We start from the raw sequence: 242,648 nt of genomic DNA, 5'->3' as shown, positions 1-242,648 counted from the left end.
AATTAGTGTACTGAGGAAGACCTACCCTCAATGTGGGTGGTCACCAACCAATCAGCTGCCAGCATGGCTAGAACAAAGCAGGTGAAAGGGGAATGGGCAGCTTGCTGAGTCTCTTCCTATGCCAGATGCTTGCTTCCTCTTCCCCGCTGTTGGACATCAGACTCCAGGTTCTTCAGCCTTTGGACCCGAGGACTTGCACCAGCAGCTTCCTGGAGCCTTCAGCCACAGACTGAAGGCTGCACTGTGGGCTTTCCAGGTTTTGAGGCTTTTGGACCTAGACTGAGCCATGCTACTGGCTTCTCTCTGCAGCTTTCAGACAGCCTATTCTGGACTTCACCTTGTAATCCTATAAACCAGTTCTCCCCAGTTAACTTCCTTTCTACGTATCCATACAGCCTATTGTTATGTCCCTCTGGAGAACGTGAATATAGTCAGAGTCTGGCCTGCAGTCTGAACATGGAAGGTTGCTTCTGAAACCCATGCAAGCAAGTGAGCCCAGTGGCCTCCCTACCTGCCAGAGGCCCCAGCCTGCTGAACTAACTGGTCTCATTGTCTCAGGAATTCGGCAAGCAGTGCGGAGATGACCCAGTGCAGGTCACCAGAGTCACTGGTGTTTGTCTTTGGAACATACGTGGGTTTTGTCCACTACAGCCTTAGCTTTCTCAAGGAATTAAGATTTAAATACATATGTTGACCAGGCAGTGGCTCACACCTATAATCCCAACACTTCCAAGGGCTGAGGTGGGCAGATCATTTGAGGTCAAGAGTTCGAGACCAGCCCAGGCAACATAGGTCAAACTGTCTCTAGTAAAAATACAAAAATTAGCCAAGCATGGTGGTGCACACCTGCAATCCCAGCTACTCAGGAGGCTGAGACAGGAGAATTGCTTGAAGCAGGGAGGTGGAGGTTGTAGTGAACAGAGATTGGGCCACTGTACTCCAGCCTGAGTAACAGCAAGACTCCATTTCAAAAAAAAAAAAAAAAAAAAAGCATATGTTGGCTAGGTACAGTGGCTCACACCTGTAATCCCAGTACTTAGGGAGGCTGAGCTGGGAGGATTGCTTGAAGCCAGGAGTCTGAGACCACCCTGTAATCCCAGGCTTAATCATGGCTCACTGCAGCCTCGTCCTCCTGGACTCAAGCCATCCTCCCACCTCAGCCTCCTGAGTAGCTGGGCCCCTAAGTGTACACCACACCTGGCTAATTAGTTTTTGTAGAGAGGAGGTCTGGCCATGTTGCCCAGGCTGGTCTCGAACCCATGGCCTCAAGCAGTCCTCCCGCTTCAACCTCCAAAATGCTGGGATTACAAGCATGAGCCACCATACCCAGCCTATTTTTTTGTTTGCTTTTTTAAATTTAGCAGCAGAGATGGAAATGAGCTGAATAGGTCAGCTCTACAGGAATAAATGGTCCCCCTTTGAGGACAATCCCACAGCTAAGTATTACTGAAAAGAAGTGGGTATGAGTGGATTTACACAAAGGAAATGCTATTTGGTGAAATTTATTGTTGAGTTAGAGGTAGAGGATCTATGGGTGACATTTTCAAAGAACGTTTAGATTCTCCATTTTTGGAGTCTTTTTTCTAAAATCTTCCCTAGCAATCCTTGCATTCTAAGCAGGGGTAGTCACTGCCTTACTGCAGTCAATAAGGCTCCTGGCTCTGGGTCACTTGGTGAAGGTAAAACAAGGAATTTGAGTCACCACAGCCAAAGGTTCTGAGTGTTAAGACACCAAAGCCTGTGCAAGCCCACACCTCACTCCCAGGCCGGCAGGCCTGGGGCTGTCCCTGCATTGCAGGGAGGGGAGTGGGTGGGATTCCACAGCCCATCAGCTGGGACAGCCCAGGGCATGAGGTCATGCAAAGTTCCTAGCAAGACAGTGACTTGTTTCCAGTTCTCTGGCTAGAAACAGACGACCCAGACATTCACCCTAGCTAGGTGATGAAACCATGAACATTTCTCTCCCTCTTAACTCATCCTGGACATTTAAAAAAGAAAAAAAAAACAAAGCTATGGTATGGAAAGGGAAATTTAGAGCTACCTGAAGCAAGTGGCCTCTACAGATCAGCCCACATCTGGCTTGTGTTGGGGTCTGGTGGTCTAAGGAGAGTGACTCGAGACAGCTTGCTTCCCGGACAGCTGCACTCCGACCACGAACTGGCCTGGCAGCTGGGAGCGCCTTGCCCTGCTGGGGCTTGGAATGTAGCTGGAGGGTGGGGTGCAGCTAGGCCCACCAGTCCTTGTTCCTAGGCACTGTTAGCACTGCCCACCCGTTAATCCTCACAAGCACCTGGGAGTAGGTATTGCATGATCCCCACCCAGTTAAGAGATGTAAGAGATGAGAGGACTGAGGCACAAGTTCTGCCCCAGGCTTGTCCTGTGCTCTCCCTCCACCACCAGGGAAACTGCTTCAAGCTCTCCAGCATCAAGTGATTGGAATGGACCTCAGCCATGTGTCTCCCACCTTGGACCCTTATAATATCCTCTGCAAGGAGCCCTCATGCCGGCCCCTTGCCCTGCACCCAGCATCCAGAGGCCTACACCACCATCCCATTTGCTCTGCACACTCCTGCTTCCCTTGGGTCCTGCAGTCACAGCCAGAAGGCGTAGGAGAGTCCCCTCAGGACATAAGTGGGGGAAGGACCAGCAGGATGCAAGTGGCACAGCTTGGCTGGAAGCAGCCCTGCACCGTGGCCCAGAGCACTTCCTGGGCCACATCTGTCATCTGGTAATAGGAAGTGAGCCTTGGCTTTGGTTCTTGAGGGTTGTGAGGGTTAAGATGCCCTGGTCTCTCACCTGCACAAGGCGGGACAAGTTTCCTCCCCACTTGTGGAGCCACAGAGAGGAGCAAGGGAGGTAGGGAACACAGGTTTCTAAAAACATGGGCATGGCTGAAGGGCCGTGAACAGCCCACCAATACCAGAAAATAGGGTGCAGGCCTTGGCAGTTTAGCTTTTTGGGAAGAAAAACTGGCTGGTTCCCATTACTAAAGCAACACCAAGCTTTTCAAATTTTCCTTCCACGTACCCTACTTCTCATGGACAGAAAGTTTGTGTCCCCCAGCTGGGCGCGATGGCTCACACCTGTAATCCCAGCACTTTGGGAGGCTGAGGCGGGTAGATCACATCAGGAGTTTGAGAACAGCCTGGCCAACATGGTGAAACCATGTCTCTACTGAAAATATAAAAATTAGCCAGTCGTGGTGGCAGACACCTGTAATCCCAGCTTCTTGGAAGCTGAAACGGGAATCGCTTGAATCTGGGAGGCGGAGGTTGCAGTGAGCCGAGACCAAACCATTGTACTCCAGCCTGGGCAACAGAGCGAAACTCCATCTCAAAAAAAAAAAAAGTTTGTGTCCCCCTAAAATTTGTATGCTGAAATCCTAACCCTCAAGGCACTGCTAACAGGAGATGGGGCCTCTGGGAAGTGACTGGATCATGAATGTGGACCCCCACCATGGGTAGGCTCAGTGCCCTTACAAGAGACCCTAGGAGAGGATGTCCCTGCTTCCTCCACATGAGGACAGCTAGATGGGGACACCTATGAACCAGGATGTGGGCCCTCACCAGACACGGGATCTGTGTCTCACTCCTGGATTTCCAGCCTCCAAAATAGTCAGACCTAAATTTCTGATGTTTATGGTGCCATCCTGTCTATGACATTTTGTTATCACAGCCCAGACTAAGATGCTACTTTTTTTTTTTTTTTTTGAGACAGAGTCTCTATCTGTCACCCAGGCTGGAGTGCAGTGGCATGATCTCAGCTCACTGCAACCTCCACCTCCCGGGTTCAAGCAATTCTCCTGCCTCGGCCTCCTAAGTAGCTGGGACTACAGGTGCACACCACCACGCCCAGCTAATTTTTGTATTTTTAGTAGTGACGGGGTTTCACCATGTTGGTCAGGCTGGTCTCAAACTCCTGACCTCAGGTGATCCACCCGCCTTGGCCTCTCAAAGTGCTGGGATTACAGGCGTGAGCCACCATGCCTGGCCTAAGACGCTACTTTTTAAAGTAAACTCTACCACCACCAATTGACCTCAAGTGCTCTTGCCAAGGTGCCAGGACAAGCCACAGGACTTACATAAAACCCCAAACAGCTGTATATGAAAATGCCAAGACCCCCTTATCTAGCCTGAGTTACACATACATTAGAATGTTTTCCTTTTATTCTTGTTCACATCTTCAAAGCAGAGCTTCGTTTCAGCAGGAAGGATACCAGAGGCAGGAGGGTCACTTGGGAGGGGAGGTGGAATCTCCCTCCTCTAGCATCCCCTGCTACCTCTAACAGGCTTCAAAGTCAGAATACAGACATCAGCTGAGAGCAGTTCATTTTGGCACACTGGGGGGCCAGCTCTGTGGGCCGGACCTCTCTGGTGGGAAGGCAGGTCCCCTGCTCTCCAGTGGGGCCTGGAACAGTTCCAGTGGGATGCCCCAGCTGTGGGGTAGGGAGTGCAGCTCAGAGCCTCAGCTCCCCCAGGAAGGAGGGGGCTCCCCCAGGGCCCTCGGCTGCCTGAAGAAAACACTCACCTGGTCGGAGGGAAAAGGGCCCTTCCCCTGAGTTATCAGGTGGGTGGCAAGTGACACTGAGCTCCTGCTCCAGGGCTCGAGAACACAGCAAGAAAACTAAGAACACAGAAGAGAGCAGGAAAACGCTATCCTCTAACAGCCAAAAAATCGTCCTTTAGGGGCACCAGGTGACTCCAGCCCCTGGGGGACAGAACACATCATACCTACCACCAGGCACTGGACGCCTCAAAACACCTGGAGCTGGGGCCAGAGAAGGCGTGAAGTCACCTTCTCACAGCAGAAATGGGAAGCTGGCCTTCATCCCTGCCCAGGATGGCAGAAACCACATTTTATCAGTGGATTCGTTGCTGGTGATGGATAGAGCCAAGGTCCTGTGGTTGGCCCTCAGGGCTGAAAGGTGCTTGCGTGAACGGCTGGCACTCCAAGCTGCCTGAGGCAGCCCAGCCACACTCAGGTGACAGTGACCCAAGCTCTCTGGGCTCAGGGTTTACAGTCACCATAGCCCAAGCACATACCAGTGCCCTGGGTTTAAGTAAGTTACCCTCTTTTGTTCTGGTTGAAAGCTAGGGAAAAAAACTCTTCAAATCCCTGCAAGGGAGGTGGGCGCAGCTCCCCAGCATCAGAAAACATGCCAGTCACCTGTTCCCACCCACCTAGAGCAGCCCCTCGGGCTCCTGTAGGCCACTGTACAGCGCATAGCCAAGGTCATCAATCTCTTCCTCCCGCAAGCTGCTCAAGAGGTTCACGCTGGGGTTGAAGTGGCAAGGCAGGCTGGCCTGCTCCAGGCTGCTGATGAGCAGCTCCAGGGCCTGCAGGAAGCGCTCGCCCAAGGCCTCCTCCGTCCAGTCCACGTTGTCCTCCCCCAGATGCAGGACCACCTGGGTCAGGTGGCCCCGGCCTAGCCGCCCCAGGGCCGGGCAGCCACGGCAGACAGCACACAGAAGCAGCAGCAGCCGCCGGCGGGTCCCAGCATCACGGTCATCCAGGGCTTGCAGCCTGGCAGCCTCCACTGGATACAGGTCCTGGAGCCAGAGGTTCCCCGCCAGCCCCTCCAGGGGCCAGGCCAGGAGGAGGTGGTCATCAGCCTCGGCCCCAGGGACTGCCACAAGCACGGCCACAGTGAGCTCCAGGCGCTCGTGCTGCACCTCCAGCAGCAGCTCCTCCGAGGCCACGTTGGGCAGGATCAGGCACCCAAGCAGGCTGCCAATGGCTGGCCAGTTGACAGAGGCAGCCAGCGCCTTGTGCAGCAGCTCCAGCAGGACGCGGGAGGAGAGGTAGCCCCCCACCAGGAAGCGGTCCCAGGGGCTGCTCCCTCTGGGGCAGAACTCCAGCTGAGTCCTGCGCACGGCCCAGCAGCGAGGGTCCCTCGCCACAGTGTCCACGCCTGGCACCAGGCTCCACAGGCCTGGCTCCAGCACCAGTGGCACCAGGAGACGCACATGGTCAGCGGCCCCCGCCTGCAGCCCATCATAGAGTGGCCCCCCAGGCACGAGCGCCCCAAAGGGCAGTTCTGGAAACTTGCTCCGAAAGTAGGCCTGCAGTTCCAGGGCAATGTCGCCAGCCAGCTGTTTGGCCAAAGCCACCTGGGCTGCTGGGATGGTCACACGGTCCCGCTCGAAAGCCAGAAGCCTCTCCTGCAGCGTCAGACACAGCGGTGCTGGGGAGCTGAGCTGTGGTGTTACCTGAAGATCAGTTTCTGCAGGCTCCTCTGCAGAGTGAAGGGGCGGGGAACATGCTGGCACAGCCTGTGATTAGTTATGAAAATGCTACCCAACGACTAGCTGTGTGATGTCCCGGGGCCTCACTGTCCTCACCTGAGAAGACACTCAGTCCAGGTCCTCACATATAGTGAGAGCTTGGTGACGAGTTCTCATTGCCCCAGAGTCCAACACCCTGGCCCTATGGCTAAAACAGCTTTATGGAGAGGAGGTAGGCAGGTCATGCCCCTCTGGGCCTCAGTTTCCCCATCTAAAGCTCACCACCATCACAACGCTGCCACCTTGCTGCAGGAGCAGGGCAAAGAAACACCGCCCCCATTAAATGTCTGAGGAGCCCGCAACCCAGAGAGAAGCAGGGACTTGCGCAGGGCCATACAGTCAGGGCAGAGCCTGGGCTTCGTCTCTCAAATGTGACAACAAAAGGGTACCCACCAACGTGAGAGGGAAAGGAGTGCCACTTACCTGGGGCAGAAGGCGAGGGGATCAAGGGCAACACAGGCTGGCTGAGGGCAGCCGGTGGAGGCCGGGGTTGCAGGTGTGGCGTTGCCTTAAGCAGGCTCAGTTCCTTCCAGCTGTCTCCCTTGGTGTCATCCTCATCCCGCGGGCTAGTGGCCCTGTCAATGAACTGCAGGCAGAGTCATACAGAGTAGGTGAAATCTGGGCAGCCACAGCACAGCCCAGGGGCAAAGCAGACCAGGGTGCTGGGGTGGAGAAGCAGGTGCCCTGGGCTCCCATGAAGGCCTTGGGCAGTCCCCACCCCTCCCCAGGGCCCCTGTGCAAGGCCCAACCCTGTCCTCCTCTAGGAGCTTCAGGCATGACTGGACCAGCCTGGCCTTACCCGCTTCACGGCCAGGGTGGCAATGCCCAGCACAGCAGCCCCGCCCACGCCCAGCACCAGACGGGCATTGGCCAGGAGGAAGTCCACCACGCTGCCCAGCCCCTCATCGCCACGCCGCTTCCCCCGTTTCTGGGAGAACTCTGCCATGGTCTGCCTGTAAGAGAGCCAGGGGTGAAGGGACAGCTCAGGGTGCAGGTGGCCAGGCTGGGAGAGGGGATGCTGTGGACAGGTGCTCTGGCTGTCCTTATACTGGGTAACAGAGCTGAGCCCATAAGGGGGGCTTTCTGAGAATTTCTCATGAGAAAGGGACCCATCCACAGGGGAGGACACCAAGGTCCTGGAAACCATGTAAATTACCTGAGAAAGGGCGGGGCTGGGATATGAACATGGGTTTTGTGGCCCCAAGTCCCCACCTCTCACGAGATGAGGGAGCTGCCAAGCCCTTTCTCTCAAAGCTGCAAACAACCCACCCCCTGGAAAGCAGCTCACAAAGGCCCTGAGGCTTGTGCAGAAGAAGGGGCCTATCCTCCAGGACCTCTGACATCACCAGAGACCCGCAAGTGGGTCTTATCATCACCACTCGTATTTTACAGAGCTCCAGGCTGCCAGATTGCACAGTGAGCGGTAAGGTCTCCAACTCACAACTACAAGGCCTCCAGAAATTCATCCGCCCCCAGAGTCTGACGGATCCTCCCTGGGCCAGGTGGCCAGGTTCTCAGCAGCAGCCTCATCTGAAGGTTCCTAACCAGAGGACACAGCAGCCCTCTATGATACCTCCTGAGAAGACCCCAAAGTCCAGAGAAGACCAACAATTTGGGGGCTCCCACCAGTCTGGGGGACCTCTGGGACCAGTTACCCTCCAAATCTTGACGGGGTAGCCCCAAGAGGCAGAGCTACCAAGTCAGAGCACAGGCAGAGTAAGACAGCCCAAGCTGCCCAGGCAGGCCAATGAAGACGTGCAAGTCAGGGCTGAGGCCCCTCTGGCAGGGCAGCAAGCAAGGTGACCTAAAAGATCAAGACCCAGAAAAAGGGCTGCCCAGGACCTCTGTACAGTGGGCTCTTTGGGCCTCTCAGTCTTGGTGGTGGTGGGTGATGCTTCTCAGCTGCTAGGAGGCCAAGCAACAGAGAAGGTAAGGTGAGGGCCTGGGTCCCAGCCTGTTTGCTCACCTGTAAGATGGCAAAGGCAGCAGTGTGTGGCTGGGTGGGACCCTGCACTTGGGAGGTGGAGGCAAAGATCTCCTACGGCCCAGTCCACCAACCCCCAGCCTCACGTTCTGCGAGCGGGACACTGCCCTCAGGTCCTGGGAGCTGAGCGGGGCTGTGACCTTAGGACATCAGTTAGACTCCAGGCAGAACTCTCCCAGAGAGGCCTGAGCAGATGACCATGAGGTCACAGCCTGCCCGGGCACCAAGGACTTCTACCTGCCCTGCCAGAGTGTGGGTGCCAGGGACTCAGTTGCCAGGTGACCAGATGCCTGCAGTAGCTGAAGCCTGAAGGGCTGTGTGACTCAGCCCCGGACACCCGCCCATTCGCCCCAGACTAAAAATAAGACGGTGTCTGGGGCGATCCCAGGCCAACCGGGTGACCCGCTACGGCCCCAGGGCCGGTTTCTGCCTCCTCATCAGTGACACGGGGATCAATACTGCTACCCGACCCCAGAGAGACCAGGAATCTACTTTGCAAACTGTAAAGCGCTTTAAATATTCCCAACCTGTTTAAATTGGGACTCAGACCCACCACTGGCGGGGTCGCGCAGGCCTCAGCCCACAGCCTTCCAGCTCCTAGAAGCGGGAGAGGGCACTGGTGACTGAAAATAACCCGAGTCTGCGCACCGGGGCCCTGGAGGTCCTCTGGTCTTCCTCCTCCTCCGCCAAACCCGCCTGCCCCGGGCCTGGGCTGAGCAGGCCGCGCAGCAGCCCTAGGTGAGCGGGTGACGCCCTGTTCGCAGGGAAACCGAGAGACCGAGAGGGGAAGGGGACCGGACTGGGATTCGAACGTGGGCCTTGGTCCCCAAACCCTCCCCGCCTTCCCCAGCCGCGACCGCGGGCCACGCCCCCGACTTGCGTTCCGTAGCGCACCAAGCCCCGGGCCCGTTGACTCTAGGGGCCGCCCCGCCGCCCTCCAGCCGTACCTGCGTTGCAGCGTCCGCACAACGACCGGAGGAGGCAGCGGGACCACGGCCCCTGAGCTCGGACCCTCCTGGGAATGGAACGAGAAGGACCCTGGAACCCAACGTCAAGGGCCCCGGGGGCGACCGCGAAAGCCCCAGGACGCAGACAAGCAGACCCTGTCTCCAATCGGAGCGCTGGAATCCGGCACACTGGTTCCAAAATACTGTGCGGCTCAGCCAATGAAGGGTAGGCCCCGCCCTCCAGCCGACTGACGTGCTCCCTCGGGGCGGGACTCCTTGATGCAGTCTGGATTTAAAGGTGCAGGGCTGCATTCCGAGCCCGCGACCGGATGCTGTGACAGGCGGCCTTCTCGGACGCCTGTGCGTTGTAATGTGAGCGTCAGGTGTGGAGGAAGCTGTCTGGGCCCCCGTTACTTCCGGGGGCCGAATAGAGAGGCTGCACATGGCTAGAGACCCGGCATATCCAACCTCTTAGGTCACCTCTGCGAGAGTGTCTTGGTGGCTTCGTTCTTAATCTGTGGGCCTGCGGGGCACACAGTGTGGCGAAAGCGCCTACCCCTGCCACCTGCTCCGTGCGACCTTGTGTGGGCCATTCTCCATATGGGCCTCAGTTTTTCTCCTGTAAAATGGGGACACCAGACCCCCTCCTCCCTTGCGAAGGGTGGCTAGTCATATAACAGCTGTGGCTCATGTTTTGGGGGCCTGCTATGTGTCAGCCAGGGCGAGCCCCTGCGAACATCAGGGACCAAGATGGATGCTTCTCTTCTAGAGCCTCCCTTTGGGGGACACGAGCGTAGGGGTGCTGACACTAAGTGGGAATAATAACCTGGCACACAGAATAAAACAAAACAAAACGGAGTAATAACCTGTCACTCACTGAGCGCCTACTGTATGCTGCGAGCTACACTTGCATTCTTTGTTAATTTGCTTATGGCGACAAACTTAGGAAGCATTTTACAAATGAGGAAACTGGGCCGGGCACAGTGGCTCACGGCTGTCATCCCAGCAGTCTGAGAGGCTGAGACCGGAGGATCACTTGAGGCCAGGCGTTCAAGACCAGCCTGGGCAACATAGTGAGACCTCCATGTCTACCAAAAACAAAAATAAATTTAGCCAGGTGTGGTGGTGTTCTCCCAGCTAGTCAAGAGGCTGAGCCCAGGAGTTCCAGGCTGTAGTGAGCTATGATCACGCCACTGCACTCCAGCCCGGGCGGCAGGGCAAGACCTTGTGTCAACAAAATAAAAACAACACATGAGGAAACTACGTCCAGAGCAGGAGAGCTAGGACCCGAGGACCCAGGTGTCTCACTACCACTGGTCAGCCAAGTGCAGGCACTTCCTGGGCCCCTGCGCCCCGGGCCGGGGTTTAGAATCTCTCCGAGATCAGGGCCAGCTTCGTCTGCTACAGCAGCGCAGGAGACCATGCGTGGACCAGCGGCCGTGAAGGCCCCTGCCCTGGGACTCTGGGAATTTAAGCCTGGAGATTGCGGAAGCCTCCAGCTCCAGCACAGGGGGCGCCAGGACTCCTTCATGGCTCTGCAGTCCCCGAAAAGACGGAGAAACTGAGGCCCTAAGAGGCCTAAGCCTACACTTCGCGGCGGAATGCGGCGGGCGCGGGCGGGTTAAAGGGGCGGGGCCGGCGCTGGCCCAGCCCGCGGCTCCCCTCACCAGTCTCCCGGGCGTCCCTCTAGCCCAGCCCGGCCAGGCAGCGAGAGCGGCGCCATGGAGGCCACCGGGGTGCTGCCATTTGTGCGCGGTGTGGACCTCAGCGGCAACGACTTCAAGGTAAGCCGGGCCGGGCGCGGGTCGGGCCTCCCTGCAGGCCTTCTCTTCCGCCCGGCCAGCCTGGCCCTCGCTTCCTGTCCCGCCCGGCTCTGGGCCCTGCGCGTCCTCGGGACTGCGGCCGGGGCGGGGTGGGTCTCTCCCTTGGTCACGAATGGACCTCCGAGGACTCTTCCCGGTGCCTGTACCGGGAGACCAAGGCCCGGCAGGCCCAGGACGGACGCTTGGGCTCAGAGTCTCGCCGGGACCTGGCCGGGAGCCCCAACCCCGCGTCCGTGTTCTCCGCCTGGGCTGGACGGTGGCCTAGGGGTCTGCGAGGCTCCCCCCCCCCCCCGTTCTGAGGTCACACGCCCAAGCCAGGCCCTGACTCAGAGATGGCGGCCCGGCTGCCCAGGGGCGGGTGTGGAACCGACTCATCGCTGCCCTCACCCTGCCACCGCCACCGCCACCGCCACCCACCATCCTGTGTGATCCTGAGCCTCTCAGATCACTTCCCCTCTCAGAGCCCGGGTTTTCTCAGCCGGTGAAAGGGCTTCAGAGTCGCCTTCTTGGACGCAAGGGGTGTAATGAGATTTGTTGGTGTGGAGTGTCAGGCCGGCGTGCCAGGTGCTGGGTGGCAGTTGTCTGAGCAGCTGCTGGACTGAGAGAGACAAGGGACGGCAGCTCAGCCCTCCGCAGCCAGTGGGTGGGGAGGGAGGTGGTTTCAGGACTCCGAATGAAGCGGGCATTGCCCAACCGAAGGGGAAGCAGAGAAAGAGGGGAGGAGAGAGCTGGCTGGAGGGTCAGCCTCACCTTCAGGGTAGGTGACCGGCAGGGTCTGGCTGGGCTGTCGGTCTGGGACTGGGGCCAAGGAGGCAGGTTTTTTCTGAGTTTACCTGCTTGTGTATACACCTTTGACCCCAAGTACAGGTGGCCACACCACTTTTCCCTGTCCCCATCCCCACCACCCTTACCTGGGGTCCCTGTTCCTCTTCACTGAGCTGGGAGAGTCTGAGTCACCAGCTGGGAATGTGGCCCTGGGGGGAAAGGAACACCAGCCGCAGGAACGGAAGGCACGTGCTGCCCCAGACTTGGTGCCACAGGGCTGGAGATGCCAAAGTGGGCATTCACAAGGGTGGGGGGAGTGCAGTGATGTGGGGTGGGGAGCCATGGTCTCCCCAAGCAAGGGTTTCGCCCTGACCATGAATTGCCTGTGTGCTGATGGCAGGGTGAGGGCACAGGTGGGGCCTTCACAAAGGCTTGAAGCGGGGAGCATCCACCCCAGGCAGCCAGTCAGAGCATGGAATGCTGGGTGGAGGAATTTGAGCCAAGCTGCCCACAAAGCCAGGTGCTGGGCTCTTACCTGAAACAAGCCAGTTTTGTCCTGGTCCTCCCGGGGCCCAGAGTCCAGTAGCAGAGACAGATCTTAGGCCAACACTTTTGTCACGGTGAAAGGGAGGCTTTTATTAGTCCCATTCTATGGGTGAAGAAATTGAGGAGAGATCCAAGATGGCTGATCACTAGCAGCTCGGGATTGTAGCTCTCAGTGAAAGTGCAGAGAACAAGAGGACGCCACACTTTCAGACGAATTTTTGTTGCTCATGGACCAGGAGATTCCCAGCAGAGGAGCCCCATGGGTCGCCAGTGCGACTCTTGTGGCCAGCGCGGCGGTTTTGCCGGCTCCTCGGCGTGGCAGTTCTTGGTGCAGAGTGAGCGGGACTGGGTCCCCTTTTGGCCAATGTTGTTTGGAGCTCCGGGAAGACAGAGTCACCTATTCAGCTGATTGAAGGACGGACTCAAGAAGGGAGCTAGACTGGAGATTCCTGGGCAGAAAAGCACCATCAGTCTTAACACGGCTGTTTTGGCCAGCGCAGTGGATTGCTCAGATTTCAGCGCAGGCAATCAACAAGTTGGACGTCCACTCAGAGACCTAATTTGAAAGTCGATAATCACAAAAACGACAGGTGGATAAATTTACAATGATGGGAAGAAACCAGCGTAAAAAGGCTGAGAATACCCAAAATCAGAATGCCTCTCCCTCTACAGGGGATCACAGTTCCTCATCAGCAACAGAACAAGGCCTGATGGAGAACGAGTGTGTTCCATTAACAGAAGTAGGCTTCAGAAGGTGGATGATAAGAAACTTCTGTGAATTAAAAGAACTTGTTCTAACCCAATGCAAAGAAACTAAGAACTTTGAAAAAAGGTTTGACGAAATCCTAATGAGAATAGACAATTTAGAGAGGAATATAAGTGAATTAATGGAGCTGAAAAACACAACAAGAGAACTTTGCGAAGTATCCACAAGTTTTAACAGTAGAATTGATCAAGCAGAAGAAAGGATATCAGAGGTTGAAGACCAACTTAATGAAATAAAACGAGAAGTCAAGATTAGAGAAAAAAGGATAAAAAGGAATGAGCAAAGTCTCCAAGAAATATGGGACTATGTGAAAAGACCTAATCTACGTTTGATAGGTGTACCTGAATGTGATGGAGAGAATGAATCCAAGTTGGAAAATACTCTTCAGGATATTATTCAGGAAAACTTTCCCAACCTAGTAAGGCAGGACAATATTCAACTCCAGGTAATACAGAGAACACCACAGAGATATTCCTCAAGAAGACCAACCCCAAGGCACATAATCGTTAGATTCACCAGGGTTGAAATAAAGGAGAAAATTCTAAGAGCAGCCAGAGAGAAAGGTCAGGTTACCCACAAAGGGAAGCCTATCAGACTTACAGCAGATCTCTCAGCAGAAACCCTACAAGCCAGAAAAGAGCGGGGGCCAATATTCAACATCCTTAAAGAAAAGAACTTTCAACCCAGAATTTCATATCCACCCAAACTAAGCTTCACAAGTGAAGGAAAAATAAAATATTTTGCGAACAAGCAAGTACTTAGAGATTTCACCATCACCAGGCCTGCTTTACAAGAGCTTCTGAAAGAAGCACTACACATATAAAGGAACAACTAGTATCAGCCTTTCCAAAAATATAGCAAAAAGTAAATAGCATTAACATAATGAAGAACTTACATCAACTAATGGGCAAAACAGCCAGCTAGCATCAAATGGCAGTATTAAACTCATATATATTATTAACTGGATAAAAAGCCAAAACCCATCAGTAATGCCGTATCCAGACCCATCTCACATGCAACGATACACAAAGACTCAAAACAAAGGGATGGAGGAAGATTTACCAACCAAACGGAGAGCAAAAATAAATAAATAAATAAATAAATAAAAAGCAGGAGTTGCAATCCTCACCTCTGATAAAATAGACTTTAAAGCAACAAAGATCAAAAGAGGCAAAGAAGGATATTACATAATGGTAAAAGGATCAATGCAACAAGAAGAGCTAACGATCCTAAATATGCACGCACCCAATACAGGAGCACCCAGATACATAAGACAAGTTCTTAATGACTTATAAAGAGACTTAGCCTCCCACACAATAATAGTGGGAGACTGTAACATCACATTGTCAATATTGGATGGATCAATGAGATAGAAAATTAATAAGGACATCCAGGACTTGAACTCAGACCCAGAACAAGTAAACTTAATAAATATTTATAGAACTCTCCACTTCAAATTCACAAAACACACATTCTTATCAGTACCATATCACACCTATTCCAAAAGTGACTACGTAATTAGAAGTAAATCACTCCTCAGTAATTGCATAGCATTTCATAGGTTTAAATGAAATACTGGTTGGCTGCTTGTTGGTTATTTTCTTCCCTTATTCCTTCCTGTCTCCATTGTTAAGCACAATTATTGGCATAAAAGAGGTTTTCAATTCCCATTTTTAGACTTCTAAAAAAAAAAAAAAAAATTGAGGCACAGTGATGAAATGAACTGTCTGTGTTCTCTCAGCTGGTGGGAGTTGGTTCTGTTACTCCCCAGAGGCTCATGTGGGCAGTGGGAGCCATGGAAGGTGGTGAGCAGGGGCTCCGTAGCCCAGGCCAGCTTCACCATCACATCCTTCCCCCAGGGCGGCTACTTCCCTGAGAATGTCAAGGCCATGACCAGCCTGCGATGGCTGAAGCTGAACCGCACTGGCCTCTGCTACCTGCCCGAGGAGCTGGCCGCCCTGCAGAAGCTGGTAAGGGGCTTTGGGCAGGCAGGGAGGGTCCCTATGGATGAGCCAGATGGGCAGAGCTTGTGGAGAAGGCAGACAAATTCTCCAGAGAGAGGAAGAACACTGACAGCTATGAGCAAAGCCAGCAGAAAGGGAGTGGGCACCCTGTCCAGGGAGGTATGCAAAAAGAGGCCAGGTCTGTGAGGAAGGGAGGCTGCAGGGGGAATTGGGCCTGTGTGGCTGAGGCCTTCCTGGATGGTGCAGAGTTGTGGAGGTAGGCGGGGACTCTGGACACCCCACGTACCCTGCTGAGCCTGTGCTTCCCATCCCGGCCCAGGAACACTTGTCTGTGAGCCACAACAACCTGACTACGCTTCATGGGGAGCTGTCCAGCCTGCCGTCACTGCGCGTGAGTGCTTGCCAGGAGGCCACTGGGCTTGGGGTGGGGGCAAGTGTCCGGCCAGGAATGTGAAGCCTGGGCCAGACACCAGGCTGGGCCAGCATCTCTGCCCACTTCCATGTCAGGCTTAGAGGCTCAGGTGTTACAAGAGGTGTCACTTGTTAGAGGTTACAGCAGTGCCCTGTGTAAAGTAACCCATGTGGATCAGAGAATTCCACTGGGAATAAGGTAAAGAAATCCAAAATCTCGATGGCTGGGCTCGGTGGCTCATGCCTGTAATTCCAGCACTTTGGGAGACTGAGGCAGGCGGATCACTTGAGGCCAGGAGTTTGAGACCAGCCTGGCCAACATAGTAAAACCCCGTCTCTACTAAAAATACAAAAATTAGCCTGGCGTGGTGGTACGCACCTGTAATCCCAGCTACTCAGGAGGCTGAGGCAGAAGGATCGCTTGAACCTGGGAGGCAGAGGTAGCAGTGAGCCAAGATTGTGCCACTGCACTCCAGCCTGGGCAACAGAGCGAGACTCCATTTCAAAAAAAAAATAGAAATCCAAAATCTTACCACCCGTTATGAACAGTAACTACAATAATAATAACCAATACAGGCTGAGCCATGTTCCTACTATTCTGTTAGGAGTTTTTCATGTACTCTGGCCCTCCAGTAATGTTGCAGAAGAGAAACTTGCCCACCAAGGCAGATTACTTGCCCCAGGTCAGAGCTAGGCAGTGGTAGAGCTGTGGTTGAGTGGGGTTTGGCCGGGAGCACTGTGTACCTTCTACCCAGAACAGCCCGGAACATCAGGCCCTTGGCCAAATCCTGCAGGCCTCCACGAGGGCCATGCCGTCTGAAGTCAGAGCGCTGGAGATGTTTAGGGAACAGCCTCTGACTCGGACTCTGAGTTCAAAGCTGGGCTTTACCACTTCTTGGCGATGTGACCTTGGACAAGTCTCTTCTACTTTCTGGGCCTCATCTGCAAGTGCAGTGGTTGGGAGGGGCAGTAGTGGCCCTGTGAAGCAGCAAGAGGGCCCCACGCAGGCATTCAAGCAGTCACAGCACCGTTCTGTGGCCCTGTGATGGGCCCTGGGGCACAGTTGAGCTGAGTTTTGGGATGTGAATAGGAGCTAACTGGGAGGATAGGAAGAGCCCTCCAGGAGAGGGGGCTATTTGATCAAAGACCAGAGGTGAGAGAGTAAGAGGCCTGGCCTCTGGTGAGCTTCCTAAGGAGGTGTCCCTCTGTGGACTCTCTGTTCCTTGCTGGGAGTGGAAGCCAGGAATCATAGACTGTTATGATTTATTCCCAGGCCATCGTGGCCCGAGCCAACAGTCTGAAGAATTCTGGAGTCCCCGATGACATCTTCAAGCTGGATGATCTCTCAGTCCTGGTCAGTGGCTACCCACTCACCTAGCCCCTATGCTAACTGGACCATTCATTCCCCACTCACTGTAAAACTCCCTGGGGCCATTGTTATCCCATTTTGCAGATGGGGAAACTGAGTCTTGGAGTGGATAGTACCTTGTCTGAGGTCACTTGTGGAGTCAGATCCCTAACCCAGGCACTCTTCCTCCCAAGTTCTTGGCTGTTTCCCTTTGGCCTTGGAACCCCCTCATCTACCCCCACACCCAACTCAGTGCCCTGCCGGATCCCCAAATGTGGCAGAGACCTGACAGGGTGGAGACTTCTCTGACCTGGGCCTTGCCCCTTCTACCCAGGACTTGAGCTACAACCAGCTGACAGAGTGCCCGCGGGAGCTGGAGAACGCCAAGAACATGCTGGTGCTGAACCTTAGTCACAACAGGTGCCAGGCCAGCCAAGGGCAGGGGGCGGCTGGGCCCTGGAGGGTGTCTGGTTCTGACTCAGGTGGCTCCTGCTCCCCACCCATAGCATCGACACCATCCCAAACCAGCTCTTCATCAACCTCACCGACCTGCTGTACCTGGACCTCAGCGAGAACCGCCTGGAGAGCCTGCCCCCACAGATGCGCCGCCTGGTGCACCTACAGACGCTCGTGCTCAATGGAAACCCCCTGCTGCATGCACAGCTCCGGTGGGCACCCCCTCGGGCCACACTCCTGCAGAAGCCACCCTGAGGAGTCTGGCCTGGCCCCTTAACTTCCCAGGGTCCCAGCCCTTCTCCCTTAGGCCCAGCCATCCCTCCATGCAGGCTGCGCCCCTCAGTGTCCAACCCCCTAAGTATCACGTTCACCTCTCAGTCCTGTCTTCCCGCTGACATGCCCTGCAGCCACACTTGGGTTTGTCCCTTCAGGCAAACGTGACCGCACACCTACCCTCTGGGCCCTGTGTTCTTGGTCCTGCCCCGCCAAGCCCCACCCTTGACACCCCCTGGGTGGGCCGTGGCCCTGACCACTCACGTCACCCTGGCAGGCAGCTCCCAGCAATGACAGCCCTGCAGACCCTGCACCTGCGGAACACCCAGCGCACCCAAAGCAACCTCCCCACCAGCCTGGAGGGCCTGAGCAACCTCGCAGGTCAGGCAGCCCTGCGAGCCCCCCTGAGCTCTGGCCCCCTCTGGGCCCTCTTGCTTCCTTATGGATAAAGGGATTTGAACCCTGGTCCTTGGACCACTGCCCAGAGGTAAAAGGCTGCCATTATGTTACAGTGACTTCTGCCATTATGATAACGCCTTAACACTGACTTTATGCCTCAATACCCCACAATCCCCATGTGAGGGAGTTTGTCCAAATGGAGAAAGTTTGGCTCACAGAGGTCGTCACTTGCCTAAGGCCCATGCAGCTCAGGGGTAGCAGAGCTGGGGTTCACACTAGGGCTGGCTGCCCTGGCACCTGCTGTATGGGCCCCGGCTGATGCACCCCATTCTGCACCCCAGACGTGGACCTGTCCTGCAACGACCTGACGCGGGTGCCCGAGTGCCTGTACACCCTCCCCAGCCTGTGCCGCCTCAACCTCAGCAGCAACCAGATCACAGAGCTGTCCCTGTGCATAGACCAGTGGGTGCATGTGGAGACTCTGAACCTGTCCCGAAATCAGCTCACCTCACTGCCCGTGCGTCTGAGGCCATCGGTGGGGGGACGGGAGGGAGGCCGTGAGCCTGGCCCTGACCGCCCACTCCTGCCCGTTCGCCCTCCAGTCAGCCATTTGCAAGTTGAGCAAGCTGAAGAAGCTGTACCTGAACTCCAACAAGCTGGACTTTGACGGGCTGCCCTCAGGCATTGGCAAGCTCACCAACCTGGAGGAGTTCATGGCCGCCAACAACAACTTGGAACTGATCCCCGAAAGTCTCTGCAGGTGCCGGGCAGGGCTGGGGCTAGCAGGGCCACTCCCAGCACAGAGAACCCCAGGATCACAGCCACAGCCCACCCTGTGGTCTTTGTGCATCACACAAAATGGAGATGGGTTCATTCACCATTTTTTTTTTTTGAGACAGAGTCTCTCACTCAATTGCCCAGCCTCCGTCTCCCAGTTCAAGTGATTCTCCTGCCTGAGCCTCCTGAGTAGCTGGGATTACAGGTGCATGCCAACACACCTGGCTAATTTTTGTATTTTTAGTAGAGATAGGGTCTCACCATGTTGGCCAGGCTGGTCTTGAATTCCTTTCCCCAAATGATCTGCCTGCCTCGGCCTCCCAAAGTCCTGGGATTACAGACGTGAGCCACCGTGCCTGGCCCAGTTAATTTGCCTTTGTGGATGAGGCCCACAGTCCCATGCCAGCCATTCCCAAGTTGAGTTCCTCAGAGCACCCTTGGGAGGGCACTGTCAGGGACAAGGCCACACAACGGTTAGAAGGCAGTGTTGCTTCCCTCTTCTGGGGGTCACAGGGTTCATAACATGGTCTCTTGGCTCTGAGAAGTCCTTCAGGTGGAGGATAGAGACCCCTACCAGTTCCTCTGACCCTGCCTGCCTCCCTCCCCTGGGACTTGGGGTTTTCCTTATCCCTTCCCCTTGTCTGTCACCTCCCTGAGGCCCTGGCTGGCCCTGTCTTCCAGGTGCCCAAAGCTGAAGAAACTCGTCCTGAACAAGAACCGCCTGGTGACCCTCCCAGAAGCCATCCATTTCCTGACAGAGATCGAGGTCAGGCATGCTGGGCCGGCGCAGAGGGTTTGGGAGGGCTCAGCAGAGACAAGGAAGGGGTGTGCCCTAGAGCAAGGGGGACCCAGCAGAGGCCTCCTAGGGGGGCGGCCAGTGCCAGGCCACCCATGGGGAGAAGGTGGGCTGCCTCCCTGTATCCAGAGCACACTCCACAGTCTCATTGAAACCCCCAACCAGCCCCAGAGGTGGGTGGGACAAGAACCCGGTCCCTGGCCTCTCAGCCCTGTCACTGCAGACAAGAATAAGAAACTGGATTGGTGTGTCTGGGAGGCGGGCGCAGGCTCAGTGCCGGCTCTGTTTATCCTACGGGGCAGGTCCTGGATGTGCGGGAGAACCCCAACCTGGTCATGCCGCCCAAGCCCGTGGACCGTGCCACAGAGTGGTACAACATCGACTTCTCACTGCAGAACCAGCTGCGGCTGGCAGGTGCCTCTCCTGCTACAGTGGCTGCGGCTGCAGCTGGTGAGTGAGGAAAGCTCTCGCCTGGGAGCAGGGGTTCCTCTCAGACCTCAAATTATGTATCTGTAAATTGGGTGGGATACAGCTTTCTGGACCCTGGGGTATGGAGTTGGCCCCTGGTTGGTTGCAGGCGAAGGGGGCGGCAGGCCCAGTGAGGGCTCAGCTGTTTGCCCCTCCCCTAAGCAGGGAGTGGGCCCAAGGACCCTCTGGCTCGCAAGATGCGGCTGCGGAGGCGCAAGGACTCGGCCCAGGATGACCAGGCCAAGCAGGTGCTGAAGGGCATGTCAGATGTTGCCCAGGAGAAGAACAAAAAGCAGGAGGTGAGCCAGGTCAGGGCTGGACAAGGCAGGGAGCCTTGGCTTCTACTTAAGGCTGACCCTGGCCTTGATCCTGGCCGAGAGGGACGGGAGGCGCTGGCAGCGAGATTAGCTGTGCAAAGGCCCTGTGGGCAGCAAGTAAAGACCGACCTGAGTGGCTTCACAGCATCAAGCCATGCTCTGTGACTCTGCCCCCAGGAGAGCACAGATGCTCAGGCCCCCGGTGGGAAGGTGCGGCGCTGGGACCAGGGCCTGGAGAAGCCGCGCCTTGACTACTCCGAGTTCTTCACGGAGGACGTGGGCCAACTGCCCGGCTTGACCATCTGGCAGATCGAGAATTTCGTGCCTGTGCTGGTGGAGGAAGCCTTACACGGCAAGTTCTACGAGGCCGACTGCTACATCGTGCTCAAGGTGAGGGCTGGCCGTGTTGTTAGGGGCCTCCTCTAAGATGGCTGAGTCCCCATCTCCAGAGTTTTGTTCAGGGAGGCCAGATGGGAGGTGGGCAGGCCGGTGGAGGTGGTCCAGGCACGGGGTAATACAACACCTCTGGGGCTGGGAAGCCCGTGTGTTCAGAGTGGCCTCTCTGGGGTGGCCAGAAAGCCAGGGTGAAGGCTGACGTGTCCGATGCGTTGGCTCCCAGACCTTTCTGGATGACAGCGGCTCCCTCAACTGGGAGATCTACTACTGGATTGGTGGGGAGGCCACACTCGACAAGAAAGCTTGCTCTGCCATCCACGCCGTCAACTTGCGCAACTACCTGGGTGCCGAGTGCCGCACTGTCCGGGAGGAGATGGGCGACGAGAGCGAGGAGTTCCTGCAGGTGCCAGCCCCTTTTAGAATTGGGGGTGGGCAGAGTGGGGGACCCAGGGAACTCTGGTGCAGGGCAGTGGGCCCAAGGCAGGTAGGAGGAACAGGTAGGCAGGCAGGCGGCTGGGGTTAAAGGGGGCTGGATCAGCGATACTGTGATGCAGATCCTGATCTGTGTTACAGACCTAAGGCAGACGGCAGGGTAAGGTCTAGGGGTGGCCAAAGCCTGGGTCAGTGGAGAATAATTCAGGAACACAGGGCAGAATTCAGCCGGGCAAGGATGAGGGTGCAGGCTGGGCTTGGGAGCTAGACCAAATGACAAGGGAGCTAAGAGCAGAGGGAGCTGAAAGCAGGGTGGAAGGGGTGTTGCCAAGAGCAGTGAGGAGGCGGGGCCAAAACCTGTTACTAGGGGGTGGGAACACACCTGGGTAACAAGAAGGCAGGGTCAAGGGCAGGACTAGAGTACAGTCTTGAATAAATTATTGAGCCCTGTTAGCTGCCAGCTGGTTACACCTAGACATATGTTTGCAGGTACACACACATGGAGTTCATGTGCACACACACCCCCACCCTGAGTTTTTACCCATATTCACCCAGATTTCCACTCTTCCACGAATCCACTTGCTTGTGTACCCTGATATGCGTGTATCTAAACATGCTGCAGGCATCTTTACACGCGTGGGTGAACACATCCATATTTTCATACATCCCAACACCCCAATGTGTGTATGTTTATAGGCACAGATCTGTTTTTTTGTTTTGTTTTGTTAGATGGATTCTCACTCTGTCGCCCAGGCTGGAGTGCAGTGACAATCTTGGCTCACTGCAACCTCTGCCTCCAGGGTTCAAGCGATTCTCCTGCCTCAGCCTCCTGAGTAGCTGGGATTACAGGCATGTGCCACCACGCCTAGCTAATTTTTGTATTTTTTTTTAGTAGAGATGGGCTTTTGCCATGTTGGCCAGGCTGGTCTCGAACTCCTGACCTTAGGTGATCTGCTCACCTTGGCCTCACAAAGTGCTGGGATTACAGGCGTGAGCCACTGCGCCCAGTGCCCAGCCAGATCTGTTTTTTGTTTTTGTGTTTTTTAATGGAGTTTTGCTCTTGCTGCCCAGGCTAGAATGCAATGGCACAATCTCGACTCACCACAACCTCCGCCTCTCGGGTTGAAGAGATTCTCCTGCCTCAGACTCCCAAGTAGCTGGTATTACAGGCATGTGCCACCATGCCTGGCTAATTTTATATTTTTAGTAGAGACAGGGTTTCTCCATGTTGGTCAGGCTGGTCTCAAACTCCTGACGTCAGGTGATCTGAGCAGCACCACCAAGGCCAGGTACAAGGACACTGTAGGGTCTTTTGTGTGAAGGAAAGGGGTATGAGCCTCGCTGATGACTCTGCATCCTGCTCTCAGGCTCTTTGCAGAGAAAATTAACAAGAATGAGCAGAAAGGGAAGGCCAAGATCACCCTGCTGGTGCAGGGCCAGGAGCTCCTGGACTTCTGGGAGGCACTGGGTAGGGAGCCCTCTGAGCTCCGCCTTGGCCTCCCAGAGTGCTGAGATTACAGGTGTAAGCCACGGCGCCTGGCCAGATCTGCTTTTTTAAAACATCATAGATTTGCAGCACTCAATTCACCTGTACGCAACTCTGTACCACACCTGACGGGCAGTGGTTGGTGGGGGAGGGACAGCTCAGTGATGAAGAACCACACCCTCACACACAGGTGTTTGACAATGACATCTCCTACATTGAGGGTGGAACAGCCAGTGGCTTCTACACTGTGGAAGACACACACTACATCACCAGGTGAGACATGTAGGCAGTGTGGGGCATGGAGCTGGAGTTGTCTGGAAAGGGGTGGAGGGGAGGGTATTGGGGCTAAGTTGGGCCATTGGTGCCCACACTGAGCCACTCTTGCCCTGCATCCAGGATGTATCGTGTGTATGGGAAAAAGAACATCAAGTTGGAGCCTGTGCCCCTCAAGGGGGCCTCTCTGGACCCAAGGTGAGCCCCAACGATGTGAGGTGGGGGTGCTTCACCCTCAGCCTCCTCCCCACCAGTGGGGGCAGGTGTGGGCCTGTTAGAAGAGGAGGCCCTCTAACAGCCCCTTTAACTCCTGCCCATGACCTTGGTGGGAGGTCCCTGAGACTCACTCAGAAACCCCATAATGGGGGATTTGTTTGGTGGGGTCAGGAGTGTGGGGCGATCATTGCCCCATGCCCCATCACAGCTCCTTCTTGCCCCTTCCTATCCAGGTTTGTTTTCCTGCTGGACCGAGGGCTGGACATCTACGTGTGGCGGGGGGCCCAGGCCACGCTGAGCAGCACCACCAAGGCCAGGTACAAGGACACCGTGGGGTCTTTTGTGTGAAGGAAAGGGGTGTGAGCCTCACTGATGACTCTGCGTCCTGCTCTCAGGCTCTTTGCAGAGAAAATTAACAAGAATGAGCGGAAAGGGAAGGCCGAGATCACACTGCTGGTGCAGGGCCAGGAGCTCCCGGAGTTCTGGGAGGCACTGGGTGGGGAGCCCTCTGAGATCAAGAAGCACGTGCCTGATGACTTCTGGCCGCCCCAGCCCAAGCTGTACAAGGTGAGCCCTGCTGCTGGGGTGCAGGACTGGCCTGACCCACAGCCACCTGCAGCGGTGTGTAGCCCATTCCTCTAATCAGGGCTACTGACTGGGGCTACTGACTGGAGGAATGAGCTACACACCGCTGCAGGTGGCTGTCGGTTCCATCTCGACCTTGGTGGGGAGAGGGTGCCACCTTCTGGATGGGGAACCGTCTGAGCAAAGGTCCAGAGGCTGGTTTTGAGAAGTGCATGAGGGAGTGTTTCCAGGATGGTGGGGCTGTAAGGGAGACAGAAGCGCCCAGTGCCAGGTCTGGAACCTTGGCTCAATTATCCAGGTGCCAGGAAGCCACCAGATTCTTGTGAACAGGAATGGGACAAGTTAGAGAATTAGAAATGGCATGAAGGCCGGGCGCAGTGGCTCACACCTGTAATCCCACCACTTTGGGAGGCCAGGGCAGGCAGATCATGAGGTCAAGAGATCAAGACCATCTTGGCCAACATGGTGAAACCCTATCTCTACTAAAAATATATTTTTTTAAAAAATTAGCTGGGCATGGTGGCATGTACCTGTAGTTCCAGCTACTCAGGAGGCTGAGGTAGGGGAATCGCTTGAACCCAGGAGGTGGAGGTTGCAGTGAGCCAAGATCACGCCACTGCACTCCAGCCTGGCGACAGAGCAAAACTCTGTCTCAAAAGAAAAAAAAAAAAAAAGGGAATGGCATGAAGGACCTGGAGAGGGCAGGCAGGGAAAGTATTTAAAAGCCCTTCTGAAAGAATATCCCTAAAAAGACCTTGATTGATGGGGAGAGGGAAACAGGAGCAGGCAGTGAGCCATGCTGCAGGGCAGGGCTGGTTCCAGAGCAGGGGGCTGTGGGTGAGATTCCTGTCTCCAGAACCCCTCCCTGCCATGCCCATCCTTCGTGCCAGGTGGGCCTGGGCTTGGGCTACCTGGAGCTGCCACAGATCAACTATAAGCTCTCCGTGGAACATAAGCAGCGTCCCAAGGTGGAGCTGATGCCAAGAATGCGGCTGGTAAGAGACACAGGAGGAGGGCGTGGGCCTGGATCGCTCCCCATTGGCCGGGCTTTGACCTCCAGGCTCCTGGTCTGCAGCTGCAGAGTCTGCTGGACACACGTTGCGTGTACATCCTGGACTGTTGGTCCGACGTGTTCATCTGGCTCGGCCGTAAGTCCCCGCGCCTGGTGCGCGCTGCCGCCCTCAAGCTGGGTCAGGAGCTGTGCGGGATGCTGCACCGGCCACGCCATGCCACAGTCAGCCGCAGCCTCGAGGGCACCGAGGCGCAGGTGCGCTTGCCGCTCCGGAGGCCCCTCCCCAGGATACTTCCGCACCCTGACGTGCTCTGATCTCTGTGGTTCCACTACCTCCCTACAGAGCTGGGCCCAAACCCACCTCCTCTTTGCTGACCCTGCCCAGGCCCCGCCCCCTCTGCAAGCTGCCCCTCCTACTACCTCTGTGTCCGAGGCCCCACCTCCCAAGCCCCGCCCTAGATCTCCCTTGGGTCCCGCCTCTCAAGCCTCGGACTACTTCCTCCAACCCCAACCTTGATCAATCCGCACCCCTCATAGTAAGTTGATGACCTCCCTGTCAGGTGTTCAAGGCCAAGTTCAAGAATTGGGACGACGTGTTGATGGTGGACTACACGCGCAACGCAGAGGCTGTGCTGCAGAGCCCGGGTCTCTCCGGGAAGGTGAAACGCGACGCCGAGAAGAAAGACCAGATGAAGGCTGACCTCACTGCGCTCTTCTTGCCGCGGCAGCCGCCCATGTCACTGGCGGAGGTGGGGCGGGCCCGGGGGCAGGTGGGGGCGGGTCCAATGCACAGAGCTTGCTCAGACCTGCCGCGGGCGGGGCTCTGCTACCCGCAGGCAGAGCAGCTGATGGAGGAGTGGAATGAAGACCTAGACGGCATGGAGGGTTTCGTGCTGGAGGGCAAGAAGTTCGCGCGGCTGCCGGAGGAGGAGTTCGGCCACTTTTACACACAGGACTGCTACGTCTTCCTCTGCAGGTGCCACCTCAGCACTCTTCCCCGAATTCCTCCCCTGGTGCTGGGGACTCGAACCCTTGCTCACAACCCTCCAATCCGGCAGGTACTGGGTACCCGTGGAGTACGAGGAGGAGGAAAAGAAGGAAGGCAAGGGGGAGGAGAAGGCCGAGGGCAAAGAAGGCGAGGAGGCAACAGGCGAGGCAGAGGAGAAGCAGCCAGAGGAGGACTTCCAGTGCATCGTGTACTTCTGGCAGGGCCGCGAAGCCTCCAACATGGGTTGGCTCACCTTTACCTTCAGCCTGCAGAAGAAGTTCGAGAGCCTCTTCCCTGGCAAGCTGGAGGTGCGCCCGGCAGCTCGAGGCCAAGCAGAGGGGTGTGGTGGGGCCCAGACCCAGTGGAGGTTTGGGTACCGAGGGGCAGGTGAGGGTCCAGGGAGCTACCCGTAACACTTCCGTATCCCCAGGTGGTACGCATGACGCAGCAGCAGGAGAACCCCAAGTTCCTGTCCCATTTCAAGAGGAAGTTCATTATCCACCGGGGCAAGAGGAAGGCAGCTCAGGGTGCCCTACAGCCCAGCCTCTACCAGATCCGCACCAATGGCAGCGCCCTCTGCACCCGGTGCCTGGCTTGGGGAGGACACAGTGGTGAACAGGGGTCAGGGAGCAAGGCCTGACTCCTTGCTGACACCCCATCCCTTCCACAGGTGCATCCAGATCAACACTGATTCCAGCCTCCTCAACTCCGAGTTCTGCTTCATCCTCAAGGTGGGGTTGTGGGTCTGAGGCAGGACACCATGGACCAAGGGGTGGGGCGTTTGGTGGCTGAGCCAGCCTGGAACACCCCCCCACTCCCACCCCTGCACACTCCCTAGGTTCCCTTTGAGAGTGAGGACAACCAGGGCATCGTGTATGCCTGGGTGGGCCGGGCATCAGACCCTGACGAAGCCAAGTTGGCAGAAGACATCCTGAACACTATGTTTGATGCCTCCTACAGCAAGCAGGTCAGGAGGTGGGCAGGCAGGCGGGCACACACGGTGGGGGGTGCGGGTAGGGCAGGCAGGGGCCCTGGGTTGGACCGGCCTTTCCCACAGGTGATCAATGAAGGCGAGGAGCCTGAGAACTTCTTCTGGGTGGGCATTGGGGCCCAAAAGCCCTATGACGATGACGCCGAGTACATGAAGCACACGCGGCTCTTCCGGTGAGGCCAGGGCCCTGACCCCTCCCCTGTCTTGCCACTGCTGCTTATGACCTCTGGCCTCACCTTGACCTTTGACTCCCAGGTGCTCCAACGAGAAGGGTTACTTCGCAGTGACTGAGAAATGTTCTGACTTTTGCCAAGATGACCTGGCAGATGACGACATCATGTTACTAGACAATGGCCAAGAGGTGAGGTGCTGCCACCGGCCCTGCCCATCCAAGGAGATGCCTATAGGCTTGTAAATGGGAATTCTCGGGCCAGGAGCGGGGGGGTGTTCCCAGGCACCCATGCGACCATCTCTTTTGCTGCCCCCACAGGTCTACATGTGGGTGGGGACCCAGACTAGCCAGGTGGAGATCAAGCTGAGCCTGAAGGCCTGCCAGGTGAGCTGGGTGGAGGGAGGGCTAAGGTGGGGCCTGTGGGCAGGGCAGGGTCATCACTCAAGGCTGACTCTCCTTTGCCAGGTGTATATACAGCACATGCGGTCCAAGGAACATGAGCGGCCTCGCCGCCTGCGCCTGGTCCGCAAGGGCAACGAGCAGCACGCCTTCACCCGGTGCTTCCATGCCTGGAGCACCTTCCGCAAGGCCCTGGCCTAGGACAGACTGGCACAGCCCCAGGCTTGGTGAGGAAGAGGAAGGGGCCTTGTCCACTTTCTGCTAGCAGAGAATGTACTCAGGTGACAACGCCTGCCCCAGCCACACCCAGTACCACAGTCCCCAGCAGCCACAAGCAGCACCAATGGGGGTGTGCCCTCAGGGGTCTGGGAAATCCGACTCCCTCCACAGTGTGAGCACACATGTGAAGCCCCCTCACTCCCCTGCCAGGGATAAAGCAGATGTGGCTGCCCTTTAAGAGATATTAAATGCTTTTATTTTCAATATTAAAAATCAGTATTTTTAATATTAAAATGGCACTAATTTTAACAAAATGACAGAAAAAAACCCCAAGGTATAATCTACAGGGAAACTCATCTTGGCCCCCCACCCCACTACACGCACATCTGACTGGGGTGCCCAGCAGAGCTCACAGTCACATCCATGCCCACACACACATACACACTCATGACAGGCTGGGGACTGGCCCAGGAGCAAGTACCAAAATAGTTTTAGAAACAACTGTCCAGCCCAGGTGCTAGAAAAATACTCTTTGCAAAGTGAGGGGGAAGGACGGTGTGTGGAGTGGGAGGTGGGATGAGGTGCTAGGCCCCACCCATCCTCTTCCCTAGGCAGCAGACCCCCCAGGGCAGCCAGATGCCTGTAGGAGGACTCAGTTCTGGCCCCAGAGGCTCTGGGCCAAGTCCCAGGCCCACACCCTGGGGCTGGTGCTGCTCCAGGGCCCCGGGTCACGAGGGACAGGACAGCAGTCCAGTGGAGCCTACAGGTTAGCAGGTGTGGGTCTATGTTAAGGGGCCAGGAAGGTGCCAGGGATCCAGCACTCCAACTCCAAGCAGGGCAGGTGGAGGTCGGGATAGTTCTGGCCTTCCTGGGAGAGGGAGAGAAGAGGTATCAGCAGAAGGTGAGGGAGGGCCAAAGAGGACAGGTGGACTGCCACAGCACCCGGGCCACACAGGTGCCACCACTCAAGTCTCCTCTGCAGGACAGGCATGGCTCTTCAGTGACTGCCTGAGACGGGCTTGCTGAGTCTCTAGGTGGGTATCCAAGTGCCAGGCCACATATGCCCCATTGAGGCCAGGGAGGGGTACCAAAGAGCTGGAAGGTGTCCATGTGCTGTACAAGGTGGGGCCATGGCATACAGTCAGGTGGCTGGGAGCATGAGGCAGCAAGTATGTTAAGATTCCCAGATCCAGGTGAGGATCCACACTGAGACTCAGGTGGGGCATCAGCCACTTGCTGGGCCCAACCGGCAGGACCTGACCTTGTGCACCTCAGTGATCTCATCTATGAAATGGGCTGGCCAAACCAGCTCCCAGGCCCCAAACTGCTGCCACCTCTTAAGTGGTTTAATCTGGTCTTGTCCTAGCCACCACCTGTCACATGCAAGGGCTGAGGGGCTGGCCTTGCTTTTCTAATACACAACCATGACATTTGTGTCTATGTGAGCCCCAAAAGTCCCCAATTGAGACCACACTTTCGAAGGGAGCCAGGCTTCAGAGAGTGCCACCATCACAGGGGTCTGCCAGGGTCCCAGGTGGGAGACCAGGGCCAAGTGGGGCTCAGACAGGGGCTGGAGGGGTGGGTGCTGCCAATGGTGAGGACCAGGGCCCCACCCCTGCAGCACCTCATTTGATCAGGATGGCACAGGCACGGGCCTCATCTTCTGCCAGGTTCCTCAGGTTCTTCTCAGACTCCTCGGAGGAGCTGCGAGATGGGGGTTGTATTCAGGGGTGGAGGCGGGGGAGCCCCTGGCAGCCCTGGAGAAGGAGGCCGAGGGGACAGGGTAACCCTTCCTGTGGACCTGCCCACCAGCCTCACCCCAGGAAATCCTTCACATCTTCCACTGTGACGTCCCCCGTCATATCCAGCGTGGTGTCAGCACTGGTGGCTGAGTCGATGGACATGGGCGAGAGTGTGGCCTCAGGTGGCTCTGGGGTGTCTGCAGAGAGCAAGTGATCAGCCCCTACCAGGACCCTTAGCACCCTCTGCACCTAGGGGCCAGGGGACACAGGCCCAAAGGCAGCCAATAGTGAGAGGTGACACCCATGGGCACACAACTACCCCTCTTCTACAGATCCTGCCTGATCCCTGAGCTATGTGAGTCCTGACTCCCTCCCTCAGGGCACCCTAGGGCCAGGGCCTGGACCCATTTCATGCCCCTCCTCACCATATCCCTTGCTGTGGGCTAGATCAGGGCTTCCATCAAGGCTCTGTGGGGCCAGCAGGATGCTTGGGGTCCCATTAGCCTGGCTCAGCTTGGGTGACTCTCGGAGTCTGTAAGTGCAGAGACAGGCATGTGGGGACCATAGGTGGGTGCCTTGAGGCTGGCACATTAGATCTCTGCCCTCCCACTCCCAAGCCCAGGGAAGGCAGATCTTGGGGGTGGGATGAGACCTGGCCCTGGTCATAGGTCCCCCAGACTAGGGGCTGCCTCCATCCACACACCTGGCCTGGGTGGCATCATGGGGCCAGTTAATGTCCAGAGAGCAGAGCGGTTCTGTGATGTTCCGGGCACTTAGGGAGAAGCGTTCAAATTCTGATGGGGATATCAGGTAAAAGCCTGGGTGGACAGAAGAATGAGGACTGCAGTTAGGAGATGCTACCAACCACAGCTCCTCCGTGGGCGGGGCCTGTGCCCACCCGGAGTGCCCTTCCCAAGCAGCACTGGCCCTGCTCAGCTTGCTTGCCTAAGGAAGGCCTCCTTGGCCTCAGCCCCACCTCACCCTGGCCATGGCGCGTGAAGATGCACGAGGCGATGCCGCTGATGTCCTCCTTCCGGATGCAGGAGTAGTGCACCTGGGGCCGCAGGCCAGGCACCGAGAAGACGTGGACATCGCCCAGGTTGGTGAGGCAGGCCAGGCAGGTTTCAGCATAGTCCTCGCAGGCCACACTGGCAAACGTGGCCAATGCCACCTTGCGCACACGACAGCCCTCATGGGCCGTCAGCTTGAACTTGGTCTTTGCGCTCACCTTGGGCAGTGTGAAGACCTGACAGCAGGTGGCCGGTAAGCACAGAGCCTGGCCCTGTCCTCATCCCCAGGGCCCCTCACCCTCATGGCTGCTGACCCACCAGCACCCACCACAAAGCCCAGCCTCATTGCCACGTGGCCTCCCCTGCCTGTACACCTGGCTGGCCCTGCTGGCACTGCCCCACTAAATTCCAGACTTCACGCTGTACTCCAGAAACCTCCCAGGCCCTCTCTCGATCTGTGACAAAATCAATCACAGAGTGCCTAGAGTTCTTTCAAGGCAGCGCCCCTGGGGACTGGGCTCAGGCGTCTTGGCAGAGTACAGGAGCCTTGCAGGGGACAGTGAGATAGGACAGTCTTAGGGGAACTCAGCAGGCTGAGGGGGCATCAGGGTTCTTGGGGAGAAGTTTTCTGCTGGCTAGGGGTGTTTTGCTGGGGTGCAAGGGTCTTAGGGTCCCAACAGTGGGGGATACAGGCAGGCAGGGGCTCCAGAGGATCCAATGGTGGGGGCCTGGAGGGGAGTCCCCCACAGCCCACAGTGGCTCACCTTGAACTGCTCCTCAGACGCGATGAGCACAGCATGACCACCCTGCATGTCAGGTGCCTGCGCCAGGTCCCGTGAGGCCTCGTAGGGCTCGGGCAGCGGGCGGCCACGCCCGTCCAACACGGCAATGGCCACCACAGGCGCCCGGTGCATCAGCTGCACTTCCTTGCCCAGCACGGCCTCCACTGCTTGCTCAGGCCGCTTCTCACCACCCACCACTGCTGCCGGCACCTCTAGCGCATAGGCGAACACAGAGCCCGAGTTGGTGCCAGCCCACATGGTAGGCCCATGGTGGGCCCCTGCAGAAAACGAGCTTGTGAGGAGGGCGCTCCCTGCAGGCCAGGCATCTCCCCTGCAGTCTCCCCACAGACTGCAGGCACTTCCCGGCCTCTCTTGTACCCCTCCTTCCTAACTGTGACACCCTGGGACTCAGGGCTGGTTCCCTCCTGTCCCATGCCTCCCTGGTGACCTCCAGCCTTGAGGCCTGAGACTCCAACTTTATGCTGCTGACTGCAGTCAGAGCCCAGGATGCAGCCCTCCTGCAGAGGCCCCAACAGCTGGAGCGCATCTGCACAGGATGCCAATGGGCACCCAAACCAGACCCTGAGCCCTCCAGCTCCATCCCACTGCACCTTCAACCCCCATATCAGTAAATGCAGCTCCATCCTAGCATCACTCACCCCCAAGCCCTACAAGCCCGACTCCTCTCTCCAGCCCCGCATCCCCTTGCTAGTCCTGTCAAGAGACTGGAACCAGGCCCTCATGCACCCCACACGTGCATCTTGTCTCAGCCCCTGCTTCACCCCACCTTCAGTGTGTTCCCCACGTGGCAGCCAGAGAAAGCCACCGAGCCTGGGGACACCTAGGATGCCCATCCACCGACCCTGCTCTGCCTGTGTGAACCGAACCTCTTGGGGATGAGCTTTAGTGGAGAATCAGAGCCAAGCCCCGCAGAAGCCAGGGCAGACTCAGAAGCTCACCCACCTGCACCCTGATGACCTGATGGATCCTGGGGCAGTAAGTATCTGCACAACTCAAAACATGCGCAACAGGAGCCCCAGGCGGCCACGAACATGACCCTCCTTGGGATGGTGGAACAAGTTAAAAACCCCAGGCTGTCCTCTTCTGGGTCTTTGTGGTCAGAAAAAAACCAAAAAGCCAAAGAATCCCCCACCTCCAGCTCCATCCGCCACATCCAGACAGTGGGAAAATTCACTGCACTCCCCTGGGGGAGCTGGATGGTAAGGGTTTTTTTTCTGAGATGGTCTCGCTCTGTCATCCAGGTTGGACTGCAGTGGAGTGATCTCGGCTCACTGCAACCTCCTCCTCCCAGTTCAAGTGATTCTCCTGCCTCAACCTTCCAAGTAGCTGGGATTACAGGCGCCCACCACCACACCTGGCTAATTTTTGTATTTTTAGTAGAGACAGGGTTTCAACATGTTTGCCTGGTGGGTCTCAAACTCCTGACATCAGGTGATCCAGCCACCTCGACCTCCCAAAGTGCTGGGATTACAGGTGTGAGCCACCGCGCCTGGCCACATTCAGTAAAACTTTCAAACCTCTTGCAAGGTGCAGTCCCACCACCTCCCCTGCCACCACCTATCTCCCAGGTGGCCAACTGAGGCCAACCTCCCCAACCCTTGCCCTGTCCCTGCCCCTGCCTTACCATCTCGAAGGAATGTGTCGGCAAAGTATAGGCAACGCACGACACCTGACAGGGAGTCATCGGCAGAGCGGGGCTCAATGCGGCGCTGCACAGGCGTCATCTCCACGTCGTGGGGGCAGGCCTGCTCGGCCAGCTGTGCGTTGGCCTCCTGCAACTGCAGGGCGGGTGCTCCTGAACACCCATCTCCCTAGCACTCCAGCGGCCTTGCAGCCTGGCTTGTGCCCTACATTCTGTTACCATTCCCCCACCACCCTGCCCAGCTCATCCATCCCTCTGGAGGGCCCAGGGACTGCAGAGGGAAGAGCACTGTGCGATATGGAGGCCCCAGGGGTTCCAGGCCAGGGCCAGGGCCAAGGCACAAGACACAGGCACAGCTCCCATGCAGCCTACCCCAGCTCACCTTGCTGCTGGCATTAGCAGCCCGCTTCTTGCCCGAGACACGGCTCTTACGAATGCGACGGAAAGACTGGCGCAGTGACTTCTTCAGAGACTTCACCCGGGAGAGTGGCCCCTCCATGGCCAGGGAGTCGTTGGGGTGAAGAGTGCACCTGGGGGCAGACAGGGTCCAGTCGTGCTACACAGCAGTCTCCTGGAGTGGCCACCACACTCCTGCTGGCCTGATGAGGCACCTAGGTCAGGGAGTCACAGCCCCTCTGGCACGGTCCTGTGGACCCAGCTGCTGGTGGCACTGAGAACGTCCTTCTTGGAGCTGCCAGGTTATTTATTTATTTATTTTAATTTTTTTTTTAATTTTTTTCTTTTTTTTTTTTTTTTAAGACGGGGTTTCACCATGTTGGTCAGGCTGGTCTTAAACTCCCGACCTCAGGTGATTCGCCCGTCTTGGCCTCCAAAGTGCTTGGATTACAGGAGTGAGCAACCACGCCCAGCCGCTGCCAGGTTATTTCTTACAGGGCAATGGAGATTAGTGGGACCTTTGCCACACCAAACACTAGAGGCGGAAACAGAAGCCCAGACCCCATCTTGCTGGGGGCTCCAGCTGCCTAGCCGCCCCCACCCCACACACCTGGCCAGCACAGGGCTCTTGCGCTGGTAATCAAAGAGGCCAAAGCCATGACTGGTGCCAAAGGCCACGAGGCTCCACTCGGTGTGGAGTGTGACAGCGGTGACAGCAGCTGGCGGCAGGCACTGCACCAGGACACGGGGCTGGAAGCCAGCAGGCCAGGGCAGCAGCCCCGTTCGTGGGCTCAGCCGCTCATGGCCCTTCCACGTGAAGCCCTCACGGTCCTGGAGGAGGTCCACGATGGCCACGCTGACCGCCTGCTCCGCCGGCACATCACTGAGCTCCAGTACCAGCACCTGGTACAGCCAGGCAGGGGGAATGTCAGCACAGGGGAGGGGCTACCCTGGGCCCCACTCGGCCTGTAGCCTCTGAAGCAGCCCCAGGTACCACCAAGGTGGTTCTAGGACTGTCTTCAGTTCATCAGCCAAATATGCACTCACTGAATGCCTACTGTATACCAAGGCCCTCGCTGAGCACCAAGGAACACAGTGGTGACCAAGATACACTAGTCCCTGCCCTCCGAGGGCAAAGTGCCCATCCTTACCCTGAGCCTCTGTCTCCCAGTTAGCAATAAGAACACAGTGAGCACCCCCTGTATGCCATGAGAACACCTGAGCACAGAACGGGCACAAGTTCCCGCCCTCTCCTCAACACTCTGTGTTTCCCGACCCCCTGCCAGAACCTGATTCAAGGCCCCCAGCAACAGGCCACTTCCCATCTGTCCTCACCCCAGCCAGCCCCACCAGCCCCACCAGGAGCCCTATTCCCACCTTGGCTTTTCCCTGTGCCAGTCCATCTCCCCCTCCACCAGACCCTCCAGTTAAGACCCAACTCCTCCAGAAAGCCTTCCCTGACATCTCCAACCCAAGGCACACCCAGCCCTACCTGGCCTGCAGTGCCAGCCACCACCATCTGGGCTGTGTACTTGCAGAGAGAAACCTTCTGCACACCAAGCCGGGGATCATCACTGTAGGGATCGAAGCAGCCCACCTGGAGGGAGGGGAAGGAATGATGAGTCCAGGCAGAGTAGGGACCAGCTCCTCAGGGCCAGGGGAGGGGCCCACCTTGCGGAAGGGTGGCCAGTCGTCCTCGGCAGCCTGGGCCAGGCTGTCAGCGTGCTCACAGTCTGTCTGGAAGAGGCCGGCTGTGCTCAGCTTATAGAGTGGCCGCAGCGCCACACCCGAGGCATCCCAGAACCTCACAGTGCCGTCCTCATGGCTGCAGGGAGGGCAGATGTCAGGGCCACCCCTGGGTTCCTGGGAGGCCTGTACAACCCCTCCATTCACTTATCCGATGACCACTCACTAAGCACCTACCGCACGTGCCAAACACTGACTGGAATCCTATTGTTATGACAAACAATAGGCACCTACTGTATACAGCACAGGCGCACTGTGCACCTGCTATATGCCAGGCCACATGAAACACACACACCTGGGCCCTTTAAACCAAACAGGGTGGAAATGATCACCCTGATTAAAAGGAAGTGGCAGAGGGGGACATGTAGAGAGCAGAGGACTACAGGGGTTCTGTCCGCACTGGAGCACATATCGAAGGTGATCAAGAGCAAGGCAGTCACAGAACAGAGTGTGGGGCATCCCAGGGGGAGGAGCTGCCTGGGGCCCAAGACAGCCACGTAGGCGGAGGAGCAGGAAGACTGCAGAGGCCAGGAGGAAGCAGGGAGGGGCAGAGGAAGGAGTAGACAAATCTAGGGCACAGCCTTAGGACACAGCTGCAGAGCCCAAGCAGGGCCCCAGGCAGTGGTGAGAGCCCAGAGCCAGGGCATGAAAGGTGTGTGACTGGCTGAGACTCACTCCAGCAACCCTGAAAGCCACAGCAAGCTCTTCAGCAGGGAAGGGCACACCAGAGCCAGAGGCCTGAGGGTCCCAGCATAGGTGGGAGTTGGGGCAGGGCAGGAAGTTGGGGCCTGAGTCACCGGGCACGTCAGTGCCCGCCAGGCCCAGGTTGGGCTCTCTGGCACCTTCCTTGGGCACCTCAGCGTGGGCCAGCCCAGATTTTCCAGTCCCAGGGCAGGCAGGCTGGGTGGGTGGAGCCCTCGGGTTTGGTAGAGCTTAGTTCCAGGCCAAAAGGCAGAGCAAGGCAGCCAGCACCTTGAACCAAGGTCCAGGGAGGTTTCACCCCAATCCACCCTAGGCAATGAGGAACTACCTGGTCCCACCAGGGGCCAGGCCTGAGTCTCCTGGCACCTCTGCACCCACCAGGCCCAGGATGGGCTCTCCCTCAACAGCAAGGGGCCCCTCACCCACATAAGCACGCACACCTACCCAGTCAGCAGCAGCCCTCGCTGCAACGGCTCCTGGGCCAGGTTCCGGCCCCCAGTGATGGGCCAGCTCTGGGAGGGGGTGGCAGAGATGTGCACACAAGGTTAGGACAAACATCTTCTCCCTCTCATCCCAAGCATGGCACATTCTGACCTCCAGGCCTAGAACTGGAACACTTCCCCCTCCTCAAGACTCCACCCTGCAAGACTCCCTGACCCCCGAACATACCAAGGCACTGGAGACAGGCTGGGGGCTCTGCTGCTCGCCAGCGCTCACTATGCGGGCCCACAGCTTGGCGGGGACATTGGCCACATGGGCTGAGCAGGTGATTGCAGATGAGTGCAGTGGGGCCAGGTATGGGGCAGGCACGGCTGGCCAGCCAGGAGTCTGCAGGTCCAACACCACCAGCTCCTCTTCTAGCAGCACAGCCAGGGCCTGGGGGTCATCAAATTCTGTGGGATGGAGGGGCCATGGGGTGAGTACAGCCACAGGTGGCAAGGGTGCCAGGTGGGGCTGGGAAAGGGTAGAGTAGGGCAGGGCAGGGGACCCACCATCCTCGGGCCGCATGCTATGCACAGTGAAGAAATCGATGATGCGGGAGGTGAAGTCCAGCGTCACCAATGTCTCAGCTCGAAGCACACTCACACAGTGGCGGTCACCATAGCTGGCACGGGGCATGCCACCACTGAAGATGATAAAGTGGCCCCTGTGTGTGGAGGGAGGTGTGAGAGCCATGAGCCACCTGGGTCTAGAGCACATACTGCATGTCCCAGGCAGAGCCCACCCTTCCAGCCAGACCCAACTCACATCGGACACCCACTCCCTTGACCTACCCAGATTCACAGTTCCGCCACAGAATCTTGTTGATGGCCTTGCAGGGAAAGGGGCCTGGGGGGTGGGACAGCATCAGACCAGACTCGCTGGTGGTTCTTAGCACTTCTGCCATTCCTGCCCTGCCCTCCGCTGCTCTCTACCTTGCAGCTGCCTCCTGCCTCCCTGGAAAGTCGTCGGGGGAGGGGAAGGCACACTGCCCCCAGACCAGGCCCTCGGGGGAGTCACTCCTCAGCCAGTTTGGCTTGGCTCAGTGGTGCCGCCTCCTGCCACCACCCTCTGGCTGAGGCCTCCCCAGCACTCACCGTAAGGTGTGGTGGCCACTGTGGGCTGCAGCGTTGGGGAGCTGCCGGTATCCACAGACCAGACAGCGTAGCTGCCATCGCTGTGCGAGCTGACGACAGTGCTGCTGTCACGCCCCCAGCACAGGCTCTCCAGCTGCTGTGGGCAGGCGGGGGCAAACAGGTAGGCATGAGCCATGGTGGGCATGCACAAAGGTCCCAGGCTGAGGGGACATGGGCCTCACCCACATACCTGGTTCCCCAGGAAGACGTGGTCTGCACACTGTGAGGCCTGGTTCCAGATGACCAGCAGGCCCCGGCTGTAGCCAATGAGAATCTTTGTGGGGTCCCGCAGGTGTCCCTGGAGAGACTCCACAGGGCCCAGCGCCTTTCCGCAGCGGTAGTCATCTGGCACGCTGTGAAGAAAGGCTGGTGAGCCAGCAGAGCCTCCCGGGCACAGAGTGTGTGCTAGGAAGCCCACCAGCCTCTTACCTGCGCAGAACCTCGCCTGGGGCGAGTGTCTGCCCATCAAGCAGGGTCAGGGTGGTAACATCCAGGAAGAAGACACTGCTGCCCTCAGTGCCCAGGGCTGCTATGTTGCCGGCAGCCACCAGCAGGACCACTGTGACTCGGGTAAGGCTGGGCAGTGCACTGCAGGGAACAAGGGGAAGGGAGTGAGGGTGCGAGCCCATCCACCTGCTGAGGTGGGGTGTGATGGGCTGGGCCACTGCTGATAACTCATCGCTGGCTCCACAGCACACACTAGGGCCTAATTACAGAGCCACCCCAGGAAGACATGCGTCATAATCAGCCCGCTCAATTATTCATCAGGATGTCAGCAGGGAGACAGATAAAAATAGGCTCCCCAGGTCTTGCAGACTGAGCTCCCAGCTCCTTCCACTCACTAGGAGAGGACAGCAGGAACCAGGGCATTGCCCAAGCCAGGACCAGGAGCTCCTCCCCGAGCCCCACCTAGGAAACCCGCTGCTAACTCTCAGATATCTCCTCACTTCACAGGAGGGCCCCAGATACCCCCATCTGCAGAAGCTGGGAGGCACCAGGAACCCATCCCTGGGTTAGGACTCCCTTGTTCCAGCTATTACAGGCAGGGCTGGGGAGAGAGATGCCCCCTACTCTCACTCAGCTGGGGCATGCTGCCAGCACCTCACCAAACAGCCCATGGGACCCTCCTTGCCCTCAAGCCTGTCCTCTCACCTATGCACAGAAAGGCCTGTCTCCCACCCACAAGTGAGGGGCCAGGGGACCCTTGCTATTACTAACTGGCTTAGGCCCTGCCCCAAACCCCTAGACGCCCCCATCAATGTAGTAAGTGTAGTGCCAGGCCTCAGGTCCTAGGAGTTTGGCATATAATGCATGTACCTCCTGCTGTTCACAACATTAATTACCTGCTCACCTCGACTCAGCCCAAACTTCCCATTTAACCTGAAAAGTTTGCAGAGTATACCTCAGTAAAGCAGGGTCCAACAGCTGCAGCCTAGGACCCAGGCCCGGCCCAAGGCACCGCTCCCTGAACCCAGCCCCCGCTAGCAGCTGCCCGTCCCCATGCTGCCTTTACACAGCAGGCTCTCAGAGCCTCCCCTGGATCCTCCCCGTCTGGCGGCTGGCCCCAGCCAAGTTCTCCAGTACCTGGCACCATCAAAGCCGGGCCGGCTGGGCAGCTGGAAGCTCAGTGCCTCTTCCAGGTGGGCACAGCCATTATGGTGGATAATCTCCCACAGATGCAGGCTGCTATCATCAAGCACGGTCAGGAGGCGGCCCTGGTATATGAGCAGAAATGAAAACTGGGCTGGCCTAGGGGGGTGAGTGGATATGGGGGCCACAGGGAGCTGGCCAGTGGGATGCAGAGGCTCACCTGGCCAGGCAAGAAGTGCATCTGTGTGATGGTGGCTGCGTCCCGGTGCAGGCCTGTGAACTCCACACCAGGTGCACCATAGCTGAGGGTGGCAGGTCAAGGTGGAAACAGGAGTGGACCAGGAAATCACAGCAAGAGATACCCAAGGCTCCTCTTTCACCCAGACTATTCCAGTGGGCCCCACCATGGGCTGACCATCCAGGAGTCATCCCTGAAGAACAGAGGCCCCCTCCCTAAAGCTCCCACCCTGCACCTCCACAGTATCCCCAAGCTCAGTGTGCAGGCTCCACTCACTCCTGCAAGTTGGGTGCTGCTATGGGATCTTCACTTCCTGTAAACTGAGTCAGTGACTCCCACCTTGGAGGGCTGTTGCAGATCAAGTGAGAATAAACACACCCAGCAGGCTTGGCCTCAGCCTGGTGAGAGGCTGGGGCTCCGCTTCACTTTAGCCCCGGGTGTGTCTATGGGCTCTGGGAGCTGTGCCTCGCCAGATGGGACCAGGTAGGCCAAAGACGCAAGGCCAGGCCTGGACAAGAAAGCCAGAGGGGAGGAGAGTTCAGTCTGCCTTTTCCCACAGCTTCAGGCCAAACTTCAGCCATGGGTAAGAAAACCCACCTCCTCCGAGGCAGGCAGCCAACAACCGCCACCATGAGGGAGGAGAGACCCCAGCCTGCCCATTCAACAGATGAGCACAGAGACTTGGAGGGGTTGGGTGACCTGCTTGAAGTGCTCAGTGTCAGTGCCTGAGTCCCAGCAACTCCAGGGTTGATGGTGGACTGCAGGGCGGGCCTGAGGGTCCCCAGGACAGAGGATGCAGGGGAGTCAGCAACGTTGCCCCAGTGACAACACAGGAGCCGTTGCCTAGAGCTTGAGCTGGGATTCCCTACAGGAGCCTGGCAAGGAACTCTGAAGAAGGGACAAAAGAGGGGACAGGAGCAGCTGGGTGGGAACCAGGGTTGTCAAGGAGATGGGGCCGGCCTGGTAGGGGGAGGGACAGCTTCTAGTGACCAGGGCTGGCCCTCTCCAGCCTCAGTTTCCCAACCCGAGGGGCTCCAGGCAGTGGTGGTCAGGGGAAACAAGGAAGGGAAGGCGACCCCGGGCTCCGGCTTCTTTCTGAGGCTCAGTCTCCTCATCTTTGTGAGCCTGAGGAACAAGCAAGTGCACAGGAGACCCCAACCCAGGAGGAACATCTGAAGGCTGCAGGGACACGTGTGGATGCAGCGCAGCACCCACAGGGGTGGGAGCAGCAGGCAGGCAGCAGGGCATGTGGGCCCAGAGCACTGCCCCACTCACCCTACAGGTGCTGCTGGGGCCATGGGAGAGGAGAGGACATCTCAGCCCATCTGCACTCCCCAGAGTAGGCAAGGAGTCCCGCCCCTTCCTGGCCAGTGCCCCAGCTCTGGGGTGAGAAGACCCCCTTCCCACACCCTCCCCTTTCCCAGCACTGACACATTTTCTGGGAAGTGATGTCCGAAACCAGGGTACTGAAGCCCAGAGGGCCACACAGGAGGGGTGGGGGTCGGCACCCCTAGCCAAGTCGCCATCAGCCAGACTCTGCACCTTGGCTTCCCCAAGAGCAGTTGGGGTGGGATTCTCCAGGGCTGGCAAGGAGGCACTGAGCTGCCGGTCTGCCCCTCACCCCCACCCGGCGCCTGCAGGGAAAATGCCCGCTTTGTGCAGCTCACACAGCCCATTGTGCAGCAGCCAGGATCCAGGTGGGGGCCGTACTGCGCTCACCATGCCGAGCCTGGCACTGCCCCCAGCCCCCTTGGCTGCACACATGTGTCTTCACATTCATACATGTGTGTGCACCAGCTCACCAGGGCCCCCAGCCCACCTGCCACCCTCCATGGGTATCACAGCCCAGCCCCCCGGCCTGGCCTCCCCAGTCACAGTTGCTGGGATGATGGCAGGGTCGCCTAGGTAACTGGCTGGCTGACATGTAGCAAGGCACAGCTGTGGCTACTGAAAACTAAGCCCCCATCACCCAGCTCTCAGCAAAAGGACCCCTGAGATGACTCATCTCTGCACAGTCGTCCCAGGTACAGAAGCCATGCCAGCCTCCACCAAGATCCCAGCACTTACAGTAGTGTCCACAGAAGCCCCCACTACTGCCCATCAGAGCACCTCTGTCCTCCTCTTGAGCTGGACACTGCCAAGACTGGGACCCCAGAACACAGGGAACTACAGGCAGGTGGTCCTGAACAGATCATGAACACCTATTCTGCAAAGGATACATCTTGACAGCCCCAGACCTGGTGCCAATGGCCATGATGCGAAGTTCGGGGTCGAAGGCCAGGGCGCTGGGCTGGTTGGGGAAGCCATGCTCCACAGTCTGTGAGGAGGGGAGGGCTGCTGGGGGTAAGCACTCCCAGGTACCTGTGCTTTGGCCCACCCCAAGGCAGACTCCAGGGTCTGCAGCTGACACACTGGGGATAAAAGCCAGGTCTACTAAGTCTGTGCCTCAGCATCCTCAACTGTGAAATGGGTTATCATGCCTCCAGTTGGTGGGGAGGTGGCTAAGCCCCTGGATTCCACCATGACTCTACCGTGTGAATGGCCTGCAGAGGCCCTCCCCTTGCCAAGCCCCTGTGTCCCTCAATGCACACGGGCTCATGTGGACCCTACTGCACGTAGGCTCTAGCAACCAACAGGTGAAGCAAGGCTCACAGAGGTGCAGGCACCGACGAGGCCCCACCTGCCCCGTGAAGGGCTCCACACCCCACTCTTCAAGGCACAGACTAAAGATTGGGGAGGAGTCCCACATGACATCCATGACGAGCCCCAAACACAGGCCTGAGTGGAGGTCACAGGTCAAGGGAGAACACCGCCAGGCAGAGACTTTTGACTCCTCCCAGACACAGGGAGACAGAGGCCCAGAAAGAGGTAGCTTTCTGCCTGGACCCTGAAGGCATCATCCCACCTCCCCACCTGCCAACAGCTGGGCAACATGATTCCCATGCCCATCAGCGGCGGAGACGCTATTAAGGGGGTTTGTGTACCTAGAGTGTCCATGGACAGGTCCCCACCCACTCCCCTGCCCCTTTCACAGTGCAGCCCTTCTCCATCAGTCTCCTGTCTTTAGCCGGCTGTGCCCTCCCTGGGAAGCCTGCACAGCTGAGCTCCAGCGCCATCCTGAACATCAGTGCAGGACACCTCACATTGGCCACTGGTAACTCCTTTTTCATTTCTTTTCTTTCTTTCTTTCTTCTTCTTCTTTTTTTTTTTTTAACTTCTACCACTGGTAACTCCTGACCCACTGACTTGGGCAGACGCATATTTCTAAGAAACCCCAGTTCCTAGCCTGTAACCCCAACCTCCCTCCCGGCCTGCCTCTGCCCATCCAGGTGGGGACTGAGATCTCTGGGCAGCTGGTTTGGTCATGGCCTAGCTGTTTGGCCTTGGGCAATTCACAGTACTCTCCAAGCCTCAGTCTCCCATCTGGGCCCTGAGGACAGTAAGCCCACCTAAGGACAGAGCTGGCCATTTGGCTGGGGCTTCTCTCTCCCACCGATAATGCCACGCCCTTGCTGCACCTGACCTTGTCTAGCCAGTCCCTCACTACAATCATGGTCCAGAGACAGGACACTGCATCACAAACCCCCACAGCTTTTCCACTTTCCAGCATCTGCTTCCCTCATACCCCACATCCAGCCCATTTCTGAGCCCCATGAACTCAGTTTCAAAACACACAGAGGTCACCCCCGACCCTGCTCCAGGCCCCACCATCACCCGCCGGGATTGGTGCTCACTACAGTCTCTTCCCCCACAGAGGCCAGAGATCCTATGGAAACCACAGCCAGATCATCGTCCCTCCCCCGCTCAGGCTCCTCCTGGGATCCCAGCTAAGGGAGGCTTGTGCCTCCGGGCCTTTGCACCTACTGCCCCTCTGCCTGGAACACACTTCTCCCAACACTTCCTGTTGCTCTCAGGAGTCACCTCCTCAGAGAGGCCTCCCTAAGCCATCCTGGCTGCAGCAGCCGCCCTGGCCACACCTCCCACCTCCTTGCCCTGCTTTATTTGATCCACAGCACTGGCTACCACCCCAACCGCTGCCTATTTTACTTTTTTTGCTTTGGCTTTTCACTGTCTCCTGCACAAGTACATCAGCCCCCTGAGTTAAGAGAATTTGTCCTTTTTGGTAACTACTGTTGTCCTGAGCACCTTGGAGACCCCACACACAGTGGGGCTCAGTATTTGTTAACAGAGAAGGCAGATTCCACAGGCAACGTGTGGGCTGGGCTGGGATTTGAACCCAAGACTCAGAGTCCAAAGTCTCTGCTCACTCCTGATCTGTATTCTACCCCCCAAACTCAGGAACCAGGGGCCTATTCCCTAGCAATCACCTATTGCCCGCTTTGGTGACTAAGTCCCTTCCCCAAGACCACCCTACTTCCTGCCACTGCTGCCCACACTTCTCCTCAGTGGAGGGCCCTTACCTTCTGCCACCCCAAGGTTAGCCAGAGTGGGCTGAGCTTTGCCCCCAGCTGTCTCCAGTCCCAACTGCACACCCCAATTCACTGGCTGAAGATATAGCATTTAGGTCAGGCACGGTAGCTCATGCCTGTAATCCTAGCACTTTGGGAAGCCAACATGGATGGATCTCTTGAGCCCAGGAGTTCAAGACCAGCCTGGGCAACATGGCTCTACAAAAAATACAAAAACTAGCCAGGCATGGTGAAATGAGCCTATAGTCCCAGCTACTCAGGAGGCTGAGGTGGATCACCTAGCCAGGGAGGTTGAGGCTGCAGTGGACCGTGATTGTGCCACTGTACTCCAGCCGGGGCAAGAGACCCTGTCTAAAAAAAAAAGTGACATTTAGCCCTGTGCCTGTTCCTGCCTTCCCCGAAGGGCCATTCTCCTTTCACCTCACCCTCATAGCCTCCCTGGCACAGAAAACAGGCGCCATGTGGGGACCGCGGAGCAACAGCTTCCCCTCTGAGCCCCTCTCAGGTTCCCGGCAGGTTCTCAGCCACCATGTGAGGGTCCTGGCAGCTCTCACCGGCAACCACTGCAGACCTCGGCAGGGAAACCCTGAGCCCTCCCAGGGCCTCTGCTACTCCAGGTCCAGCCGTCCCAGAGCCTCCTCCAAGACAAGAGGCAGCCCAGGGCGCCTGGCACGACATTGGCCCAGGATCACAGCAGCCCCTCGGAAAAAATCCCTGCCCCCCAAGGTTAAAATCCAACCCCACCAACACAGGAACTCAAGAAACATACTGGCTGAGGTCACTCTGTGACTCTGGGCAAGTTGTCACCCCTCTCAGAACCTCAATTTTCTTACCTGTATTTTGAAGATAACTCTAATTTCGAAGAGCAGTGAGAGGCTCTGGGTAAGACTGAGGACAAAACCAACGCCCCCAGAGCAGTGAGCCAGGAGCAGGCTGAGGCCCTGCTCTAACATCAGTGCAGAGGGAGGCGGGGGCTGGGGTGGCCCCTTTCCCTGGCCCCTTGTGTCCCACTAGGGGAAAGGAAAGAAAAGCCTCCACCTCACTCCACCTTGGTGCACAGCAGCAGGACAGCTGGTCCATGTGGCACAGGGAGCCAGGGCCCACAGTATGGAGAAAAGTAGCCTCATTTCACCGCTAGGGAAACTGAGGCCCACGATTTGAAGTGCAGTGTAGTATACAGCCAGCCATGTCCCCTGGACTGGGGGCCCCGGGCAGAGCAGGGCAGGGCAGAGCTGGGTAAGGCAGAGCCTGGAGCAGTGGGGGAAAGAAGGAGAGGCTCCTTGAAGGGATTTCCCAGCGGCACCCCCCACAGCTGCCTTGCCCTCACTAACCCTCTTGCCCTCCAGGGTGCCAAAGCACAAAACAAACCGGGGCCCAGGGTTGTCCCAAAGGCCGAGCAGGAACGCAAAGAAAAAGGATAAAAGAGACATAGAGTGAGCGACAGAGTAAGAGGCCAAAAGACTCCAGAGAGACAGAGAGAGACACGCAGAGAGACAGGCGAAGAAAACTCAGAGATGAAGAGGCAGAAAGAGACATGAGAGGCAAGGAGATAAAGGGAGACAGGCAGAGATACGCAGGGTCAGAGATAGGCACCCCCACACATACAGGCACAACTGGAGCGAGGGAGCCAGTCAGCGACGGAGAGAGAGGAACAGAGACCCAGAGACAGGCAAAGAATCTCAGAGACAGAGAGACCCAGACACACAGAGACGGGCAGAGCCAGGGCGGCCCGCAGAGACTCAGGGAGCAGACACGGAAAGTCGGCCGAAAACCCAGACCCACCCAGAGTCGGAACGAGAGCAGGGCCCGCCGAGGGGGCGCGCGGCCCGGCCCCCGCCCCGCGCCGCGATGCGCGCCAGCTCCCGCCCCCCAGGCCCGACGTGGCTTCGACCCTGGGCCCCCAGCCCGGGCCCCCCTCCCGCCCCAGCCCGGGCCGCTGCCGCACCTTGTTGAAGGCGAAGAGCTCCTGCTTGAGCTTCTCGCGCTGCGGGTCGGCGCCCTGCCGCCGGAACCGAAACTTCATCATCTTGCGCCCGGCTGCCGGCGCCGCGCCCGCCGCCGCCGCCGCCCGCAGGATGCGCCGCGCGGCCCCGCCGGTCCTGAGGCGCGGGCGGGGCGCCAGGCGGCCCTGGCGCGGGCGCGCGGGGCCGGGCCTGCACGGGGGTGGGCGCGGGGTGCGACGGACGGGCCGGCCGACCAATGAACATGCCCGCCGTGCCGCCCGCCCCGCCCCTGTTGGTCAGACAATGGAGAACTGGGCCCCCGGGCTCGGCCGGGCTCGCTAAGGGACGCCCGTCGAGCATGCGCCGCGGCGCGGGGCCTGCCGGGACTTGTAGTCCTTGAGCCGGGGTTCCAGCTCGGGCGGCTGGGGAAGCGCTTTGGAGGGGACTGGTGCATGTTCCCGGGCTTGAAGGAGATTTTTTCCTTCTAGAGAGCGAGCGACCTGCCCACTCATGTAATGGGGCAGCCCTGTTCCGAAAGCCAAGAGAGCTCTCACTGGAACAACTCCCTGGCCCCGCTGCACCTCAGTTTTCCCATCTACACCATTAGTCAAGTGATTGCCAAGTTTATATTTTACCAATTTCACAGAACTCCATTTTGTCTGTTCCCCGCTGTGTCAGAGCACCTCCCATCGCCGTGCTTTTGCCTTGGCTCTGTAGTCAGAAATTCTTTCCTCACCCCCAGCCCCTGGGGAACTCCTACACATCTTTCAGGACCCAACGCAAAAGGCTCTTTAGCCGAAAAAAGAGACAGGATCCCCAGGAGGTGGCATTTGGAACTGTTCTGGGGTTGAATTGGGGCTTCAGTGAGATGGGGGAAGGGCCTCCCCCGACAGGGAACAGCCTATGAACAAAGTTTAGCCCTGCCCCTACCCTACCCACCTGCCAGGCCTTTTTTTCTCATCTGGACAATGGCCTCGAGGCTGAACCTTTCCTTCCAGGCCGAGGATAGGCCTCTAGGCTAAGAGATGGGGCTGCGGGAGGTCCCAGAAGCTTCGGTGGGGCAGGTAGGACAGGCCTTAACCAACAGTACCAACTGTGTCAAGGGAGGAGGGGCTGACCTCTGACCCCGAGGCAGCTGCCAAGCCTTGGGGCCTGGCTGTCCCCCTCCACCCACTCCTGGCCGGCTGTGTTCAGCTTTTCCCCGGAGTTGGGGCTGGATCTGAGGGGCCAGGAGTGGGTGGGGAGGCAAGAGGAGGGAAGATGACAACAATAAAGCCCCCTACCGCAGGGCAGGCGCTGTTCAAAGATCGTCATGGTTTCAGCTGATTTAGTGCTCTCAGTAGCTCTAGGAGGGAGCCAACAATATTACCCATCCCAAATGAGGAAGCTGAGACCATCAGCCAAAGGCGAAAGGTGTTAGTTGTTGGCAGAGCTGCTGGAGTGAGGAGGATGAGACCCTTTTGGCCACTGGCCACGCCACATCCAGCACAGGCAGCAGGGACAGCTCAGAGGTCTGGGTTCTGGTCCCTGCCCTGCCTCACACAGGAAGTAAAAAGTTCCTGGCTAGCTGGCCAAGCGATTTGGCTCACGCCAGTAATCTCAACACTTTGGGAGGCCGAGGCAGGCGGATCACTAGGTCAGGAGTTCCAGACCAACCTGATCAACATGGTGAAACCCCGTCTCTACTAAAAATACAAAAATTAACTGGACATGATGGCACGCACCTGTAATCCCAGCTACTCAGGAAGCTGAGGCAGGAGAATCGCTTGAACCTGGGAGGCAGAGGTTGCAGGGAGCTGAGATGGTGCCATTGCACTCCAACCTGGGCGACAGAGCAAGACCCGGCATATCTTTTTAATTAGCCAGGCATGGTGGCCCAGTTGTAATTCCAGCTACTCAAGAGGCTGAGGCAGGAGGATGGCTTGAGCCCAGGAGGTTAAGGCTGCCTTAAGCCATGATAGTGCCACTGTTCTCCAGCCTGGGCACAGAGCAGGGCAAAACCCTGTCTCTACTAAAAATACAAAAAATATCCAGGCGTGGTGGTGGGCGCCTGTAATCCCAGCTACTCAGGAGGCTGAGGCAGGAGAATCACTTGAACCTGGGAGGCAGAGCTTGCAGTGAGTCAAGATCATTGCACTCTAGCCTGGGCAACAAGAGCAAAACTCTGTCTCAAAAAAAAAAAAAAGAAAAGAAAGAAAGAGAAAGGAAAACATTGATTCACGTTCCCTCTTTATCATTTGGAAGCTGTGTGACCTGGAACAAATTACCTCAAAGTCTCTGTGCCTCAGCTTCCTCATCAGTAAAAATGGTGATAAAAGAGTTGTTGTGGAGATTCAAAGTGTCAGAGGCATGTGAACCAGAGCAACTCCATCTTAAATAGGAGGTGGGTAAAATGAAGCTGAGACCTACTGGGCTGCATTCCCAGACAGTTAAGGCATTCTTTTTTTTTTTGAGATGGACTCTCGCTCAGTCATCCAGGCTGGAGTGCAGTGGTGTGATCTCCGCTCACTGCAGCCTCCGCCTCCTGGGTTCAAGCGATTCTCCTGCCTTAGCCTCCTGAGTAGCTAGGACTATAGGTGCATGCCATCATGCCCAGCTACTTTTTTGTATTTTTAGTACAGACGGGGTTTCACCGTGTTAGCCAGGATGGTCTTGATCTCCTAACCTCATGATCCGCCTGCCTCAGCCTCTCAAAGTGCTGGGATTACAGGCCACTGCCCCCAGACTTGGTTAAGGCATTCTAAGTCACAGGATGAGATAGGAGGAGGTTGGTGCAAAATACAGGTCATAAAGACCTTGCTGATAAAACAGATTGCAGTAAAGAGGCCAGCCAAAATCCACCAAAACCAAGATGGTCACGAGAGTGACCTCAGGTCATCCTCACTGCTACACTCCCATTGGTGCCATGACAGTTTACAAATGCATGGCAACGTCAGGAAGTTATTCTATATGGTCTAAAAAGGGGAGGTATGAATAATCCATGCCTTGTTTAGCATATCATCAAGAAATAACCATAAAAATGAGCAACTTGGCTGGACATGGTGGCTCATGCCCGTAATCCCAGCACTTTGGGAGGCCGAGGCGGGCGTATCACCTGAGGTCAGGAGTTCGAGACCACCCTGATCAACATGGAGAAACCCCATCTCTACTAAAAATACAAAATTAGCCCAGCATGGTGGCACATGCCTGTAATCCCAGCTACTCAGGAGGCTGAGGCAGGAGAATCGCTTGAACTTGGGAGGCAGAGGTTGCAGTGAACTGAGATTTCGCCATTGCACTCCAGCCTGGGCAACAAGAGTGAAATTCTGTCTCAAAAAAAAAAAAAAAAAAAAAAGGGCAACTCTGCCTATGGAGTAGCCTTTTTTTTTTTTTGAGACGGAGTCTTGCTCTGTTATCCAGACTGTAGTGCAGATCTCCACTCTGCAACCTCTGCCTCCCAGGTTCAAGTGGTTCTCCTGCCTCAGCCTCCCAAGTAGTTAGAATTACATGCCTGTGCCACTACACCTGGATAATTTTTGTATTTTTAGTAGAGACGGGGTTGGTCAGGCTGGTCTCGAACTCCTGACCTCAGGTGATCCGCCTTCCTCGGCCTTCCAAAGTGCTGAGATTACAGGCGTGAGCCACCGCACCTAGATGATAAATTTTCTTTTACTTTGCACTGTGGACTTGCTCTAAATTATTTTTTGCTCGAGATACAAGAACTCTCTCTTGGGGTCTGGATCCAGACCCATTTCCTAAAACAAATGAATTAATCCTTAGCACATGCTAAGCAACTAGGAAGAGCCAGGTGAGTGTTAGCTGCTGTTAACATGATTCCCATTAATTTCCATTAATTGCTGTTTGAGTTCTTTGCCTCTGTCACTCTGGGTAAGTCCCTGTCCTACCTGAGTCTCTATTTTTTTTTTTTTTTTTTGAGACAAAGTCTCGCTCTGTCCCCCAGGCTGGAGTGCAGTGGTGCAATCTCAGCTCACTGCAACCTCCACATCCTAGGTTCAAGCGATTCTCCTGCCTCAGCCTGCCGAGTAGCTAGGATTACAGGTGCCTACCACCACACCTGGCTAATTTTTGTATTTTTTGTATAGACAAGGTTTCACCATGTTGATCAGACTCCTGACCTCAGGTGACCCACCTGCCTCAGCCTCCCAGAGTGTTGGGAATACAGGCAAGAGCTACCGAGCCTGGCCTTATTTTTTTTTTTTTCCCTGAGACAGAGTCTTACTCTATTGCTCAGGCTGGAGTGTAGTGGCACAATCTTGGCTCACTGTAACCTCCGCCTCCCTGGTTGAAGTGACTCTCCTGCCTCAGCCTCCTGAGTAGCTGGGACTACAGGCGTGTACCACCACACTCAGTTAATTTTTGTATTTTTAGTAGAGATGGGGTTTCACCATGCTGACCAGGCTGGTCTTGAACTCCTGACCTCAGGTGATCTGCCTGCCTGGCCTCCCAAAGTGCTGGGATTACAGGTGTGAGCCACCGTGCCCAGCCCCCAGTCTCCATTTTTTTGTTTTTGGAGATAGAGTCTTGCTCTGTTGCCCAGGTTGGAGTACAATGGCGCAATCTCGGCTTGCTACAACTTCTGCCTCCCGGATTCAAGCAGTTCTCTTGACTCTGCCTCCCAAGGCAATTACAGACGCCTGCCACCACACCCGGCTAATTTTTGTATTTTTAGTAGAGATAGAGGTTCACTATGTTGGCCAGGCTGGTTTCGAACTCCTGACCTCAGTTGATCTGCCTGCCTTGGCCTCCCAAAGTGCTGGGATTATAGGTGTGAGCTACCACACCTGGCCCACCTCCCGGGTTCCAAGCAATTTTCCTGCCTTAGCCACCCAAGTAGCTGGGATTATAAGTGCACACCACCACGCCTGGCTAATTTTGTATTTTTAGTAGAGATAAGGTTTCTCCATGTTGGCCAGGCTGGTCTCAAACTCCTGACCTCAGGTGATCCACCCCCTTGGCCTCCCAAAGTGCTGAGATTACCAGCATGAGCCACTGTGCCTGGTCCAGTCTCCATTTTGAGATGGAGTCTCCTTCTGTTGCCCAGGCTGGAGTACAGTGGAGAGACCTTGGCTCACTGCAACCTCTGCCTCCTGGGTTCAAGCGATTTTCCTGCCTCAGCCTCCCTGAGTACCTGGGACTACAAGCATATGGCACAACGCCAATTATTATTATTTTTTTTGTATTTTTAGTACAGATGAGATTTCACCACGTTGGCCAGGTTGGTCTTGAACTCTTGACGTCAGGTGATCCACCCACTTTGGCCTTCCAAAGTGCTGGGATTACAGGTGTGAGCCACCACGCCCGGCTGCAGTCTCCATTTTTAAATGGATCTTGGTTATTAGGCAGTAAGCAGCCATGCTTTTCCCAACCCCTAGCTCACAGTTTTTTGGGGCACAGGGCAACAGAACTGAGTGGAGACCACAGCTACCCATAGCTCACCATCCTATGATGGGGGATGCACTGGGGCTCTGGGAGCCCAGAAGCAGCATCTGGCCCAGGGTCGGTGTCCTGCCGGGAGAGGACAGTGCACATGGGCTGTAATGGGTAAGGAGTGTACCTAGTGGAAGTAGGCAGGGGATAGGCAAGGAAGAGTCTCATGGCAAACAGGGATTCGCAAAGTGTCAGTATCCCCACCCCACAACACACACACACACACACACACACACACGAAGATTCCAGGTCATCCAAATGTGAATAACAGGGGTATGGTACCCCAGAATCTGGATTTTATTTTATTTATTTATTTTTAAAAATAGAGACAGGGTTTCACCATGTTGGCCAGGCTGATCTCGAACTCCTGACCTCAAGTGATCCACCTACCTTGGCCTCCCAAAGTGCTGGGATTACAGGCATGAGCCACTGTGCCTGGCCAGAATCCGGATTTTAAAGCAGCCCCTTTCCCAAATGACACTGAGGCCTAGCTTGGCGATCTGATCAGGTTAAGAGGGGTCAAATGAGTACACAGATACAAATGGGTAAACTGAGGCCTGGGCAGGTAGGCCAAGCCTATACCCACCCTGTCAGGCAGGGTTCAGGAATGGCACTGGAGAGGGCACCATCTCCCAGGCTGGGAGGGTCTGGGGCACTAATGACTCTTTGTCTGTCCCCTCCCCCACAAGTCAGGGCAACCCAGGCCTATGATTACCACAGCAGCCCCAGAGGGCAGACTGGCACAGGCAGCCATGCCAAGTCAGTTCATTGCTTGAAGCAAGAAACTGAGGTCAGGGGAGCCCAAACAACTGAACATAGGGCCCCTGATCATCTCAGCTGCCTACCCATCCTTGGAGCTGGGGGAGGCAGGAGGGTTCCTGAGTCAGCAGCACCGGCAGGGGAAGCTGGTCTTTCCTTCAGCCTCCCAGCCTCAGGTCAATCTGAGGCCAGGGAGGGGCTGCTGCCTTCTCGGCATTTCCTGGGTGGGGCGTCCCCCTCCTCCCACCTCCTTCTAGGCTCCCCCAGGGCTCTCACCCAGCTCCGGAGTCTGTCTTCAAATCCCAAGTCATCCCCTTGCTCTTTGGGTGACCTCAGCTAAGCCACAAGTCCACCCTGGGCCTCAGTTTCCTCATCTGTAAAATGCAGTAAGGACTAAATGAGATGATTCAAAACAAGAGTTGAGCACAGGGCCTGGCCCGGTCTGTTCCTAGCAAGCCAGCTGTTTTTAAGACTTTCAGTCCAGGACATGCTGGCCTCCTGGTTCTCAAACATACCAAGTAAGTTCCTGCTCAGGGCCTTGGCACTTGCTGTGTCTTTGCCTAGGACATTCTTACTTCCAGGTCTCCACTTAGCAAAGTCCTCATCCCCTTAATTTAAATGACACTTGCTTAAGAAAACCTTCTTGATCTCTGTTTAAAATTGCAGGTCTCTCCCCATTCCTAATGCTCACCCTGCCTGGTTGCACTCTCTACCACTTCTCACACCACTTATTTGGCTTCTTTACATGTATTTTGCTTGTCTCCTAAGCTTGAGAATGAGCTTTTTGAAGGCTGGGTTTTTTTTTTTTTTTTTTTTTTTTTTGAGACGGAGTTTTTCTCTGATTACCCAGGCTGGAGTGCAATGGCGCTATCTTGGCTCACCGCAACCTCTGCCTCCTGGATTCAAGCAATTCTCCTGCCTCAGCCTCCTGAGTAGCTGGGACTACAGGCATGCGCCACCATGCCCAGCTAATTTTTGTATTTTTAGTAGAGATGGGGTTTCACCATGTTGACCAGGATGGTCTCGATCTCTCAACCTCGTGATCCACCCGCCTCGGCCTCCCAAAGTACTGGGATTATAGGCGTGAACCACCGCGCCCGACCGAAGCCTGGGTTTTTAATGCTGTTGTTCATTGCTGTGTCCCCAGTGAGTAGAACAGTGCCTGGCACATAGTCCATGCTCAAGACATTTGAAAAAATAGACTAAAGATCTGAAGCAGCATGGGTGCGGTGGCTCATGCCTGTAATCCCAGCACTTTGAAAGACCGAAGGGCAGGGGGTAGATCACAAGGTCAGGAGTTCAAGACCAGCCTGGCCAACATGGTAAAACCCCGTCTCTACAAAAAACACAAAAGTATTCACCCCTGTAATCCCAGCACTTTGGGAGGCCGAGGCGGGTGGATCACGAGGTCAAGAGATCGAGATCATCCTGGTCAACATGGTGAAACCCCGTCTCTACTAAAAATACAAAAAATTAGCTGGGCATGGTGGCGTGTGCCTGTAATCCCAGCTACTCAGGAGGCTGAGGCAGGAGAATTGCCTGAACCCAGGAGGCGGAGGTTGCGGTGAGCCGAGATCGTGCCATTGCACTCCAGCCTGGGTAACAAGAGCGAAACTCTATCTCAAACAAAAAACACAAAAATAGCTGGCCATGGTGGTGTGTGCCTGTAATCCCAGCTACTCAGGAGGTTGAGGCAGGAGAATCACTTGAACCCGGGAGGCAGAGATTGCAGTGAGCCGAGATTGTGCCATTGTACTCCAGCCTGGGCAACAGAGACTCTGTCTCAAAAAACAAAACCAAACAAAAACAGTAACAAATAATCCACACTGTTCAGGAGCTGAGTCCACAGGAAGCAGTTTGGTGGTTGATGGGATGTGGGTAGGCAGGTACCCACAGGAATGAACAGGAGAGTCCCTGAGCTTGGTTGGCATGCACTGAAGGTGTCTTCAGACATAGATGCCCTAGTAAATGCTGTATCTGTGCTTTATCTCATTAGGTACAAGGAGAACCCCGTGGTTTTGGGTTGTTTTTTTGAGACAGTGTCACTTTGTCAACAGGCTGGAATACAGCGGCATGATCTCACCTCACTGCAACCTCTGCCTCCTGGGTTCAAGCGATTCTCCTGCCTCAGTCTCCCAAGTAGCTGGGATTACAGGTGCACACCACCATTCCCAGCAATTTTTTTTTTTTTTTTGAGACAGAGTTTCACTTCGTCGCCAGGCGCCAGTCTGGAGTGCAGTGGTGCGATCTCGGCTCACTGCAACCTCCGCCTCCCAGGTTCAAGCAATTCTCCTGCCTCAGTCTCCCGAGTAGCTGGGACTACAGGTGTGTGCCACCATGCCCAGTTAATTTTTGTATTTTTAGTAGAGATGGGGTTTCACCGTGTTGGCCAGGATGGTCTTGATCTCTCTCTCTTTTTTTTTTTTTGAGACGGAGTTTCGCTCTTGTTACCCAGGCTGGAGTGCAATGGCACGATCTCGGCTCACCGCAACCTCCGCCTCCTGGGTTCAGGCAATTCTCTTGCCTCAGCCTCCTGAGTAGCTGGGATTACAGGCATGCGCCACCACGCCCAGCTAACTTTTTGTATTTTTAGTAGAGACGGGGTTTCACCATGTTGACCAGGATGGTCTCGATCTCTTGACCTCGTGATCCACCCGCCTCAGCCTCCCAAAGTGCTGGGATTACAGGCGTGAGCCACCGCGCCCGACCCCGGTCTTGATCTCTTAACCTTGTGATCTGTCCTCCTTGGCCTCCCAAAGTGCTAGGATTACAGGCATGAGCTACTGAGCCCGGCCTAATTTTTGTATTTTTAGTGGAGATGGCATTTCACCATGTTGGCCAGGATGGACCTCGTGATTCACCGGCCTCGGCCTCCCAAAGTGCTGGGATTACAGGCATGAGCCACCTCGCCTGGCCTGACAACCCTGTTTTATAGACAGTAAATGGAAGGGAAGTGTAGGGAAGTGACTTGGTCACTCCTTTGCAGAGGGAAAGAGAAAGGGTGATCTCAGGCAGTGACAAGTGGGGAAGCTCCAAGGGAGGTAGATTAGGGGCAGTAAGGAAGTAGGAGGAGAACCAGGAGTCTGGCTGAAGAAAGTAGGCCCTGGCTTTCAGAAGCTGGCCCAGATCCCAGGATCCCTGTCAAGCTGCCCAAACCACACACTCAACTTCTTCCTGGTAGCTCCTGGGGGGCCAGATCTGGCAGGCTGAAAAATTCCTGGAGTGGTCTAGGCTGGGGCAGGGCTAGGCAGGGCCTAGGATGGAAGGAAAGAGATGGAGTGGGAGAAAGGGTGGGCTTACTGAGACCCCAGGACAGGGGTCAGCAGGCCAGCCCAAGCCAGGGATAAGGAGTAAATACCTCATCGCATGTGGTATGCAAAATGAAGCTGAAGATAAGGGGGTGTGTTCTTTAGGACCGGACAGAAGGAAGCAGTGGATTTAGGGCCTCCTCAGCTTACAGAGAGTGAATAGTATTGTGTGCCTCTGGGAAAGAAAGGCCAGACAGGTAGGGGGAGTGACCCAGTCTGTCCTCATTTTATACAAGGGAGGAAGCTGAGGTTCAGAGAAGTGACCTGCCCAAGGTGACAGGTGAATAATCTATGGGTCCCTGGACCTCTAACTGAGTGCTCCTTCTCTGGAGATAGGACTCTCAGCCCTGACACTTGCTGAGCCTGGAGGCTGAGTGTGCTTTTCTTGGCTCATGCTGGGCTACAGGACTGGGGACCTGCGTGCACCTGCTCCCTGCAAGGACTGCCAGGATTGAGGTCTGAGGGGCTGGGTATGTGAACATTGCCACAAACCTATTGGAAGGCGGGGACTCGTGTTTCATTCCACTCTGGTGCTCCAAGTGCTAATCCTGCCTCTGCCACTTTACCTCTCTGGGCCTGTTTTCTCATCTGTGAAATGTGGGCTAATATTAATTGCTACCATTTATTGACACAGCACTTAGTCTGTGCCAGGCACCAGTTATTCCTTTAATCTTATGCCAATTTTACAAAGGAAGAAATTGAGGCCAGAGAGGTTAAGTAATTTGCCCAAAGTTGCACAGCTAGTACACTGCAGAATCAGGATGTAAACCTAGTCCCCACATGAGGTCTCAGAGGTTGCAGTGAGAATTAAGTGAGACAGTAAGTAAAGGGCCTCACTCAGTGAGAGTCCAGGAGAGGGTGGGAGTCCTGTTTCTCAGCCTGGAGTAGAAGCACTGGGACCATACAGTATACTATGGGCAGTGCCAAAGGAGGCCACGGTCTGGGTGGTGGAACCCAAAGGCACCCCTGAAGAGCCTGGGAGGGGGCCGGAGAAGGTAGCATGGAGGAGAGCTGCCTGAGGCAGAGTAGCACTTGTAAAGATGTCTAGAGCTCTCCAGGGAGCTGGGCTGAGTGGTAGCATGGGGCCCAGGCTAAGAGTGCTGTTCTTTGTGGCCTGTGGGTAGACCTGATGGTATCTGCTTGACCCACAGGTCCCAGTGCCCCTCCACACCTATTGGCCCTGAGAGCCCTGGCAGAGCAGGGAAGCAGCAGTGGGGAACCTAATTGGCTCTGAGTAACCTCTGGCAGGTTTGGGGGCCTCTGGGGACCACAGTTCCCCACCCGCACCAAGGGACAGCTGCTGGCCCTTGCCCCCCACCACCACTCTGAAGCACCATCACTCAGGCTTTGCTGCCACAATGTGGACACAGGGGGAACTGCAGCAGCAAGCGCCTCACACCTAACTAGAGGCCCTGACACCACCCCAGCCCGTAGCTTTCAGTCTTTCACCAAGACAGTGGTTTTCTTCTCTTTTTTTTTTTTTTGAGACGGAGTTTCGCTCTCGTTACCCAGGCTGGAGTGCAATGGCGCGATCTCGGCTCACCGGAACCTCCGCCTCCTGGGTTCAGGCAATTCTCCTGCCTCAGCCTCCTGAGTAGCTGGGATTACAGGCACGTGCCACCATGCCCAGCTAATTTTTGTATTTTTAGTAGAGACGGGGTTTCACCATGTTGACCAGGATGGTCTCGATCTCTTGACCTTGTGATCCACCCGCCTCGGCCTCCCAAAGTGCTGGGATTACAGGTTCTTTTTTTTTTTTTGAGACAATTCCGCTCTTGTCATCTAGGCTGGAGTGCAGTGGCATGATCTCAGCTCACTGCAACCTCTGCCTCCCAGGTTCAAGGGATTCTCCTGCCTCAACCTCCCGAGTAGCTGGGATTACAGGCGCCTGCCACCATATTCAGCTAATTTTTGTATTTTTAGTAGAGATGGGGTTTCGCCATGTTGGCCAGGCTGGTCTCCAACTCCTGACCTCAGGTGATCCGCCCCCCTCGGCCTCCCAAAGTGCTGGGATTACAGGCGTGAGCCACCGCACCCGGCCAAGACAGTGGTTTTGTCATTGACTTGACTGTCCTCTGCACAGCAACTCGTTATCCTACATCTGATCACATCCCTCCTCTGCTCGAAATTCTCTGTAGGAATCTAGTGGTGTGCTGGAGCCCCTTGCAAGAGCCAAATGGCAAATTTTCAAGAATTCTTGCGAGTCACTTGTTAAAGTCATTAAAAATTAGATTATATGGCCAGGTGCAGTGCCTTATGCCTGTAATCCCAGCAGTTTGGGATTCCAAGGTGGGCGGATCATCTGAGGTCAGGAGTTCGAGACCAGCCCGGCCAACATGGCGAAACCCTGTCTTTACTAAAAATACAAAAATTAGCCGGGCGTGGTAGCACATGCCTGTAATCCCAGCTACTTGGGAGGCTGAGGCAGGAGAATTGCTTGAACCCAGGGGGCAGAAGTTGCAGTGTCCGAGATTGTGCCACTTCACTCCAGCCTGGGCAAAAAGAGAAAAAAATTCCTCAAAACAAAAAAATTATTATATAAAATTAAAATTCTATCAAAAACTAAAGTTAATATTAAAAACTAAGCATTTCCTACTTATTTTGCTACATTTTCCTGTTATCTGTGCTCTTTGATTTCATCTATTGTATCTGTATGGTGGAAACACTATATATTAGGGTGTTACTGCACATTTCTTCACAGCTCCATGTTCACTGACCTTACCTTGATCAGTTGAAATCAGCCATGATAAGAGTACTTACACCATAAAAATTGGCAAACACCACGAATTGAGTTTAAATAATCCTTGATTTTCCTTATTATTTTTATGAAATGGGAGGTCTCACAATGTTGCCCAAGCTAGTCTCTTTTTGTTTTTATTTTTATTATTATTATTTTTTTTTGAGACGGAGTTTCGCTCTTGTTACCCAGGCTGGAGTGCAACGGCGCGATCTCGGCTCACCGCAACCTCCGCCTCCTGGGTTCAGGCAATTCTCCTGCCTCAGCCTCCCGAGTAGCTGGGATTACAGGCACGTGCCACCATGCCCAGCTAATTTTTTGTAATTTTAGTAGAGATGGGGTTTCACCATGTTGACCAGAATGGTCTCGATCTCTTGACCTCGTGATCCACCTGCCTTGGCCTCCCAGAGTGCTAGGATTACAGGTGTGAGCCACCGCGCCCGGCCTATTTTTATTTTTTAAAGACGGGGTTTCACCATGTTGGCCAGGCTGGTCTCGAACTCCTGACCTCAGGTGATCTTTCCGCCTCAGCCTCCCAAAGTGCTGGGATTACAGGCGTGAGCCACCGTGCCCGGCCAGCTAGTCTCTTTTCTTAAGACAAGAGTCTCGTTCTGTCACCCAGGCTGGAGTGCAGTGGCGCGATCTCGGCTCACTATAAACTCCGCCTCCCGGGTTCAAACGATTCTCCTGCCTCAGCCTCCCAAGTAGTTGGAATTACAGGCATGCACCACCATGCCCACCTAATTTTTTGTATTTTTAGTAGAGATGGGGTTTCACCATGTTGACCAGGATGGTCTCAATCTCTTGACCTCGTGATCCACCTGCCTTGGCCTCCCAGAGTGCTGGGATTACAGGCGTGAGCCACCACGCTCGGCCAGCCCAAGCTAGTCTTGAACCCCTAGACTCAAGCAATCTTCCTGCTCAGCCTCCTGAGTGGTTGGGAATACAGGTTGTAGTGCTGTGTGCCCAGCTCTATTGTTTTCTAGACCAGTACCAATTAACAGAAATATAATGCAAGCCACATATATAATTTTCATTCTCGAGAATCAAGATTTAACAGTACAGAAAACAGGTGAAATTAATTTAAATAGCATTTTTTTTTTTGAGACAGTCTCGCTGGAGTGATATGAAGCGATCTCAGCTCACTGCAACCTGCACCTCCCAGGTCTAAGAGATTCTCCTGCCCCATCCTATTTGATTTAACCTATTAACCTACTATGTCCCAACTTAACATATGTCCAAAATAGTATCTTCTTTTGTTGTTTTGTTTTGAGATAAAGTCTTACTCTCTCACCCAGGCTGGAGTGCAGTAGTGTGATCTTGGCTCACTCCAATCTCTGCCTCCTGGATGCAAGCCTCCTGGGTTGCTGGGTTTACAGGCGAGCACCACCACAACTGGCTGATTTTTGTACTTTTAGCAGAGACGAGGTTTCAGCATGTTGACCAGGCTGGTCTCTAACACCTGACCTTAAGTAATCCGCCTGCCTTGTCCTCCCAAAGTGTTGGGATTATAGGTGTGAGCCACTGCGCCCGGCCCAATATAAACTTCTTAATGATTTACATTGTTTTTTCATACTAACTCATCAAATTCTGGCATTTTACACTAAAAGCACATTTCAATTCGAACTAGCCACATTTCAAGTGCTCAATAGCCAAGTATCAGTCGCTCCTGTATTGAAGAGCACAGGTCTAGATTTAAGAAAGTGATGAAGAAAAATATTAATGAGATTAAATTTAAAAGTACTGCTGAGGCTGAGAAATTTTAATCCAACTAACATTTGAGGAGGAGAAAGCAGTAGGTGATGTATCGATATATGATTTTTTTTTTTGAAAGAAAGAAAGAAAAATAAAGAAGAGGAGGAAAAAGGAAGAGAAAGAGAGAGAGAGAATGGGATTATTGCTTTCTTGCCCAGGCTAGAATGCATTTTAGTAATAGGTATTGAAAACCTCTTTTATACCAATAATTATACTTGATGTAAACAGGAAGGAATAAGGGAAGAAAATAACAAACGAGCAGCCAACCAATATTTCACTTAAACCTATGAAATGCTATGCGATTACTGAGGAGTGATTTACTTCCAATTATGTAGTCACTTTTGGAATAGGTGTGAGGTGGTAATGTGTGTTTTGTGTATTTGAAGTGGAGAGTTCTATAAATGTTTATTAAGTTTACTTGTTCCAGGTCTGAGTTCAAGTCCTAAATGTCCTTGTTAATTTTCTGTCTCATTGATCTATAGAATCATTAGCTCTTCTTGTTACATTGATCCTTTTGCCATTATATAATGTCCTTCTTTGCCTCTTTTGCTCTTTGTTGTTTTAAAGTCTACTTTATCAGAGGCGAGAATTGCATCTCCTGCTTTTTATTTATTTGTTTATTTTTACTCTCTGATTGGTTGATAAATCTTCCTCCTTCTCTTGTTTTGAGTCTTCGTGTATCGTTGCATGTGAGATGGGTCTGGATGCAGCATACCAATGGGTTTTGGCTTTTTATCCGATTAGAATATATATAACTTTAATACTGGCATTTGATGCTAGCTGGCTGTTTTGCCCATTAGTTAGTGTAAATTTTTCGTTGTGTTGATGTTCTTTTCTTTTTGATATATTTTTGGAAAGGCTGATATTGGTTGTTCCTTTATATGTATAGTGCTTCTTTCAGAAGCTCTTGTAAAGCAGGCCTGGTGGTGGTGAACTCTCTAAGTACTTGTTTGTTTGCAAAGGATTTAATTTTTCCTTCGATTATAAAGCTTAGTTTGGCTGGATAGGAAATTCTGGGTTGAAAGTTCTTTTCTTTAAGGATATTAAATATTGGTCCCCACTCTTTTCTGGCTTGTAGGGTTTCTGCTGAGAGATCTGCTGTAAGTCTGATAGGTTTCCCTTTATGGGTAACCTGACCTTTCTCTCTGGCTGCCCTTAGTATTTTCTCCTTCATTTCAACCCTAATAAATCTGGCAATTATGTGCCTTGGGGTTGGTCTTCTTCAAGAATATCTTTGTGGTGTTCTCTGTATTACCTGGAGTTGGATATTACCCTGCCTTGCCAGGTTGGCAAAGTTTTCCTGAATGATATCCTGAAGAGTATTTTCCAACTTGGATTCATTCTCTTCATCACATTCAGGTACACCTATCAAACGTAAATTAGGTCTTTTCACATAGTCCCATATTTCCTGGAGACTTTGCTTATTCCTTTTCATTCTTTTTTCTCCAATCTTGTCTTCTCGTTTCATTTCACTGAGCTTGTTCTCGACTTCTGATATCTTCTACTTGATCAATTCGACTGTTTAAACTTGTGCATGCTTCGTGAAGTTCTCGTGTTTTTCAGCTCCATCAATTCACTTATATTCCTCTCTAAATTATCCATTCTTGTTAATATTTCGCCAAACCTTTTTTCAAGGTTCTTAGTTTCTTTGCATTGGGTTATAACAAGTTCTTTTAATTCACAGAAGTTTCTTATCACCCACGTTTTGAAACCTGCTTCTGTTATTGGAACACACTCGTAATCTATTAAGCCTTGTTCCGTTACTGATGAGGAATTGCGATCCCCTGTAGAGGGAGAGGCATTCTGATTTTGAGTATTCTCTGCCTTTTTACACTGATTTCTTCCCTTCATTATATATTTATCCGTCTGTTGTCTTTGTAATTACTGACTTTCTAACTAGGTCTCTGAGCAGACGTCAAACTTGTTGATTCCCAGCGCCGAAATCTGAGCAATCCACTGCGCCGGCCAAAACAGCGGTGTTAAGATTGACGGTGCTTTTCTGCCCGGGAATCTCTGGACTCTGCACCAAAAACTGGCGTGCTAAGGCACCAGCAAAACCGCCGCGCCGGCCACAAGAGTCACCCTGGCAACATGTGGGGCTCCTCTGCTGGGAATCTCCTGGTCCGTGAGCAACAAATATTCGTCTGAAAGTGTGGCGTCCTCTTGTTCTCTGCGCTTTCACTGGGAACTACGAGCCCGAGCTGCTAGTGATCAGTCATCTTGGATCTGATTTTTTTTTTTTGAGACAGAGTCTCACTGTCGCCAGGGTGGAGTGCAGTGGCATGATCTCGGCTCACTGTAACTTCCACCTTCCAGGTTCAAGTGATTGTCCTGCCTCACCCTCCAGAGAAGCTGCGACTATAGGCGCACATAAAACCGAGCTAATTTTTGTATTTTTAGTAGAGATGGGGTTCCACCATGTTGGCCAAGATGGTCTCGATCTCTTGACCTTGATTATCTGGCCATCTGGGCCTCCCAAAGTGCTGGGATTACAAGCGTGAGCCACTGCGCCTGGCCGATATATCAGATTTAACGGCAATAACTTTATTGGGAGAAGGGCAATAGGGGATGATCCATGGCCTTCACAAATATCAGGTCTTTATCCCTGGGACCTGTGATTGTCACCTCATAAGGAAAATGGGGCTTTCTTTTTCTTTATTTTCTGCTCACTCCCATCCTGGAAAACGAGTCTTTCAGATGTAATTAAAGATCATTACATAGGGGACTGGGTACAGTGGCTCACACCTGTAATCTCAGTGCTTTGGTAGACCAAGGCAGTAAGATCACTTGATGCTGGGAGTTTGAGACTAGCCTGGGCAACACAGTGTGACCCATCTTCTACAAAAAAAAAGTTTAGCCCAGGCGCAGTGGCTCATGCCTGTAATCCCAGCACTTTGGGAGGCCGAGGCGGGTGGATCACCTGAAGTTGGTAGCTCGAGACCAGCCTGATCAACATGGAGAAACCCGGTCTCTACTAAAAATACAAAATTAGCCAGGTGTGGTGGCGCATGCCTGTAATTCCAGCTACTTGGGAGGATGAGGCAGGAGAATTGCTTGAATCCAGAGGTTGCAGTGAGTCAAGATCGCGCCATTGCTCTCCAGCCTGGGCAACAAGAGCAAAACTCTGTTTCAAAAAAAAAAAAAAAAAATGGCCAGGTGCAGCGGCTCACGCCTGTAATCCCAGCACTTTGGGAGGCTGAGGTGGGTGGATCACAAGGTCAGGAGTTTGAGATCCGCCTGGCCAGTATGGTGAAACCCCATCTCTACTAAAAATACAAAATCATTAGCCAGGCATGGTGGCACATGCCTATAATCCCAGCTACTCAGGAGACTGAGGCAGGAGAATTGTTTGAACCTGGAGGCAGAGGTTGCAGTGAGCTAAGATTGGGAAGTTGGGCAACAGAGTCCTGCTCTGTCCCCAAGCAGCAGGCTGGAGTGCAGTGGTGTGATCTCGGCTCACTGCAACCTCCACCTCCCGGGTTCAAGTAATTCTCCTGCCTCAGCCTCCCGAGTAGCTGGGACTACAGGTGCATGCCACCACACCCATCTAATTTTTGTATTTTTAGTAGAGATGGGGTTTCATCATGTTGGCCAGGATAGTCTTGATCTGTTGACCTTGTGATCCACCTACCTCGGCCTCCCAATGTGCTGGGATTACAGACGTGAGCCACCGAGCCTGGTCTTTTTTTTTTTTTTTTTTTTTTAATTAGGGTGTAGTGGTGCATGTACACCTGTAATATCAGCTACTTGGCAGGCTGAGTGGGGAGGGTTGTCCATGCTGATCTTGATCTTGCCCATACTGATCTTGAACTCCTGAGCTCAGGAGTTCAAGACTGCAGTGAGTCAAGACTGTGCCACTGCACTCCACCCTGGGTGACAGAGGGGCCCTAAATCCAATCATGAATGTCCTATTAGGAGAGAGACAGAGGCCAGGCACTGTGGCTGACAACTGTAATCCAGCAGTTTGAGAGGCTAAGGCAGGAGGATGGTTTGAATCTGGCAGGTCAAGGCTGCAGTGATCTGTGATGCTGACATTGCACTCCAGCCTGGGTGACAGTGAGACTCTGTCTTAAAAAAAAAAAAAAAAAAAAAGGCAGAAGGAGACATGGTACACAGAGGCCACGTGACCATGGAGGCAGAGACTGGAATCGGCCTATTCCCAAGTCAAGGAATGTTAACAGCCACCAGAAGCTGTCAGAGGAAAAGAAGAGGTTTTCTACTAGGCAGCCAAGTCTTGATTCAGCTCAGGGACAGTGATTTTGAATTTCCCAGAATTTGAGAGAATTAATTTGTTTTAAGCCACCAGAGCTGTGGTAACTTGTGGCAGCCACAGGAAACTAATACAAGCAGGTATGATGCAAGTCCCTTTGTCACATCATGGTTGAATCACAACCACAGGCAGACTACAAATACAGTAATTCAGCAAAAAGAACTAAAACAGCTTTCTGTGAGAAAAGATTGGTTATATGGAATTTATATGAGCATACGTTTTAATAATTTATATGCTACGCTTCACGTCAGTACAAGTTTATAACGTTATGCATTTATGACATCATATACCAGGTCTGTCTTCTATCTCCAGCACCGCACAATCTTGGCTCACTGCAACCTCTACCTCCCATGTTCAAACGATTCTCCCACCTCAGCCAGCCTCCCGTTATCTGGGACTGCAGGCATGCACCACTATACTCAGCTAATTTTTGTATTATTAGTAGAGATGGGGTTTCACCATGTTGGCCAGGCTGCTCTCAAACTCCTGACCTCAAGTAATCTGCCCGCCTCGGCCTCCCAAAGTGCTGGGAACACAGGCATGAGTCACACCGCACCTAGCCGGACACTATTTTTTGAATGCACGAATGTGACTTTCGACCAGTCAACTTCTCTGGCTCAGTTTCCCCTTCCACACAAAAGGGTTGGAGGAATGGGATGGGCTCCTAGTGGGGTGAGGGATGGTACAAGCTATTAGAGCACCTACTGTGAAGAAGACTGGGCTGGGGACAGGGGTTGACAGGACTCAGCACCTGGCCTGGGGCCCTCGGAGATGGCTGGGAACAGGCAGATTCAGAGTCAGATGTGGGGTTCTAGAGACTACTCAGAGGATTACGTTACAGAGATAGGGTGCCACTGTGCAGGTACAGAGATGGCAGGAACTGCTAGGGCCAAAGCCCCCTTCCCTAACCCTCCTAACTCTCCATACTACAAGGGCCTTTTTCACCCAAGGGTTGGGAAGAGGATGAATCTTTTTTGAGATAGGGTCACCCAGAATGGAGTGCAGTGGCACAATCTTGGCTCATTACAGCCTTGACCTCCTGGGCTCAAGTGATCCTCCCACCTTGGCTTCCGAAGTAGTGAAGTAGCTGAGACTACAAGTGCATACAACTACAGCTGACTAATTTTTGTATTTTTTGAAGAGACAGGGTTTTGCTATGTTGCCCATGCTGGGACCACAGGTGTGAGCCGAGTCTGACTTTTTAACAGCAATGAAAAAAGAGGGAGACACACACATACACAGTTGGATGACATTCTGCAAATCACTTTCCCTCAGATCTAGTGTTTCCTTCTCCAGGGATCCAAGGTTCACTCTGCCTAGCCCAGGGTCTACCCCTCCAGGCCCAACTAGCCACAAGACCACACTGAGACTCTGACCCTTCTCTCTTCATACCCTCGCACTAGTTTTCAGACTAAGCCTGGGCCAGTTACTTGCCCCACACTGGAGTCTCTCTTTTCTGGTAAATGAGGAGGTAAGTAGCTTATCCAAGTTTCCACAGAAAGAATTTGGTCAAACAGACTGGCTCTGAGCACCAGAACAGAGTAAGAGAGATTCTAGGTGGAAGCCCTTTACCAGGCACAGGGAGCCAGATCTGAGGTCTGGAGGAACTAAAGCTCTCTGGGCCCCAGGCCTTACCCACTGAAAAACATCTGCTTCATGCCAGTACCTGTATTCCACACTCTATCATGAGCATCTATCATAATGAGGGACCAGAATTTTGCTCACTACTGGGGTCCCAGTGTGGCCTGGTATACATTAGGAATGCAAGTATTTTTTTTTTTTTCTTTTTGCGACAGTCTGGTTCTGTTGCCAGGCTGGAGTGCAGTGGTGTGACCTCAGCTCACTGCAACCTCTGCTTCCCAGGTTCAAGCAATTCTCCTGCCTCAGCCTCCTGAGTAGCTGGGACTACAGGCGCACACCACCACACTCAACTAATTTTTATATTTTAGTAGAGACGGGGTTTCACTGTGTTGGCCAGGATGGTCTTGATCTCTTGACCTCGTGATCCACCCACCTCTGCCTCCCAAAGTGCTGAGATTACAGGTGTGAGCCACTGCGCCTGGCGGAACTCAAGAATTTTTTTTTTTTTTTTTGAGACAAGGTCTCGCTCTGTCACCCAGGCTGGAGTGCAACGGCACAATCTCGGCTCACTGCAACCTCTGCCTCCCAGGCTCAAGCAATTCTCATCTCAGCCTCACGAGTAGCTGGGACCACAGGCGCACACCACTGCACCTGGCTAAATTTTTATATTTTTAGCAGAGATGGGGTTTTGCCCAATTGTCCATGCTGATCTTGAACTCTTGAGCTCAGGTGATTCACCTGCCTCAGCCTCCCAAAGTGCTGGGATTACAGGTGTGAGCCACTGCGCCTGACCAAGTATTTAACGAGCAAAATCACTTGCATATTTTATACAAAAGCCAGGTTCTCCCTTGCCTTTATGCCTGCCATTTCCCCCTTCACCAGCACCAGCCTTTCAGTGATCGCCTCTGAAAGAGGGGCTTCCAGAATTCTGGAGGGTGTGGTCCCTGGGCACTCGGACATCATAGTCTATGAAGTTCACCCTCCTTGGAGTGGGAGAAAGAGCAGTGGGCAGAGGGCAAATCCACCTTCAGCCATAAGCCCAAGGATGGGCATAAAGGAGGCCCAGTGTCCACGACCAATCAACTCCTCTGGGACGCTGGTGGGCAACCGACATCGGCCTCCCCAACCCCTGTTCCAAGTTAAGAAAGTAAAGGGATTAAGGAAGCACCAAAGGCAAGTCCTCTCTTACAACAACATCAGACAACTGTTTCAAAATATATTAGATTTGGTTTTTATTGTAGAGCACACATATCAGGGCAAAGTGCTGCACACACAACTACAAATCATTTTTGGGAAAAAAGCTGTAAAAAAAATAAAACTGCAACTGCTTTAATTATGCAGTCCCGACTTGAGAAATCCACGCTGGGAAAGGAGTTCTGGCCCCTGAGAGGGGCTTCTTGATGGTGGCTGCCCCAGATTTCTGCAGCCTATGAGGTCTCAGGCCCAGACCTCTGTACACAAAGCCCCAAAGTGGTGGTAGCCTGGCTGCTAGGAGGACCTCTGCTCTTGGCAAGCCTGAGTCCTGGCCTGGCTGACAAGAAGACATTCCTAATGAATCTAGATCCACAAAACCTTGCTGCCTTCCAGGATCCGAGTGGGTAGAAACTACCAAAGACTTTACGTTTTTTCTGATTATTATTTTTTTAAAGCCCCTTCACCAACTCCCACGCTCTGAGGCAGAAGAGGCACCAGCCCAGTCTGCAGGCCTGAGCTCTGGCCTTAAATGCATGCTGCTGGCGGACAGAGCAGGCAGGCGCCTTCCTAGAAGGATGACATGAAGAGAAGGCCCAAGCTGGCCAATGGAGAAGGAAAGGGAAAGGAAGAAGCCAGGAGACCAAAGGGCGGAGGGGAACTCAAAACAAAACAAAAACCCTACCACACACCACAACAATTTTCCATACCCCAAATGCTAGACTTGGAAGGACACCAGTCCCTCTAGCTAGAAACAATTCCTAAAACTGACCCAACGTGGCAAGTCTAACTGTTCCAAATAATCACACACATATGCTCAAAAGGAGCAACCAGCAAAGAAGTGTGCTCTTGACAAGAGAGATCAGGACCACTGCATTAGCCCCTCGGCAGCCCAAGGAAATGTGGACAGAGCAGGCTAGTGGGTGTGGGTGGAGGAAGCCTGGGGGGCTTAACAAATAGCTTTGGGATGTCAGGGGCTGGCACTGTTTAAGCCCTTGCCCAGGCAACCTGAACAACTCTGTCGCAGGAGGAAGAAAGGGTGTTTGCATGAGCTTGCAGGGTGTGGACGGCAGGTGAGAAGTGGAGAACAGCAGGCGCAATGTAGAGCCCGTGAGGCTCCAGACCTCAACCAAGTGCAGACATCAGTGGAGGAAAGGGGCAGGCAGAAGACTGAACTTTGTTTAGAACACTGCGAAGATTTACACTGAAAGCAAAAGAATTTTCTTAACCAAAATATTTTGTTGCTTTTAAATAAACCCAGCCTGATATAGCCTCACTTAAAGATGGCTGCTCTGCTCCACCACCTCTACCAGCCACTCTAGCATCAGCCTCTGTCCCCTACAGATGCCAACAGCCTTTCCATCCATACCAAGACTATGAGAACCTAGGTCCTGGCCAATTCTATTCCTCAGCCTTAACAGGCAACAAAACCAAGGAAAAATATATAGAATCAAAAAATAAAACACCCCCCCTCCCGCCAAAAAACAAAAACAAAACCCTCAAAACAAAAGGAGGGGCACTACATAGGATTAGCCAGAGTTCCCAGGAGGGCGGCAGGTAGACCTCAGTGCCGCCGCATCTTCACCTTTCGGGCAGGGCTGCCTGCCGCCTCAGAGCAGTCCTCTGAGGACTCGTAGGACTTGCGCCAGTAGTTCTCAGAGCTGAAGCTACCCCTCCGCCGGTGTGTGGGCAGCAGCACTGAGCGCCGGTTCTCTTCCTTGTCCATCTCCAGGATCCGTGGCCTGCAAGGAAAGGGAGGTAGGGCATTATCTGAGGCTAGCAGAAGGGGCCTGGCTTTACTGCTGTACTTGGTCTCATCCTTGGGATGGGTCATTCCAGCTCAGTGGTCCTCAATGAAGGGTAGTCCTGGCAGAGGCCCTGGTATTGGAGGTTCTTGCCCACTAAGTGCCAGTGACCACCTCAGTCTTTGGGACATTTCCCAATTACCCTGTGGGGTCTGCCTGGCTCGGAGTCTGGTGCCCCAGGACACTGCAAGGGCTCCTGGACAGATGTCTTCCCTACCACAGCCTCAAGACCCTGCATGGTTCTGCCACCTACCTTTACTTCCCAACCCTACCCACTTTCTCTCTCACAGGCCTCCCAACACCCCCTTTTCTACACACCAACCCCATGAAACCACAAAGCTCTTTTCTGTCTCAGGGTTTAGCCCATACAGTATTTCCCCCCTAGAATGCTCTTCCATGTCTTTCTTACCCTTTTGAAATCTACTTAAAGGTTACCTCTTCAGAAACCTTCCTTAACACTTAAAAAATTTTTTGTTAAATTATCTCCTCAAATTCCTTTTATCCAACTCTTTTTGCAGTAAGTCCCTAGTTCACTATCATCCAAGTCCCAAGATTCCTTCCTGACATCTAAGTATAATTCTACACGGGCATCTGTCTGGGTGAGACTGAACAAGGAAAATCATGGGAAAGCCATGATATTCCCATTTCTAAGTCTCTGCCTGACCCCTTCTCTCTCGGAGTACAGGCAGTTGGCCAGGGTTAGGTGGGAATGTCACCAATGCCACCAACCCAGAGGAACCAGACATTAAGCTTTTGAAAGGGTGAGCAAGCCAAGGCTCCTAAACAGCCTGCCCCAGGCTTCTCCACACATCTCACCCTGCAGCCAGGTCATGGGGCTGCTTTGCTGGCCTTTGCTGAGGGTCCTAAGCTGAGTACCTGTGGGCAGCATCAGGGTCTGCCTTGCGGTGGGACCGCTTGGGTTTCAGAGCAGGGTCCCTGTTGTTTCCTGACAGGCGATCTGAAGCATAGCTGGGTGGTAACACGGAGCTGCTCAGGGACTTTGTTTCCAACCGGGGTGCATCTAATCTCGTCCTGCAAAGGAAACATGCATGGGGTCACCAAAGGGCCTCTCTGGTGAAGGTGTGGGGAACCATCAAACCAATTCTCTGGCTAGGCCAAGTGGGAGCCAGCTGGACCTGGAATCCAGTTAGTCTCTGCTCTGTACCTCAATTTCCTTGAGTTTCAACTAGAGATTGTCTAATTGACTTTCAAAGATCCTCCTCAAGTCCACGTTTAGGAGTAAGGAATGGGAACATTTCTGTTTAGAGACTCCCAATGATAGGTTGTGCTACCCTAGGAGAAAGATACCAGGGCTCGGTCTCAGCTGAACAAAGCAGCCTCACCTTACTCCACTTGGACCCAAAGGTTCTCTGGGGCCATCTACTTCACTTGCCAGAGGACCAAAGGCCCCACTCGTAGGTCCCAACACAGGAAGGATCCCTGGTCCAGACCTGTAGAGGGGCTGGAGAGAAAGAGAACTGAAGCTACCCTATCTTCTCACTGCACAGACAGGGATGCTGAGACTGAGTGGCAGAGCCAGGGTGGGGAACCTAGGTCCACCACACAATCATAAACAGGTACCTGGCAGTTTCTGCTCATTCCAAGATGCTGACAAGGTAGAGGCCAGAGGGCTTTTGAAGGCACAGTCCCCACCCAGCACCAGGTACAAGGCTTCAAGGAATGCAATGCCTAGTAAAGGGAAGGCATACGAATACAGATGAGGAAGAGGATGATGGAGAAGCTGGGTAGAGATAACTCAGGGCAGTGATCCAAGTCCTTCATGAAGCCAGACCAAAAGGGAGCTGGCCTGGAAAACCTCAGAGAAGCCCTTAGGCTCCTTGTGTGGTACAGAGAAGGCTGGCAAGTCAGGCAGGTAGAAGCAAAGGGCAGGAGAAGGACCCATGTAACAGACTGGGTGGGAAGTGATGGGCCGCAACTAGCAGAGGCCCTGAAGGTTATCTTTTTCAGGGTCTGCTAAACACAAAGTAGTAACTTAGTTCTGAAGTAGGGGCTGTGGTCAGGGCAGGACTCTAAGGATACTACTCACCAGGATCCTAAGGGAAAGTAAGCAGGAGGGAAATCCAAGAATTGCCTTGGGCTAAGCTGCTTGATATCCTTGGTAACAACTATATCTGGTCCTCACAGTTCCCCCCATTCCTCATGGCTGCTTCCTCACCTTCCACTGGCTGGCCTGCCATACATAGATGGGAAGGATCAGAAAGGCAGTAAGTCATGCACCCTGCAAGTCTCAGGGAAAAGTTTAAAGCCAAAGTGAGACTTAAAGCCTGACAGGCAATAGTTACTCCGAACCTGGGCAGGGTATCTCTCTCCTAAAGGAAGCAGGGGCATCTCCTTCTTCCAGCTGGGAACCAATATTCTGATGCCTCAGGCCCAAACTGGTGGGTAGGTAGGTAGGACAGGCATCCCTATCCCTTTGCTTTGGCCTTGCAGAGGGGGATGCCAGAAGGCCCAGCTGCAGCAAGTGGCCCTCTAGTCTCAGGCTCCACTCTGGACTGCTCCAGACTCATGGATGCAGAACCTAGCACCAAGAGGAGGAAGATCTAGTCTTGGCACTACTACTCAGAGTCCAGGGTAATCACAATCCTTCCTCAGGACTCAGTTTCCCCATATGAGCAAAGGACAGAAATGGGACTGGCTCTGTCTTCTTTCAGCTGAAAGTCTAAGGAATTGAAGGCAAGTTGCCTCCTTCAAGGCTGGAATTCTCTGGGTAGAGGTGGTACTGGGCAACTACCAAAGATGAGGATGTGAAATAGAATTGCTCTTTAAAAAAAAAAGTGTTTTGCTCTGTCACCCAGTCTGGAGGACAGTGGTATGATCACAACCATAACTCACTGTAGCCTTAAACTCTTAGGCTCAAGGGATCCACCTGCCCAAGCCTTGCAAGAAGCTGGGACTACAAACATGGGCCACCATGCTGGGCTAATGGTTTTTATTTTTTGGAGAGACAGGGTACCACTATTTTGCCTAGACTGGTCTCTAACTCCTCTAAGCGATCCTCCCACCTCAGCCTCCCAAAGTGTTGAAATTACAGGTATGAACCATTAAGCCCAGGTCCTGATGAGCTTTTTATTTTCATTTTTTCTTTTTTTGAGACAGGGGCTCATTCTGTCGCCTAGGCTGGAGTGCAGCGGCATGATCTTGGCTCACTGCAACTTCAAGAGATACTCCCATCTCAGTCTTCTGAGTAGCTGAGATTACAGGTACATGCTGCCATACTCAGCTAATTTTTATATTTTCAGTAGAGATGGCATTTCACCATGTTGGCCAGGCTGGTCTCTAACACTTGGGCTCAAGTGATCTGCCCACTCCAGCCTCTCAAAGTGCAAGGTTTATAGGCATGAGCCATCATGCCTGGCCCAATGACCTTTACTTTACCAGGCCTTGTGCCACCAAGTTGAGAAGTCCAGGTGGCAGAGATAAGACTAAAATGTTAGCCATGCTTGACTTAAAGGACTCTAAGGGCCTCACTGAAGAAAGTCTCTCCTCTGGTACCCATAAAGCCAAGGCACCCCATATTCAGGGCAGGAAGGCCCCTGTGTGCCCCAAAAGCCCCAGTGAAGCCCTGGTGGGGGCACTCTGGAGTTGTTTCTTCGGATGAATAATGGATGGTAAGAAAAAAGCAGAGCCACCAAGATGAGAGCTCCTAACACATCCCCTGGGGCGTTACAAGTACATCTCATAACAGCTGGAGAATCTCCTGCCCTCCCTACACTTCCAAAAACTCACTAAGCTGCAGGATGCCAGGCTAGAGCTTAACTCCAAGCCCTGTGACCACCAGTAGCTTAACTTCAGAACATACCCCTGTTAAAAGGCAACCAACTCCCATGGCGCAGGCCAGGTCCTCAGGGTTTAGCAGAGAGTGCCACAAATTTGGATCCAGGAGGCCCAGTTCTAGTAGGTCTGGACCCAGGTCTCCTAAGGTGGCAACAGGAATGAAGATCAGTCAGTATTCAAAGATCAGAGCAAGGCACCTCAGACATGTGAGGTGAGGGTTGACCATGATACCCAGAGAGGTCACCCACAGTGTCAGAACAAAGCAGGGACAAGGGAGGTCACAACAAAGGATGGCTGTAGCACTAATATGTGAACCAAAGGGAAGGGACTGGGTTGATCTTATCCTACGTCCTTGAAAAAAGCTGCTGGGGTGAATTACTCCCCCTGTAGGGGTTGGAGAGCAAAGCTAAATCCTAGAGCAAGTCACTAGCTTGAGTCATAAAGCTACTACCTACTGATGGTTTCTGGGGCCAGGCACAGTGGCACACACCTGTAATCCCAGCACTTTGGGAGGCCAAGGTAGAAGGATTACTTGAAGCCAGGAGTTTCAGACCAACCTGGGAAACAAAGCAAGACCTTGTGTCTACTTAAAAAAAATAAAGGGCCGGGCACAGTGGCTCACACCTGTAATCCCAGCACTTTGGGAGGCTGAGGCAGGTGGATCACAAGGTCAAGAGATCGAGACCATCCTGGTCAACATGGTGAAACCCGTCTCTACTAAAAATACAAAAAATTAGCTGGGCATGGTGGCGCATGCCTGTAATCCCAGCTACTCAGGAGGCTGAGGCAGGAGAATTGCCTGAACCCAGGAGGCGGAGGTTGCGGTGAGCCGAGATCGCGCCATTGCACTCCAGCCTGGGTAACAAGAGCGAAACTCTGTCTAAAAAAAAAAAAAATATATATATATATATATATATATATATTTTTTTTTTTAAATTAAAAAATAAAGCGCAGGTGGGCCCTCCTCAGTGCAGCAGAGCACTGTGCAAGTGGTAGCACCACTATTTCTGGGAAAATGGAAAACCAGCCTGCACTCAGGCCACCATGACCCTCGAGCAAGGGGAGTCCCCACTCCATTACCAACTTCTCTCCTACTTCTGGCTCCACCTTCACCAAGCACCCTTGTGCTAAATGCCTGGCTTTCCAATAAAGCAAGGAGGCAGACAGAGACCAATGTTGTGGGCCTATCCAAGCACCCTCTGGCCAAATTAGTAACCTGGGCCCCTAGGGCTAACATCTAAGCTTCAGCACCTTTGAGTATCAGACTCCCACAAAGCTCAGGCCTGTACCTCGCTGGCTCTCCTGCAATAATACCCATTCTCCTCACGGGACTCTCCCCATCCATCTTCCACCAGCCTCCTGCCAACAGCAGGGCTTTCTTTAACCCCTACCCTGCTCTCTCCACAGAGCAGTTCTGAAAGGTGTTAACAGCTTGCTATGACCAGAAGAACCTAAAAGCACATGAAGTATATCACCTAAAAAGGAGGAGCCCCATGTACACGCTCCTGGGCTCCCAGAAGATCTCACCCATACACAGGCCAGCAAGATCTGTGTATGGGTGTCCAGGCCCCAAGTGGAGCATTTCTAAATCATTCAGACTAGTTACTACAATGTCATAACTTCAGTGCATACTGGCCAAGGTCCAGGAGCCAGGGCTCCATGCCAGCCCAACAAGAGGACCAGTATCACATCTCCCCAGCTTAGGCCTGGAAAGGTATCAATGTCATCCTCCCGTCTTGGAGGTCACTGAACGCCACACCTGGGGTTCCCCTACCTGGGTCACTGAACGCCACACCTCTGGGTTTCCCTTCCCTTCTACTCCATGTGCTTCTGCTCACACTATACCTCCACTGAGCACAGCCTTCCTCATCTGCTACCATCAAGATCAGAGAAGAGGTATGGTGAGGAAGAAGGAAGGTATGGTGAGAAAGAGAGAAGGTATGATGAGGAAGAGGCTAGGAGAAGCCCATCCAGTATTCACAAGTTTAACCACAACTTACTTATTTTTTAAATTTTTTGAAATGTCTCAATATATTTAATTACTTCTTGAAACACTTGGTTAATTTTTTAATTAAAAAAAAATTTTTTTTTTTTTTTTGAGACAGAGTCTCACTCTGTAGCCCAAGCTGGAGTGCAGTCGCATGATCTTGGCTCACTGAAACCTCTGCCTCCCGGGCTCAAGCGATTCTCATGCCTCAGCCTCCTGAGTAGCTGGGACCACAGGCACACGTTACCGTGCCCAGCTAATTTTTTGTATTTTAGTAGAGATGGGTTTTCACCGTGTTGCCCAGGGTGGGCTCAAACTCCTTAGCTCGGGCAATCCAAAGGCCTTGGCCTCCCAAAGTGCTGGGATTACAGGCGTGAGCCACCCTACCTGACCTAATTTTGTAAAGACAGGGCTTCACTTTTTTTGTCTGGCCTCAAGTGATACTCCTGCCTCGGCCTCCTCAAGTGCTGAGATTACTACAACTGCGACCACTGCACCCAGTCAGGAATAATTTAGAAGACAACCGAGTATTCACAAGTTTAACCACAAGTGCCCCAATTTACAGGTGCTCAGGTAAGATTGGATTCAGAGAAGAGTGGCAGAGCCATGGCAGAAGCCCAAGCCTGTCACCTCCCTGGTGATCCCATTGCCCCCATATTCCTTGGGCAGGCAACAGACACATCAGAACAGTCAGGCTGCCAAATGGACAAGGTGTATGCATGTGGACACAGACTTACTGAACCAGGGAACAAATGTGAGCTAAACCTAACCAGAGGAGACACAAATCATGATGAAAGGAGAAACACCAAGCCCTGGTCAGAGAATCCAAGAGCTAGCCACACCTCACCCCATTGCCGAAGAACAAGGTCCAGTGAGCCCTCCATTTCCTTCCACTGTGCATCTATCCACTGAGCCTTACATTCAGGTTAGGTCCAGCTTCTTCCAGCAGGGTTACCAACGATTACAGAGAAAAGACTTGCATGTTGCGTAGCTTGCTCTCGGTCAGTTGGGAGACAGGAGCATTCGGGGAAGTTTTAGGGGCGCTGATGCACCTCAAGAAGCCCACCAGTTTGTAGCTGCTGCCTCACCCTCCTCTCTGTAGAGTGCTCCTTAGATACTCAAAACACTTTCCCCAATTAGCACAGCTCTCTAATTGCACAGAAGAGGCAAGAAAGCCCTTCTATATTGGAGCTCCAGTTTACTAACTCAAAGCATACATCCCAATGACATATTGGGGGAAAGGGTGGGATATGGGGTACTCCACTGTGCAAACCACCAAGGGACCACAAGACCCAGGTTACAGATCTCACTCAGTCATTTACTGGCTAAGTTGTGAACCCAAACATTATAACACGAGGGACAGTCTGAGAATTCCACTTCTAGGGAGGCTCTTAAAAGGTCACTTGGCCAGGCGCAGTGGCTCACACCTGTAATCCCAGCACCTTGGAAGGCCAAGGCGGGCAGACCATGAGGTCAGGAGTTCGGGACCAGCCTGGCCAACATGGTGAAACCCAGTCTTTACTAAAACTACAAAAATTAGCTGGGCATTGTGGTGAACACCTGTAATCCCAGCTACTGGGGAGGCTGAGGCAAGAGAATCGCTTAAACCCACAAGGCGGAGGTTGTAGTTAGCCGAGATCATGCCACTGCACTCCAGCCTGGGTGACAGAGAAAGACTTTGTCTCAAAAAAAAAAATAAAAAAAAAAGGTCATTTTTGGCAGACAGGATGGCTCATGCCTGTAATCCCATAATCCCAGCACATTGGGAGGCTGAAGCGGGTGGATCATGAGGTCAGGAGTTCAAGATCAGCCTGGCCAACATGATGAAACCCGGTCTCCCCGTCTCTACTAAAAATCAACAAATTAGCCAGGTGTGGTGGTGGTGGGCACCTGTAATCCCAGCTACTCAGGAGGGTGAGGCAGAAAATTGCTTGAACCCAGGAGGTGGAGGTTGCAGTGAGCCAAGATCACGTCACTGCACTCCCGCATGGGTGACAGAGCGAGAGACTCTGTCTCAAAAAAAAAAAAAAAAAAGTCACTTCCAGCCTCCCTGTGAGAAATAAGGGTACACATATGTGCACGAAGACTTGGCACCACCCATGTTCACAGGAGCTGCATTTTGTCCAACCAGAAAGCACTTGGCAGCTGCCCACCCATTTTGTTCCATGAGGCCCTCAGAAAGACCTTGCCAGCTATGACTGACCTAAGCTGGTGACAGAGCCTCCAGGGTCTCTCCCAGCAGCCTGTGCAATCTTTATCTGAACTTATAAGAAGGCAGGACTGGCTCTAACTTCTCTACCATAAGCAGGGCCAGGCTCAATGCCTAGATTCTACCCACTGTAACACAACCTCACCAGAAGACATCAAATCAGTCAGGTACCTTCCAAGGCTACATCCTACTTATCTCTGGGCAATGCCTGGGCCAAGATGCTCCCCCAGCCCCCCCCCATTTTTTTTTTTTTTGAGGCAGAGTCTTGCTCTGTTGCCAGGCTGGAGTGCAGTGGTGTGATCACAACTAACTGTAAGCCCCACCTCCTGGGTTCAAGCGATTCTCCTGCCTCAGCGTCCTGAGTAGCTGGGACTACAGGCACATGCCACCACACCCAGCTCATTTTTGTATTGTTAGTAAAGACGGAGTTTCCATGTTGGCCAGGATGGTCTCAATCTCTTGATCTCGTGATCCACTTGCCTTGGCCTCCCAAAGTGCTGGAATTACAGGTGTGAGCCACCGGGCCTGGTCAATGCTCCCCCTTTTTAACTTGTCACAACCTGTGCTTTGCTAAGACAAGCCCCGTGTAGGTGCTACTCTGGAGCTGCTCCTCACTGGCCTGAATTGTTCTCCATACTAGCTGATGCCTCCTCTGGGATGCACCTAATGCTAGGCCCCGGATGAACTGGGATCTCCTTACTCCTACAGAATGCAGATTTAAAAATTCACAATAGCAAGCAAGTGTATGAGCTGTGACAGTCCAAACAGGGATGTGTGTGGGTGTGTGCTAAAAGGGCTTTAGGTGTGTATATGATGCTTTCTGCATGTCAAAATGGTCAACCTAAGCCATGAAGAATGACTAGGTTATTTGAGGAGTTGGTTATCATGTAGGTTATTTGGGAAGTTGAAGTATGAATCAGAAGATGAACTTGTTAGATGAGAAGGTACTCCCAACGGAGGCCACACTGCCACAAGAGTCCAGGACAAAAGTCCACGAACCATAATAGAAGGTGTAGATAGTTTAGAGCTCCCCACAGCTGTGTACTTCCCTAGCTCAGCTGCCTGGAGAAGCTGGGACATCTTCCCACTCCTCTCCAGTTCCCTTACACCAAAGCTCTGTGCTTCTGCCTTCCAGCCCAGTCTGTGAATGGCTCCTTGGCCGACTCAAGTCAGAAGGTAGAAGAGCCTCAGTCACCCAACAACAGCCATTCCCAAGGACAGGCCACTGCCAGGGGCCCAGCTGGTCAAAAAGCTTCCTAGGGAGCTGATTAATGGTGCAAACTCCTAGCTGTGCTAAGGAACATCTGACTCACCTGGACTGGGCAGCCAGGTATGGGAGTCACCATTCAAGAAAAAAGTAGGCTGAGTGCAGTGGCTCACACCTGTAATCCCAGCACTTTGGGAGGTCGAAGTGGGCAGATTACCTGAGTTTGAGACGAGCGTGGCCAATCTGGAGAAACCCCATCTCTATTAAAAATACAAAAAAAAATTAGCCGGACATTGTGGCGGTCGCCTGTAATCCCAACTACTCGGGAGGCTGAGGCAAGAGAATCACCTGAACTGGGAAGTCAGAGGTTGCAGTGAGCCAAGATTGCACCATTGCACTCCAGTCTGGGCGAGAGTGAAACTCCATCTCAAAAAAAAAAAAAAAAAAAGCAGCAGCCGGAAGACTGACACTCCAGCTATTGCCACTACCACCTGCACGTCCAGCTAAGATTTCCCCAAAATAAGCTATTTTGAGAGGCTGAGAGGAACACTTGGGAAGTTACTGCTCTGGTTCTATATAATATTAGAATTTCCTCTCCAGGTTCCTGGCCTGGGCTTGAACCCAGGATGCAACCCATCCCTGGCTGCAGTTGGAGGCACCACGTACAGCCTGAGAAGAAATGACCGGGGAGGAGAGGCTGGAAGAGTGCTACAGTCTGGACTCCATTATTTCTGAGTTCTGGCCTATGCTGGGAATCACAGAAAAATAAAGTATAAGGCAGATAAAAATAAAGTATAAGGCAGATAAAAACCATTCCCTTCCTCTGATCAATTATGGGAATATTCTTAGGCTAGAAAAGAGGCTGCCAACTACCAAGGTGACCCAAGTTTCTAGAGATCCCATATGTGTCCAGTGCTCTGCCTGTACCATAGGACTGTCCTACAGGTCTGGATCATACCCATCTACTACAGTTAAAACAGAGACTAAAAGTTTTGACCTGACAAAGTGGCAAAGCCACACCAAAGATACTTCATCACTACATTATTTTGGAGTTACGGGCCCAAAGGCCAGGATGCCAAAGTTATTGTTTACTAAAGTTGATGAGCCAGAAAAAACTTAGAGAGCCCCCAATGACCAAAGCTGGAACAACTTGGGCATAAAATAAATTCCCGGGAGTCCGTATTTATATATAAATTATTGAATAAATGAGGGAGAGTGGACCAATACCCTCCGCAGAAGAATTCCAAATAATTCACGTGGATGTTCCCCTTCAAGGAGATGGTGCTAACTCCCCCACTCTTTTTTTTTTTTCTTTTTATGAGACAGGGTTTCACCATGTTGGTCAGGCTGCTCTTGAACTCCCGACCTCAGGTGATCCGCCTGCCTCAGCCTCCCAAAGTGCTGGGATTACAGGCGTGAGCCACCGCACGTGGCCTACCCCCACTCTTTTAACTGTGGGTATGAATGAATGACTTCCTTCCTAAGGGTACAGTATGGACAGGGAAAAACAGTAATTTTACAGTGGAAAACCTGACAAACACTGCATCAGCCAGGTGATCAGTATCAACAGTAAGTTATATTGATAGTATGTATCCTTGGTATATAGTAAAAATGGCACAAACTTTACTATAGAAACATCAGACAAATCCTGAGAGATGTTTGATACAACACCTAACCAGTCAATATCATCAAGAATAAGGCAGGCTGGGTGGGCTGGGTGTGGTGGCTCGTACCTGTAATCTCAGAACTCTGGGAGGCCAAGACAGGCAGATCACTTGAGGTTAGAAGTTAGAGACCAACATGGGGAAACCCCATCTCTACAAAAAAATACAAAAAATATTAGCTGGGTGTTGTGGCACATGCATATAATCCCAGCTACTCAGGAGTCTGAAGCATGAGAATCACTTAAACCTGGGAGGCGATGGTTACAGTGAGCTGAGATGGTGCCACTGCACTCCAGCCTGGGCAACAGAGTGAGACCCTGTCTCAAAAAAAAAAAGCAAAGTCTGGGAAACTATCACAGCCAAGAGGGGCCTAAGATGATATGTCAACTAAATGTAATGTGCAATCTTGGGACAGAAAAAGGACATTAGAAAAACATAAGGAAAACTAAAGTATGGACTTTAGTTCATTACATATCAATATTAGATTCTTAATTGTAATAAACATCAAACCAATGAAAAATTAACAAATAGAGGAAATGGGATGCAGAATACATGGGAACTCTACTATCACAATTATCTATAAATCTAACACTATGCTAAAACAATAAAGTTTAATAAAAAGAAGGGAAGAGGAAGAAGAAAGAAAAAGACAGCAAGTTATACTGGTCAAGCCTAAGTCTACATGCTTGTTTTGCTCTGCTCACTGACTTCTATGACTCTGGGTAATCACCTATCCTCTCTGGGACTCTATTTAAAAGACAGGCTTGAGCCAGATATGGTGGCACATGCCTGTAGTCACAGCTATTCGGGAGGCTGAAGTGGGAAGATAGCCTGAGTCCAGGATTTTAAGGATGCAGTGAGCTAAGACGGCACCAATGCATTCCAGCCTGAGCAAGAGTAAGACCTTTAAAAAAAAAAAAAAAAATGCGGGGTATAGGGGCATACTTGTCTTGATCCAATGTCTATGGGGCTATGGCCTCTTCCACTCACCTCATGAAAGAAAGAAATGCTGGTGAAGCCAAGCTTGTTGATGTTAATTAGTGCATCCCTGATTCCCTCCCCAGAAGAGCCACAAGCCATGACTCTGCTGAATACTGCATCCTAACCTCTCACCCTTGTCTCTTCTCTTTACTCCCTGTTCCTCTCAGCAGTGAAAACCCAGGCATTTTTAAAGCAGGCTGCTAAAAGCACAGTCTAAAAATAATCACCAAGAGTATATGTGACAAGAACCAAGGAGGTAAGGAATAGAGGTTAAAGGGTAGGGTGGGGTTTGGAAGAATGCTGCCCAAATCTTGTCACAAATAGTGGGATCATATGCTTTTGCTCAGTCCTAAACTCCCTAAATAGCCAGACAACTTAATTTTCTGATAAAAAGACAAAACAACTTTATCCTCACAGGATTCAAATAAAAAGTAAGAGAACTTAACAGTTCTGCTCTCCACTCTGCCATGCCACTGATACATAAGAGCTGAGTTCTAAGTGGACCCAGAGCTACATCTCCGGACAGGCCTGCAGGTGCGGCAGAAGGTCAAGACATCAAGGCACTTACTTCCTGAGGATGATGACCGCTCGGCGCTCCTTGATGTCCTGAGGCCGTATGCAGTGAGTGATTTCATCAGCAGCATATCCACTGAAAAGAAACACAGAACATGTGACCATGAAGAGTAGACAGACAACCGGAGTTCCTGGGGGATATAACAGGACAAAAATGTGACCTAGGTCTTATGGCTGCTCTCTACCCATTACTTAAGAGGCTCAAGGATCTACATGGAAGGGAATATCATATTAAGCTCCAGGATGCTTTTGCTCAGAAACTGTAATACTCAAGGAAAAACCTGGTATAAAGCAAAGGAGACCCCTCTGGCCACTTAAGGCAGAGGCTTGAAGTAAGACTCTCCCTGAACAGGCCAGGAGCCCTTTCTTAAAAGGGTACTCCAGAGAGTACACTGCATCTCCTCTCCTCATTCTCCCTTCCTTTAGAAGGCAGAAGAAAAAGGCTTTCTCTTGCCGAGAAAGCCAAGGCAGCCACAGACAGCCGAGTCACCAGGGAGAACTAGGACTGCCTAATTTCAAAAGAGACTGTCTACTTGAAGCCTCCATTTAGGGGGATCCAAAATGTTGAAGACAGCTGTGTTTTAATATTTTAAGAATTCCTGGCTGGGTGTGGTGGTTCACGCCTGTAACCCCAGCACTCTGGCAGGCTGAGGTGGGCGGTCACCTGAAGTCAGGAGTTTGAGACCAGTCTGGCCAACATGGTGAAACCCCATTATCTCTACTAAAAACACAAAAATTAGCCAGGTGTGGGGGTGGGCACCTGTAATCCCAGCTACTCAGGAGGCTGAGGCAGGAGAATCACTTGAACCCAGGAGGCAGAGGCTGCAGTGAGCTGAGGTCATGCCACTGCACTCCAGCAGCCTGGGCAACAGAGCGAGACTCTGTCTCAATTTAAAAAAAAAAAAAAGAATTTCCATCATACTCAGATATCCATTTATTTTCAACAAGTTATATGACTTTTAAAACTGCCTGAAGACCAATTAATGTGGGTATATGACTGTCCTCTTCTCAGTTAGCGTCATTCCAATTTGAAACTCTGGAAGCAAGCTCTGAGCTTCCTAAGCCCCTCACATGCTCACTGGGAGCATGGCAACCATAAGCCACATCCACTTCAAGTTTCTCTACTGAGCTGCAGCAGTTCTACACACCCAGAAACTCACTCAGCCACAGGCCCAATGGGATGAGTCCGGCTTAGTTTCCCTACCTGCCCCAGGACCACAAACCCTTCTCTCATGGCTGCTGATCAGCTCCCTTTTCAAGGGCTAGTTGTACAGACACAAACTTAGGAGGGACCCCTCAAGATGCCAGGCTGGCCAAACCTCGGAGCTAATAACTGGATGCACGAACCAATAAGAGATAAAAACCCAGACTGCTTCAGGCTTAGCCTTAAGGAAGCACCTCTGATTTGGAAATCTGACTTGAGACAGAGTCTCACTCTGTCACCAGGTTGGAGTGCAGTGGCATGATCTCAGCTTACTGCAACCTCCACCTCCCAGTTTCAAGCGATTCTTCTACCTCAGCCTCCCAAGTAGCTGGGACTACAAGCGCACACCACCACATCCATCTAAGTTTTGTATTTTTAGTAGAGGCGGGGTTTCACTATGTTGGCCAGGCTGGTCTTGAACTCCTGATCTTGTGATTTGCCTGCCTTGGCTTCCTAAAGTGTGAACCACCATGCCCAGTCCAAATCTTTATTTCATAGATTCCACCCTCTCCCTCAAGTTGCTCCTAGACAAGAATTTTTCAAAATTTTCTCCGTGAACACCAGTCCCATAAGAGACAGTGGACAGAGTGTCTCAAAGTGCTAGGATTACAGTGGTGGCTCACACCTGTAATCCCAGCACTCTGGGAGGCCAAGGTAGGCAGGTCACCTGAGGTTAGGAGTTTGTGACCAGTCTGGCCAACATAGTGAAACTCCGTCTCTACAAGAATACAAAAATTAGCCGGGCATGATGGCAGGTGCCTGTAATCCCAGCTACTGGGGAGGCTGAGGCAGGAGAATCGCTGAACCCAGAAGATAGAAGTTGCAGTGAGCTGAGATCACACCACTGCACTCCAGTGTGGGTGACAGTGAGACTCCCGTCTCAAAAAAAAAACAAACAAACAAAAAAAAAGAGACAGTAGACAAATGTCTAGTCAAATCAATTTGTAAAATACTGATTAGTTTCAAAAAGCATTAACATATGTAAAGCACATGAGAATTACTACAGCAAAAGAACCCACAGACTTTAACTGAGCACTAAACAAAGAACCTTCTCTCAAATAATACCTATTAATATCTGTCAGCCCACAACAAAAAGTAACACAAAGGAGTTAGGGAGTTGAAGAGACTTGGGTTCAAAGGTGAGCTTTGTCTCCTACTAGCTTTGTGACCTTTGTTAAATCACATGCTGAACCTAAAAACCTGTTTTACAGTTTCTTCATCTATAATAAGGAGAACAGTAGGTTCTTGGGTATTTTGTTCTGCTTGGTAACTTAACTGTTCTTTTACTGCTACTAAAGATTATAAGCTTTTTTTTTTTTTTTTTTCCTGAGACGGAGTTTCGCTCGTTACCCAGGCTGGAGTGCAATGGTGCGATCTCGGCTCACCGCAACCTCCGCCTCCTGGGTTCAAGTAATTCTCCTGCCTCAGCCTCCCAAGTAGCTGGGACTACAGGCCTGCACCACCATGCCCAGCTAATTTTTTTGTATTTTTAGTAGAGACGGGGTTTCACTGTGTTGACCAGTATGGTCTCGATCTCTTGACCTCGTGATCCACCCGCCTCGGCCTCCCAAAGTGCTGGGATTATAGGCGTAAGCAACCGCGCCCGGCCTATAAGCTTTTAAAAAGGGGGACAGGGCCTTCTACCTTCCAGGCAGAATTACAGTAGTACAGGACTACATGGTTGATGGTGGTGAGAGGTGCACCTGCAGGGCTGTTGCGGGAATTTAAGTCAGATAATCCAGGGTACATGACACCCAACAATCTTTACTAAGCACTCTAACAAAAGTCAGAGGGCCCTGGACTATCCTGGGGCAAGCCAGAACCCTGGATTCAGCATCTGTCAGAGACACGGTCTGGGCTCCTCCTGCCAGTAGTGGGAGCCTCCTAGGCCCCAGTTCCGGAGCTAGAAACTCTAGTTCTCATTGAATGCTTTTGTCATTCTGCACTGGGGGAATGGGGGTTTAGACTGCAAGACAGTCCCATAAATACACACAGGACTTTCCCAAAGAACTGTCAAATGTCCCAAAAGCACATTTTCTTTTGGGGGGACAGGGGGTTTTGCTCTGTCGCCCAGGCTGGAGTGCAGTGGCACGATCTTGGCTCACTGTAACCTCCACTTCCCAGGTTCCAGCAATTATCCTACCTCAGGTGTACCCATCACACCCAGTTAATTTTTGTATGTTCAGTGAAGAGGGTTTCCCCATGTTGGCCAGTCTGGTCTCAAACTCCTGATCTCATGTGATCCACCCACCTTGGCCTCCCAAAGTACTGAGATTATATGTGCTTGGCCCCAAAGGCACATTTCTAAGTCTTGAATCTGCAGTGCTGGCTACAGGCAACCTTCCCTGCCATTAACAAGTGTTATCAATCTGTCTGACTTGGCTAAATGCATAACCAAGGGCCCTGACTTCCCATCTCCAACAGGGAACCACCTTTTTTTTTTTTTTAAAGAGACGGGGTTTCACCATATTGGTCAGACTGGTCTCGAACTCCTGACCTCAGGTGATCCACCCACCTTGGCCTCCCAAAGTGCTGGGAATACAGGCGTGAGTCATGGCACCCGGCCTGAACCACTTTTCTTAATGCAGTTCTGGAGAAAATCCAGATGTTTGTCAAAGCTTGACTGCCTGCACGATCCCTGCCCCCATCCCCCAAAGGGCTCTAGAACAAACAATAAGCCAAGTTAGGTTCCTGCCACGGAGCCTAGGCCTTGGAAGAATTGGTGTATAGGTAAGGCTGCACAGGCCCACAAAAATGACTTTGGCACTGACCCAACCTGGAAGGCTCATTAGTACTGGCCTTCTAGAACTTCCTAGCAGCTGTGACACAGCCCACTGACCCTTCCTCAAGAGTACTGGCCAGCTCTGGCAACATGAGCTCAAAGTCCTGATTAAGGGAAGCTCTTCTGGCCAACCTCACGAAGTATCGAGCAGAGACCACAGGGCATTATTTACTATTAAGGAAACTACCTGCTACAAGAGAAACTGTCTAAAAGTCTTAGTCTGCCAACTTGAAATTTAATATGCCCTGGGTCCAGCCCTACTGCTGGCATGAAGAAAAGTTCCAGGACCGCCTGCTCTTTTGTTTTCACAGTGAAAGGAGAGGAGGAAATACCTTATGCTGTCCAGTTTACCTGCTCCCTGCTTGAGATGAGCCCCCAGCCACCACAACACTGACTAGTATGCTGCAAATGTCAAGACCAACAGAGCCCAGCTCTGTCACCCACAGTGACTCTCAAAGGAGCTGAAATGTCTGTCTCCTCTTCTGGGAGTCTTGCCCTGATTCCCCAGGCTGAGTGTCCCCTATACTGCTCAACCACACCCTCTCATGCTTCTCTGCTACTCCATCTGGCCTTGTGGAGATTGTGTCTTCCCTTCAAGACAAAGCTCTTCAAAGGCCTCGCTCATCCCTGCACAGAGGACATTAAATGAAATGTGTGTTGAGCTGAACTATACTACCACTTAGAACCTGTTTCTGCCTCTGCAGAACAAAGATGACAGCAAGCCCCTCCTCAAAAGATTAGGTGCAGATTAAATGAGATGTCTGAAAGACTCTTTATAAGGGACTATGCAGGACTGTACATCTCTCCTTTAGGGGCCAGTCTTGGAAACTGAGTTGTTATGACACATTTCCAAGATGGCCACCATTTCCCATCTACTCCATGCCACGCCTAGGCCAGGATAAACCAGAGATGGAGGGACTGGCCAAGATCCCAGCCTGGTGACTGCTTCTCTCCGGCTAGGGCTGCTTTCCTTACTGACAGGCCCACAGGACCAAGAAGGTCAGCTTTGGGGGCAGCAGGCCAACCACCTTGACACAGGGGCAGAACTGTGAGCTCCAGCTCTATTATTTATCAGATCCAAGCCTCCAAGATGACACATGGCCTTACTTTATGAGAAATCCTGGTGCTTTCTGAAGCCAGAGGGAAGGTCAACCTGCTGAGCCCCAATTCTGTTTACACCAAGGTAAAGATAGTACTAAACACAGAAGACAGCCCATCTCCTGACACTTTTAGCTAAATTTCAAGCATTCAGTAACATGACAAAGATTCAACTTTCTATAACAACTCTATGGTATCAGTAGACCAGTTTTGCAGATGAGGAAAACTGAGGCCCCAAAAAGATTGAGTAATTTGCCCAAGGTCAAACAGTTAAAATGGTGGTGCTGTAACTCCAACCAAGTTTGCCATCAAACTTTCTGGACTCTGTCATGGGAAGCCCATCTGTGTTTCCTGGTAACAACCCTGCCCTGGGGGCCTTGCTGGCCTCACCAAAGGGCACATGCATACCTACTAGCCCCATGGAAAAGATTTGCAATGATGAGCCTATATCCCCAAAGGGCTAGCACTGTATCAGCTATGGCTACCCACCAACTGGCCAGCCAGCTCTGATTTTTTTTTTTTTTTTTTTTTGAGATGGAGTCTCACTCTAATGCCCAGGCTGGAGTGCAATGGCTTGATCTCGGCTCACCGCAACCTCTGCCTCCTAGGTTCAAGTGATTCTCCTGCCTCAGCCTCCTGAGTAGCTGTGATTACAGGTGTGCACCACCACGCCTGGCTAATTTCTGTATTTTTAACAGAGATGGGGTTTCACCATGTTGGCCAGGCTGGTCTAAAACTCCTGATCTCGTGATCTGCCTGCCTTGGCTTCCCAAAGTGCTGGGATTACAGGCGTGAGCCTCCGTGCCGGCCAGCTCTGAAATTTTTATGGCCTATTTATTCTCTGCTTGCTCTGAGCTTCATGATTGAGACCATGGATCATTGCTAGCTTCCTTTCTTTTGCTGCCCTCTGCCTTCTTGTCAGGCCTCGGCAGCAGCAAGGGCAGCCAACTCCCAGGCCCAGAGCTCCTCCTGACGGTGCACAGCCCTGACTTCATCCTGTGGTTCCTCCCCCTCCAGTGGAATCAGAAAGAGTCCACACAGGAGATGTGGCCTAGGACCTATCTGCCCTACTTTTCCAACTATTTTAAGCCAGAAAGCTAAATTTTGCTTTCAACCAGCTGAACAAGATCAGCCTTTATCCCAGAACTGACAGGGGTGCCCACTCCACCCAATACCAACTGTTAACTGGAAAAGTCACAGGCTGAGCTCACCAGTGCATGACCCATGGTTGGGTGATACACAGTCATTTCCAGACGGCTGGCTTAGGCCTAGGTCTCTGGGCATGTGGCCACCACACCACAGACCATGTAGCAATGATTAAAGAAGCCAGCAAGCAAACAATTAGCCTTGAGGTAATTATTCTAATTAATCCAATCGGAGTCTGTTTTAATCTGCCCCATTCAGCCAACAGAGAACAGGAGAAGGAATGACAGATGGAGTGATGTGAAGGTAAAAAATATTTCCCTAGAGGACAGCATTAAGAGGGGACCCACCCAGGCCTAACATGCGAAGGTTACAAAAACAATTGCCAACTAGGTTTGGAAAGGAATTTGAAACACTTCCAGAAGATTCCATGACGCCTTGCTCTAAATGCCCAGGTTTAGACACTGCTGAGTCAATGTTTGCGACGCACCAACATCCATGCTGATTACTATTAAATATAAAATTGTATTCCTGCCATGTTGTCTTGGACGGGTACAGACACCATTGCCACCACCACCAACTGAAGTCTGACTAAGATGCTTACTACTAGACTAGAATCCCTCTCTATCTGCACGGCACCACTGTTTTCACCGGTCCTCCCTTCCAATCTGCAGCTTTACTGCTCATCGCCTCTGAGTTAGGATCTGTACCAGGAAACAAGAGAAAGCATCACTTCTTACCAGTTTACATGCAGGATTTGATGAGGTGCACTACTAATAGGCAGGTGTTCATCCACCTGCAAACCAGGTAAGCTAGGTAAGCAGCTGTGAGAAGATTTAATTAGTGGAAGGGTCCAGACTCTAGAGCAGTGACTCTCAACTAAGGATGATTCTGCACTTCCCCTGCCCCAGCATTTGGCAGTGTCTGGAGACTTTCTGGTTGTTATAAAAAACACTACTGGTACCTAGGAGATAGAGGCCAGGAATGCGGCTACAGTCTACAATGCCTGAACAGCCGCACACAATGAAGAATTATCGAGCCCCAAATAACAATAGCACTGTTGAGAAGCCCTGATCTAGAGTTCACCAGAGCATCCTCAACCACAATCTCTGTCTCTACTAATGAACTCCATCTGCCTCCCATCAACATCCAGCCACTCTTACCTATGGCTACTCCTGCTACTGCAGCCAAAGACACTGCTGTTGTATACTTTCTCCATCTTTCTCTACTTGGCTCATTCCTAGTCACTTTTCAAATTCCAGTTCACTTCCTCCCCAAAACTTCCATCACTCCAAAGTGGGAAAGATGTCCCCCCGTTCAGTGTGCTTCTGTGGTTACCTTCCTGGGCCATAATTTACCCACCTGCCTGAAGCCTCCACGGGGCTTGAACTCCATGAAGGGAAGTAACCATGTTTCAGGCTCCACCAAATCCCTAGTTCCTTCCCCAATGAGAGAGCGGGGATCACTGAGTGGTTGTATATGAAAGCAATCACCCATTTAAGTACCTACCCTGTGGCAGGCCCTATCTTAGACAATAAATAACCACATTTCATTCTAATAGGCTTCGGAAGCTGGCATCATCCCCACTTACAGATGGGAAAGCCAGCTCAGAGAACGCCTACAAGATCCTAAAGCAAAAGAGAGAAAAGCTGGATTCAAAGCCTGGGGCAGCACTTTTCAGGACATGGCTGAGCCTCCCACACTAACTCCACAGCCAAGTCTGAATCCAGAAGAGGTTGACAGGGACTGAGAAAGCTTTAGGACTATTCTGAGGAAAATTCTTTTCCTGATGATGCAATCCTGTTGCTGATCACTAACAGACCTGCATACTAAGAACTCAAAACTTCTGTTCTTCAGTCCAGGGTGTGCGTGTGTTAAGGAGAGGAGGAGTCCCAAAACCAAAAATTCCTTGTGATCTCATTAAGCACCAGACCACTACTAGACCTCCTGACAACCACCGTGAGGGCCAATGACTACACAGAAAATATCCCAGTAAGAGACCAAATGGTCCTTGTGTGAGGTCGTTTTAGCACTGACAACCCTTCAATGGAGTCAGACCCCAACCTGCCTTACACACTGAGCACTGTGGGAGGGTGTGTCTTGGAAATTCCTTAAAATCTTAAAGCATTCTGCCAAGACATCCATCTGGAAAAGCCATGCAGATCTGAGAAGCTCAGAAGCCCATAAGAAGGCATCTGACAGGTAGGTTGTCCTCCAGGTTTCAGATGCCTAAGGAGCCAAAGTATTGCTTCTGCTACTACTGACAGGAAGTCTTAGCACAAGGCTCTGCTGCCATCCCCAACATGGAAGCAGCCTCAGCTGCTCGACTCAAATGAGATAGATGGCCTGCCCTTATGATAAAAGAAGGTTCCAGGGATCCTGCTGCTCCTCATGACTTTGGCCCTATCGACTCACTTCAGAACCTGAGCTGCTCACCACAAAAGCCCAGTGTGCCCTCATCCTGTATTTGGTGGTGGTCAACCAAGCTGCTCTGAAAACAGCTGCAGTCTAGACCTAAGAGGTTTTGGGGATTACTGAATTACATTACTAGGTTTACCTTTTTCACGACTGGAGGAGGCAGCTTCCAAGTAAGTTTTCACTTCACATAAACAGCAGAGGTGTTCCCACTGGCAACCTCCTCTGGGGGCCAGAGCACTGAGCTAATTCTCAGTAGGACCTGGGACCAAATATAGGCCAAAAGCCTAAGTTCTGCTGCTCATGCAACTATAAGGCCAAACAGACCTGGTCAAGAGACCAGCTGTATTCTGTTGTATTCAGTCCTGACTACAGGTAACATGTTCTTACAAAGAACTGATGGGCTCTTTTGCAGCCAAGAGGGAAGAATTCTAAGAGTGTGCTGCTCTCTATTCCTAGCCCAACCACTAATTTGTCCAACTCCAGGGAAGTCACTCCCCCTCCTGGGAATGGAGAATGTGCTTCAATTAAATAATCTCTGGGGCCTTTGCCCGTGACTATTTTCTCTGTTAAGGAATCCATGAACATTTTCTGTTAAGGAAACCAAAAATGACAGAACAGGAAAGACTTTTAGATAGTAAATTCAAAGAACATTTTTTAAAAGTATAGATTTGGAAATGGAAGGCCAGAACGGAAAACTAAAAAATCAAAGGGAAACGTCTTAGCCTTTTGAAAAGATGGCGTTCAATGAATTCTCAGCCAAGTCAGTGATCCCGTCAAACCTGCCTTCGGGCACAGGATTTCCACATCAGTTCCCTGAGCCCTATTTTCTTGCTACAGGTATTTAAACACAGAACCCTTCTCTTGCTCCTACTGGGCTGCTGCTTTCTGGGCCAGGGTGGGTAGCTAAGGCAGCAGGCGCAGGGCCGCCCCCTCCACCCAGGTGGGTTACCTGAGCACAGTCACGCTCCCTCTGCGCACCGGCAGGGAAAGCACTGGTTCCGACACCCGAATAGGCTTGAACTGGAACTTGCAGCCGAAGCATAGCGCAGAATCGCTAAAGAAGGACACGGACACGATAGGGCGCTCGAAGATGTGGATGGGGTCCACGTGAGACACGATGCAGCCGCCGGGCTGATAGTCGTTGATGACGGCGCTGTTGACGAAGCCCTCGGGGATGACGCGGTGCTCCACCAGCTTTTGGATCACCAGCTGGTGCACCCACTCGGGGATCTCGTCCACGTCGCCCGGCGGGTAGAGGCGCTCCTGGCCGGGCCCGCGCTTCTGCAGCTGGGCGCCGTAAGTGTAGCCTTCGCCAAAGAAGTACTTGTTGCGCAGTGGGGCCCGGTCCACCGTGTGCTCGTTGTACAGGCCCTTCTCAGCGCGGGACACCACCTCGTCGATGCGGGCCTCGATCTTGGCGCACTCGTCCTGGCTGAAGAGGCGCATCTGGCGGATGCCGCTCTTCACCTTGCGCGCCTCCTCCTCCTTCTGCAGCTGCTGCTCCTCGTAGTCGCTGCGCTCGGGGTCCGAGTCCTCCTGATACTTGCGCTTGGCCCCGGACACCGGGTAATGTTCGGCGGCGGCGGCGGCCGCGGCTGCGGCAGCTACGGCGGCGGCAGCTGCAGCGGCGGCCTCCCGGCTGCCGGCCTTGTAGTTGTCCCGGGACGTCATGGACTTGAGCTTCTCACGCAGGTCTGTGTAGCCGCTGGCGGCCGCCATGGCCCCCACGACGCTGCTCTAGGGTCCTCCGGGGCGGGCGGGGCAGCCGGGCATGGCTCTAGGGGTACGCGCCCCGGGGACCCCGGAGGGAAAGGGGGTCCTTAGCGCCGAACTCCCATACGTGGGCTGGAGACCCGGCGGGGGGCGTCGAGGGTCTGGGCGTGGGTTCGGGCCTCAGGGGCGGCGGGTCATGAAACGACAACGGGGCTTTTTCCTCCTCCACCTTCTCCACGTCCCGGGGGGCAGGGGCGCCGGCAGCGCCTCATGCCGCGGAGGGCTGCTGTGGAGACGCGGCCCGACTCCCGACCAGACCCTCGGACGCCCGGCCCGGCCCGTACTTTAAAGCTCTCCTCACGACGTCACGGGCCGCCAGCCCGACGTCCGCCAGCGCCGCTCCTTAGCGGGTTCCTCACCGCGCAAGCGTAGTGCTGCCGGCCACGGCGGCTCCGCGGGCTACAGGCATGCGCGTGCGTGCAGGCCCGGTCGGCAGAGGCGCCGGCGCAAGCGCAGACCGGGACCGCTAGCCATCCGCCGCCCCTCCCCCACTCGCTGAGGGGCTTCGAGGGAGCGCTCTCAAAACAGCAACCTGTCTCCACGCCGCGCCGCCTCCAGGACCGAAGGGCTCCCTCTACAGGGTGCGCTCACACAGCCAACAGTGTCGCCCTGCCGCGTCACGGCATCGTCCGAATGTCGGCAGACGCCTCAACCCCAGCGTGCAATCACCGGGGAACCGCCACAACCCAGGCCGCCCCGTTACCTCCCCCTTTGGCACTTCCACTTCTTTAATTGGGCCGTCGGCCATGCGCGGGGCAGGCCCTGACTGGAGTTTCTGGAAATCGGTTGGTAATCATGTCCGTCAATCAGGCAGTCTCCTAGGCTACTAAGTCCGTCACTAAATTAGCGGCTGGGAGAGCAGCGAGGACCTCTAAAGGGGAAATGGGTGGCTGAATAAGTGCCTGAATGGAGACTCCGCTGAGGAAAGCCCTCAGGATGCCTAAGGAAACTTCTGAAACCCGCGAAAACTTCTCAGATTGCGGGACCGAGAGCACCCGGCCCCAGCTCGGAATCCAGATAGGAATGTCAGGCAGAAGCCGGACGCGCGTTGTAGGGGTACAAGCCAGTCTGCTGCCGCGGCCGCCGCCGCCCGGAGCAGACGTTCCGCGAGTCACGTCCCAGTGACGGCTGGCGCGGGGGCGCGCTGGGGTGGTGTCGAGCCTCCTGGGTGCTGGAGATGGGCGTGGAGGCACCTCCTCCGGGAACGGCGCAAGAAAACTCCAGGAAGCGAACGGGAGCAAGGATAAAGCTAAGCTATAATGACTGAAGTCAATTCGAAAAAGTTTTGAAGCAGTCAGCAAAGGCGTGGCCGGGCGCGGGGTCTCACTCCTGTAATCCCAGCACTTTGCAAGGCCAAGGCGGACGGATCACTTGAGCCCAGGAGTTCGAGACCAACCTGGCCAACATGGCGACACCATCTCTACAATAAAATTTAAAAAATGAGCTGGGCGTGGTGGCGCGCGCCTGTGGTCCCAGCTACTCGGGAGGCAGAGATGGGAGGGTTACTTGAACCCAGGAGCTCGAGGCTGCAGAGAGCCGAGATTGGTCCACTGCACTCCCGCCTGGGCGGCAGAGCTCCAAAACAAAACAGAAAGGCGTGGCTGTGCAGGATGCACTGGAGGGCTTCAACAAATGAGGGGTTCTGCTAAAAAATCTCCCATGTCTCCCCAGGATAAAGTCCAGCTGCTTTATTTGGCGCTCAAAGCCTTTCTTCAAGACTCTTAGGGCCTTGCCGCCTCTCCCCTCTTTCCACCTACGCTGAGCCCCAGCCCTGTCCTCATCCTGTAAGCCAGGTCTACAAACATACTGTGTCTCACCTCCTGGCCTTCGCCCAGGCTGTTTGCACCACCTGGAATGCCAGTTCCTTATCACCCGTCTCTTTTTATTTTTATTTTTATTTTTTGGGCAAAGTCTCTGTTGCCCAGGCTGGAATGAAGTGGTGCAATCTTCTCTGACTGCAACCTCGACCTCCCAGGTTCAAGCGATCCACCCACACCTCAGCCTCCTGAGTAGCTGGGACTACAGGCGTGCACCACCATGCCCCGCTAATTTTTCTGTTTTTAGTAGAGATGGGGTTTCACCATGTTGCCCACATTGGTCTCAGAAATCTTGGGCACAAGGATCCTCCCGCCTAGGCCTCCCAAAGTGTTGTGATTACAGGCGTGAGCAACCGTGCCCAGCCTGGAATGGACGTTTTTTAAAAAGCTTATCAAGTTTTTATTATGTGCCAGGGCCTATATATGTATACTAACCCAATTAATCCTCCAAACACCTCAATGTAGGAAGCATTATTATTATTACCACCACCATATATATAGGGAAACAGGCCCAGATAAGTGAAATGACCTGCCCAAGGCCATACAGCCAGTATGTGGCCTAGTGACGATTCAAACCCAGGCAGCCTCCTTCCAGAATCTGTGCTGTCCTTCACCGGGGCTCAGAGAGGGGAGGGTCCTAGCTCAAGAGCAGTCAGGGAAGAACACAGGGAAGCTTCCAATGCAGTGTCTGCAATGGGAGAGGCTGTCTCAACCTAGAGGATGTGAAGAGGCGATTCACATTTTGACTCAACCTGGAGGATCCATTTCCAAGAGGCTGCTTGTGGTCTATGTGGTAGGCCCCAGCTGTATTCTGAAAGCCAACAGGGCCCCTGGTTTTCACTCTTTGCCACATTATCCCTTCCTGAGTCCTATAGTTTAGCTTGACTAGGGAAAGGGTTTAGGGCAAAAGTAATTAGTGAGCCTGACACCCCTTTTCCCCGCACACACCACGTATGATCTCACAACACTAAGAAATGAGGGGCAGAGGGCAGGCTTCAGGGCTGCCTCATGTTGTAGCCACTGTGCTCTAGGTTTTGGGGGTCCCCACACTGAGGGAGCACCAGTGCTGCTGGCAGAACCCCAGGGGCAATGTAGGTGAGCTGCTGCCAGCTATGGCCCCTGCACAATGGTAACTTGATTGACACCACACTCTTCCTGGTGAGTTCCTTACTTTTCTCACCTCAGGGTTTGCTTCTGGGGAAAGTCAACCCGAAGCAATGGTGAAAAATGGGACAGCTCTGTGGCATTTGTATCAGGGACTCTTTCTTGATCTTCTCCATCCTAGGATGGTCTAATTGCCCCCCTATTCCTGCCAGCTGGACCTTCTAATCTCTCCCAAGTTACCAACTTCTACCCACCCCTGTCACCATCACTAGAATCCATGCCACAGTTTTCCAGCTAACACTGCAGCAGCCCCTCTGGTCTCCCCAGCTCCTACATTCACTCACTGCTCAGTGGTCAGCATGGCTTTTACAAAGTACAATCTGTGCAGGTTGCGCCACTTCTTCCCCCTCTGGCAAACCTTTGAAGGCTCCTCATGGCTCTTGGGATGAAATCCTAAATTCTTTTTTTGAGACCGAGTCTCACTCTGTTGCCCAAGGTGGAGTACAGTGGTGCGACCTCGGCTCACTACAACCTCCACCTCCTGGGTGCAAATGACTCTTGTGCCTCAACCTCCCTAGTATCTGGGATTTCAGGCACTTGCCACCATCCCTGGGTACTTTTTGTATTTTTAGCAGAAACAGGGTTTCACCATGTTGTCCACGCTGGTCTCAAACTCCTGAGCTCAAGTGATCCACCTGCCTCAGCCTCCCAAAGTGCTGGGACTACAAGCATGAGTCACCACAGCTGACCCAGAAATCCTAAATTATTATTATTATTATTTGGAGATGGAGTCTCGCTTTGTTACTCGGGCTGGATTGCAGTGGCATGATCTTGGCTCACTGTAGCCTCTCCCTCCCAGGTTTAAGCAATTTTCTTACCTCAGCCTCCTGAGTAGCTGGGACTACAGGTGCATGCTGTCACACCCAGCTAATTATTTGTATTTTAGTAGACAGGGTTTCACCGTGTTGCCCAGGCTAGTCTCAAACACCTGAGCTCAGGCAATCCTCCTGCCTAAGCTTCCCAAAGTGCTAGGATTACAGGCGTGAGCTATCACACCCAGCCTAGAAATCCTAAATTTTTTTTTTTAATGTTGAAATCCTAAATTCTTAATGTAGCCCAGAATCCCTACTCAAACCTTCTTTGGAGTCCTCTTCAGTCTCAGATCCTGCCACAAGTAATGTGCACCTCAGGGTCCCTGCATATGTTGTTCTCTCTCCTCATTCCCCGGCTCTCACTCACAGGTCTTGTCCTAGTTTGTGGTGATTTGACTGTGATTAACTGCTAGTGCCTGGTATTTGCCTAGGTATTTGGATAGCTCTAATGGCTGAATGAGTAGGTAACTCTTTTCTCTGCTGCCATGGATCTTGCAGTTATGCCCCCATCTACCTATCTAGTCTCCCATTCCCAAGCCAAGTGCTCCCTGCCCCACAGAAACTCCCCAAAGAACCAGCACTTTCCAACATTCATTCGTTTATTCTTTCATTCATATGACAAATATTTTTAAAGTGCCTACTCTGTGTTAGGTGTTCTCTGGTTTCTGGGGGATACAGCAGGAAACAAACACGATTTTCTCTGCAATTTTTATCCCGCTCTCTTCCATCTATTCTTAGCAAACTCCTACTCATCTTTCAAAACTCAATGCTAATGTCCCATTTTCCAAGAAGCCTTTTCCCAGACTTCTCCCTTATACCACTCTCAAACTTGTGTGGTCCATCAAGTGACGGGGGTCTGGGGTTGGGGATACCCAAGGAGTGGGGGAGGATCTGTTCGTAGGCAGTGAGTCAGGGGCCTGTTACCTCCAACTCCTGCCTCCTCCCTCAGGCTTGTTTTCCAGCCACTTAGCAATTCCATGGAGAAATGGCTGCCAGGCACACCTTTTGTTTGCACAGAAATAACCAGGCTAACTGAAATACAGGCTAACTGGCAGTAAGGAGGGGCCCCTTAGGAGGACAAGTAGGGCTGGGATATGGAGTTGGAGCAGATTCCACGTCAGACCCTGAGTAAACCGAAGGCAGAGTCCAGTTCATCTAGGCAACTGGTGTGGGGCTTCTGTGCCATAGCAGGAGTTAGGAGCAGGGTCTGCAATAGGTACAAAGCAGGAGGCCTCAGGGTCCTGCCTTCTGCTCCGTTCCACCGTGGGCCAGACATTGAGTTCCTCCTGCTATCTGACCCAAGTCTGCATGCTGCCATTGCATCCCAATTCAGGATGGGTCTTCTTGGGTTCTCGAGGATTTGAGTTGCTCCTCCTGCCTCCTTTTGGTGTCCTCCAAGGTTCTGGCCCCTTACAGGGGTCATTGATCCTGAGAGGTCCACTGACTACCCTGAGGCCACAAAGTGAGTCTTCTGGTAGAAGGTACTGGAGGGCTGGGGGCTGGGTCAGAGCAGGGTGATCTCGCTGGGGGGCAGTGTGAGCCGCTTCTCACGGGCACTGAGCAGGTTCTCCACGTGCATGGCCACCACGCGACAGAGTTCCAGTCCCTGCAGGTGACAGTGACAGTCTACACCCATCCAACCCTTCCCCAGCTCTTACCTTGGGGTGGGACGTGCAGAAGGGAGAGGTGGTTGGGAGATAGGTGGAGACCACCATTCATGCAGGAACCCTTGTTCCCACTTCCCCCAGGGCCTGAGAGGAGCATGAGGAGCTGGAAGAATGGTGGACTGTGGGCTGCAAGGGGTAAGCAAGCAGGAGATCAAGTGCCTCTGCCAGCTTTGCTCCGTGTGAGCTGTGTGACCTGGGGTCTATTGCTTTGCCTCTCTGATCCTCAGTGGCCTCATCTGTAAGATCTCAATTGACGGTGGGCTTGCTTCACAGGGCTGTGGTGAGGATTCAGTGAGACTTTATTGCATGTAAATTCTTTAGATTTAAAAAATATGAATCCAATCAATAAATGATAACAGTTTCTGTCTGTTGCCATGGTTACGGCCTGGCTCCCACAGCACACAATGGGCAGTGACCCAGGCTCAGTGCTCCCAATTGGAGTGGGCATAGGGGAAGGCATCAATGAATTGCAGAAAATCGATCTGTGAGTGTGGTTCTCAGACCAAAGCCATTGTTAGAATCCCCCCAGGGAAGCTGCTCTGAGAAAGGATAAAATCATGTTAGTAGCACTCTCTGTAAACTGTGTGCCAGGCCTTGTCCTAAAGGCCTGATGTGTCCTACCTGTTTTAATCCCCACGGTGTCTCTAAGAGACAGGAGCTATTATATCCCATTCCACAGGTGGGGAAACTGAGGTGCAGAGCCTTGAAGCTCCAGACTGCATAACTTGTAGGTGGTGGGATTTGAACCTGGATGGTAAGAGGCCTGAGGGCCACACTATGAAGTGCTCTCTGCTGAGGTTAACTGTGCTGGCCCTGCCTTGTGGGCCACCTTAGCTAATTAAATCAGTATGTGCAAATGGAGTCTTCCCCTCCAGCCAATCCTTTACCTACCCACTTGCTGCCATGTTCTAGGCCTTGCTGGGATTGTTGCTGCATTTGACAGTATGGAAGCTGAGGCTCAGTGAGAAGCAGGGATGCCTCAAGATCCCCTCAGATAGTCTGTCAGAGGTAGACAGGATGGGGGCCCAGGTCTATTGCAACACTGCTCTACTTAGACATCACCTCCTCCTGGAAGCTCTCCCTGATTACCTCCCAGATAGCTCAGGTCCCCTATATACCCTCCCAGCACTGATCAAGGGATATTGGAGAGATTCTTTTATATCTGAGACTCGAGGCTCTGTGAGGGCCAGGGCTGAGGGGGTCTTGGTCATTTCAGTATCTTTGCTACACAGAGATGCTCAATGGATCTGAATGCGTGAATGAATGCAGCCCCTGACACATACAGGCCAGAGGCAGAGGTGGCAGCATAAAGAGATCAGGTGGTGCTGCAAGGAAGTGGGAAAACCAAAGAGGCCTTCATCCATCCATCCATCCATCCATCCATCCATCCATCTATGCACCCACCCATGCAATCCACAAATATGTATTGAGCATCTACTATGTGCCAGGCACTGAGCTATGGACACAGCATGAACAAGATGGACACATTCCTGCTTCTTGGAGCTGACTTTCTGATGGGAGAATGATACAGTTTGGATATTTGTCCCTTCCAAATCTCATGTTGAAATGTGATCCCCAGCCAGGTGTGGTGGCTCATGCCTGTAATTCCAGCACTTTGGGAGGCCAAGATGGGTGGATCACTTGAGGACAGGAGTTTCAGACCAGCCTGGCCAACATGGTGAAACCTCATCTCTACTAAAATACAAAAAAAAAAAAAAATAGCCAGGTGTGGTGGCACGTATCTGTAATCCCAGTATTTGGGAGGCTGAGGCAGGAGAATTGCTTGAACTGGGGAGGCAGAGGTTGTAGTGAGCTGAGATTACTCTGCCTGGGTGACAGAGTGAGACCTTGTCTCAAAAAGAAAAGAAAAGAAATGTGATCCCCAATGTTGGAGACAGGACCTGGTGGGAGGCAAATCCCTCATGAATGACTTGGTAACCCAGAGGTAATGAGTGAGTCCTCACTCTAATAGTTCACACAAGAGCTGCTTGTTTGGACTCTCCGTCTTGTTCCCTCTCTTGTCACGTGATGTGCTTGCTTCCCCTTTGCCTCCTGCTTTGAGTAAAAACTTCCTGAGGCCTCCCCAGAAGCCAAGCAGATACTGGCAAGATGCTTCTTGCAGAGCCTGCAGAGCCTGAATAACCGTGAGCCAGATAAACCTCTTTTCTTTGTAAATTACACAGTCTCTGGTATTCCTTTATAGCAATGTAAAGTGGACTAATATAGGGCGACAATACATAAACAAATAACTAAATGATTTCCAAGCCATAATAAGGGCTATGGAGGCATGGATCATGAGTTCTTAGTGAGGAGGGTTACAGAAGGCTTCTGGAAAAAGGTGATATTTGTACTGAAACCCAAATAAAGGGAGAGAGTGGGCCCTGTGATGAATCAGGGAAGAGCATTCCAGGTGGAGAGAAAAGTGAGGGCAGAGGGCCCAGGGCAGGAAGAACAAGCTCAGCATGAAGGAGCCAGGGTGGCTGGAGGAATGAGCAGAGGGGAGGGAGGTGGGAGAGGAGGCCACCAAGGTCATGAGAGGAGGGGACAGGGATAGGATGGACTCCCAGGTTTGGGGCCTGAGTGCCTGGGAGGATAGGGAGGAAAGCTGGAGAGGACTGTTAGTTTCCAAGGGAGATGCTGAAGGAGCCTGGAGCTCGGGGGGTCTGGGCAGAAGGTAGAAATATGGATGCTGGGCCAGGCACGGTGGCTCATGCTGTAATCCCAGCACTTTGCACCATTGCAGGGGCTCAGGTAGGCAGTCTCAGGGAAGGAGGGGACAGGCCTGGGGCCCAAGGCTACCAGTGGGTAAGGCAAGGATCTGTGTGACCCCAGGCAGGAGCAGATTGGGGTGTGGTGGGGAGTGCATTAGGACCTTAGGCCCAAGTAACAGGTTTTCCAAGGGACATAGGGGGTCAAGGAGACTTTGTTCTGGTCCTGTCCCTCAGAGGCAGGGCTAGGGCAGTGGAAGACCCTCTCTCTTGCCCTGGCAAATCATGGGAGTGATGCTGGGCCTCGACCTGGAGAGAGTATGTCACAGGCTGGACAGGGCAGACGTGTGGGTGTCAACCTCGATTCTATACCTTCTCTGGGCTTGAAGCCTATCTCTTCAGTGGGGTGAAAATATGACTCTTGCCCTGACCCCAGGGGATCGTGAGACTTGGACAGGAGCCTAGAGGTCATCCGTGCTTTTTAAATTTTATTTTAGAATCAGGGTCTCACTTTACCAACCAGGCTGGAGTGCAGTGGCATCATCACAGCTCACTGCAGCCCCAAACTCCAACTCCTGGGCTCAAGCGGTCCTCCTGCCTCAGCCTCCTAAATAGCTGGGACTATAGGCACGTGGGACTAAAGGACTACAGGGCTAAATAAAGGCAGCTGGGACTATAGGACTATCGGACTAAAATCACCCAGACTGGTTATTTTTTAATTTCGCTCTTGCTGCCCAGGCTGGAGTGTGATGGTGTGATCTCAGCTAATTGCAACCTCCATCTCCCGGGGTCAAGCAATTCTCCTGCCTCAGCCTGCCAAGAAGCTGGGATTTCAGGCATGCACCACCACACCCGGGTAATTTTGTATTTTTAGTAGAGATGGGGTTTCTCCATGTTGGTCAGGCTGGTTTCTAATTCCCAGCCTCAGGTGATTTGCCCACCTCGGCCTCCCAAAGTGCTGGGATTACAGACATGAGCCACCGCTCCCAGCCCACCCCTGCCTTTTGAGTAACAGCCACAGTTGCTGCAAACATGGGAAGGCACGGGGCAGGTGGGTCTCAGTTTTACCATCTGTCACACAGGAAGCTCACTTTCCCCACCCTCAATCCCAAGGCCTAGAAGCAAGCCTCCACATCTCAGCCCAGGTGAACCTTCTCAAACCTCTGGTGTCCTTGCCTTCTCATCAACCTTCTATGGCTCCGTACTGCCCTTTCCTGTGTTTCCACTGCCAAGTTGCTTCCCTGGATGACCACCAGAATGACCTGCAGTTCTGTGCTGTGCTGTGGTTGGTTCTGTCCCATGCACTGGCCTGGATATTCCCTGGGGCATGGCAGGGACCTGACCTATCTTGGAACCAGGTCCAGAGAAGAGCCCAGTGAGTGGGATGCTAGGGTGAGGGCTGGGCCCACCTGCTCCAGCTGCAGCTGCAAGGTTCGCTGGGCCACCACATCCCCCAGTGAAATCTCCACGTAGGGGTAGCTGGAGTTGGCTGTGGGCCGCTGGGTCTGCGTTGACTGGATCTCCTTCAGGGGGAACTTCACCATCAATTCCTGGGAGTAGGGGGAGAGGGGCCAGACAGGCCTGTGGGTGAGGATAGTCTCAACTAGTCTTACCCCTCCCCTGCAAATCAGATCAGTAGGAGGCAGGAGACTCCAGTTCAAGTACCTGTTCCCCAGTGACTTGTGTGACCTTGAGCAAGTCACTTTACCTTTCTGGACCTCCGTTTCCTCACCTGTGAAACTGATTCAACAAATACTGATGATGCATCTACCATATGCCAGGCACTGCTCTAAGTGCCTGGGATACATTTAGTAGATGCTGTTGGTGCCCTGAACTTCACATCAAAGTTGCTTCTTGTGAACACCTGCACCTCTTTTTAAAACTTCCTTTTTGTGGAGAACAGGGCCTCCTGTGTTGTCCAGGCAGGTCTCAAACTGCTGGGCTCAAGCAGTCCTCCTGCCTCTGCTTCCCTAAGTGCTAGGGTTACAGATGTGAGTCAGTGTGTCTAGCCTTTCTTGGGGCTTTTTTCTGGCCCAGGAAGCAAACTTGGACCACATACAGAAAAAGTCAGAGTGATGGAGAGTTAATGCCTCAGAAAGAAGCCCTTGCTAATGACAGATGGGAAGCTGAATAGACACACTGGCTCCCTCGCCCCCAGGAGAGAAGGAAAGCTCTAGGCTGTCTCTCAGGGCCCCCCGCTGGATTGAACTCCAGGTGCCCACATCAGCAACTTGCTTGCTAACATGCCCTTTACTGGCTCCATCCCTTCTGTGACTGACTTCCTCACTCCAGTGTTTCCTGGAATCAACTCTAAATCAACCACTTGCCCTTGAATCCCGGTCTCAGGGTCTAGTTCTGGGATCAAAAACTAAGGGGGTAACAGATCCTACTTATGGGCTGAATTGTGTCCCCCACCAAATCCCCATGTTGAAGCCCTAACTCCCAATGCCTCAGACTGTATTTAGAAATAAGGCCTTTAAAGAAGTGATTAAGTTAAAATGGAGTCATCTAATATGACAGATGTCCTTTTTTTTTTTTGAGATGGAGTTTCGCTCTTGTTACCCAGGCTGGAGTGCAATGGCATGATCTCGGCTCACTGCAACCTCTGCCTCCTGGGTTCAGGCAATTCTCCCGCCTCAGCCTCCTGAGTAGCTGGGATTACAGGCACGCGCCACCATGCCCAGCTAATTTTTTGTATTTTTAGTAGAGATGGGGTTTCACCATGTTGACCAGGATGGTCTCGATCTCTTGACCTCGTGATCCACCTGCCTCGGCCTCCCAAAGTGCTGGGATTACAGGCATGAGCCACCGTGCCCGGCCCCAGATGTCCTTATAAGAGGAAATTTGGAGACACAAAGAGATACAGTGTTGTGCACACACACAGGAAAGGCCATGTGAGGACACAGTGAGAAGACACTGTCTGCAAACCATCAAAGAAACCAAACCTGCTGACACCTTGACCTTGGACCTCCAGCCTCCAGAACTGTGAGAAATAAACTTCTGTTGTTGAAGCTACTGAGTCTGTGGTCTTTTGTTATGGCAGCCCAAGCACATGGATGCACTATTTGAGTGCTTAGGGTATGTTTTACCTCATCTCACCTTCACAACAGCCCTATGGGTAGGGCTCAATTCTTATCCTCATTTTCCAGATGAGGAAAGCAAGGCTTAGAGAGGGGAAGAGACTTGCCCGAGATCATGCAGGTGGTAAGCAGTGGAATTGGGCTTCAGTAGCTGGAGGTCTTGGCCCCTTGGAGGGGTTAGGGGACCAGGGAACAGAGGGTGGTGATGGCAGGGCCAGGCTGAGGCCACTCACATGAGTCTCTGTGCTGAGAAAGTTGAGGCCGTTGTGGTTGACGGCAAGGATGCAAGGGGCTGGCACAGTGATGTTGCTGCAGCTCTGGATGAAGAAGAAGGAGGAGCCAAACATAGGTAGGGCGCTGAGGAGACCTGGGCAGGGAGAGGGGCCAGCAGTTACATGCTGGGTAGGACTCACTGACAACAGCCCTGGCTCTGAACTGCACAGCTGGCCTGCAGCCTGCATCTTCTCTGGGCTGTATCCAGCCAGTGCAGGAGCCCTCGGTCTGGGTCTCCACCCATCTCTGGCCTCCCTTCTCACGGCTTCTTTCTCTATCCCTGTGTGCAGCTCTTCTTCCTCTGCTCAGGGCCATTCTGAGTCTAGGTGACATCTCCATAAAAATTGTAAAACATGTTTTCTCCAGGGAGGTGCTCAGTTTAGCCGGCACTGAAAAATGCCTTTGTGCAAAGAAAAGAGGTGCCTCCATACCCATCCTCCATGACCACCCTCCTCAGCAAAGCCCCCCATGATCACCTCCCCTGCCCTGCAGCTCTTACCCAGAAACTGGGCGCGGGCCTGGTGGGGGCTGAGCGCCTGTGTCTGCTGCCGGTGCTGGCTGACCAGGTTAAGCCAGGTTGAGCCTGCTGTTGTACGGTAGAGCTGGGCTGGGATGTAATCCTGGACTTCTCGCCTGTGTACGGAGGAAGGGGAAAAGGTCCTGAGTGAGCTCACAGGCTCATGCAATCCTCACTGTGCAGCATGCATGCAGAGCAAACCTGATCTCTGCAACTCCCTGTTGGGGAGTGTAAATGGGCTGAAGGTGGGGTAGAGGCACCCACAGTGGCTTGGTACTGCCTAATCACTGCCTGGGCCAGTACCACTAGGATCCCTGTTTGCATAAGGTAACTGAGGCTCTGAGAAGTTCACTGACTAGATAAGGTCACACAGTGACTGAGTGAGTTAGCGTCACGGGTTGGCAGTTGGCAGGAGCAAGACTTGAACCTAAGGCAATTTCTTTTTTTTTTTTTTTTTTGAGATGGAGTTTCGCTCTTATTGCCCAGGCTGGAGTGTGCTGGTGCGATCTCAGCTCACCGCAACCTCTGCCTCCTGGGTTCAAGTGATTCTCCTGCCTTAGTCTCCTGAGTAGCTGGGATTACAGGCATGTGCCACCATGCCCAGCTAATTTTTTGTATTTTTGGTAGAGACGGTTTCTCCATGTTGGTCAGGCTGGTCTTGAACTCCTGAGCTCAGGTGATCTGCCCGCCCCAGCCTCCCAAAGTGCTGGGATTACAGGGGTGAGCCACCGTGCCCGACCTAACCCAAGGCTATTTCATCCTTCATACCTCCTGCCCCCAAGGAGAAGCAAAAGCTAGAGGAGTGAGAGGAAACATCATAGTGGGCAAACCCTTGAGCAGGGCTGGGCAGAGACTTGAGCAGAGGAGCGCTGGGCCTCCAGGCTGGGGCCCCTGGGCATCAGCTCACCCCAGGCCTCTTCCCTCTGACATATGCTGGCTACCTCAGGCAGTCCCTTTACCTCTTGAGACATCTGGAAAATATCAATAGCAGTCCCAGCCCATCCTGACTAGCCGGAGCTACAGTTGAAGGAAGGGTTGGGAGAAAGCCAGGGGAACCCTCTCCTCTCAAGAGATCCCCTGGGCAACATCTGTCCTTTTTTGCACTGCTGGGGTAAGGGCCTGGCATCTGAACACACCCTCCCCAGTTTTGGTTCCTGGTTCCCCCATGATTAGCGGGCTAGACTTCAGCAAGCCATATAACCTCTCTGGGCCTTATCTGTAAATGGGGAAAATAAAGTGCAGTTGGGAAGAATAGCTGAGATAATGCATATGCAGAGTCCCTTGCAAAAAGTAAGAACTCAGTGATTTTCATCCAGGATTGGGATCATGATCTTTATGTGCTTCCTGCTCTTTTCACTTAAAATTATACATTAAAAAAAAAAAGAAGAAGCTTTTGGCTAGGCGCAGCAGCTTACGTCTATAATCTCAAGACTCTGAGAGGCTAAAGAGGGAGGATAACTTGAGCCCAACAGTTCGAGACCAGCCTGGGGAACATGGTGAGACTCCTGTCTCTACAAAAAATTTAAAAATTAACTGGGCGTTGTGGCATGTGCTTGTGGGTTCCAGCTACTTGGGAGGCTGAGGTAGGAGGATCACTTGAGCCCAAGAGGTCAAGGCTGCAGTGAGCCATGATTGGGCCACTGAATTCCAGCTTGGGTAACAGAGAGAGACCCGGTCTCAAAAGAAATAAAAAAAATAAATAAAAATAAGGAGCTTTACATATTGAGCCCTTATTGTGTTATAGGTACTAGGATATACATGGTACAGACATCATTTTACTATTCTTTTTTCCGGGGGTTCTCAAAGTGTGGTCTAGGGGGTTAAAAAACATTTTCACTGGGCGTGGTGGCTCACGCTTGTAATCCCAGCACTTTGGGAGGCCGAGGTGGGCAGCTCACAAGGTCAAGAGATCGAGACCATCCTGAGCAACATGGTGAAACCCCATCTCTACTTAAAAAAATACAAAAAATTAGCTGGGCGTGGTGGTGTGTGCTTGTAGTATTTTTGTATTTTATAATTTTAAATTTTTGTATTTTCAGTAGAGATAGGGTTTCACCATGTTGGCCAGGCTAGTCTCAAACTCTTGACCTCAGGTGATCCACCCGCCTTGGCCTCCCAAAGTGCTGAGATTAGAGGTGTGAGTCACTGCGCTTGGCCATGAGGTCCTACTATTATTATTATTATTATTTTGAGTTAGAGTTTCACTCTTGTCACATAGGCTGGAGTGCAGTGGCACAATCTCGGCTCACCGCAACCTCAACCTCCCAGGTTCAAGCCAGTCTCCTGCTTCAGACTCCCAAGTAGCTGGGATTACAGGCGTCCACCAATACACCTGGCTAATTTTTTTTTCTTTTTTGTATTTTTATAGAGACAGGGTTTCACCATGTTGGCCAGGCTGGTCTCAAACTCCTCACCTCAGGTGATCCGCCCACCTCAGCCTCCAAAAGTACTGGGATTACAGGTGTGAGACACTGTGCCCAGCCCAGGTCCTCTTTTCAAGAGTGTAAAAAGATCCTGAGATCAAAATTTTGAGAATGACTGATTTACACTGTGATCATTAATTATATCTTTGAGAACATCAGTTTAAATGCTGTCTAGGCTGGGCAGGGTGGCTCATTCTTGTAATCCTACTGCTTTGGGAGGCTGAGGCAGGAGGGTTGCTTGAGCCCAGGAGTTCAAGACCAGCCTGGGGAAAGTAACCATAAAAGAAAGTACAGCCTGGGCAACAGAGCAAGACCCTGGCTCTATAAAAAGTGGTACATCTTTTTTTTTTTTTTAAAGAAAGAAATCAAAAATTAATTAAATACATAAGTAAATAAAGGCTAACACCCACAATTTACTTGATGACTCCTTGTTGTTGGATATTGAGGTTACTTCTGATATTCTGCCGTTGGCGCAGCATTGCAGTGAATGCTTTTGTGGCTAAATCTTTCTGTATAGCCACATGTGTTTCCTGAACCACAGGGAACGTTTGTCCTGGAAGCTTTTTTTCTTTTCTTTTTTTTTTTTTTTGAGACTGAGTCTCACTCTTATTGCCCAGGCTGGAGTGCAATGGTGCAATCTCGGCTCATCGCAACCTCTGCCTCCCGGGCTCAAGTGATTCTTCTGCCTCAGCCTCCCGAGTAGCTGGGATTACAGGCACCCACTATCACGCCCTGTTAATTTTTTGTATTTTTAGTAGAGACAGGGTTTCACTATGTTGGTCAGGCTAGTCTTGAACTCCTAACCTCAGGCGATCCACCCACCTCTGCCTCCCAAAGTGCTGGGATTACAGGCGTGAGCCACCGAGCCTGGCCCCTGAAGCCTTTTTTTTTTTTTTTTTTATTCATTCCCTTTGGTCTGAGTTAATAATACCAACCAGAAGCAACTTGTGAGAGAGAGGTGGGGTCCCAGCTCCTATGGCTAGGTGGAGACTTCAACCCCCAGGCAAGGACAGCCCCTTCCCAGACAGCCCCACTGGTACAAGAGGGGAGCCTGGGGGCCTGGGGACAGCCAGCTCTGAGGAGGGTGGAGGTGGGCTGAGAGGGCAGGGTTGCCTGTCCACCCCAGCTGAGACAGGCGGGCAGGTGCTCACACACTCGGCAGGTAGAAGTGGTCCTTGGCACGGTGCTGCAGTGAAGCCAGCTTGGACACCTGCTGCAGCAGCTGCTCGCTGGGCCGGTTGGCTGGCATGCTGCTGAAGAGGCCCTTCAGGTAGTCAGGTAGGACCTGCAGGGAGCACCTGGGTGAGGGGCTGCCAGGCAGGCATGTGTGCAGGCACTCAGCTGCAGGGGGCCTGGGGACATGCAAGTTTAATGACTGCAGCCCCATCCTCTTCTGGGGTAGGATGGCCTATTACTTTCCTGGGTTTTGGAGAATGATGGCAGAAACAGATAATGGTGATATGGCAGGACTGTGGCCTTGATGCCTATGAAGGAGTCCCCACAGCAACCTTGCCAGGATGTGGGCTGGCTGGTGAGATCAGAGAATCAACACTGAAGTGTGCACGCGTATCTATCAGGCCTGCTGTTTCTCAAAACTGAGTGTGCCTGAGTCACAGAAGGGCTTGCCAAAACAGACATCCAGGCTGTGCCCCAGAGGCTCTGAGCCAGGAGGTCTGAGGCGGGACTTGAGGATTTGTATCCCGTTTTTGCCAGTCCACAGGCTTCACATTGAGTAGCGTGGTGCTGGACTGCATAGGGCTATGCTTCAACAGTGACACCATGTGGCCGCAAAAGCTATGTGACCATATTGTGTACAATTCCTGAAGTTTTGGCACCAGTTCCACAAAAATACATACTTTCTGTCCAAGCACTTCCAAACATACTGGCACAGTAGGGGAGAACCAAGACTTTGTAAACTCCATGATCCTGACTTAGAGAACTTCCAAGTCTCAGGGTAGAATAACACATAGACAAAAGTGACAATATCAGCAAAGCCTGGCTTAGCACATAAAGCAAAGGACAGGCCCATGTTCAGAAGAAGAAGAAATCAGAAGGAAAACGGACATCAAAGAGGGCCTAATGGAAGAGGTGCTGTTTGGGGGCAGTTTGCTGGAGAGGAATTAGATAAGCTGGGAAGTCCAGATGGAGGGATGGCATGCGCAAAGGCCCTCAAAGGTAGTGAGGGCTGTTTCGACTTCTTCCAAGAGACCACATAGGGGAGCAGAGGCCTCAGGGTTAGAGAGGTCCACAGGGCCTGAATCATGAACACTTCAAATATCAGGGGTGTGGAGTCTGACTCACAGGCCCGGGGGAGACTAGAAGGTCCCAGAGTCCAGAGAAGCCCATGTGTTGCTGACCTGGTTGTAGTGCATGGTCACATATAGCTCATTCTCGAACTTGAGTGGCTGATCCCAGAGCACACGCCGGAACCAGAGCATGTAGCCGCCATCCACTTGCTCCATCTTGGAGGCCACGTCCAGGATGTAAGCACAGCGACTGAGTGGGCACACATGCTGGCCTGCAGAAAGCAGGGAGGCAGGACTGGGTGGGGGCATGTGTGCACACACGTGTGCACCTGTACAGAGCATGTGTGCAGACCCCAACCTGCTACCCAGGTGAGGCATCACCTCAGGCAAATTATATACCTGCTCTGGGACACAGCTTCCTTGTTAAAGGAGAACATGTTTGTTGAATGGGGTGCCCTTTGTTTTATTGAAATGTTGATGACCACGGAAGGGAATAACTCCAATTCAAAGCTATAAGTAATGCTCCATTTCTCCGAAAGAGGAGCTGCTGAAGAGTGCCCCAAGGGTGGCCTGCCTGGATGGAAAGGGGCCCTGCATTATGGCCAGAGAAGGCCCAGTCCCTTTCCAGAGGAGGCTTGGGACAAACACAAACACAAGAGGCTTCAGACCATGAGACCCAGTGGGTACCTTTCTGCAGACCTCCTTCAGGAGAGTCCCCTTGCCAGGCAACTGGCATAGGTGAGGGTGGGGAGGATTGGGGTCTGAGCCTGTGAGAGGCTCGAGTTTTTCTCTCTTTCACTGACATTTCTGCCACCCATCTCACACCTGCAATAAAATCTTACTAAAGAAAGGGAGTTTGGTATGATTACATGATTACCACTATGTCACTGTGGGTAAGTCACAACTTCTGTGGCAGGCTGAATAATGACCCCTCCAAAGATGTCCAGGTCCTAGACCCTAGAACTTGTGAATATGTCACCTTCTTGGCAAAAGGCACTCTGCAGATGTGATTAAGTTAAGGATCTGGAGATGAAGATGATCCTGGATTATGCAAGCAGGCCCAACGTCAGCACAGGGGTCCTCATAAGAGGAAAGCAGAAGGGTCAGAGTCAGAGGAGCAGATGTGAGACCAGAAGCAGAGGCTGGTGGGGAGAGAGATTTAAGGATTCTACGCTGCTGGCTTTGGAGATGGAGGAAAGGGTCATGAGCCAAGGAATGCGGGTGGCCTCTAGAAGCTGGAAAAGGAAAGGAAACAGATTCTTCCCTAGAGCCTCCAGAAGGAACCTGGCCCTGATGTTATTTTCATTTTAGAACTTCTGACTTTCAGAATTATAAGGTAGTATATTTGTGTTTTCTTAAGCCACTAAATTTGTGATAATCTGTTATAGCAGCAATAGGAAACTAATACAGCCTCCCTGGGCCTCAGTTTCCCCATCTGTAAATGGGAAGGCTAACAGCCTCCACTTCATAAGGTTGTTGTGGGGATTAAAAGAGTTCACAGAATTAAATGCCTTTTTTTTTTTTTTGAGACAGAATCCCACTCCATCACCCAGGCTGGAGTGCAGTGGCATGACGATGGCTCACTGCAACCTCCGCCTCCCAGGTTCAAGTGATTATCGTGCCTCAGTCTCCTGAGTAGCTGGAATTACAGGTGTACACTGCCATGCTTGGCTCATTTTTAGTAGAGATGGGTTTTGCCATGTTGGCCAGGCTGCTTTTGAACTCCTGGCCTCAAGTGATCCACCCGCCTCAGCCTCCCAAAGTGCTGGGATTACAAGCATGAGCCACCATACCTGGCCTGAAATACTTTGAATGTGCCTGGGGCACAGCATCTGTTCAATAAATGTCAGTTATTAGGACTGTTTTGTTACCTGCCATTCTCCCCTAATGTCTTAGCTGGACTTGGGTGGGCAGGCAGGGCTGACAGCATACGGCTGAGGGCTGAGGCAGTGGTAGGGAGGGCTGGCTGGGGATTGCTGGAGCTGACCAGCTGGTGACAGGAGGCAAGACCATGATCTAGACCCTAGGGCAGGCAGCAGATGGAAGGGGCTTTGGGATACATCATGGTCACCTAAGGTCCCAGGAGCCCTTGAGAGGGGCTCAGTGACACCTCAGGAGGGGCTCCTCTGGCCATTAAAAGGCATGAGAGGCAGGAAAGGAGGCTTGCACCTTTAGGTTCCAGGAGTGTGGGGCTACTAATGGAAACCTTCCCAGGATGTAATCTCCTTGAGGGCACAGCCTATGTCCTCCTGTTGAGCATGCCCTGAGGGGCAAAGGGAGAGATGAGAGAGGGCCCTCACCACAAGGTGAGGCAAAATAAGCAAAGCAGAGAGGGACAGATGAAGGACTGGGGGTGCTTGGTACACAAAGAGATCCTTCCCCACAGGGGTCAAGGGGCTTCCTGCAAGAAGTGGCACTTGACTTGGGCCCTAAAGTCTGGGTGGAGGCCCCACATGGCCCAAAGCTGGGGGATGAGAATGAGCCCAGCATGCTCGGTCTTTCTGGCACGCACCACGGTTGGTGACAACGAAGAGAACATATTCATTAAAGGCCTCGGGGCGTGTCAGAGCCATCTCAGCACAGATCTCTTCTATCACGTCCAGGGCCACCTGGGGGTGGGGGTGGAAGGGATGACGCCATGTCAGTTAGGATTCGCCTCTGTCCTTCTGGCCCCACTCAGGCCCCCAGAGGCCATGTGTGGAGTTCCTCAGCCCTCTTCACAGAAGTGCACAATCCTCTGAGGTCTCTGAAAATCAGCCTCAGGCAGGGAAAGAACACAGCCTGTGGTCTGAGACTTAGGTTCAAAATCTGCTTCCGTCCCTTTTCTGCAGGATGACCTGAGCCAGAGGCCTAACCTCTCCGAGGTGCAGTTTGCTCTTCTGAGAAATAAGTCCTGCCTTGTGGGACTGTTTGAGAGCCTGGGAGGGCTCAGCATCCTTGAGGGCTTACTCCACCCCCATCCTGGAGCCTGGGCTGTTCCTGTTCCTGCCCCTCCAGTACCTGACTGCAGGAGACATTCCTTCACTTACAGTGCATGTTTTGATTTTGAGATGGCGTTCAAGGCCTCCAGGAAGAAGAAAGAGTTGCCTCTTGGAACTGCGGCCTGCCTGGGGGTGGGTAGGTGGGAGAGGGGTGACAGGTTGAGTCCTGGGATCTGAGTGGCCCTTGTCCCCCGCCCCAGAAGTTCCCAAGCCAAAGGTTCTGGGGCTTGCATGTGTAGGAACACTTGAACACCTGGGCCTTGCAGGGCCTGTCTGCATGCCCCTGAGTGCAATGCACCCGACACAGAGGTCTCTGGGCAGGGCTGTGTCTCCCATTCATTCATTTGTTTTTGTTTTTTGACATGGAGTCTTGATCTGTCACTGAGGCTGGAATGCAGTGGCGTGATCTTGGCTCACGGCAACCTCCGCCCCCTGGGTTCAAGCAATTCTCCTGTCTTAGCCTCCCGAGTAGCTGGGATTACAGGTGCTTGCCACCATGCCCAGCTAATTTTTGTATTTTTAGTAGAGACAGGGTTTTGCCATGTTGGCCAGGCTGCTCTTGCACTCCTGACCTAGGTGATTTGCCTGCCTCGGCCTCCCAAAGTGCTGGAATTACAGGTGTGAGCCACTGTACCCAGCTTCCCATTCAATTTGAACCTACTTCTACCCCATGCTTACCAACATAGCCCGAAGCTCTATGCTGCTGGGGAGCTCCAGACGACCCCCGAAGCGCAAGGTTTTCCGCAGGTTCTGCTCACAGGCCTTGGCAATCCCTGCAGAAGCAGGGAGTCCAGGCCTTGCCGAAGGTGGGCAGTGGGAGAAAGGGGCTCCTCTTGCCAGCAACCATGAGCCCTTTGTATTCTCTCCACAAGCTATGGGGCAGACATTTACTCCTCCATTTGACAGTTGAGCAAACAGTTCAGACAGGGACAGGGACTTGCCCAAGGTCAAGAGCTAGAGGTTAAAAGCTAGATTTGAACCCACATCCCACATGGTCTAGCCCATAGTCCCCTTGGCAACCTATGAGCCTGTAAACTGCTGTCATCCTGAGCTGTTGACTGGGAAGCTCATAGGCAATAGGCTCTGTGGCTAGGGTGATGTAGCTCTGCCCCTGCCAGCTGGGATACCCTGCCAACTGCTCTCCCTCACCCAGGCCTCCCAGTGCAGGAGATCCCAGCATCAGTGCTCCATTTCTCTGAGTCAAGAGTTCTAGGGCACATTCTGCTGCCTTCATGCATCTGGGAGCCATTCCATAGGGAGCTGGGTCTATTCATGTGTGGGTCTAGGCATATTTGTTAAGTGAATCAGAGAAGGATTCAGAGGCAGAAAGGGTAAGGTCTCCTATCTCCTCCATGGTTGCCATGGTGACTACAGGAGCCCCAGCCTTCTTCTTTGAGAGCCCCAGGGATTGCTATGGAAACAACGCTGAAGAGTGGCTCCTACTTTCTCCACATTCTTTTTTTATTTGAAATGGAGTCTCACACTGTCACCCAGGCTGGAGTGCAGTGGTGCAATCTTGGCAACTTCTGCCTCCCAGGTTCAAGTAATTCTCCTGCCTCAATCTCCTGAGAAGCTGGGATTATAGGCACCCACTACCATGCCTGGCTAATTTTTTTGGTATTTTTAGTAGCAATGGGGTTTCACTATGTTGGTCAGGCTGGTCTCAAACTCCTGACCTCGCAATCCGCCTGCCTTGGCCTCCTAAAGTGCTGGGATTACAGGGGTGAGCCACTGCCCTGGGGCCCTTTCTCCATATTCTAAGACGGATGATACCAGCTTGGGCCCATCCCTGCCCAGATCCCTCAAGACCTTTGCCAAGTCCAACAGTCAGCGAAGCAGGGCCGCACCCAAGTACTCTGGATTCTCCCACATTCCACAATTCCCACCCTGGTCTTTGCTCTTGTCACTCACTCCACCTGGAAATCCCTCCTACCCAGGGCAATACTTCTTCTAAGGAGTCTTTCCTGACCATCCCCTCCATTAGATCAGACAAACCACCACACCAACCCCTGTGAAACCTTCACAAATGTTTGGGAAGTAAATTAGTATTAGTAAACATTGCTTAGCACCTGTAAAGAGTGAGGCCCTCTGGGTTTCCCCTCCCACCAGCTGCCCACCTGGTACCCATGGGAGAAGCATGCAGCCCTGGGTCCCCACTCATTGACCTCTAACCTTGAAAGGGCAGGCCGGGGGTCTGGCTCACGTCTTGGAGGAAGCGAGTGAAGTGTGGGTGGAGGACCTCGGAGCAGCTGTGGTAGGCGGTCACGATGTACAGCAGCCTCCAGCCTCGCTGGCAGCTGTCCCTGCAAGGACACATGGGAGCCATGTCACAGGCAGCCACAGCACTAGAGTGTGCCAAGAGCCTCTTGGGATATCCCTCTTGCGATTGAGCTGAGGAAGATTCCAACTCTCAGGCAGTTCCTGTCTCCTGAAGATGCTCTTCCCTGCCCAGTGAAGAGGCCCAGGGCAGGTGGGCCTTAAAGCCATGCAGAAGGCATATGTTGCTTGGGAAGTCAAGATGAGGGAAAGGGAAGGAAGAGGATGGGGCCCCAGACATCTTCCCCAGGTAGGGGAAGTACTGTGACTCTTTCCCCTCCTATTCTTCTCTTTTCTGCCTCACAACAGGTGGGGGGATCTCTCTGGGAAGGCTTCTGGGAAAAGGTGAACCTGCTGAGACTGTGTAGAGGTCACGGCAGGTAAGGCCCAGGGCTGGGAGGAGCAGGAGGACAAGCTGAGTGGTTCTAAAATTTCTGAGGAGATGGAGAGCAAGTGAGGAGGTAGTGCAGATGGAGACAGGAGCGGGCCTGATGGTAACAAGAGCACACACACATTGGGCACCTACTGTGTGCTGACCCTGCATGAGTGGAACACAGTAATTCACCTTCACATGGTCCTGGGTGTGAAGGTTTCATTTGTAGGGATATCTGGTGTCTGGGAACAACACTTGGGCTTCCATTGGGAAACCACCCACCCCTCTCTGAATCCCTGTGGTTTGGAGATGGGCAAGGAAGTCAGGTTTGGTTAATGAGAACACTGCAACCCCTGGCCACAGTCATTAGCCTAGGGACAGCTATATGACCCAAGACTGGCCAATAAGAGTTCAGCCTCCTTCTGGCTTTGGTGATTGGTTTTAGGACATACATGTGACCTAGATCTAACCAATCACTACTCTGTATCCTCCAGCCTTTATGATTGGTTCAGGGTTGAGCTTGTGACCAACTCAGGCCTGTAAGGCTGGATTTGAAAATTTCTGCTGCAAATATTGGGTCAGTTTTGCTTTGTCTGGGATTGCTGAGCTGTTGCCCCAGACCTGCCACCTTGCTACTCTGTGGGAGAGGCTGTTTGGGAATGATCAACACAGAGGAAAGCAGAGCCAGAAAATGGAGAAAGCCTGTTTTCTAATGACCTGGATCCAGCTATGCCTGAAGCCACATACTCATTGACTTTTCACTTCTCTGAATCAATAAGTTCCCTCTTGCTTAAATCAGCTTGAGTTGGGTTTCTGTTACTTGCAACTAAGAATCTGGACTACACATTATCACTGCCATTTTACAGATAAAGGCACTAAAGTTCAGACAGCAGAAATTGTGTGTTCCAGACCAAGTAATTCCAAAAATGTGCTCTATTGAGTGAGGAAGAGGGTGAGGGGAAGAGAATCCAGGAGGGGTCAACCCTGGGGAGGTGGGAGGCTGAACTGGCCCCTCCTGGAGCATGGACACAGTGGGGGGATGGTGGGGTAAAGCCCAGTTCACTCACTGCTTGGAGCTGGTATTGTCGGTGATCTGCTTCACAACTTGGCAGTAACACTCATCCCGCATGACTTCATGGTCCCCACACAGCTGAAGGAGGCCAGAGAGGTCATACATCAAAGACATATTAAGGGCTATGTCACATACCAGGTACATAAGAACAGGATGGGCACCTGGAGACAGGCCTGGTGTCCCTTTCCCAGCCCCCTCCCTACCAGCTTGATGCATTCCTCTTTGGACTATGGGAAAGGCTTCCCACTCTAATGTCCTGTGACTCACTGACAGATGGGAAACTGAGCCACAGAGCAAGAAAGGAGGCAACTGGCAAAGTTGGCTGAACTGACCTTTAGGAGGTTACAAAGCACGTCCAGGTCACTCTGGCCCTTCAGTGGAGCATCCCCCATGAACCTCATCACAGCTGAAGGAAAGATCCATCCCATTCAGACCCACCAAACCCCCAGTTGCTCACCCACCCCAGGAAGCCCCAGGGCTGAGCCCCTCCCTGGGAGCCTTGGCCACAGGCAGCTGGGGGCTTCTATTCTCTTAAACATGTCCCATGTTTGAGTTGGGGGGAGGGAAAGAATCTGAAGACCAGGGAGGAGTGGTGACCAGTAGACATCACACAGTGTTGGATCCCACCTGGCCCAGAGCCCTGGCTGCAGTCCCACCCCCACACCTAGGAACATTTCGGTGGCCATCTTGTTGAGGCTGCTGTCGCTGAGTTCAATGAGGGATTCCTGGAGGGGGGTCTGTGGGGAAAGAAGGCTGTGTCATGATGGAGGAGGGACACGTCAGAACAGAGAGGGGACACATTGTGTTTCAAGGCCATATGACAACAGGAGGGTCCATGTCACAAAAGGGGAGCCAGGCTCAACACTGGGGACACATGCTGTCCTTGGGAGGGAATCAGGGTGCTGAGAGCTAGAGGGTCTCACTGAGAACAAGTTTGTTCACCCCAGTGTCCTGGGAGGGGGCCCTTGTATCACCATTTTACAGATGGGGAAACCGAGGTCCGAGACTGGACACCTTGGTGAAGCAAAGCATGTCCTCCAAGGTTCTGGACTCCCGACCCTCCTTGGATTTCAGCCTGAGGCCATCCCTGCGGTGGGAGGTGGGTGCTACTGACCTGTCCTGCCCAAGCCTTGGCTGCATGCTTTTCCACAAGGGAGTGTTCTTGACCCACCATTCTGATCAGTCTACCAGACAGGGAGACCCCCAGAGGTAGGCACTGAAGTGGGCCTCACACCTGGGTAGTCTCTCATCTCTCCCACCAGAAGTGGGGCCTCCCAGACCAACAGCCTGCAGTTTGGACAGTTGCAAGAAGCCCAGAACCCTCCCAGTGTGGGAAAGAGGGGTGGGGCTGCCACTCACTGGGGTCTCCTCTGAGGGTCTCGGAAATACTTCTGGGCAAACTCGAGCATTGTGTAGGGTGGTAGAGCCAGGGCTTCCTCCCCATGGTCAGCAGAACGGGCCCTGACTGGGGTACCCTGCAGAAGAAGAGGCGGAGCTAGGAAGGCCCTGCCTGGCTGCACCACGCGTAGCCTTTCGGTCAAAACACAACACAACCCCTTGCGGATCAGGCCCAGATTCTCAAGCAGCCCGACCACCCATCCATCTGGACTCGCCCACCCATCTATATGAAGCCTCCCACATCCTGTTGGCCTCACCCCTTCAGCCCACCCACATCTTTTACTTGCAGGGCTAACCCCACTCCCCGCCCCACTTGGCCATGCCCTTGCCCAGGTTTGACTTCCCCAGCTGCCTTGTCACAGCTGACCCCATCCCTCGCTAGTTCCACAAGCCCGACCCCGCCCACTCACCTGGCCTCACCCCATCCCAGACTTGACCTACTGGCGGGCCCAGGCTGGTCTGACCCCACTGCCCTGATTACAACCAGCTGATCCTCACCCTTCCCTACCCCATTTGACCACATCTCCAGCCATCTCTGGACCCATCTCCTGGGTCTCACCTGCAGCTCACTCTATACCTGGTTCACCCTAGTCCAAGACCAGTCACGTGCCAAGAGCCTGGCCACGCCCTTGGCCAACCTTATTCCCACTCGCCTCACCCCTTCCGCTTAGTCTACCCCTCCCCACCCCACCCACACCGGTCTCACCTTTCTCCTGCGGCCCACCTCCCGTGCAGCGGGTGCAGAGGCCACAGCAGCGGCCACGGCGGCTGCTCGGCTGCTGCCCGGCTCTGCTGGCAGCTGCAGGAAGTCGGGGGCAGCAGCGGGCTGCACCAGCTCCGAAGGGAAGCGGCCCACGCGCCCATGGATGGTCCCAAACCTCCAGCCTAGGGGTGGGTAAAAGGTCTAAGGCAAACTGGAGAGTCTTGTCTTGAGACTAAAGGGGTCCTTTAGGGGGACTTGGGTACCTTCTTAACCCCTCTCTAGAACGCTGTGAGGCAGGCCAGGCCATCGAACCCATTTTACAGATGAGGAAACAGGCTCAGGGAAGGAAAGGGATTTTCTCAGGGCCACAGGACCATAACGGGGAAATGAAGCAAAAAAGCAAAGCAAGGTTTGTGGACTGTCTGGTCATGTGGAGACACAGAGAGAGACTTGGGCCACAAACATGGAAACACCCACAGAGACCCCTCAGCCACATATACAGGCAGAGCAGAGGGCTCTGTCTGACTACCAACAGACACTGACAGGCCATGCCTGGATCTTGGAGACCTGGCCAGCCCAGACCACTTTTGGGCACCAAGAAACCCTCACTGTGCATCTCAGCATGAGTGTGTGAAACTAGGATGCACCCTGTATGAGATTTCCAGGTTCTGGGGCACCCACCAAAGTCGGGGCCTGTACGCCGCAGCTCCTCCAGGTACACCACCTTCTTGCGGACCACACAGCCGGCACTGTAGCCTGTGGGCCAGGCTCAGGTCAGCATCTCCCAGGGAGGCTCCCTTGGCCAGCCTCCCCCTCCCGCACCCAGCCCGCCCCAGTGGCACTGACCCACTTGAGGAGGCTCTAGAGGCTGCAGGTGGATGATGTCACCCTTGTGGAAAGCCAGCAGCGCCGGGTCCTCAGGCAGGAAGTTCCTCACAGCGACCACATAGTCAGAGTCCTGGGTCGGCCAGGGGCAGGGTGAGGGCAATAGCCCCATCACCCCACTCCCAGAGGCCTAGGGCAACCCCTGCTTCTCACATCCTTCCTGACTCATCAGGGAGCCCTCGTTAGTTGAGAAGGGGTAAGGGCATTCTGGGTAGAAGAAAGGGCTGGAGGCTGAGTCTGAGGGACACACATGGACTTTAGGGCACATGCATAGGCCTTCCCCACTCAATACCTCACCGACCTTCCTGCTAAAGCCTTCCTCGGGCCTGGGGCACAGAGATAACCTGCCCTAGGCCTGGGGGCTGCCAGACAGGAGTGGGCAGAGGGGATGGAAAAAGACTGAGATGCAGTGGGCAGGCTATGCAGCCAAGGCAGGAGGGTGAGGAGTACAGTTGCTGCAGAGCTCAGAGGAGGCACTATGCCCTCGGGAGGGGGCACTGGCCAGCAGGGGGCATTGGCAAAGGTTTTCTGAAGGAGCAGGCAAAAGGAGGAAATGGTATTCCAAGCAGAAGGCACAGCCAGTGCAAAGGCCTGAAGGTAGACAGAAGTCTACGGACACAGTCATACTTCCCAGGCAGGTGGGGCTAGTATATATGTGGGGTGGGAGAGCCCTGTTGCTGGGCCCTCAGCCTGGGTGGGGGAAGATCTGTGGGAAGGTCCTGACCTTCTTCAGTTCCAAGATGAAGTCATCCACCAGGGTCTTGACCTGGTGAGCTCGGGCTGAGAAGAGGATAACCTTCTCACTGGCCAAGTTGAACTCCAGCATATTCTGGGAGGGCATTGTCACAAACAGGATATCTGCAAAGCTGGAGGATGGGCTGGTGGCATGAGGGCAGGACTCCACTGCCAGAAAGATGCCCTCCTTCTACCTATTGTGCTGCTTCTGCTCCTGTCCTGCCCCATTTGAAGTCTAGTCCCACCTTGGCCCCATTGTGCCAGCTCCCACAGGATCCTAGGAACTTCGCGCTTCCCCTCTCTGACCCAGGCTGTGGCTTCAGCTCAGTTCCTACCACCCTTTGGGACAACACTCTGACCCCTCTCCACCCTTTGTCCCTTGGTCCAAGCTCTAAATCTAGATTTGTGCCTACCCAAATCTCTCTTTCACCCACTGACCAAATTCTCTCCATCTTTCAAAGCAAGGAGCCTTTACCCAACCTGTGAGCAAGTTTCTATTCCCATCCTCAGGTTATAAAGGACAAAAGGGACTTATAGCAGGGGAGGGAGTCTGAGGACTCAGTAAGGTGTCATGACTGGCAGTAGTTCCCTCCCCAGCTGCATCAGGGCTTGGTCGTTTCCAGCACAGTCGCCCCTCTGCACAATGCTGCTGCTGTGGGGGCTGGAAGGAGGGCAGGGGAGTGGGTGCATAGATCAACCCCTTTCTGGCTGTGTGACCTGAGACAAACAACTTCTCTCTCTGAGCCTCAATTTTCCCAGTTCTAAAATGGGTTTGCTTCAATGGCTTGGCACAGAGCCTGGTGCGTCATGGGTACTTGGTAAGTGGCTGTGGAGAGGAAGGAAATGCTGATGCCAGTCTGTACCCATCTTCAGCCAGCCCCACTTCCCCCCTGCCAGTCACCTGTATGCACGCAGGACCCGCAGCTGCCCGCTGGCCTCCTGGCCACCCTTGACCATCCTCAGGAGTTTGATGCCCATGTGGGACACAGCTAGGAGCTGCACGCCAGTGCCTACGCTGCCCTGGGGCAGGGATGAAGGGCATGTGAGGGTCCTCTTGCCTCATCCCTGAATCCTCTGGGCAGGTAGGGGGCAGGTGAGGGGCTCGCACCGTGGCAGGGAAGAGGCGGGAGAAGTAGACCTCCCAGGTGTCTCGTGCAGCGCTGACCACGGCCCGCTTCACGCTCTCCGTTACCAGAGGCCTCTGTGTGTCCAGCTGGTTCTGGGCTATGGGAGGCCAGGTCTGGTCAGGACCCTCTCCCCACTCCCCTGCCAGCCCCCATCTCAGGGATGTCAGGGAGGGAGGTGGCTGATACTTAGCAAGAAGGCATCTAACCAGTGTCTATACTGGGAAACGGAAACTCAGAAATGGACGAGATGGCGAGGACACACAGTGTGTCAGGCATTGTCAACCCCAAACATGCAGCCCGGCCACGTGAGAGGCCAGAAGCAGAGCAAGGAGGCGCATGTCTGGGAGATGGTGGGGCTGGGCTTGTCAGCCTCAGTATCCCTCTGGGATAGGGCTGGCTGTGCCTCTGGCTGGTTGCTCCATCAATACCCTTCCCCTCCCTAGAGATACCAAACAAGGCCTTCATCTTGAGCCTCTCATCCTCAGAGATGCGCAGGCAGGCTTCGGACAGCGTATCATGCAGGATCTGTGGGAACAGGCTGTGATGCAGGCGGTGCATGGGACTCAACCTGGCTGGAATCCAGGCTGGACTCTACTAGGGTGAGTGACAATGTGTGTGGGGGGATCCCATTTTGCAGCAGTGGGGTCATCTATAAGCTGGGTCATCTGTGTAAATCAGATTCTCCTTCAGGGACCCTCTCCTTTCTCCTCACCCCCACAATCCAGGCCACCCTTCCTAGGCCTCAGTTTCCTAATCTATACAGGGGTTTACATTTGACTTCTGGGCCATGTCTAGCTCAGACAAACTATGGCTCTGATTAGGTTGAACTGTGGGCTCACTGACCCTGCCCATGGGAGGGGGGAGATTCAATAAAACAGCTGCCCGTCCTCACCCCAGTCAAGGACCCCAAATCCTAGCATGCAGAGGCAGGCTTTGCAGCTAGCCTATCTTTATATTCACACTGCCACGATGAGTTCACTGAGGCAGAAAGGAGAGAGAGGACCTCACCTGCCGGAACAGGAGGTCAAGCTGCACAGGATGGCTGTAGCTGTCCTTGGGGTAAAACACCTGTAGGGGCGGGGCTTCAGTGGGTACCTTCCGACTGCCACCTCACCTTGCTTCACACCCGTCCCTGGCCCTTTTCGGTCCTCCCGGACCTTCCTCTGCCCGCCTTCAGCCCCTCCCCTGGCTCTGGCCGTGCTCCGCACCTCTTTTCGCAGGAAGATCCTCCAGGGGGCGTCCTGATAGCCATAGAAGCTGGGGTTGATGAGGCGGTGCAGCCGCGTCTGCATGGGTTCCTCAGGGGGCTCCAGTAACCGCGAGGGCAGAGCTGGAGAGCACGGGGGTCAGGGAGGCAGGAGAAGGCACCTCTCAGGATGAAGTGGGAGAGGCAGGGCAGGTGGAGGAGGACACAGCTCCTTCATTCAACACATAAAAACACCTATTGTATATAGGCCTGGGCTAAAGGCCGAGATGGCCCCACAAACAAGGTAGACAAGGCTCCTGTCCTGGAGTTTAGTGCCCATGGCAGGTGTGGGTGGCATGGATCATTCAGAAACAAAGCTCTCACTGCCCAAGGCTGGGGTAGAGGGAAAGCAGGGTGGTTTAGGACGGATCCTGGAGAGCTGGTCTACGAGGTCCTTCACTCCTAGCAGTCTAGGCAGAACTTGCTAAGGTGACAAAGGTGATTTGAGCTGTGACATGAATGGTGAGAAGGAGCCAGCCAGGCAATGGTCTTGGGGAAGAGCATTCTAGGCAGAGGGAACATGAAGAGCAAGGGCTCCAAGGCAGGTGTGGGCTTGGAGTGTTCAGGGAACAGAGAGGAACAGAATGTGCCAAGGGGAGGAAGGGAGGAGATGAGGCTGGGGAGGTGGGCACATCATGCAGCGTCTCATAGGCCACAGTGAGGACTTTGGAGCTTATCGTAGGAGCCATCGGAGGGTTTTTGTCAGGGACAGGATGTGAGCTGCTTATATAGCTGTTAAGATCACTGTGGCTGCCGAGAGACAGAGGGTGTAGAGGTTAGGGCTCCAACTGTGATGCCAGGGGGCCTTGGGCAAGCCACTTAACCTGTCTGTGCCTCCATTTCCCCATCTGCAACATGTAGGAATAATAGTGCTACCTTGAAGGGTTCTGGTAGGATTATATGAGGACAGGATGGGAGTGGCCAGAGATCTGTGCTACTTAAGTGCTAATATTATAATTATACCAATATGCTCACAACATGTACACAGGGGCTCAGGAACACAGACACACTCCACCGACACACAGACTGGGACTCACCTGTGCCCACAGACTTCCTCATATACTTGGATACCCTCCCCACCTCCTGGCCCTCTCACCTGAAGTGGGTGTCATGGATGGCCTTGGTGCACTGGTCACTGGCTTTACCAGGGCCACAGCTTCTCTGGACACCTGTCCCACCCCAAAGAGACTGCTCAGGGGGCAACAGGCAGGCCTTGTGGAGGGGCAGTGGCAGGGCCATATCTTATAGGGGTGGCTGGTTTCTGAGGATCCCTGAGGCCCCTCTTTGACTTATGTTCCACCTGGGCCCAGCCCCACCCTGCCCCCTCACCTGGGTGCCAGGTGCAGCTGTCAGGTGAGTTATCTGCCCCTTTAGTATCATCAGGGCCTCCTCGTGGGGGTCTGGCCGCTTCATGAACACCTTCCTGCCACCCTTCCTGTGGGCATTGGAGAACCATGGCGGGTTGACACTGAGTCTCCCTTTCCCGTCACATATTTTGACAGTAGGGAACTTCCTCCTCCTCCACCACCACTCCCATCATTATAAACGAGAATCCAGAGAGAAGCAGAGACTGGCCTGAAGTCCTACAGCGCAACCTAGACAACAGCAGGGGCTCATCTGGACTCATCAACATAAACTCTTTCCCTAACAGGAACTGGGCAGGGTGCTTCAACCCCTGTACCAGTAAGCTGGTGCACCATGATGAACACTCAGGCACACTGAGGGGCTGGAGGGCTGGGGACAGGGGCAGTGCTGACCTGAGGGCCTCAGGCTGGCCTCCCCGGAATGGCTGCTGGTACTGTCTGACAATGTGCTTGATCTGCTGTGTGGGCTGTGGGAAGTGCTCAGAGTTGAGCGTTGAGTACCGGACCAGCTCTGGGGAGGGTGAAGCTGTGGGCAAGCAGGGTGGTGGGAACAGGGTGAGGTCATAAGAGGAACAACCACATCCCCAGGCCTGTCCTGGGAGGCCTCAGAGGCTTGCATAGGGCACTCACTGGTTTCTGGAGAAGCCTGATCATGAGCTAGAACAGGGGCAGCCACAGGCTTGGTGGGGGGCCTTGGAGCCTTGGCCAGAGGGGCTGGGACCAAGGGCTTTGGAGTGGCACGCAGGAGCACGGGTTTGGCTGGGGGACCGGTACCTACAGACTTCGGCTGTGCGTCTGGTGCTAGGGGTTTCTGTGGAGAACAGGACATGAGGTGGGCTGCCTGGGATATACCAGGCTACTCTCTGGGACCCCAGATCTCTGTCAAAGATGGGCTGTGGAGCCCCTGGGCTCAGAGAGGCACAATAATGCCCTGGAGCAGCACAGTACCCGTCTTTACAGCTTGCGTCTGCTAGCAACCCCTGCACCCTGGGCAGGTCAGGCTCACCTCTGTGGGCAAGGATCTCGGGGTAGCACTCGGGGGCTGCTGCTGGAGTGCCATGGCCTGCAGGGTCATCTCCCGGGCCTGGGGAGAGGTGGCAGTGGTGACCAGGAAGGTCCATTCTCCACCCCCCAGAAGTCCCTCCCCCACTTACCAGCAGGACGGCCTGTTTGTGGATGAAGGCTTGCTGCAGAGCCAATGTGGAGGCGTCCAGGCCTGGGACTGAGGGGAGAGGGCAGAGGGCAGAGATGGCACCGGAGACGCCCTCCTCCCTGTCCTCTCACCCCCCACTGTGCTGTGGCTGCCTCCATTCTAGCACATGAAGGTGCCTGAGGACCAGCAAGTGGTTCTGGCCCTGCCCAACCCTGGAAACACCCTGGGGAGGCACTGACTTGGCTTTGGCTCTGGGGGCCTCCTGGGGGTGTCTTCAGTACCACTACTGCTGCCTCCACCTGGCTGGCCTCCCCCTTTCATGCGGTAGGCAATGGCTGTTGGCTTCTCCAGGTCCTGGGGGCAGTAGGTGGCTCAAGTGACCATCTCGATGCTGTACTCCTAAGGTTCTATGGCAACAAGCACCTGACACTGGCCACTTCCCTCCCTCTGGTGGGAGGCAGTGGCCTCTCACTGGCTCAGTGTCTGCTCTATGCTCAGCCTTTACCCCTATGGCATCCCAATCAGTCTTCCCCATAACCGCGTGAGCTCCCAACCCATTCCCTCTTCCCCAGAGGATTAAACTGAGGCTCAAGGAGGGGCTGTGCCCTGCTCAGAGCTGCATATTGTATTAGGGGCAGTGGGGGTGGGGTGGGTTCTGGAGAGTTTCCAGAGTGAGCAAGGGTACCTGAGGGGTCTCATGAGATCGGGGGCCAGAGGACCCAGGGACCAAGGTCATTCAACTCCACCCAGATATTTTAGTGGCCCCAGGGGGCTGGATCCCACCAGAGGTGCACTTCTTTCTTTCTTTCTTTTTTTTTTTTTTGAGACAGGGTCTTGCTGTTGCACAGTGCTGGAGCTAGAGCACAGTGGTGCGATCATGGCTCACTGCAGACTTCCTGGGCTCAAAAGATCCTCCTGCCTCAGCCTCCTAAGTAGTTGGGACTACAGAGGCATGCCACCATGCTTGGCTAGAGGTGCACTTCTAACTACCTTCCAGGATCAGCTAAGAGTATCTCTAGCTGTGAAGCGACCCTCATCCTTTGCCCAGCCTCCAGTAGACACCCAGATGGGACACACCACCCCATGACCCTGGCTGTGAGAAGTTCTCAGGTCACCCTGTACAAATGTGTGACTTGGGTGTACATGCTGTGCCTGCAGTCTGCAGATGACCTGCCTCACTCCATCCCTACCGCATCCCCATAGGACAGCACGGGGTCGAAGAGGCTATCCAGGTAGCAGTCCAGCCCCTTGTGGGGCCCAGCAGGCTCTCCAAGACTGTCTGACTCTGGAGGGGAGGGCACAAAAACGTCAAGAAGTTCTTTTTTCCTTTTTTCCTGATGATTTCCACCCCCCATAGCCCCCAAGGCTCCCTCCCCAACAGAGACAGCAGCCATTGTTGGTTGACCTTGGTGGGTTGCTGTCCCTCTCTGAGCCTCAGTCTCCCCATTTGTACCATCCTCATTGTGGCTGCTGTTCCCATCAGAGTCCGGTACTTTGTGCATGTGTTCCTGGAGCTGGGGTCTAGCGGGCGTGTCCTCATCCGAGTCCCAGCTGTTCCCAAACACCCTGTGGGGAAAAGGAAAGTGGAGGTGCTGACCCCCAGAGAGATCCCAGAACCTTACAAATTTTCCTCTGCACGCTGGAATTGGGTGGCTTTCTCCCTTTAAAAGCAGGATCCTTTGGTGAACTCTACCTCCTTAAGAACCTGAAGTCTAAGTTCAGGGCTCAGTCTGTCCCAGCAGCTGGGAGGGGCAGGCCTTCTGCCTGGGAGTGGCCATCTGTGAGGGGGTCCCCCATAGCTACCTACACTTTGGGGCCTCCCCTGCTGGGTACAGGCCCCTCTGTGCCCACAATGAAATAGGACTTCTGTCGAGGGAAGTCCTTGAGCAGCTCCAGGTCCGACACCAGGTCCAACACGTAGTCGTGGCCAGCCAGCTCTGCCCACTGGACACCATTCTTCATGGCCACAGTCCAGCCACGCCAACCATCTGCCAGCCCCCTGGTGATGGTATGCACAGGAAAAAAAATGAGGGACAGAGTCATCAGGCACTACCTGGGGAGATCCTGGGATATAAGGCAGACCCTAAACATGAATGGAGTGGACCCTATGGGACCCTTTGGGGGATGTGACCTCCCCCCAGCCTACATTCCAGGTACATAAGAGTGTGCTGGGAGGGCATCCTAGGAGCCAACCTGTGCCTCAGAATGTCTCCAGCCACCTCTTCCCCCGTACTCCAGGAGTGCACCGGGCAGGAGAACTGGTCACCTGGGGCACAGCAGGTGCCGGGCTCAGGTTGGAGCATCTGAGTCCAGTCTGGCTGTGCTTCCCTGCTTGCTTCCTCCTCTCAGGCTTCCTGTATCTGTAGTCTCACTTCCCTGGCTTCCCCTCTCCGGGCCAGGTCCCACCCCCACACACAGACTTTCATGCAGAGCCATATTGGAGCAGGCCCCTCTTTGGCTCCAGAACATCCAGTGGCTTCTGCCATCCCTAGGGCTCACTGGGCCCTGATGACTCCCACTGCCCTCATTGAGGCTGGGGAAGGCAGCTTACCATTGAAGCAGCCCACGTCCAGCGCCATGCTGGCCTTCTCATAGGTCGCTGTCCACTCGAGCTGGGTTGGGGGTAAGGTTCGGGCAACCCCCGAGCCCTGCTGTTGGGCCCGGCCCATGGCCTGCATGAGGCGGTGCTGACACACAGCCTGGAAGCCATTCCGCCCATAATCAGACACAAACCTGATGGGTAGGAGTTGGAACCAGGATCAAGAGGGATCTGAAGCTAGCTGGGGGCCGGTGGGTGGGGGTAGGTAATTCTGAGGCTAGTCTGAGAAAAGGCCAGGCTATTCTAGAGCCCCAAGGTGAAGCTGAAAAGGCCCCAGGCTAGTTCGGAAGGGTCCTAGGCTAGAGTCCAGTGCTCTGGGACTATACTTAAGGGGTTCCAGGCTAGCCTACAAAAGACTGCAGGGTAGCTTAGAGTCCCATAGCTAAACTGAAAGGGTCCCAGGCTAGCCCAGAAGTATCTCAGGCCAGCACAGAGGTCCAAGGACAGACCAAAGAGATTCCAGCTTGTTGGAACAAAATGTCATTGACAGGATGTGGTCTGCAGCTGGGTGTGGGCAACAACCTGAACTCTGCCTTCATTCTCTCACAGGGTAACGTTGGGTGGTTATCTGCCCTCTCTGAGCCTCTTCTCCAAGTTTTCTTTTCTTTTCTTTTTTTTTTGAGACAGAGTCTTGCTCTGTCACCAGGCGCCAGGCCAGAGTGCAGTGGCACAATCTTGGCTCACTGCAACTTCCGCCTCCTGGGTTCAAGCTATTCTCCTGCCTCAGTTTCCCGAGTAGCTGGGACTACAGGCGCGCACCACCACGCCCAGCTAATTTTTGTATTTTTTTTAGTAGAGACAGGGTTTCACCATGTTGGCCAGGATGGTCTCGATCTCTTGACCTTGTGATCCACCCGCCTTGGCCTCCCAAAGTGCTGGGATTACAGGTGTGAGCCACCGCACCCGGCCCTCCTCCAAGTTTTCTATAAAAGAGATGGCTGAGGGTTCAACTCAACCTAGGCTCAATGAGCCCAATCCCTACCAGTCATTCCCCATGCTTCCCTCACCTCCACATCCTACACCCCCTGCAGCTAAGCCTGGCTGCAGGCCCACAGTAGCCCACAGTAGCTAGAGAGGGAACCTAGCACCATGCCCTCAGGAAAGCCCTAGATAGGCAGGCCAGCAATGGCCCTACCCTGGTGTCAGCTGCCACAGAGTCACAAGACTGGCCAGGTGATGTCCATCTGCTGCATGCTGGCCTGAGCAAGATTCTGTAACTCTGTAGCTCACAGCCACCATGTTGGGTGGGTTCTATTGCCATCCCCAAATTATAGGGGAGAAACAGGTTCAGAGAGGGGCAGTGAATTGTCTCAGGCAGTGACTTGTCTCATATATGGCTGAGCTGGGATTTCAACACTGATTGAGTCCAGCATCCATACTCCTAACCACCCCACTAAACTCCCATGCTGTGAGAGGTAAATGCATCCCAATAGAAACTCAGAGCAGCCCTGGCCAGCCTCCATGCCTGAGCTTTCCAGCATAGAGATCTCACTCCTGGCCTGACTTTTAACACCCCACCTGGGCCCCATTGCTGGTGCCACCATCCCTCACGTTCCAGCCCCTATCCAGTCCCACTTACTTGAGAAGGTACTTGTTGAAGCGCGGGGAAGGTGCAAAGCTACTGAGGCAGGCGGCCAGCAGCAGCCAGCCCCGCTCAGCATTGTGGGCATTGTGATTGTGCCACACCTGGTTGGCCAGCTGTGCCAGGATCTCGTCCCGCAGCTCAGGCACTGCCAGCCCCTTCTGCACAATGTAGTTGCCGAAGATGTTCTCCTGGGCACCATGCAGGTGGGGGTCGCCCATGAAGCGCAGGATCTGGGCCACGAACAGAATGTCTTGGAAAGTTGTTCCTTCTGGTCCCCACCCCACAACATGCATCCCTTTCATGTCCCTCCCATGTGTTCCCGTGCCCACATAAATGCCCCTCATATTACAATATAACAGCATATATATATATATATATATATTTTTTTTTTTTTTGAGACGGAGTTTCACTCTTGTTACCCAGGCTGGAGTGCAATGGCGCGATCTCAGCTCACCGCAGCCTCCGCCTCCTGGGTTCAGGCAATTCTCCTGCCTCAGCCTCCTGAGTAGCTGGGATTACAGGCACGCACCACCGTGCTCAGCTAATTTTTTGTATTTTTAGTAGAGACGGGGTTTCACCATGTTGACCAGGATGATCTCGATCTCTTGACCTCGTGATCCACCCGCCTCGGCCTCCCAAAGTGCTGGGATTACAGGCGTGAGCCACCGCGCCCAGCTATATGTGTGTGTGTGTGTATATATATATATATATAAAATTTTTTTTTTTTTTGAGATGAGGTCTCTGTCACCCAGGCTAGAGTGCAGTGGCAGAATCTCAGTTCACTGTGCCTCAACTTCCCTGGGTTCAAGCGATCCTCTTGCCTCAGCCCCTCAAGTAGCTGGGATTACAGGTATGTGCAGCCACACCCAGCTAATTTTTGTGTTTTTAGTAGAGACAGGGTTTCACCATGTTGCCCAGGCTGATCTCAAACTCCTGGGCTCAATGGATCTGCTCACCTTGGCCTCCCAAAGTGCTGGGATTACAAGCGTGCACCACTGAGCCTACAACTGCCATATTCTATGCCGAATGACTAGGCAGTTCATCTCGACTATGGGAAAACTCTAGATCCAAAGTATGTGTCATCTTCCCTGTTCATGAACCTTCTAGAGCTCCCCATACAGCCCCAACTCCCTCCCCAGACCCCTGGCCTCCAACCAGACCCTCACTTTCTGCTCTATCTAGGCTGCAGAAGGTTCTTTTTAACATTCAGATATGACCACATCCCTCCCATGGAAGCCCCTGCCTTGGCTCCCTAGGTACCTTGGGATGAAATCTAAGCTCTGGGTCTGTAATCAAGGCCTCACTGGCCACTCTCACCCTTGCCCTTCTGACTCTGTTCTGACCATACCAATTTCCTCTTTTCTCTGTACTTTCTCCACTCTCCCTGCTTGGCAAATTCTCCTCCAGCTCAAATGCCTTCTCCTCCAGGAAGCCCTCTGTGGCCCTGCCCAGGGCTGAGTTAGTGGCCCCAACAGACTCCCTAGCTTTGGTGCTTCCCTCTGTTCATGCTGGTGGTCACTGGCCGGGTCAGCTCTGCCTCCCTGTGAGACTGAGAAGTCCTTAAGGAGAAGACCTGGGTATCTTCTTAGTGTCCCTAAAAGACTCCAAGGCAGCCTTTTTTTTTTTTTATTTGGAGATGGAGTCTTGCTCTGTCACCAGGCTAGAGTGCAGTGGCATGCTCTCGGGTCACTGCAACCTCTGACTCCCTGGTTCAAGGAATTCTCCTGCCTCAGCCTCCTGAGTAGCTGGGATTACAGACATGTGCTACCATACCCAGCTAATTTTTTTGTATTTTCAGTAGAGACAGGGTTTCACCATGTTGGCCAGGATAGTCTCGATCTCTTGACCTCATTATCCATCCGCCTCAGTCTCCCAAAGTGCTGAGACTACAGGAGTGAGACACTGCGCCTGGCCCAAGGCGGTCTTTTTTTGTCCAGAAGATAGCTGGGAGAAGAAAAGCCACCAATCCTCAGAGAGGAAGCCATATCCTCCCACTGACATAAAAGTTTCTTCTGGCCAGGTGCAGTGGCTCACGCCTGTAATCCCAGCACTTTGAAGGAGGCCAAGGCAGGCGAATCACGAGACCAGGAGTTCGAGACCAGCCTGGCCAATATGGTAAAACCCTGTCTCTACTAGAAATACAAAAATTAGCCATGTGCATTGGCATGAGCCTGTAGTCCCAGCTACTCAGGAAGTTGAGGCAAGAGAAACACTTCAACTCGGGAGGCAGAGGTTGCAGTGAGCCAAGATTGCACCACTACACTCTGGCCTGGGTGACACAGCAAGACTCTGTCTCAAAAAAAAAAAAAATTCTCCTTTGGGGAAGAGGTATGGGGCTCATGGATTGGGCTTGGGCAGGGCTGGGAAGACTGGGAGCCTCATGGCCCAGCTTCAGGGCCAGGGGCTATGAATTAGAAGGTGGGCTGGGGAGGATCCCATACCAGCTTGAAGATGCTCACGGCTTCTGCATGGTGCTCGGCTGGCAGCTGCGTAAGGGGTGTCCTCAGGGGCACTGTCAGCATCCCAAAGGTAGGTTCCTAGGGCACAGGGCAGGCATGTGAGCAGACAGTTCTGAGACTGATACACACATCTGGACCCACTGCCCTGTGCCACATGGGGCTCCAGGGCCTATGACACAGGGGCTCTGGTCCTCAGTGTATGGATAGGGAAACTGAGGGCTGAAACTCAGTGTATGGATAGGAAACTGAGGGGCCACAGTGGCCCTCAGCAAGTCGGTGGTAGGGACAGGATGAACCCTCATCTGGAGGGGAGGAAATCAGAGCTGGGCTGACGTGCTATGGCTCCACCAGTTGTTTCTGAAATATTTCCAGACTGGTTGGTAGTAAATAGCCCTGCCCAAGCCCCTGAGGGCTCTCCACTGCTATCCAGACCCCCGGGATCTCCCAGAGTCCCTACGATCCAGCAACTAAAAGGCTCATACCCAACACCACTGGGCACAGCTGGGACCCTGCCCCAGGGCAAGGACAATGTCCCTTCTAATTGGTCAGCCCTATCAGCCAGGGCGCCTTGGACCTCAGCTAGCCCTTGCCTTGAAGTGGCACCGGACAAACTTGGCCATGGGATAGTTGTTGATATCCAGGGGCAGTGTGACACGGGGCTCAGCCTGGAGCCGAGGAGTCCGCACAGGGGCCACCCGAGGCACCCGGGCCAGCCTGAGGCCTGTGGAGAGAGGAGGGAATGGGAATGCAGTGCCTGCTCCAATCTGCCTGTGCCCTCCCTGCGCCCAGTGCCAACCCACCTGCCACTGCTTGCAGGAGCCCAGCCAGCTCGGCCGGTACCTCGAGGTGCCCCACAGCCACTACCTCCCGCTTGCTCAGCTCCTGGAGGAACAGTGCATGGGGCAGGGACAGACCTGCCACATCCCCACCTGCCAGCCTCCCTCCCTGGCCCTGCTGCCACCCAGACCTGCACCTACCTCCTGCTCCTGCAACTGTGCCCCCTCCACCCGGTGCCTCCACTCTGCCCTCAGCTTCAGAAGAGCAGATGTCAAGGTGGGGAGTGGCAGGCAGAGGCAACTGCGGACACCCAGGCAGGCCAGGTCAGCTTATGCAAGGCAGCCACACTCAAGCAACGAGGGGCAGCTTGCCACTGCCCCACTCCACAGGTGGGGTGGGAGACCGAGGTTGGCCAGAAAAACAGGGAGGGGAAAGGAGAGAGAGCAAGAGAAAGACAGAGGCAAAGAGCGGAGGGAGGAAAACTCTGGGGAAAGAGATGTACAAGGAGGATTTCTGGGAGGTGGCTGAGCAGTGTCATGGGAAGCCCTCCTCTGTAGTGCCACAAAGCCTTCAGTAAAGGCTACATACTGCTTTGTTGGTTTGGGAACTGCATTTGTCTTTCTGGTGGCTGGTTTACATGACAGTGGGCCAAGATATGAAGGTAAGAGCAAAACCATACCCAGTGACATTCAGGTCACCAAATTCTAATGGCCCTCAATTCCTTAAGACCCCACTGTGAACCCAGCACCAGGCCAAATCTTTCAATACAACATCTCATTTAACCCTCTCCACAATCCCAAGGGGTAGATTGGAAAATTGAGGAGAGAATGGCCCAGATTACACAGCTAGTGGGTGGCAGAGGCAGAATTTGAACCGCAAACTGCCTGAGGCCAATGGTCTCTTCTTGGGGGTTAAGTGCCTTTTCCCCTTCTCTGCTGTCCCCTTGGACTGAGATTGGGTAGGGCCTGTACCTTGAGGTAGCGTCGGCGGCTCATGTATGCGTGTACCAGGGACCGGAACTTCACCAGACTCCTCCTCATCTGCTGATAGCGTTGCCTGGATTGGGGGAGTGAGGAGGTCAGGGATTGGGGTTATAGGGTAACAGGGTGAACAAGGGGCAGAAAGGCCCCTGCCAGCCTGGCCTGGGAGCCAGTGTTCACACCTCACACTTGGGGCCCTTTGGCACAAAGGGAAACTGGAGCTCAGAGAGGGGCAGTGACTTGGCCAAGATTACACAGCAAATTAAGTAGCAAGGCCTGGATTAAACCTGCCTGAATCATTTATTTCCAAACAGCTTATAATCTCAGCGTCCCTGAGATGCAGGATAAGCCTCCTCTTGGCTGAATGGATTCCCACCCACCAGTCACAAGGGCCTAGGGATGGCTGGAAAGGGCATCCAAAAGCAGAGACACAGAATCTGATTATCCTCCCTGCAGAGGCTTCCATTCTCAGCTTCCATGCTTCCAGGAATAGGGAGCTCACTACTCAAGGTTGGACGTGACCTCTCCTGAGCCTGACCATAGGTCTCCTAGGAATCCTGCCTTTTCTGGGCCTCACCTGGCAAGGTAGCCACGGGCCCGGCTTTGCAGCAGGATGATCTTGTGGCGCAGAGAGCGGAATCGCCTCTTGATGAAGAAGCCACGGAAGCAGCGCTGCAGAGTAAGGGCCGCCAGATTCAGGACGTGCTCCCGCATACTCTCCAGCAGCTGGTGTAGGTGTTCCTTAAGGAACAGCTGAGGATAGGAGGCAGGCACTGAGGCAGGTAGGAGCCAGGAGGCTGAACTAAGGGCCCCTCCCTCTCTAGAATCCGTGGAGACAGAATAGACAGGGATGCCTCCTGGAGTGGAGCTGGAGGGATGGGGTGGATTTGGAGAGGTGGAAGAAAGGGTGCTGGTGAATCGGGCAGTTAGCATTCCATGTCCCAAGCTCATCTGGGTTGTTCCTGGGACAGTGGTCTCTAACTTGGACATTTCTGACTCTGGTTCTGGAGCCCCCAAATTGGGGTCTCTTAAGGGCTGACTGTGGGGTGGGACTCACCTTGCTGACCCCAACACGGTACATGTTTGGCATGACTGTGCACAGGCGACTCAGCACTGACACACACATGTCCCCATTAGCCGGCAGGTTGTGCTTGAGGGCCACTAGACAGCAGTACCTGGCAGGGGGCCCACACTCAGTCTGGGGCTATGAGACCTACCTGAGGTGCCTGCTAGACCATGGGGTTACCACCCCCGCCCCGTGTCCAAGACGCCTGGTCCCAGTGATGGCTCCACTAATAGTGCATTCTAAAAAAGGCACTCCATCCACCCTCAAGACTCTTTACTTCAGGGTGACAGAAAATTGTTACAATAGATGATTTCAGTAGAACAAGACACTTGACTGCCACCTGCTGGAAACTTTTCATTATAACTACTAAAACCATTCTAATCAACACGGAGGGTTGATTATACATATTATACATTATACAGCATATAATAAAACTACAAAAAAAGGCATGTATCTACCACATAACAGCTAGCATGTGGCAGCCTTATGTAGTGTACAATCTGAGCAACTGTGCACGGCAAGCCCTGTGCTGCTTGGGTTGTGTATTCCTGGGGCCATGGGGAGTTGGGCAGGGATTTATAGAGCTCAGGAACTACCCTAACCAAGGTACCTGTCAATGAACCCCTGGAAAGGCAGGCGCACTGGAAATCCCTCCTTGCGGATCCTCACGGTCTCCAGCACCCCTGTATAGCGTAACTGTGCCATTACTACATCTGGTTCAAAGAGACCAGGCTCCTGTAGGGGTGCGCAGAGAGGGAGTCTGCATATTGCCTCATCCATGTGCAAAGGGCACTATCATGGTGAATAGTCCCAGTGCTAGGCTGGGGAGATGCAGGTCCAGAGAGGCCAAGCCACTTGGTCAAGGTCACGCAGCATGGGCAGGAGGATTTGGTTCTCTCAGAGGTCTCAGCTCTCACTCACCTTCTTGTGGTTGGGTTTCAGGCAACGCACAAACAAGGGGTTACACCTGGCAGTGGCAGGAAGAGGACAGCATGAGAGGCCTCAGAAAAAGAAGGCTCTCACCCTCTGAAGGTCATGAGGTGGGTTAAGGGTGAGGCAGGGTGCTCTGCCCACTTGCCCCCTACCCTACCTCTCCATCTTTTCCACCAGATCCAGGAGTGACTGCTGGAACTTGGCAGCCACGGTGTGTGCCTTGTAGAGCCGAGTGACGGAGCTGCTCTTGCCCAGGCGCTGAGGGGCAGCCTGTGGGGCATGGCTGGAGAAGAGGTGTGCCACCACCTGGGCAGGGGTTGAGGGAGGGAAAACAGACAGGCAGGGGCCGGGAGACCAAAATGAGGAGGAACAGAGAGCAGGAGTCAAGTCTCTGGACCAGGGGATCTGAAGACTAACTGGACCCCTGTCCCTCTGCAAGGCCTCTGTTGTCTTGGCTTGCATGCTTCTCAAAACAGGTGGGGCTCAGCACCTTCCAAGGGATCCATCCCATAACTGGCTGACTTTTCCCCCTTTAGTCTGAGGAACACACAGTCACTGACTGTGTGCCTGGCCCCAAGGTGGCCTGTTAGACACATGGTTGTGAACTCTGGCTATGACCTCATGAGGAGGGTGCCCAGTTGACAGTAGGAAGCAGAGGGCCAGATGGGGGAGGTGATGTTACCAGGCCTGTGCTCTGTCCTAGGGCCATCTACTGGCCACAGTGTAGCTGGGATGCAGGGCCTCCCCAAGCCTTTAAAGGAACCCAAATTTGGTCCCCCAAGCTCTCCCCAGGGCCTTATGGGTGGAGTTGGGGGAACTGAGAACACCAGGAGGTGGGATTGGGAGAACAGGTCTGGCAGAAAGCAAGGAGAGAATGGGCCAGGGAATGGGGTGGGGCCAGGAATGGGGTAAGTACAGGGCAAGGCCACAACTGGTGGGATACAGGGTTAGAACTGGGAGTGGGGCCAAGGTCCGGCCACTGGGGCTGGGGGGAGCCAGAGGACAGGATCAGGACGAGGAGCTAGGTTTAGGGAAGAGCCAAGCTAGGCGGGAACAGGTCTGGCCAAAACTAGAGCCAGGACTAGACAACGTGGTCCAAGGCCTGCCCCCTGTGGGGGCAGGGCTATGCCTGGGGGCAGGGCCCTAGCGGCAGAAGGGAGGCTCACCCGTGTCCGGCTCCTTACGAACAGGTCTAGCACGTCCTGGCGCACTTGATCGTGGTTCTTGTCCAGGAACTTGTGCACCTGAAAAAGGAAACAACAGCCTGAGTAATCCCGGCCCTGCCCCTCCAGGCCTCTGTCTCTCTGTCTATCCTAGGAGGGACTGGATCCTCCTCACTGCTATGGTCCCCACTCCTCCAGACCCACCATTCTCTCCATTCCTGGGGGAGGGGAGCATTCGTCATGGCTTCACATGCCAGGTCTGGGTCTTGGCCTCACCCTCAGTGAAGTACATTGTCCTATGCCCATTCTCCAGATGAGAAAAGTAAGGCCCAGATGGGGACAGAGGCATGGAATCCTAGCCTGAGACACCTCCAGGGCAGGAATGAGCCTCAAATAATAGTGCTGAGGGTGCCCACAGTGATGTCACTACTGATAAGAGCCACTCTTTATCAAACCCACCCTACATTTCTCACACCCACCCCATGAGATGGGTACTATTATTATTCCCATTTTCCAAGTGAGAAAACTGAGGCTCAGACTGGCTAAGCAGTTTGCTCAAGGTCGCAGAGCTAGGGCACAGCAGAGCCAGAACTAGACCTGGGCGTGAATGTGTGGGGCCAGTGTTGTGCTTCTGTGTCTCTAACAGCTAGCAGCACTGCAGCACCAGCGGCCAGACTGGCCATCTTGGGGCTCACCTGGTAGGTGACCTTGCCTGCATAGTGCTTGATGGTGAACTCAGGCAGCGGCATCTTGGGTTTGGAATAGAGCGGGTTGGCGCCGTGATGGTAGTGGCACTTCTGTAGGAAGGTGTGGTCTGTAGCCTGGGGGCAGTTAGGGATCAGTTGGTGGGCAGGGGGCCTGGACACCCTGTTCCTGACCTGGTGGCAAACTCACTACCCCTGACTGCTCCCCATTGGGCACCAGCAAGGAACAACTCAGAGCTTCCCATGGCTGCCCCTCTCCTGGGTCAGAAGGCAAGCACCTTAGCCAGGCATTGGAGGCCTAAGTGGTCCCTTGAAGATACATGTGGCTGGGTGAGTTCCTAATTGCCTCCCCTCCAGGCCAGCTGTCTTTGCACTCTATTGATCTCACTGCCATCCACTCTTGTGTTTTGCAATCAGGATCTGAGGCCCAATCCTAAGGTTATCTCCTCCAGGAAAACTTCTGTGGCTTTCCAGGCTGGTGCAGCCTCTCCTCTGGACACCCACAGCTGCCCATATGGCCTCAATCACCCCAGGTTGTGAACAGTCAGTTGGGTGCCCCAACCTCCCACTGCCCGCCTCAGGCCAGAGCAGAGAGGAATGATGGAATCAGGCTGGGATGACGACACAAGGCTGAGAGATGTGTTACGTGACTAGGCTCAAATGGTATCTGCGGCTCACCTGAGGAAAGCAACACTGGTCGTCGAGGATGCGCAGGATGCCATAAGGCTTCAGTGAGATGAGGTTGATGCAGGGCTGGTTGTCAGCAAAGGTGATCTCCTGCCAGTCGATCTGCTCACGGATGTACTCCTCCTGCAGGCAGGGGGCAGCAGGAGCTCAGCCTCCCATCCCTGTCCAGGGTCCACCCACTCTCCTCCTTCAAAAAGCTTGAGCTCAACCACAGACCCTGAATCTGCCTGAAGGAGTGTGGCCAGCAGCACCTCTGCTTGCATACCTCCCAGAACAGGGAGCTCACCCCCTAATAAGGCAGCATGAGCCAACTCAGAGTCCTGCTGCTCCCTCTGCCTGGAACAGCCCAGTAGAGGACAAGAAGGACTCCCCCAAGGAGACTCCTCTTTGAGCACAGCACCTTAGCACCTTTCCCTCCAGAACAGAGGCCTTCCCATGAGCTGGTTCCTAGCTTAGAATGCCTTTCTCTCCACTGGCTGTGACGTCAGAATTGCTCTTAAACAACAAGTATATCCTTGTTTGTCTCCAAGAAGGTCCACTGTCCAGTCAAGATAGGGACAGGAGTGTTAATGGGGCCCGCACACCTGCTCCTCCTGGAAGACGATCTTGTTGAAAAGGTACTGAAGGTTCTCGTTTGCGTAGTTAATACACAGCTGCTCAAAGCTGTTGAAGCTCAGGTCCTGCCAGGTGGATAGGGAGGCTGGGAACAGTCCTTCCTGGGCCACCAGCCTATCTGCCCCTGTCTTCCCTGGTGGCAACTTCAAAAAGCTTGAGCTCAACCACAGACCCTTAGCTCAGAACCCTCCATGCCTCCTGCTACACCCAGGACAGAACCTGACAGGCTCTGTCCTGACAGCACAGGCAATGGCCGAAGGCCCAGGCTCCAGAGCCTTCTGCCTAGGTTCAAATTCTGGGTCTGCCACTTTCTAGCTATATGACCTTGAATAACAGTCCCATGCCTCAGTTTTCCCATCTATAAAATGAGGATATAGACAGTACCTGCCTCATAGGGTTGCTCTAAAGATGAAGTGAATTAACAAAGTGCTTTCAGCAGCACCTGGCACATAACAGGTGCCACGTGAGTGTCCGTGATGGTTGCATTGTGATCTTGCCCTGTCCCTCGCCACTTCCCTTGCTGTGCACTCACACAGCAGTCACCCCACACACAAGAAGTCCGGTCCCAGATCCCATGCCCCTCCACTCCTCCCAGCCTTTGCATATTCTGTTCCCAGCACCTATAGTGCCTTTGCTGGGTGTCAGGAGTGTCTCATCCCCATCCAGGAAGCCTTCCCCATTCCTGCCTAGGTGAATGATGCCCACTGGAGCATATGGGGTTGTCAGAGTCTGCCCCCACCCCCACCCAGCCTCACCTGGAAGCTCCCCAAGGGCAGGGCCCTGGCTGGTCCTTTCTGGGCAGTTGGTATTGCCCAGCACAGGGCCTGGCCCAGAGGCCTTGGGGAGTGCTTGTGGTGAGTAAAGAAAATGGAAGGTGACAAGGGAGATAGTGACGGGGAGGGGTCCATGAAGGGAAGATGGCACCTGCTGCAGGCACAGAAAGGGATGGGAAGGGCAGCCTGAGACACCTGAGGGAGGTGAGACCTCGCCTATGTCCCCTGCCCCTCAGCCTCCCACATGGCCCCACCTCAAAACCATAGATGTCCAGGATGGCGATGGACAGTGTATCCTGCCGCGGGGATATCAGCGCGTTGACCCTGGCAATGAGCCAGCTGAACAGCAGCGCATACAGGACCTTGGCGATGGCGTCCCTAAAGCAGAGGTGGCGCTATTGTGGGCAGGATACTGTGGTGGGGTGCTGGGCCCTGGGGCTCAGGCAGGGTGGGGTGCGGCCTCACCTGGCATCCACAGCGCTCTCCACAGTTAGGGGTGTGAAGATCTTCTCTCGCATTGTCTCCTAGGGAGGGGCACAGCCCTTGAGTGACAGCAGGCTGGACACTGCCTCCAGAAAGCCCCCAGGGGACTAGGGGAGTGGAGCATGAGGAAGGAAGGCTGGAGGGATGTGACTGGGCTCAGGTACACAGAGGCTAGGCTGGACTACCCCCGCCCCTACCCGACTCTGCCTGGCAATGCTAGTCATGGTGGGGACTGCAGGTCTAATGGGGGAGACAGAGGCATCAGCAGACACAATGAGATCAACCCTGGGCAGGGGGAATGATCCTAGGGCTGTGAAAGACCAAAGGAGGCACTGACCTGGCCAAAGATCAGAGAAGGCTTCTTAGAGGAGAGAATAGCTGTATAGGGTTTTAAAGGATGAGTAGGTGAGAAAAAAGGAAGAACATTCCAGATAGAGAAAACAGCCCATGCAAGTCTGAGATTGGAATCTGAAATGTCTTTGGGGTCTTGAAATTACTCCCTTCCATGCCTGACCCATGGACAGAGAGCAGGGGAGAGGGAGAGGCTGCCCACACAGGATGGGCACAAGGCAGCTCTGACCAGGCCCTGGTAGGAAGCTTTGTTCGAAGTCCAGATGCCCACAGACTCACGGTCACTTTGAAGGTGATGGCCTTCTGCAGGCCCTCAGGGGAGATCTGTAGCAGCTCAGCCACAGCCTGGATTTCCCGGGCACTCACCACTGAGGCCACCTCCTGCGCATCCGTCTATGCAAAATACCAACAGGAATGTGTTTTGAACTAGATAAGCTGAATTTAAAGTTCATATAAAAAACAGGGCCGGGCACTGTGGCTCACGCTTGTAATCCCAGAACTTTGGGAGGCGAGGTGGGCAGATTACCTGAGGTCAGGAGTTCGAGACCAGCCTGGCCAACATGGTGAAATCCTGTCTCTACTAAAAATATAAAAATTAGCGGGGTGGTAGTGGCACGTGCCTGTAATCCCAGCTACTTGGGAGACCGAGGCAGGAGAATTGCTTGAGCCTGGGAGGCAGAGGTTGTGGTGAGTAGAGATTGTGCCACTGCACTCCAGTTTAGGCGACAGAGTGAGACCCTCCCCACAAAAAAAACCCACCAAAAACCATTGTGAACGAAGTTAAAACATGAACGACAAACTGGAAGATATATGTCCAATTTATATCAGAGACAAAGGGCTGATTTCCTTAATTTCTACAAGGAGGAGAAAGATGAACAAGCCCAAAGGAAAAAAGAAAACAACAGGACAAGTGATGTGTGCATAGTGTAATCTGAAAGGGAAACAGAGAGGGCCTCGGAAAAGACGGCCAAGTCCAGAGGGTGCGGGCCTATGGCAGGCTGTGGCACCCCTCACCTCATACTTCTCAAAGTAGACATTGCCCAGGTGCAGGATGGAGGCCAGGATGCGGAAGATGCTGTCCTGGTCCTCACTGCTGAAGCCCAGCACCTCCATGGCAGCCAGGAGCCGGCAAAAGTCATCTGCATCGCTCTTTCCTGCGATCTCACAGTTCCCACCCTGGGTGAGGACAGAGGCTGAGGGTCAGGAGCTTAGGTGGGGCTGCAGAGCCCTCCGGGTCCCGCTCTGCCCTAACCAGCAGTGTGGCCTGAGCTGGTCACTCAAGCTCTCATTCCACTCTCATGGGCACAGAGGCTCTGAACAGGGCTGCAGATGGGATTCATGGATTCTAAGTGCAATGTGTGGCAGGGGCTGTCACTTGCTGACCTTTGCAGCTGCCGAGTGATAATAATGAAAAGAGTAGTCAGTGTTTACTGAGCATGTCCTGCACGCCAGGCCCTGTGCTAAGCTCTTTACCCGCATTTCCTCATCTAAGCCTCACTACATCCCTGCAAAGTGGTACTATGTTGACCCCATTTCACAGACGAGGAAACTGAGGCACAGCGAGGGGAAGTGTAGTCACTCTAGGCTGGTTGGTTCTGATCCAGGTTCCAGAGAAATGAAGTCAGGTAGGCCTTTCCTGCTTCCGCTTTGGACCCAGAAGATTCCTGGTCCCCCTTAATGTGACAAGATGCCTTAAATCCAAACTCACCCTCCCCAAATCTCCATCACCTTCACATTCCATCACTCACAACTGGGCTCCCTCAGCCCACCCAGGGGTGTCGGGGTGGGAGGACCACGGCTGGGGGCCTTCAGATGCCTGCTGGCACTCACCTGGTTCAGATAGTAGTAGGTCTCAGCCTCTTGCAGGCTGAAGGCCTGCCGGAGCTGGGCAGGCAACCCGGCCAGCAACTCATAGAAGATGTGGTAATTCCTCTCATTTTTGGCCTGTAGAGTGGGTAGTGGGCACAGAGAAGGGAGCCACCTACCTAGGTGACCCCCAGGTACACACACAGGTCCAAGCCCATGAATGCACATCACACAAGGGACTGCAGATGAGAACACGTGCCTCTGTGATGAGTGAGGCTCCCAGCCTGGCGCCAGCTGGGGTAAAAGCAGAAGCAGAGGTGCCCTGGTATGACTGAAGGTTGAGAGGGTTCTGTTTTTGGGATTTTATTTGGTTAGGAGAAAGAAGAGAAAAGGGGGCCGTCTTCTCTTGTGTGTACCGGCCACACACACCTACATACATGTGTGTCCATAGCCCACATGTGCACACACAGAGCTTCTTGATGGCTGAGCACTTCCTGTGCCCCAGGCCCTGTCCAGGCCCTTGGGACATGGGGGACAAGGCAGAGAGAAGCCCCTGATCTCATGGAGTCCACCTGCTAGCTAGGGAGACAGACACTCAGCAAATCTGGTGAGTTTCTGTTAAACTTTCTCCTCCTTGTAGAAATTAAGGAAATATACTGGTTAAAACATAAAATATATTAGATGCAGGAAACTACACTGGAGAAAGATAAGGCAGTGGACAGGGTGGGGGTTTAGATGGGATGAAGAGGGGCTGCTTTTAAATGGGGAGCTTACTGAATGAGTGAAATTGTAGGGGAGGCTTGGAGGAGGTGAGGGGTTTGGCCAAACAGGCGCCTGACGGATAAGTGCTCCTGAGAGAAGGAACAGAAGGTGCAAAGGCCCTTGCAGGAGCGTGCCTGTGTGCTGTGGGGCAGGGAAGAGCCACTGTGGCCAGAGGAGGGTTGGAGAGGGGAGGTCGCGGGCTTACATGTACATGTGTATTCAGTCATTCATTTGACATCTACCCAGCCCCATCAGGGGCCAGGCTCTGAGTATCTGTACCTCCCACCCCCACCCTGCCCAACACACAGGCCTGGGAGGGGCTGGCCCACCTGAAACACGATCCTGGATTTCTCAAGCAGGTACTGGGAGGTTATGGCACCAGAGATCACGCTCCTGGGGTGGGGAGCACAGTCAGCTCTCAGCAGGGGAAGGAGGGCTGGTGTTGGCTCTCAGGGGCTGTGGTGAGACATGGAAGACACTGCAAGGCCTTTGGGAGGCCCTCCACTGTCCCCACTCACCCTTCCAGAAAGATCTCCACGAACTTCCCGAAGCGGCTGGAGTTGTCGTTCCTGACGGTTTTGGCATTACCGAAGGACTCCAAGAGGGGTGTTGCCTCCAGGATCTGGACTCCAGAAGGAGATGTGGAGATTGAGGGGCTAAGCACTGTTCTGGGGGCCTGGATGGGGGTCATAGCTAGGGACACCCAGACACGAGCCTCCCCAAGGACCTCCCTTTATGAGGGGTGACCAGAGGTGGGCTCTCTAGAGAATCCTGAGGTCTCCCAAGTGGCCCCCACCCCATGCTGCCCAACTCCCACACAACAAGCCCGGTGCTTCCCCTCTCCCAGCCTTCCAGCCTCTATGCCCCCCACGGCAGCCTCTGACCACAAGCTCTAGCCCCGCCCAGGACAGGCCTTTGGATGTCCCTTCCTGCCTGTCCCTCCACCCACACAGGAGCAGGCACATCCACATGCATTTTCCTGGACACACACACACTCACACACACTCTCTCTGAGTACCTTTATCTTCAAGAGCACCCATGAGGGAGGAGAAAGAGAGAGACAAGAACAGAATGCATCACTAGCAGGACCAACCACCTCTCTCTCCAGGAGACCAGATGCCTCAGCCAGGGAGGGGCTGGCAAAAACCTGTGAGGCTTAGAGATCCCAGGAGTCTGGGCTTGGGGACTGCCATGGGGTCTCCAAGGTATGAAAATACACTGGTTCTGGCTTCCAAAAGGCTCTGGGGATGTCCTCTTCTCCCCCTCCCATGACCACCACCAGCAGGATCCCTGAACCTTCTCCCTGACCTTCCTCACTGTTCCCTGACACCCAGACCCACTCCTGCCTCTGGGCATTTACATCTCCTGTTCCCTCTGCTTGGAAGCCACAGCTCCCACGCACCTGCACGGCCCCCCGCCTCACCTCTCACAGGAAGACCACAGAATTCTCTCCCTGGCAGCCCTCAGCCCTGTTGGCAAACTATTTTCTTGGGTATCGTCTGTCTCTCCACTAGAACGTCAAATCCCACAGGCACGGATCTACTGTTTGCACATCTCTGAGTTCTCAGCATCTACACAGACCTGGTGCTTAGTAGGCCCTTAAAAAATATCTGCTAAAGGGATGGAAAAAGGAATAGCATCCTATGGGCAGAGTCGCCCAGAGGTGACCATGGCTGATCGCAAGCTCCCACCTGTTTAAGCACCTAACTGTATGTGAGACACATTGCCCTGATGATGCCATTGTTAACAGTCCCATGAGGTAAGTACTACTATCACGCCTGTTTTGCAGATTAGGAAACTGAAGCTTAGAGAGGTGAAATGACATGCCCAGGGACTCCAGCGTCCACTTGAGTGATGAGCGTGGGCCTAGCGTGCACATGGCTCTTTCTTCAGCTGAGGCACTGCCTCAGGATAATCTTTTAGGGAAGAAGCAAAGGAGGTCCAGTCACCACAGAAACAATACCTGTAATTTTGGGGATGGAGCCAGTTCCCTCTATCTGTTCACAGGCACCGTCCCATTTAGTCCAGGAAATACTGCACCCATTGTATAAAGGGGCACACTGAGGTCCAGAGAGGGATGGGGGCTGGCTTTGAGTGCTCAGTGAGTCAAGGTCCGCCTGGGCTTTACTGTGTAATATCTCTTAGTCTGGGAAGTCCTAGAGGACAGGTTGGCTGCTTCTCCGTTCCTGATGCCCAGCATACAGGAGGGCATAAAGCCAGCAGATAGAGTGAGTGAACATCAGAGGGGTGGAACCTGGGGCCCAGGCCTCAGACAGTCAGGGCAGAGCATTCCCCATGCTCCGGCATTGGTTCCAGTGAGGACGTATGACCAAAACTTGCCCATTGAGACAGAGCTCTGAGCCTTTTTCTGAAATGTTGGGAAGGTTGATCATCTTGCTGACCAATGGGAGACAGCTGGTGGATGATGCCCATACATGGGGGAGGGTGGAACCAAGACAAGAGACATTAAGATTCTGGATCCAGCCATGCCGAAAACTGACCCTAGAACTGGACTGTTTGATTATCTGAGCAAGGGAGCCCCATGGTCATCACAGCTGGCAGGCATATCCTCACACCTTCTGTGTGCCTGGCACACAGAACGCCCAGACTCAGCCATATCCACAGCTCCATCCATCCTACCTGACGCTCGCTACCATGGACTGCAAATCTCAGCTCCTGTACCACCTCACTCCTCCCTTCTTAGGCCTCAGTGCTCCATCTATAAATGGATGCACATGGACCTACCTCCCAGAGTTGCTCTAAAGCTCTGGTGTGATGATAACTGAAGGAACCCAGCACTATGCCTGACCACAGGAGGTGCACAGGTCACACTCATTTCTTTTCCTGCCTACCTAACCAGTCATTTCAAAAGTCTGACCTGAAAGGTTTTGAAAACTCTGCTTGGAGCAAGGGATGATCTTATTGGTCATCAGGAGGCCTGGGCTGAGATGGGAGAGGCTAGCAGGCCAAGGCAGGCATCAGAGGGGGTCAGACCAGGTTGGAACCTGACTGCAAAGCCTGTGCAGCCCCCACCAATGCCCCCAGGATCACCTTGCTGGGCTCGCCACTGGCTGGGATATCATGGCCATGTGCAAACCTTTGTGGACCCCAGGGTCGGGGAAGTCTGAGTCTGTGGTTCTGGAGTCTGAGCTGGCAGGCCAGCCCCACCTTCTCCTGAGCTCCAGGCTGGTGGTGCATCCATCACCTCCCTGCCATCTCTGTGCAGATACCTAGCAGGCACCGCTTCTCAACAAACCTGCTCCTCCTCTCCACTGCCCAGCCTGCCTCTGTGCTGCCTGTGGCTCAGGCCGAATGTCTGGGGTCGCCTCCGACAGTTCTATCTCACACCCCAGTCCGTCTTCTGTAGGTTGCAGGCTGGCTTTGACCTGCTTGCACCTGCACCTGGACCCAACCTGCTTGCACCTCAGGGCCTTTGCAGGTGCTCCTCCCTCTGCCTCTTCATTGTTCCCCTAGACATTCCCAGAGCCCACCCCCTTGCCTTCTCAGTACAGCCTACCCTGACCACTACACTTATGACGATGACCCCTAACACTCCCCACCCTTCTCTCCACTTTTTTCCTTCACAGCTCACCACCTACCCTTTCACGTACACATAATTTACTTATATAAGTGTATATGTATTTGTCGTCCCGCTTCCATCACTAGAATGAAGTTCCCATGAGGGTGTGAACATTTGCCTGAGTTGCTGCTGCCCCTCCTGGACGCCTAGCCTGGGCTTGGCACACAGTAGGTCCTCAGTAAATCTTTACTGAGGGAATGGATGGGGTTCTACCATTCTCAGGCTCAGAGGGCTTAGCACCATCCTTTTCAGCAAAGCTTCAATCCTGCAGACTCTGGCCTGGCATCTACTGCCTCCCCTACCCCCTGCCAACCCACCTGCCTCTTCACTCCTTGGGGCTGCATAGTTTCTGAGTGTGAGAATATGGCGGCCCGAGAGCCATGACCAGGAAGGTGAGGCCAGGTGAGAGAGATGGGATGACTCCCCTTCCCTATGTGATCTCCCTCTGAAGTGGCCCCAGAGGGCTGGAACCAGGAGCTGCCATGGAAACACAGGCAGGCAGAAACTCTCACCCCTCAGGCACATCCCTGGGATGGGTGGCAGAAAGAGCAGTCCTGGGCAAGGCCCCCTTCTGGAACTCATTCTCCCCATCTTCCTACTGGTCCAAGGAGCCTTGCCTCTTGGGGAGCACATGAGGTGTACTTATCAAAGGATGCTCAGCCTAGGGTCCTGGGGAGACAGGTGGACTCACCTGCTGCATGACATCCCGTTTCTGGTTCATGGCGACCAGGTAGCGCAGAATCAGCTTGGTGGCCTCAGTTTTGCCAGAGCCACTCTCTCCACTGACAGAGCAAAGGGGCAGAGTGAGCTCTAACCTTTCACTGCTTCTTCTGGGACACCCCAACCCCCACCATGAAGCAAGAGGATGTGTGTGGTGGGCCAACCCAGAGGTGCCAGGCAATCTTCTGACATCCCATAGCAGTTCTGGCCAGATTCAGGCCTGTTACCTGAAGTCTCCCATTTATCCCCCACATAAAGACAGCCCGCTCACCTGATGATTATGCACTGGTTCTGTTTGGCATCGAGCATTTTGGTGAAGGCGAGATTTGCAATCGCAAAAAGGTGCCTGGGAGACAGGTTATTAGAGCCAGCCCCTGCCTCTAAGCTCCCAAACCTCCCAGGGATTGGGCAGGGATCATCCGTATCCAGCCAAATAGCTAATCCTGCCCACCCCTCACCCTGTTGGGGGAATGCTCCCACCCCCAACCAGGTCTGAACCACAGTGGCCTCCAACCCGTGGCTGTGGCCTCGCCTGGGGAGAGACTGTCAGGTTGAGTAGGTGGGCTGCCTTTTCCCATTGCCTCTGACTCATGGCTGAGATGCAGCCAAGATCCAGGCTCCCAGAGCAGGAGAAAGAGGGGCCCAAGAGACCCCAAGGCAGGTCCCCCTGAGACACTCACGGGGGATTCTCTCCCAGGGCCCGCCCGTTGTACTGCTGCACCTGCTCCGGCCCATAGATTCCGAACATTTGGTATGGGTTCACTGACACCAGGATGCTCCCGATGTATGTCTGCCAGGCAGATGGTGGCCTCAGCGCCATGGCTCCTCGCAGCCCTCCCTCCCCTACGCTGGGAGCCTGGCTCCCTGTTTCCATCTGGACAGATATCTGGCTACCTGGACTTGGGACTGCCATCTAGAGCCCTTTACCAGCTTGCTGGGCTATGTGCTCTAACAGTGGAATCTCAGGCACTGCACCAGGCTGAGCTGGGAGGAGTCTGGGGTGAGCAAAACCCCACAGCCATGATCCTCGGTGGGCTCCTGCCTACTTCATTTGTTCATAGTTGGGTCCAGCCTCCAGGAACTTTTGCTTCTTGTTGAGGGCAAACCTCCACTACCTGGAGTGGGGAGTTGGGGGGCTCAGGGGATCTTTCTGTGGCCAGAGCCCTTCTGAGTGTCCCTGTCTTCCACACTGTGGCTGTGGGCGTCTGTTCTGTCATTCTCAGGTCAGAGGCTCCCTTCCACCCCTCTGGCTGTCCCCACTCTGGGGTCCAGGTCTGTGGATTCTAGGACTCTGGAAGTTCTATCTATCAGGTCCCAGGTGGTGGAGGTGCCACATATTTCTGGATTCCTTGTCTTCAGCTTTCTGCCTCTGGCATCCACCATTCTAAGACTGTGTTTTAAGACTTCAGATTTTAATTCCAGGCTCTGGCATTCTATGCTGAATTGACAAAACTCAGAGTTCAAACCAGAGTACCCAGGGGCTAGGGCCCAAAGAGAAATCTGTGCATCCCACCCGGCCCCAGGAGGCAGCTGCCTTCCTGACCCAGGCCCAGGGCAGGGCCAGCCCCAGGCCTTACGTAGATGAGGTTCTGTTCAAATCTAATCTTCAGGTTGGACAGCACAGTGGTTTCCTGGAGGTCTCTGGAAGGGCACAGAGAGAAACTGTCAGCACCCCCGGGGCTGGCTCTGGCATGGGTCTCCCTCCCCCACACAGTGCAGTGCCGTGATCAGATAGGCCTGAGTTCAAGTCCTGTTTCTGACACCAACCAGCCAGGAGACCTTGGGCAAATTATTTCACCTCTCTGTGCCTGTTTCTTCGTCTGTCCAACAGGTGTGATAATCATTTCTTCATCTGTCCAACGGGTATCATAATCAATGGGTATGATACTCCACTGGGGGGTTGGGGGACACACATAGTCACCGTGATTGGATAATGATGCTGACCTACACACCCTCATGTTTTGAGCACCTCCAATGTGCCAGCATCCTCACAGCAGCCACCCCACTCCCATCTTGTGGATGAGAAACTGAGGTGCAGAGAAGCAAAGCAGTTTCTCCAAGGTCCACCAGCTGGTGAGTGGTGGGGCTGGGATTTGAACCAAAGTCCATCTAACTCACAAAGCACACCACGTTTAGTCTTTGTGACACTTCATGACTGAGGCTCTGAAAATGTCCTGGGAGATGAGAGGCAGGTGTAGGAGGAGCTGCTCTGGCTGGGAAGGTGGGGACCCCATGGTGACCTCCTGCTGACCCTGCCGGCCCTGCCCACTCACTCCAGCTGCGTCATGTCCTCCACACCATCCTCCCTGTGCTGCTTGCGGAACCGCATGGATGGCAGGTTGCGGATGGAGTGCATCTGTGTGAGAGAGAGGCTGTGTCTGCAGGTTGCAGGGCAGCCCCCACCCCAATTGGCCTCTGGCTCGGTCATACCTGGGGCCTGCTACCATTGTTTGGGAGGGAACCCCAAGGTCAGGTGAGTCCTGCAGGTGTGTCCTTGCTACAGAATGCTGTGGACCCTGGAACCTGCATGCGACCCTCATACATGAGACACATGCATGCCCTCAGTGCCCAAGCAGGTGCTTCCATGAGCTCCCAAGCGTCCTGCCCTGGAGGGTGAGCAAAGGCATGTGCAGGTACATGGGTACATCTGCCAGCTCCCTCCCAACCGCAGCTCTCCCAGCACCAGCAGACCCCATGTGTTGGCTTGCGTGACAACTCGATGGACGCTTGTCTCCTGGTGCATGGGGACTCCAGGAGGGCAGAGATGGAGACTGTCTCAGCACCACACCCCCATGCTCATTCCGGGGAAAATGTGTGGACACCTGCATATGGACCCACACTCAATGGCATTTCTAGCTCATACAGCTCCCAGACACACAGGTGTTCTTGTAGGCCTGTGGGCATGCATGCAGGCCTGTGGAGCCCGTCCGGGGGCACACGGTGTGCAGGCACATGCTCTACCTGTCCACTTGGCACATACATCTGGGCGGACAGCTGGGTCCCCCCCTACCCTGGAGGTCTGGAGAATGGAAGTCCTGATGCCACCTTTGGGCTGCAGGGTCTCCTCTGTGAGCACATGTCTGTCCACATTGGCAGAGGGTGGGCAAACAACCCTGACTCCCCCAGGATGCCACATCTGCTCAGATCTCATACACTTGCTTTCGTCATTTGGCTGTGGTACACACTCACACACACACAGGCACGCAGGCCTGCGCAGGATCCACATGACTGCAAGCACACATGTGTGCACCCTCAGCCTTTCCAATCCCAGCTGCCCCCTGAGCAGGCGAGGAAAGAGGACACCAGGAGGGAGCCCTGCATGCCTATCGCTGGGCTGCTAAGTAGGACACAGCAAGTATCAATCACCCTTTCTGCTCTGGCCTCCGGCCCACCCATCTGCCCACGTGTTCGCCAGCAGCCGCAGACCCTGAATAATTCAGCCACTCACGTATTCCAGGGTGAGGAGGGCCCAGGCATCCTTGCCCCTCACCCCTAGGCGCCCTGCGCCCCGCTCCCGCAATGCTGCAGCCCACACGGCGTGGGGTACCCGCCGCCGGGGCCAGGGCCCCCCCAGCAGCCAGGCTGCCCTAGTTGCCATTGTTGAGCCCTGCTGGCTGCCCCTTCCACCGGGCACCGTCTGCAGAGGCTGAGAAGCATCCGCTGCCCCTGCTTGCCCCGCCCACCCCCCTGCGTCCCAGGAGAGGCTCTGGTGACCATGCACCTCCGCCAAGGGCCACCCAGCATCAAGCTCGAGTTCTGCCTTGAGTGTGGCAGCCAGGCGTGGGCACCCCTCAGAAGGGGCTTCCTGCCCTCTACCTGACATGGGGTTCCAGAAGGACTCCTGGCTCAGTTTTCTCTCTGGCAATGAGAAGACTGGAAGGTTGGACCCTGAGCCCCTCACCCTGACCGATTCCAGAATTCTGCAGCCCAAGAGACTTCAAAGGGCAGCAAAAACCCTGAGGAAAGAGGAGGCTCTAATTTGAGGGAGGGTCAGTAGGAGGCAGGAGGAACAGCACAGACCTGGGTGTGCAGTGAGACAGGATGGATAGGCACGTCCTGCAGTTTCATATCTGGCTTGGCCAAAATCTCTGAGGGGAAGTTAGGGCCCAGACTTGTCATCCAGATTGGATCAGGGCAGGGCTGCCCAGGGCCGCACAGGGCTCCTCAGGCTGTTTCTCTTTCCCTGTTTCCTAGGCCAGAACCCACAAACCCTCCCTGTAATCTGTGCCCCCATACCTTGTTCTGCCAGTTTGGGGGGCCGAACTCCTCCCAGGACCTGCTAAGGGACAGGCAGGTAGCTCCATGGCCCAGGTGGCAGGACTGGGGGTGGGTGTGTACTCGTGGCCAGGGTCCGTGGGCCTCTGTCTGCAGCCAGAGGCAGGACCAGCGAAGACTCCAGGCTCTCGGCTTAGGGTCCTGGGTTGGCTGGACTTGAGGCTTCAGGGTTGCAGGCCCAACTCGCTGGAAAGAGCTCAGCTTCTGCACACGAGGCAGGACCACAGCAAAACGCCCAGGGCCTGCCTGGCGCTGCTCGCCCCCCTTGGGCAGGGGCTCTGGGGCCCTGGTGGGCACCAAGGGACCTGGGGCTTGGGGCAGTGTCCCCCAGCGGTGCCATGATGGCCGTGTGGCCCTGGTCTGGTCACACTCAGCCAGTGGGTATGAGAGGCTGGGCCTTAGTGTCTTTTGCTTTGGGAGGACTTCCTTGGGAGGTCTGACATCCTTGGGAGGTGCTGGGGTTGGAGGCTTGGTCTCTGCTGGCAGCTGGGGGTCCCCCAGGGTGCTCTCTTTTTCAGGCTTCTCAGGGCTTGGGCCAGCCGATTTGGTGAGCTGTCCAGGCCCTGGGTCATAATGTCTGCCCAGGAAGACCCTGGTTATATCAGCAGCTGAGTCCTTGGGCTGGAGAGTGGGGGATGGCACAGGGCCCACGTGCTGGAGAAAGGGGTTTTCCAGCACAGGGGGTGGTCTGGAAAAGCCTCTGCGGCTGCCTGCCCCTCCTGGCCAGGGGGATGGTGGGCGTTGGGCGGTAGGCATGTCCACGTCCCAGCTGGGGGCCAGCGGGGGCACGGTCCAGGGCGTCTCTGAGTCCTCGGGTTCTCCTGGGCTCTCCTGGTGCTCCAGGGGCGCCCGCCAGGCCCCGGCCCCGGGCGGTTGGTGGAAGTGCGGGCGCACTCGCGGCTTCACAGCTCGAGTGGGCGGCTCGCTGAGGCGCCGCCATGTGTGCGGGAGGCGGGGGGGCAGGTTGAGGGAGCGGCGCCGCTGGCTGTGGCCTAGCACCACGGGCGGTGAGGGCGGCCTGGGCGAGCCGGGTGGGCCCAGGCGCCCGGAGGCTCGGCGTGGGGCTGGGGGCTCCCGCAGCGAGTGGGGCCGGCGGGCCGGGGGCGGGAAGGGCGGCTGGTAGGGACCCGCGCGCATGCACAGCTGAGGCGACGGAGGCGCCAAGGGCGAGCGGTAGCCGGGGCCCGACAGGCTCCTCAGCGAGGGCTGGGGCGAGGCCAGTGGGGACCAGGCCTGCCTCCGCGACGCCCGTGTGGAGGCCACCGGGAAGCCGAAGGCCGTCCCTCGCCGGTGGGAGCCCCGGAACGATGGTCGGGGTCCGGGGAAGGCCAGTAGGTCGGGGGGCACCTCTGGACTCACGGCAGGGGGCTCCAGGAACGCCCACCAGCTGGCCTGCGGCGCGGGGGGCACAAGCGCTGGGGCGGCCCAGGGCGGCGGGTGGCGGCGGAGAGAGCTGTAGGGCGAGGCCGGCCCGGGCAGGCCCGAGAGCGCCTGGGAGAGAGGCGGTGCGGGCGGGGGCCCGGGACTGGGGGGCCGCGGGGGCGCGCGCGGGGTGAGGAGCGCGCTCCAGTGGGAGAGTGTCCTGGACGAGGGCGCGGGCGCGGTGGCGGGCGGGCGGCGCGCCTCGTTGCTGCTGTGAGCGCGCGGCTGGGCTCTCCTCAGCACGATAGGTGTGCTGGGCCGCTCCGGGTCCATGCCAGCCAGCTTGTAGCCGAAGCGTTTGTAGGCCGCCTCCCTGACCGCGGGGCCGCCCGCCCGGGCCTTCCGGCTGCCCCTGAGCCGCGGGATGGGCTGCTTCTCCGACAGCGTCTTCTTGAGGAACCGCGCCAGCGAGGTGGCGGGCCGAGGCTCAGGGCGGCCAAACTCGGGGCCGAATCCCGGGCTTCGGTGGGCGCCGAAGGCTGACAGCGCGCGCTGGAGGTTGCGCTGGCGCGGCGTGAGGAAGCCCCAGAAAGGGTGGCCATAGGGCACGGCGGGCACTGGGGGCAGCTCTTCCTCATCCTCCTCTTCGTCCGCATCTCCCAAGGGCAGCGGAATGTCCAGAGAGGGTGGCAGGGGCACCTCCAGCTTCTCCTTCCCAAACAGCTTCACCTGGGGCCGCGGGAAGAGGCGGAACTTGCGGATGAGGGACAGCTTGGACCTGGCGGGCTTGTCCATGCCTTGCTGCTCGAAGAAGGCGGCGCTGGGCAGGCGGAAGGAGGTGCCCTGACGCTCCCCGCCCGTGTCCTCGGGCTCCTCCAGCTCGGCGATGTCATCCATGGGGTGGGCATACGGGTTGTGGGGCGACGGGATGGGCGGTGGTACCCAGGGGTACACAAGGGCCGAGGCCGACTCCTCCGGGTAAAAATAGGGCCCCTCAGGGGGGTAAATGGCCTCGTCCCCACTGCCATAGACACCTTCGGCATAGGGGACGGTGTAGGGGACCCCGTAGGGATCAAAGTAGGGTACGTCGTAGCGAGTGTGGTACGGGAGGTCATAGGGCGGGTATGGCACGTCGTAGGGCGCGTAGGGATCCAGGTAGTAGCCGTGTGGGTGCGCCTCGCCCTCATACTCATCGTGGTAGCTGTAAGGAGACGAGTACCCCGACGGGGGCGCATACGGGGGTTCGTAATCGTCGTAGCCGTAGCCGTAGCCATAGGTGTACCCCGGATCAAAGGGGCCACCGTAATAGTCCGGGTGGTAGTAGTCGTAGGGGTCCTCGGGCGGGTACCCATAGTAGTGGTCACCGTAGGGTGGCCAGGCCGGGCTGTAGGGGCCGAGGCCCGCCACGTAGGGCTCCTGCTCCTCGTAGCGGTGGAGCGACTGCCGGTCGTAGTAGTCGTCGCCGTCGCGGTGGTAGTCATAATACTCGCCCAGGTCCTGGAAGCCCTCGAGCCCGTACAGCGACTTGCGGGAGCCCGAGTGATGGAATGGGGCCTCGTCCTCGAAGGGCAGGAAGCCCAGGGGCTCGCCCGACGCGTAGATGCTGCGGCTGCGGGGGAACCTCCGGAGCCGGCCCCCGGGCCGCAGGATCTCGGCACCCGACGGGAAGGGCAGCTTGCGGGAGCCCACGCGGGAGCCCGAGCGCTGCAGCCAGGCATCCACCGTGGCCTGCTCGCTGCCCGACTCCTCGGCCTTCTTGAGGAGGAACTTCTTGGTGAGCCAGTTGATGGCGGTGGATGCCTTGCTGAGTGACTGGGCACGTGGCCGCAGGCGGCCGTAGCCACGGCGGCCGGGGAAGCGGATCACCATGAAGGACGGCTTCTTGCCCTTCATTGCCCGCTTCTTCTTGCCCATGCGCATCTGCGTCATGAGCTTCGACGTGGACTTGAGCACAGTGCGGGCCTTCTTCTTGCGCTTGGTCTTCTGCGGGCCGGTGTGGAGGCCCCAGAAAAAGGCCGAGGCGCTGCGGAACTGGCCCTTCTTGGAGATCTTCGGTGTGCGGTCGCGGAAGCCCATGAACAGCCGCGACGTCCCCTTCAGGCTCCGTTTGGGCTTCTCCGGCTCTGGCGCCTTCTTCCCCTTTTTCCCTTTCTTGGCTTTCTTCTCCTCATCTTCCTCCTTCGCCATGGTGGCTGCCTGCTCCCTGCCGGGCCTGGAGCCGGTGTCACGGTCTCAGGGACTTGGAGACACGGGACCTGCTCAGTCTCCTGCCTGTAGCTGGACACGCGGCCTCCTGAGGCTGGAGGCAGACTGGACCGGCCCCGGGTGGCGTGGGGAGGGCCGGGCCAGGATTCCGGGAGGGTGGATCCATAATTCATCTCCTCTAGAGCCGCCTTGGGTTTCACCCTAGAGCAGTGGCGGAAAGTGTGTGGGTGTTGTTTGCCGCGATGGGGAAGCCTGCCTGTGAGGCCCGTTCTGGGCGGGACATTCTGGCCTTGGAGTCGTCATGAGAATGTCAGTGCTGGTCCTGGTCAGGCCCTCCCTGGACCACAGCTGGCTTAACCCCCTGAAGGGAGCCTTTGGGTCACTTCGGCTTCACAGAGGAAGACATTGAGCCACAGAGATGGGATGCTACCTGTCCTAAATCACCAACACACCTGCACTGGGCCACAAGTGGGGCATAGAGTGGGATGGTCAAAGCCCACCAAGTCATGTTGGAGAACCTTGGACCCTCTAGGTCCTGGGCAAGGGAGGAGGGGAATGGGCAGAGCAGGTGCTGGGCTTTGGTCAGTGTAACCGGAGCTGCCTGGCTCTTAGGAACTGAATAATACATGAGCAGGGGAGCCGGGCTGCAGGCTCAGAAGGCACAGGAAGGAGGGGTGTTTCAGTGGAACTCCAGTTCTGGGGGGGAGGGGGTGTTGGGGTGTTTCAGTGGAACTCCACTTCTGTGTGTGTGTGGAGGGGGGTGTTGGGGTGTTTCAGTGGAACTCCACTTTTGTGTGTGTGTCGGGGGGGTGTAGAGGGGCAGAAATGGAGGGTGAGTCAAGCCTGGCTCTGACCCTAGATTCTGTCACTAACTGGCTGTGTGGGCCCAGGAAAGCCCTTTGTCCTTTTTGGTGCTCAGTTCCCTCTGAAGAACAGGAGTGATAAGCTATACCCCGTCTCCTTCAGCAAAAAGGAGCAAGACCTGATGGAGCTACTGGGTAACTGGAGATGCCTCCTGCTGGCGCCTGTCTGGGGTCCCTACCTACCCCTGTCCTCTCCCCTTTCTGCCCTGGCTGAGTAGGCTGTGGCCATGTGGTTTCTGCCTTCTCTGGGCAGAGCTGATTGCTTCATATGGCCTGATCTAAGGCTGCATGTCTGAAGTCTGGCTGGTGGCCAGTCTAATTCACATTTGAGAACCTGCACTAAAAGAGGTAGGGGGTGGGAGAAACGGCAGGCCATCGGGAGTGGGGAGTGGCAGCTCAGACCTGAAGCCTCAGAACCATCTCCTCCTCTTCCTCCTCCCTGTTCTCAAGACGGACGTCAAATGACATCAGGCTCACTACTCACTGAATTCCAGTTCAGTCTTTTGGTCCCAGAGCTAATTGGTTGTTTAAGGTTTAGCATAAGAGACCCCAGAGCAGCAAGGTTCTGGCCCTGGTTCTGCCACTTGCCAGCTCCACGCCCTCAGATCAGTGGCCTCAGAGCCTCAGCGTGCTCAGCTGTGAAACGGATGGGGGAGGCCTTCCCAGACAAGTGGCAGGAGTGGATAGGGAACTGGGCAGTAGGTGAGATCTCCCCTTTCCCTCTGTCTCTTCCCCCTGCTCACTTTCTCTGGCTCTTTACTTTCCTCTTCCTGTTCCTCCTCCCCAAGACTCACCCAGAGACTGTCGGTGCCCAGCCACTCAGAGGAGTTGTGCCAGGGACTGGTGGTGCCTGCTGTAGGCAGTCTCACAGTGATCGGGAGCGGGGCTTTATGGAAACCAGAGAAATTGGATGGAGCGCTTTTGGGGCAAGTTAGGGAATGTGTGCAGGAAGTGGGTCTCCTGCAGTGCAGGAGTTTGAGGGGCTGCCCACTCTCCCTTCTGTTTCTGGGCAGTGGCTCTTGCCCTCTTGAGGAAAAAGGAAGGGCAGGAGAGATGTTCTTTCTTTCCCCCTCCCCTCCCCTCCCCTCCCCTCCCCTCCTCTCCTTTCCCTTTGGCAGAGTCTCACTCTGTTGCCCAGGCTGGAGGGCAGTGGTGCAATCTCGGCTCACTGCAACCTCCACCTCTTGGGTTCAAGCAAGTCTTGTGCCTCAGTCTCCCAAGTAGCTTAGCTGGGATTACTGGCCTGTGCCACCACCCCTGGCTAGTTTTTGTGTTTTTAGTAGAGACAGGTTTTGCCATGTTGGCCTGGCTGGTCTCGAACTCCTGACCTCACGTGATTCACTGACCTTGGCCTCCCAACATGCTGAGATTACAGGTGTGAGCCGCTGTGCCCAGCTGAGACATTCTTTCTAAGCCCAGAGATATCAACACCTGCCCAAGCTCCTCTTGGAGTCAGTTTCCAGAGTGAGGCCCCAGCCAGGTATGTGGTGCAGTGGTCTCATGGGACTCTCACAGCAGGTCTGTGAGATATGAACTGTTAGTATCTCCATCCTCCACATGAGGAAACTCAGACTCAGAAAGGAGAAGGGACTTGCTCGAGGTCACCTGGCTTGGGAAGGTAGAACCCAGGCCTGGTCGGGTCTAGAACTACCTTCCTTACTAGGTCCTCCTGCCAACTGAGCTCCTGGGTGGTCACTGGGCTTGGAGTGGCTTAGGACACTGGGCCGAGCCAGTGGCATAGTCCATCTGGCCCCAGATCCTGCTCCTGCCTGGAGAGGGAGGGCCCTGACCAAGCCACTGGACAAACTAGAGCCCAGCTGGGCCTCCAACAGGCACCAAGGCCTCTACGGTGCTTGCCTACCTCCACCCCAACCTGGATTCCTCAGTCAGCCTGGCCCCTTTCCCTAAGGGTCCTGTAGCCAGCATTTACTCACTCACTCATTCATTCAAAAGCCTCTGTGGGAAGTGTGCTGTACACCCGGTACTGTCTAAGTGCTGGGAGCACAGCTGTGAACAAAACAGAGAAAAATCCTGCCCTCATGGAGTTACCATATGTGGGCGGAGGGAGAGCCAATCAACATGGACAATCAGTAACATAGATAATGGGGCATAAGTGCTGCAGAAGGGGCAGCAAGAAGTGGGGGTGTGACATTAAACAGGACGTCAGGGAAGGGCTAGTGGCCAAGGGGCCATGAAGAGAACCTGTGAGTAGTGCACAGTCCCAAGCAGGTGGAGGAGCAGCCAGGCCAGGTGGCCGGAGGGCAGTGAGGGTGCACTGGGTGGTGAGGTCAGAGTTCAGGGCACACGTGCGGGCCCTGTGGGCCACAATGAGGGGTTAGCTTCAACTGCCAGTGAGGCAGGAGCCGTGGGAGGAGGGTTTCGGCAGAGAAGGGATGGAATTAAACCTCAGTCTTCTTTGTTTATTTGAGATGAAGTCTTGCTATGTTACCCAGGCTGGAGTATAGTGGTGCAATCTTGGCTCACTGCAACCTCTGCCTCCAAGGTTTTTTTTTTCTGTTGCCTGAAGGGTTTTTTTTTTTTTTTGAGACGGAGTCTCACTCTGTCAACCAGGCTGGAGTGCAGTGGTGTGATCTCAGCTCACTGCAACCTCTGCTTCCCAGGTTCAAGAGATTCTCCTGTCTCAGTCTCCCAAGTAGCTGGGACTACAGGTGTACACCGCCATGCCCAGTTAATTTTTGTATTTTCAGTAGAGACAGGGTTTCACCATGTTGGTCAGGCTGGTCTCAACTCCTGACCTCAGGTGATCCACCCACCTCAGCCTCACTGAGCCACTGTGCCTGGCCTTTGACTCCCAGGTTTAAGCAATTCTCCTGCCTTAGCTTCTCGAGCAACTGGGATTACCAGCGCATACCACCATGACCGGCTAGTTTTGTATTTTTAGTAGAGATGGGGTTTTGCCATGTTAGCCAGGCTGGTCTCGAACTCCTGACCTCAGGTGATTCGCCTGCCTTGACCTCCCAAAGTGCTGGGATTATCAGGCATGAGCTACTGTTCCTAGCAGAAGACCTCAGTCTTGACAGGAGCCTCTACTGCTATGGGAGGAGCAGCTGCAGGAGTGAGGGTGAAGGCAGGGAGGCCAGTGTGGAAGTTTCCATGGAAGTCCTCCTGCACTAGGCTGCCAGCAGCGAAGGTATGGAGAAGTGGTAGGACGCTGGGGACATGTGGCAGGTAGGGCTGACAGGATTTGATGATGGGGGTGGGGGAGGGTGGAGAATGGCTCCCAGATTTCCTTACTGAACAGCAGGGAGAATGGAGAGGCCGTCAGGTCATCGGCCAGGATGAGGAAGGCTGCAGGTAGAGCAAGTTGAGGAGGTAGGGCCCAGGAGTCAGCTTTAGGCACTGGGCACTGCCAGGGGGCCATCACAGACATCAGGGCTGGTGATATCAGTCATTGGCATCTAGATGGCGTTGAAGCCACAGTTCTGGAGCATGCCACCAGGGAATGTGTGTAGAGAGGAGAGAGGCCAAGGAATAGGCCGCAGGGATGCAGCGCTTAGGGGCCAAGAAGGCAGTGAGTGAACACGAAGCCAGCCAGAGGAGGAGGTTGGAGGGCCAGAAGGGAATGGAGTCTGGGGGGCTGCACAGGAGGGCAGGGCTGCTGTGACAGATGGGCACATGGCTCAGGTTAGTCGAGAATGGAGAGCTGACGACTGAATTCAGCTCCTTAGAGCTCCAGGGGTGACTGTGACAAGGGTGGCCCCAGTACAGTGGTGGGGGCAAGGGAAGTGACACCTGATGGAAGAGGGCTCAAGAAAGACAAGACCAGGGACTGGCATGGTGGCTCATGCCTATAATCCCAGCACTTTTAGAGGCTGAGGTAGGTGGATCACATGAGGTCAAGAGTTTGAGACCAGCCTGACCAACATGGTGAAACCCCATCTCTACTAAAAATACAAAAATTAGCTGGGCATGGTGGTGCATGCCTATAATCCTAGCTACTCAAGAGGCTCAGGCAGGAGAATTGCTTGAACTCGGGAGGCAGAGGTTGCAGTGAGCCAAGATGGAGCCATTGTACTCCAGCCTGGGCGACAGAGCAAAAAAACTCTGTCTCAAAAAAAAAAAAGAAAGAAAAGAAAGACAGGACTGTGTTGGTCACAAGGCAGGCCCACTTGTGAGCATACTAAAACCACAGCATTGTACACTTTGGTGGGTTAATTGTATAGAGTACAGATTAAATACTGATTTTTTTTTTTAAAGAAAAGAAGGGAGGGAAGGAAGGAAGCAAGTAATCCACCCCTGGGAATCTCTCCTACATGTCCTTATGGGGAATGACACAAAAGGAGCTGCTCGTTGCCACAGTACACCATGGTGCGTTCCGGGATGGAGCATGGCACAGCTATAACAAGGAATGTGGATGATCTCTGTGTCCTGGTAGGGAGCAATCTCCAGGACCTGCTAGTGCAGGAAGCAGGCTGCTGTCTACAGTGTTTCCTGAGGTCTTTCTGCGGGAAGTGTGTGTGTGTGTGTGTGTGTGTGTGTAGGTCATAAGAATATAAGTTTGTGTTCTTGTATTTGCTTTTTTTTTTTTTTTTAAGACAGTCTCACTCTGCCAGCCAGGCTAGAGAGCAGTGGTACAATCTCAGCTCACTGCAACATCCACCTCCTGGGTTCAAGCAGTTCTCCTGGCTCAGCTTCCCGAGTAGTTGGAATTACAGGCATGCACCACCAGGCCTGGCTAATTTTTGTATTTTTAGTAGAGATGGGGTTTTGCCATGTTGGCCAGGCTGGTCTTGAACTCCTGGCCTCAGGTGATGCGCCTACCTCATCCTCCCAAAGTGCTGGGATTACAGGTGTGTACCACCATGCTCAGCTTGTATTTCTTTTTATTTCCATATTAGAAATACTGCAGCCGGGAGCAGTGGCTCATGCTGTAATTCTAGCACTTTGAGAGGCTGAGGTAGGAGGAGCCCAGTAGTTTGAAACCAGCTTAGGCAATATAACGAGACCGTGTCCCTAAAAAACAAACAAACTAAAAAATTAGCAGGGAGTGTTGGCAAGCGCCTGTAGGCCTAGATACTCAAGAGGCTGAAGTGGGAGAATCACTTGAGCCAGGATTTGAGGCTTCAGTGAGCTGTGATCACGCCACTGCACTCCAGTCTCTGACATAGAGCAAAACCCTGTGTCAAAAACAAACAAATAAAAGACATATAGCACCGGGTGCAGAGGCTCAAGCCTGTAATCCTAGCACTTTGGGAGGCTGAGGTGGGCAAATTGCCAGAGCTCAGGAGTTTCAGACCAGCCTGGGCAACACGGTGAAACCCCCTCTCTACTAAAATACAAAAAATTAGCCAGGCATGGTGGCGTGTGTCTGTAGTTCCAGCTACTCAGGAGGCTGAGCCAGAAGAATTGCTTGAACCCAGGAGGCGGAGGTTGTAGTGAGCTGAGGTTGTGCCACTGCACTCCAGCCCAGGTGACAGCGTGAGACTCCATCTGAAAAAAAAAAAAAATACAGCAAAAGCTATACAGGAAATTAATGAGAATGGTTATCTCCCTGTAAATCTTTCTATATTAATTTGATTTTTGATCCATATGAGTGCATTTCTGAGTCAAAAACCAAACAAAAATGTAACATTTAAAAGTATAAATGTGGGCTGGGCATGGAGGCTCTCACCTGTAGTCCAAGCACTTTGGGAGGCCGAGGCAGGTGGATCACTTGAAGCTAGGAGCTCAAGACCAGCCTGGCCAACATGGAGAAACCCCATCTCTACTAAAAAATACAAAAATCAGCTGGGTGTGGTGGTGCACACCTGTAATCCCAGCTACAGGAGTGCACAGTGTGGTGGCTGAGGCAGGAGAATCACTTGAACCCAGGAGGTGGAGGTTTCAGGGAGCCGAGATTGCACCACTGTACTCTAACCTGAGAGACAGAGCGAGACCCTGCCCCCACCCCCAAAAAACTGTAAATGTGAAAATGGAAAGAAAAGGAATTGGAGACAGTGAGTGGAAACACCACTTTAGACAGGCTCTCAGGAGGAATGTCAGGGCCCGAGATGTCACAGTTCCAACCCCACCCCCACGCCCAGGTAACATTTGTTGAAAGTGAGGCAGAGAGAGGTCAGAGACTTGCTGGAGAAAAGTGGGGCAGGGCTGGCCCTTCAGAACCAGGAGCACCTCCCAGAGCCATACTTTCTGTCTGCCCCAAGTAGGGAGCCTTGTCTGTCTGTCCAGAAGAAAGGCCGAGAGGCCACCATTGTCTAGGGGCTTGCCCAAGTCACGCCTCAAACCCGCAGGCAGGCATCTTTCCCCTGCAAAACCCCATTGTCCAGATGAAGACCTGCCACTCAGAGAGGCAAGCCCAGCTCTAGCCCAGGGGATGAGGAGGCCCATGGCTCAGAGCTCTGGGTTGGGTCTCATTTCTCGCCTGGATCTGACCCATAGCAAGTCATGCAGCCTCGGCATTGGAGTCTCCTCATCCGTGAGTGTAGATACCTCCCCTACCAAGGCTGACCTGGGCATTACATGAAATAGTGGAGAGCCGGGCACAGTGGTTGGCCTGGGTAAGCAGCTGTTATGACTGCCAACATTGTTGCTACAGGCTGTTGCCTGTCTGCTCTGAGTGAGGTGGTCTGGGTGACCGCTGGCAGCAAGTCCTGCCCACCTGACCCCTCCTGGTCTCTGGGGCCCAGGCTCGACCTCAGGCCAGTAGTCACCTGAGGCTGCCCCTTCTCTGCTAGGTTCCAGGTCCTGCCTCCCTCTCAGGGTCCCTATCCTCTGTGCAGGCACAGAGCAGGTGTCAGGGCCCAAGTCTCTCATTCATTCATTCTTTAAATGTTAGCTGTGCATTAGTTGTGCATGTGTTATTTGCCAAGCACTGTGCAGGGCACTCAGGGTTGGCAGAGTGGAGTGGAACCCAACCTGATCTCTGCTCATGAAGTTCCCTGCATTATAGGGGACACAGACTTTGTTTTTTTTTTTTTTTTTCGGACAGGGTCTTATTCCATCGCTTAGGCTGGAGTGCAGTAACATAATTACAGCTCACTGCAGCCTTGAGCTCTCAGGCTCAAGCAATCCTCCCACCTGCCCGAGTAGCTGAGACTGCAGGTGTGTGCCACCACCCCTGGCTATTGTTTTCAGTTTTTGTAGAGACAGGGTCCCACTAAGTTGCCCAGGCTGGTCTTGAACTCCTTGCCCCCAAGAACTACTCCTGCCTCAGCCTACCAGTGTTGGGATTACAGGTATGAACCACCATGCCCATCCTGGATGCAGGCTTTAAGCAAAGAGTCACACCAATAAGAAGAGCTGTGAAGCTCAGGGCATGACCCCAGATGGGCAAACACTGCATTGGAGGTCCAGGAAGATTCTCCTCACAAGGCAACCCTGAGCCAAGATCTGAAGGATAAGAGGGAGCTGATCACATGGAAGAGGGAACAGTATTCCCGGCAAGTGGAACAGCATGTGTAAAGGCCAGGTGGTAAGAGGGGCTTCAGGGACAGTCTATGGCTGGAGCAGAGTGATTGAGGGCATGTGAAATGAGAGGTGGCCAGGGTGGCAGGCAGGGACTAGCCCAATCGGCCATGGAAGGGATGGGACTTTGGTCACTGTTCCACATTTCCAGATGTTTACTGTGTGCCAGGCTTGGTGCTAAATGCTTTTCTGGAGTATCACACTAGATTCTCACATAGGTAGGACAGGAACTGTTCTTCACATTTTATAGATGAAGGGCTTGATCTCAGGTTAGATCCCTCAGCCGAGAGCCCACAGTGAGGAATCAATGGGACCTGTGACGGCAAGGCCTGTGTTCAGAACTGCCAGGCCACACAGAACTCAACTCACTACGACCTCCTGAAGTGGGTGTGATTATTCTTCCCACTTTGCAGAGGAGGACATGGGCCCAGAGAGCTTGTAGGTGGAGTTGAGCCTGGGCAGTCTGGCTCCAGAGTGTCCACAGTCTCAACCACTGGCTCATGTGGCTTCTTAGGAAGTAAGAGAAAAGGCAGCTCAGGCCGCCATGTGAAAAGAGTGGAGCGGGGACAGTGGCGTGGCTGGGACCATGCTGTGATGGAGTCCAGTGGACACATGCAGGATGAGGTGAAACAGGCTGGCCCTGGTGAGGGGCTAGATGGGGCTGGGATGAGGGGGTAGCCAGGTGAACCTGGGGTTGGGTTGGTACAGCTGGAGGGTGTGGGGAGTCTCTGAGGTGAGGCCGGGTGGTGTGGGAACGCCATGTTTGGTCTGGGACACGGCGGGTTTGGATGGCTATGGGACAGTGCAGTGGAGAGTCAAAAAGGCTGCTCGGACCCAGGTCTGGCGAGATGGAGGCTGGAGGTGGGGTGAGCTGTCTACGAGAAGGACAGAGTGGGAAGGAGAGGCTCTCGACTTGGCTTTCTTGCCAAAGAAGGGTTCTGAAACGAGAAACTGTGGAATCTAAGCTGGAGAGGAAGAAAGATGGAGAATGAGTGAATGCACAGGCATGGGACAGATTAATATTCATTTCTTTGGCTCCTTTGTACCTGAGTCTTCTAAAGCTGTGGCCAGATGACCCCCGGAGGCTGCAGGGATGCCAGCTGGGAGCTGAGTGCAGCTCTGCTGCCTGGGCACGGCGGGTGAGGGTGCATACTCCTGCCTGTGATTGCCAGGGAGCGTGAGTGATGAGAACAAGGTGCTGACAGGGTGAGGCCCTGGAGCTCAACCAGGTTGGCGGGGGGTCTGGGACCTTTGAGGGGGTCTTAGGGAGCTCCCCCAGCCCTAAAGTCACCACGAACTGCCACTTCACACTGACCTGGGCATACACAGCTGCATGATCTCTCGTTCACTCTCTCACATGCAGATGTAGACCGTACAACCATCCTGCCCACAGATCCCGAAAGCCCAGGACACAACAGAGCTGCAGTGCCTGCCTGACCCCCACACACCCTAGCCCAGGAACAAGCCTACCCACGGTGAGGAACATGTGGCCCAGTGGCAGGAGCCTCTCACCCAAGCCCTCACTGCCTGAGGACCCCCCAGCCTCTGGCCTCATTTTCCACCGTTTGTCAGCCAGCCTGGGGGACAGAACAGGCCAGGATCTAATCCAAGGCCTAGACTCAGCCTGACACCGTGTGAACTCAAGGCCTTCCCCACCTCACCCAGGGCCTGAGCCCTTGCCTGTAAAGTGGAAGTGGGAATGGCCACCACCCAGGTAGAAACCCTCACTTAGGGCCATGGCCAGGCATCAGGGCTGTTGGGAGAGGGCCCAAGGTAAGCCAAGGAGCCCTTGCCCGTCTTGGTATCCCACCATCACCAGGAGGGGGCTGCGTGGGCATCACACCCCTCACAGATGAACAAAGTGAGGCAGCGAAGGGCCTCAAGGTGAGTTAGGGGCAAGGCCCCAGCTCTGCTGCTGCCCCTGCAGCCTGGGATGGGAGGGTAGCTAGTGGCCAACCCCAAGGACTCCAGGCTAGGGTCCCCTTACCTGGGTCCCGTGGCCTGCTCCCAGCCTGCATGCCGCCTCATGGGGGTCCTCTGGCTGGCCCAGGAGCACGATTGGTCCAGCAGAGCAGCTTGGTGTTATGGGGAAGGGAGGCCCAGCCCACCAGGCTAACCGCCTGGGGCCCCATGTATATTTAATGATGTCTATTATTCCTGCTTTGTCTCTGGAAAGGACTGAGCAGCTGACAGGGGAGCCACAAACAGCCCAGAAGCTGGGCCTGGGCCTGCTCCACATTCCAGCTGGGCCCGAGGCCCCTGGGAGCTCTCTACCTCTCCTGGCAGCCTCACAGAACCTGCTGCATCCCTCCAAAAAGGCACACCTCCTCCAGGAAGCCTTCCCTGCTGCTCAGAGGTCTTACATCTAGGCTCTGCATTCACAAACTGTGCAACCTACACCAGCTTCTGAGGGACAGCAGAATATTGTGGGGGGCCTGGCACTGTCCCTGGCACACAGTAGGCACTCATCAAGCCCCCGCCAGCCCCTCTGCTCCTGGCTTCTGAGGCAACAGGAAATGATCAGCCACCTTGTTCTCACTGGGGAGCCTCCCTGCCACCCAGATGGTCACAAGGGCCTCCTGGGATGCTGCCCACCTTGGCAGCCAGGCCCCTCTGGAGGGGCCAGTCTGGGCCTGACACCCATGACCAACACCCTGGGCAGAGCCTGCCCGTGCCTGAGTGAGGAACCCTGCATTCTCCTTGCCACCCATGGCCTGGGGCTGCCCTGGGAATCCAGGCTCCACCCTCTCCAACTCCCAGGCCCACTGCTACCCTCAATGTCTGACCTGTGCCCACCTGACTCAAACTGGCTACTGTTCAGCAAGTTTACAAAGTGTTCTCAGTCTGGACAGGAACGGTTTTCAATCCTTTATTTCAGAAAGGAGAGCCAGGAGAACTGGGGACTTAGAAAACAGATTCTAAACTCAAAAAGTCCCCAGCCCAGGCGTTCAGAGCCAGGGTCTGGGGGTTTTGTGCTGGGCAGGGGCTGCCCTGGGAGGGTGAGAGAGGGGGAGGCACTTTAGGACCCCTTAGGCTGTGGAGGGTGTCAGCTGGGCCTTTGAAGCCACTAACCTCTGCTTCCAATCCTGGAGAGCCCTGAGTGGAGGACCCAAGGGGGTTTCTTCCTAAAAGGGCCCCCACCCCGAGTGTCAGAGAAGCCAGCAGGAGCTGAGGGTGGGAGATGCTGTAACAGTAGCCACAGCCTCCAGGGACCCAGGCAGGCCCAGCTTCCCACCTGGCACTGAGCATGCCATCTGCTTTAGGCCCCGGCTGGCAGGCAGGTGGGCAGCTTGTTCCCTCAGCGCAGGGGCTGGGGGCACAGACGCAGGCCCAGCACTCCAAACTCAAAACCCCCGTGAGAAGCCTCAGTCTTGTGGGAAATGCCTCCAGCCGAACCCCTCTGTCCCAACGCACTCTTCATCTGCCTACTGAAGAAACTTCTGGAAATAGCAGAGACTTGAGGGACCCCTTCTTGGGGTGTGTGTATTTGTATTTTTCCGTTTGGGTGTTTGTGTGTCCCAGTAGGACCGACGCCCCCAGGGAGATGGGGCAGGTGGGCGGGAGGCCTGGCAGGTGCCATTACTTCTTCACGATCTGGATGACGTCCTCATGCTCCATGTTGTGTGTCAGGCCCACCCGCTGCGGACTGTACTAGGTGCTGGTGCCCTGGGTGAGGAATGGGGGCAGAGGGGTCACCTCAGCTTGGACTGGCCAAGGCCAAGGCCAAGAAAGATATCCCCGGGGTGTGTGTCCTGGGGGTGAATGCTGACATAAGGTCGGGGCCCCAGGCAGCAGGACGTCTGCAGTGGTCTGACCATCCCTGACCTCAAAGGTGGGGGAGGGCCAGGCACAGTGGCTAATGCCTGTAATCCCAGCACTTTTGGAGGCCAAGATGGAAGGATCATTTGAGCTCAGGAGTTCCAGACCAGCCTGGGCCAGATATCGAGATCCCGTCTCCATGAAAACTGAGCCAAGCATGCTGGTGTGCGCCTGTAGTCCCAGCTACTTGTGACGCTGAGGTGGGAGGACTGCTTGAGCACAGGATGTCAAGGCTGCAGTGAGCCGTGACTGTGCCACTGCACTCCAGCCTGGGAGACAGAGCCAGACCCTGTCTCAAAAAAAAAAGAAAAAAGAAAAGAAAAAGGGTGGGGAAGGCCCATGTCCAGCCTGGGTTGGCACATACGTTCTATGGAGGACAGACACACAGTCATGCCAATCCCCACAGGAAGGACAGGAACACCATGCAGAGGAATGTGAATGCCTTGCTCCATGCCTAACCCGGGGGCATTGCTGGGTCTGACCCCCTGCCTGCCTCCCACCCAGACACTTACCCACACCAGGGCATACTTGAATTGGCTGGCGAGTGACAGGTGGATGCGGTGGCACTGGAGGACACGAGAGAGACAGAGAGGTGAGGCTCCACCTAACCCTATCCCAAGCTCGGCTGCACTGTCTCTCACTCCTCCTGGCCCCACCTGTGGCCTGAAGCCTCCCACATATCACATCACCCCAACTCCCAGAGCAGCATACACCCTCCAGTGCTCCTTGGTAGGGATGAAGGTCACAGGGGTCCCAGATGTCACATGAAATTGGAAGGAGACCCTGGAGGGGCAGCCAGCATTTGCCCTGAGAGTGTGGACCTCTGGTTGCCACGCTGATGGTGGGACAGTGGAGGGCGGCAGGGAAGGGACTCTGCAATTGTGCGATGTGGCTCCTCCCCCCACATTCCCACAAGTCTTCCAGGCCCCAGTGGGAGACAAAATGCCTCAGCCCAGTGTCCCTGGGGCGGAGGCGGCGCCAGGACTGCAGGTACACTTCCCTGACAGAGATGGGAAGGTGGCTGATTCTGGCCTGCAAACGGGTCTTACATATGACTCAGTTTGCCACTTGTGAGTGTCTGAAGGGATTCAGGAGGGTAATCGTGAGTCTCCTTGGCTCCTCCTGCTGTGATCTCAAGCCTAGGTCTTAGAGAGATGGGACTTTGCGTGGCCTCATTTGTTCAACACCTCCAGGGTGGCACCCAGAGACCTGGGGCTGGGCTTGCAGAAGGAATGAATGCATGAGACCAGATTGCAAGCCCAGCCGCCACTGTCATAAGGGGCTAGAGGGACAGCTGGGCCTACAGTGTCCCTTGCTTCCATGATACAGATCCCAAGAAGAAATCAGCTTGAGGAAAATAACGCCTGGGAAAGCCTGAGGTCAATCCTTTATTTCAGAAAGGAGAGCCAGGAGAACTGAGGACTTAGAAAACAGATTCTAAACTCAAAAGTCCCCAGCCCAGGCATGCAGAGCCAGAGTCCGGGGGTTTTGTGCTGGGCAGGGGCTGCCCTGGGAGGGTCAGAGAGGGGGAGGCACTTTAGGGCCTCTTAGGCTGTGGAAGGTGTCAGCTGGGACTTTGAAGCCACTAACCTCTGCTTCCAATCCTGGAGAACCCTGAGTGGAGGACCCAAGGGGGTTTCTTCCTAAAAGGGCCCCCACCCCGATTGTAGAGAAGCCAGCAGGAGCTGAGGGAGGGAGATGCTGTAACAGCAGCCACAGCCTCCAGGGACCCAGGCAGGCCCAGCTTCCCATCTGGCACTGAGCATGCCATCTGCTTTAGGCCCCGGCTGGCAGGCAGGTGGGCAGCTTGTTCCCTCAGCGCAGGGGCTGGGGGCACAGACGCAGGCCCAGCACTCCAAACTCAAAACCCCCATGAGAAGTCTCAGTCTTGTGGGAAATGCCTCCAGCTGAACCCCTCTGCCCCAACGCACTCTTCATCTGCCTACTGAAGAAACTTCTGGAAATAGCAGAGACTTGAGGGACCCCTTCTTGGGGTGTGTGTATTTGTATTTTTCCGTTTGGGTGTTTGTGTGTCCCAGTAGGACCAACACCCCCAGGGAGATGGGGCAGGTGGGCGGGAGGCCTGGCAGGCGCCATTACTTCTTCACAATCTGGATGACGTCCTCATGCTCCATGTTGTGTGTCAGGCCCACCCGCTGCGGACTGTACTTGGTGCTGGTGCCCTGGGTGAGGAATGGGGGCAGAGGGGTCACCTCAGCTTGGACTGGCCAAGGCCAAGGCCAAGAAAGATATCCCCGGGGTGTGTGTCCTGGGGGTGAATGCTGACATAAGGTCGGGGCCCCAGGCAGCAGGATGTCTGCAGTGGTCTGACCATCCCTGACCTCAAAGGTGGGGGAGGGCCAGGCACAGTGGCTAATGCCTGTAATCCCAGCACTTTTGGAGGCCAAGATGGGAGGATCATTTGAGCTCAAGGATCACTTGAGCTCAGGAGTTCCAGACCAGCCTGGGCCAGATATCGAGATCCCGTCTCCATGAAAAATTAGCCAAGCATGCTGGTGTGTGCATGTAGTCCCAGCTACTTGTGACGCTGAGGTGGGAGGATTGCTTGAGCACAGGATGTCAAGGCTGCAGTGAGCCGTGACTGTGCCACTGCACTCCAGCCTGGGAGACAGAGCCAGACCCTGTCTCAAAAAAAAAAGAAAAAAGAAAAGAAAAAGGGTGGGGAAGGCCCATGTCCAGCCTGGGTTGGCACGTACGTTCTATGGAGGACAGACACACAGTCATGCCAATCCCCACAGGAAGGACAGGAACACCATGCAGAGGAATGTGAATGCCTTGCTCCATGCCTAACCCGGGGGCATTGCTGGGTCTGACCCCCTGCCTGCCTCCCACCCAGACACTTACCCACACCAGGGCATACTTGAATTGGCTGGCGAGTGACAGGTGGATGCGGTGGCACTGGAGGACACGAGAGAGACAGAGAGGTGAGGCTCCACCTAACCCTATCCCAAGCTCGGCTGCACTGTCTCTCACTCCTCCTGGCCCCACCTGTGGCCTGAAGCCTCCCACATATCACATCACCCCAACTCCCAGAGCAGCATACACCCTCCAGTGCTCCTTGGTAGGGATGAAGGTCACAGGGGTCCCAGATGTCACATGAAATTGGAAGGAGACCCTGGAGGGGCAGCCAGCATTTGCCCTGAGAGTGTGGACCTCTGGTTGCCACGCTGATGGTGGGACAGTGGAGGGCGGCAGGGAAGGGAATCCTTAATTGTGCGATGTGGCTCCTCCCCCCACATTCCCACAAGTCTTCCAGGCCCCAGTGGGAGACAAAATGCCTCAGCCCAGTGTCCCTGAGGCGGAGGCGGCGCCAGGCCTGCAAATGGGTCTTACATTTTACTCAGCTTGCCACTTGTGAGTATCTGAAGGGATTCAGGAGGGTAATCGTGAGTCTCCTTGGCTCCTCCTGCTGTGATCTCAAGCCTAGGTCTTAGAGAGATGGGACTTTGCGTGGCCTCATTTGTTCAACACCTCCAGGGTGGCACCCAGAGACCTGGGGCTGGGCTTGCAGAAGGAATGAATGCATGAGACCAGATTGCAAGCCCAGCCGCCACTGTCATAAGGGGCTAGAGGGACAGCTGGGCCTACAGTGTCCCTTGCTTCCATGATACAGATCCCAAGAAGAAATCAGCTTGAGGAAAATAACGCCTGGGAAAGCAACAGCCCAGAAGGACGGCCATGTGACCCAACACTTGGCCACCACCGGTGCCTGCAGGGTCATGTTCAAGTGATAGAATTCTGAACAGAGAAAGGCAGCCTCGTGCTCCCTGAGCCCAGAGCACCTCCCCTGGGGCCTGTCCATGCCGCTCCCCTATCTGGGATGCTCCCCACCCCAACTCTTCACTGCCAGACCCGCTAGTTCTACAAGCCAGCTCAGGTCGCCTCCTTGAAACCTCGGTCCTGACTTCTGTGTTGAGCTAGCGCCACTCCCCACTCCTTGACTGATGCCTGAATGGCATGGGAGCAGGGTTACTGGCATCCATGCACTACAGGCAGCGTGCTGAGTGCCCTACATGCTGGACTTCATTCAACGTGAGGGGGCAGGCAGCACATCCCCCCTCACAGGAGAGGTTGGAGGCACAGCACATGGCTAGGAAGGGGTGCTGCAGACGCAGCCCCAGACTGTCCAACTCCAGAGTCTGTGTGTCAGCATCTGAGATTGAGACCAGCAGAGCCCACCCCTGGCCCAGGACACCTCAGGCAGAACAGAGCTCCAAGGAGCACGCAGAGCTCCCACCCCTTGTTAGGGCAGGTCTTGTCAACTCACCACGTGCTCCACTGAGGCCCCTTTCCGGAGAATGATGGCATCTGTGAAGTCCGGCCTCTCTGCAGGGTGAGATGGGGAGAGCGTCAACCACACACGAGGACCCACACTGCCACCTCATGATTCTGCCCGAGGGAAGAGCTGGCTGCAGAGGCCCTTTCGGTCTCCTTGCCTTGGTCTAGCATCCCCGATATCCAGCACGCCCTCCGCATATATCCCTGAGCCATCTTCTACAAGCTTGACTTGAACACAGTGACTCAAAATAAATCAAAGTCCAGGATCACACTGCCTGCCACCCATCTGCCGTGACAGCACTGACAGAGACCAGGATCTAGACTGAACGGGCAGGGTCCGAAGGGATGTTGGAGTCTCGTGAGGGAAACTGTAGCTCGCTCCTTGCTGCCAAGGTCGGGGTTGATGCAAAGTGCTCCGAATTCAGCAGCTGGGACCCCAGGGCATATGTGTGTGTGCACCCACCAGGAGGATGGGTGGGGGTCAGACATGGGGAGGGCTCTTGTGGATTCAGGTCACTAATGCTCCTGTGGTGGGGCCTGTCACTGTGAGGGGAGGTCAGGATGGCACTAACTGCTGCAGCCAGTGAGGACCCCGAGGTAGCCTTGCCCCACCAGGGCACCCTCAAAACCAGCAGTGCCCAGCGCTGAGAAGGGAAAAGAGCTGAGATGTGTCTAAATAAGCCAGGCCAGAGCTGGTGCTGGGGTCTCTGGGCACCACCCACAGGCCTGGCAGCCTTTTAGGGAGGATGAAGCTCAGCCTGTTTCTCAGCTACACGCAGCGTAACTCACGTCCTCTCTTCTTGGTGTAGATGCAGGTCAGGGCCAAGTACTCCCAAAGCATCTCCAGCAGGTAGTCCAAGTTCAGCTTCATGCCACAGCTGCAAAGAGGGAGGCGGCCAGTCAGGCAGGGGCCCCTGTGAGTTCAGAGGCTGGGTCTCCACTTCTCACTATTGGAGGGGACAATTTCCACTGGCCAGCATGGGCACCAAGGCCAGGTGGCTCGCCAGTGCCCACAGGGAAACAAGCCCATTACTCTTGATGGCAGCGTGATGCTTCTGCTGCCAGTGCCTCTGGACACCAATCATGGTCACAGTCAACCAGGGTCAGCATCTCTCCTGGGGGCTGGCAAGACTGTGTGCTCTGTGGAGGGTTGTACCTTGTGTCTGATGAAGGGCTGCCGTGGGGAGATGGCCGGGGGCTGTGACGGGACCAAGGGCAAAGGCTGGGACCCAGAGCTCACTCCTTGCAGAGAGGAGCTAGGGATTGCCAGGAAGTCCAGTAGGGATTTCAGCATGAAGAGGAGAGAACCGAGGCTCTGGAGGCACCAGGTCTAGGGTGGACCGTGGCTTAATTGTTTGCAGTGTGACCCTGAGCTGTGTCCTAACCTCTGTAGAGCCGTTCTACGTACGAGCAGGTAAAGGTGTAGAGCTGTCAGCCCTGAGGATGGTAGCCCCTCTAAGGCCTGGGACACAGCAGAAGGAGAGGAGCTGAGGCTGTGCTATGGGACGGACACTGCTCTTTGTGGTGGCTACAACAACCACAAAATGGTCCTTGTACTCAGGCCAGGACCCTCAACCATCATTTGCACTGTCCAGCCTCTTGGTCCCTGAGCTCTCCGTACTGTCGGCTGAGCTTCACTGTAAAGCTGCAGAGCGCCGGCTTCAAGCCAGGAAACCAGAAAAGGGAAGCACCTGAATCAGTCTGCCCCAGAGAGGAACCTGCCAGGCGCTGCTGGCAAGTGAACAAACAGCCGGTGTGGGCGGTATCCCTGGGACCCGCCCTGCAAAGGAGGGCAGGAAGTAGGTGACCAGAGCCTGAGAACGTTAGTTCCCTTTTCCCCTTTGAGCTGTGATCAGACAGAAGCCACACTTTTCAGAGCACCAGGAGAGGTAGGCTGACACCCAGGGCTAAGTTCAGTACTAAGTTAAGAAGTTTCTTAACCATTCAACCTTGGTTGATGAAATCCTTCTGTTTTCTTAACCAGAGTCCACAAGACATCACCCACCCTGCCCATGGCAATTCATGACTGGAACAGACCAATGCCTCCAGCAGCCATGAAGGGGACCCTCCTGCAGTGTCTCCTTGACCTCGTGGACAAAGTCCTCTGCCCTGGGCAGGAAGCCCTGGGCTCCGTGAGGGCTGTGTGCTGCTGGAGGCTGTGCTGGCTTTTCCTCCTCCACAGCCAGAGTGGCTGAGAGGCCTGACAACTGGGGTCAGAACCCAAGCAAGGACAGCAGAGTGGCAGGATGCCGGCAGCCTCACCTGATGACCACACTGTTGGGTTTTCGGGCCAGGCGGTCCACCTCTTCCATGGAGATCTGGTCGATTTTGTTATAAACCTGAGATTGAAAAGGTGGAGGCCAGTGCTAAGAAGGACAGGAGTAAGGGATCCAGGAAAGGGCCCTCCATTGCCCTGTGCCAGCTGCAGCCCTTCCTTGGCGAGCTGAGCCTATGCCCTCCTCCCCCTTGCTGCCTCAGGGTGGGGAAGGCTGAGGCGGGAGGATGGCTTGAACCTGGGAGGAAGAGGTTGCAGTAAGACAAGATTGCATGGATGCACTCCAGCCTGGGTGACAGAGTGAGACTCGGTCTCACACAGAAGGAAAAAAACCCTAGGCCCAGATGGCATCACTTCCCAATTCTACCAAATATCTAAAGAAGAAATGATAACAAATCTACACAATCTCTTCCAGAAATGGAAACAGTAAAAATAAAAACTTCCCAATCCATTTTATAAGGCCAGCATTACCCAATTTTAAGACTTACCATATTTTAATTAAGACCATGTGCTATTAATGAAGGAATAGACACATACATCATGGAATAGAAAAAGGAGTCCAAGGCCAGGTGTGATGGCGGCTCACGCCTGTAATCCCAGCACTTTGGGAGGCCAAGGCGGGCAGATCATGAGGTCAGGAGATTGAGACCATCCTGGCTAACATAGTAAAACCCCATCTCTACTAAAAATAACAAAAAATTGGCCAGGCATGGTGGCACGTGCCTGTAGTCCCAGCTACTCAGGAGGCTGAAGCAGGAGAATCACTTGAACTCGGGAGGTGGAGGTTGCAGTGAGCCAAGATCGCGCCACTGCACTCCAGCCTGAGCGACAGAGCAAGACTCCATCTCCAAAAAAAAAAAAAAAGTCCTGTTGCTTTGCAAAAGATGCCATTTGCTTTGTAAAAGATACCTTAATAGAATACAAAGTCAGGCTATAACCTAGGAGCAAACATTTGTAAATTATATAACCAATAAAGTTTTTACTTCTAGCATACAGAAAGAACTGTCAAAATTCAACAATGAGAAAACGGATAACCCAATAAACTATGGGGAAAGATTTGAACAATTCACCAACAGATGACAAATATATACATGAAAAACCACGCAACATCATTAGCCATTAGGAAAATAAAGGAAAACCACAATGAGATATCACTATCTGTCTATTAGAATGGCTTTAAAAAAATAAAAACAACTTAAAAAAATGGCTGTATCCAGTTCTGGCAAGAAAATGAAGCCACTAAAACTCTCATATATCAATGGTAGGAAGGCAAACTAGTGTACTCTACAAAACAGTCTGGTGATATATTATATAATTAAATATACACTTACCATATAATCCGGCAAACTCGCTCCTAGGTGTTTATTTACCCTACAGAAGCAAAAACTTACATCCACACAAAAACCTGTATACAAATGTTAGCAGCTTTATTTACAATCGTCAACAAAACTGAAAACAATCCAAATGTCCTACATTCATATGAAGGAACACTACTTAGGAATAAAAAGAAATGATCTATTAATAAAATTAACAACATGGATAAACTTCAAAGCTATTGTGCTGAGTGAAAGAAGCCAGTGTCAAAGGTTTCATACTGTAGATGTATATACGCCACCAATACAGCACTCTAGAAAAGGCAAAGCTGGCCGGGTGCAGTAGTTCACACATGTAATTCCAGCACTTTGGGAGGCCAAAGTGGGTGGATCACTTTAGGTTAGGAGTTTGAGACCAGCTTGGCCAATACAGTGAAACCCTGTTTCTACTAAAAATACAAAAAAGTGGCTAGGTGCAGTGGCTCATACTAATCCCAACACTTTGGGAGGCAGAGGCAGGTGGATCACCTGAGGTCAGCAGTTTGAGACCAGCCTGACCAACTTGGAAAAACCACATCTCTACTAAAAATACAAAATTAGCCGGCCATGGTGGCGTATGCCTATAATCCCAGCTACTCAGGAGGCTGAGGCAGGAGAATAGCTTGAACCCAGGACGCAGAGGCTTCGGTGAGCTGAGATTATGCCATTGCACTCTAGCCTGGGCATGAGCAAAACTCTGTCTCAAAGAAAAACAAAAAAACCAAAAAATATGGCAGGGCATGGTGGCACATGCCTGTAATCTCAGCTGCTCGGGAGGCTGAGGCAGGAGAACTGCTTAAACTCAGGAGGCGGAGGTTACAGTAAGCGGAGATAGCCTCACTGCATTCCAGCCTGAGTGACAGAGCAAGACGCTATCTCAAAAAAAAAAAAAAAAGAAAGAAAGAAAGAAAAAGAAAAAGAAAAAAAAGAAAAGGCAAACCTATTGAGATGGAGAAAAGATCAGTGGATGCCAAGTGTTGGGATACAGGTGGGGTTTGACTTGAAAGGTGACAGAACTAACCTTTCTTTATCCTTATTGTGGTGACAGCTACAGGAATCTGTCGTGTTAAAACTCATCCAAGCATACATTTTAAAAAGGTCAAACTTACTGTATATAACGTTTGAAGATAATGAAAAAGAACAAGAAAGAGTCTTGTTCTGTCACCCGGCTGGAGTGCAGTGGCATGATCTTGGCTCACTGCAACCTCCGCCTCCCAGGTTCAAGTGATTCTCCTGCCTCAGCTTCCCGGGTAGCTGGGATTACAGGCATCCTCCACCATACTCAGGTAATTTTTGTATTTTTAGTAGAGACAGCGTTTCATCATGTTGCCCAGGCTGGTTTCGAACTCCTCACCTCAAGTGATCAGCCCACCTCGGCCTCCCAAAGTGCTAGTATTACAGGTGTGAGCTACCACGCCTGGCCAGAAAACACTAATATTATTTATAATTCTCACAGTACTGTGCCAAAAATTTAAATTAAAAGAGGGAGATCTTTCTCTGAAAACTTCGACGGTGGATACAATTAACAAAGGCAGAAAGCATTCTAAAATATGGACTCTTTTTAATTCCTTAAACCTCGCTGGCTGTAGGAACAAAACTAAAATTGTAGAATAAATGCTTGGGGTGGGGGAAACCTATAAAAATATTCTTCAGGCCGGGAGTGGTCGCTCATGCCTGTAATCACAGCACTTTGGGAGGCTGAGGTGGGTGGATCACCTGTGGTCAGGAGTTCGAGACTAGCCTGACCAACATGGTGAAACCCCATCTCTACTAAAAATACAAAAAATTAGCTGGGCATGGTGGCAGGCGCCTGTAATCCCAGCTACTTGGAGGCTGAGGTAGGAGAATCACTTGATCCAGGGAGGTGGAGGTTGCAGTGAGCCGAGATTGTGCCACTGCACTCCAGCCTGAGCAACAAGAGTGAAACTCTATGTGGGAAAAAAAAAAAAAGATAAAGCACACTCCAGATTCATAAAATATATTTTTAGTAGTCTGAAGAAATATTAATATCACTCTTTTGACTTCAGAACAAAGATAATTTCAGTCATTCAATAATAGTTGTGGGAATTACAAAATGAAGAGTAACTATATTTTTTCAATTTTAAAGGAAGTTTTATTTTATTTTCATACGAAATTGGAAAGAGCAAAATAACTTTTAGCTTCTTTATAAACAAAAGCTACTTTTTGTGTTCAGACAAGTAAGAGTCTACAGGAATGGTGAGACTCTCGTATTGTTTCTTAATTAGATGTATATAATGCAAAATGCTATTAACTCATTTGTACAAGGCTTTCTCTGCTCCCTCTTAACCTCTCTGTTAGAACCAGTAACTTATTTTTACCACTCCATCCTGATAGTCCACCTTCCTTGTCTCCATAGTACTATACTCCTAATTTCCTCTTCTATCTGCCCATTCCTTGATTCTTTTTGTCCCCATTTATCAACACACTGTGTCAGATATGGTTTACTTCCTTTACTCCTCCTCTTCTTGAGGCTATTTGTTCTTTTATTCTTTCTGCTAGAAAGCATATTTACTCTCAAATCTTTAATTATTTCTAGAGCAATAGTTATCAAACTTTTTTTAAGCTATAACTTCCTTTGCTTCCTCTCTCAAAATAAACTTAACAGGAGGCCGGGTACAGTGGCTCACCCCTGTAATTCCAGCACTTTGGGAGGCTGAGGAGGGCAGAGGTCTGGAGTTCGAGATCAGCCTGGCCAACATGGTGAAACCCCATCTCTACTAAAAATACCAAAAATTAGCTGGACATGGTGGCGGTCACCTGTAATCTCAGCTACTTGGGAGGCTGAGGCAGGAGAATCACTTGAACCCAGGAGGCAGAGGTTGCAGTGAGCTGAGATTGTGCCACTGCCCTTCAGCCTGGGCAACAGAGAGAGACTCTGTCTCAGAGGGAAAAAAACTCAAACAAACAAAGAATTCTGGCAAATTCAAGGCAACTGTCTTACTCACGCCCTCCACATGGACTCTGCAACAGCTCCCGGGGCACACCTCTGTGGAGCAGATGAAAAGTCCCTGACCTGTATGTGTAACTTGTCTTTGACCTGAGCTTTGATCTTGTATCTTATATCACTGATTACTCTCTACTAGACATTCCCACCCACGGTAATCTTACTATCTCAACCACAATCTGTCTAAATATCAATCTAAAACATCATCGTCTGATTCTCCTTCCTGATTTCCCTGTCTGTTCAATCCACCAGTCTCCAAAACTCAAAATTGTGGTCCCATTCTTTTTTATTGTATCTGTTTATCTGCCAAGATTCGTTGACTTTTCCTTCAAGATGTTTAAACATTTACTTACCTGTTTATTTTTACCACCATACCCTCAGTGCAAGTCTTTCTATATTATAACAAAAAAACTTCTGGGGTATCCATCCTGCAAATCTCTTCCAGACTAACCTTTCATAAACACCATACTTAGAGCATCACTATCTTGCCCAGAAACCTACAGTGGCTTCCTGCTTCCTCTGTCTCAATTCTTTTTTCTGGTCTTTACAGCTCTCTATAACTTCATCTCAGTCTTTCTGTAAAAATCTCCCTTTACTTGTCTGAAAGCCCCTCTGCCCAATGTATCCTCAAATAAGAAGCTGGGCTGGTAGGGAGAAAAGAGAAAGACTCTCTCATTCAGATCTTTCTTATTCTTCTGGGGTAACTTTTATGCAAGGTTAAGTGTCATTTCCATGAAGTCTTCCCTAAACTTCAGAAATCATTTGCTGATCTCAAATTCCTCTGAACTCCTTGCAATGCTTCACTTAATTTTACTAATTCAACATGTTGAAGGCTGAATATGTTAAAACTAGATAATGACAGCTACCAATGGAGGACTTACTATATACCAGGCACTATACTAGTTTCACCATGTACCTTTTTTTTGGGATATTATTTCATCTATCTCTCATGACAATCTCGTAAAACCATACTTTCCTCATTTTAGAGATGAAGACAAAAATGAAAACAAGTTGAATACTTTGCCCTAGGTTAATGAGCTAGTAAAGAGCCATTTCAACAGGCAGGATTTCAACCTAGGATTGCTAGACTCTAAAAAAATCACTCCCTAACCTTTGGTTTAAAACTCAGACCCTAAAATTACTGTGCATATAAAATAACATATGTAAATGAATGACTCAAAAGCACCTCCCACCCAACATTCCAAAACTGAACATATAATTTCCTGGCTTGGTTCTGTTAGGCAAGCCAGAAGGTAGGTATCAACCTCAAATATCCCTCTCTCTTATACCCCATATTTAATCAATAACAAACTTCTATCCATTTTGCCTCCTAATGTTTTTTCAAGTCCGTTCAGATCTCTTTACTTCCACTGCTACCAATCTGGCCCAAGCTATCTGTGGAATTATTTGACTAATGTTCCTTCTTCCTCACCAATCTATAAGTTCAATGAGGACAGGACCTAAATCTTTCTTGCTCACTGTTTTAGTCAGTTTTTGTCTAACTCCCAGAACAGAAGAGGTGTTCTATAGATGGCAGCTAGTATTATTTTGGTTTATTTGCTACTGTTCTGTGTATAAGTTTGTCTTCTTTTTTTTTCTTTGAGATAGAGTCTCACTCTGTCACCCAGGCTGGAGTGCAATGGCGCGATCTCGGCTCACTGTAAACTCTGTCTCCTGGGCTCAAGCAATTCTCATGACTCAGCCTCCCAAGTAACTGGGATTACAGGCACCCACAATTATGCCAGGCTAATTTTTTTGTATTTTTAGTAGAGACTGCTTTTCACCATGTTGGCCAGGCTGGTCTCAAAATCCTGCCCTCAGGTGATCTATCTGTCTAGGCCTCTCAAAGTGCTGGGATTACAGGCATGAGCCACTGCGCCCAGCCATAAGTTTGTCTTTCTAACCAGAATGTAAACATCTTGAGGGCTATTTCTTGTACTGCTTCTACATTATACTAAGGTTAAGTCAGTGAATGTTAAGCAGGATTATGTACTGTCATAATTAGAGTGTAAGCATAGAATTTTTTAGCCTGGTAGAGATTTAGAAATTAGCTAGGCCAGCCAGGCGTGGTGGCTCATGCCTGTAATTCCAGCACTTTGGGAGGCTGAGGGGGCTGGATCACCTGAGTTTGGGAGTTCGAGACCAGCCTGACCAACATAGAGAAACCCTGTCTCTACTAAAAATACAAAATTAGCACATGCCTGTAATCCCAGCTACTTGGGAGGCTGAGACAGGAGAATCGCTTGAACCCGGGAGGCGGAGGTTGCAGTGAGCTGAGACTGGGCCATTGCACTCCAGCTTGGGCAATAGGAGCGAAACTCCACCTCAAAAAAAAAAAAAAAAAAAGAAAAAAAGAAATTAGCTAAGCCAATCCCGTCATTCAACAAATAAAGAATCTTCGCAATGTCATACTGTTAGTGGCAAAGTTTAGAGTGGAAGATTGGTGTTCTCACTGTCGGAGACATCTAAGTTTCTTCCTTCTACTACAATTAGATCTAGTCTTTATAGTCTAGACCTTTATAGGTCTCTGCTTGAGAAGAGACCTCTCTGCTTATTAATGCCAATCAAATTTTGCTCAAAGGAGTTTGAACTAATGTGGAATCCAACTGGCTTTAAACGATAAGAAAGAAGTAAACTAGGCTGTAAGTTACCCTATTTGCCCCCTAATTTTACCACTTTCCTAAGCTATAATTAGTCTCTTTCTCCAGCAAATTGAGCATATAGAATACTCAATTTGAGCAATACAACATAAAAACATTTGAAAGAAAAATCTAAATAAGTAGCAGTCTACAGATTTTATGTAAACAAATTAATGAAATTAATATGTAATGACTACGGAAACCATTTCCATTATAATTTTCCCATTTCAACCTCTGTACACTGAACATAATAAAATCAGTCAATAATACAGCATCATTAAAAAGCATGCTCTAAACAAGGACAATGTCTTGATTCCAACAAAAAATAAACAAAGTGAATATATTTTAAATTAAGGTCGTTCATTCATATAAAAAAGCAAAAACTGTAATCAACCATACTTCTGGATAAATTACAGAAAACCAGGCCTTTTAAATGTCAGTGCTTTCCAGCAGTTAACAGACTGCTAAGTTAAGAGTAATCTTCATTTTTTGTCTTACTAAACAAAGTCAACTAATCACTTTTAGGGAACAATTAAATGTGTGATGAATAAGAAGTCAGGGAGAGAGATCCAAGATGGCTGATTAATAACAGCTCAGGAATGTAGCTCCCAGTCAAAGCGCAGAGAACGAGAGGACGTCACACTTTCAGACGAATTTTTGTTGCTCACAGACCAGGAGATTCCCAGCGGAGGAGCCCCACGGGTCACCAGCGCGACTCTTGTGGCCGGCACGGCGGTTTTGCCAGCGCCCCGGCGCGGCGGTTCCCAGTGCAAAGTAAACGGGACTGGGTCCTCTTTTGGTCGACGTTTGGAGCTCCAGGAAGGCAGAGTTGCCTATTCAGCTGATTGAAAAAGGGACTCAAGAACGAAGCCAGATCAGAGATTCCCGGGCAGAAAAGCACCATGAATCTTAACGCCGCTGTTTTAGCCGGCACAGTGGGTTGCTCAGATATCGGCGCTGGGAATCAACAAGTTGGACGTCTACTCAGAGACCTAATTTGAAAGTCAGTAATTACAAAGATGACAGGTGGATAAATTTACAATGACGGGAAGAAACGAGCATAAAAAGGCTGAGAATACCCAAAATCAGAATGCCTCTCGCTCTACAGGGGATCACAGTTCCTCATCAACAAGGGAACAAGGCCTGATGGAGAATGAGTGCGTTCCATTAACAGAATTAGGCTTCAGAATGTGGATAATAAGAAACTTCAGTGAGTTAAAAGAACATGTTCTAGCCCAATGTAAAGAAACTAAGAACCTTGAGAAAAGGTTTGATGAAATCCTAACGAGAATAGACAATTTAGAGAGGAATATAAGTGAATTAATGGAACTGAAGAATACAATACAAGAACTCTGCAAAGTATTCACAGGTTTTAATAGTCGAATTGATCAAGCAGAAGAAAGGATATCAGAGGTTGAAGACCAACTTAATGAAATGAAACGAGAAGATAAGATTAGAGAAGAAAGAGTAAAAAGGAATGAGCAGTCTCCAGAAAATAAGGGACTATGTGAAAAGACCTAATTTACGTTTGATAGGTATACCTGAATGTCATGAAGAGAATGAATCCAAGCTGGAAAATATTCTTCAGGATATTATTCAGGAAAACTTTCCTAACCTAGTAAGGCAGGACAATACTCAACTCCAGGTAATGCAGAGAACACCACAAAGATATTCCTCAAGTAGAGCAACCCCAAGACACATAATCGTTAGATTCACCAGAGTTGAAATAAAGGAGAAAATTCTAAGGGCAGCTAGAGAGAAAGGTCAGGTTACCCATAAAGGGAAGCCTATCAGACTTACAGCAGATCTCTCAGTAGAAACTTTACAAACTAGAAGAGAGTGGGGGTCAATATTCAATATTCTCAAAGAGAAGAATTTTCAAACCAGAATCTCATATCCAGCCAAACTAAGCTTCATAAATGAAGGAAAAATAAAATTTTTCATGAACAAGCAAGCACTCAAGAGATTTCATCACCACCAGGCCTGCTTTGCAAGAGCTTCTGGAAGAAGCACTATACATAGAAAGGAACAACCAGTATCAGTCATCCCAAAAACTTACCAAAAGGTAAAGAGTATCTCTATAATGAAGAATCTATATCAACTAACAGGAAAAATAGGCAGCTAGCATTAAACAATATTAAACTCACGAATATCAATATTAATCCTAAATTTAAATGGATTAAATGCCCCAATCAATGACACAGACAGGCAAATTGAATAAAAAGTCAAAACCCATTGGTATGCTGTATCCAGATCCATCTCATAAGCAAGGACATACTAAGACTTAAAACAAAGGGTTGGTGGAAGACATACCAATCAGATGGAGGGGGAAAAAAAACAAAAAAACAGGAGTTGTAACTTTTGTCTCCGACAAAATAGACTTTAATAGTAACAAAGACTAAAAGAAACAAAGAAAGACATTACACAATGGTAAAAGGATCAATGCAACAACAGGAGTCAATGATCACAAATACATATGCACCCAATATAGAACACCCAGACACATAAGACAAGTTCTTAATGATTTATAAAGAGACTTGAACTCCCGCACAATAATAGCGGGAGACTTTGACACCATATTGTTAATATTTGATGGATCAACGAGATAGAAAATTAACAGGGACATCTATGATTTGAACTCAGACCTTGAACAAGTAAAATTTATAGAATTCTTCACCCCAGGTCCATAGAACATACATTTTTCTCATTACACCTATTTTGAAAGTGATCACATAATTGGAAGTAAATCATTCTTCAGCATTTGCATAGCATTTCACAGACTTAAATGAAATATTGGTTGGCTGTTTGTTTGTTATTTTCTTCCCTTATTCCTTCCTATCTTCGCTGTTAAGCACAATTATTGGCATAAAAGAGGTTTTTATACCTATTTTTAGATTGCATTCCGGCCTGGGCAATAGAGCAAGACTCCTGTTCTCTCTCCCCCTTTCTCTTTCTCTTTTGTTCTTTCTTCTCTTTTTCTCTTCCTCCCTCACTCCCTCTTTCCCTCCTTAAAAAAAAAAAAAAGAAGTCACTAGGATCCAGCCAACACACACAAGGCTCAGTAAAAGCCTACTTATGGCTGGGCGTGGTGGCTCATGCCTGTAATCCCAGCACTTTGGCAGTCCGAGGCGGGCGGATCACGAGGTCAGGAGACTGAGATCATCCTGGCTAACATGGTGAAACCCCAACTCAACTAAAAATACAAAAAAAAAAAAAAAAAAAATTAGCCGGGTGTGGTGGCACACGCCTGTAGTCCCAGCTACTTGGGAAGCTGAGGCAGGAGAACTGCTTAAACCCAGGACGCAGAGGTTGCAGTGAACCAGAGATCATGCCACTGCACTCCAGCCTGGGAGAGTGAGACTCCGTCTCAAAAAAAAAAAAAAAGAAAGAAAAGCTACTTATGGCTGGGCTCGGTAGCTCACACCTGTAATCCCAGTACTTTTGGGAGGCCAAGGTGGGTGGATCACTTGAGATCAGGAGTTCGACACTGGCCTGGTGAACCCCGTCTCTACCAAAAGTACAAAATTAGTCAGGCATGGTGGCAGGCACCTGTAATCCCAGCTACTCAGGAGGCTAAAGCAGGAGAATTGCCCCAATCTGGGAGGTGGAGGTTGCAATGAGCCAAGATGGTGCCACCGCACTCCAGCCTGGGTGATAAGAGTGAGACTCCATCTCAAAAAAAAAAATTAAAGTAAAGTAAAAGCCTACTTTTTATATGCTAGGTGCTAAAGCATATACAGGTTAAAGAGGGAAATAAATCAAAATCCTAATTATAAAATAAGGCAGAAATGATTAATGCCAAAAAAGAGAAGATCACAGGATTAAAGAGCCCACAAACCCAAAGCACATCACTTTTGAATGCAGTGGATTGCCGGCGGCAGAACTTACCTTTAATGGACTTGACATCTGAGGTCTTCTCTTGTTCTTTGCCTTTCACTGGAATAAAAAAGATCACTATGACCAACTTTTGTAGTCAGAGATCCATTCTATAACAACACTGTAAAAATTAGACCAGCTTTATTCTAAGATGAGTATTCAAAGTTCTGGAACAACGGACAGCCTTGGAGGAGGGCACAAGAGGGCAGCTGTCGGCAAAGGCTTCTCTAACGAAGTGACCCTGGAACAGCATCCAGTCAAAAGAGCTGAACCTGCTTATGGAGAGACAATGTAGTCACAACACCTGGGGTCAAATTTTGGCTCTACCACTTATAAGCCATGTGATCTTGGACAAGTTACTTTACTTCTCTGGCTCGTAATTTCCTTGATTTATAAAATTAGGTCAACAATAAAAACTACCTTGGAGGGTTGTTGATTTAAAAAAAAAAAAATTACCTGTAAGGGACTTAGAAGAGTAACTAGCACAGTAAATTTAGGGCAAATGTTAACCAACATTATCCTCCATAGTACTGGCTACTAGAAGCATAGTGAAGAAAGATCTTTGGTTGTGTATCACATCTTCTTATTCCTCCCATACCATCAAGTACAAACATTCTAAACCTCTAACACTCAAAGTATAACAATTTGTCTGTAAAATAATCACATAATTGCTCCTTTATTACACAAAACAGGAAAAACTCTGCTGTAGATAAGCTAATATGACATCCAAGAAAGGAAGCTGCCCAGCAGCTTGAGCCAAGTGTGAATTCTATTACAGGCTCTGACATAAGACTATTTTTAACCTTCTTTTCTTGTGATTTTTTTCAACATTAAACTTTAAAAAATCTTACCATGAAAAGGTTATCAAAATAAGAAATGCCAAAATGTGCCCATCTCTCTATTTGTGCTCTTAAACATTAAAAGGTGAAAGGCTAGTAGCAGGAAATAACTTGCCCTCAGGGTATCTGGTTGAAGTCAATTCATCAACAGTTGAGTACTTGGTATGTGCCAGTCAGGCTCCCAGCTCAGAAAAGGCAGTGCTTTTGCCTTCAGAAAAGCAATTTACATTCAAGTGTGTGGACAATGTGAAAATAAATAAGATCACTGCAGGTACTGATCACAGTTGTCAGGTAGACAACATTTAAAAATGTTGTAGGCTACTGGTGTTTGCAGTCCTCTCAGCAGCAACTGCCCATGGACTGAATCTCTCACCTGAAACATTAACTTGTCTTGGCTTCCTCGACTCCTCTTTTCTGCATAAACACATCTATTTCCTGGCTGACCTACCCATTCTTAAGGCTTACAATACCATAGATATGCTGTTACTCCTAAATTTCTATCTCCATCCTAAATCTCTTTTATCTCAAATTCATATAGCTAACCACATACCTGCCATCTTCCATAATTCCACTTGTCTAAAATGGAACATGTCATCTTTTCCCAAACCTGTTCCTACTCAATCTTCATCTTCTCTCATGAATGACACTGTCATCCACCCACTACTCAGACCAAAATTCTGGAAGTCATCCTTCATATGGTCTGTTTATTACCTTCCATATGCAAACTATGACCAACTGATTCTACTGTCAAAATACACCACCGCAGTTCCACTTTTACCACCCTAAAAACATTCTCCTACTATCAATCAGATCTCCTATGTTATACTACCATGAAAGTACACACAAGCCAACAATCAAATATCAACATTTTGCTGTTTTTCCTTTTGTCCTCCTAAGTATTATACATAGAGCTCAAAGTTCCTATGAATCACCACTTGACCCCTCCCTTCCCAGATATAAATATTATACTAAATTAGATATTTTCTGGCTGGGCACAGTGCCTCATGCCTGTAATCCCAGGACTTTGGGAGGCAACGGTGGGAGGATCACTTGAGGTCAGGAGTTGGAGACCAGCCTGGCCAAAGTAGTGAAACCGTCTCTACTAAAAATACAAAAAATTAGCTGGGTGGCATGGTACACGCGAAAACTCAGACTTTCAAAATAAGGTACTAGAGAGATTTCCTTGATCTTGATCCACAGTGCGGAAAGAAACAAAAAAAAAACTAAAACCCCCCTAAGAACTGTTGTTAAGCATATACGCATGAACTTCTGTGGGTTTCAGCAATCGCTTCTGAACCGGCGCGACAATTCTCTGACCTCGCGCAAGAAGGCCACCTTCTCCCTCCCAGAAGAGTCCCGGAGCAGAGCAAGACACTCAGGAGGCGTCTGGGCGGAGGCCGAGGCTCGCTGAAGGCCTTGCTGCAGCCCTGGAGGAAGCCCTCGCAGGCCCACCTGCCCCACCGCCACCCCTGATGCCCGGCCTGACTCCCCGCCGGCGCCCCCTCAGCTACCTTTCCGCCAGAAGAAGGACACGGCGGGGCCCGGGTCGGGGCGGTGGGTGCGGGGGGACTGGCGCGGGGAGGGCCCGGCTCCCCTCATTCAGCAACCAGCCCGGACTTCCGGGTCCAGAGGGGCCGCCGCACTAGCGCGAAAAGAGACCCTTCTTCCGGGAGTTGGCCCCACCGCCTCCTCGGGATACCCAGGCAGCTCCAGCCGCCATATTATCAACAAGCCGCCCGCCGGAGCTCCGGTCCTTCCCCGCGCGAGGCTTCACGGGAGGTCAAGCGCCGGCTCCGCCCCTTTCCCCGACCCCCTCCCGCGGGTGCAGGGGCGCGAGCCCGCATCGCCCACGTGACTCTACGCGCGTGCGACCCGCGCCTCTAGTCCGGGCCCGGAGGTGCCTGGAGCGAGCTACGGTTCCTGTAGCTGCTTTGTGGTGTCTGTCACCGGCCCTTGGTGGAGCGCTGCAGACCCAGTCTCTGCAAAACCAACCCGCCTCGAGCGAGAGCCCTCCCTGCAGCTGGAACGGCGCGGGCCTTACGTCCCGGGCTTCCGGCCCGGGGCACCCTTCAGAGTGTGCCCTCCTAAAAGGCAGGGCCAACACTGCCACGCTCGGGCTGGACCCGTCCTGCTCCTCCGTTCGAGTTTTGCTCACAGGCGCTGGCCGGCACGAGCAGCTTTCACCCTGCACGCCAGCCTCTGCAGCAGCTCACCGCGGCCCGCGGCTTCCATGCAGAACCCTGATTGGGAAAAGGCACAACCTGCTGCGTGCGGAACCAGCAACTCCCTCGGTCACAGTGACCTCGCGAATGAAAAGAGGAAGCGGGTTTATTGCGGAGTGCAATCCCTGCGAATGCTCAACTTTGTAAGGAGCTGCAACCTAAAAACCTCGTCAGTATTTAAAAGCAAGCTCCAGTGAATCATCCTTACTCAAATGCCATTTTCCTTGGAATCTTCTGACCTTCCCTCTACTCCCAAAGCAAAATGAATCAAGCCTCCCTGTCTTTGGTGCTCCTTACACCCCGCGAGTGCGCTCAGCAGCTAAGTGACAGTTGTAACTGCTCCCTGGGGTTGGGGTGGGGAGGGCAGGAAGGTAATAGTAACTCTAAATAAAGGTTCGCTGGAGTTTTTAAACCAATGAAGTTTATCACGTGACAGATAGGGAACCAGCCCCATCAGAGGCAACTGGCCCAAGATTGTTCAGTAAGTCCAAAAACCCGAAATAGGCAAATCCCTTAGCCTCCTTTAATAATGATAGGGTCTTTTCACTGTATTATTAGAGCAGGTAAAAAGATTTGCCTATTTCCTTTCTGGCCCGGAGCGGTGGTTCACGCCTGTAATCCTAGCACTTTGGGAGGCAGAGGCGTGCAGATCATCTGTCTGGAGTTAGACCAGCCTGGCCAAGATGGCAAAACCCCGTCTCTACTAAAAATACAAAAATTAGCTGGGCGTCATGGCGCGCGCCTGTAATCCCACCTACGCAGGAGGCTGAGGCAGGAGAATCTCTTGAACACCGCAGGCCGAGGTTGCAGTGAGCCGATATCGCGCCACTGCACTCCAGGCTGGGCAACAGAGGAAGACTTATCAAAAAAAAAAAAAAAAAAAAAAAAGCTTTGCCTATTTCGTTTCAGAGCATTGCGCTATACCCTCCGGATGAATAATAGTCCTTGAAGTCAGTCCTGACATCTGGAAAACTAGGCACTGAAAAATAAAGTCAGCTGCCGAAGGTCACACTCTAACTGGGGGTGAAGCCTGGATTTCAAGGTCAAGCCTCTCTCCAGGTAGGGAGAGGGAGTCAGGAGCGCTGGGCGGAAGCAACGCTGGCGGCGGCTCCGGAAGCCCAGAGTGAGCTGGTGCCGCTTTCCCCGGCCTTGGCTGGGCCTGCACTGGGAGATTGCGCGGCGCCCACCCGGGGATCCGAGATGCCCTCGGAAGCCAATCTGTGTTCTGGACGGACCACACCCCGCTGTCTGTAGCCAATAAAACCCTGGATCGTGCATCCCACCCCCACCAAAGGGAGATTGGCTGAAGCCGAGGACCCGGGCGCGGTCTCCGTGGGATTTCTCTGCAGGCTGATGAAACACGTGGCTATCTAGCAGGGGCCCAAGTACAGGGTGTCTACACTTCAGCAAGAAAGCGCAGCGCCCTTCTCTCGTTCCCTTCTAGAGTGCAGTCCCTCGCTGGGGCTTTTGTATTTGTTGTGTGTTTAGTTGGATGGGGCGGGAGGGAGGCAGGGGAGGGAACAGTGCGAGAAATCCCCTGAATGTGTCTGACAGGGGAGCAGATCTGACAGAGTTGGGGGAGGAGGACTCCAAGTTCCTCTTTCCTCATTCTCTCCAGCTAAGCAGAGTCAGTGCAGAAGCAGTGTCTCACCTTGACTTCCAGTGTGATTGCAGCTTTTGCCCCGCCTACCAGAAATTCTGAAGTTGCCTCATCCCCGACAGCTGCAGACACCTCAGTCATGATAATGGCGGTCATTATTTATGAAGTACTTATTACGCGCCCTCCTTGAATTAAGTGCTTTACAATTACTATCTCACTTAATCCATCACTCTTGCCCTTCCCCGAAAAGAGACCCTGTGAGATGGCTGCCATCACAACCCTCAATTTACAGATGCGGCCTGAGGCTCCGGGTAACTTATGCAGGTTCATAAGGCTGGAAGAGGTAGAGACAGGGTTTCAATCACTGTCAATCAGATTCCAAATCCATTCGTTTATACCACTTTCTCCTGTCTTTCTCTCCACCCACTTATTTATCCAGTGTCCCGGAATGGGATATCTGTCGGGCAGGTATAAGGGGATGAATGACATCTGGCAGTACAGATGCTTCGGGTGCCTTCTGAATCATCACCCATTAGAATTTTTTTTTTTTTTTTTAGACGGAGTTTCGCTCTTGTTACCCAGGCTGGAGTGCAATAGCGCGATCTCGGCTCACCGCAACCTCCGCCTCCTGGGTTCAGGCAATTCTCCTGCCTCAGCCTCCTGAGTAGCTGGGATTACAGGCACGCGCCACCATGCCCAGCTAATTTTTTGTATTTTTAGTAGAGACGGGGTTTCACCATGTTGACCAGGATGGTCTCGATCTCTTAACCTCGTGATCCACCGGCCTCGGCCTCCCAAAGTGCTGGGATTACAGGCGTGAGCCACCGCGCCCGGCTAGAATGTTTATATACTTAGGGAAGCTTGCTGCTAAGAGTATTGTCATTTAATCTTTTGAAATTTGATGATCCACATATAAGTAAAGTCAAAACAAGAATTTAAAAATAACAAGAATATTACATTAGCCTGAATACCCAGCTGTGCCAAACTAATACCCTGCATTGTATTTCTGAATTAACTTGATAGAGTCATTTTAGTTTACATGGAAGATAAAATAAATTGGCCGGGCACGGTGGTTTGCGCCTGTTATCCCAGCATTTGGGGAAGCCGAGGAGGGCAGATCACGAGGTCAGGAGTTCGAGCCCAGCCTGGCCAACATAGTGAAATCCATCTGTACTAAAAATACAAAAAGTTAGCCTGGCATGGTGGCCCACTCCTGTAATCCCAGCTACTCAGGAGGCTGAGACAGGAGAATTGCTTGAACCCAGGAGACTGAGGTTGCAGTGAGCCGAGATCACACCATTGTACTCCAGCCTGGGGAAGAGAGCAAGACTCCTTTTCAAGAAAAAAATAAAAAATAAATTTTTATCAGAAGTTTCTTGAATTATGCTCCTAATTTTAAGGGAAATGTCAGTTTTTTTATACCAGTCGTATTAATTACAACAAATCAGTGTGGTAAAATCAGTAAGTTAATTATCAGAAATCCAGTGAATGAAATTAATCTAACATTGTTTATAAATCAATGTATAGTATTCTACAACAAATATTCTAACAAATGTAGTTCATCAAGCATTCATAACCTTTTTTTTTGAGACAGAGTCTCATCTCACTCTGTTGCCCAGGCTGGAGTGCAGTGGTGTGATCTCTGCTCACTGCAACCTCCACCTCCTGGGTTCAAGCAATTCTCCTCCCTCAGCCTCCTGAGTAGCTGAGACTACAGATGTGGGCCACCATGCCCGGCTCATTTTTGTATTTTTCGTAGAGACAGGGTTTCACCATGTTGGCCAGGCTGGTCTTGAACTCCTGACCTCAGGTGATCCACCCGCCTCGGCCTTCCAAAGTGTCGGGATTACAGGCATGAGACACCTTGCCCGGCCCTGGTCCCTGGTTTTAGTTTTTTTGTTTTGTTTTGTTTTTGAGACAGAGTGTTGCTCTTTCCCCCAGGCTGGAGTGCAGTGGCACAATCTCAGCTCACTGCAGCCTCTGCCTCCCTGGTTCCAGCAATTTTCCTGCCTCAGCCCTGGGTAGCTAGGATTACAGGCACATGCCACCACAACCCGGCTAATTTTTGTATTTTTAGTAGAGACGGGGTTTCACTATCTTGGCCAGGCTGGTCAGTTTTGGTTTTAATCTAATCAATTGTAACCAAAGAGGAGAAGAGAGAATTTATCAAGGAAATATTTTGAAAGCTAACGGCTGACAATTTTCCTGTGGTGATAACAGAAATCAACACACTAATTCAAGAATCACTATGAACTGCAGACAAAAGAAATAGAAAGAAATCTGCACACAGATTATTAATAACAAAACTTCAGGAAATAAAAATGAAGGAAAATTATTAAAAATTTCTAGGGGTGGGAGAAGCAGATTACCTTCAAAGGAGTGTCACTTGGCCAGACGCGGTGGCTCATGCGTGTAATCCCAGCACTTTGGGAGGCCAAGGCGGGCAGATCACCTGAGGATGGGAGTTTGAGACAAGCCTGGCCAATATGGTGAAAGCTCGTCTCTACTAAAAACACAAAAATTAGCCAGGCATGATGGCACACTCCTGTAATCCCAGCTACCTGGGAGGCTGAGGCAAGAGAATCTGCCTCAGATTCTCTTGAACCTGGAAAGCAGAGGTTGCACTGAGCCGAGATTGTGCCACTGCACTCCAACCTGGACGAAGAGCGAGACTCTGTCAAAAAAAGAAAAAGGAGTGCCACATAAACAGCTGATTTTTTCAACAGTTTCAATGGAAGCCAGAAGACTGATATTAAATCTTCAGTGTGCTATAGAAAGTAACTAATGGCCAGGCATGGCCCAGCACTCTGGAAGGCCAAGGTGGGTGGATTGCTAGAGCTCGGGAATTAGAGACCAGCCTGGGCAACAGGGCGAAGCCCCGTCTCTACAAAAAATACAAAAATTAGTTGGGCATGGTGGCGTGTGCCTGTAGTCCCGGCTACTGGGGAGGCTGAAGTGGAAGGATCACCTGAGCCCTGGGAGGTCAAGGCTGCAGTGAGCCGAGATCACATTCCTGCACTCCAGCACAGGCAACAGAGCGAGACCCTGTCTCAAAGTAATAATAACAACTATCAACCCACAACTTTATACCCATGAAAAATATATTTCAAAGATAACACAAGATAAGATTTTCAGACAAAAACAGAAAAAATGGTCACCAGCAGACCTCACTAAAGAATATTCTATTGCAGGGCGTGGCGTGGCTTGCCTGTGGCCCCAGCTACTCGGGAGGCTGAGGTGGGAGGATCGCTCGAGCCCAGGAGTTCTGGACTGTAGTGCACTATGCCGATCGGGTGTCCGCACTAAGTTCAGCATCAATATGGTGACCTCCCGGGACCACCAGGTTGCCTAAGGATGGGTGAACCGGCCCAGGTCGGAAACAGAGCAAGTCAAAACTCCCGTGTTGATCAGTAGTGGGATCGCGCCTGTGAATAGCCACTGTACTCCAGCCTGGGCAATATAGCAAGACCCTATCTCTAAAAAAAGAGAATATTCTATTTCAGCCAGGTGTGGTGGCTCATGCCTGTAATCCCAGCACTTTGGAGTTTGAGACAGCAATGTCCTCCCTGCACATGTACCTTAACAGATGTGTCTATATCTTCATTAAAATACAACAATCCTTATAGCAGCATAATTTGTAATAGCCTCAAACTAGAAACTTCCCAAATATCTGTCACAGAAGGATGGTTAAAAAAACCATAGTACATTCAAGACTAGACTACGATACAGCAAAGAAAATGAATACAATCATATGCCTACACACGCCAATGAATCTCACACAACTCATGTGTGAGCGAAGAAGTTAGACCTATAAGGATAGATAATGTGTGATTCCATTTATATGAAATTATCATCAGGCAAACTAATCTCAATAACAGAGTTTACCTGGGGCTGAGGGTGCAGGGATTAGAACCTTCTGTGGGGCCTGAAATGTATACAGTTGTCAATCAATGTATGTGGGGAATCAGTTTCACCATCTCCCACAGATATCAAAATCCACAGATGCTCAAGTCCTGATATAAAATGGTGCAGTATTTGCATATATCCCTAGTACATCTTCTCGTATACTTTAAATCATCTCTAGATTACTTATGCAATCACCTGTCAGATAACGACACTTCAGTCCATACCAGAATACATATAGGATGGTGGTCCCATAAGGTTATAATGGAGCTGTGCCATACAGCTGTACAATCTCTAAAAACTGATATTTAAGAAGAGATGGGATGGCAGAGCGCAGTGGCTCAGGTCTCTAATCCCAGCACTTTGGGAGGCTGAAGAGGGCAGATCATGAGGTCAGGAGATTGAGACCATGCTGGCTAACACGGTGAAACCCGTCTCTACTAAAAATACAAAAAATTAGCCTAGCATGGTGACATGCACCTATAGTCCTAGCTACTTGGGAGGCTGAGGCAGAAGAATCGCTTGAATCTGGGAGGCAGAGGTTGCAGTGAGCTGAGATCCCACCACTGCACTTTAGCCCGGGCGACAGAGCAGGACCGTCTCAGAAAAAAAAAAAAAAGGAGAGATGGGGTCTTGTTATGTTGACCAGACTAGTCTAGAACTCCTGGGCCCAAGTGATCTTCCCAACTTGGCTTCCCAGAGTGCTGGGATTGTAGGCATGAACCACCACACCTGGCCAGGTGTACCATTTTTATTGTTTATACTGTAATTTTAGGGTCCTTTTCTGTGTTTACACAGATAGCTACCATTATGTTCCCATCGTCCACAGTACCCAGTACGGAACATGCTGCAGAGGTGCGGAGCCCAGGAGCAATCAGCTCTACCCTTCAGCCCAGGTGCGTGTCTGGCGGGACCATCTGGAGGAAGCCGAGGAGACATGAGCTGAAGGCAGAAGGTGAGTCGGAGGTGGGATCTTGGGACCGGTGTGAGAAGTTAGACAAAAACGGGTGAAATCTGAATAAATGTTACCATATTCATATAATTACTGCATTAATAACCTTAGATAATGGTTCATGTTATCATTTAGTTAATAGGATTACGCCTATGTTAATTTTTTTTTTTTTTTTAAGAGATAAAGTCTCACTCTGTGACTTAGGCTGGAGTTCAGTCTGTGACTGATCATAGCTCACTGCTTTCTGGAACTCAGGCTCAAGTAATCTTCCCACCTCAGCCGCCTGACTAAGTGGGACTATAGGCAGATGCCAATATACCTGGCTAATTTCTTTTACTTTTCTTTAGAGACAGGGTCTGCCTAGGCTGGTCTCAAACTCCTGGGCTCAAGTGAACCTGAACCTCCCGCCTCCACCTCTCAGATTGCTGGGATTACAGGCGTGAGCCGCCATACCCGGCCTAAAGTTCTTACTTTTGACAAATGTGCATGGTAACGCAAAATGTCATTATTAGGGGAAGCTGGATGGAAGGTATATATGTAAAGTTATTTCAACAGTATGTGTTTATTTTACAACATGGAGGTGTTTATCTTTCCATGAGTGTAAAGTACAAAAGGCAGGCTCATGGTGTTGTCAGAAGTCAGAACACTGGTTTCAGGGCTGGGGGCCCGGGGAGGGGCTGGGCATGGTTGGCTTTGTGATCTGGGGGCTGGTGTGTTCCATCGCTGAATGTCTTTTGAGCTGTGCACTTACCAGGGCCATAAGTCACATCTCGAGAAATGTTCATAAGTTTCCCAAAAAGTAAAACGAGGTTGGGAGGCTTGTTTGGGACCTTGGGTGCTTATCCAGCCATGAGCCCTGGCCCTGGCCCAGATGCTTCTAGAACTGAGAACATTCCAAGTAGAGGTGGCAGAGCCAAGGCCCTGAGGTGGGAGCGCACTGCTGCTCGTCCCCAGCTGTGAATGGGGTGTCCTGGTGGGAATCAGTGCCGTGTGCACTGCAGGGCCGGCAGGTCCATGTCCACATTGTGGCTCAGGGCAGCGAAAGCCAATCTCCGTCCCCTCCACAGGGTGGTCAGCCTGTCAGCAGGTGGCCAACTGGTCCTCCTGGGAAATGGTGCCATCCCAGATACTGGGTGTATCTCATCCACAAATAGGGTGCTCAGCAATGGTGTCAGCCTGGTGAGCCTTGGTAAGGGCAGGTGCAGGATGCTGAGCCTCTTTAGTCCCCATGCCCGTCTCAAGGCCACTCCTTCCGTGGGCCCATCCAGCAAACGAGGTGGCTGGGAAAGAAGCCAGCTCCATCCACAGGGTGTGCCGTTTTGCTCAGCTCAGAACCAGCATCATCCTCCGTCGTAATTCTCTTTGGTGGGAGTACTGGGAAAGCCTGCACTGGCAGCTGGAAGGCAGCTGGTGGTGGCGAAGCTGCAGCAGTGGCTGCAAGGCTTTTAGCCTCGCCCGGCCTCTGGGACAGTGGCAGAGCTCTCCAGCACCAGGGTCCCCGGCATGGTCACGCTGACTACAGCTGGGAGCCCAACACACCCCTGGTGCCCCTCTCGTCCCAGGGCTGGGGGTCTAGGCCAGGCCCCTCTTGGCCTCAGAATTGTGCCCTGGGAGGGGAACACGCCCAAAGGTTGGTACAGAGGCCCTGGGGCATGCTGCTGGCTGGCGAGGGCTGCGGGGATGCCATGCTCCTCTCTCTCTCTTGTGGCCTTGATGGGACAAGCCTCCCCATTGAATGGGATTTTCCAAGGTGTCTGGGGCTGCGGGGTTAGGGTTAGGGTTAGGGTTAAGGTCAGGGGTTAGTGTTAGGGCTAGGGCTGGGAGCTGGCGGGGTGCCCCCTGGCTCCTTCCAGTCACAGTCATTTGGTGAAGGGGCCAAATACAGGTGCCCATGTTGCAGTGGGGATATCTCCCGACCTTCCTCTTAGTCCTGATGGGCCTGGGCAGGGCCCGGTGTCGGGGTCCCCATGGGCTTCCTGGGCTAAGCCTGTCCCATGGTCCCGGGGATGTCCAGGACACAGTCGGAAGGGACACGGACCCAGCAGCTCTTCTCGAAATCATAATGGGGGAACCAAGGGCCCCCCACATCCAGGTCCGTTGGGAGCTGGGGCATTGAATTCCACTCTATATATCGCCAGGAATGGCGAGGTCCTCTCTGAGCCAAGGCTGGGCTGGACACAGGGTAGGTGTTTTCATGGACTGCCCCACCAGGACAGGGTGTGAAAGGATGAGGTGCCTGTGGTGGGGGAGCTGACCAAATGGTCTGCGGGCACTGGGTTGCTGGGCCGGGAGGGGGCTGACCGTCCCCCTTGCAGAGGGTGTTCCTGCCAGGTGAAGCCAGCACGGGCCTGGGTGCCGAGGACCCTTTTTCGGGTTTGGCTGAAAGGAAAACAGATGTGGTCGGCGTCTCCAGTGAGCCCATGTAGGCCTTTCCGGGCTGGGCCCCACGTGCCTGGGGTCTGACACTGAGGACACGCCTGTAGTCTGCTGATTCCAGAGGGAGGGGAGTGTGCAACCTGGGGTGAGGAGGCCGTCGGAGGATGGCAGGTGGCTCCTGGGACTGCCCCCCAGGGTCCAGGCTGGCTGGGGGCTTCCTGCCACACACCCTCCTCTCAGGGCTGCAGCCGCCAGGCAGAACTCAGGTGGGAGGGGCCTTGGCTGTCACCCAGCCGCCTTGCCACCTCCCATGGGGATCTGTCTCCAAAGTGGGTGATTGGGCCTGGACGTGGGTCACCCTCTGCTCTCCTGAACTGCCCAGTCCATGCCAGCACTGACCGTTCCCACATCTGGCTGAACTCTGGGCTTGCCTCTGGGACCAGGTTCCCACCTGCGTCCTTTCCCTGAATGCTCTGGGGGTCAGGGATACTGATTCCCTCATCTCCCTGACTCAAGGCTTGTGGTCCTGGCACCCTTGAAGGGCTGTGCAGGAGTAAGGGGCCTCTGCTGCTCTCTGAGGCTGTCAGTGCTCACAGGGAGGGACAGGGGCTCCCACAAATGGGTCTGGCTCCTCCGGTGCCCTTGAGGGCCCCATGAGGGGGACAACGGGCCACCATGGAAAGTGCGAGGAGGCTTCTTGGAGGGTCTTGCCCACATCCCCCTCCTGCATGCACAGCACATCCAGTCCACATGCACTGAGCGCCTGCCCTGAGGACCGGTGGGCCTACTGTACTTTCTTATAGTCTAGGAGGAAGAGGAGGAAGAAAGGCTGAAGAGGGAGGGCCAGGTAGTAGGGTTGGGGCTCCCAGGCATTTCCCCACTGTTGACTTCCCCAGAGAGTGACTCGGGAGGGGACCTGGCACTGGAGCTCACCTGGGGATGGCAGGTCCTTGTGCTTCTTTGTGGGCCTCGAGGCCCACAGATGTTTTAACACCTTTTCATCATCCATCACCCAGGTACCGGAAAAGAAGTTCCGGAAGCGTGCCCACAGGCCAGACCTTGATGTTCTCAGCAGGCGCTCTAGGGACAGGGTGGGCATCAGGCCAGGAGAGTTCCCTGGGAGGGGTCAGAGCCCATACCCCGTGGCCACTTCAGTCTCCCACTGGGCGGTGCTGGATCCTTTTGTGGCCGCCTCAGTGGTCCAGATGTGCACAGGAGGCTGTGGCTGGGGGGCGGCCTGGGCAGGGAAGTGCTCACCACACTCCCGACTTTCATCTGGGTCATGTGGGGGATGGACTCGGTGTCACTGTGCCCTCCCAGCCCACCCGGGCAGATCTCCCTCTGGGCCAGAACTGAGGATCATGAGGACAGTGTGAGGAAGCTCCCTCGGGTCAATTGGGGTCTGACCCCAGTGCTCCCCAGGTCACAGATGGACTTACTCCTCCAAACCTTGCTGATGATTCTTGTTATGGGCATCAGCGCCTGCTCCCCCTCCAATACATAAACATCCCAGAGGCACAGGGTGAGGCCGAGAGAGATCTGTGGGGACAGCAGGCGTGGGAGGACCTGGCCCTTCCAGGCTGAGGCTGGGGCTTAAGCTGGGCCCATTGGGGCTTCAGTCCCCAGAGTCAGTGACCCTCCCCATGAGGGTGGCCTGACCCTTCTGGGAGGCTGGGTCAGACAAGGTCTTGCAGCTCCTCATGGGGGGCACTCATTTCATTGGGGATGTGGCTTCTGGAGAGAAGGGCTTGAGGCTTCCCTGAGCCCTCCCAAGTCAGATCCTGGCCCAGTCTGCCCATGAGGTTGGTCCTCAGCCCCGGCCTCTGCCTTGGGATGATCCTTCTGGGGCAGAGGGTCTTGCTGTGTGTCCTGTGGGGACCCGCATGGGCCTCCTGTGGGCTGGGGGTGGGCCGGACCCCCGAGCTGGGGAAGCAGGGCACTGCACGGCAAGGAGGGTCCCTGAGACTCCCTGTGCCTCCTTACCTCATCATTGAGCATCCGGAGAAGCCAGCCTAATGAGGAAGCCTGTGCGCCTAGCCCTTCCTTGTCCTGATGGGAGGAACAGAGGTGCTCAGGGCCCCCTGGGCTGCTCTAGAAACCTCCCTCTTCCAGGACCCACTGAAGACCCCTCCCTAAGTGCAGAACACTGGGCGGTGTCCAGGGCTCCCCACAACACCTTCCCCTTCCCACACTCCCGGGGGACACACTGCCCTTAGTCCTGCTCTGCGGGAGCTGGGCCCCAGTCCCTGTGCCTCTGTCTCCTCCAGGGCTGGAAAAAAATACCCAAATCCCAGCCCACGGAGAACCCTACGTCCCAGGTCGGGCCCTGGCTGCCACTCAGCCTGTCACCAGCCACCGGGGGGCTCCAGCCCCCCCGCTCCTCCAGCCCCACGTGATGCAGGGCCTCTGGAGAAGAGTCCAGAGGACCATAAACTCACCAGATGCCACATGGTCTTGGGTTGTGACGAGGGCACCACATGCTCCTGATGGTCTCGGAGCCCCTGGACTGTCCCGCCATTTGGGCTGTGGAATCCTGAGAAGCCCCCAGCTCATCATGAAATCAGAGCCCTCTCCCAAGATGTGGAGCCATCAGCTGGAAGAGCTGGGCAGCTGCAGAGGCCCCCAATCCCCGAGGCCTCCCACCCTCCCATCTGCTGACCCCACGATGCTGCCTTGGCCCTGGGGAGGAGGGGTGGGAACATCCCCTGGAGCCTGGCTGGAGGTGCTCCTGGAGGCCTCCTGGGCCAGGGTGCTGGGAGGGCAAGGCTGACTTTGAGGCCAAGACAGAGGGTGGCCAGAACAGAGTGGGTGCTGGGCTTCTCGGTCATCTCCTGGAAGTGGCGTCGGGCCAGAGGACACGGGATGGGGGAAGATGCTGCCATCTGGGCTCAGTCAGCCCATTTGTGGGGACCGAGGGCAGCTGGAGCCCAGGCAGCTGAAGGGCAGGAAGACTCTCAGGGAGGGGAGAGTCAGCTGCACAGAATCAGAGCCAGAGGGCGTGGCTCCAGGACACACAGGGCGGCCACAGGGAGGATGAGATGTCCTCTGCTGATGGGGATGAAAGGCGTCTGACTTGGGCTCTGGGGGTCAGCCCCCAGCTCCTGTGGGACCCTCAGCAGAGACATCCTAAAGGCTCCCAACAAGCTGGCGACACAGGAAGGTGCCTTCACTGAAAGTTGAGATCACCTGGCCAGGGTGAGCATCCCCAGGTTTGGTAGCAAGAAGTCCCAGGGGCACCTGTCCACCTACCCTGTGGGAAGTGCCTCTCACTGGCCAGCAGCTGTGCCAGTGCCCAGAATGCGTCCTCTTCGGGAAGGTACAGTAGGAACAAGGCGGCCACCTGGCTCAGGTCTCTGCAGTAGCCCACCTCCTGCAAGAGTCAGAGTCACCGTGGAAGGACATCACCATGGAAGGATATCACCTGGGTGCTGAGGTCACCTGGGAGGACTCATGTCATTGGAGAAGACAGAGGTGACTGGGGAGGCTTCCTCTGAACAAGAGGCTTCCTCAGGATGCAAATTCATTTCATTTCAAGACAAGAGCCATGTCCATCAGACACTTCAGCAACTGATCGAAATGTCTCCTGAGAGCACTGTCCTGCGTGCGACCCCGCCAAGCTCCTGGGCTTTGTGGGCAGCCCCAGGAGGAAGGTGTCATTTCTTGCTCTGAGAAGTGGTGGTCGGGCCCAGGTGACACCAGGAGTCAGGGCCCTGACTCCTTTGTGACTCAGTTTGACCCCTTGAGACCACCCCCCTTGCTTGGAAGTTTATGCCAGCAGTGAGCTAGAGTCATGCCTTCTATATCCTGGTGGCTCACAAATACTGACTTGGAAAGAAGCAACGACACCCCCAATAGACACCCACACCAGGGAATATGGCCGTGAATATGGGAATATGGTCACTGCCCAGAATACTCACCGGATTATACTCTGCGTAGGCCAGCAGGACGTGGAATAGTTCCCTCTGCCTAGGAGACAGAGAAAGGGGGCTTTCATTTCTTTTGTGGAGATGCTATTAGTTTCACTTTGTCTACAAATCCTAACAGCAAATCCCATTTCACGTTCAGATGATTCACCAGACAAGCGGTGAGCTCTTCAGGGCCTTTGACTGTTTAAGAAATGTTTCAGTAAAGTCCACATCTATGAAATGCAGATATCCAAGTTGGACAGTGAGTTGACTAATCAGTTTTGCTTTGATTGACTTTTTTTTCAGTTTGCACACACGCCAGTTCAGTCTTTGGGTGTACAGTTCTGCCATGGTTCTAACCCAATGTGCAGAGTCTCCCGGCCACTGCTCCAGCCCCTCCTGGAGCGACTCGTTCATCCTCCACAACTCCAGAGTGGCCCCTATGCAGCCCGCCTTCCCCATTCTGTCAGCTCCTGGTCACCCAGACCGGTTCTCAGTCCCTCTGGTTTGACCTTTCCCACAATGGCCTATGAATAGGAATCCTACAGTGGTAGCTTTTCGAGTCTGGCTTCTTTCTCCTAGCAAAATGCATCTAGGTTCCACCCACGTTCGTGCGGGCATCACTGGCTCGTTCCCTTTTCTCAGCGAGTCTTCTATCTCAAGGGAGAACCAACCTTCCTCGCCCCATTCCCATGCTGATGGTCATCCCCAAAGGTTCTGTGTGTGAGTGATGATGAATGAAGCAGTGAATGTGGCATGCAGGTTTCATGTGGATGTCAGTTTCCAAGTCATTGGGCTCAATATCTGACACTTTGGGGACCTGTGGTTCAAGTGCGTTGAGCTTTGTGAGCCACTGCCCAACTGGCTGCCAAAGTGGCTGTGCCATATTACATTCCCAGCAGACCCGGATGAGAGTTTCCAGGACCCTGAGTGCCCCCAGCATTTGGTGCTGTCAGTGCTGCCTGGGGAGGCTCATGGGCCCTCCATCCTGCTGCCCTCCCGTGGGTGCTACCATGGGTTCCCATGGCTCAGGGAGAGCACCTTTCCCCATTGTGCATGATTTTCTTTGCTGCCTTCTGTCTCCTCAGGTTCCTCTTCGCTTCTGGCCCCACATGTTCCAGCCTGGCCCAGGGCTTGGAACCTGGGAGCTGCTCGGTCCCTGGTGCCGGCTGCTTCCTGGGCCAGGAGAGCACTTGGCAGCTCTGTCATCCTTCCTGGGTGACCCTGGCTTCTGCTCCAGGGAAGTCCCCATCCCTCTGGTTCACCCCGTCTCCACTGGGGCCCTGTGGCTCCCGTGGGCTTACTTGATGCCATATCGCTCCTGGAAAAGACTGTGTCTTCTGAGTGTCTTCCTCACGTCCAGGTCGATCTGGTGCACCTGTTGACAGGACCTCTTCCCCTTCTCCTTCATGAGCTGTAGGGCAGGGCCAAGAGGAGGAAGCAGCCTCAGAACAGAGGGAAGACTCCCTGCCCCAAAATGCAGTCATCCCACAGTCAGCACTTCCAGAAGGAAGGAAAGAAGGAAGATTTCCTTCTGCAGAAAGCTGCTTTTTGGCTTGTTTCTGAAGCCGGGGAGGGTCCCCAAAGCCAAGCTCCTCTGTGGTGTCTATGTGGCCATCTATGCCCAGGATGTGCATCTGGCCAGCACACACATGCCCCAAGTGGGGCTTGATGTTCGTTCCCTGCAGCTGGAGACCTGGGCCCCTGACACGGCCTGGCCTGTTTGTTGGGCTCTGGCTTAGCATACCTGGTATTTGCTGGGGTTTTTCGCCTTGATGTCATCAATGTTGAGGAGGACCGACCACACCTGGCCCCGGATATTCATGGGAATGCCCTTGTAAACACGGCGAATGAGCTGTGGGCAGAAAACGATCTGGTGACTCGGGCCAGGGGCGACCCCCACGAGGACCAGATCCCGAGAATTCTGTAAATTATTAGTTTTGGCCCCGTGATTCCTCAGTAGAGGTGAGGTCAAGCTGGGGCAGGGTCTCCCTTCCCAGGACTGTAGGAGAAAATGGGCACTCAGAGTCCTGAACTCTGATCTGGACCTGTTCCTTCCTTCGGTCACCAGGAGGCTGCCCTAGCCCTGAGCTCCGGTGGCTCCAGCCCTAGATTCAGATTCCCTTCGAACAAGGTGACTCTCACACCAACGGGTAGCAAAGCTGGCGACCAGGCCTGTGGTCCTCTGCATGAGGACAGTGTGCCACCCGCCCTCTGAGAGGCTGAGGGTGCCAGGCCACAGCCACGGGTGCCTGTCCCCTGTCCCTGCAGAGAGTGGTTCTGGGGCCTCTCCCTCCACACGTTACTTTTTCGCTCTTCTTATATTTCTCCCATTCGCCCAGCATTTCCCTCCACTTGGTCTTGCGTCTCAGCTCCTGCCGAATTTGCTGTCAAAGGAGGAATGCTGGAGTTAGCGGAGCCGCCAGGCTTCTCAGAGCAGCCCGTGAATGCTGCGTCTTGGGTTCTGGAGCCCTGGTGGGACCCAGCTGGAAGGAGCCAGGGAATGGCAGACCCTAAGGGCTGACAGCCTTTCAGCAAATGAGCGCCAGTGGGCTGGCCTTGGGTCCCTGGGATGTGCCATTCTCAGGCCACAGACACACCAGTCATAGGTCAGGTCCCAGCCTCTAGGTGGGGTTCTGACACAAGTGGGCAGCTGCCCCCAAGCCACGACTCTGATTCTCACTTTGGAATTTCATCAAACTGCCAGAGATACAGTGACTTGGGGTCAGGTCCAGCAGGGAAGCTGCCCCTCCCTGTGACAGCGTGTTGCTCCCACCCACCCCCACCCAGGCTTGCTGCCTCCTCCACCTCACCCACCACCTGCCCAGTCCCTCTGTCCCTGGGTCAGGCCCCCCATGCATCAGGATCTTACCTTGACCTCCCGGGAACTGAGAGGGGGCAGCTCCGTCTCACTGTAAGGGAACCAAGCAGAGCTGAGGACCTGCACAGGGCTTGGAGCCGTCCGGTCTGGGAGCCGACCCCCAGAAAGAACTGGCTCTGTCCCATCCAGCTCAGGGCTCAGCCTGGAAAAAGGCACAGGGAAGGGAGGACGGGGGCTTTCCTGTGGGGCTGACTCCCAGGAGGGGCCAGGACCTGGGAGGAGCGGGAGTGCAGGGCCAGCCTGGCCTGGGTTACTGGGGCCCCTGGTGTGGGGGGGCAGTCAGGCTGCACAATGGGGTGCCCCTCCTGGCCTAGAGGTGGTGCTTTCTGCTAGAGCTGAGAAAGGTGGGCCATGAGATGGGATAGGGGCTTCCCAGGGTGGGTGACCGGGCCCTGACAGGAGTCCCTTCAAAGTGCTCACGTGATGTGGAACTGCCGGGGTCTCCAGAGCCTGGCCTGAGACCTGTGCAGTGCACCCAGGGTGTAACCGGGACCCATCGCCCCCTACACACCCAAGGCCCTCGCAGGTCTGACCTCCCAGCGTCCACCTGCCTCTCCCTGCACCCGAGCCACACACCCTCCATTTTAGAAGTGGCAGGGCTCATACGCTCCCTCCACCCTACCTCCCCCGGGATCCTCTGTCTCTCCATGCTATGATCCCTGAGGGGTGGGCGCCAGGCTGGGCTCCTCTTACCTAGCCCCAGATCCCTTCCCAGCACCAGACCCAGGCTCTTTTTTTTTTTTTTTTTTTTGAGACGGAGTTTCGCTCTTGTTACCCAGGCTGGAGTGCAATGGTGCGATCTCGGCTCACAGCAACCTCCGCCTCCTGGGTTCAGGCAATTCTCCTGCCTCAGCCTCCTGAGTAGCTGGGATTACAGGCACGTGCCACCATGCCCAGCTAATTTTTTGTATTTTTAGTAGAGACGGGATTTCACCATGTTGACCAGGATTGTCTCGATCTCTTGACCTCGTGATCCACCCGCCTCGCCCTCCCAAAGTGCTGGGATTACAGGCCTGAGGACCTAGGCTCTTTAGCTGCAAGCTCTGCTGCCATTTTGGCCTCACCGTGAGATGCCCAGAACAGGGTTCTGCCCGTCTTCTCCCTCATTCCCCTAGGGCCACAGCCCCCACTGTCCCTGTGCCTTTCCCCTTTCCCCATGGGGACAGGGAGGGCTATGGCTCTAGGGAAATGGGGGAGAACAGGGGCAGGTGGGCCCTCAACAACAGCCCCGAAGCTGGGGCAGGTGTCCCTTCACCCTATGGCCACAAACCTTGGATCTCACTGGGGTTGTCTGTCAGTGGACAGGATTAGACCCTCAGGCTACCCTGCTCCTCTTGTGCTAACTTGGAGATGGAACTGCTGAGAGCCCAGGGGCCTGATCTAGCCCCTTCTCCATTCCCACCCGCTCCCTGGATGGGCCCCTCACCTCTGGCCTAACAACCTCAGGTGGGGCCTGCAGGGGAGCCAGGGAGGAGGTCTGACCCTGGGAAGGAGGTTGGCCGGACCTGGGGAGACATGGCCTCAGGGCCTCAGGAGGTTTTTTCTAAAAGCAAACCCATCCCTGAGCTGAGATAGGTGCTTTAGGGGCTGAGGGGAGCATAGAGGACTCACTGCACAATTCCAAACCGATCCGCGCGGTTGTGGATTTCCACAGGCTCAGGCTCCATGTCCGCTGGCAGCCCAGCTCGTTGTCCCTGCAACCCAGAGGGAGCCTTGCTGAGGGGCCCAAGGTAAAGGGTACAAGAGGCCTGGGGCATTGGCCACCCGTCCCCACCCTGTGCTCCTAGGGAGCCCAAAACCCTTTGACCAGGGCGCACTGGCAGAGGTCCCCCTCCAAGGAGCAGACCGACCTGTACCTTCTCATATTTGAGAATGATGTCCTCTCGCTCCTGTAATGTATGTTCTGTCATCTCCATCTTGTGAGACAAAATCATCTAAAGATTACACTGCACCTGAGAACTTCAGAGAACACCTGAACCGCTCCCACTGGGCTCCCAGATGCTGGCTGGCTGCGTAACCCCCATTCCACCACTGCCGCCAGGTGAAAAGGGGCCAGACGCAGTGGCCCACACCTCCATGGGTCTCTGGAGTCTCAAACCCCAAGCTGGGGTGGGCATCTTCTCAAGGACGTGAGAACAGTGGGACCTGGTCAGATAATCCCGTGTCCCCAAATGCCATGAAACAGGCACACACCTGCCCTGGCAGGTTGAATGGTGTCTCCTTGCCTAAATTGAAGGGCCCATGATGGGCTACTCCAGACATGTAGAGGCAGACTGGGGTCAGGGACCAGAGGTCTCTGTACAGTCGGCCTCCTGAGATTCTCAGGGACCACAGAGATGTCCAGTTTCCCACAAGGAACAGGATCTCTCCTGAGTGCTCCATCCTACTCCACTCATCACTTGGGCTACCATGGCCCTTCAGTCAGAGCAGCGAAGCCACTTTAGGAATAACGCCAGTTGAGCAGAAGGGTGTTTGGTTGGGGGAATGAAAATGATCTACTGTCTCCAAAGCAGCCTCTGTGCTCGTGGAAACCACGTCTCTGGGGAAGGGACGGCAGACTCCACCATTCTGAGCTCTCCACATAGGAGGGGGCTTCATCTCCCTGGGTCACCGAGGAAGAACAGTGGGTCCTTGGTCCTGGAGAACACCTAGATGGACCATCCCTTCTGGGAACACTCGGGGCAAAAGGAGGGTGAGGACTCGATAGGACCAGACAGAGAAAGAAATACTTGGGGAGAACCTCAGTGCCTGGACCCTCTGAAGAGGAGGAGAGAGAGTCTCCCTCCAGCCAGCCCTTCAGGGATTCTTCATTTTCCACAACTGCCCAAAGGCTGAAGGCTCCCCATTCACTCCTGGACAAGAGACTGTGTGTGCCCAGTGGGTCCCACAGCGACCATCAGGACCCAGCTTAGGCCACAGAGGTGTTTTGATGATTCATCCCAGTCAATTTGTGGATTCATCCCAGTGGCTCTGCCAGGGCCAGTTTCTGCCCCATCGGGATGGAAAACCCTGGACAGATTTGGGATGTAGAGCAGGGAGGCCACAGGGTTCAGGCCTGAAGTCCCTCTCAGCACAAGGCAGGCTGACAGCAAAACCTAGGATCATGTCTGGATTCCCAGACTGATTACCGCCTCTCTGACCCCAGAAGTCTCACCTGTCGAATGGGTACATTTGGGACAGCACTCACCCTACGGAGCCACCATGGGGACGAAAGAGACAATCGTCTACACGGGCAGCGTAGAAGAGGCACCGAGTGCTCAGGGATCACCCTCCTTGGCAGCTGCCCAGAGGCCAGCATAGCCCACACCATAGCCACTGCCCCCAAGTCAGCATGGAGAGAAGAGAGCAGGTCACACTCACCTGATTCTGATGAATCAGCTGGCCTGGGTTATGCCTCTCAGGCAGAAAATCTCTGAGTACACAGAAGTGCTCACAGATGCCACTGTGTGTGTGTAGCCACTGTAGAACACAGAGTGAGGCCAGAGAGCAGACAGGTGCTAGGCATAAGTGGCATTCCGAGGTCATGGCACGCATCACAATGGGGCCTTGCCCAGGTCAGCAGGGCCCTGTCAGCGTCCTCCACTACCTGAGGGCTGGTTCTGGGGCAGGCTGCTGTCAAACTCCGTCCCATCTTCCAGCTTCCCCGTGTAGTGCATATGCAGGACATCCCATTTATGAGATTTGATGGGACAGTGGTCCACCCGTTTCTTGACCCCGATCTGCAGCTTCCTTTGGCCCTAGGCCCCCGTGGCTATGGCCACGGCGCTCAGGCAGATGGACAGTACTGTCAGGACCTGGACCCAGCTCGGCCTCATGTCTCTGTGGGCACAGACCCCGACCGACCGACTCCTCTGCAAGCCCCGGGAGTCAACCCTGGCGGTGCTGCTCTGCTCTTTCTCTTCATCGTGTCTGTTTCAGCATCACTTCCTAGGAGAGGCCCTCCCTGCCCACCCCTGCTAATCCCCCCACCTGTCTCCACCATCCCATCACCATGCTCTTTAAGGTTTTTGTTTTGTTTTTTTCTTGTAAAGAAAGTGGGCTGGGCATGGTGGTAGCTCACTCTTGTTAACTCTTGTTATCCTAGCACTTTGGGAGGCTGAGATGGGAGGATTGCTTGAGCCCAATTCTAAAAAAAAAAAATACCAGGATGTGGTGGCATGCCCCTGTGGTCCCAGCTACTCAAGAGGCAGAAGCAGGAGGATCCCTTGGGCCCAGGAAGTCGAGGCTGCAGTGAACCGGGATCACGCCACTGCTTCCAGCCTGGGCAACAGAGCAAGAACTTGTCTCCAAAAAAAAGCAGACTATACAGGGGTACATAATATATAATATATATTCATATATTTACTTGAGAATCATTTTTACTAAGGCAATTAGATGTTAGCACGTTACTGGTTCTATCAGTCTCTCCGCAGGCACTCGCTATAAATGAAGCAGAGGTTTTCAGAGCACACATCACCCTGTTTTGGCTTCTCCGTGCTGTTGTCTGGCTCCCCTTCTAAAACGTAAGTTCCAGGATGGCCAGAACTTTGTTCTATTTGGTTCACACGCGACACAGTAAGTGCTCAGAAATGTCTAACGACACAGGCCCGCTCCTCGGTTTGCACTGCTCCTCCGTGGCCCCCTATGCAGTGGGAGAAGGTAGTTTGGGCCCAGGGTCCAGGGAGAAGACGCGAATGGAGAGCCCGGGAATGCGGACCTTCAAGAAGCGCCGGGGGCCCAGGGCTCTCAGTCCTCCGAGCCCCGCCCCCGGGCTCCGCCTCCTCCGGTGCTTGTCCCTTTAAGGGCCGCGCGCGCCGTTGTCTCGCTCTGGGGCCGGTACCTGCGCGCCCGCGCCCCGCGTCCCTAGCTCCGCGCCCCGCACGTTTCCAAGTGTTGGGGGCTTGTCCTCCGCCGCGGTCATGTCCACTGGCCGGCCGCGGCAGCCCCGCGCGGCCCAGGTCCCCGCGCCCGCGCTGGGCCGGCGCGCTGGGCCATGATCCGGCTGGGCGGCTGGTGCGCGCGGCGGCCCCGTGGCGCGGCGGTTCCCGCGGGGTGGCGCGGGGCGGCGGGTGGGCCGGGCCTGGCGGGCAGTCGCGCCCTGCGGGTGCTGGTGGACATGGATGGCGTGCTGGCCGACTTCGAGGGCGGATTCCTCAGGAAGTTCCGCGCGCGCTTCCCCGACCAGCCCTTCATCGCGCTGGAGGACCGGCGCGGCTTCTGGGTGTCGGAGCAGTACGGCCGCCTGCGGCCAGGGCTGAGCGTGAGCGTCCCTGCCCGGCCCCGCGCCGGGCCCCCTTCCCGCCCCAGGCCCCCTTCCCGCCCCGGGCCCCCTTCCCGCCCCGGGCCCCCTTCCCGCCCCGGGCCCAGACCCCGCGCCGCTGCGGCGGGAAAACGAGGTCGCCTCCCAGCCGTGGCCCAGGGCACCCCCTGCGCGGGTGACCTTGGACGGTCAGCGCCCCAGCCTCGCGGTGGCCCTCTGGTAGAATAGGGTCAGGTCGAGGTGGGGGGGACCAGGGGCCACGGGCCACAGGCCACAGCCCACCGGGAAGACACAGCCCTGCGCTCGGGATCTGTTGGCTGCCATCCAGGGCTTCTGAAAATGCGGGAGAGTACAAAGTGTTAATGTATCTGACTCTCCATCTGAAGCTGACTTTAACGTTAATTTGTGGTATATTTTGGCCTCAAGTCGTTTGTTAAATTTTTAGATAAATAAACGTTGTTAAGTTGTCCTCTTTCACCCAGACCGCCATCACGTTCCCACTCGTTTGTCCTCCGGACTTTTATGGGTATCTTTACCCATCTTTTTTACCGTTGTCCATGAAAGCATAGCTTCCAGTGGTATTTGAGGCCCAGAGAGGTTTTGTGACTTTCTGGGGGTCACACAGCGAGTCAGTGGTCAAGGTGAGGTGGGATCCACCTCGTCTTTTTTTTTTTTTTTTTTTTTTTTTGAGACAGTTTTGCTCTTCTTGCCCAGGGTGGAGTGCAGTGGTGCCATCTGGGTTCACCGCATTTTCTGCCTCCCGGGTTCAAGTGATTCTCCTGCCTCAGCCACTCAAGTAGCTGGGATTACAGGCATGCACCAACTCCCCTGGCTAATTTTGTATTTTTAGTAGAGATGGGGTTTCTCCATGTTGGCCAAGCTGGTCTCGAACTCCCGACCTCAGGTGATCTGCCTGCCTCGACTTCCCAAAGTTCTGGGATTACAGGCGTGAGCCACGCGCCCGGCTGCCTCATGTCTTATCCCCTTGCAGAGGTGGCCTTCCTAAACACCTGAGCTCAACCCCTCCCCTCTGACTCCCGAGGGGTTCTGTTCAGGATGGATAGAGGGGAAAGAAAGATCCAAGAGGGACGTTTACACGCAGAGTTTGATTGGTAAATTTGAAGTATTTTGCAAAAGGAACAGGGGATTTTGGCATGCACAAAATTAAAGAGGCTGAGTGTTTTCTGGCATCCCTCGATTGGCCACCTAGGGTCGCTGCCGGAGGATCTGATAAAGAGAAGGAAGTTACAAGAGCCCTTTTTTTAGCCACAAGTTCACTGCATCCTCTCTTTTGTTGGGTAGATATTATCTCTGTTTTCCAGATGAGGAAACTTGCCCCAAGTCACATGCTGCTCAGGGGCTCAGTCAGGACTCAAACCTAAGTCTGTCTGCCTCCCAAGCAGAGTTAGAGCTCCCCACTCCAGAGTCCTGTTCTCTGTCCTGCTATCTCTAACAAGTGACGTTTCTTCTGACTTCAAAAAGATGCCTCATCAGTAATGTGGTTTGTTGAGGGACAGGTTTTCAAAAAGGAAACCAAGTGCCATTTGTCTGCATCAACACCAGGCCCTTCAGAAGGTGACTTTCCCAGAGCCCAGTGTGCCGAGCTCTTCCATGGCCGATGCCTAATGATGAGCTTTAAACTGGAGAAAACATCCTAGTACTTTCTGCAGCCTCAGGAATAGGCTCCAGTGTGCCGTGAGCGTTCATGTATAGACAGCGCTTGGCATTGGGAGTCTGGGCACTGTACATCCACCCAGGAGTGGATTATCGTGGAAACAGCCCACCCCCAACTCTGAAAAGTGCAGCGGCTTTTCCAGTTCATTGTGCAAATGTGCAGGCTCTGCAAGTGCGGGGTTACTGGTTTCCAAGCACAAGGCAAAGGCACATGGCAATAAGAAGGGTACCCTGGGAGTAGTCTGCTGGCTTCCCCTACTTCCCTTCCTTAGGATGGTTTGCTGCTGCAGACATCCCTGGGCCTCCCCTTGGCCGAGCTGGCCCAATAGCTGTGGTTAAAACAACACCCCCACACGTGGCTCCTTTTGTGTATGTAGGCATTTCTGTTTTCAAAATTCTGCTCTGTCTGTATTCCCTTTGAACTTCACAGTACCCCATGTGGGATGTGAGGATCAAATGTGTTTCAGTAATAAGCATGCATTTGCCTAGTCCCTGTGGTTCTTAAGCGTGTTGCTGGTGTGCTCTCAGAGCATCCTCCAGTCATCCATGGGACACGGTGGCGTCTTTCATAGCGTGCAGAACGACCTGGCGGAGGCACTGCCTGCACTGCACACGCGGGATTTAGGCTCCTGCTTCTCGTAGGCTGACATGTGTCTCCCCTCTGGTTGTCACATTCCCCTTGCCTGACCCTAGAAAAGGTGCTGCACTCTGGCCCAGTAGCAGAAAGGGGAAAGGAGAAAGGCAGTGGGGGTGGGGCAGTGGGGAGGAGGGGGTTAGGAGTTGGAGGTTCTCCTCCCAGCTCAGCTGCTGTTTTGCTGTGTGACATCAGGTGGATCTCTTCCCCATTCTGAGCCTCAGTTTTCTCATAAGTAAAATGAGGGTCTGCATTTTTGCTTTGCAACTCTAAAAGCAGCAGAGTCCTTTTTTTTTTCATGTACTTATTGGCACCTTGACATATAAAACAGATGAAAGCAGAGCTCTTCTGGTTGATGTGGGGAGGATCCTGGACTCCCTAAATTGTCCTTTTACCCTGCCTCCTCCTCCCCCTTGTCCGTCATGGCACAGCAATGCCCTTAAAGATCTCTGAGTCCCTCCAGTTCTTAAGTTTAAGGACTCTACTGCCACAGCAAGAGCTGTTCCAGCCTCAGTCTCCACAATGCTTCTGGCCAGTTGAATCCAGCCTAGCAAGCATGCAGTTTCTGACAATTGGCCTCAGGTCCCAGAGAGCTCCATAGCCCTGGCATTTTAGCTGGTCTCTGCTGGATCCCGACAGAAGCCAGGTCCTTTCTGGAAAGGGGCTCGAAGCCCACACACTCTCTGCACTTCCCCCAGGAAATATGTCCTTGGGTGTGTGCTATGTCCTTGGGGAAGTGAGAAGACTGTGGGACCCCTCCCCCCATAGCCTGGATATACTCCCTGAGATGAGGGCAGTAAAGTGCTGAGGACCCTAGAAGTAACTTGTTTTTCTCAACTTCTCAGGAGAAGGCCATCAGCATTTGGGAGTCAAAGAATTTCTTTTTTGAACTTGAGCCTCTGCCAGGGGCCGTGGAAGCTGTGAAGCAGATGGCCAATCTACAAAAGTAAGTTTGTCTTCCTGGCCCTGCCCAGCCAGGCCACTCAGCCCCGTACCTCCTTCCGGCTTCTTCCCTTCTCTGCCTTCTCCCTTCTCGCTCCTTGGCCCTGCACAAGGCTGCACTTGCCTCATTGTTGCTGAATTTGGGGAAAACCGCTGAGTAAAATGGACTCCAGGCCAGGCGCGGTGGCTCACGCCTGTAATCCCAGCACTCTGGGAGGCCGAGGCAGGCAGATCACAAGGTCAGGAGATGGATACCATCCTGGCTAACATGGTGAAACCCTGTCTCTACTAATAATACAAAAAATTAGCCAGGTGTGGTGACACACACCTGTAGTCCCAGCTACTTGGGAGGCTGAGGTAGGAGAATCGCTTGAACCCGGGAGGTCGAGGTTGCAGTGAGCCGAGATTGTGCCACTGCACTCCAGCCTGGGTGACAGAGCAAGACTCCGTCTCAACAACAGCAACAAAAAATGTGTACAGAGTTCTTCCCATTGATGTACAAAATAAACGTGTGTAGGTTTCTTTTTAGGGGTGATGTAAAAACTCTGAAATGGATATGGTAGGTCTGGGTACTGTGGCTCATGCCTGTAATTCCAGCACTTTGGGAGGCTGAGGCAGGCGGATCACAAGGTCAGGAGATCGAGACCATCCTGGCTAACATAGTGAAACTTTGTTTCTACTAAAAATACAAAAAATTAGCTGTGCGTGGTGACATGCGTCTATAGTCCCAGCTACTTGGGAGGCCGAGGCAGGAGAATTGCTTGAACCTGGTAGGCAGAGGTTGCAGTGAGCCGAGACCGCATCATTGCACTCCAACCTGGGTGACACAGCAAGGCTCCATCTTGGAAAAAAAACACAAGAAACAAAAAATGGACTCCATTTGTAGGCTATGATGTTTTGATCCAGGAACTTGAGGAAATACCCAGTTTATTTTGGTCTGGTTCCTTGGGTGTTCAAAGCTCGTTTATTCAGCAAATATCTCAGAACTGACTGTGCTAGATACTGCAGGCCCCAGGGATTCGGTAATGAGCAAAGCATAGTCCTTGCCCTCATGAAGTTTCCAGTCCAGACAGAGCAGACATTAAAGAATCACAAAGTGAAAACAATCGCAGATTGTCCAAAGAGCTGAAGGAAAAGAGGTTCAGTGGGAAACCTCATTTAGAAAAAGGCAGTTAAGAAAAGAGGAATGGTATTGCTTGAGATATTTCTGTTTTGTTCTGATAAAATGAGTAATTCTGTGGACTGAAGCCCCCTACTCAGTGACCGTTACAGAGTCCACTGTGACCCATTGACAATTACAGAGGATGTCCTTCCCTGAGAAGCCTTACTGACACATAAATGACGTACCACACAGTCCGCCCATTTAAAGCATATATTCCAGTGGTTTTACAAAACCATTTGCAAAGTTGTGCAACCATCACCGTGTCCATTTTTTTTTGAGATGGAGTTTTGCTCTTATCACCCAGGCTGAAGTGCAGTGGCACGGTCTCAGCTCACTGCAACCTCACCTCCCGGATTCAAGCGATTCTCCTGCCTCAGCCTCCCGAGTAGCTGGGTTTACAGGCACATGCCACCACACCCAGGTGATATTTGTATTTTTAGTAGAGACGGGGTTTTCACCATGTGGGTCAGGCTAGTCTTGAACTCCTGACCTCATGATCCGCCTGCCTTAGCCTCCCAAAGTACTGGGATTAAAGGCATGAGCCACAGCGCCGGGCCCCACCATATCCATTTTAAAGCTTTTTCATCACCCCTAAAAGAAACCTTGTACCCATCAGCAGTCACTCCCATTCCTGCCCTCTCCTCTAACCCCTGGCAATCACTATTCTACTTTCTGTCTTTAGGAATTTGCCTATTCTGGGGATATCATATAAATGACATCATAGAATATTTGTTTTTTTGGGTCTGGCTTCTTTCATTTAGCACATGTTTTCAAGTTCATTCGTGTTGTAGCATCTATCAATACTTACTCTTTTTATGGCTGAATAATATTCCAGCTATTGGATATGTATGGATCTAATACATGGATAGACAACATGTATTGATGTATTTATCAGTTGATAGATGTTTGGGCTGTTTTCACTTTTGAGCTATTAGGAATAGTGTTGCTATGAACATTCTTGTAAGTATTTATTTGAATCTTGTTTTCAATTCTTTTTTTTTTTTTTTGAGACAGAGTCTTGCCCTGTCACCCAGGCTGGACTGCAGTGGCATGATGATGGCTCACTGCAGCCTCTACCACCTGGACTTGAGCTCTCCTCCTGCCCCAGCCTCTGGAGTAGCTGTGGCCACAGGTGCACACTACTACACCCAGCTAAGTTTTCATTTTTTGTAGAGGTAGGATCTCCCTATGTTGCCTAGGCTGGTCTCAAACTCCTAGGCTCAAGCAGTCCTCCTGCCTCAGGCTCCAAAAGTGCTGAGATTACAGATGTTTTCAGTTCTTTTGGGAATATACCTAGGAATGGAATTGCTAGACCATGGGATAATTCTGTTTGATATTTTGAGGAAATGCTAAACTGTTTTCCAAAGCAACTGCACCATTGCACATTTCCCACTAGCATCATTTCAAGGTTCCAGTTTCTCTACCTCTTTGTAAACACTTGTTAATTTCTTTTTCACTTTAGCCATCCTGGTGGTTGTGAAGTGATTTTGGTTTGCATTTCTCTGATGGCTAATGATGCTCAAGCATCTTTGTCTTTTTTTTTTTGAGACATCATTTTGCTCTCGTTGCCCAAGCTGGGGTGCAATGGCGCAATCTCTGCTCACTGCAACCTCCGCTTCCCAGGTTCAAGCAGTTCTCTTGCCTCCGACTCCTGAGTAGCTGGGATTACAGGCCTGTGGTACCACGCCCGGCTAATTATTTTGTATTTTTAGTAGAAACGGGGTTTCACCATGTTAGCCAGCCTGGTCTCAGACTCCTGACCTCAGGTGATCTGCCCACCTTGGCCTCCCAAAGTGCTGGGATTACAGGCGTGAGCCACTGCACCGGCCACATCTTTTTCTTTTTAGACAGGGTCTGGCTCTGTCACCCAGGCTGGAGTGCAGTGGTGTGATCTTGGTCCACTGCAACCCCTGCCCCTCCTCCACTTCCCCACCTCCCAGGCTCAAGTGATCCTCCCACTTCAACCTCCCAAGTAGCTGGGACCACAGGGATGTACCACCATGCCTGGCTATTTTTTTTTGTATTTTTAGTGGAGACAGTGTCTCACCATGTTGCCCAGGCTGGGCTCAAATTCCTGGGCTCAAGTGATCTGCCTGACTTGGCGTGCCAAGTGCTGGGATTACAGGTGTGAAACACCACACCTGGCCTCAAGCATCTTTTCATGTGCTTATTGGCCATTTTAAATTTTCTTTAAAGAAATGTTTATTCAGATCCTTTGTTGAGTTTTTCAGTTGGGTTGTCTTTTTTTATCATTAACTTTTGGATAGGGTCAGGCACAGGATAACTTACTTTTGAATATACCACTATCTTTTTTTTTATTTTTTGTAGAGACAGGGTCTCACTATATTGCCCAGCTGGTCTTGAACTGCTGGCCTCAAGCGATCCTTCTGCCTTGGCTTTCTGCTGGGATTACAGGCATGAGCCACTGTGCCTGGCCTTTTTTCCATTGTTAACTTGTAAGAGTAATTTATATATTCTAGATACAAGTCTCTTATCAAATCCATGATTTACAAATATATTCTCTCATTCTGTAGGCTGTTGTTTCACTTTCTTAATTTTCCCTTAGAAACACAAATGTTTTTACTTTTGGTATAGTCCAATTTACCTGTATTTTTCTTTTGTCACTTGTATTTTTATGTCATATCAAGAAGCCCTTGCTGACTGAAGGTCTCAAAGATTTGCTCCTGTGTTTTCTTTAAGAGTGTTAGTTTTAGCTCTTCCATTTAGGTCATGATCCATTTTGAGTTAATTTTTGTATATGGTGTGAGGTAGGGGCCAAATTTCATTCTTTTCCTTGTAGATATCCAGTCGTCCCAGTTCCATTTATTGAAAAGACTATTTTTTTCCCTGCTGAATGGTCTTGACACTCTTGCTGAGAATTAATTGGCCATTAATGTAAGGGTTCATTTCTAGACTCGGATAACTTTTTTTGGCCACATTTTGCTTGAATTTAGCAACCTGAATGACAAATCAAATGTAAGGTATGATTTGGCCTTCATTGTGCCATGTAAATGCCTCTAAACACTGTCAAATTTTAAAGTTCTAATATGATAAATAGGTGTCAGAGAAACACAAAATACAGAGTTTGAGTTGAATTGTAGACCTTATTTGGTAGTAATTTATCTTTGGATGTGATTCCAGGTCCTGCAGAGTAGTGAATTTTATTCTGATTTATGGTATGAACTTGATGTATATATAGTGTTGGTAGCAAGAGTTTGAGAGGCAAAGAATATGTATATAGCATTCACACTTAAGCTTTCAAAACTCTGCTCACAGCCTGGATCAATGTGTGCTGTCCTGCAGCCACATGGTTGTGTGCTGGGAAGCTGCAGGACATGGTGGTTTGAAGTGGGGTCCTGGACATAGGCTGCCCAGGTTCACATCCTTACTTCCCTGGAATCTCACTCTCAGATGTCAGGCAAGTTATTAAACTTTCTGGGTCTCAGTAAAATGGAGATAATGAGAAAGTCCTCAGTAGAGTGCCTGGCACATAGCAGGTGCTAAGCAAATGCTAGCTGCTGCTGTTGCCATTCTGTAAGATTTAATAGGCATGTCACAAGAAAAGCATCCTTGAGCCACCACAGTATGGGAAATACTGGATTAGTTTGGCTTCTTCACCGTAGAACTTTTCAGAGCTTTTAACTGCTTGTGGGTTTTGTGGCACTTCACTGGGGTAGGAGAGGATGCAGCTTTCTTCAAAAGTATTCTTGCTTGGGTGGGGTGTGGTAGCTCATGCCTGTAATCCATCACTTTGGGAGACCAAGGCAGGAGAATCACTTGAGCCCAGGAGTTTGAGACCAGCCTGGGCAACACAGCAAGATCATGTCTCTACTAAAAATAATAATAATAATAATAAAAAGAAGCCAGGCGTGCTGACCTGTCCCTGTAGTCCTAGCTACTTGGGAAGCTGAGGCAGGAGGGTCACTTGAGCCCAGGAGTTCAAGGCTGCAGTGAGCTATGATCACGCCACTATACTCCTGCATGAGCAACAGAGCAAGACCCTGTCTCTTCAAAAAAAAAAAAAAAAAAAAAAAAAAGGTATTCTAGCTAGAACATTTTTTCATAGCTTCTCTATTAACACCTTTCCAGAAATTCCAGTTTGGGAATGCAAATCTAGACCATACTCAGTGGTCCTTTATCTCCATTTGATTCTAAACTTGGTAGAAGATTCCTATAGTCAGTTTGTGCCCAGTATCTAGACAAAGTGAAGGGACTTGTCAGTAACTGAGGTGATAAATGTATATCTGGTGCTGAAGTGGGCACTCTGAGGACAAGAGATGTGGGCCCAGTAGCAGAGACCAGGGCTGATCAGTCATCCTCATGACTTTATCCAGCACCTGCTGCATGCTCGGCCTTATCCCAGGGGCTGCAGACACATAAATAGGTAAGCGAGTTCTTACCTTCAAAGAGTTCTCTGGTAAGTACGCATTGGAACATAGATCTCAAAGGAATTGTGGCATTGGGGTGCAGGCAGGCAGAAACTGCTTCTCCCAGGGAGGCTGCACCACTGTGCTGCCATCTTGAGGAATGAAAAGGAACCTGCCAGGTGATGAAGGGCAAGGGGACTCCAGGTAGGAGGAGAACTGTTGAGCAGACGCCCAGAGGACTCTCCTGAGATGGCCTCGGTGGCATGTCCTGCCGTGTTCCAGCAGCTCTGTGCATGAGATAGGTCTTCCCTGGGCAGAGCCTCAGGTTCTGAAGAACCTGGTTTGGAATATCTTCGGGGTGACCATTCTTTTTATTGTTCCGGAATACATGAATATGTATATATATTTGAGATGGTCTTGCCCTGTCATCCAGGCTGGAGTGCAGTGGCGCCATCTTGGCTCACTACAACCTCCACCTCCTGGGTTCAGGCGATTCTCCTGCATCAGCCTCTGGAGTAGCTGGGATTACAGGTGCCTTCTACCACACCCAGCTATTTTTTTTGTATTTTTAGTAGAGATGGGGTTTCACCATGTTGGCCAGGCTGGTTTCAAACCCCTGACCTCAAGTGATCCACTTGTCTCAGCCTCCCAAAATGCTAGGATTACAGGTGTGAGCCAGGTGCCCAGCCATGAATATATTCTTATAAAAGACTCCAATAGTGTGAGCATGTGTGAAAATGTGTCAGTTGCCCTATCTCCCTGCATATGCCCGCCTCGGCCCACCCTTTTTGCCCTAGTTAAGAATTTGGTGTTTATGCATCCAGACCTTTTGAAGTGCACCCCCTACATATGCAGATATAGATTTACAAATTTATGTGTCCCACCCAGCAGCCAGTGATTTTTTTTTAAACCAAATTCGGATGATGTTAGCCCCACTGCTTAAAGCCTTCTACTAGCTTCATACTGTGCTAAAATCCCACACTCCCTCAGCCAGCCTGCGAAGGCTGTCTGCCCTCTGGTCCTGCCTTCCCCTCTAACCTCTGTCCTTCCTCTGCTCCTGTCATGCTGGCTTCTTTCCTGCCCCTTGTTTCTGGTCTTAGGACCTTTGTTCTCGTTACATGTTCCCGGAATGTTTCTGCCTTAGTTCTTCACACAGCCAGATTGTTTTTCTCTTTTATGCTGAGTACCTTGCATGTTGCTCCTCACAGAGGCCTTCCCTGACAACTGCAGCTCAGGTCTCTGCCCTCCCCTCCTGCTCGTTCTGTCCCATGATCCTGGGTGTGTACTCTAAGCTGAAATTGCATGTCTGTGTCTGTCTCTTCCTCTTTCGAATGCCAGCTCCCTGAGGTCAGGGATTGTCTTGGTTCCGGCTCTATTCTCAGTTCCCAGAATGATGCCTGGCACATCCATACACTCAAAATATTTGCCAAATGAATAACTTTATGTGCATTATCCCGTAGTAATTGTTGATTTTCAAAAACATGTTTTTTTTTTTTTTTTAATAACAATTTTGGATGAAACCACTCATTTGGAAGGATAAGAACTTAAACCTGATTTTAGCATGGTGCTCACTGTTGTGGAGCCTAGAGTAAGAGGCATTTCATTCATGGGTTCATTCAACATACATAGTTTACCACTTAATATGCACCCAGTACTAGGCTAGCACTGGGGATATATTTGGAAATAAGACAGCTAAGGTCTCACGCCTCAGGGAGTTTACGTCACAGCAGGGAAGATGACAACATATAAACGAAAATAATTTCCAATTGTGATAAGCTCTGTGAAGAACTAAACAAGGTGCTGTGCTGGAGAGTAAACCGGGAAGGGCTGCTTTAGGTGGGGTGGGAAGCTTGCTCTAGGGAGCTGAGAACTGACTTCAGACCTGAAGAGTAAGAATGAACAGGCCAGTGAAGAGTCGGGACAGGCCTTGCAGGCCGAGAGAGGAGCAGCCGTAAATGCCCTGAGCCGGGCCAGACCTTCGTTTATGTGAGTAACATAAAGGAACTGGACAGCTGGAACTGGAACTTAGGGGGCATGCTGCGGGTGGCAGCGGGGCAGGGTGCAGAGGGTGAGGTTGAAGAGAGATTGATGTGATCTAACTTGGTTTTTTTTTTTTTTTGAGACAATCTCACTCTGTTGCCCAGACTGGAGTGCAGTGGTATGATCTCAGCTCACTGCAACCTCTGCCTCCCGGGTAAAAGCAATTTTCCTGTTTCAACCTTCTGAGTAACTGGGACTACAGGTGTGTGCCAACACACCTGGCTAATTTCTGTGTTTTTAGTGGAGATGGGTTTTCACTGTGTTGGCCAAGCTGGTCTTGAACTCCTGACGTCCTGACACCTCGGACTCCCAAAGTGCTGGGCTTACAGGTGTGAGCCACCACACCCTGCTGTAACTTAGGTTTCTATTTTTATTTATCTATTTCTTTGAGACAGAGTTTCGCTCTTATCACCCAGGCTGGAGTGCAGCGGCGCTTTCTCGGCTCACTGCAACCTCTGCCTCCTGGGTTCAAGTGATTCTTCTGCCTCAGCCTCCCAAGTAGGTGGGATTACAGGTGCCTGCCACCATGCCTGGCTAATTTTTGTATTTTTAGTAGAGATGGGATTTCACCATGTTGGCCAGGCTCTTCTCAGACTCCTAACCTTAGGTGATCTGCTGTCCTTGACTTCCCAAAGTACTGGGATTACAGGCTTGAGCCACTGTGCCTGGCCATAACTTAGGTTTTTAAAATGTGGATTTGGGGCAATGCATTTGGATAGATATTTTTCCAATGAAGATATACAGATGGCCAATAAGTACATGAAAACATCATCAGTCATTAGGGAAATGCAAGTCAAAACCCCAAGGAGGAGCCGGGCGAGTGGTACTCACCTGTGGTCCCAGCTACTCGGAAGGCTGAGGAGGGAGGATCCCTTAAGCCAGCCTAGGCAGCAACATAGACTGTCTCTAAAAAGACCACAATTCACATTGTGGGTGTGAGTATAAAGTTGTGCAGCTGCTGTGGAAAAAACCTTTAAAAACATTTCCTCAAAATGTTAGGCCGGGTGCAGTGGCTCATGCCTGTAATCCCAGCACTTTGGGAAGCTGAGGAGGGCGGATCACTTGAGGTCAGGAGTTGGAGACCAGCCTGGCTAACATGGTGAAACCCCCGTCTCAACTAAAAATACAAAAATTAGCTGGGCGTGGTGGTGGGCGCCTTGTAATCTCAGCTACTTGGGAGGCTGAGGCGGGAAAATTGCTTGAACCTGGGAGTGGGGGTTGCAGTGAGCTGAGATAATGCTACTGCACTCCAGGTTGGGTGACAGAGTGAGACTCCATTTCAAAAAAAAACCAAAAAAGTTAGACATAGACTTACTGTATGAGTCAGCAATTCCACTCATTGATATATACCCAAAGGAATTGAAAACAGGTATTCAAACAAATACTAACACCCGAATGTTTCAGCAGCACAATTCACAGCAACCAAAAGGTAGAAACAACCCAAGTATCTTTTAAGCGATTGATGGATTTTATTTATTTATTTATTTGTTTGAGATGGAGTTTCACTCTTGTTGCCTGGGCTGGAGTGCAATGGTGCAATCTCGGCTCACCACAACCTCCGCCTCCCAGGTTCAAGCAATTCTCCTGCCTCAGCCTCCCCAGTAGCTGGGACTATAGGTATGCACCACCATGCCAGGCTAATTTTTGTATTTTTAGTAGAGATAGGGTTTCACCATATTGGCCAGGCTCATCTCGAACTCCTGACCTCAGGTAATCCACACGCCTCGGCCTTCAAAAGTGCTGGGATTACAGGAGTGAGCCACCACACTCAGCCTCCCATGTGTGTCTTTATGTCCAAATTTATTGACTTGTACCCTTTTAATATGTGTGTTTATTGCATGTTGATTATACCTCGGTAAAGCTGTTTAACAAGACTCAGTCTGGATGCTGGGTGGAAATGCTTGGGGAGCGAGAACTGGAAGCTGAGGAGTCAGTGGAGATGGTTGTGGCTGCTCAGTGGGAGGCGGCTCAGTTGGGTCTGGGATGAGGTCTGTGGAGAGAGGCTGGTGGATGATGTGTGCTTTGGTGGGACCCATAAGACCTGGGGATGGATCTGATATTGGGGGTAGGAGAAAGGTAGGAAAAAGAGGTGATTTTTAGGTGTTTTGCTTGAGCACAATTCCGTCTTTATCATCTCTATTTATCTAAAATAGTCCAGGAACTGAGGGAAGACTCAGGGAAGGACAGGCTTTAGAGCAGAGGACCACATGTCCCACATCGGAAATCCTGTATGAGGTGTGTGAGGTGTCCAGGTGGGTGTAAGGCTGGTGCTGAGAGAGGCTGGGACACATCAGCATGCAGAAGGTGTTTAAAGCAGGAGTGCAGGCAGAGAGCCCCCGAGGGTCTGGACCCAACCTGGAGAGGTCAGCAGAGGAGTAGATGGGGAGTCTGGGCCCAGCACCTGGCGAGGAGCTGGAATGGAGGAGGAAGAGAGCCCAGTGGCAGGTGAGCTTCCACATCCATGATGAGGTGCACTCAGAGTCTCACCCACAAGAAGATTGAGGAAATGAGGCAGATGTGTCCTGACTCTGCCCAGAGTGCCAGAGAGGGCACTGGAGAGAGCTGCCAAGCAGTTGGAGGCCCTGGCTCAGTGTCAGGAATTGAAGATGAAATGGGTCCAACTGATGATGTGAATTTTCTTCTCCAGCAACATTGAGTTGCTTGGGTGCAGGTGGGAGGAGTGGGATAGCTGGGCTCCTTCAGGGGCCTGGCGAGACAGGCCTGCGTGGAGCACAAGAAACGCAAGCAGAGGATGGCAGCAAAGGCTGGGCCCCAGCTGGATAAAGGCGGGTCGCCAAGTTGGGACAAGGACGGTGTCTCCATGAGGCTGAAGAGTTGAGTGCAGGATGAGAGAACACATGTGCTGAAGCGTTGTGGGTGGTGGCCAGGGAGGCAAAGCCTGAGACTAGGATTTGGGGGGAAGTGATTCCAAGCTCCATGGGGTGACAGTAGGAGACGTATTGGAGGTTGGGTGTTTGGAGGTGGAGAGGAAGGTGTTTGGAGGTGGGGAAGGTTAGGAACTGAGTGACAAGGTGTTGGATCTGCACCTGTGCACGCACATACATGTGGACATGTATCAAGTCACTGAGGACTGCGATGGAGCAGGAGTGGAGAGTCCAGCCAGTGACAGAGTGCATGAGGGATAGTAACTGGCAATGGTGACAGCGGCCAGGAAGGGCAGCAGGGATGTGCTATAGGGTGTGGGTACTGGCATCAGGGATCTGGAAGGAGCAATGGAGAAGGAAGACGCCGCCATCTCTGAAGTCTGTGGGGTGTGAGGAAGAGGCAGCTCTCACTCAGAGGCGAGCTGGGGAGGTGCACCCTTGATGTGAGGCCAGTTTCGGTTGGGGCAGGAGTGAGGATGTTGGGGAGAGGCTGAGTCTTCAGGAGAGGGGCTGGCATGGCTGGCGGAGGTAGTGCCAAGAGTCAGGTAATGAGAGGGCACACCCTGTGCCCAGGAACCTGACAGTCTCACCTCTGCCTCTTGGGGGACTCGTTTGCCAGAGAGAGAGCATCAGCAAAGTTCTGTCTTCCAGAGGCTCAGCAAAATGCACAGGAGGTACAGGTTCCAGTGGCGAATGCCGGCCTCATGAGGGTGTTTGGGACCAAGTGGCCCCATTAGTGAGGGCTAGGGCCCTGTGGGCATGAGGGTGCAGGCACCTGGGAGGCCATTTGGGTCAGCTGCCCCATGGTTACAGCACAGCACTGCGACCCCGGGGACTTGGTGCTCCTCATGCTGAGCCAAGCCAGGCCTGTCTTTCAGGGACTCGATCACTGCAGGGCTCAGCCCAGCATGGAGTAGGCCCCTTCTCTGTGTTCCCCGGGCCAGGGGACTTGCACACTAGAATCCTTCTTCCTCATAGATTTCTTGACTTACCTCTCTGCATCACAGGAGGCCCTGCAGGCAGATGTCCAGCCCAGAGCTGGCTGCCCATGGCCAGGGTAGGGTCATGTGGCTGCCCAGGGCCATGGGATGGGGCAGACACACGAGGCCAATGCCTCTGGCATGGAGATAGTACAGGGTGGTGGGGCTCCCACAGCAGGTGAAGGGTTCAGACTCAAAGGGTCCAGCCCTGTGAAGGCGGGGCAGGTGGGGAGGGCCTCGGGTGGTGAGTCGGGGGCTGCAGGCTCTCCGCTCAGCCGGGGCAAGTGGGGAGGGCCTCGGGTGGTGAGTCAAGGGCTGCAGGCTTGCCACTCAGCCTCCCTTCTCTTGTTGACAGCACTGACGTCTTCATCTGCACAAGCCCCATCAAGATGTTCAAGTACTGTCCCTATGAGAAGGTAAGGCATGCATCTGCTCAGCTGGACCTCACCTGTGTTCAAACAGGTGAGGGGTGTGGGACCCAGCCTGCCTGTGGAAAGGGGATGGACCCTCGCAGCACTCCCCCACCTCTGTGACAGTAGCTCCCGCTCCCCAGGGCCCTCTCCAGCCCCAGCCTGAGGCTCTAGATGGGGACTCGTTATGATGCAAGTTCTCTGGGAAGAGTACCTGTCACCGTGTCAGGTCAGCCTGGCCCAGAGCAGGCCTTTGAAGGGTGAGAACCATAGCTGGGGAGGGCCTGGAGGCACGTGGATATATTTCCATGGAAAGTCTCACAAAGGTGAGCTGGGTAAAGTTCATTTTGCTATTTACTCACTTTATTATCTTCATTGAAAAGAATTAGAATTGCATGACATTGAGACCTTTCTGGAAATTGGGAACTTGAAGTGGCCAAACCCAGAGGAAAGGTCTGTGACCCTGGAGGAGGCGCTCGTGCTGGAGGCCAGAGCAGCTCTTCCCAAGCTCAGGAAGGTGAGATCTTCATCCTGGAGCCCCTCCTGCTCTGGGGGCGTCAAACCTTCAGGCATGAGTTCTTTCAGGGGTCTTCACATGACCTTTCTCTCTGGATTCCTTTTTTTTTTTGATGATGGAGTTTTGCTCTTGTCGTCACCCAGGCTGGAGTGCAGTGGCACGATCTCGGCTACTGCAACCTCTGCCTCCAGGGTTCAAACGATTCTCCTGCCTCAGCCTCCTCAGTAGCTGAGATTACAAGTGTCCACCACCAGGCCCAGCTAATTTTTTCTGTATTTGTAATAGAGACAGGGTTTTGCCATGTTGGCCGGACTGGTCTCAGACTCCTGAGCTCAGGTCATCCACCCGCCTTGGCCTTCCAAAGTGCTGGGATTCGAGGCATGAGCCACCAGGCCTGGCCTGGATTCTATATTTAAATGAAATTCATGGCCTGGCACAGTGTACTTCCAGTTACTCAGGAGGAGGCTGAGGCAGTCACTATTTTAGCTGGAGTTTCACTGGGTGGCCATGGTGGTCGACCAGCAACTATGGGAGTGAGATTAACAACAAGGCCTCATTCATCTGTTCCTGGGGATTAGATACTGACTTTGTGCCGATCGTCCCACCTTTGTAGCCTCAGCCCTGGACTGCCCTCAAGCTCCAGACACTCAGACCCAACGTATCTGTCCCTGGGGTGCTGATTTCCTTGCCGTGTCCTTCCTTCCCTCCCAGTGGGTGGCACTGCTGTCTGCCGGCCTCAGGTTGGAAGTCAGGGGCCATCCTGATGAATCTTCTCTAACCGCTCACCTCCAGCGTGTCGGTACGTCCCATGTCTTCTGGGACTGACTTCTAAACTGCGCCTGGCACATGTCCGCTTCTCTCTTCTCACTGCCACTACCCTGGCGTTTCCTCCTAGAACAGCTGACGGGGCCTCCTAAACTGTCTGCTCCTCTCAGTTCCACGCAGGCTGACAAGGCCTCTCACACAGCAGATCATGGCAGCTCCTCTTGAAACCTTTATGGTTGAAACCTCTTTATGGTTTCCCTTTAGAAACCATGTGCACATGCCTGGGCATGACCTGCAGGGCCTGCCTGCCTCTCCATCCACCGGGGCCCCCTCCCCATCTGCTTTTCCAGCAGCTTTTGGCTCGGAATGTTCTCCTCCCATCCCCAGTCCTGGTGCCTTCTCATCCGTGAGGCCTCCGCCCAGAAGTCTCCCCATATTTTGTGACCGTCATGTTTAAGTGTATTCTTTGTCCACCTTGGTTTTTGGATAACGCTTCCCACCATTGAAATGGGTTTACGTTTTCATCTGTGGCTTGTTCTTTGTCCATCTCCCGACTGGGCCGGGACCTGTGCAGGCTGGGCTCTCACCGTCCTGCCCGCTGTCAAGCCCAGCGCCCAGTGCAGGGCAGCACACCGTGAGTACTCAGCGTTTGTTGTTAGATGAGTAGATTCATTTGTCCAACAGAGAGTTACTAAATACCTGCGAGCAACAGTGCTTGCAGCTCATTTGACGCTTTGATACGCCAGGCGCTGTCCTTCTATTATCACTTTTGACGTTTATAACAGCTGCCTGTGAAACAAGAAAACTCTTCTGATTTGACAGATGAAGAAACTGAGGCTCCGAGGGATGAGGCAGCTCATGTACCGGGTCTGACGCTTGCCCAGGCAGTGAGGCCTGCTCTGGGTCTGCCTGTATGTTCCCCGGCAGGTAGCTAGCATTCACTCACTGGAGAGGATTTGGAAACAGTGCAGATATAAGAGGAAGGGGATGTCAGTTAGGACCCTAGTCCCAGCAACATCAACAGCCTCTGGCTAACTTGAACAAAGGCAGGACCGATTAGAAGGATGTTGCTTTGCTCAGGGAATCAAAGGGAAGCCTGAGGAAGCAGGCCTGAGACCACAGGGGCAGAGCTCACAGACTCTCCAGCGAAGAGTCCAAGATGCTGGAACCCCCTTTCTCCATCCTTGGGTTTCATTGCCCAAGATTCATAGTCCCAGGAGAGGGAGGCCCATCAGCTGAGCTTGGGTCCCACACCTAGCCCTGGGTGCCCTGATGGACTGTCCTAAAAGGCCACAGCTGGTGACAGAGGCCTGATTTTCCAGAGGAGTTGAGGTGCCGTTGCCAGAAGACAGGGCACACTGACAGTGGATGTCCTGATCGAACTAAATGAAAGAGCAAAGGCAACAAGAATCCACGTCTGCAGTCCCACCACCTGGAGAGAGATGCTGTTAGCACTTTGATCTGTTTCTAGCTTTTTTTTGGCAGGGGCAGCGTCTCGCTATGTCACTCAGGCTGGAGTGCAGTGGCGCCATCTCAACTCAGTGTAACATCTGCCTCCCACGTTCAAGCAATCCTCCTGCCTCAGCCTCCTGAGTAGCTGGGATTACAGGTGCATGCCACCACGCCCAGCTAGTTTTTAAATTTTTAATAGAAATGGGTTTCATCACATTAGCCAAGCTGGTCTTGAGCTCCTGACCTTGTGATCTACCCGCTCAGCCTCCCAGAGTGCTGGGATCACAGATGTGAGCCACCGCGCCCGGCCTTGGTTTTTCTTTGATGTGTTTTAAACATAATACATGGGCCGGGCACGGTGGCTAACGCCTGTAATCCCAACACTTTGGGAGGCTGAGGCAGGCAGATCATGAGGTCAGGAGTTCAAGTCCAGACTGGCCAACATGGTGAAACCTCATCTCTACTAAAAAATACAAAAATTAGCTGGACATGATGGCTCGTGCCTGTAATCCCAGCTACTTGGGAGGCTGAGGTAGGAGAATTACTTGAACCAGGACCCGGGAGGCGGAGGTTGCAGTGAGCCGAGATTGCGCCACTGTACTCTGGCCTGGGCTACAGAGAGAGACTCCATCTCAAATAATAATAATAATAATACATGTATTTAACAAAGCTTACATCCTGTATGGTTTTCCTTTTCTGCTTAGTAATACATTTTTAGCCTTTTTTCTGTTGTCAAACACTCTCTTCAGAAATAGGATTTTTTTTTTTTTGAGGCAGAGTCTAGCTCTGTGTCCCAGGCTGGAGTGCAGTGGCATGATTTGGGCTAACTGCAACTTCTACCTCCTGGGTTTAAGTGATTCTCATACCTCCGCCTCCCAAGCAGCTGAAACAACAAGTGTGTGTTACCATGCCCGCCGAATTTTTTATATTTTTAATAGAGGTGGGGTTTCACCATGTTGGCCAGGTTGGTCTCAAACTCCTGGCCTCAAAGTGGTCTGCCCACCTTGGCCTCCCAAAGTCCTGGGATTATAGGTGGAAGCCACCACGCCTGGCTAGAAACATGATTGTTAATAGCTGAAGGTGTCTTGTGAGTAAGTCTTTGTACGGTCATGTCCTTAGGGTGAATTCCAAGAAATAGAACTCCTGGGTCATGTGAGAAAAGGTAGGGTTTGGGTAAATGTCACACAGAAAATTTATTCACTTCCACTGCACCAGCCGTGGGCAGGGTCCTCTCCTGCCAGTGGGTAGGCTGGGCCACGTAGGGTCAGTCAGTAGAGGAAGTGGGCCGTTGAACAAACACACGAAGACGGGAAAGTGCGTGGCACATTTGAGGAATTCGGGATGAATTTGTTGGCTGGTGGCTACAGGGGCTGTTAGGAGTGGGGTTGGGCCGGGTGAAGTGGATTAGTTTATTCAGATCTCCCAGCTGTCGTCATGGTTTGGACACACCACCACCTCTAACCCTAGAACTAAGACAAGGGGGAAAGTGTGGGCGAGATGTGAGTAAGACGAAGCTTGCTCCAGGCACCCCCGGCCCACCGTTTATGCCCCTCCCAGCCCTGTAGACCGGCACTTCTTCCCTGGCTGAGGGCGGGCAGGTATTAACAGTTCCTCTGCTCCATGCCTGGGGGTGGCAAGGAAGGGCTGGGGGTGGGTCTCGGGACATGTCTGCACAGGACAGAGGTCTCCAACATGGTAGCCCCAGTCTAGGCTCAGGCCCCAGACCACGCACACTTCCTCGCCAGCTCCGTGCACCAAGTAGGATCAGCCTTTGTGGCCAGAAGTGGGAACTTTTCTCCTTGGTTGATTTTCTTTCAAGACCCAGTCAGAGGATGGGAACCTGACTGCCATCAGCTCTCCCTCTTTCTCACATGGAGGGAGTTGAGTTGGGTGACATTCAGGTTACCAGAACCTTCTTTCTGGTTGGAAAGAAGGTTTGCCAACATTCTAAACCCAAACCGCTGGGTAATGGTTAACAGTAGCCAAGCTGGTCGTATATGCCTGCAAGGGCTTGCCCTGTAGTGATGCATTTAGCCTCATAGTAGCCCTAGACAATAGGTACTGTTATTATCCCTGTTCTACAGATGGGGAGACTGAGGCACAGGGTCAGCAGCCAGAAAGTGGGGAGTCGGACTTCAGAGCCCGTGCTCTGCTCCTCGGCCTCAGTGCCTCTTCTCGGACTCCCTGACTCAGAACTGAAGCAGCATGACCTGTATCTTTCACCCTGCAGAGAGATTTTAAAATCCATGGCAAGTTCTTCCTGCACGGGCGTGACATTTTACTCTGAAATTTTCCCGTTCAACAAGGGGAGTAATCACAAGCCAAATTAAGGGAGGGGCTTGGGTGCAAAGGGGAATGTGCTCTTCTGACTTGAAGTCTGGTTTCCAGATGACATGTCTGCCTCATTCAACATTGATTTTTAGAATAAATGTCAAAAATTCCCACTTCAGGCCGGGTGCAGTGGCTCATGCTTGTAATCCCACTTTGGGAGGCTGAGGCAGGAGGATCACTTGAACCTAGGAGTTGGAGACCGGCCTGGACAACACAGTGATACCCCATCTCTACTAAAAAAAAATGAGCTGGGTGTGCTGGTGTGTGTCTGTAGTTGCAGCATTTTGGGAAGCTGAGGTGGGAGGATTGCTTGAGCCTGGGAGGTCAAGGCTGCAGTGAGCTATGATCATGCCTCTGCATTCCAGGCTTAGTGACAGAGTAAGTCTCTGTCTCAAAAAATAAATAAATAAATAAATAAATAACCAACCTACTTCTTAATTGAGCCTCTTCCTTTAACCTGGAATAAAAACATAAAAACCTAGACTTTTTTTTTTTTTTTTTTTTTTTGAGACAGAGTCTCGTTCTGTGGCCCAGGCTGGAGTGCAGTGGCGTGATCCCAACTCACTGCAATCTCCGCCTCTTGGGTTCAAGCAATTCTCCTGCCTCAGCCTCCCAAGTAACTGGGATTACAGGCAACTGCCACCATGCCTGGCTAATTTTTGTATTTTTAGTAGAGATGGAGTTTCACCACATTGGCTAGGCTAGTCTCAAACTCCTGACCTCAAGTGATCCACCCACCTCGGGCCCCTAAAGTGCTGGGGTTACAGACGTGAGCTAACGCACCTGGCCAATATAGACCTTTTTTTTTTTTTTAATATAATGAATTATACTTCTTTGCACGTGTGTGTGTGTGTGTGTATTTTGTTTTTGAGACAGGGTCTTGCTCTGTCACCCAGGCTGGAGTGTAGTGGCACGATCATAGCTCACTGCAGCCTCTTAACTCCTGGGCTCAGGTGGTCCTCTTGTCTCAGCCTCCCACTGGTTAGGATTACAGGCACATGCCACCACACCCAGCTAATTAAAAACATGTTTTTGAAGATGGGGTCTCCCTGTGTTGCCTAGGCTGGTCTCTAACTCCTGGCCTCAAGTGGTCCTCTTGCCTTGGCCTTCCAAAGTGCTGAGATTATAGGGATGAGCCATCGTGCCTGGTCATAATACTTTTAAGGTGGCCTAGATCAAGCCATTCATTCTGAAAACCTCCAGCTTTATGGTATTATTTTTCTAACAATGTCATTCACCCACCTCTCACACCTGCATACCCCACCCTCCCTGATTTGAGGCTTGTCTTGGGATCTGCTCATCTAAGTGGAGCAGGACTTTGTCCCTTCCAACATTCTACCTGCCATGGATCGTGTTTAACTCATAGAGCTCTGGTTCTAATGTGTGCATTTGGTGGTGGGCCTGTGAGCCACATGGCACAGGAAGGGCAGGGAGGTAGGGATGAGAGCTGCCAGCCATCTGCCCCTCTGATCTTTTCCAGCACTATCCTCTGCCAGCATCCCCCTTTACTCCTGTGTCTTCTTGGTAATCACTGGTCTCTTTGCTCTCGAGGTGGTTCATGGACTTCCTGCCTGCACCCCTGGGTCTTGGAGAGAGGGCCTCCCCTGGGAGTCCTGCCCACAGTTCTTTAGCTACATGTAGTTTTAGGTTCCATGGCAGGCATTTTTCCTGATTCTGGTCTAGAACAGAACCACTTTATGCTTGCATACCTTTACATACATCTGGGCTGAACTATTTTCTCCCTAGAGCTTTCAGGAACCAAAATGGTGATCAGGTGATGAGCAAGCCTTCTTCCAAACAGCTGCTGATAAACCCAACAGACGGTTCCTTGTCCAAGCCTACCCTTGTCCACTGAGGTGTCCCTCTGAGGCAAATCTGAGCTAAAGGCACAATGCCCCCACCAGCGTGCACATTGTTACAGCCGATGAACCTACCTCTATGCACTATGGCCACCCAGAGCCCATAGTTTACATCAGGGTTCACTCCTAGTATCCTGTGTTCCGTAATGTTGATAAAAGGGGTGGCTATGCATTGTGCAGGGGTGGAGGGTATATGGGAAATCTGTACCTCTGCTCAATTTTTCTGTGACTAAAAAGTAAAGGCTATTAAAATCCACAGTGAATGAGAGTCCCTCTTGCTCCATATCCTCTCCAGCATTTGGCGTTGTCAGGGCTCTGGATTTTGGCCTTTCTCATGCATGTGTAGTAGTGCCTCATTGTTGTTTTAATTTGCATTTCCTTGATTAATGATATTGAACATCTTTTTAACTAAATAGCCCTTTGTATGTTTTCTGTGATGAAGTGTTCAAGCCTTTTGCCTAGTTTCTCACTGAGTTGCTTGTGAGTTGTGAGGGTTCTTTATATATGCTAGAAACAAGTTCTTTATCAGATAATGTGTTTTACAAATATTCTGTCCCAGTCTGTGCTTTGTATTTTATTTTATTTTATTTTTTTTGAGATGGTGTCTCTCTCTGTTGCCCAGGCTGGAGTGCAGTGGCACAATCTTGGCTCACTGCAACATCCGCCTTCTAGGTTCAAATGATTCTCCTGCCTTAGCCTCCTGAGTAGCTGGGATTGCAGGCATGTACCACCATACCAGGCTAATTTTTGTATTTTTAGTAGAGACGGGATTTCACCATGTTGGTCAGACTGGTCTCGAACTCCTGACCTTGTGATCAACCCACCTTAGCCTCTCAAAGTGCTGGGATTACAGGTGTGAGCCACTGTGCCCAGGCTTCTCTTTTTTTTTCTTTTTGGAGAGACAGGGTTTTGCTCTGGCACCCTGACTGGAGTGCAGTGGCATGATCATGGCTCACTGTAGCTGTGACTCCCTGGGCTGAAGTGATCCTCCCACCTTAACCTCCTGAGTAGCTAGGACTACAGGCAAGTGCCATTATGCCCAGCTAATTTTTAAAACTTGTTTTTTGTAGAGATGGAGTCTTGCTATGTTGCCCAAACTGGTCTTGAACTCCTGGACTCAAGCAATCCTCCTGCCTCAGCCTCCCAAAGTGCTGAGATTACAGGCAAATTTTCTCAACAGAGTCTTTAGAAGAGCAGAAGTTTTATATGTTTAGATTTTTTATTTAGGTTATGATCTTTTTTTTTTTTTTTGAGATGAAGTTTCACTCTGTCACCCAGGCTGGAGTGCAACAACACAATCCCGGCTCACTGCAACCTCCACCTCCTAGGTTCAAGGGAATCTCCCTGCCTCAGCCTCCTGAGAAGCTGGGATTATAGGAGCCCGCCACCACACCCGGATAATTTTTTTCTATTTTTAGTAGAGATAGGGTTTCATCATGTTGGCCAGGCTGGTCTCGAACTCCTGACTTCAGGTAATCCACCTGCCTTGGCCTCCCAAAGAGTTGGGATTACAGGCGTGAGCCACTGCGCCTAGCCACTGTAGTTTTATAGTAAGTTTTGAAAGCAGTGTGAGTTTTCCAAAATTATTCTTGGTTTAAAAAATTGTTTTGGCTATTCTAGGTCCTTTATATTTCTACTGAAAGCTTAGAACAGGCTTCTCAGTTTCCACAAAGAACCTAGTGAAAATTTGATTGCAAGTGCATTGTAGCTATGCAGCTAAACAATATTGGATCTTCTGATCCGCGAGCACACACACCTCCTCATTTATATAGGACACCTTTAACTTCTCTCAGCAATGTTCTGCAGCTTCAGTGCACCAGTCTTCCACATACTATGTCAAATTTGTCTCAATTTCATGGTGTATTTTGTTTGGCACAGAGACTATCTTTATAAAAATAATTTTTTAAATTTTATAGTGGTTAATACACATAAAATTTATTATTTTAAGTGTACAGTTCAGCTGATTTTATTTATTTATTTATTTGTTTATTTATTTATTATAGAGACAGGGTTTCACCATGTTGGTCAGGCTGATCTCGAACTCCTGACTTCAGGTGATCCGCCCACCTTGGCCTCCCAAAGTGCTGGGATTACAGGTGTGAGCCACTGCACCCGGCCACAGCCGATTTTATTTTTAATGTTATTACAAACTTTTTTGTTTAATTGCAGTTTCCAAATGTATATAAGTGGTTTTTTAATTTTAATTTTTAATTTTTTGGGTATATATTAGATATGTCTATGAGGTACATTAGATAGATGTTTTGATGCAGGCATGCAATGTGTAACAAACACATCAGGGCAGATGGGGTATCTGTTACCTCAAATATTCAATCCTTTGTGTTACAGGCAATCCGATTATATATGTAGTTATTTTTAAATGAGCAACTTTTTTTTTTTAGGTGGAGTCTCGCTCTGTAGCTCAGGCTGGAGTACAGTGGTGCGATCTCTGCTTACTGCAACCTCCGCCTCCTGGGTTCCAGAGATTCTTCTGCCTCAGCCTCCCGAGTAGCTGAAACTACAGGCGCACGCCACCAGTCCTGGCTAATTTTTGTATTTTTGTATTTTTTATATTTTTCGCCATGTTGGCCAGGCGGGTCTTGAACTCCTGACCTCAGGTGATCCACCTGCCTTGGCCTCCCAAGGTGCTGGGATTACAGGTGTGAGCCACCTTGACCAGCCATGAACAACTAAATTATTTTTTGACTATATTCACCCTGTTGTGCTAGCAAATACTAGGTCTTATTCATTCTTTCTATTTTTTTGTACCCATTAACCCTCTCTACTTCCCCCCAGATACTCCTCCACTCGCCTTCCCAGCCTCTGGTAACCATCCTCCTATGCTCTATCTCCATGAGTTCAGTTGTTTTAATTTTTAGCTCCCATAGTGAGAACATGTGACATTCTTTCTGTGCCTGGCTTATTTCACTTAACATAATGACCTCCAGTGCCATCCACGTTGTTGCCAACGACAGGCTCTCATTCTTTTATGGCTGAATAGTCCTCAATTGTGTGTATTTACCACATTTTAAAAATCCAGTCATCTGCTGATGTACACTGAGGTTGCTTCCAAATCTTGGCTGTTGTGAATAGTGCCGCAGTAAACGTGGGAACGCAGATATCTTTTCCATACACTATTTTCCTTTTGTTTGGTGGTGGGGGGCGGGATATATGCCTAGGAGTGGGATTGCTGGATTGTAAGGTATCTCTATTTTCAGAGGAACCTCCATTACATTCCCACCAAGAGTGTACGAGGGTTTTCTTTTCTGCTTCTTCTCTCCAGCATTTGTTCCTGCCTGACTTTTGGATAAATGCCATTTCGACTGGCGTGAGATGATACCTGCTTGTAGTTTTATTTGTATTTCTCTGAGGATCAGCGATGTCGAGCACCTTTTTATATACCTGTTTGTCATTTGCATGTCTTTTGTTGTGACAGGGTCTCGCTCTGTAGCCCAGGCTGGAGTGCAGTAGTGTGAACACAGGTCACTGTAGCCTCAACCTCCTGGGCTGAAGCTATCTTTCTACCTCAGCCTGCTGAGTAGCTGCGACTATTGGGTGTGTGCCACCAAGCCCGACTAATTTTTTTTTTTTTTTTGAGACAGCGTTTTGCTCTGTCTCCCAGACTGGTGTATAAGTGGTGCAATCATGGCTCATTGCAGCCTTGACTTCCCAGCCTCAATCAATCCTCCCACCTTAGCCTCCCAAATAGCTGGGACTACAAGTGTATGCCACCATGCCTGGCTAATTTTTGTGTTTTTTGTAGAGACGAGGTCTCAGTGTGTAGCCCAGACTGGTCTTGGACACCAGGGCTCAAGCAACCTGCCCGCCTCAGCCTCCCAAAGTGCTGAGATTATGGGTGTAAGCCACCGCGCCTGGCCTCCCCGATGTTTTCTTTTAGTAGATTTTGTATATGTCTAGAGAAAGGGGTCTAGTTTAATTCTTTTGCCTATGGATATCCAGTTTTCCAGTGCCATTTATTAAAGAGACTGTCTTTGTCCCAATGTATGTTCTTGGCACCTTTGTCAAAAATGAGTTCATAGATTTATCTGTGTGTTTTGTATTTTTTTTTTTTTTAAAGATGGAGTCTTGCTCTGTTGCCCAGACTGGAGTGCAGTGGTGCCATTTTGGCTCACTGCAACCTCCACCTCCCGGGTTCAAGCAGTTCTCCTGCCTCAGCTTCTGGAATAGCTGAACTACAGGCGTGTGCCACCACACACAGCTAATTTTTGTATTTTAAGTAGAGATGAGGTTTCACCATGTTAGCCAGGCTAATCTCGAACTCCTGACCTCAGACAATCTGCCTGCCTCAGCCTCCCAAAGAGCTGGGATTACAGTGTGAGCCACCATGCCCAGCCTGGTTCTGTATTCTTATCCACTGATCTATGTGTCTGTTTTTATGCCAGTAACATATCATTTGGGATACTGTAACTCTATAGTATAATTTAAAGTTAGGTAATGTGATTCTTCTAGTTTTGTTCCTTTTGCTTAGGATAGCTGTGGGTATTCTGGAACTTTTGTGGTTCTATATAAATTTTAGGGTTTTTTTCCTATTTCTATGAAGAATGTCATTGACATTTTAATAGGGATTGAATTAAATCTGTAAATTGCTTTGGGTAGTATCAACTTTTTTTTTTTTTTTTTTCAAAGACAGAGTCTTGCTCTGTTACCAGGTGCCAGGCTGGAGTGCAGAGGCAAGATCTCGGCTCACTGTAACCTCCGCCTCCCAGGTTCAAGCAATTCTCCTGCCTCAACCTCCCGAGTAGCTGGGACTACAGGCGTGTGCCACCACGCCCAGCTAATTTTTGTATTTTAGTAGAGATAAGGTTTCACCATGTTGGCCAGGATGGTCTTGATCTCTTAACCTTGTGATCGGCCCACCTCAGCTTCCCAAAGTGCTGGGATTACAGGCGTGAGCCACCGTGCCCGGTCAGTATGAACGTTTTAACTATATTTATTCTTTGAATCCATGGACATGGAATGAATATCTTTCCACTTTTTGTATCTTCAATTTCTTGTATCAATGTTTTATAGGTTTCATGGTAGAGCTCTTTCACTTGGGTTAATTACTAGATATTTTATTTTATTCGTAGCTATTTTAAATGAGATTCCTTTCTTAATTTTTTTTCAGATTGTTCACTGTTGGCATATACAAGTGCTACTGATTTTTGCATATTGATTTGGTATCCTGCAACTTTGCCGACTTTATCAGTTCTAGTAGTTTTTTGGTGGAGTCTTTAGGTTTTTCCAAATATAAGATCATGTCATCTTCAAACAAGGACAATTTGACTTCTTTCTTTCTAATTTGGATGCCCTTTATTTCTTTCTCTTGTCTGATTGCTCTGGCTAGGACTTCTAGTACTATGCTGAATAACAGTGGTGACAGTGGGCATTCTTGTCATGTTCCTGATCTTACAGAAAAGGGTTTCAGTTTTTTCCCATCCAGTATGATACTAGCCATATATAGTCTGCCATATATGGCTTTTATTATGTTATGTTCCTTCCATACCCAGTTTTTTGAGGGTTTTTATCATGAAAGGCTATTGAATTTTATCAAATACTTTTTCAGCATCAATTGAACTAATCATATGGTTTTTGTCCTTCATTCTGTTGATATATCGCATTAATTGATTTGCATTTGCTGGACTATCCTTGCATCCCAGGGATAAGTCCCACTTGGTCATGCCGAATGATCTTTTTAATATGTTGTTGAATTCGATTTGCTAATATTTTGTTGAGGATTTTTGCATCAATATTTATCAGCGATATTGGCCTATAGTTTTCTTTCTTTCTTTTTTTTTTTTTTGATGTGTTTTTGTCTGGTTTTGGTATCATGGTAATACTGGGCTCATAGAATGAGTTCGGAAGTATTCCTTCCTTCTGTCTACTTCTGAATAGTTTGAGTAGGATTGGTATTAGTTCTTTGTGTTTGGTAGAATTCAGCAATGAAGCCATTGGGTGCTGGCCTTTTCTTTGCTGGGAGACTTTTTTTATGGCTTCAGTTTTTGTTACTTGCTATCGGTCTGTTTGTTTGGATTTCTCCATAGCTCGGTCTGGGTAGATTGCACATGTCTAGGTGTCCGTTTCTTCTAGATTTTCTAAGGTATTGGCATGTAGTTGCTCATAGTGGCCACTAACGATCCTTTATAGCTCCGTGATATCAGTTGTAATGTCTCCTTTGTCAACTCTGATTTTATTTATTTGGGTCATCTCTCTTTTTTTCTTAATTAGTCTGGCTAAAGGTTTGTCATTTTGTTTACCTTTCCAAAAAACCAACTTTTTGTTTCTTTTCACAAAACCAATCTTTTGTATTTTTTATTCATTTCATATTCATTTATTTTGCTCTGCTCTTTTTTTTTTTTTTTTTTTTTTTGAGACAGAGTTTTGCTCTTGTTGCCCAGGCTGGAGTGCAATGGTGCTCACTGCAACTTCCGCCTCTTGGGTTCAAACGATTGTCCTGCCTCAGCCTCCCGAGTAGCTGGGATTACAGGCATGTGCCACTACACCCAGCTAATTTTGTATTTTTAGTAGAGACGGGGTTTCTCCATGTTGGTCAGTCTGATCTTGAACTTCTGACCTCAGGTGATCTGCTCGCCTCGGCATCCCAAATTGTTGGGATTACAGGCATGAGCCACCATTCCTGACTGTTTCTTTTCTTCTATTAATTTTGAGTTTCATTTGCTCTTTTTTTTTTGAGACAAGAGTCTTACTCTGTTGCCCAGGCTGGAGTGCAGTGGTGCAATCTCGGCTCACTGCAACCTCTGCCTTCCAGGTTCAAGCAGTTCTTCTGCCTTAGCCCCTTGAGTAGCTAGGATTACAGGTGTGTGCCACCACGTCCAGGTAATTTTTGGATTTTTAGTAGAGACGGGGTTTCACCATGTTGGCCAGGCTGGGTCTCGAACTCATGACCTTGTGATCTGCCTGCCTCGGCCTCCCAAAGTGCTGGGATGACAGGTGTGAGCCACTGCACCTGGCCTGCTCTTGTTTTTCTATTTCTTTAGGGTGCATCATTATGTTGTTTACTTGAAGTTTTTCCTCTTTTTAAAATTTTTTGTTTTCTTCTTTTCTGATGTGGCATGCTTCGTCCTGCTTCTGCCACACCCCATAGGTGTTGGTATGTTGTGCTTCTGTTATCATGTGTTTCAAGAAATGTTTCAATTTCCTTAATTTCTTCATTGACCCACTTCATTCAGGAGCATATTGTTTAATGTTTCCGTGTTTGTATAGTTTCCAAAATTCCTCGTTATTGATTTCTAGTTTTATTTCAAAAATATATGTGATTTTTGTATATTGACCTTGTATCCTGTTACTTTGGCAAATTAATAGTTCTAGTTGCTTTATGTAGATGATTTGGGGCTATGAAGGTTTAGTTATAATAATTACATTTATTTAGTACATCTTGTGTCCGGCGTTGCTTCAGGTGTCCTCACGGAGTTTTTACGCAATCATACCAGCAACACTGTGAGGAAACTGACCTCACGGTGGAAGTCACTGGCTTGCCCAGGTTTCCAGCTCACATGTCTCAGAAGCACAGGGGGAAGAGGGGGGCTTAGGGCCTAACTTTGAGGATAAGACAAAAAGCTAGAATCCTTTTTCTGAGGATTTTCTGGGTGCCAGGTGCAGTACTGAGACTTTGATGCACAGTTTTCCACTGAATCCCAAAGGCACCCACGAGGTAGATGCTGTTCTCATCCCTGTGTCACTGCACAGGGACCAAGCAGCCTGCTGAGGGAGAGACACTCCCGTGAAAAGCTGGTGGTATCTTTGAGCAGTGGCCACGCGAGTTCTCATGGCCAGGCTCCAGGAGGCTCCGGGGAAACCCCAGGCCTTTTTCTATTTTTACCTCCTACCATATATATATATATCACCTCAGGTGATCTACCTGGCTTGGCTTCCCAAAGTACTGGGATTACAGGCGTGAGCCACAGTGCCTGACATCATATATAAAATTTAACCCTGGCCAGGCATGGTGGTTCACGCCTGTAATCCTAGCACTTGGGAGGCCAAGGCAGGCAGATCACAAGTTCAGGAGTTTGAGACCAGCCTGGCCAACATGGTGAAACCCCGTCTCTACTAAAAATACAAAAAACTTAACCAGGTGTGGTGTGGGTGCCTGTGATCCCAGCTTCTTGGGAGGCTGAGGCAAGATAGTCGCTTGAACCTGGGAGGTGGAGGTTGCAGCGAGCTGAGATCATGCCACTGCACTCTAGCCTGGGGGACAGAGCAAAACTGTTTCAAAAAAAATTAACCCCAAATGGGTTAAATACATATAAATACATATATACATATAAAAGCTAAAAGTACAAAACTTCTGTTCTTCAAAAGATCCTATTCAGAAAATGAAAAGGCAAATCACAGATCATAAAAAAATTTGCAAAATGCATAGTCTGATAAAGGACTGGTTTCTAGAAGCATAAAGAACTCTCAAAACTCAAGACAAACAGCCCACTTTGTTTTGCCACTTGTGTGACCGCTGGTGAGTCACGGACCCTCTCTGAGCCTCAGTTTCTTCATCTGTACGGGATCTAGTCACCACTGTCATGGTGTGTCATTCTCCCACAAACCCTTTCTGCAGAGCAGCTCTGTGTGTTGTCTGCAGGTTGGCGCCGGTCCAAGATAAAACACGGAAATGGGTGTGTGTGACTGGACGCGTTCATGGCAATTTGACAGTGCTGCAGTGTTCAGGCACGTGATTTGATTTCACGTCTTACAAAAGCGTGGGTCACAATGCACTGGAAATTAAAAAAACAAAACCTGACCCTTCTCTTCCCACATCCCCAGATTTTCCGTATTCCAGCCACACTCCAGGGTTTTCCCCATTCCTCAAACGCCTGAACACCTGCCTGCCTTAGAACATCAGCGTCTGTGGTTCCTCTGCCTGGAATGTTCCTGCTGACCTGCGGAGAGCTGGCCGCCTTGTCAGTCGGGTCCAGAGCTGATGCCGCCCTCTCAGTGAGGCCTCCCTGCGTGGCTGAAGCTCTGTGCTGACCGCAGAGCCCTCGCCCACCGGCTGGGGTTGTCTGTGGCCCGTGGGCCTCCTCCTGCATTGTGTGCTCTGTGGGTCTCCTGTTCACCATTGTCTCTCTGGTTCCTAGAATTGTACCTCATGCAATATTGGCTAAATAACTGCACAAGAAAGGCACCCGCCACCACGCCTGGCTAGGTTTTTTGTATTTTTTTGCATTTTTAGTAGAGACAGGGTTTCATCATGTTGGCCAGGCTGGTCTCAAACTCCTGACCTGGAAGGTTGCCATGAGGTTTAGATACGATGACGGACACTTCGTGCCTGTGCAGTAGGTCTGCTAAAAACATTAGCCTCAGGCTCCTACCCCCAATCCAGCCTGCACGAGCAATTTACAGTTGAGTGGGGCAGATGTGAAGTAAGTTACAGAGACGTATAGCTCCGATTGTGACATTGCTAGGAAAGACAGAGTGGGAAGGCTCAGGGAAGGCTGAGAGGATGACAGCTTTAGAAGGATAGGTGCTCTGGGCTAGGAGAAGGGCCCTGTGTGCACGTGTGTGTGTATGTGTATGCATGTGTTCTTGTGTGTGCATGTGTGCATGCAGGTGTGTCTGCTGTGCATGTGTGCATGTGTGCACACAGGCGTCCATGAAGGAATGTTCTAATCAGAGGAAATGGCACATGTGAGGCTCTGAGCAGGAAAAAGCAAAACAGTCAAGCAGTGAGAGGAGGTTGTTGTGGGTGGGTAAGGTAAGCGAGGTGGCCACAGAGCAAGGTGACGCTGGGACCACCACAGGGCTGGAGCCAGCCTGCTTTGCAGACCCAGCCTTGTTCTCATGTCCTGTGTGCTGGCTGGTTGCAGAGGGTCATGTGGTGTCTGCCTTTGTGAAGCGGGACTGCTGAAGTGACTTGCAACTGGAAGAAAGCCAGCCCAAGGCACCCATGTCCCATCCCCTTGTCATACACAGGGGAAAACGGAGTCCCTAAGAGGGCACGGACCTGCCTGGGCTCTGCCCCAGGGTGGCGGCCGATGCACTGAGCTCCCTTCGCAGACAGGGATACTCAGCGTGAGTTTCTGTTTGTTTGTGCAGGAACCAGAGGAGCTTTGGGAAAAAGTGCCTCCAGTCCTGCCCCTCCTCAGCTGGGGGTCTGCTGCTGGTTGACATCTGTAGTTGTAACAGGGTCTGTGCGTTAAGGCGTTGGTTGCCAATGTCAGAAATCACCCAGGGTGTTGGAATCTGGGTGGCTGTAGAGACAGCCTGGAGCTGGGCAGGGCTCAGTCAGGGTGCCTGGGCCCCACGGGCCAGAGCAGGTGCTGTGCTTAGGCGGCGCTGCACTGGGGTGGTGAGAGCAGTCGGGACCTGCTACCCTGCAGGAAAAGTTTCCCCAGGAAATCGAGGAAAGGGGAAAGGGTGCCGAGAGCCCACCAGCGGCAAGAGGGTACTGGTGGCTGGCCAGGCCCCGTCTACTCCCCGCCCCTGGGGAGCGCCAGCACCCCAGCTTGCTGTCCCTCAGCCCAGACACGCCCTGCCCCATTTTCGTTAGCGCCTGGAACGAGCTGTGTGCTAGGAGTGCCCCTGGGGTCAGCTTGCCTGTCCTGAAGAAAGCCTTCCTTGGGCAGCCTGTGGCTTCTTTGTGGGCCTGTGGGGTGTTATGTAACTCATTGTTTAAGAGGGCCTTGACAACTGTCACCTGGCTGTAGGCTCCCTGAGGGCAGGAACTGTTTTTTGTCTTGGTTTTCTTTGTTCAGTGCCCAACAGAGCGCACTGCCCGCACGCAGGTGGGGCAGGAGGTGGCAGTGGCCCAGCGGGCGGTGGGGGTGGCAGACATGGCTGCCCTCTGCTCCCTGCACCTGGGTGGTGCTGTGCAGTGTTCGCTGGTGTGTTAGGAGCAGGCCTGGGTTTGCTGTGACTGCTGCTTTCCAGCTGCAGGGGTGTGGACCAGCCACGCGCGCTCCCTGAGTGCCAGCGTCCTGGGCTGGAGGGCTGGACTCTTCCCAGCACTGACTGCCTGGAGCTGGGCCTTGGCGTCAGGCCCCATCCCTCCCTGCCCTGTTAGCTGAGGTCTAGGCTGGCCCCTGCCCTGCCTCTTGGTCGACTCCCAGTTCTGATGTCCCTTTCTTCTCACCACCCGCCCCCGCCTGCTGGCGTCCAGTATGCCTGGGTGGAGAAGCACCTCGGCCCTGACTTTCTGGAGCAGATTGTGCTGACCAGAGACAAGACCGTGGTCTCTGCCGACCTTCTCATAGACGACCGACCGGACATCACAGGCAAGTGGCCTGCGGCAGGTGAGGAGCACGTGGGGAGGGCCCGCGCCTTGGCCTCCTTCTCCGGGGCGGTGAGCGCTCAGTCGCCTCCTGCCTCTACCCGCCCCTCTTAGTTACCAGCTGTTTGCCAGGCACTGAACTCCTCCCCTCCGTGTGGGCTGTGGCCTGGTGCTCCTGGGAGCTGGGAGGAGTGGGTGCCGGCCTCAGGGTTAGCTTGAGGGGTGGCCTTGGGGGAGTCCCTTCAGCTCCAAAGCCTTTACTTCCTCATGTAACATGGGGACTCAATTCTGGTTTCCAAATGTTTGTTTTTAGCAACAAAACCCTTTTTTCCCCCAAAAGCAATGTGGACTAATGTAATGAATGACAGGAGGGCGGAGCAGAGCTCCTGCGGGGAAGGTGGGTTGGGACAGAAAACCCTCCTCCCAAAAATCAAGCCAGTCAGTGTTGAACTGCGTAGAAAGGAGAGGGAGGCCGGTGGCGCGGTGACTCACGTGAGCCTGTGATCCCGGCACTTTGGGAGGCTGATGCAGGTGGGTGGCTTGAGCCCAGGAGTTTGAAACCACCTTGGCCAACATAGCGAGACCCTGTCTCTGCTAAAGGTACAACAAATATCTGGGCGGGATGGTTCATGCCTGTAGTCCCAGCTACTCCAGGGGCTGAAGTGGGAGGATTGTTTGAGCCCACGAGTTGGAGACCAGCCTTGGCAACTGGTGAGACTCCTGTCCCTACCAAAAAAACAAAAAAATTAGCTGGTCCTGGTGGCGCATGCCTGTGGTCCCTGCTACTCTGGTGGCTGAGGTGGGAGAATCACCTGAGCCGGGGAGGTAGAGGCTGCAGCAAGCTGTGATCGCACCACTGCACTCCAATCTAGGTGACAGCGTAAGACCCTGTCTCAAAAAAACAAAACAAAACAGGAGAGGGGAAGTTTATTGGTTTACCTAACCGAAAACAGGGTAAGGAGAGCTTCGGCCGTGGAATCTAGGCGTTGAAACTGCCCGTGAGCGTTGTTTCTCTGCCTCAGGGCTCTGCCCTGGCCTGGCTCTCCAGCATCCCCGGGTAACCGTCTCCTCCTGGAAGCCATCAGTAGTTTCGGGTTACAGCCTAGTCTTTTGGACACCCCAGTGGGAAAATACCTTCTAGTTTTTCCCTGATGGTTTTGGAACTGGCTTGAGAAACATGCCACCTCTGTCACTTCATCCAGAGGGTGGACTCCACGAGTGCACCCGTCCCACCCTCCCCAGCCTCGTGGCCTCCCGGGAGAGCCAGGGCAGACAGTGGCCTGTGGGGGCCCATGACCCTGAGGGCCCAGAGGCCGGCTTGGCCTCCATCTCCAGCCACAGGGAGCTGGGGCAGGTGCATAACCCAAAGGGGTGGCGTCCCACCAGCAGCACCAGTGTGGACATGAGGGCTTGAGGCCTGGGGAGGCTGTAGGGCCTATGGTCAGCGGCTGGGGAGCTGCAGAGCTGGTGCCACTTGGCCTTCCCACAGCGGGCCAGCAGGATAGCAGGGCACGGAGAGGGAAGTCTGGGGAGCACCGGGCGGCATGAACCAGCACATGTCCCTCGGCAGCGCTGGTGGCGATGGCGGCCCGCGCAGTCAGTCCCTGTCCACTGAGCACTGGCTGCGCGTGCTGAGGGCCTCCTTGCTGCGTCTCACGCCATCCTCACACCCGCTGTGAGGCAGGTGTATGTTCTCTCACACTCCACAGAGGAAACAAGTTTCTGCAAGGCCGGAGGCCTGCTGGATACCCAGGTTTCCGCCCTCGGCAGCTGCGCTCCAGGTCTCCGAGGCTGAGCTGATGCCGCTTTCCCACCCACAGGGGCTGAGCCAACCCCCAGCTGGGAGCACGTCCTCTTCACTGCCTGTCACAACCGGCACCTGCAGCTGCAGCCCCCCCGTCGCAGGCTGCACTCGTGGGCAGACGATTGGAAGGCCATTCTGGACAGCAAGCGGCCCCGCTGAGCTGAGCTGGACTGTACTTTGTGGGGCTCCAACCTCAGGGCTCCCGGCTGGGGGCCTGTGGGGCCAGTGTGCTAGCTGGGGGGGTCCCTCCCAGACTCCCAGGGCCCGTGACCTCCTGCTGCATGTCCCTTCCCTTCCCCAGCCCTGCCAGGCCTTAACCTGATCTCGGGGCAGGGCTGGGCCCTCCGCACCCTTGGACACAGATATGTGGTCCCAGGCCATTGAGCCTAACCTCAGGCAGCAGGCTGCAAGCTGCCAGAAGCTGGGGGGCTCAGGAAGGGGAGGAGTTGAGGCCACTGTTCAGGGGGCTGGCGGCCCTCTCCACTCCCTAGCAAGTTCTCCGAGGCAGAGAGGGGGTTCCCTTTTCCTGGGTCTGCAGCCATCAGCAAGGAGGGCCAGGAACCTGGCAACCAAGGTGCTTCCAGGTGGGGACGAGCCCCTCATGGTTTCAGCCATGGCACCCCTTATTCCAGCGGCCCTACCACAGCACCCCTTATTCCAGCAGCCCCGCCCCGCCTGCTCACTCCACACGACCTGCTGTGTATTCAGCAAACACTCATTAGGTGACAGCGGCCACCAGGCTCTGTGCTGGGGGACGATACCGGCCCTGGCCTCAACCAGCTCAGAGGTTTTTTGCACCTCTGTCCCCAGGGCCCCACTCAGGGCCCAGCAGAGAGTCCGTAGGCTTGAACGTGTCTTGAGTGCATGAAAAATAAATGCTGTCCACGTGTGTAGCTCGAGGCTGTGGCCTGCCCCCAGGTCCTCTGGCGTCTGCCCTCCTGGGGACCCAGCTTCAAGTCTTGTGTCTGGGGGGTTCCTCTGCACTGAAGACAGGCGGAGGAAGGCATGACTTCAGCCCCTGCCTTGCAGGCTGGGCCCTAGCGGGGGTCCCCTCAGGCCACCCACCCACTCTGGTGGGTGAGGCTTAGAAGATGGGTCCCAGGCACTTGGCCGCCCTCTCCAGTGCCTCCTTCCTACACCTTCCCCAGTACCCAGAGCTGGGTCCCCATCCTCTGCTCTTCTCCCAAGGCCAAGTTTCTGTGGGACTGCAGG

At 52.8% G+C, this 242,648-nt stretch overlaps 8 protein-coding genes across 16 annotated transcripts; 2 read left to right on the top strand and 6 right to left on the bottom strand.

Moving 5' to 3' along the window:
- Positions 1–4,132: 4,132 nt before the first annotated feature.
- MIEF2 (mitochondrial elongation factor 2) lies at positions 4,133–9,298 on the bottom strand. Of its 3 annotated transcripts, none has more exons than XR_001105156.3 (4): positions 7,084–7,940; positions 6,708–6,870; positions 4,735–6,235; positions 4,133–4,623 (listed from the first exon to the last, which is right to left on the bottom strand). XR_001105156.3 is itself a non-coding variant. In XM_012438766.2 (4 exons), the coding sequence occupies exons 2-4, from the start codon at positions 7,228–7,230 to the stop codon at positions 5,181–5,183; spliced, it is 1,365 nt and encodes a 454-aa protein (XP_012294189.2). In that variant the 5' UTR covers positions 7,231–7,237; positions 9,216–9,298; the 3' UTR covers positions 4,133–5,180. The 3 variants fall into 3 exon arrangements, 2 of the variants coding, with proteins under 2 accessions (XP_012294189.2, XP_012294188.2); XM_012438766.2 differs by adding an exon at positions 9,216–9,298 and having other exon boundaries at positions 4,133–6,235; positions 7,084–7,237; XM_012438765.3 differs by having other exon boundaries at positions 4,133–6,235.
- Positions 9,299–10,888: 1,590 nt separating this feature from the next.
- On the top strand, positions 10,889–27,897 carry FLII (FLII actin remodeling protein). Of its 2 annotated transcripts, none has more exons than XM_012438762.2 (30): positions 10,889–10,999; positions 14,975–15,085; positions 15,399–15,470; positions 16,764–16,844; positions 17,173–17,258; positions 17,345–17,506; positions 17,845–17,948; positions 18,308–18,483; positions 18,569–18,726; positions 19,425–19,509; positions 19,842–19,989; positions 20,170–20,306; positions 20,502–20,714; positions 20,944–21,123; positions 22,829–22,911; positions 23,035–23,109; positions 23,361–23,444; positions 23,523–23,694; positions 24,603–24,707; positions 24,788–24,979; positions 25,285–25,473; positions 25,561–25,700; positions 25,783–26,020; positions 26,143–26,297; positions 26,383–26,443; positions 26,551–26,679; positions 26,770–26,876; positions 26,959–27,064; positions 27,194–27,259; positions 27,341–27,896. In XM_012438762.2, exons 1-30 carry the CDS (start codon positions 10,937–10,939, stop codon positions 27,473–27,475), a joined length of 3,813 nt encoding a protein of 1,270 aa, XP_012294185.2. In that variant the 5' UTR covers positions 10,889–10,936; the 3' UTR covers positions 27,476–27,896. The 2 variants fall into 2 exon arrangements, with proteins under 2 accessions (XP_012294185.2, XP_012294186.2); XM_012438763.3 differs by having other exon boundaries at positions 10,905–10,999; positions 20,173–20,306; positions 27,341–27,897.
- On the bottom strand, positions 27,727–45,434 carry LLGL1 (LLGL scribble cell polarity complex component 1). 3 transcript variants are annotated; one of them, XM_012438764.3, is made up of 23 exons: positions 44,242–45,176; positions 41,198–41,295; positions 38,961–39,042; positions 38,735–38,865; positions 37,580–37,738; positions 37,341–37,503; positions 37,112–37,247; positions 36,809–36,863; positions 36,527–36,681; positions 36,204–36,427; positions 35,979–36,046; positions 34,758–34,911; positions 34,579–34,683; positions 33,697–33,989; positions 33,073–33,220; positions 32,673–32,826; positions 31,010–31,305; positions 30,217–30,481; positions 29,939–30,053; positions 29,661–29,767; positions 29,312–29,432; positions 29,118–29,197; positions 27,727–28,361 (listed from the first exon to the last, which is right to left on the bottom strand). In XM_012438764.3, exons 1-22 carry the CDS (start codon positions 44,359–44,361, stop codon positions 29,119–29,121), a joined length of 3,228 nt encoding a protein of 1,075 aa, XP_012294187.1. In that variant the 5' UTR covers positions 44,362–45,176; the 3' UTR covers positions 27,727–28,361; position 29,118. The 3 variants fall into 3 exon arrangements, with proteins under 3 accessions (XP_012294187.1, XP_064234315.1, XP_064234316.1); XM_064378245.1 differs by lacking the exon at positions 44,242–45,176 and adding an exon at positions 45,354–45,434 and having other exon boundaries at positions 27,727–29,197; XM_064378246.1 differs by lacking the exons at positions 41,198–41,295; positions 44,242–45,176 and adding an exon at positions 45,354–45,429 and having other exon boundaries at positions 27,727–29,197; positions 38,961–39,171.
- Positions 45,435–66,395: 20,961 nt separating this feature from the next.
- ALKBH5 (alkB homolog 5, RNA demethylase) lies at positions 66,396–91,375 on the bottom strand. The gene is made up of 4 exons (XM_012438777.2): positions 90,195–91,375; positions 80,596–80,676; positions 69,061–69,216; positions 66,396–68,121 (listed from the first exon to the last, which is right to left on the bottom strand). The coding sequence occupies exons 1-4, from the start codon at positions 90,962–90,964 to the stop codon at positions 67,944–67,946; spliced, it is 1,185 nt and encodes a 394-aa protein (XP_012294200.1). The 5' UTR covers positions 90,965–91,375; the 3' UTR covers positions 66,396–67,943.
- Positions 91,376–95,396: 4,021 nt separating this feature from the next.
- On the bottom strand, positions 95,397–163,307 carry LOC105707730 (unconventional myosin-XV). Of its 2 annotated transcripts, XM_064378235.1 has the most exons (66): positions 163,239–163,307; positions 149,358–153,164; positions 147,395–147,477; positions 146,699–146,762; positions 145,802–145,911; positions 145,393–145,467; positions 145,093–145,183; positions 141,840–141,845; positions 141,340–141,443; positions 141,151–141,214; positions 140,084–140,197; positions 139,268–139,429; positions 138,533–138,646; positions 137,885–137,943; positions 137,674–137,797; positions 136,616–136,711; positions 136,023–136,154; positions 135,336–135,461; positions 134,644–134,721; positions 133,635–133,783; positions 133,466–133,511; positions 133,155–133,279; positions 132,536–132,653; positions 132,056–132,231; positions 131,470–131,554; positions 130,699–130,752; positions 130,522–130,603; positions 130,312–130,442; positions 129,704–129,799; positions 127,257–127,492; positions 125,630–125,811; positions 125,272–125,344; positions 124,886–125,077; positions 124,484–124,644; positions 124,269–124,363; positions 123,318–123,432; positions 123,080–123,147; positions 122,932–123,009; positions 122,556–122,736; positions 122,319–122,451; positions 121,891–121,996; positions 121,658–121,730; positions 120,524–120,645; positions 120,324–120,383; positions 119,765–119,840; positions 119,297–119,412; positions 119,090–119,208; positions 118,178–118,319; positions 117,415–117,526; positions 117,250–117,324; positions 116,572–116,750; positions 115,827–115,942; positions 115,482–115,554; positions 115,132–115,204; positions 114,800–114,873; positions 114,463–114,545; positions 112,879–113,009; positions 111,385–111,479; positions 110,755–110,832; positions 110,238–110,334; positions 107,837–107,997; positions 106,631–106,764; positions 103,039–103,172; positions 102,500–102,633; positions 100,596–100,736; positions 95,397–96,417 (listed from the first exon to the last, which is right to left on the bottom strand). In XM_064378235.1, the coding sequence occupies exons 2-66, from the start codon at positions 152,943–152,945 to the stop codon at positions 96,316–96,318; spliced, it is 10,572 nt and encodes a 3,523-aa protein (XP_064234305.1). In that variant the 5' UTR covers positions 152,946–153,164; positions 163,239–163,307; the 3' UTR covers positions 95,397–96,315. The 2 variants fall into 2 exon arrangements, with proteins under 2 accessions (XP_064234305.1, XP_012294199.3); XM_012438776.3 differs by lacking the exons at positions 141,840–141,845; positions 163,239–163,307 and having other exon boundaries at positions 95,399–96,417; positions 141,340–141,448; positions 145,089–145,183; positions 149,358–152,945.
- A 797-nt stretch (positions 163,308–164,104) lies between these two features.
- On the bottom strand, positions 164,105–185,064 carry LOC135275742 (developmentally-regulated GTP-binding protein 2-like). 2 transcript variants are annotated; one of them, XM_064378243.1, is made up of 9 exons: positions 184,827–185,064; positions 182,489–182,536; positions 171,632–171,708; positions 170,159–170,247; positions 169,359–169,417; positions 167,936–167,989; positions 167,171–167,253; positions 165,583–165,636; positions 164,105–164,917 (listed from the first exon to the last, which is right to left on the bottom strand). In XM_064378243.1, exons 2-9 carry the CDS (start codon positions 182,504–182,506, stop codon positions 164,878–164,880), a joined length of 474 nt encoding a protein of 157 aa, XP_064234313.1. In that variant the 5' UTR covers positions 182,507–182,536; positions 184,827–185,064; the 3' UTR covers positions 164,105–164,877. The 2 variants fall into 2 exon arrangements, with proteins under 2 accessions (XP_064234313.1, XP_064234314.1); XM_064378244.1 differs by lacking the exon at positions 167,171–167,253.
- An 8,790-nt stretch (positions 185,065–193,854) lies between these two features.
- LOC135275740 (TBC1 domain family member 3G-like) lies at positions 193,855–203,184 on the bottom strand. The gene is made up of 13 exons (XM_064378236.1): positions 203,011–203,184; positions 202,766–202,848; positions 201,146–201,185; positions 200,580–200,660; positions 200,021–200,128; positions 199,578–199,687; positions 198,286–198,334; positions 197,618–197,738; positions 196,807–196,901; positions 196,352–196,417; positions 195,808–195,907; positions 195,302–195,448; positions 193,855–194,371 (listed from the first exon to the last, which is right to left on the bottom strand). Exons 1-13 carry the CDS (start codon positions 203,086–203,088, stop codon positions 193,974–193,976), a joined length of 1,476 nt encoding a protein of 491 aa, XP_064234306.1. The 5' UTR covers positions 203,089–203,184; the 3' UTR covers positions 193,855–193,973.
- Positions 203,185–206,126: 2,942 nt separating this feature from the next.
- LOC135275741 (5'(3')-deoxyribonucleotidase, mitochondrial) lies at positions 206,127–242,067 on the top strand. 2 transcript variants are annotated; one of them, XM_064378242.1, is made up of 5 exons: positions 206,127–206,393; positions 209,547–209,647; positions 221,433–221,493; positions 239,522–239,636; positions 241,453–242,067. In XM_064378242.1, the coding sequence occupies exons 1-5, from the start codon at positions 206,127–206,129 to the stop codon at positions 241,593–241,595; spliced, it is 687 nt and encodes a 228-aa protein (XP_064234312.1). In that variant the 3' UTR covers positions 241,596–242,067. The 2 variants fall into 2 exon arrangements, with proteins under 2 accessions (XP_064234312.1, XP_064234311.1); XM_064378241.1 differs by having other exon boundaries at positions 239,522–239,654.
- The last annotated feature ends 581 nt before the right edge of the window (positions 242,068–242,648 follow it).

Source organism: Aotus nancymaae, unplaced genomic scaffold (genome assembly GCF_030222135.1).
Source record: "Aotus nancymaae isolate 86718 unplaced genomic scaffold, 86718_ANA_hifiasm-v0.15.2.pri h1tg000018l, whole genome shotgun sequence".
Taxonomy (NCBI): domain Eukaryota; kingdom Metazoa; phylum Chordata; class Mammalia; order Primates; family Aotidae; genus Aotus; species Aotus nancymaae.
The sequence above is the reverse complement of the archived record's forward strand: the minus strand, read 5'-3'. Positions and strand labels throughout refer to the sequence as shown.

What these genes read in the sequence shown, in the direction of transcription:
- LOC135275740 (XM_064378236.1), bottom strand. Translation starts at nt 203,088, where the DNA reads ATGATTTTGTCTCACAAGATGGAGATGACAGAACATACATTACAGGAG. An exon ending in GATCGGTTTGGAATTGTGCA is followed by an intron (nt 201,186 to 202,765) that starts GTGAGTCCTCTA and finishes GTTCCCTTACAG; the next exon opens with TGAGACGGAGCTGCCCCCTC. An exon ending in TCAGTTCCCGGGAGGTCAAG is followed by an intron (nt 200,661 to 201,145) that starts GTAAGATCCTGA and finishes CTCCTTTGACAG; the next exon opens with CAAATTCGGCAGGAGCTGAG.
- LOC135275741 (XM_064378241.1), top strand. Translation starts at nt 206,127, where the DNA reads ATGATCCGGCTGGGCGGCTGGTGCGCGCGGCGGCCCCGTGGCGCGGCG. An exon ending in AGTACTGTCCCTATGAGAAG is followed by an intron (nt 221,494 to 239,521) that starts GTAAGGCATGCA and finishes GCTGGCGTCCAG; the next exon opens with TATGCCTGGGTGGAGAAGCA. An exon ending in AGGCAAGTGGCCTGCGGCAG is followed by an intron (nt 239,655 to 241,452) that starts GTGAGGAGCACG and finishes TCCCACCCACAG; the next exon opens with GGGCTGAGCCAACCCCCAGC.
- MIEF2 (XM_012438765.3), bottom strand. Translation starts at nt 7,431, where the DNA reads ATGGTTTCCAGGACCTTGGTGTCCTCCCCTGTGGATGGGTCCCTTTCT. An exon ending in CCACCCTGGCCGTGAAGCGG is followed by an intron (nt 6,871 to 7,083) that starts GTAAGGCCAGGC and finishes CTCTGCCTGCAG; the next exon opens with TTCATTGACAGGGCCACTAG. An exon ending in CCCCTCGCCTTCTGCCCCAG is followed by an intron (nt 6,236 to 6,707) that starts GTAAGTGGCACT and finishes TTCACTCTGCAG; the next exon opens with AGGAGCCTGCAGAAACTGAT.
- ALKBH5 (XM_012438777.2), bottom strand. Translation starts at nt 90,964, where the DNA reads ATGGCGGCCGCCAGCGGCTACACAGACCTGCGTGAGAAGCTCAAGTCC. An exon ending in GCGGTCATCATCCTCAGGAA is followed by an intron (nt 69,217 to 80,595) that starts GTAAGTGCCTTG and finishes TTTCCTTTGCAG; the next exon opens with GACGAGATTAGATGCACCCC. An exon ending in GACCCTGATGCTGCCCACAG is followed by an intron (nt 68,122 to 69,060) that starts GTACTCAGCTTA and finishes CTTTCCTTGCAG; the next exon opens with GCCACGGATCCTGGAGATGG.
- LOC105707730 (XM_012438776.3), bottom strand. Translation starts at nt 152,945, where the DNA reads ATGGCGAAGGAGGAAGATGAGGAGAAGAAAGCCAAGAAAGGGAAAAAG. An exon ending in CCCCAAACTGGCAGAACAAG is followed by an intron (nt 147,478 to 149,357) that starts GTATGGGGGCAC and finishes TCTCTCACACAG; the next exon opens with ATGCACTCCATCCGCAACCT. An exon ending in CAAGATGAAGGCCTTGTTTG is followed by an intron (nt 119,413 to 119,764) that starts GTATCTCTAGGG and finishes GGCCTCCCATAG; the next exon opens with CCCAGAACCAGCTGGACACA.
- LLGL1 (XM_012438764.3), bottom strand. Translation starts at nt 44,361, where the DNA reads ATGTTAGAGCAGGGCCTCAGCCTGCTCCTGGCTCACTGCTCTGGGGGC. An exon ending in CGAGGGCTGCTGCTGACTGG is followed by an intron (nt 34,912 to 35,978) that starts GTAGGTGTGCGT and finishes CCCTCCCTGCAG; the next exon opens with CCATGAGGACGGCACTGTGA. An exon ending in CATGATGCCACCCAGGCCAG is followed by an intron (nt 29,768 to 29,938) that starts GTGTGTGGATGG and finishes CTGCACTTACAG; the next exon opens with ACTCCGAGAGTCACCCAAGC.
- LOC135275742 (XM_064378243.1), bottom strand. An exon ending in CCCAACAGTGTGGTCATCAG is followed by an intron (nt 170,248 to 171,631) that starts GTGAGGCTGCCG and finishes CCCTCTTTGCAG; the next exon opens with CTGTGGCATGAAGCTGAACT. An exon ending in TCAAGTATGCCCTGGTGTGG is followed by an intron (nt 164,918 to 165,582) that starts GTAAGTGTCTGG and finishes TTCCTCACCCAG; the next exon opens with GGCACCAGCACCTAGTACAG.
- FLII (XM_012438762.2), top strand. Translation starts at nt 10,937, where the DNA reads ATGGAGGCCACCGGGGTGCTGCCATTTGTGCGCGGTGTGGACCTCAGC. An exon ending in ATTTCCTGACAGAGATCGAG is followed by an intron (nt 19,510 to 19,841) that starts GTCAGGCATGCT and finishes CCTACGGGGCAG; the next exon opens with GTCCTGGATGTGCGGGAGAA. An exon ending in CCCAGCCCAAGCTGTACAAG is followed by an intron (nt 23,695 to 24,602) that starts GTGAGCCCTGCT and finishes CCTTCGTGCCAG; the next exon opens with GTGGGCCTGGGCTTGGGCTA.